The following is a 279,997-nucleotide window of genomic DNA, read 5'->3' on the forward strand; positions in this document are numbered from 1 at the left end:
AAAAGAACAATTACATTATTCAATAAAAATTACCTTTTTACTTTCATTTTCCATAAAAGTGAGGTATAGAATAAAATTATAGAAAATGTAAAACATATAAACAATTTATGTTATTGTTTGGCAATATGTATCATAACAACGAAGTGAGAAGTCCCTAGCACAGGTCAAACAATTAAGATAATCACGAGCTAGCAAGCTAGCTAGAGACACAGACAGAGAGGTAGATTGATTTTTACAACTGTCAAGGGACTGAGAGAAAGGCCTAGAGGAAGAGAGTAGAGGAGAAAAGGGTAGGAATTGTCACATGATTTGCAACAGTACAAAAGGGACCAGCAACATCTGTATCCATTATGTACGTTTATTACAATTTAAGGAGAACAAGTAGCCTGTCCGAATATTGTTGATTCTCAATTTTCTTTTTTTTCTTTGGAACCATAAAAGCCTTTCCAATATCTTAAACTTATGACTCTAATTCTTCTGCTGAATGATATGTCAAAAAGACATCCCAAAAAAAAAGTCCTGCAGGTATCAAGTGGTATCCTCTCTCTCTCTCTCTCTAGCTCCCTCCCCCTTCACCCATATCAAAGAACAGCATGATCAAAGACTAAATCCAGTTCAATCTGTCCATGAATTGGTGGAGTTTTTCCAGAGAGAGGTGACTGAGTGATTCCAGATATGTTTGGATATGCAGTTGCATATATATATATATATATTGATGATCAATAGCTTTGGAAGAGAAAGAATAGGCTTATTTGAGTAGAAGGAGTAGAGAGGCACGCCATCATCTTGAATAGGCTTTTTGGAAGAGAAAGAAAAGAGGCACATCATCATCGTGAATGGTTAGTACTTATGAGAGAAAAGCAAAAACACTCAACGTCAAAGTATTCTAGTTTTTTTGCTTTTGTCTTTTGAGCAATCATTAATGGTATCAATTTATGTATAATTCTCCGTCTTCATGGGTTTCTACCCTCTCCTCTCTTTTTTGTGGTGTATTTGGGATCTTGATTATTCCTTTCTCTTAATTTGTTTAATCTTATGACTATAAAATAGTTCCTCCATTTTTATTTCCCCAAAATGTTGTATATTTCTCTTATCTTATGAAACAAACTTGAGATTTATGCATAGTTGAGAATTTCTTAATCAATTCTTAACCACCGTTCTGAAGAAAAGTTTTAACCACAGCATATTTCATTCTGAAGTGCATTAATTTCCCAACCGAAGATGTGTTTTGCAGCTTGATGATAAGCAGTGTTTTTTGTTTTGTCAAAATGATAAGCAGTGTTTTGAACACATCTTTGTAAGTGTGTCTAAGGCAATCTCTTTCTTCATCACATATCCTCTCCAAATATCTAGAGAAATTAAGAATCTTTATTTAAATTGAAGAAACAGGTGAGTTAGCGCACCTTGCTGTTGTCTTGAAATCCATTTTACACAAGATATATAAAAAAGTCTGAATAGATTAAATGGCAAGAAAGTTTATTATAAAAAGTTTTTTAACGCTGAATGAACAATCTCTCTCTTTTTCTCTCTCTCTCTCTCTCCCCGTCTCTATCTCTTTTGGTTATCTGTTGATTCTCTACCCACGATTTATACATGAATATGTGTTTGAGTTTATGAACACAATCATGTCACTGTGTTTTGCAAATATTCTGATCAGCCCCCTATATGAAACTTTTGAAATTTATTGTTTGAGGTTAAATTAAAACAATATATTTCTTGTTATGTTTCCGGATTAAGTAATGACATAACCTAACCTGATCAACTATAGCGTCTGTTCATACAATTTGCATCTTTTTAATAGTAATAAATTTCTTCCTCTACTCCTTAAGTTAATTCCTTTCCCCTTAAATGTGTAGATCTGAACTTGACATATCCCTCAGAAATTTTATTCACAGCTTCACGGTAGAGAAGTTGGTTGCCCTCTTTATATTAAAATTCTTGACTTTTGACCTACTACTATTACTATATGATATGGATCTCTAATAAACATCTCATGCCATATATGAATTCCCACTGTTAATTGTTCTCTTTATTTGGTACACACTTTTTATTTCTAATCAGTGTTACTTTACCGTGGAGTTTTAAAGACTGGTAATTATTGTACAAAAACTACAGCCTGTTCTCACAAATTCTATGATTCAACTGTTCACTTTACCTCCTTTTATTGAACATATTTAAATATTGATTTCCTGTTTGTTTCAGACATGAAATGCTATTCATAATTTGTATACAGTAAAGAATTGAAGGTGGAGGTAATCCTGAGCAACAACATTGAATATGTCAGATGGATATCAGAAGAGTGAGGAACAGGCTGATGACATTAATTCAAAGGGATCTTCCCAGAGATGCTCATCCTTTGACTTGAATGAAGAAGCTAGTAGTGAAGATAACAATGATAATGATGAAGCCTATGATGATAAAGCAAGGGATGAAGGTACTTCAACTAATAAAAGTAGCAGCACAACAAGAGAAGGAAACAATGAACGAAGAGGTGGTGTGAGACAATATGTTAGATCAAAGATGCCTCGGCTTCGGTGGACTCCTGAACTTCATCTATCGTTTGTGCATGCCGTTGAAAGGCTTGGAGGTCAAGAGAGTAAGTATTGGTATATCTTCTCAATATGATAGGCATGGATTATATAAAGAAAAGCCTAGTAATTATTTGCCCTAATGGTACAATTTTTTGGTTAATTGAACTCTCTGCATTGCTTGGTGCAGGAGCAACACCCAAGTTGGTTCTTCAGCTGATGAATGTGAGGGGGCTCAGCATTGCTCATGTCAAGAGTCACTTGCAGGTAGCAAATAAAATTTGAGGGTTTTGATACAATACTATTAATTAATTAGACTTACATTTTTTCCCTTGAAAGTTGATGTATTATTTCCATCAATAAATTCACATATACGCAATTTTTATTTCAGATGTATCGAAGCAAGAAACTCGACGAGGCTGGGCAAGGTGAGGACTATATCCTATCCTAAATCTCTCTAAGCGTATGTGCTAATGCAAATCAATCCTTTTTTGTGTACAATAATAAACTAGGAATATATACACAGATAATCACAGCCTAATTCCGTATGCATAGTTCCCACCTTGATAGAGACACAGTTGATCAGCTTAGAAGCACAATGAGAATGATACCACATACCTCCGCCAACAGACACTTAATTAATCCATTTCAATTCTCATGTAAATTGTTACATAATCTTGTTTTAAATTTATCACCAAGTACACTTATCGAAATTATTAATACATCTATACTCCATAACTACTTTCTAAGAATTAAGAAATTTAATTAACTTACTTAATAATACTACATTTGTTAGCAATTTATATAATTCTTTTTAAAATAAAATAATCTATTTTTACCTAATTTATTAAGGTGAATGAGAGAAATAATTGTGATCAGTCTCCTCTTAACTTCATGTGGGAGAAAAAATCTAAAAAATAATTTACCACAATAGTTAAGGGTTTTTTAAAAAGAAAAATTAACGTAATAAACACTTAAATTTATAGAAAGGAAAGGAAACTTACTAAAAAGTTCCCACAAAAATGGTCAAAGAGAGTATATATTTGCACACAGTAAGGTAATATCTTTTAATAAACTCATGAAGAAATAATATTAAGAAATACTGGTAAAAATTGGTTTTTTTATATATAATAACATATCAGATGGCCAACCAATACGAGCAAAAATAATTACAAGCTGCTCTCACTTTAAGTTCCAAATAGTAATCAACATGAGCATAAGCTATTTCTGTAACTTTTAAAAAGTTCTTTATAAACTAACTTCTTTCTAACGATATTACAAAAACATTAAATTTTCACAAAAGCTTATGATACATATCGTAAAAAACAATTTAATTTGACTACAGTATGTTGATCTTGTAAATAGTTATATATTTAGATATCAGATTGTAATATTTTTTATTTATTTTTTACATTTTTAGCGATTTTAAGAATATTGGCTTCAAACCAATTTCATGAATGCAACAGTGTTAATTTAACCTAACATGCATATGTATGGATTAAAGTTAATAAAATGGGTCAGTCTGACTGGATCAATTTTAATAAGTCCATCAAAATATGCAATTTACACTTCAAATTTAAATTAATTTTGAACATTCTTAACTTAACACGCTCATACTTTTTCTTAATTAAGTTTGAATCATGCTCTGAGTTTAATTTTAAAGTCTAAATAAGTAAACTTTCTTGACCCTATATATCTGATGGAGCTCAAAGTTAATTGGCCCAATATGAATTGAGTAGCCTTTTGCACATTTTGTACAGATAAAAACCTCATATTAAATTTAGCTAGTAAAATCATGTAAGATACTATTAGTACGTATGCTCTATTTTTAAAACTTAAACAAACTCATAGGCAATGTGTTCATCCTCAATTTATATATTTGAGTAACACTTAAGGTATGAAGAAGAGAAAAGGCATACTAAGAATTGAGGCGTAAAATACATAAAGGAACAGTAATAATGGGTAGGAATTTAAACAAAGAATAGTAATATGCGGTTAATATTAAACAAATATCTGAATTGCAGTTATAAAATGTTCAGCGTGTCATATAATCTGTAGTACGAAAGAAGTGTTATACATACAAAACTCGTGTGAACATTTAGTTATCCATGAATTCAATCCATGATTTCTGTCAATTAAAATTTACTTTTTTTCCTTATTTAATTTATAGATAACCAGTAATATCCGTACGTGTATTTGTACAAATTCATACCCCTCTTTATCGTACTAAATAGCAAAACTCAAACTTTTTATCTGAAAACCATCAATTTCCACGACCTAAAGCGAAGTGCTATTAAGATTTAGGGTTAGGGTTACCTTAGCCATATTTCTACTTTCGATGACATTATTTGATCCATATTCAATTGCAGTATTAAGTCAAGCGTTCAAATCAACCCATGAACTTGGTCGTACTTCTCATGTAGCCCATCAGCCCTTGATTCCTCGTCAACATTTTAAGATGGGAAATGGTGGAATTATTCTGGCAAGTGATTACAACGACAACAGTTTTTTCCAGGGTCTCCTGCATCCCTCTTCCCTATCACATTCACCTTCAAAGGCCATCGATTCAAGGTAAACCATGCACACATTTTAATTGATTTTATTCCTCATGCATGTTTTCCAAGTTTGCAAGGATAAAATTCAACATCATTTTATATAGAGTAATCCATATTTACAATACCTTGATATCACTAGGCAGCAGCAATTGTACTTCAATCATCAACCTTTTAGAAGACCAAATTACTTTAGCAACGAAGTTGTCTCAACAACCCTTCAAACGCAAGGAAGATCAATATCTTCAAACCAAATTCAACAAATGGATACTGCTGGCATTGCACCCATGAAACCAAGCCAATTTCTTGAGGAGAAAAGGTGGCCTCCTTTAGAAATTATGAACAATCATCAGTGGAAGAAAAGGTTACCTACCAATATTACTGCTAATACTGGGTCACAATCTGTTGTACATCAATTTGGGACCACTCCAGCATCTCTTAGATCAAGTGAGTTGAACTTTGGAAACAACACAAGAATCAGGGAACATCTATCAAACCCCTTTGAACATCGCAATCGTTCCAACAGTTTAAAGCTAGAATTTGATCCCCCATTCCGGATTAAGGTAACATTTAGGCTTAAGAAAATAAGATCTGTATCTTCATCTTTATCCTTTTCTTTCTTGACCTTGATATATTTTGATTCTTGAAAATGTTATTTTTCATTTTTACTATTTATTTAAATTTTATTTATTTTTAGTCCTTATATTTAATAAAAGAGATGTAGTTTCTCAAGGATTACGAGTACATTCTTTATATAAATTGAAAGAACTAAAAATAAATAAAATTTAAAAAAGGACTCATTCTTATAGGGGAAGAAAAGTCATGTTTTCAGAGTTCGAAAGTATTTTTAAACTATTTTTCTTTTTTCCAGCATTTATAGAATTTTCCTTTTCATTTGTGTGCAGTTGAATCAAGAAAAATTGCAGAAAGACAAGCAATGGGTGCCTGATTTGCGGCTGAGTTTAAGTCAGAGAGATGACAACAATGATGGCAAGACTGATTATTGCAAAGAAACCCAAGAAATCAACACGAAACTTTCACTTTCTTAGAATTATAGCCATGTCAATATATAATGCAAATACCACAACCTAGCCATTCATATATATCGAGATACTGAAACAAATTTACACAATTACATGACGCTACAATACATAGGGTTTCTCCCCTCCACCCAAAAAAAATTAATAATATTAATAAATCAGATTTGAGTGTAAAATGAATGTGGTCGTGGTTGAGTGATCCAGTTCCCAAGTGAGACTTTTTTTTTTTGTGCAAGTTTTGGTTTGATGAGGCACAAAGTATAATAAAAGAGTGAAGCAAAATAACACATAGTGTAACAAGATCCGGCGTTAACCTTTCGCCGCTGTGCAAGTACATGGGATAAATTTAGTTGAACAAGAGTGAAAATGTGCATGCATGGCGATCAGGCCTTACAGGAAGAGCTCCAGTACTTTCTGCACCTTGAGAGAGAAGATTTAAATCGGAAAATGAATGGATTTAGTAGCTTCAGGTTAGAAATTGAGTTGCACGCAAGCTGAGTTTTATGATGGGCATGGAATTTTTTTCCCCTACCTTGTGCATTGTGTTTTTGGTTTGTTGAATATCACTTTAGTTGACATGGAGTTTTGAGTAGATTAATTATTGGCAGATACATAAAAGAGTACGTACTCTCTTCCTCTCTCTCTCTCTGATCAACACAGTTTAAGACAAGTAAATCCCTCCCTCACTTTCTACTCCTCAGCCAATCCAAGAATTCAGTTAAATTTTGTTTAATTAAGAACTTTAACTTTAGCACTGCTGGTATACAAACCTAGCTGGTTACTTTCACAAATTAATCATGGGTACAAGTCACAGACAGACGTTCAAAATCACAAAATATTGATGCAAATAATTAGAATATATAATTATAATTGTACATTTAATTTTAATTCTATTCTGAAACATCAAATTTTAATTCTATTCTTACAAATTATAATTATAATTGTCCGTTCAAAAAATTTAGTTCAAGCAAATTTTGCATAATTTTTTTTATTATTTTTGCTTAAACAAATTCATTTTCACTTAAAATGATGTTCAATTCTCACGTTAACGGGAAAAAATTCAAATCCATATAACAACAGGTTTAGCTCTCCTCGTCCCTGCCCCTAGCAAAGACTTGAGGTTGGAGAACCTGTTAAAAATTCATTCACTGTTTATTTATTGAAAATAAGTAATTAAGAACTAAATTATACTTTTAATAAAATAAGAAAATTTTAACTTTATTTTTAGTAATTATAAAAAGTAAAATAAAATTATAACTCTAATATATATATATATTAGAGTTATAATTTTATTTTACTTTTTATATCAGGTTTGGTCGGGGCAGATGATTACATTTCCTAACCTGTGCCCCATCCCAGCCTTTGCAAATCAAGAAAAATCTAAACATATTTTAGTAAATTTTTTTATTCTTCTTAAATTAAAAGTTATGATTATTTAATATCTTAAAAATTAAAAAATATTTATATTTATTTAGTATAATATTAATAATAATAATGATTCTATGTACTCAAAATCTAAAATATTCTATTAATTTTCACGTTGGGAAAATTACCAATTCACGGATTTAAATTTTACTGTAATGTTTAAAAATATTGTCATTTTGGGTTTTATTTTGAGCCCAATGACAAATTTTAAGATCGATCAGTAGTTTAGATGTTTTTTAAAGATCATTTGAAGCAATATTTTTAAACTTGGACTTGAGAGTTTTTAACAAAATTCCCGGCCCGATTTCCACATTATAGCAGTCAAATTTAACCCCAAAAAAAAAAACAAAAAAACTGCCAGCAATGAAAAAAGAAAATGATATCCTACACGCAAAGGTCAGGGAGCTGGATTTTATATTAGAGAATCAAGTACAAACCTAATAAATTTTATATGCACTACATTAATATTATTTAATTGAAAAATTAATTAAAAACATACACATATATGAGTCACAACTTAGGCATGTTTCGTAAAACTTGAATATTTATATATCTTAATAATTAAGTATTATATTTTTAAAATATAAATAAATACCAATTTTGAATACTATACTTACACAAGTTTAAATTATGTAAAATTTGACATTTAAAATCATAAAAATAATATATAATTAACAATTTGATTGATAAATTTTAAATGTTATAAAAAAGTTATTAAAAAATGTAAGTATTTATTTTTAACATTCTTATAATCTTATTCTTGTATTTCTTTTTATTACATCTATTATTTTACTATCCACTTCTTTTTCTTATCTCTTTTTCTGCTGTATAAAAAGTTGTACAAATTTATTACAAAAATAAAATTTCTCCTCCAATTTTCATGACATTCAAATTTAAGAGTACACGTATAAGTTAGATAAATATGTCACGACTATGGTTGATGAGACCTAATTTGCCTTGTTACATGATAGGTTTATTGACATCAATGTGAAGAATTTTATAGAGAGCTTATTTCACTTAATGAGTTATTTTAACCAATTACAATGGTAGAAAGTGAAAGAAAAGGAAGAGTAAAATGTTAAAAAGAATTAATGTCGTTTTATATTAACACGTGTAAAATGCTGACAATGAGTAGCAATGAGAATATCATATTCATAATAACAAAGCCAAAATGCGAACAGTAGTGCATATGCAGTTCTCTTGGGGTAGCTTGTGAAAACTTGAATCCACCGAAAGAAGAGTCCATAAGAATCTGTGTGGTCACTAAAAATGATATTGATTCCTCTGTACTATACTGATATCAAGAACATGAAAAGGTGTCAGGGCTTTCCATAAATGGAAACAAAATCAACAGAAACTGAAAAACTAGAAGAAATGAAAGTGTACATTACACAATACAAGGGTAGTTACCTACGTTGTCGTGCCAAAAACCAATAGGGGGAGAACCAAAATCCCACAAGCCTGATAAAATAAAGGATATAAAAAGCTTGGACCATTACATGATATACACAATACAAGCCAAAGTTCCATCTTTAAGATTTTGAATGCTGAGATTTATACACTGTTAGTTCCTGTGCAGAAAAGCTAAATGTCAGTGTTCGTCCTTTATCATTATGATTTCACCGACGAGGAAGATTAAAATAAAGGGCTAAAGAGATTAATGAGTTACCTTAGAACAACATACATGATCATGATTCAAATTTGAAGTTTTCACTATTGTTTCCCACTTAGTATAGCTGGATGTTCTACTAAAACCCTGCCTTTTAGCATTGTAATGTGTACCTTGATTCGAATATGGGAATGAATTCTTAGAAGAAACTAAAGGCAGGGCACGACAAAGCCACGATTCAGAAGGTGACTTTGGCAGTGGAGGGGCAAGATGATGCAAAACATATTCAGCACTAACTTTTCTTGAATCATCAGCTACTACAATTTGCTTGTTGTTGAATGCTGTATCTTTGTCAAATGAACTTTGCACAAGTTGCAAGGACATGGATTCTTGGTTAATTTCTTGGTCCTTGTTCAGTCTTTCATCTTCATCTTCTTTGGCCATGAGATGAAACATACTAGACAAAGTTGAAGGATTGGCATCCATAGAATTCAGTTCTTGAGAATCCAAATTTTCCTCCAAAGCTTGTAGATGTTTCATGTCTTGAAAAGAATCTACTGTGGAATTTCTTTCTTTCCCTACCACAGAGTCTATCCTTTGTGTGTTAGCTAAGAAACTTGAATTTGAGCAGGATAATTTTACAGTACTAGCAGTATCTATGTACAATGTTTTTTCAATTGCAAGACTTCCTGAATTTGATATTTTTTTGGCTCCTTGTGTTAACACCTCTTGAGTACTTGCATGTCCTCTACTTGGTAATTTCAATTTGCCAGAATGGTTAATATTTTCAACTCGTTTGGAATCACCAAGCAACATTGCTTCAGGAAAGAGAGGTTGAGTCTTACTTCGAAAAGGAGATATGCCAGCAGCAGCAGCTCTTGAACGACGAAAGGGTGAGAGTCTACCTATATGTTTCAATTCACCTGAGTAAGTGTACCTGTTTGAATCACTAGTCCATTTTTTCCTTACCTCGTGCATGTCTCCAGAGCTTGATTTGCTCTTATGAATAGCATCCCAAGCCTGCATGAAAAATTTCATGATTGTGGGCAAATGAGTTGAGTCTAGATTGGTGAGAATGCTCATATAATGAAGGAGGGTGTCTGGGAATTGATCTAATAATATTGAATTTTCATGACCTTGTCGCGTCAAAATTTTTTGCCATTTTCTCTTGATGAGTATTAAACAGGTGGGACATCATCAATATCAATTCTTGTAAATATTTATGGAGAGGAGGATAGGCACAAAATTCATGTGATAAGCTCGTGAAAATTCAAAGTGAGAAGATTAAGAGTACTATTGACTATCGAAGGGTGCAATGTAATTCCAAAATTTGATGCTAAAAATAAGAGTTATGTAGCTCTTACCTTTTTTATAGCTGGAGCTGGTCTATAAGAGCGATTTTGAGAACCTTTATCAGTTTTTCCAGCCTCATGGGCAGAATAAAAGGTAAACTGGTGTCCCATTTTTGTCCCAGGCACTGAATTTAATAGGCACAGTGAATTTCTAACGCATAACCGGGGAAGTAAACCGCAACCTTTAGCTGAAATGTTTGCATAATCATTGGTTTCATCTTCACTTTCTTCTTCTTCTTCTTCTTCCTCTTGACAATGGGCAGTATATGGTATAATATCAGTGATATGTCTATTAACAAAGGACTGCTTTTCCTCACGAACCAATTTGGTAAATTCCCTAGGTTGTTCAACCACAACCGGTTGCTTTCTTGAAGCATATTGAGGAGGCTGAATAGTCATAGCCTTTGCTGCAGGTAAAAAACGGCTCATCATGAAGTCTTGTGTTTGTTTATCAGTAGAAGAGGTTCCACATTTGTTTGCATCCAAATTATCTAATCCACTTACACTACAGTTCATAGATAATGGTTCTGTAGGTGACAGTATGTCAAGGGCATCAGAATAAACATCATTATCATAGTCATCATCCTCTTCCACATTTTTTGTTTTCTCATATTTTTTTTCTCTGTCACAATCAACTTTACTTGAAGAGTTTGATATGCTTGGGTTCCTAAATTTATTTGCAATATTAGATTCCTTTTCCAATGGTTCTTTGGCAACATTTATGAGCTTTCCAAGGGGAAAACTTGGGCTTGGAGTAATTGAAGGCTCTCTAGGAGGTTGAGATTGAGATCCACCATCATCCTTGGGTCTTCCAGGGATATGCTCCCAATTGAAAGGCACTGCAACAGGTTCTGTTACCTGATCCAAAGTCACGTTTGGCTTAAAGTGTGGAAGAGCTTGTGGCCTTTCTAATGTCTTTCTCTTTGCTTCAGTTAAGGATGGTGATGCGCCAGAAGAACGCCTCACAGACATAAGAGGGGCATCAATATTCAATTTCCCTTCATCCATAATGTCCCACAACTTAACTCTTCTATGCAGATCCTCTCAATACTAAGTTCAAGATTCAAGGCAATATCATGTACTGATTTCAGCACTTGGGGCAAAAGAATATGAAGTAAAAATCGTTCTATTCAATCAAGAAATTCTGGAAAAAAAAAAGATGGAACAATCTGATCATTGCATTTTAAATTACTACTTCCATTATGGTCTACCGAAAGTTTAGCAAGTAAAAAGTAACATTCAACCTATAATATTTTCGATCTCTTATGGATTACAAAACCAAAGATTTAAGCGTAGGATTCCACAAAAGATTTAAGCCTATTTTCTTCTTCTCAAGAAGCCGTACATTTAACAATTGCAGGGCTTGCTACCAACAGAAAGAAGACAGAGGATGCTATCTATAATTAATAAAGTAAACAGATAAAGCAAGAGAACCTTGACAAATCATCATCAACACAAGCTAAACTAAAGGACCCACTAGAGTAATAATTCAGGTGCAAGTGGAAAATAAATAGATCATAAATGCTGATGAAGAAAAGAGCAAACCTACAACAACATGAAACATGGTACATGGGACATGGGAATAGAAGCAGAATATGATCCCAGAAAACTCTGTTTGAGTATGTACTATCTAGTGTAGATTCAAGAGTGTGTTTTTGGTGATAGCCATGCAGACGCAGCGTGTGAATTTGGCACATAAAAGTGAAGAAGTGGATAGTATAGAATTATCAAATCAGTAGTGAGTGAACATCACTTGGTGAGACACGTCACAAGGAATGGTTCATTGTTGGTTGGCAAATGAAATGATGCAGTGAGTGAGGGAATGAGTAAGAGCAAAGGAAAGCAGAGATAGAGACACCAAAGCTTTGCCATGTCTTCTTCTTTTGCTTTCTGTGTACTTTCAGATTTTACAATTTGTCTGTGAGAAAGAGAATGGAATAATGGACACATATTCCACTCCAAACTCTTCACACTTTTTTTCACAACTTGTCTTTTTTACTCATTTCCATTAACAATTTAATTTGATCTTGTATAAAGGCTTTTCCATATCGTTTTCTTGCAATACATGCCTTCAAAGTTAAGGAGAAGAATCTGCTAAAGTAAAATTATTTTTAAAATGATTAAGTATGTATATATTAATTTTAATTCATTGAATCATTATCATTCTAAATATATTTCATTAATTTTTATTTTTATTCAATAATTCTAATTATGCAAATTGGATGAAGTCATGAGTTTATTTTTGTGAGATATCATGTCACTATAAACTAGTCAATATTTCATGCATCGTGGGATTTTTTTTCTAATTTATGTATAATTAAAAAACTATAAGTTAAAAAGAAATAAGATAACGAAATTATGTCTTAGATATTGATGTGACTTTCTCTTGTACAATATAAAACTGTTGGGTTTACGTGTAGGACAAATATAGAAACGATCAAGAAAATAATTTTTTTTTTGTTAAATAATAAATTTATTAATAAAATTTAACTCAACGCTACTGTATGTGTATAACATGACTAATTATTAAAATCAAATGGACAACATTGAAAAATATATTTAAAGTAAAAATTTAAATAAAATTTTGGACCAAGCGAAATTATTTAAATTTAAAAATTAGTCCTTCAAAAATTTTAAAATTTATTTAATAATAAATTAAATAAATAAATAATTAATCATAATTAAAAAAAAACCCTCGTACGAACGGATCTTATTCAACTATATTTATATGTGATTACTAAGAAAGATCAATACCACTTACAACAACTATGTACTAATTTATATAATAATATGTAAAAGATTTCACTATAATAACACTAACTGTAGGATAAATTTATAAAATAATTAAACGCTTTAATCTTTATAATTAATCTTGATAGTTTGGATTTATATGAAAAAAAATATAACTTTGATTTATATCTTTTAACGTTTGTACTTTTAAGAATATTAGATTTAGTTAATTCTTAATATTAACAACAAAATCAATTTTTATAGCAAAAAATATATATAAAACCAATTTTTTTATAAAAAGTGTAAATTCCAAACTAATCTTTAAAAATTAAATGGATCTTTAATTTAAAATAAATAATCATTTCATTTTTCAAAATTATAAATATTGAATGCTTTAACCTTTTGTCCATTTAAGTTAACATTTGAAGAAAAAAAAAATCAAATAACAAATTATATTTTTAAATTATTTTGAGTTTCATATGTTTCCTTGACAAATATGTAATACATTTAGGTTATTAATTTCTTAAAATAAAAGCACCTAAAAATATATTTAAACGCAATTAAATTTTAATTTATAGAATTTGATTACATTTAATAAATTAATGTTACAATTATACATATATACTCATATACATGTATAATATAAACACATATAAATATGTTAAACAAAACAAAAATATTATTTAAATTTATAGTAACATTTTAATGAATACATATCTTTTACTATATTTGTTTCTGCGATAGATAGATTTAAGAATGATTTTAATTCATTCTGAATATAAACGTAAAAAAAATATTAATAAAACGATTAAATGTGAAAAAAAAAAAGTATAATCATTATAGAAAAAAAATCACTTGTTTGATTCCTCAAGATTAAGAATATCATTTCAGTGCTTTCATCCATTTAAATTCACATTTAAAATTAAAAATTAATCAAAGCCATTAATAATTTTGTTTGGATTATTTTGAGATTCATACATTAAAATAAATTTCTAATTTGATTGAAAAAAAATTAATATATTTTGGTTATTAATTTTTGTAAATGAACTAGAATTAAAATATTTCCAAACTCATTATATAAAAAAATTCCAAACTTATTTTATAAACAAAGTCTTTTAATATAAATTAAAGAATAGAAAATAAATACTTATATCAATTTTGGAAAGATGAGTTGATTGTATTTATTTAATTTATTGAATTTTTTAATATGCATTAAAATTTTTCACAATCACGCACACATCTGTGTGTTCATATAAATTATATTAACATGATAAACAAAAGAAGAAAAAAGCCATATGCTTTACATCTTTGATCATATATGGCTTTAGGAATAATTTTAATCCATTATTCGTATTGATTTGGCTTTTCTTTATTAACAAAAGAGCGAATGTCAAATAATCCTTAAAAATAGTTTAATCTTAAGAAGAAAATTAATATTCTAATATCTCAATTCTCAAGATTACAATTATATAGAACACTTTTAGTCCTTTCATATATCCAAGTTGCTGACAATTTTTAATTACTAACGTTTTTGCTAAGAATTAAATTGATATTTGATTTTATGTTTAAAAGTTAATTAAATGACTAAAGTGTCACACATTTATAATTTTGAAAAACTAAATAACTATTGTTTAGCAATCAAAATGTCCCTCCTATTTCGTAGAAATTAATTTAAATACTTAACAAAAATTAAGCTATCTCTATGCCCGAAATTATAATTGTTGTTCTTTCTAAGGAAGTTTTTAAAAGATCAAGCTTATTTGATCTCATGAAATTTGTTTATAACCTTTTTCTATTTTCTTATCTTTTAAAATAAATTTTATAATCAAAATTATTAAATAATTTTTAATTTATTCCTGTAAATTTTATATCTAAGTTGAGACAATACTACTTATTAAGTTATATACCTTTTCTTAACACGCTTATTATTATAAATTTAAATTTATGCTAGTCTCAGTTAATATAGAAAACCGTACACAACTTGTTTAGTAAATAACAAATGAATTGATTATTTAACAATACGCTAAAAAGCGATTTCAGAAATCGAAGAGGTGATCATATTCTATATATTCTGGCAAAGAGCAAAAGAAAATCCAACCAAAACCAAGTGATCAAAGAGCTTGTTAAAGAAACACATCCCACATCTTCAACATAACTCTCCTTAATGGCAACATTTAAACCAACAAATCTTCTTTCTCTATGGTTAATAGCCATTGTTGCAACTATGACATTGGAGATAAAAAAATGTAGAAGCAAGTTGGTGTGTGGCCAAGAATGATGCTAGCATTGCCACACTTCACGCTTCTTCTTCTTGTTCTTCTTCAGGCTTAATGTTTTGATAATATTCCAACTATTTAGAAGCGGCAAAAGAAATAAGGCAATATCACGTGTCAGAGCAGGTGAGATGGCATGTAGCAGCTGGAAATAATTTCATTAACGTACCATTGCTATCTAATTGTCATTTCCTGCTTTCCCTGTCCTGATTCTTTCGAAAACCTCATTCTGTGTTTGATGAATTTTCTAGTTACAAGTAAGGGCTTGTTAAGACTTTTATGGAATTTAAAAGTGAAATCTACCTTATTTTGAGGGAAGGAAAAAACTTTCACAAGGATTCTTACAAAATATTCTCTATTTTTTATATATGATAAAAATGATATAAATACTTAGAGGAAGGAAACAAAAAATAGAGTAAATCCTAAAACAGCAAAATGATTACTTGAGCAGAGAAAAAAAATTAGAAAAATTAAATAAATTTTAACAAAATTAATTCATCTCGTATTTCTTAAATTTTAGAGGGACTTGACGGATTATAAGAAAATTTCTTCTTAGCTTTGTCTAGACTTTTTTAACTGTATCCTCCAAATCATTTGGGTTGAGCTCTTAAAATATATTTGACTCTAATTCCTTCTCAACTCAATTATGGTATATGGCTTGAATTTAGAATGAAAAAGAAATTAAACATGTTGAATTACTTTGTCTAGGTGTTGCTGCTAATTACAAATTCATTCTTATATTCTTGAATGTTGTCGTAATTTAATTAATATTAATTTGACTGGTTGAGCGCTCTTGCTTATTTCTAGATATCTTCCTTTCTGCTTTAATTAATTACCGTGTTGGAACAAATTACGTGGGTAAAGTTTGCCAATTGAAGGAATTAAGGGGGACCAGAAAAGGGTTTCGTGACTGATGAGGACTTTTTAAGTGGAAGATGGAGCATTATTGAGTCAAGGTCTTTGTAATTTTGTAATTTTTTGCATGTGACTTGCTTTTCTCCAAGCAACTAGATGGTGGACAGAGAATGTCCCAATTGGTGTTTGACCCTTCTCCACATTTGACTCTCTTATTCTGTATTCTATTGTTCACTCAACCATGGCCATCAACACAGTTTCTTTTATTTTATCTTATTTTATAATAGCTCAATAATCGATCAATTAGTCTTAGTTTAAGCCAATAAAGCTCCCTTGCTTTGTCAAAAAGATGAAACACGCTGGAATGGAATAGGTGCCATCCAACTACGATTGCTCTCTGGTGATTACTCTGATTTTCTTCATGCATGACTAACCTAAGGATCACTTCGTCAAAAACAATGTTCTATATAGGTTTGCCTTTTGCAAGCAAACCGACATAGAAAATCAAACACTCTCAATAATATAACAAGCCACTAGTGAATGATGTGTGTGTATATTATATTAATACATCGAATAATTTATGACATACAAAAATTTGATTTATAAGTAACTTGCTGCTTCTTGTTCATGTCGGCTGAATTGCATTTTCGTACTTTGCAAGCGCACCAAGTGTTGTCACTTCTTTGTTTGGACAAGTCATTTGTGAGGAACTATGGCTGAGCTGAACAACTCTAGCATCCCACTTGAGCATCATATGCTATTCGGATCTTTAATGCCTCTGAATCCGAAATAAATGAACTGGGAGGGTCCCATCAATTTCAAGCACACTAAGCCATCTTCAAATCTTCTTGAGATTGAGGGCCACAATTTCATACTTCATATTCTTATCTCACAGTTTCCCTCAATCAAACCATGCCCAACAAGCAAACATCCCTGCATTCCATGCCCAGCCTTGGCCCCTTAAAATCTTGGAAACTCGCGATGTGAAGTTAATCAAACATTTAAAATAAATTCATATGTCTAAATAAATAAATAATATAAAATCGCAATCACCGCATTACCGAGCGGTAATGTTATAAATATTTTTTTTAAAAATATAACTCTAACTTCCGTTAAATTGCTATCCCCTTACATGTTAAAGTGCCGTTAGTACTCCGTCAAACCATGACGCCGTTCCTTCCTTACCAGTTCCCACTTCTCTATAACCGCGAAACTTAACCCCAATAGAGCAGAGGAGAGGAACCACTTTTTATTTTCTTTTTCTTTGTAGGACAGAAAACTGTGACAGTAGAGCAAAATGAAGCCCTTTTTCAGATTCTTGATTCTTCTAGGTCTGTATTCACTCGTGGAATCTTCATGCAACAGTGGAGAGAATGACTTGGTTTCAAAGGCTTTCAAGTCTGTCTCCGGCTTCAACCCTTCCTCCTGGTTCCAAAAACGAGGTTCCCACTGCTCACACTCTCATCTCACCAGAATAGTACTTCCCTCCCAAAACCTTAGCGGCACAATTTCATGGGGTTATCTGAGAAACATGTCCAAGTTGCAAGTTCTTGATCTCTCTGGGAATTCCCTACAAGGCCATGTGCCAAGTTGGTTCTGGTCAAGTTCAACCTTATTGGAAGTGAACCTCTCCAGGAACAGGTTCGGAGGAAGCATCATTATTGGGTCGAAGCCCACATCAGAAAACACCTCGTTTTCATCCATTCAAACGCTCAATCTCTCACACAACAGGTTCACCAATTCAGTTCAACTCGCTGGCTTCCAAAACCTTCAAATCCTCGACCTTTCTCACAACCAGCTAATAACACTCCCTTCCGGGTTCCCAAACCTCACCAAACTACAACACCTTGACCTCTCAAGCTGCAATCTCCAAGGCAACACAAAACCCATTTCCACTCTGCACTCCCTCCATTACTTGGACTTATCAAACAACACTTTAACCGGTTCTTTCCCTTCTGATTTCCCTCCACTCAGCACCCTCAAATTCCTCAACATCTCGTACAACAATTTCACCTCATCCATTAGCCTAAACAAGTTGAAGAAATTCAACAAATCATCTTTCATCCACGCTGGCAACAACTTCACATACGACAACAGTAGTGAAACTCGAAACTCAGCAACCCCACCCCAGAGAGAAAAACACCCGAAGCCAAAGTCCAAAACGGTAATTCCTGCAGCGTCCTCAGCACTTGTCCTAATCGTGTTGTCCGTTTGGGCACTTCGCGTTATTCACAAAAGGAGGAAGGAACGCGCCAAGAGGAACAAATGGGCAATCTCCATGCCGATCCCACATGGCACGAACGTGATGGTGGAGAAATCAGGGCCGTTCGCGTTTGAAACCGAATCAGGGTCAACGTGGGTCGCTGACCTCAAAGAACCGTCCTCGGCGCCAGTGGTGATGTTCGAGAAGCCATTGATGAATCTCAGCTTCAAGGACCTCATCGTTGCCACGTCACACTTTGGGAAGGACTCGCTTCTCGCGGAGGGAAGGTGTGGGCCCGTGTACCGGGCCGTTCTACCTGGTGATCTCCACGTGGCAATTAAGGTGGTGGAACACGCTAGAGACGTTGATCGTGATGACTGTGTGGGCATGTTCTTTGACCTCTCGAGGGTGAAGCACCCCAACTTGTTGCCCCTCTCCGGTTACTGCATTGCGGGTAAGCGTGCTTGTGCCGTACCAAAAAGTGTTTGAAAATGTTTTGGTTTTCATGGCTCTGCTCTCATTAATGGGTTTCACGGGTTTTAGTTTTTTAATGTCCTTCCTCTGTTCCATAACATAACATAACATGTTGAGTTGTGTCATCCCTTTCTTTCTTCCTAGAATCTATCATCGCTGGAAATGATTGCGCGTGGTAATTCGTGCGTTGTGTACTTTCCGCAGGTCTAATTTTTGAGTGGCCATAATTGACAAAAACATATTGTACTTACCTCAACTTTTTTGTTTCCCAACCCTTAAGCTTGCATCAAAATGTTGTGCACAGTGACGGAGCTTCGCTTTGGCGGACAAGCCATGTCCCCTCCAAAATATATGTTAATTTTTATGCATTATTTTTTCAACAAAATTATATCACAATTCATATAAACAAACACGACAATTTCTTTGAATCTGAAGTCCTGGATCCATGTGTCAAATTGTATGTTTTGTTTTGGTTTTACAGGGAAAAGAGAGATGCTTTAAGTCACCTATTATAGTAATAGTTAGGTTAATAAGTGTTCTCTTTGTACATTTAAGTAATGAAATTTCGTATAATTTTAAAATTATAAATAAATATTATTATAAGATTGTCAATTCATAAATATTCAATTTATTTAAAATTTAACATATAGAATTATTAATATAACATTACATAATCAATAGGTAGATAATAAATGGATGAGTTTTCTTTTATTTAAAATAAATTTTATAGATTTTATAAAACATTGATATTTTTAACTTTTGTAATAATCAAACTTATTGAGCAAGCTAGTAAGATGATTATTATTATTATATTGTTTGAATAGAATGTTTTGGTGAAAATATCAGGTAAGGAAAAGCTGGTGCTATACGAGTTCATGGCAAACGGCGATTTAGGGAGGTGGCTACATGAGCTTCCAACTGGGGACACCAACGTAGAGGATTGGACTGGCGACACGTGGGAGATTCAAAACGGCGTCGTTGACGGATCCCCTGAAAAAATGGGGTGGCTGACACGACATCGTATCGCCGTGGGGATAGCGCGTGGCCTCGCGTACCTCCACCACGCGGGTTCCAAACCCGTGGTGCACGGCCACCTCGTCACGTCCATCATTTTACTCGCCGATGATTTCGAGCCCCGGATCGCCGATTTCGGGTTGCGAAACGACCCGAACCCGTGTGGCGGCACGGAGGCTGACGTGTACTGCTTCGGTGTGGTGGTGATGGAGCTGCTGACGCGGAAGGAAGGCACGGCGGAGACGGTGGTTGCGGTGAGGAAGGCGGTGAGGGAGGGGCAGGGTGTTAGGGTGCTCGACGAGAGGCTGCGACTCGGCGGTGACTCAGTAGTGAGTGAGATGGTAGAGACCCTCCGAGTCGCTATTCTGTGCACGGCCGATTCGCCCTCCAAGAGGCCCTCTATGCAGCAGGTTTTGGGTTTGCTCAAGGACATTCGTCCTCATCAACAACTCGTCCCGAGTTGACTCGTCAAACACTCAATGTTATTTTATAGTTCTTATTGTCATTGTCATCATGCTGTGTATAGACTAATTTTTTTCACAGAAAAAGAAAAAGTAGAAAAGGACAAAAAGATGGCCATAATGAATGTGAATGGGAATGGGAATGGGAATGGGAATGGGAGTAGTTCTAGTTTAGCTTTTTTTCTTAAATTATTTTGGGAGTAGCATATGGCAGAGAATCCCACTGAGGAGTGAGGAGTTCCCATTTTTATATGCTCCCTTCACTTTAAAAAAATATATTTTTCTACTCTATTTTTTATTATTTTGTTGTATCTCCTCTTTCAGTTTGTTTCTTTTCTTTATGTTTTATTCCCTTGCTGATTTATCTATCTTTAGCTAAGTGTCCCATTCAGTGCATGGAATATAAAATAAAGAAACAATGGTTGGTAGAGGTATAATATATAATGCATGTCAATTCGCAGGTTACGGGTTTTCTTTGTCTTGAAGGGATCGTGGACGTAAACATTCGGTCCTCTGTAGAAATTTGTGAGCTGCGTTCATTCTTGATTTGTCAATATGGTAGGCTGATTTGTCTAATAGATGGTGGAAGAATGTGGTGCTGGTCATTGGTCAAGGAGTGGCTTACAAATAGGTGTTTAGTATGAATACATGTTATTAATTTTGAATTTTTGAATCATTTCCATGGAAAAGTATAAGAGGAGAATCTTCCCAACGTATATTATGAGCATTGAATAAGAACATTTTGTTCCCCCATGAACGTAGAAAATCTATAAAAATTTGAGGTGGGGTTTAATTTGTAATCAAGTCATCAAGTGCCACTGTCTCATATTTGTGTAGTCAATTGTTGAACCAACGCCCAGCTTGGTTGGGTTATAATAATAGGTCAAACTATTTTTTGACATTTGCTACAATCAACTGGCACGTGGCGGCTTTAATTTTACAATCCACTAATTAATAATGATTATTCTACTTGTAAGCAGATTAATCTCATATTTCATACAAATAAATGTATATTTCTCTTGTCAGGTTATTTTTTTTTATGGAGTTTAATCATTTATAAATAATTTTTTTATTAAAATAAATATACATTCATTGTATTGAAGTTATAAAAATATAATAAATATTTTTTTAATAAAATTTTATTATTATTAATTATTTATCAAGGTTAAGGTTAACAAAAACCTTCTTTTATAGCAATTCTATTTTTTAGCATAACTCATTAGATACATACAAGAATTGATTCTATACCTCATTCTGTCACCCTAAATTAATTTGAGTAAGATTTAACTTTGTTCCTAAAAAGAAATTCTCACATTTCTAATCCTGACCCCGTGTTAAGTTATTTATCGCTTGATATCTTGTTTATTGGTCAAATTGAGTAAAGTTGACTTAATCTTTCCCATAAACGTTTTTTTGTTTCTATTCCTTCCCTACCCTCTCTTCTTTTTTACCAACATCACTAGTCTAAGTGATTTCAACAACCTCTTTTATTAAGATATATTAGCCAAGTTGCTTTGTGATAAATTTTCCATCGTTCTCATATTGAAATTTATTTAATTAATTTTTTTAAGAATGTATCTATTCAAGGCATGTTACATTCGTTGAATGTTTCAAGCCAATTAATCCCGTCTTACTAATCTTAATTGGACCTTTACATAATCGGGCTTAAGAATAGATTCAGGTTGACCCAATTAAAATTAGCGTTAAATGAAAGAAAAGTATAAATTAACCAAAATTGTCTCATCATGATCCCTAAAATCTACAAGCATTTACAAGTCGTTAAAAATATAAATATCTCAAGATTAGGGAATATATATATATATGTATATATATCTTCTTCTTTTTTATTTTGTCCTTTCTTCTCTTTTACCTTTGAATTTTCTTTTCTCCCTTTTTCCAGCATTCAAACAAAACATGAAAGGAATGGATGTATGTTTTGAGAAGGGGGCGAGATGCTTCATATGAAAATAAACAAGTTTCCTATTCTTACGGTATACTCCTGAGACGTGACCTCGTTCAGTACTCTTTTGCCTTTTACCTTTCTTCTTTTTAGCTTTATTGTCTTCTTAATTTTCTTTCCTAAGTGACCAAGTAATATTCAAGAATTTTCATTCATGTTTAGGCTAACAAAATAGAGAAGAGAATCCATTTTCCTCCCTCGCAACTACTTAGGCTTAATATGATCAATAATTCCATCGATTACAATTCACGACCAATGAGTTTCTACTATTATTAAAAAAAATTCATTAGTAAAGTCCTTAGATTTAGTGCCTTATTAGTTTGCCCTTACGAGGTGTACTCCATTTTTTATAAACATGAAATTCAACGCACTTTATATGATAGTGATATTTTTTGGCTTTAAACCAAATCGTTTCCTCAGTGATTAAAACAGACACTTGAGTTACAGTAACAAGATTCTAGCTTTTGAAAAGATGATACCGATAATTGTAAATTTCTTTAGCGAGAGACACACCTGTCGCTGACACATTAAAGTGAACTTGAGTTTTAGATTTCTTTTGCCTTTAACTTTATACATATATGTTTCCAAATATGCTACACAATCTGACTCATTTTGAAAAATTTTCACTACCATCACGAATCATAAGACAGTTGCTTCTAAGCTTATCAAATTGCTAAGTCAGTGATTGGTTCCTAGTAAAGTTATAGTGGCATGCACAAAGATAAGATATGCTTGGTTATGGTTATATCCTCCTTGAAAGTGCGGGTTCAATCACTGATAAATCTTTATAAGTTAGAAGTGGACACCACTACGTTGTTCAACTCGATGATTCTCTGAGCAAAAAGGTTTCATGCACTTACACAAATTAATCTGATTTCTATAATTGGAAAGCACACGTAGCAGATTATTTTGAGCCACTGAACATGCTTCGTGATTCAGGACTATTTACACGCTCTCATTGAATTGAGGGTATCGACTGGTAAGATGGATTTGTTAATTTTGTGTGCTGGAAATTTCACATTGCTACATCGTTGAGATTCGATAATATTTTTAATTTTAATATTCACTGTGTATCTTTGTGATCCAAGTCAGGGATGTTTTGATCAGCATACAAGAAACAAATTAAGATAGATGTAAGCAACTTTAATGCATATTTTATTTTAAGGAATTCTAATAATTGTAAAGATAGAACATGATTGTCGAGGAATATATAATTTACACCGCTTGTGATAAATTGATAGTTAGTATCGGAAACTCTTCAATTTCAACTGCACTGGGCCAAACATCAACACCAGCCCGCGAAGCAATTAGAATGAACAAAACAATTTAATAATTTTCTTACCAATGTGCCAAAAAAATTGCAGAGCATAATATGGATCTATTGTTTTAAACTCTAACCATGAGCACCACAATATATAAAAGATATCACATCACTACCACTGAAAAGAAAGCAAATCACCATGCATGTTTTAAAATTAAACAAGCCAAACTTTTGTTTTGGTCAAGAGAGAGAGAAAGAAATTTAGTGTATATATAGATTCCCACAAGGGATTCACTAAGATGGTGTGTTAATTTTTCTGGGTCAAGAGTTGGCCCAAATTTAGCCCAATAGGAGCAGGCTTTGGTTAAGCAAAATCGAATACAAATAGCAGGCTTCAATTCATAGTGTCACACTGTTCAGAGCTGTCACGTCAATTACAAATATTGTCAAATGACTAAAAAACGAAAGAAAATACAAATATTGCCTTATCTCATCTTCTTTTCTTTTGTTCTTTTTTGACCTTGTTGTCTTACTTCTTCTCGTCTTCACAGTTTAATCACCACTAACTTGCAACTTCAGAGTCATCAAAGTTAGTGGTGAGTTGGGCAACATGGAAACCTCTGTCATTTGTCCCTTGTTTTGTATTCACACCCTTCCACGCGTCAAAGTCGTGCCTACGTTTTCCAAATCGTATTATCATTTTTTTCACGTCCTAGATTGTAAGATTGCTTTTACGTGTATCATTGTATTAATTAATTATAAGATTCTAGAAAGCAACTAATTAAATTATGACATGCCAATTTTGAGCAAAATTATTAATTCATATACAGAAAAGAAAATTGGAAAACTTTGTCCCCTCGAGCTTAATGGATGACATTTTTGGTGAGCATTCACATGCAACAAAAAGAGGAAAAAGCGAAAGTACGTTCGCGTTTTCTTATGATTTTGTGTCCTTATAAAATGAATGAACAATGAATCTTGTTTTTGAATGGGATATACGTAGGAATTGTGGCTTTACATATAACTTGGGAATATCATTTTGGTTCTTTTATGTATCTTTTGGTCCCATAAAGATGGCTTAGTATGACTTTTTCACATCACTTTTTATTATCTGACATGGAACCGCATTATACTTGCGAGGAGATAGCGACTCCCTGCCTTAATGTTCGTTCCTTACTCAAATTTCGTTTTCTCTCTCTTTAAAAGCACATATGAATACAAAGCTCAACTGATGTTGAGCAAAGAATTATTTGAATATTCTCTTTAAGAAGTAGCATGCTAAAAGTTACTTAATTTACCATGAGACGCTTATAATGATCCCATATTCTTAACTCAAGAAAACTTTTGGGGGATTTTCTTCTTATTAGTGGATGAAAAAGAATAAACAAATTAGCACACCATTTAGTGAATAAAAGAATAAGCATTATTTTTATTTGAATGGTGGTTGGGCAGTTCCTTGTGCTGCTGAGAATTGAAAAGCAATTGCAGTGAACAAAAAAAGTGGAAAATGAAAGCATGTAAAAAATGGAGAGTGAAGAGTAAAGGGCTCGAAGATCAATGGTAACTCTCAACTCTAAACAGAGAGACGTTAGAGATTGGTACTCTCAACTCTGTTCTGTTCCTTCTTTACTTTATTAGACGGAAACTAACTCTGCTGTGTCAAAAACCTTCCACGCAAGAAAATGACCCAACAATTCAAAATATTCAAATATTCTATACATTCTAATTCTGCAGTTTTTGTTTAATAATACCGTTACATTATATTCAATTTGTTTAGGATTCATTTAAATCCCCGCTAGTTCAAATTTTGGAGAAATTTAATAATAATATACATTGTTTATCGTATATTTTTAATTTAAATTACCTTTTTCAAATATGGAACCACAATTATTATTATTATTATTATTACAACCACAATTTAAGTTTAAAATTTGAACCAATGTCAATTTTAAATATTGCTTCAGAAGAGTAATGTCAAATTAAATAAATTCAATTTGTCCTCCTATCCCTAAAGGTAGATTTCGTATTTATTTATTTATTTATTTCTGAAAACGATATTATATTATTATTATAGCTAGTATATTTTTGGTCAATTGAACGGGTATTACTCAATTAAAATAATTTAAATACATTGTATAACTGTTTTCATATTTAATATATTTATAAGAAATATTATTAACAATAAATATTTGACTATATTAAATAAGACTAATTAAAGTTTTTTTAATTTATAAATAGATTATGAAAAATTCAGAATTTAAATTTATGATTGAATTAAAAATTAAATATCAAATGTAAGAGAAATTACACGGTGCAATGATAAAGAGAATGACTGTTAAAAATATTTTTATTTAAAATGCGTATTAAAAGTATTTTCTTAAAATAAATTTAATGTATATATGAATGTAGATAGCACCAGATTCTTAAACCACTGAATTTGTTAAAGGAAACAAATGAGTGGTACATGATTTTTTTTTATATACAATATTCGAAGTTTGAATTGCACCATAAATTTTTTAAAGGAAACGTGAAAGTGTTTTCAACAATTACTTATTATAAATTTGAATTTTAATAATCAAATTTATTTCTAGTAAGAATAAATACGGATGCCACTATGAACAAATCACAAACATTTTTTTTATCAGTTCAAGAAAGTTCTTTTGTTTTTTTTATTGGAGGAGGAAAATAGGATGTGAAAATATTTTATGATCCAAGATTTAAATCCTGATTATTTTACATATATCCTGCTAAGTGTTGAGAATAATTCAATGAAGTTCAAAATTTATAACGATGGTACAATGTTTAATTGAATCGAATGTATATTTTTAAAATATTAAATGAAATAGATCACTATATATTTTTTAAGTATTTAATATAATTGTATTTATTAAAACTCAAAATTATAATTACAAGTTAAAATAAAATAATTTTTTGTATAAACAAGTAACTTTTAAGTTGTATTTAGATGAAAATTTAAAAAAATATAAAATTAACAATGAGGAAATTTTTAAAGTGGAATTCAAGAGACGAGTTAAAACAAAAAAATTAAATATAATAGAGAAATTTTTATTTTTTAAAATAATTTATTTGAAATTATTTTTGTTTAACATAAAATATATTTAATTAAAATTTTAAAATATTTTTTATCATCTAAATATATATTGGAATATAATAATAAATTATTTTTTAAAAACTATATATTCTTAGGAAGAATTTAATTTTTTATAATTACTATTCCTAACTTCTGAATCTTATTATTGATTAATTTTAGAGTAATTTTCAAAACTTTTTTGTCTAATCACAATCCATTTGCCATGAACGGTAGAAAATATTTAAAGGGCATGCACACTTGACAAACAAATGTGTAATTTTCATCTTCCTATTACAGTTAGGTATATGTTCATTTTTTTTAACATACCACCAATTTTTGTGCCACATAAAAAATGTTTTTATTTTAATATTTGAACGCATGATTTCTATCCTCAAGATAATTTGTTATAAATTAAAAATAAAGGTAGTGCACTTCTAAATACACGTCAAATATCCCATAAACACACCTTAAAATTTTGGAAGTTACTATAAATGAGGTGTGAAATCTTCATATTCAATACAAATTTATTAGAGTTGCTATTATAGGTACTGTATCTTCGATGAAATATTAATATTTGCTCATTTATTAAAAGTACATTAAATATAATTAAATGTTTGTGCATTAACTATTAATTTTCAATATTTAAAAAAATTGGACTTTGAAACTCTTTTAGCTCTGTGGCAAACTCACCTTCACATTTATCATTAATGCATTCCTATGAATGGCACTTTAGTTCTCAGTTACATACAAAAAAAAACTTAGTTGTAAAGTTTAATGGGAACAGTGAAGCAACGGTAACATTGGAGTTCAGTTTTTTGGAAGTTCCTTAAGGGGCATTATGGGAATATTGAAAAGTTAACGGAACACTTTGATATATATATTGCAAATAAATCAAAAGCACACATAGAGAGAGAGTTAACTGCTAACAAAGTTGAAGAAAGCAAGACCTCAGTGCTCAATGCCATAAAACTTTCTCTTTTTTTCCTTTTTTATTTATATTCTTTTGCTTCCATAATTTGTTGCGGCCTTTTCAACGTCATGCATTGATTCTATCAGTTCCATTCCTTCTCCATTCTCACTGAATCAATCGTAGTTTCTTCACCTTCACTTTCTTACTTGGAGGATCCTCTCTCTGGTGCTGTTTCTGCTTCTTGTTGTTCTTCTTCATAAGCCAGCAAAAGAAGATTTGATCATGGCAGCTATAAAGGCAGATGAGATAAGCCACCAACCAATGGACCAACTTCAAGGCTTAGAGTACTGTATAGATTCAAACCCATCTTGGGGTATGCATGCTCAGCTTCAATCTTTTCTCAAACTGGAATGTTTGTGTTTTGTTGTTTCTAGTTTAGTTTTCACTGTGAATGATATATCTCTGTTGAACTATTAACAGCTGAGACAATAGCTTTGGGTTTCCAGCATTACATTTTGGCCTTAGGAACTGCCGTGATGATTCCTTCATTTCTTGTGCCTGCGATGGGTGGAAGTGATGTATGCTATTCCTAAGTTCAAGTCCTTCTAATAACTACCTAAGTTTGTTTCATTATTCTGATTGATACTGATGATTTTTATTTTTAATATAGTACTGGGAAATCTCTACTGAGGAAAAGTTTTGATTGATTGATTTATTTGTTTTATGTATTTGATCTTGTCATATGCTAAAATGAACTGGGTGGATCCCACCGAAGAAGAAATTTGGTGGCCCTGAAATGAATTTGGCTTATACTTGCCAAGGTAGAGAGAGAATTGAATTGGTATTCATGTAATTGACTTTGTTGTTGGTTCAGGATGATAAAGTGAGGGTGGTACAGACCCTGCTTTTTGTTGAAGGAATTAATACACTTTTACAGACACTGTTTGGAACCCGATTACCAACAGTGGTAGGAGGATCATATGCTTTCATGGTCCCCGTTGTATCGATAATTCGTGATCCTTCTTTTGCAATGATAGAGGACCCACATTTGGTCAGTACATTTCTGTAATCTCTCTTTCATCTTTTTGTCCTTGTTAAGTTGAAGTTCATATTAGCTTATGGACGATCTATGCATATGAGCATTTAAGTTTACTCAATATGATCATTCAAGGTTATATTCTTGGTCTTAACTGAAAAAAAAAAATATCTTTACTAAACAATGAGCTATAGTGCTATGCACATTAGGATATGTATTGTTAAGATTCTTGACATTATGGTGGGCTCGACGTTACACGTGATATTGCCTTTTTTACCAGACATTTACTACAAGAAAAATAACATGCGACCAAGTTTAGAATAATGTAGAAAATAAAGCGTACGAAATTATCTTGAATTTCTCATCTCCATAGCTTAATCCAATGGTGTCTTCCATTTATTTCCAGAGATTTCTTAGCACTATGAGAGCAGTCCAAGGTGCACTAATAGTAGCATCAAGCATACAAATTATTTTGGGATTTAGTCAAATATGGGCTATCTGTTCTAGGTAAGCTATTATTGTTATTATTATTATTATTATGTGAAATCTATACCCATACTCTATATATAAAATAATTAATGTCCTTTTCCTTTATACGCAGGTTTTTCAGCCCACTTGGAATGGTTCCAGTAATTGCGTTAGTTGGTTTTGGCTTATTTGACAGAGGCTTCCTTGTGGTATAACACTAAACCACATGTTACTAGTACTATTTGTCAGAATATCTAAATTATGAAATTTAACATATTGCCTTGTTCTTTCTTAGGTGGGGACTTGCGTTGAAATTGGAATTCCCATGCTAATCCTGTTTATAGCATTCTCTCAGGTACAAATAAGATTTACTGTAATTATCTCACTTAGGTAAATTAAAAAGCTACCGTTTAAATTAGCTTGTGTGAACAACTAAAGATAACGAGTAGAAATTGGAGACTTCTATTCTATGTTATGATTATCTTACCTTTCTTTTGAATTTGTTTCATAGCAGCATAGGTTTGAACTAAAAAGCTTATTAAGTAAAGTACCCAAATCCCTGAACACTGACCACTCATAATAATGTGTTGTATGCAGTACTTGAAAAATTTTCACATAAGACAAATACCAATACTAGAGCGATTTGCATTACTCATATCAACTACAGTGATATGGGCATATGCACATTTGTTAACAGCAAGTGGAGCATACAAACACCGCCCAGAATTAACCCAACATAGTTGCAGGACAGACAGGGCCAATCTTATTTCTTCTGCTCCATGGTTGGTACCAAAAGCACCTTTGTGTAGTTGAATATTTGTGACATGCCATATACTTCTATTACTGTTAAAAAATAATTCTATACATCAGTATAGCAAAGAATAGGTTGAGTAAGTTATTGTCATATTTATTGACTCTTGAACATGTTGTGGCAGGATAAAGATTCCATACCCTCTTGAGTGGGGTGCTCCTACATTTGATGCTGGCCATGCTTTTGGAATGATGGCTGCTGTGTTAGTCTCATTAGTTGAGGTATTGCCACGTACTACATAAAAATCTTAGGGCAGTGATATTTAATATTGTTGACTAATGCTGAAATTAAAAAATATTATTTTTAAGGTACCAACACAGTTCTTATAAGAATTTTTGCTTTTTGTTTTGACAACAGTCAACTGGAGCATACAAAGCTGCATCACGCCTAGCAAGTGCCACACCGCCTCCTGCTCATGTCCTCAGTCGTGGTATTGGTTGGCAGGGAATTGGAATCTTGCTGAATGGCCTTTTTGGAACACTGACTGGTTCAACAGTTTCTGTGTGAGTGCCATTCTTAATGAAGTGGGTTCATACTTTTTTACACTTTTTATGGGCACAAATTGATTTTTTTACGATTATGACAGAGAGAATGTGGGGCTTCTAGGAAGCAATCGCATTGGCAGTAGAAGGGTCATTCAAGTTTCGGCTGGCTTTATGATATTCTTTTCAATGCTAGGTGAGTGTCAAACTACTGGGTACATTATAGATGTGTAAATTAATTCCAAGTACTAAAAATTCATGATTTGCTTTTTCTTCAGGAAAATTTGGAGCTTTATTTGCATCAATACCATTCCCCATTTTTGCTGCTGTGTACTGTGTTTTGTTTGGTCTTGTAGGTGAGTTGAGTACTCACCAGTATTTTATTTATTTTACTTGATCACTCTGCATTCTTATTTTGACCATTACTATTTCTTTTTTCAGCTTCTGTGGGGCTATCGTTTTTGCAATTCACTAACATGAACTCAATGAGGAACCTCTTTATTACTGGTGTTGCACTCTTCTTAGGTTTATCCATTCCTGAATATTTCAGAGAATACACTATAAGGGCCCTTCATGGTCCTGCTCATACCAGAGCTGGATGGGTGAGTTTATTGTTTTATAATATTAAATTTCAATAAAACCAATCTTTGATTAAATGATAAAAATTAACTAGTCCACATATACATTAGCATTATTTTCACAGAGAAATTATAATGATTTTTTTTTTTTGGGTCCTTTGACTTTGCAGTTCAATGATTTCCTTAATACTATATTCTTTTCTTCCCCAACTGTTGCATTGATTGTTGCTGTGTTTTTGGACAACACCCTTGACTACAAGGATAGCGCCAAAGATAGGGGAATGCCATGGTGGGCTAAGTTTAGAACATTTAAAGGAGATAGCCGGAATGAAGAGTTCTACACACTCCCTTTCAACCTCAACCGGTTCTTCCCTCCATCATAAGAAAATTCTATTACACATGTTAGAGGAAAAGCATCATTTCCAGATAAAAGGGTATGGGAGTGAAGAGCAAGAAAAATGTTCATGTATGTAATTTTCAGGTAGCAGAGGAAGGGTTTCACTGTTCATTTAATTATCTTACATTTTATACAGTTGATTGAATTGGGTTAATTTCAATTTTTTCATAATACAACATAAAGTTATTTGTTCATTTAATTTTTAATTGTTTATTTGTCACTTTCTTAATCCATTCATCTAATCTAATCACTTTAGTGGTTGGATTCAGTGATCAGTAATTATTTTCCGTGGAAATATGTTTGAGAACATATTCCTGCTATTTTCATTGTTTCGCCTTGCATAGCAATACTTGGACAGCACTACATATATGGCACAGATAATGGAAATTTTTATTATTCGTTTTATTTATTTATGTACTTTCTGTAATACTACTGTAATTTTTTTTAATTATCCTCAAATCATATATTATTACTTAGTTATTAATTAAATTGACTATGTTTAAAATCATATATTATTCTTCTCATTAAGAATAACAATATATTAGATAGGAAGTTAGCAATATAAACACCAAACAAAAATATAACAAAACATCGCACAAGAGAAAATGGGAACATCATCAAATTTTATAAGAATCCCATTCAAATTCGAACTTAATCCAACCTATTCTTATCATCTTTACAGGGTATGTTTGAAAAGTTTATTGAACCAATTAATTAAAAGTTCAAAAGTTAATTAAAATTCTAACAAATTTCAATTCAAAAATTGAATTTAATGTGGCTTGTAAAATATATAAAAAAAAATTGTCTTTATCATCTTCAGAAGATATATTGAATAAAATAAATTAATTAAAAGTTGAAATCAGTTTGCTTATTTTATTAAAAATATTTAATAAAATTAACTATTAAATTAGTTGATAAGTATAAAATTTTATAACAATTACTTAGTCATAACTTAAAATTTAATAATTATATAATTTACTTTCTTAACAATTATAATAATATTTTTAAATTTTGTTCTGATTTAAAATATTTTAATTAAATAAACAAGATAATATAAATAATGTAAAACAAGTTGTTTTAGGTTAATATAAATAAAATGATCAATAATATAAAAAATATTACTTACTTTATAAGTTATGCATTGTGCAAATGCAAAATTTAATTATGTAAACAACTTATTTTCGATCAAATTTTCTCTCTTTTTGTTATCAGTAGCTAGTTTCCTTATTATCAATTTTAGAATTTAAAAAGATACAATGAAAATTGAGTGAAGTTACAAAGTCAATAGTGTAGCCATTCAAAATGTCATTCTATCTACTAAAGTTAAAAATTGTTAACATATTATTCAAAATTAATTACTAGTAACATTGTAAGTTAAAGAAAAAAGAAAAATGCCTTTGAAGGTTTTACACAATTGTTAACCATCACTTACAGACTAATTATATGTTGATCTTTCATGGGAGAAAATTATAATTTTTGAAATAAAAAATAATATGATTTAAACAACTCTTAAGAGAAAAAAAAATTACTCAGTTTAATATGATATTAAAATTTAAATTCAAAATGATTAAATATAAACAATAATATTTAAGACAAATAAATAGATAAATATATAAAATACAATATTAAATAAAAATCATTTCATTTAAAAGTAAAATTTTTAAGGATGAAATAAATTATTAGTTTATGTAAATACGACAAATTTGAATTATAGTATTTTCCAAAAAAAATTAATAGATGCCCCACACAAATTTTAAAGATTTTGAAAACAATCTCATCCTACGTATTAATAAGGTGTCATATATATATATATATATATATATAGACATACTGTGTTATACACCACCTTAAAATATTGTTAATGTGATATATTTAAATACATGATATGTTATTACTAAATGATTGTTATTTTTAAATAGGATAGCGATACATAAAAAAAAAAAAAAAATTTAGTAGGATTAGCATTAATAAAAATTAAAAAGAATAAAAATATTTTAAAGCTTATTCCTAATTTAAAATGCACATCTACACGCAAAGCATGATTGTATCACTTATAGGATCGAAATGCTATCAGATGGCAAAGATGCAAATGGAACTGTAAGTGGTGACATAACACCCATTAGAGGAAGAATTATCATTAATTAGATATAGCCAACATAAAAAAAACCAGTGGCTTTTGAAATTAAAATTTAAACTAGTACATATTATAGACTATAGTACAAAGGTTAAAAGCTACTTCATTATTGTTTGCACATACACTCTGGGCACCTAGGCTGTCGATAAATGCTTCTACCATATTTCCTTATGCTAAGCTTCTGACTTTCCTGGATCATTTTCTTTACTCTCTCTTCAAAATTGTTCCATCCAATGGTGCCATTCTCCCACAAAATTGCTGCTAATCTCTTCTTGTTTGGCCTCAAGGTAGGAGCATGATCACCACCATAATATGTTCTGAATCCAGATACCATTGATGAGAGTTGGCTACCTGAATCCGTCATGGCAAATACATCAGCAGTAGCGCATACAATAAAGTCCAAAGCAGCTAGCTGCATTAATATCAGAATAGAAACACTTTGTTAGTACTTTGAAGTTATACTTAAAATGAAAATTCTACCAGCATCATATATGTAAGATCAAAATCACTCTGGTTACTATCAGTTGAAAAACTTATACGTACAACTTGAGTTGTCATTTATCAATTAAGGACCTAGTTAGATTTTCTAGTATTTCAGTAGTTTAATATTTCAATTCTCTATTAATTAACAATGCTAATACAAACTTTGTAGCTTGTGCACTTATTGTATACAAATTTACTGAACTTTAGTACTTCGAATTGAACTACGTCTCCATTTTGTTTAGTTTAACAATACTTTTCACTACTAAAAAAAATGACTACAATTGAAATTTTCCCTATCCATATCATTGAACCAAGTGGGGAGAGGGAAAAATTCACCTTGGACCTTAATGAGTTGTTATATATAGTTCTCCTTATAAAAAACATGTAGAGAAGATGATGGCAAAAATATGACTGCACAGTTAACACCTAAGTAAGAACTGATTGGGAATTGAAAATTTTTCATTTGAAAGAAGGGGATTACTGTTAGAATGAACTAGCATTAGTGCTCATGTGATTCACGGTGTAATAAAAAATAATATAAATAATTTATATTAAACTAATTTTGGATATTTAACTTAACAAGTTCACGTTTAAAGATTATTAATAAATACTTATAACACTAATGTTAAAATGAAGGGCGCACACAGTGTATACTTTATAAGGTAAAAGGAGCTACCATCAATTATACAATCGTAGGAGTGTCTATGTTAAGATTGAATGGCTTAGATTAACACCACAAATATCAAAATACCTGAGAAGAAAAATTTCTAAAGGGTGCTAGTTCACTAGGTGCAAGCAGATCTTCCTTGGTGATCACATTGGGATAGAGTCTAGTGAAGGGATGCATTCTTGAATCTCCCCCATAAATATGAGAACCAGCCAAGTAAATGTAAGTTCCACGTTTGAAACCAAGACCTGCTAAAACAAGTGCTGCTTCTTCTGGGGTCAAAGGGCATCTTCCCAATTTCCTCAACTTCACTGGAGAGACTGGGCTATAAACATCAATAATACAAGCCAGAAAAGTCTTACACAAATTATAAGAACACTAATTTATCTAAAAAATTTGTTGAAAAATATATGGTTGAACCATACCAACCTTGAATTCTTCAAGCGCTCAAGAAGTAGAGGAAAATGGCTTTCTCTATAGGCTCGTAGTTCTTTTCTCTCATTTTCCCCACCTCCAAATTCACATAAGGAATAGGCCACCATGTCAACTTCAAATCTTAAATGCAAAGCAAGATATTTGGCTGAGCCTCTAGCTTCATTGTGATCTTTGTTGTTGCCAATGAACTCCCCCAGCAACTGAGTATCCAACATGCTTCGTGGAGCACTATATTTTCTAATCTTTTTTATCAATAGTGAGCCAACTTCTTGAATTTTTGGGATAAACTTCAACGCATGGAAATTACATTTGCATCTTAACCTCTGCAATTATTTTAGGTGAGCTACTTCAAGCAAAGCAAACTATGCTCATTTAAAATAAATTTTCATCAAATGATAGTGGTTGACGGAAAAAGAGACTTTCATGTAAGACTAGTAGTATAAATCACACCGAAGAATTTAAACTAGGTGATAAAAAAGAGTGCAAGGTGACAATGTATCTGTTGTGCACAAGCAGCATTGGCCTAATGGGAACTCATTGTTTTGTAACAAATCTCCAAAGATTCATCAATTTTATCTTTCACGATTATGAATCTTCAGAAGGTAACAATAAGAATTTTGTGTGAAAACAATTAGATATTTAATTGTGAATTTGTGGCAGAAGGGATGCTCATATCTATCAGCATTCTTAATGAATATTAAGGCAAGCAGCCAGTAACTAGTAACATTGTTCAAAACTAAATTAACAAGGCAAATTTATTATAACCTGAATATGAGAAGGAAGTGGATCAAAACCTAGTCGATTTCCATATCCAAGGAAGTGAACAACTCCATTTCTTAAAAGAAGAGGAAGCACAATTTTGATATAGTCAGCAGCTGTGGCCTCCTTCACAAGATCTGCATCTGTAATCTAAAATGCAAGGCGCTGAGTGACATTATCATAAAACCTTCAAGAAGTATCAACAACATAAAATGTGAGATATTAAACCTGGCTACCAATTGCTTCTACATCCAATGATTTCATATGAGGAGGGAGTTCCCTCTCAATGTTGATATCATCCTTCAGGATATTCATGAAATGCTCAACCTGGTATATGTCTCCAAACTGACTGCATTTTGTCAAATTATACACGTGAATCAACAATTGAATAATTCAAATGAAATCACATAATTTTTGAAAAAAATCTAGGCAAACCAGAAATACTCTCAATAGTTTAGATTTGATCTAAATACTTTAAATCGAATCCAACGACATGTATGGTTATGTTGCTTACATGTTATATTGTATTGGAGTGGATGTAATACTCTTAAGTATGTAAGAAATTATATTACTTTTTAATTACTGAGGTAGCAATTACAACGAAAAAAAAAGGCAACATAAAGATTAAAACCAATCATTCCAGAACTGAATATTAATCCAATTAATGCAAAATTACTAAGTATTCAAATTATACAAAGCTAATGATTAAAACCAATCGTGACATTATTTTATGATAATCAGAAACCAGTATCAACAAATGGACGGTATTGGTTACTTCAAAATTATGTTCCAAAATATGTAGCCTAAGGAAAATCTTATAAGAAGACCTCAATTTTAAAAAAAATATGAAAGAAAGAAGAATAACAGGAGAAGGAAGAACAATATAAGCAGGAAATTAACATATTCAATCTGCATTAGAGAGAAAATGAAACCTTTAACGGTATAATTAAAAGGAACAACAACAACAATAATAATAATAAAAAAGACGTGTACTAACGGAAAAAATGTTGTCGTTTTGATTATAGTTCTAAACCCGATGTTTTACCTTGGATCGTTCCATACATTGCTGTAAAGAAACTTTGGAATAACTAGAGTTGCATTGAGTAGGGACGCAACGGCAACAGCATTACAAATCTGCTAATAGGAAAATAATTGAGGCTTACTCTTTTTCATATCAACTGTATAATATACTCTCAATATTCAGTCTCATATATTGTTCACTAAAATTTATAGTCAAATATTCAATGTGATTAGTGACAAACATCATGAATTGTACGTTTAGTTGTTTGTATTTCTGAAATGTGCAAAGTTGGTACCCAATATGGAATATAACGATCGCTAACTATCAATACTTACAGCGACTCGCTGTTGATTAAGACCACCATTTGCACTGACTAAGATGTAGCCGTTACTTTCTACTGAGTTCCCTGTCAAAAATGATTAACTGTATAATTACATGGTTATATATTATGAAAAGCAAGTTGCAATAATTTTAAGTTTGTATTGTTGTATATAAGAATGAAATGTATATATGTTATAAATATATATTTAAATCGTATTTTAGGACATTAGTGAATGCATAAGAAAGGTTCATAATATATACCCGGATTGGTTTGGGCTTTTCTGTCAGCACAACGTTCCCATGAAGATGCTGCTTGGTGATATGGTTCCACCCACAAATTGGATGGCTCTTGCTTCAAATCCCTCTATTGTACACAAAAACAGTAGTTAAACCAGACACAAGTGCACTCCAAAAGTAGCATGTACACCAAACATGACAATATATGATTGAGGAGAAAGAGAGAGATTAATATAACCTTGTTACAATCTACCTTCTCAAAAAAGTTTTACATTTTTTTATCATAATAAACAGCATCAAAATATATTTTCTGAGATATATTTACTGAAAATATTTTTTATATAAAAATAAATTTAAATTATATAATTATATATGAATCATTAAAATTTTATAAATTTACACAATTATTTTAAAAAGTCATATAATCATACATTTTAATCTTAATTATTCATGATAAGATCAATTAAATGAGATTTGTTCTTCCATTTTTCACATAAAAATATTATTTTTAATATTTTATATTATATTTTAAATTCATTTCTCTAAACGATTAAATGTTTTAAGAACATATTATTCAAAAGTATTAGTTTGAGTGTTTGAATGTCTAACGAAGAAGGGTTGATATGTATGAGACATGTGCAACATGGAAATGTGTTTGACATTTTTTCGACACCCCAAACATGAGGAACGTCCATGATTTTATAGGTGATCAAAGTATCCAACTGCTAGTCCAGAAACATTTATCAGCAGAATACTTAAACACAAACCTCAGCAAGAACATTGGAAGCCATGTTTATTAGCCGATCATACATTTCTATTGGTGATTGTTTCTTGTTGACGTAGAGATCCCTACCCTTCTCATTAAAATAAATGTGTTAGTGCTTGTACCAGTCAACAAGTATCATTGTAAAATACCAAGTGAACTTTAGAAGTGATAGTTAATTTCAACTCAGATTCTACTTTATTTGAGATATATGCGTTGATCAGCTAGGTTAAAATAATGTGTCAAAACATTCACAAACTTACATCCAAATCGGAAGAGAAACTTTCCATGCAGCATGCATGCACTTCATTATCAAAGATAGAGAACATTATTGAAAAAATTTCTCTGGTAAAGGTTAACTCAGGTTTAATGACTCGAACATGGTTAAGACTAAAGGGGATAAATAGGAACATATGGGGCTAACCTAGTTCTCTTAGATAGTAATCAAGGAGGGTACTAAGTATAGGATAAATCACGTATCCTACTATAAACCCACATCATGATACATGATATTTGAACCCCAATTTATATATAACTTCCTTGCGTATCTGTTGAAGGCATATTGATTACTGATTATATGATGAATCCATCCCTAAAATTATATAAAGATCTTATACAATTTATGTATGTGGATCTCGCCTTACTCCCTCATTGTTACTTAATAGGATAGTATAATAATAATTATTGAGAGATGCTTGTCACATTTTATAGAGGAGAATAGACTATCCCCGTTTTTCGTTCATAATGGATCCCCAGACACTCGTCATCTTACTTTACACACGATTAAGCGTCTTTGTTTTGGGCCTAAAACCTTAAAGCAAAACAAATATGATTATTTTAATAATATAATCATTGACAAAAAAATTGTAATTATATATAATCAAAGTAAAACAATACACCTTTTTTTTTTCTTTCTTTTATAAATGCTTTAATTACATTACATCTTTTTTATTTTAAAAATTGCACTTTCTTCTCTTGATAATGTTATACTTCAGTTCAATTCAATGTAAAGAGGTATGTTAATTTCTATATAAAAAAAAAATAGGTATGTTAATGAGGGTGAAAAACTTTGAAAGAACATTTATGATTATTTTTCTTTTTTCTTTAACTACTATATATGGTTACTAACAACTAATTTTAAATATCATATTATTGGTTTTTAAATTTTGGTAAATAAAATATTTTGAGTATTCGTATTATCAACTTTGAAACTACTCGATTTATATTATCTTTTGAAATCTTAAATTTTATAGTAAGAATTCAAAAAAGAAATTTTTTTGACTAAATATAAACGATTAATTTATTTTAAAACAGATTAAATCGTGATATATAATAAAGATTGTAATTTTTAACATAAAAAAGAAAGACCATGTGATTTAAACATGTTTAAAGGAAGAGGGTTCTCTACATAAATATAGATTTCACAAAAGATTCAATCAATGGAAGCTCATGCATGAAAAATTCTTAAACTAACAAACATGAGAAGAACGTTGTACCTGAAACCCGCTTGAATTACTTGAGGCTGTGCTGGGTTGAAAGTTTGCAAAATCAGAGAAAGAGACCACAAGAGAATCAAGAAGCAAAAGGCATCCCAACAATCCAACCATAACAACTATGGTCCTTAAGTGCTTTTGGAGCCACAAATGCTTTTTCCCAGCATAGAGTCCCTTACAAGAACTATATTTTAAAGCATCACTCTTGAGCCCATGAAGCAACAAGGTTTTGGAATTACAACGCCAATCAACCTCTGTGATCCTCCTCCAAGAAGGAGAATCACTGCATCCTAGTACACCTCTGCTACACCCTTGTTTTCCCATTATACCATTATCAATCACTAAACTTCCAAGCAGCTAATTTTTTTACTTTAACTATTTATTCCGATCCCCTCCAAAAAACTTATCTGGTTGAAAGATAGAAAATGGCTACTAAAACATGAAATAGGAAAGCTAAATGCCTGAATGCAAAAAGAGTCTCAGTTTCTGATTCTTATTTCCGCTTAATTGACCCTCTAATCTATCAGGCTTCAAAAGGGGTATTCAAGTTTGGTGTTAGTAACTAATTAGAAAACATTAGATAAGAACATAGCTTTCTTATATGAATTCCAAGTGAAGCGAAGCAGTAGGTGATGGGGTTGTAAGAAAGTATATATGAATGAGTGAAATGGAAGCAAAAGATGAAAATTCAACCATGTATTAAGTGAACTAAACTTATGGAACAAGAATCACACAAGGAACAACAACTTGCTACCAAACTAAAAGAAAAGCTCGGAAAGAGAACATGGCTTCTTAATTGGGTTCACAACTTAATAGTTAATTCCCATCTTTGAAATATTATTGAAATCAAAACATGACACGACCAAGTTAACAAAAGAGTGTGCAAGTTCTTGGGCGGAGTCTTCAAATGAATTATGGATCAGAAGACGTGTTGGATGGCTACTACCATGCGAATATAATGTTGGACAACTAGGAATTATTTAATTTACGGCAAAAGTAATTAATTTTTCACGTGTAGTTTTCTAAATTCAATTCAATTCATATCAAATTGGTGAGTTGACCGATTCATCAATTAGGCCAAACTAGCAAGAATTCTTGCACGAGAATTTTAAATTAGAAAATTTTGGACAGGTATAAATTAAAAAATACATTTAAAATGGTAAGATGTATATGCATAATCAATCAGTTCAGGTAATATAAAACTATATAAATTATACAGAAAGTATGAAAATTTTAAAGGAATTAAATTTGAATTTTTTTAAAAATTGAAATATCATACTCATTTTTTATAAGCAACTAAGATTTGAAAAACAACTAATGTAAAAAAAAGAATTATGAAGATAATTATTCTGAAACAGATGTTTTAATGTAAAAATATTGAGAAAAAATTTGACAGTTTTTTAAAATGTAATTATAATACTAAGTAATGATAAGTCAAGTGTCTCAAGGAGGAAAAAACAAGTACAAATGAGATTTTTTGATTCCCAATTAACAAGGATAATTAAATTGTATTAAACCAACATGCTAAACCTATGTTGCATATTGAAGTAAGATTTGGGTAATTATATTTACTTTGTACAGGGTTTGGGTTTATTCAACCTACACTTTTTTATTTGAAAATATTTTAGTACTTAAAAAACTAAGCAGGTAACCATGCAAGTCATGACCGGTGTTAGGAGTATGAATCTGGTTTGGGAGATTGATGGTATACTTACCTTATTCAATGTTCATTTGAATTCTACTCTTTGAAGGTGTTGAATGGGAAGTTAGTCTTACGTTAGTTGTGTTCTGTACCATATTGCCAGGTCTTTGTCAAGAACATGTACCTTATAAAACCGTTGGCATTCCTTGTTCTCTTCTCACCCAAAAATAAAAAATAAATAAAAACAAGCATTTCCCTTTTAAATTTGTTTTTTGAGAGAATGATTTCCTTAAAAGTATTTTTTTTAATATTAAAATTTTATAATATTTATAAAAAAAACAAAATATTAAATTTATATCAATTTATTATTATTATTATTATTATTTATTTTAAAAATATTAAATTAGAAAATATTTATTTTAAATAAAAAAATCTTCATTTTTTATACTTCAACATCAAACTCAAAAGAGTTCAAGTCTTAAATATATGCATGGAAAAATATTAAAAAAAAAGGTAAAATTTATTTTATTAATTAATCACTATACTTTATAATATATATATATATATATATATATATATATATATATATATATATATTTGGTAGATAAAAATCTTAAATAAATTTTTGTTCACCACTTATATAATTTGTGTAATTTTTATCTTTTTATTTTTTAATTGTGCGAGTTTAGCCTCTATTTTTTTAAAATATAACAATTTAATTTGGTCTTTGTATTACATTTCTATCTAAAATTTAACACCATGTGATAATCTAATAACTTCAATCTAAGCTAGCAAGTAATGTGTGCCTTCTTTATGTACAGTTGAATTAAATAATGTATATTTTATTACTAATTTTACTAAGTTTAACTTGAAGGACAGTAATTTATCATCTTATTATATTTAGATCAATATATTTAATAAGGTCTTAGGTTCAAACTCTAAACTCTATTGTATACAAAATTCTCTGAAACTAGCAGCAAATGCTTTATGACCTTTGACTTAAGCAAAAGTATATCATCATATTCAATTAAATTTAAACAAAAAATAACAAACCGACCAAATTATCATATTTACAAAAAATAGAATAAAATGATAAAAATGAAGACTTCAAACAACTCATAATTTAAAGACTAATTGCTGAAAAAAAAAATTAAGGAAGGGTGAAGTCTCTTATGTCTGTTTTCCCTTCCAATGTTTTGAAAAAAAATTGTAATTTTGTATTTTCATTTTTAAAAAATCAAGCATATATAAGAATTGGGGTAAGAGAGAAAATTTATTGGTAAAAATTATAGAAGGAGAGAGAGAGAAGACCAAAACTGAGAGTTGTGAAAGTGAGGAAGGAAGCTGGAAGCACATGGACTTGTCTGCTGTCGCCTCCTTCATGTCTTCTTCAGTCTTCGATTAATGACATTAAGTAACATTCTACTTCTCTCTAATCTCCCTCATGGAATTGCCACACCATAACCACAAGGTTCCTTCCCTCTCTTTATTTTTCTTTTCATGCTCATTTATATGCTTTATTGTTTCGGAATCGGTCCTGAGAAAGGAAAGAGTCCAAAGGTTTCTAATTTTAGTTATTTGAAAGGGTAAAGGTTGTAAGAGTTATATGGTCTGTAGAATTTTCATTTCTCCATTTCTATATAATTCGGTTCCTTTACTGAAGAATTTGGTCTTTGAGCCTAAAAGAGAATACCCTTTTACCTCAGTTTCATGTTGATCCACGTTGGTTTTTTGTAATTATGTATTTGGGGTCTGGAGACAAGTTCTGGACTGGGTGTGTAGTGATAAAGATTTGTCCTGATTTGTTATAATCTTTTGCTTGTTATTTTTCTACGTAGCTCGTTACTTTAGTTTCTCGTTAATTTGTTAATATTCAATTTTGTTGTACTCTGCTGCTGGTTATTGCATTTTTTTAAGTTGTTTTAGCAACATGGTAAGTTGCTTAATCTTTTATGGAGTTTCTCAATCTAATATCATATTCTTTTTGCTGTCTACCTAGTACCTACCACTTCTTTATGCAATATCTTCTATGGAACTTGGATTTTAAATAATTGAATTGCAATATGAGTTGGTTAGCAGTCTGTATCCTGATACTCTGTCCCTTCGGAGTGTGTTATTGTGATTGATTACTATATTCTTCCAACTTCATCTTCCTTGTGACACTAAATCATTTTGCAATGATATGCAAAACATTTGAAATTCTAGTATTCCTTATATCTTGCTCATAATTGTTGCAATTTGGCAGGAGATGTCTGCTTCTGTTGTCAACGGGAATGATTCTCTCACTGGCCACATCATATCCACTACAATTGGAGGAAAAAATGGGGAGCCCAAACAGGTATTGCTTTTGTGAACCCATTTGGGAATTGGATGATTTCACATCTAACCCAGCCAAAATCTTGGGTTGAAACTTTAATGCCTTTGTTATGATTACTTTTGTAGACAATAAGTTACATGGCAGAACGCGTTGTGGGAACTGGGTCATTTGGAATAGTCTTCCAGGTAGGTCAATACTATATTTATATTTGTTATTATCTTCATATGTTTTGACACATGCTGATAATTTTTCCTCATAGGCAAAATGCTTGGAAACTGGGGAAGCTGTGGCCATTAAGAAGGTTTTACAGGACAGAAGATATAAGAACCGTGAACTACAGTTAATGCGCATGATGGATCATCCAAATGTGATCTCTCTGAAGCACTGTTTCTTTTCCACTACAAGTACAGATGAACTTTTCCTTAATTTGGTGATGGAATATGTTCCAGAGTCTATGTATCGAGTTTTGAAGTTCTATAGTAATAATGCTAATCAGGGAATGCCACTCATCTACGTAAAACTTTACATGTATCAGGTATTACTTAGACTTTATGCTGATTGAGAGGTTCTGTTTTACCTTTTCATATCCTGATACAGGTCTGTGTTGCACATATAGATTTTCAGGGGGCTGGCTTATATCCACACTGTCCCTAGAGTTTGCCACAGAGATTTGAAGCCCCAAAACATACTGGTTTGCTTCTATATGTTTGCTGAATGCAAATTATTATCATGACTTCTTTCCAAAAAGTAGGAATGATTTCTTGCTCTGATGTCACTTTCTGCATTCTCTAGGTTGACCCTCTTACACACCAGGTTAAGATATGTGATTTTGGAAGTGCAAAAGTGATGGTATGTCAACTTCATTCTCAGTACACACACACACCTTTTGTGTGCATCATTATCATATTTTATTAGTCAGCCTAGGCTGTCCCTTAATTTTTATTACAATCTCAACCAAGTATAATAAATTATAATCACCTCTGATGGTGTAGATGACAAGGGTAATTATTATGCTGTGAAATGTAATGTTGTTCATTTGATGCATATGGTTAAATGAAATGCTTTGATGACATTTGATCTAGTGTCTAGGATATTAGGTGAACAGAGGTGTATTGTCTCAGGTATGTGTGATGCCCATTCCGAACTCTGAAGGTGTACAGAAATAAATTTTGGACTATTTTCTGGTCTACTTTTCACTGCTTCATTTAATTATGCACTTTGTGCGATCTATGTAGTTGACTTTACTTAGTGGAATAAGACTTTATTATTGTTGTTAGTCCTCAAGTCATCTCTAATGCTAGTGTACTGCTGTGCTCCACTGCAAATTGCAGACCTATATTTTTTTTAACATTTTATCTTGTGACATTGTAATTTTTTTATATGGTTTTTGTTTCATCCTTTTGGGTTGACCAGCCAGATTTGGTTTCTGATTTATTTTTATTTTTATTTTAGTCTTTTGGGTAACCCATCCATTTTGTATTTTTTTGGTGATTTCTGTTGTGATTTATATACATTAAACTTTTGTGCTCTTGAGCATTTGATTTGTGACTCCTATAAAAATATCATGATCATATTTTCTGTTTTTTCCAACTGGATGTTTCTTGTTTACTTGGGGACTTTTGTGTGATCAGGTCAAAGGTGAAGCTAATATATCATATATATGTTCACGTTTCTATCGAGCACCAGAGCTTATATTTGGTGCCACTGAGTATACTACTTCAATCGATATTTGGTCAGCTGGCTGTGTCCTTGCTGAACTGCTTTTGGGCCAGGTATATGTCATTGTTTCTTTTATTGTTATTACATGCATTACAAAAAACAGCAGTGCTAGCGACTCCTTATTGGTTGAAATTTAGTTGGACTTGCAAAATCATGTAGATCCCACTTCTCATTTGATGAATGGCTTTTTGAAATAAATTTCAGCCAATAATAGCGTGTTGCTAGCATTCCACTTACTAAAAATTGGTGCAAATAATATCTTATTTAATAATTATCTACTGCTTAATGTCATCTGACGTACAAAGGGAACTTTGTAGCCATTATTTCCTGGCGAAAATGCAGTGGACCAGCTTGTGGAGATTATCAAGGTGCAATTGGTGTTAAAACATTAATTTCAAAGATCATACCATTCTTGTCATAAGAGTTCAGCTCAATAATATCCTGTGTTGCAGGTTCTTGGCACACCCACTCGGGAGGAAGTTCGCTGTATGAATCCTAACTACAATGACTTCAGGTTTCCACAGATTAAAGCACATCCATGGCACAAGGTTTGCCTTTTTAGCTCTCTTATGCCACATTGTTTTTCAGATTATCAAAGTTGAGGACATAGAAAATAATCCATGACATTCTAAAGCTTGAAAATTTGTGTAGATATTCCACAAAAAAATGCCTCCAGAAGCAATTGATCTTGCTTCACGGCTTCTGCAGTACTCCCCTAGTCTTCGTTGTACTGCGGTGAGTGTGATTGCTTCAGTTTTTTGATTTATTTATGTGTGTGAATCATTTAGTCTTCCTTCAACATAGTATAGACCAGTCTATATTTCTTCTGAATCTGATCAGTTGGTGACTGTTATATATATTAACTACCATAGCCGTTTGAGGAGGATCTACTTTTCTTATGCAGCTAGAAGCATGTGCACACCCATTCTTTGATGAACTCCGTGAACCCAATGCTCGCTTGCCAAATGGACGTCCATTTCCTCCTCTGTTCAACTTTAAACAAGAGGTGAGTGTGTCAATGTCGACTACTAATCTCTGAACCTAGGTCAGAAAAAGCTACATGCGCTACAATTCAATTTTATGATCAAGATACAAGATTAGCATGCCACTAAACCAAATTGATAGACAGCTACATTATGAATATACTAGGGATCAGATATTCTATAAGTTCCCTCTTCAGGGTCTCTTACATGTTAATGTTCTCTGTTTACAGTTATCTGGAGCGTCTCCAGAGCTCATTAATAAGTTGATACCTGACCAGATGAAGCGTCAGATAGGGCTACAATATGCCCATGTGGCTGGAACATGATGTTAAGCTCAGCGCAAAGTGTGTTCTAAACTAATGGATACAACGGAGAGGGGTACCATCTTAATATCTAAATTACAAGTTACTGTATGGTGGCAGTATAATTCTGTGCATGACTGGGACTGAGACTTGGGTTCTGGATGGTTGCAGTTGATCCACCACTTCAGCCAGCATATACCTTCTGGTGGAGATTTGTTGCCCCAGGCAAAATAGCTTCTTCCTTCCATGATTATAGTAAACCTCTATGTCTAGTATAGTATGGTTGGCCTGAATTGATCACAATGCTTATGTCAAGGGAAAACAACCCCTACCTGGAAGGAGGGTCCCTCAGATAAATGATGGATCTTGATGGTGGACAATGTTGGTTGTTGGGTTTGGCTTCCTCGTGTCAAATATGTGACTGATTCGCCATGTCACAAACATGCTCCTTGTGAAATGTAATCTTGTCTGCTTATCTCTTCAAACACTTATCTCTATTCTACTGTTTCAACCTTACATTTTTATTTAACAGATTTATAAATATGATCTGTTTTATTAGAGTTTATGCAAAGATTTCTCCTTTTAAGCTTATCACTTGTCACTCCACCATTTTCTGAACATCAGAGCTTGAGCACATGATTAACCAGTTGTTGTCGGCAGCATTGACGATGATCATAGATATCATATTAGGTACACATGCCATTCCATCCAATAATTGCTCTTTTTGAATGAAATATTACTACTTTGACTTGTGCAACTATGAACAATGTCATAGTCATCAATAATTGTTAGATTATGAATCAGTTATTATTTACAATTTTTTTAAAATATATATATATAATTTTGCAAGTTCATTTTACTTTGGCTGTCAGGAATTTTCTCTCACACACAAGTTGTCCTGCTCATCAAGTTTATCTTTGCAGTTGGGCATGTGATCATGTTGAAAAATGATGTTCCGCTACTAGCCACTTCCATGTTTTCAGGAATCTAGATCTAAATGATTTGCACACATGATGGTAACAAAATAAAACAAAAAATTGAACTGTGCTATATGCTAACACTGGATATATATGGCAACAGAAAAGGAAATGGGAAATATGCAAAATGTTTTTTCTTTCTGATTTATCACTTTGTTCATAAGTTATGTTTATACTAGTTTTTTTTGTGTTTAAAATAATATTAAATTAAGATTCTTGTAATTTTTTTAAAACTCTTTAAAATTAATCAAAACTAAATTTTAAAGCGTTTGACTAAGTTTTGAAAAATATTTTTATGATATAATTTCTTTTCTAAGAGAATCTTTTTATTTTTTTAAAAAAACTAAGTAAACCATTTTTTAAATTTATCATAAAATTTACAATTTCAAATGATTATAATTTTTAAAAAATTAGTTGTTTTCTCCAAATAAGTAATTTACATATTTAATTCCCTCGAAGTTATGTTTATATTTCCCATTTTGCCCTGAGAATTGAGTACAATCCATTAAAAATTATTGACGGTATTAAAATAATTTTAACAAAGGTTTTATTGCTTTTTAATTATTATTCTAATTTTTTATTTGATGCCATTTTCGTGCTTATATCAATTCTCGTACATAAATCACTTTATTTAATATTTACAACTTACAATGTATCTTCTGTTCCTGCTTTGAATCTGCCAATGATTAAAGAACAACGAATCGTCAATCAATATAATAAAAGTAATGGGATATAAAATAATGTCAATCATTTATTTAAAAATAAATATACAAGCATTCGTTATTTTTTTAAACATTAAATATAATAAAATTTATTGTCACAGAAAAATTCAAAAATAAGGCAGAAAACAAACAATCAAAACATTTTTATTTGATTTTTCCCCTAAATTTAATTATGTTTTAATGTTTGAAAAGTGCCCTATAAAAGTAAATTAATGAATGCTGAGGTTCAAGATAAATAAACAACTGAGATTTCATTTCTATTAGTAATTTGAATGATTAAATTTTCTCCTTAATTTTACTTTTTTATATTTATTTTTTATAATTTTTAATAATTTAGATAAATTTTCTTATTTTAATAAAGAAAAACTTATTTAAAATGCTTATAAAAATATTTTTTTATATATTTTATTTATTTATTTATAAAAATTTATTTACAATAATATATCACATCTCTATTATATTTTTGTTAATAATTAAATAAAATTTTGAAATAAAAAACTTAATTTAAATAATTTAACAATTAAAGGGATTAAAGTTATACATAAATTAAAGTATAGAGACTAAAAATACAACTAATTCTAAAAATATTATCATTAGTCATTCTAAAAGACTAAATTATCAATATTTGTATAGATTGGAGATTAACATATAAAATTTTTATTAGAGAAGATTTTATTGTATCAAAATTATATTTATTAAATTAAAATCAAGTAATTACGCTCTTATATAATATAAAAAACTTAAATTTATAAATTATATTATCAGTATCATACCATTAGAGTAGATTAAAAAAATAAAGACAGTCAAATCGAATAAAAAAAGTAGACCAATGAAATTATATGTTTCAAAAGATAATTACTGCATTAGATTTTCCTGTATTTAATTTTGTGGTTACATTCTGACGTGAAAATTTTAACCTACAGAAAATTTATGAATAATAAATTTTATTTTAATAATACCTATATAATATATAAAAAAACACTAATGTGATAAAAATTAGCATCTTGCAAGTAGAAGTAGCTCTTGAATTTTGACAACGTGGTTAAGGTATTTTTGTCAAAATTGATATGCTTAATTTTGACCGATTATTCGGGAACGGATTTCTCAATAGTAACTAGATTCTTGACTTCTACTAATATGCATTTGTTAATGTAAAGAATAATTTAATCTTTTTATATTTCACGTTTTTAAAATTATAAATATATACTTTTCATTTAATGTTTATTTTAATAAAATAATAAAAATATGTAAAAATAAGTAAAAGGTATTGAGAAAATTCTAATACATATATCAGGATTTTTCTTTTTGTTTATTAATTGACTAAATGATATTGTCTGTTGTCACGTGGGTTGCGGTGCTCTAGGATTTATTTATTTATTTTGGTTATGAATCACACTTTTAGTTTTTTAATAAGAGCATGTGTATTTTATTTTTCAGAGACACTTTTTTGTATCTTTTAGAGTAATTTCATTTATTTTTTAATATTTTACAATTTATTTTTTTTATCAATTTTTATACAATATTAGATAGTACAGTGTGTAATTGAGCAAGTATTTTCGAGAATTGAACAAATTAAATTTTTTGGGTAAAGAAAAAAATTACTAATTTCTGTTTAGAATTCTATTTTCTTTCTCGCGATAGACTTGCTCATTTCTTGTTCTTATTCTAGTTAGACCGATGAATTGGTACATTCTATTATTACTCTTTTGTTTTTATTTTATAATTTGGTTAAATTTTTTAAAATAGAATTTATTTATTATCATTATAAAAATATATTATATTTCAGCTGAAATTAATTTAAATGCTGTTTTAAATTTAATTTAATATCACCTGATTGAAAATAATTTAGATTATATTCAATAATTAAATTTTATATTTTTAAATTTAATTACAAAGTAGTAAATACTTTTTTTTTTATCAATTTTCTACCTTATTTGAAAGAACTTTCTTATATATAAAATCTAAAATTTATGTAATAAAATATATGAGACACGAGACATAAAGGTGCCGTTGTTGTAATGTTCCAAACTAAATTTGACTATTGAAACGCAAAACGGATCAATAATAAATTTTAAAACGCACTTAATATCTGATACTCCGTACACCTTCTATTCATTTAATTTAAACCGGCAATAAATCAAAATTAATGTGATAAATTAGTCTTAAAATTGTTTTTTTGGATTTGAGTGATTATTTTCTTATTCTGTTAACATTAGTCTTTACAATTGATTTTATTACAAGAAAATATTTTTCACATGACAAAAACAAAAATTTAATCAACACCTTTTTTTGATAAAAATATTTCATATCAGAAGCCTTAAAACAAATGACTTCGAAATCGGTTTTTTAGTTCATGAATATCTATGCCAATGCATGCCGTAAAAGTAAAAGGGTTTTGTATAAAAGCATGGAATAAAGACAAAACCTCAATTTCTTATCCTTTGCTTTACTCACTTATTCATTCCATCAAATGATTCAAATGCACTCAATCTCTTCTCCAATTTTCATGCCATTTTCCCAGTTACTTTCCTTACCTAACCCTGCTACTCTTTTTTCAATATATAAATACTAAAATAATAATAACATCGTGCATTCTTCCAACTACACCCCAGAACCAGGGCAAAGCTCAGAGCTTTAACGCGGTGTGGTTGGATTCAAACGTACCCAGTTTGAATTTTTATTCTAGAACATAATATTTGAGGTAAATCCCCTCTTTGTGGTTGATTGGGTGAAACATCGTATTGGTGACAATCCAAGTTTCATTTTTTTAGTTATGTTTATGATTTTGTTACAATATCTGAAGATTATATCTCAAAATACGAAATGGGTCGTTGAGAGATATATATTTTCCACTTTTTATTTGATCACATTGTTCATCCTCTGTAAATAACATAAAGTTTATCTTTTGTTGTTGGGTTTATCACTGTGAGATGCATGTGTTATGTTTTGTAAGGAGTTTCTTTTCAGGTTTGGAAATATTGAGTGGGAGGATTTGATATCGGGGTGATGGATCAGGCAAGAAGCAAAGACAGTGGTGAGATTTTGGATCATGTTGATGAAAGGAAGGATGAGGATTTAAACCAGTTGAATGCAATTGATGCAGGAGCTGGACATAGCTTGGGTGAAAGAGTTAGTGTAAGTGGGGAAGGTGGGACTTCAGAAGTCATGTGTGATGATCTTGAATTGAATAAGGAGTTAAAGGAGGGGCCTCTAGAAGATAAGGGTCAGGACATGGGTGACCCACAAGAAATTAATGATACATTGCATGGGGTTGATCAAGGAACTAGTTATACTTCAAGAAATTTGGTTAGTGGTGAAGTGGTTGAGACCTGTGTTGTTATAGATTCTTCTCCTCAGATTGTGTATGTCAGTGGAGATAATAGGAAATTGGAAACAAAACCTAATGAATTGGGGTTGGGCAAGGTGTCTGTGAAAACACCAAAAGAGGTGTCTGAGACGGAGAAAAATTCATGCGTCATTGATGTAAACTGTGGTGACTGCAATGGGTTTAGTGAGAATTTGGAAGGTGAAATGATCTGTAGGATTTGCCATCTGGCCTCTGGGCAACCATTAGAAGCAGTAGCTGTTGGCACTGCTAATAATGCTACGACTAATACAGATTTGATTCAGCTTGGTTGTGCATGTAAAGATGAGCTAGGCATTGCCCATAGTCATTGTGCTGAGGCATGGTTCAAGCTTAGAGGAAACAGGTAACTGATTTTATTTTTTTTAATACTTATTGTTTGTAGATTAACATTTGTTTAGCCTTTTTTTTATTTATTATTTTGAAATTTTGCATTAATGCCTGCAACATTAGACATGTTCTGGTGCATTGTCTACTTATTTTGAATTCAAAACGTCATTGGGATGTTCAATATTTTAATGTTTTATAATATTCATCTTTTTATAATACTTGGTCGGTTTTTTCTTTTCATGACTTGTTTTGTGAATCTTTGAAATTCTAATGCATACTTATGCGTATAGCATTGGATGAGAACAGGATTAAAGCAGTTGGCTGTTGTCTGTAGGAATTTCTAAATTCTATTACTGTAATATTGTTGTTATTAATAACTTTACCTAAAAAAATTCCTTAAATTTGAGTCTAAACTTTGGAATTGGCTTCATTGCCTATCATTGTCAGTTGGTTAATGTATGCTGCTCATAGCTTTTTCCCTTTTTTAGAGTGGGCAAATGCATCCAGACACCCAGTTGGTTTTCCTTCCGAGATATTAGCCAATGGCTTGGCTTCTAATTTTTGTGAGTTGAGGTTAATTGACCTCCAAACGATGGCATCATGTCTAGTTTGGTGTTTAATATATGATTGCGCATATTTTTCATGCTGATGCTTTGCCCATGTTTTGGTCAAAAAATGCTCTTCTAGTCTCCATGAAGTTTCTCTGAATCTTCTGTTTCTCTTTTCAGCTGATGTTTGGGAAATGAACTGGGAAAAGTAAGTTAATACTTTCATCACCCTAGAAAGAATAATATATATGTCCTACTCTTACCCCTTTTCCTCTACCCTTCCCAAATAAAGGAAAAGCAAATATTTGATACATTGATCTCATGCAGCAAGATTGTCTTTCCAACTGCAATAATTTCTGAGATAATTCTGAATATGGGCATATTTCACATTTAAAATTTTTGTTTGCTGTTGTTAGAGAAGAAACTGCGGGGTATGGTACTAATGCAACTTTCACTTGTTTAAGTCTCAAATGTCACTAATCTAATTACGATTCCTCTATTAGCCCTTCCCTTGTAATCTCTTTAACCACAAACTTTCAATTAGCACCAGCATCAATCTGTAATGATGGTTCAGATGCATGGTCAATTCAAAATTTTACTGTGCCTGGTCAAGGACGGTCTGGAAATACATTTTTTTTGTGGTAATTTTAATCCTAATTCTTGTTTGAAATTACTCTCACATATATTTTTTTTGTCTAAATATTTATATTTTAGGGGGCAAAGTTCTCTCAATATTTATATTTTCCGTTCACATCTCGTGTACACTTGTAGTTTATTCTTTAAAATTTGAAAATATTTCTTGTCTATTGAGCTGAGAGAGAAGAGTCCAAGAATTTACTTGTGTGTGCAATATAAGAATGTCATCACCAAGCATGTTCAATCTTCTTTGTTTCATATGCAAGCTAGTGTTTGGTTGAATAATCCTGAGGTTCCTATGTTCTATGTTAGTTCTGTTAATACCTTTATTTATCTTTCACAATTACAGGTTGTGCGAAATATGTGGTGAGACTGCAAAAAATGTTTCAGATGTTACTGATAATGAATTTATTGAAGAGTGGAATGAAAGTAGATTTATGGACAGTGATAATACCTCATCGGGCAGGTTTGGCGGATGTTGGCGTGGACAACCATTTTGTAACTTCTTAATGGCATGCCTGGTAATAGCTTTTGTTCTACCATGGTTCTTCCGTGTAAATATGTTCTAGTGGGGAAGTCAAACACTATTCTTCCCTTCCAAATCTTCATCCCTGCCTACGTAATGGGTGCATGCATTATTGGTTCTTGGCAAATTCTTTCTCTGAAGGGGTGGTAATGCTTAACCATGTCCAAGTTCACATTTTTCAGGGTACTACATACCCTACCCTGAAGCCTTCAAGTTTCATTGTACAGAAGTTGCCAACTTGGCAAGTGATGGCCATATTGTTTCCTTATTGCATTCATTTGATTGGAGTGCGTGTGGTGTTCTGAGATATATATTGATACAGCGGGATTACTTTTTCTAAGTGGAAAAAACAATATTTTACTCATAGATGTTAGAAACAGTACATTATTCGCTGTAAACCAAGAAAACAGAAAAAGCTTCTCCTCCATTTTCCTTTTCTCTTTTTCATTTTTTCACTTTTTTTAATCTCTGTTGACTTGTCTGCTAAAGTTCAAAGAATCCAATGTCATAATGTTGTCTTCAATGTGTTTATATTTCCTTCTTTTTGTTTGCAAATGTCCTAACTTCTAAATTACTCTACCTTTAGTAAAATTGGTTGTCAGCATTTTTCTTTTTGTTAGGGCCACACTACAATATTTTGTTTGCTCACAATTCTTGCCATAATTTTGAAGCTTATATACAGATGTAAAAGGAAAATGTTTATATCACTAAAATGGGAACCTCTTTTATACTTGGGGTGCATTTTTGGGATGAGTGAATACAGAAAAGATTTAAAAAAAGCAAATACAAGATAAAAATAATACCATACAGTATCATATACAGCATTAATATGTAGTGATTTAAATAATGAAACCGTATATAATGTGAGATTTTGAGCCAAATCTTATAATGTGTATGAAGTGTGTGAATAGGAAGAGATATATTCAAGGTTATCGAGGTATACTCGTGATACGCTTTGAATATGTGGTGAGTGCAAATAGATATAGTAAGTATGTATTAGGAGAAAAAAAAAATGTGGGGCAACTGCCTTCGGTAGGTTATGGGTAGGTTCTCACATGATTTGAACCAGTGATAATGTAACTAAAACAGTGACAACATACCTCACTTTTTAAATAATAATAAAGAGTAGACTGTAATTATGTGGCAATGTGTGTAGCAAGGCAATATTTACGTAAGTAAATAAAATATTATTGAATAATACTTGAATGTAAACCATATTTTGGTGTGCCTGGTTTAATTACTAATACGGGCAAGAAAGAATCAATAATCCGTTGTAGTCTAGTTGGTTAGGATACTCGGCTCTCACCCGAGAGACCCGGGTTCGAGTCCCGGCAACGGAATTTTTTTTAATTTCAAAATATCCTGTAGGATTATTTCCAAAGGAAAGTGATATAAATATTATTTGTCAAAAATAATGAAAATATAAAGTGGCTCTGGCATCTAAAACAGCTTTCTTCCTCTCACGGATCTAAGTTGGGTCTCAGAACCTTTGACTTGGTGGGCGTAAAAGTCCGCATCAATGAACACTGCATCGATATTCTCCCTCAAACGTTCCTCGGAGCTCACCACGTTTTGCAGAGACTGAGCATCAAAATGAGAATTAGCAGCAAGGCGTTGTTCAACGGAATCCAACCAAGGACCACTGAAAGAGAAGTCGCGAAGATCCTGCAACAACTTCTCAGCTTCTAAACGCTTCGAGTCCAAAATTTCCAAGATCCTATGAGTATTGAGAAGTCGTAGAAGAGCCGCAAGACATCTATAGGCATTGGCTTTGGAAGAAGGATCTTTGTCATCGGCACGCAAACGTGCTTCAGGATGGGAACAAAGAAATTGCAACACCAAGTGAGCATCTTCCATAGTTAAGTACTTCAAACAATCATCATTCCCACGGTTGCCCACTGAAAATTGCGATTGCTCAGCCATCACTACCAAAACACTCTCTGCATACCTAACCTAATGTTCACACCTTTATTTATAGATCTTTCAGCTCTGTATTTCTTCGTCAATTTCAAGTAACTATAATCAGTATATTAAAAATAGGATTATCATGATTTTACAAATGTTCCATGAGTGATGATAAACATGAATAAAAATGCATATTAAAAATAAAGGATAAAATATATATAATTTTTACATACCTTCTGATAATCTTTCATTTATAAAATAATATTAAACAAAAATATATATAAGTCATATTAAAATGTTAATTTATAATTAAATATATTGACTTTTTTTTAATGTATTTACTATCTTTAATCCATAATATATATATATATATATATATATATATATATATATATATACACACAAACTGGCTTTATTTAATAATTAGAAAAAATATATAAAAATAGGTAGAAATTTTAGAAATAAAAATATAATTAAAATGTTATTTTATAATTAAATGCATACTATTAACCTGAAATAAAAAAATTATATATTTATTTTCTTAAAAGTATAAAATACATTTTTTTTTATTTAACAATTACGAAATTTATAGAAATAAAAAGTTAAAAGATCGAGAACAGGGAGATATAAAAAGTTTATTTATAATTAAATGCATACACTTTAATTTATAAAGTATATGAGGGGATTAATTCTTAATGGAAAGGTGTATGTATTTATTATTTTAAAAATATAAATATTTTAAATACCTTTAATTAAATAATTTTTTTTGTAAAACTAAAACGGAGGAGAATATAAAATGTTAATTTAGAGTTAAATGCATATACTTTTTAGTCAATATTTACTTTATAAAAATATGAAATATAATCACATGATTATAAAAAATAATAATTATTAAATTATTAGATTATCTGTCAAATTATGTTTTTTTAAATATTAAAATGTTTTTCATGATGTCATTTATTTATTTATTTTTATATATTCTATTTACCTTACGATGAGGATCATTAGTAAACGATTTTATAAATACATATTGACTTCAAATATTTTCTTATATATTTTATATATTGTTTTAAAATGTAAATTATCTATTGTTGTCCAGCAAACTTGATTCATATAATCTATCGAGAATGAATATAGTGCTAAGAGAAAAAAAAAATTCAATGTATTATCAAAAAAGTTAAAAACTTAAAAATGAAATATTGTTTTCAAGTACCTTAAAACAAACACACATATATATATATAAAAGATTAGTTGAATAATGTATACACTTTATTTATTTAATTATTACTTTTTAAAGTATTACATAGAAAATATAAAAGTAACAAGGCTTTTTTGAATTTTATGATGGGAAAGGAAGGGGTTAGGAATTGTTAACACTTATTTGAAAATTAATTAAAAATATAAAAAAAAGTTAGAAATTTTTTCTAAACTCTTCTTATTTTTTTTAGTTCTCTATTTTTGAATTTTAATGACTTGTGGAGTTTATCATTTATATTTTTATTTGATAGATTAAATATTTAATATTATCTAGAGTTAAAATAAAAAAATAATTTTTTAAAAAAATGTTAGTTTTTATAGTGAATTTTTAAAAAAAATTATAAAAATAGAAAATTTAAAAAATATTAATTTTTAGAGAGAGAAAATATTTAATTTTTGTACCATCCTTTCATTGACCTGTTTCAATGAAGTCACAAGCTCCGGACTCGACACATTTGCATACCTGTTTCCCTGCACAAGTCCAAACATATCATTGTTCATTAACTTCATTTAAATTAGGCTTTTTTTTATTGAATAATTGTTTTTTCATAAATCATTTACCTTATAGAAAGATAAAACTTCAATGGAATGTACTATAGTCACCAATATAAAATCTCATTTAGGTTTGTGGTACTTGTGCCCTGGCTATAGGGGCTTTATAGGAAAATGTGGTCAAGAGTTCACTATGCGCTTTGCCCATGAATCAAAGAATGCAATGCAAGCCATCATTCAGATTTGGACATAAATTAGCACATAATGCATAATATGATTTTAACAAGGGTAAAATTCAACTGGATGCTTTATTCTAAAACCGCTTCACATTTGGAACTCATCTACAAGTTCCAATTATTGCAAAGCAGTAACCACTTCATAGTGCAAAAATCAATGAAGGCCACTTCTTTTGAACCAATCCAAACTAACAAGGAAAAGAAGAAGGAAGCAAAGAAGACCTGTTCATCATTTCCAGGGCATGGCCAAGACTAGCAGATTCTCCACAACCAAATGAATAAACGTCACAATTATCAGATACTACAAAGGTGGTGTAATCTCCTGTAGCAACATGAACTGCTTTGACATTTTTCATTGCCCCACCACCTTAGGCACTGATTCGCATTCTTCATTTCCATGACCCAAGCAACCATAACGGCCCCATCCCCATGTGCAAACACGGCCATCCTGCCCCACCACAGCTGCATGCCAAGCACCAGCAGCACCCACCATGGGCTGAAGGTTTAACAGCTGAAATTGTTCAATCAAACGTGGATACGTCTCATCAGTTCTTGAGCCCTGTCTAAGCTTCCCACCCAAGCCACATCCAACAGAGTACACTGACCTGTTAAGATTTCAGAGAAGGATCACATAATCAATAAACATAACATACAGATGATATTATTTATTACTCATTACAATGAGAATGAAATGAAATGTAAAAACTAGTTTACTTAAGAATAAAAAACATAATGGCAGATATGTGTTGACAGCTAAGGAACAGATCACAATACAAAAAATAAAATAAAATATTTTCACCCCAGCATGAAAGAGTGCCCAATTTGTAGCATATGATATAGCTCTCAATTCAGTTCTTGTGTAAAAAAAAAATGCAATAGTGAAGATAAGGAGACAGTTGGAGCTCACATTCCACTGGGTTGACAAGCCAAACAAAGCAGGGAGCAGAATCCAGCAGCTATTTGCACTACAGGTATGTGTTCCAGGGCTCCTAATAAAGGATGGGGTTCCACATGATTTGGATTAGTGCGGTGACAGAGTTTGCCATCACTACCCCAAGAAAATGTAAAACCCTGCCTTCTCTTGACAATACAGCTGTCAAATAATTTCCAATCTTGCACAACAAATATGTTTCTCAAACACTCGACTAACTGCGGAGTAGTGTTAAATTTTGCCATATTGCAAGAATTATGACACGTAGCAAAAAGAAACCAGACAGAAAATTAATTTTAAAATATATATTTTAGTAATTTGTTTTTAGAAAAACAATATAGATAAGATTTTATGTGTGTTATAATATATGATACATATGGATTACATAACACGTGTCAAAATTCGGGATGAAAATGAGTATCCGATTTTTTAGATACTAGGTATATAACGTGGCGTCAACGTTGTTTGAAGATGGGGACAGAAGGCAGTGCTAACTATGTCGAAAAGCATAGCAAAGTTGAGCACTTATCCAACTTATACCAGCCACAGAAACAAGTCAAACTATGCCAAATCTCCAAATTGTTTCATCTTCCTCAGACAATCTTGGACAACATGTCTCTTATCTTCGAATTTGGACCTTTCTTGTCGTAGCAGTGTTGGTGCCTTTGCGGCTTTGGCCGAGACCACCCACAACGTAACCGTGGACAAAAATGCAAAAATTTGCAAGTTCTGCGAAATGGGTGATCTCAGAAATGCCATGGAATTGCTCAAAAGGTCACAAAGTTTTGAACTTGAATTGAATGCTTACTGTTCCGTCTTGCAGCTCTGTGCTGAGCTTAAATCTTTGGAAGATGGAAAGAGGGTTCATTCCATTATCACTTCCAATGGCATGACAACTGGTGGGGTTTTAGGGGCAAAACTAGTCTTCATGTATGTGAATTGTGGTGATTTGGTTGAAGGAAGACGAATATTTGATGGGATCCTCAATGATAAGGTTTTTCTCTGGAATCTCATTATGTCTGAATATGCGAAGACTGGTAATTACAGGGAAAGTGTGAGTCTTTTTAAGAAAATGCAGAAGTTGGGAGTTAGAGGGGATTCTTATACATTTACTTGTATCTTGAAGTGTTTTGCTGCATTGGGAAAAGTAAAAGAGTGTAAAAGGATTCATGGGTATATTTTAAAACTGGGTTTTGGTTCTTATAATGCTGTTGTCAACTCTCTAATTGCAGCTTATTTTAAATGTGATGGAGTTGAGAGTGCACATAATTTGTTTGATGAATTGAATGACCGAGATACTGTGTCTTGGAATTCTATGATTAGTGGGTGTGTTATGAATGGGTTTTCCAGAAATGCACTTAAGATTTTCATTCGGATGCTGAATTTGACGGTTGATGTGGATTTGGCCACCTTGGTTAGTGTTCTTGTGGCCTGTGCAAATATAGGCAACCTTTCATTGGGTAGAGCTCTTCATGCTTACGGAGTGAAAGCTGGTTTTAGTGCGGAAGTGATGTTTAACAATACCTTGCTAGATATGTATTCAAAATGTGGTAATTTAAACGGTGCAACTGAAGTTTTTGTGAAGATGGGTGAAACAACTATTGTTTCTTGGACTTCAATCATAGCTGCTTATGTTCGAGAAGGTCTATATGATGCTGCTATCGGGTCATTTGATGAAATGCAAGGCAAAGGTCTTAGCCCAGATATTTACACTGTCACGAGCGTCGTTCATGCATGTGCTTGTAGCAACTCTTTGGATAAAGGAAGGGATGTACACAATTATATTAAAAAGAACAACATGGAGTCGAGTTTGCCCGTCTCTAATGCTCTCATGAATATGTATGCAAAATGTGGAAGCATGGAAGAAGCTCATCTAGTTTTCTCTCAAATTCCAGTTAAAGACACCGTCTCATGGAATACAATGATTGGAGGATATTCACAAAACTCACTTCCCAATGAGGCTCTAGAACTTTTTGTGGACATGCAAAAACATTTGAAGCCTGATGACATTACAATGGCCTGTGTCCTTCCAGCTTGTGCAGGCTTAGCAGCTCTGGAGAAAGGCAGAGAGATACACGGGCACATATTGAGAAAAGGGTACTTTTCAGATTTGCATGTGGCCTGTGCACTTGTTGATATGTACGTAAAGTGTGGGTTATTACTTCTTGCTCGGCAACTGTTTGATATGATTTCGAAAAAGGATCTGATCTTGTGGACTGTTATGATAGCTGGATACGGCATGCATGGGTTTGGAAAGGAGGCAATTTCCATATTTCAAAAGATGAGAGTTGCAGGTGTTGAGCCTGAAGAGCCGTCTTTCACTTCCATACTTTATGCATGCAGTCATTCTGGATTGCTGAAAGAGGGGTGGAAATTCTTTAATTCTATGAGAAGTGAATGCAACATCGAGCCCAAGTTAGAACACTATGCCTGTATGGTGGATCTCCTTGTTCGCTCCGGAAATCTATCCAAGGCATACAGGTTCATTGAGACTATGCCAATTAAACCAGATGCTACAATTTGGGCTGCCTTGCTTTCTGGGTGCAGGATCCATCATGATGTGGAGCTAGCAGAAAAAGTAGCAGAGCATGTTTTTGAGCTAGAGCCAGAGAACACAAGGTATTATGTTCTTCTAGCGAACGTCTATGCGGAGGTGGAAAAATGGGAAGAAATGAAAAAGTTACAAAGAAAGATAGGTAGGCAAGGATTCAAAAAGGATCAAGGCTGTAGTTGGATAGAGGTACAAGGAAAATTCAATATCTTTTTTCCTGGGGATACTTCACACCCTCAAGCCAAAAGGATAGACTCGTTGCTGAGAAAATTGAGAATGAAAATGAGTAGTGGAGGTTACACTACCAAGATGAGGTATGCATTGATTAATGCAGATGATATGGAAAAGGAAGGCTTTCTATGTGGGCACAGTGAGAAGTTAGCCATGGCTTTTGGTATATTAAATTCGCCTCCGGGGAGAACTGTTAGAGTCACTAAGAATCTAAGAATGTGTGGAGACTGTCATGAGATGGGGAAGTTCATATCCAAGACAACCGGTAGGGAAATTCTGGTGAGAGATTCAAACCGGTTTCACCATTTCAAGGATGGTTTGTGTTCTTGCAGAGGTTTCTGGTAAATTAGTGGAAAAATTCAATAGAGGGGAAGGTTTTAAATGTCAATCTATCATCCCCTTCATGATAATTGACAACCTTATATTTTCTAATCTCAGTTATCTAACTGATGTTTATAGATTAGGTTATAAGGTCAAAGCCAAAGTTTATGTAGAAAGGATAGCCACAAGAATCAGTGGTTCAGACTCCGTTTTTCAGTTATGCCAGAGGCAATATAACTGTCGTTTGTCTGAGTTAATGATTGGGGTTCATATGAAGCATGTTTTCAATTCTCATTTCTGACAATGTCTTGATTCTTAAGAAGGGAATCAAAATGAGAATAACACTATAAATGCTACTGAAATGCATAGGAAATGAGGAATTCGGTGCCATATACCCATTTTTCGAAGCACGAGTACAGTTGCATGTGGATGCCACGCCTTAGATTAATTGAATGGGTCACGTGTTTTTGGGTTTTTCTATGTATTTCAGATTCAAATTCCTCTCCATTCCTTGCACATGCAATGCCTAATCCACCATACCAAACATGCTTTTTTCTGCTATTTTTCAAAAAAATCTGTTCCTGTAAATCTTAATTAGGTAGGAAAGCTGCATCTGCAAATTTAGTATGTATTTAAAAAGTAGAAACCCATTAAAAAATTTGTAAACATAAATTTAACATATAAGTTACAATTAATAATATAAAAGTAAATATGTATCCGTAATTGTTTAAACATGATTTTAAATATGCTCTTTAAAAGTAAACAAGAACTCACTTAACAAGTACATATGATCAAATACTCAATCTCATAGCTTGTAGCATATCTTAATCCTCAGAAAGAAAGAACCTCAAATGAAACAGCCTTACATTTTGTTAACGTACTGTTTGATTTAAATGAAGGGAGAAGAGAAGAATTTCAATAAAAGGGAGAGATATTTTATTTGGTTAAGGAGAGGGAAGAAAAAGTGAAATACATAAATTTGTTATCATATACTTAGAAGGGTTAAATATACATATTAAATTAAGGATAATTTTGTCTAATTAATTTTAAAAAAAATCCCTTCAAATTTTCACTTTTAGTCGAGAGCTAATGCCTAATGTCAACAGAGAAGATATTTTGATCCACTTTTTTTTTCTTCCTTTTAACATGAAAATATTATTAACATCCTTTCCTCTCCCCCTTCGACTCCCTTCCAATCAAACATATGTTTGCATTCAAAATCATAAAAATAATACAACTTTACTTTGAAAGGTCAAATTGTTTTGATCGATTTGCTTTGAAATCAAAAGCCTAGATTTGTTATTTTTTTGTTCAATGCTCTTTTAAAAGCAGAAGTTTAAATATGATATAATTCGAATGATATTGATTATGTATAATTTCAAAAAATAAAAATAAAAATTAAAGGATGTTCTAAAGGCCCTTTTATAAATAAATAAATTTTTTATTAAAAATATGATAAGATGTATTAATAATACTAATGTCACCACTTTTTCGTAAAAACATTTGACTTGTAAGATAATAATTAATTATTAGGATTCTCCTTATCTTATTTTTTAACCTAACCTGTCGGTTAAATGGAGTGACTTACCCATTTAACAATTCTGCACAAGGTTTGCTTGCAATTGCATCCATTCTTTGTTTGATTTAATAGGTCGTGTAAACAATATCAGAAACGCTGTAATGAATGATGGGTCATGGATATTTGAACATTCCTATCTAATTTGGAAACGGAAACTACGCATAGTTTGAATATTTAGGTACTTAATCAAGATATGATAGACAGCTCAGTCATCCAAAACAAAATCAGCATGGACATTATAATTGTATCAGTGACAGAGATCCACAATCATACATTATTACTCTATTTAGCTAATCATGTCATCAAACAACACCAGCTTGGCCTGTTGTTTCTCTCTTAATCAAGTTGAGGGACAAAATTTCATATTCAAGTTGTGCCAATAAATAATATCATCACTATATTACCCGTATATGCAGCAGAACAAAAAATAAATACCATATGATTTCTTACAGCTTTTTCCAATATGAAACAAGGGTCAAACATACCAGTTTTAGGGGATTAAAAGAGATGCGCAGATTTAGAGACCCAAATAGAAAAACTTCAAAATTATCACTTGAACAATATAAGATATTAAATTGAATTTTTTTAGGAGAACTTTAAATTAAAAAAAATTAATTATAAACACCCAAACATAATTAACACTTGTTCTGCCTCTTTTATACTATATCATATTATTTATTATATTCCTTTTTTTCTACTTTCTCTGTTGAAGGTGTAAAACATTTTGCTTAGAAGAGGGCTTGTAGAAACTTTTCTTTTAATACAAGTAAAGACAAAATTTCCGGCCTGTAAGTCTAACTTTATGTCAGTGACTCAAAAAAGCATGCTAGACATTTAAGTTTTTATTTTACAAATTTGTAAAAGAACACATTTTAAAACGAACACGGTCTACTAACACATGGATAATAATGAGTCTTGGTCCATAAATATTCACCGTATATGAATGCAGACATTTAAGTTTGCCACCTTTTCTTAAGAACGATTATGAACACAAATATACTGTTAACTTACCCATCGCCATTGCCATAATGTCATTCCCGTTAGCAATTAGTGTACTATAACTAAAGTAAACCAATGCAAAATTCCAATTTTGCCACATTTATAATTATTAGATACATGTTTAACGGAAATAATTTCGATGAAAAAACTTAGTGGAGTACTGAGTCACAAAACAAAACTTTCCCTGCAATATAGTAAGTCTATATATATAATAAAAAGTGTGAAGTAAGTGATTGAATGCAATGTAAAAAATAGAGTAATTATTTTCTCACTTCTCATCGTAATTTATTTAAAGAAAACAAAAAAAAAAATTATAAAAGTGTGAAATAAAAATAACGCAATTAAACAAAAGTTTAATTAAGGTTCATTGGGTCAGCAGTATGAAAAAGGTGAAAAGTATATTATGCATATAACACAAGTTAATGACATCTTTCTGGATACCACATTTTTTACTCATAATTGCTAGTTATAAAGTGCCGAAGACCATCATTCCTTGTATATAAATCATTGCACTGCACAAGAAATTGATTAATCAGCAAATGAAACAAAAATTGAACCTCAGTTGAATGATAATTTTTTCCTCTCCTGATTCTATCGGTTACCAATCCCAAAAACAGAAACGAACCTTTTTTTTTTTTTTTTTTATCATTTTCATCACCTCCCATTCTTTCGAATTCTCCCTCTGCAGCAACTGATATATGACCATTTGTATAATAAATAAATGAATAAACAACCAACAAACAAACTCAAATAATTATCATATTTTCCTAATCTAAATTCAGAAAACCAGAAATAAAACTTTTCTTCAACGACAGCACTTTGAGCATAGGATTAGGAAAACAATGAGAAAGACAATGGAAGAAAGAGCAATTGCCACGCCAAGAACCACCTTGTTGGGCCCATGATGATGCTCTTTTTTGTGGCTGCTACCATCATCATAATCATCACTCCCGTTATAATCCGAATCACTGCTATCATCTGCAGAGGAAGAACGCTTCGAAGGTGGAGGAGACACTGGCATTCCAAACTTATCACAAGGAGCAATCTCAAGCTTCAGTTTCGAAGACAGAACTGAATGGTTATAGCACAAGTTGCTGTTCCCACTCACCTTCAACACTTCCAACCTCTTTATAAAACTGGAGTTGAAAGGCACAACGCCACGAAGGTTGTTGTTAGCCAGATTCAAGTATTTGAGGTTCTTCATTTCCGAAATGAATTTTGGAATGGAACCATTTAGCTGGTTTGAACTTAGATCCAAATGAGCCAATCCGGGTATGGCAGAAATGGAGTCTGGAACAGACCCTGAAAACGAATTAAAAGCCAAGGAGATATTTTTTAGGGAAATCAAGTCCCCAATAGAAGAGGGTATGTCACCTTTGAGTCCATTGGAAGAAAGATTTAAAATTTCAAGACTATCAAGCATGGTAATAGAAGGGGGTATTGTTCCTTTGAGTTTGTTGTTGGAAAAATCTATGTAAGTAAGGTTGGAATGGATATGTCTCGGAAGATAACCTGTGAGGTTGGCACGGGAAATAGTCAAAGTTTTGAGCTTGGTCATGTGGGAGAGAATGACGTAAGGGGCAGAGGCTTTGAGTTGAACGTTCGAAACAGTGAGATCAGTGAGGTTTGTGAGGTGAGAGAGAAAAACGGCAGAGATTTTGTGGAGGGTGTTGATGCAAGTGAAGGAGTGGAGAGAGGCTGTGAGTTGAGGAGGGAAGTGAGCGAGAGTGATGGGGCAGTTGATGAGTTGGAGAGTGTGGAGTGTGGAGAGTGATTTGAGGGCTGTGAAGGAGAGAGAGAGGTAGTTTGAGCAGTTGGAGAGGCGAAGAGAAATGAGGTGGCGGAAGGGTTTGGAGGAGTCACACAATGTGGCATTGTGGAGGGAGGGTTGGGAACATGGGTCCTTTGAGGTGGGGATGTGGAGGGACTGAAGGGCCTTGATTTGCTTTGGATCAAGAGTAGCAGAAGATGGTGATTGTGAGGATGATGATGGTGATGGAGAAGATGAGGGTGAGGGTGTAGGGGGAAGAGATGGAGAAAGTGAGATGGTGATGGTGGGGAAGAGGAAGAGGAGAATGGTGGTGAGTAGGAATGAGACTAGGAGTGGTGTTGGTTTCATGGCTCAACGGTCACAAACGCATGCAGGAGGAGAACAGAACAGAAAGAAACAGAGAGAAAGTGAGTGCAAATAGAAAGAGATGGAATGGGTGATTGGATCACAGAGAGAGAAGGAAAGGTAGATTTCTATGTTTGTGTCAAAGATCTGTCACACTTCGGACTCGGCACTCTTTTTTTCGTTTTTCTTTTAAAATATGTTAAGTTGTTAGAAATTATTTATGCTTTTTCTTTTTTGCTAGTTTTCATGCTCTGTTTTGAGCAGTTTAAACGAAAGGAAAGAATGAGGGAAGAAAAAGAGGTCTAGAACACTGTGATAAGGAAAATGATTGAAAATTTTAAGTGGGTCGCAGGTTAAATTATTGATGATTTGTATCATAAGTGAAAGTCACTTGTTAATTTAAAATTTAAAATAGTTAAATGTTTTTTTTTCTTAGTTTAAGTAATTTGTAACTCTAAAAATTATTGGTTGGTGGTATATTTAATTACAAATTATAGGTTTTGATAATGCTAATTGTTTATCAATATAAGATTGATAAACAATCAAAATATTTTAGTGCAGGGTAATTATCAATAAAAAAATACTTTTAAGTCAAACAGTTCTTGAATTTAAATGTTTCTTAATCTTAAGTTTAATATAATAATACTTGATTATGATCTACCGATGAAGCATATAATTTAATGGTTCACAGTAAAAGTCATCTTGATTTCATGATTAATTTTTGGAAAAATGTTTAGTAAGGTTAGAAATAGAGAAGAAGAAAGGACAGATAACATGATATAACAAGAACAGAGAAAGAGATATTAAAAAAAATATTAAAAGAATAATAATATTATTGAGATAATAATAAATTTGATCGAGTTCTTGAATATTTTTATGGATATAGTTTTTATTTGAAGTATATAAAAATACATTTTTATATTAAAAATATAATAAATTAGTATTAATATTGAAGTAAATAAAAAATTATTATTATTTAAATATTAAAAAAGCTTTAAAAATAAAAAATAAAAAGAGATGGTGCTGGAATTCAACTGGATTAGAACAGCGGGAGTGGGATCCAGCTTTTCCTTGGGGTTGCCCCATTCCACCCTTCCATTTTTATTCTTTTGGCTCAACCTTTCATGGCTCTTTCTTTAAACTAATAGTTGGAACTTTTATTATTTTCCCAGATATTGATAACTACACTTCATTATCATAGCCACAAGAAAATAAAATAAAATTGGGGGCATTATCAAATTATTATATTCTCTCACTCTCTTCTAAGATTATTTTGGCATTTTGGTTTCCTTATTCTTACGTTTCATTTATTCTACTTATGTTCTTCATTTCTTCTACCAAAAGAAAAAGCAAAATGATTGCATTATTTTAAGTAACTCTTTGAAACTACGTCAATACTGTATGGCATCCTTTAAATTGATGTTTCTTTTTAATCTTTCATAGGGATTACAATAAATATTATTAGATACACGCATAAAATCTTTTCCTCTTTATCAAATAAGTAAAAGATACACACATAAAAAACACTCATAACAAAAATAAATAAAATATCTATTTTGATAATGCATTATAGAGTGTGTAGGTCATGAGTGAATTAGTTCATAATATATTTCAACTTTGACTTCTTGCTTATTTTAGATCATTCCTAAGTTTTATTTTTGAAAAAAAAAAATTGTTACTTGCTTATATCATTTTTGTTAGAATAAGTGTGAATTAGTCTTGTATGGAATAAAATATGGATAAATTAGAAGTTTATAAAAAAATAGATCCATATACCATTGCTTTAAAATTTTAGAATTATATTATGGTGTCTTACCTCTTGTAAATAAAGTTCAAGACTGTTTATTTTCACCAAACCAAAAGTATTTCCATCCATTAGTTAGTGATTAATCCTTTCTGAAGTGTAAGGACCACTCAAATGTGTGTTATCTCTCTCAAGAAAACTAATTCTTCTACCCTTTTAAATTAAAAGACAAACCAAACTTTATGAGGGAAATTTACCCGCACATACACTACATTTTATCATGTTACGTTAGTATTAAGTGAAAAATATAACCTCTATTCCAAACTGGGTTGAAAATATTATCCTTAAAGTATCTTTAGAAATTGTGGTTTATGTATCCTAATACTATTCCTTTTGGTGGTTTTGGCCCAAAAAATTAGCTTCCGAAAAGTCAATTAAACAGTTGCATAAGTTGTTCAAGGGGCTGAGAGGCTGGGAAGATGAAGTGCTGCTAATAACAAGGAAGTTTGTGAAGCACAGGTTGATTCAGTAGTGTAATGCTGGTGAGTTATAAGCGGGTAAATAGGTGGATGATTCATGGTGATAGAAATAGTAACAAAAAATTGAAGAACTTGCTTGTATTTCAATTCTTTAATGGACAGAAAATTTTTTCACATAGATGTGTGTAGTTAGGCCAATGCTTACAGATTTTCCATTCAGTTCAAAATATGGCTACACACTTCAAGAAAGAACTAATCCTTATTGCTTGCACAAGCCGCGGATCAAATAAATATTCCATGTATCATTTACATATTTTCAAAAAGTCTTGGTAAGCACTCTTGTGGTGGTGACTTAACAATCTATGGCAATGCAGGTCTCCGCGATGGTTGAGCTGTCAACTTTGTTCACAAATGGATTTATCTTGACCCAAATAAGAGAGAAGACAGAAGCCAACAACACTGACCAGAGAACAACAATGGTGGGAGTGCGGTTTTGGCGACCCATGAGACCCTTGAGGAATGGATAGAGATGAAAAATCACCCAGAAGGCAAAGAACACTTTCCCAAAAAGTGGTCCCCAAGACTCATATCCCCCATTTAGTGCATCAGAAAATCCAGCAACAACACCAACCATGTTAACAACAATAAGGGTTGTTGGAGGAATCAAGAGAGTAGTCCACTTGACAAGATAAAGTTCACCAAACTCGGTGTCTTCTGCAGCCTTAGCAGTGACAGTGAAGTTGGTATCAACGCCTGCCAACATCTTAAGAAGACCTTGGAACACAGCAAAAAGATGGGCTGAAACACCTCCAATCACCCAGAACTGCTCATTACGCCACAAATCTTCAATGCTGACACCACTCCAGCGCAGCTCAAGTACACTAGTCACTATGATGGAGAGGAAAAGTCCAAGAAAGAGAACACTTGCAAGGTTGGAAAGCTGCGTCAAATTGTAAAGAACAAGAAGATGTGAGGCATTAGTATAACCTGTTATATGTACTGGTCTGTTGTTATAAATAGTTTTATTTGGTTGTGTGGTTACAAACCATTTACATTTCATAGGACAATTGGCTGATTATCCTTGCGGATTAAATGGAAGTAATGATAACAACTCTCTTATAACCTTTTTTGTTAGAGAAAACATAGAGATGAGGAAATTACCGTTGGTATGATAAATTTTCCTGTGAGGAGGCAAATTGCTGGTAAACAGCAATAAGCAACAAGAGGAAGGGATGTAAAAGGGTAGACAATGGTGTTTATATAAGCCAATCTCTGCAGCCATTTGAGACGGCCTCCTGCAAATCCATACCAGAGGGGGCAGTGTCTACTTAAGAAAATTTCAACTGATCCAAGTGCCCATCGAAGGACTTGGTGCAACCGATCAGACAGATTGATAGGTGCTGACCCTTTGAATGCAGGCCTCAAGGGCATGCAGTAAATTGATCTCCATCCTCGACATTGCATCTTGAACCCCGTTAAGATATCCTCTGTGACTGAACCATAAATCCAACCAATCTGAAAAGACAAGAAGATGTTTCAATTAATCAATAAAAAACTATAGGTTAAGAAAAAAAAAGTGAAGATAATGCATCTAGCTTGAGTGAGATTTTAATTGGTATAAGTACATTAACAAAAATATCATTGGAAAAGAGAATAGGAAAACTAAGAATCTGAAGGACTTTGTACAAAAGCATTAACATTTAAGCCAAACCTCTTTTCCCCATTCAGTTTTCTCTTCATATCCACAGCTAATTACATGAATGGCCTCCTTTATCAGCATCGAGGGGTCTGCAGATTCAGGCACTCCTCCATTCTCCATTAGTGTAGATTCAATGAAAACAGTAGACAAGCCAAAAGTTTTTTCAAAGCTCATTTGCGAAATCAGCATTGACCTCTCATGCTCATCATAATCTGCAACAAGAAGAGAAACCAGAAGAATATTACACAGAAGATTCTGCTATATGTTTCTCTAAAATTGACTCTTAAAAATGAACTGAACTTACTGTCTATCTCCTTGAGATTAAAAATGGCGGCATCAAGTTGTTCTCTCCTTGCATTTCTGTGAAACTCCGAGACATCTTTAGTGGACTTCTTTGAGGGGAAGCAACAGCATGATGATTTTGGTAAGTTGGGCATAGAAGGTGGGCTATAGCCATAAAGTGCTTGTCTATTGAAAACACATCCAGTTCCCACATATACTGGTCCTTGAATGCCATCAAGTCCTTTCATGTTAACCTGAAATGAACAATTAAAGACCATTAAATAGGGATGAGGGTTGGAATGACAAGAGTTGGGTCCATGATTTTTACTTCAAGGTTAACAGTCACTGAATTGCATGCATGCACTGTGTGTGTATTTGATGAAATCACTACATTAATATTGTTACACAAAGACATAGGAACAAAAGAAATGCCAAGGAATTGGACTGTTGATCACAAAACACACAAAAGCAAAGATTTTTGTCTCCTCTCATGACTAGGCAGAGCATTTCTGCAAATAATTGTTCGATGAGTTAAATATTCTACCACATATGACGACTTTTTTCTGTTGACTCTAGATGAAATCGTTGATTGATATTGACTTACATCAAAGAAAACTGTATTGCGATTGGCATATCGATCACTACGATCAATACCATCAAATCTTTGGGGGAACTGCACGTAACACAATTCTCTACCAACTTCTGGATCCATGAGAAAGCACATTGCTTCCCGAACAGCCTTGCTGTTGTTAACATAATGATCGCAGTCAAGATTGAGAATGAAGGGAGCATTTGTGAGAACTGCAGACACCCTCACCTGCATATATACAAACATTAAGCATTTTAAAATGTTAATGATCTTATATGAAATACTATTGAGCTATCTATACATACGAGTGCATTTTCAGCACCAGCTTTCTTGTGGTGTTGGTAACCTGGTCTTTTCTCTCTGGAAACATAAACCAACCTCGGAAGTTCATTTCCTTCTGTGTCACGAGCACCCGTGAGTCCAAGAAAAACCTGAAAATGATAAGCACAGTATTTGATAAAAGCGGTACATGCACATGTGCCAATAATTGATAACTAGGACTAAACTAGTCAATCTTATGTACATGAGCTTTTCAGTATTATACAAAGCATATTTTTCACACAGAATGGCTCAAAGTACTTTATACAGTGTTCTTTATGCCTATTGTCATCAACATTGAGAATTGATTGTACACAGTAATAATGGATATACCTGAATCATGCCAGGGTGATCACGTGAGTTATTTCCCGGCCAAGGCGTTCCATCTTGCATAGTCCATCCATCTTCTGGTGTTTTTTGAGCCTTAGATACCAAAGCATTAACTCGTACTTTATATTCTTCATAGTCTCTCTGCAACAGAATTGAAAGGTAATCATGAAGAAGTTCTCTTAGATATTCAATTTGGATAATCAAGGCGGTGAACACAGCAGATTCCGATATATCTAAAATTCTGAATACCAAAGCTGTTGTTTTTTTCTAAGTCACAAGTGGAGGAAGCTTCAGATGCTTTACCTTCATGGCTCTTCGCTCCTTCACGAAAGAAGGTTGCACTTTGTCCTTCAAGTAGTCAATCTTCTGAGAGAAGTAAAACTCAGGTGCTCTTGGTTCAATTGAAAACTTTTTGCAAAATGGCACCCACTTCCTTGCAAAATCAGCAGTCTCCACAAGAGATTCAAATGTGAGCATTGCAGCACCATCATCTGACACATAACAGGATACTTTCTCTACTGGGTAGTCAACCGCAAGGATAGAAAGGACTGTATTAGCTGTGATCAATGGAGGCTCCTTCAAAGGATCGACGGTACTGACAAAGAAATCAACAGCAGCAAGTTCATTGGCTTCCCCCTCCCTTTCAAACCTATCATGGAATTATAGATGTGAGCATCAACATCCATAGTACAGGCTCAGTATCAACTCTCACATTTAATTTGAACATTACTGTGTGAATGTAATTTTGATTCAGGGTAAACCTTCCACACTCTTCTAAATAATATCTTGCCTTATCATTAACAGCATTTAACTTATGTAAATAATTATCAACTTATCATGGACAAATCGTTCAATGATGTAACAACACATGATTATATCGTAATGTAGAACCTTTTTACACTGGAGTAGATGAAAATTAACTCATAGTATGTATAATTTATTATTTCATTTTTATAGGTTGCCTTTCACAATTCTCAACTGGGAAAGAAACAGAAGCAAAAGCATTCCCATTCTACAATATGATTTTTGAGTTCAAATCATCCTTAAAGCACAAGGCACAACACGTCCAAATATTTCACAGCTTTGAGGAATTACCTTGCAGACAGATTGTCGATAAAAGTTTGCCTATTGACGGGACACCATTTAGGGAACTGATCTAACACCCAGGAAAATGCAAACCAGATCTCACAGATGATAGATGTCAACCACAGAGGAAAAGCACTATCAACAGGATTTGTGACTCGATAATGGAAGAAAAAGCCCAAGATTATCAGTCGCATGATTATCACAGTTCTGTATGGTGCAATTTTAGATTTTGACATTGGAATAACTACTGAAAGTGGCTCAGCAGCAGCTTCTGTGGGCCTGCAAAACAACATATCACCATGTGAACTATAGAATAAATATATGAATTTTTGACAGATTTAGAATCAATTAGCATTGTCAACAACAGTTGTAAATGCATGAAATATTTTCAAAATTAAATCAATAGTCTTGCAGGTACAATCAGATGGTTTATACCAATTTGATAAATGATCAGAAATTAATATTATGCCCAGTTAAAAAAATAGATTTTTCAATATGTTATGAGCTGCAGTTTGTTATTTTCTATCTCGCTGAAGAATCGATAGATAAGCTGGTAAAATTATATTTTCAAAACACTCAAGTGATCTCATGCCATCAGCTTCTGACAGTTGAAATAGTGAAAAAATGTCTTTGATTGATTCTCACTCTCATTAGGAGGATGAAATGTTTATATTTAGATTTCAGCTTATAACTATCAGACATTACCTTAAGTTGGAAATGTAAGAATTCTCTCAGGGTTTGTAAAATAATCTTTTATTTGTTTAATTCCCTGTATCAAACCAAACATCTCTACCACAACCAAACCTCAATTTACCAATACAGTTATGCACTCGGGCATATCTATTTTATACCTTCTCTTGATGTTAATCCAATTAAGATCTGGAAATTATTGTTAACTTTCAAAAACACCTATGTTAAATATTAGATTTTATTGTCCACTTCAGGAAATTATTTCATTTCAAATTCAACTCACCGAGTTTCATTCATCTGCTGCTCTGGTGGAATTGAGACCTCATTTTCTGCCTTAGGTGCATCCTTTTTCTTCTTGTTCTTTTTATTCTTTCCCTTCCAGCTTTCCACTCTATTTTTCCAGATTGAATTTCCAGATTCAACATTTACTTCTACAAGAAAAATCATATTGTGATAATTATCAAGGCTTACTTTTATGAAATTGTACTGGAAAATATGTTCTGAAGTCTCTCACTTACCACTATCGACCGCGGACACTGTACTGACATGTCTAGCATGGAGTCCAACATCCTGCAAAATTCAAGATGTAGTTGTAAGTGCAAATGCAACCAACTTAACAATGTTCCAAATAATAACTTCACATTTCCTGTTTTTCCACAAAATTAAGGCTATTTAGTACTTCTGCAACTGATAGTTTCTAGTAAATCATTACCTGAGCGCTACTGATTTCAGATGTCATTGTGGATTGATTTTCATGAATCTTCATGTCATCGCCTTCATCATCCTTTGTTCTCCCTAAGAATACAAAAGGAAAAAAATCATAGGATATTTCTCAATAATAATAATAATAATAAGACATGCATTGAACGAGAAAACCAACCACTCTTTTGAAATAATTTTACTTAATGAAAAAGGATTCAGTAAAAAAAAGAAAGAAACGGTTATTCAAAGGATTTATAAATAAATCAAACAATGTTACGGATTTTACCTTGCCTCTTTCTCACAGATTAAAATTAACTAGTTCGATTCACGAGTTTTTAATTTTTTTTTTTCAAACAAAAGATTAGTAAAATTTTGGTTATTTTAAATTGTGTAGTAATGCATTAACAAAAATACTAAAAGATTTGATGAGCAAATTGCAACAACATAAAGAGAATAATGATAAATAACTAAAAGTAATCAATATTAAAAGTATTCTAAAATAACTATTATCATTTCAAATTAGCACAAACCTTACCACATACAACATTATTGGTACAATTTTTAGGATGTCAAGATTTTACAACAAATTTTTTTATCCCTTTTAAATGTACCTTTTGATAGTGCAACATTCAACTATCCATACATGAAAAATCGGATAGAGTTTGTACTTTAGACTTATCAATTGTTATTGCAAATGAGATTAATACCCTATTACTCTGTTGAATGATTCTTTAAATGTAAAATTTTTAATTAGCCTCCCAAGATTACGACTCTCAAATTATCATTGCATGGAGATTGAAATAAGAATCATAAACGAGTTACAATTCCACATAGTAAACAGAAGCAAATGATCAATTTTTACTTAGAATTTAGAAATATAATCTAGACATTGAGGTGTTACCTTCATAGGGTGTGTCACACCTCAAGCAGACTGTATGGCCCTCATTAATTTCAAGCTCAAAACAAGCCTTGCAAATTGGGATGTTGCATTCATGGCAAGCCACAAACACCTCCCCATTATGATCAAGTCCCACTTGTTCCCCACAAGTGTTGCATAGGGGAACACCTTCTGACTGCATCATTGTATGGTTTTGCACCACCTTCTTTCAAAGGGCCAAAATGAGACTATATCTCTCTCCTGACCCTTTGCTTCTCAATATGTGATCAAATGGGTTTTATATGAAAGGGTTTAAGACCTTTTGGATAATGGAGAAAGCAATTGTGTAGCAATGCAAAGGATGTGCAAGGTGGTGGTGGTGGTGGGTTCCTTTTTTGAGGTTGGGGAGTTAGTGTCATAGTTTCAGTGGCACATAACATAGACATAGAGATGAGAAGCAACATCTGATTTTTGGTGAAGTGAACAATGTATAAATTTATTGCGGGAAGTATAAGGAAGGCTTTCAATTCACAGTTGTGTCGAGTACATCAATTGAACTCAGCAATATATTCATTTTAGAAAGTATAAGGAAGTCAAGATCAACTACAATGTTAATTATTTGTCATGTATTAAAATTTTCGGCGAATTAATCTTTTAAATTGAAATCATTTATCATACAGTGAAAATCTATCAGTGAATTTTCAACACAAAAATCCCGAGCTATTATGAGTAAATTTAAACCAAAGTTTCGATTCTACCTTCCCCCATTCCTCCCCAACAAAAAATAAAAATGAAAAGTTTAGCTGAAAAAGATCCCTCCGAGTTTATTATATTAATAAAAGCTCCATTTTTTCAATTTTCAGAGTGATCATATTGCAATAGTAATATGTTATGGATGTTATAGTAAATTTCTAAAATTGTTTTTTTTAACGTATCCTTCAGGATATGCAAAAAGAATAAAAATTAATAAATAGAATTTTTTTAATTAAAAATTATTAAATTTAATATTATTAGTATATTTGATCATGTTAGTTTCAATAAAAAAACATTATGTATAGCTTTATTGTGTTTCTTTAAATATAAATTAATTTTTTTATTTTTTATGTTTAAACATTATTTTATTTTATTTTATTATTTAAACTCCATCTGTTGACATACAATTATTTACTAATTATTATGTTGGATAGTTCAAGAAAGCTCAGAAATCTGAAAAGTCAAAATATAACTTTTAAATTAAATTTCTTTAAACAAAATGAGTTTTAATATATCAACGGACAAATTGGTTTAACTAATACATGTTCAATTCTTTCTCAAATTTTACTTATAATTCAGACGAAAAAATAAAATAAAAACTGAGCCTAAACATTTTTTCAGTTTAAGGTTCAAGTAATTAATTTAGCTCGATGCATTTACCTCTAATTTTTCAATTTTGAAGGAAGAGCTTTACATCAGTTGGTTTGTTTGTTGTTAGCAATAAATATATTTCAATTCTATGTTGCTCGAACGTCAGATCATGCTATATATACATCGAATATGCCATTTCTCCTGCAAATTGTGGAAACTAAAAATGATTCGGCGCATCCTCTGAAATATTATATATGTACTCTATACTTTTTCAATCCTTATGCATAGTATTATTTTTCAGTTTGATTCCTAAACAAACAATTTGGAACTTCATTAAAATATAACTAAAAATAGTTGTGTAAAAACTAAAATAACTGAGATCTCTTGTTTCTAGTTTTCAATTACACATTTAATTTTAATTTTAAAAAGCAATTAAAACTTTTTTTATTTTTAATATTTTCTATAAAAATATTTAAAACACATTTTTATAATTAAAAATAAAAATATTTTCTTATACCAAACAAGCCTAATATTTTTAATGACATTCATTTTCAATTTGATTCCCACACTTCACCGTGTTATAATAATAAATGTTGACGGTATTATAACTGGCAGGCAACGATGCCCAAATAGAAGAGGAAAAAATAACATAGAAAATTGGAAAAGTGGAAGTAAACATGGCCCTAATCATACCATGTGAATAAGCGTGTATAGTTAGTTCATTGAACAGTTTCTGTAGGTCACTTAATCGGGGAGAAAATTGCAAGGCAGGTATACCTAGACTAAAACCCTGTGTCTTTAGGACGGTTCCTGTCAGGGACCACGATCTTCAAAATAAGGGCAACATTGCGTATTGTCTTTTTGGATTTTGATTGCTCTCCGGGAATATTTGTTCCGACAACCCATCACCAAGCTTTGAACTATGTTATCGAATAGATCTTTACTACTTTGGATGTGTCACACACAACAAGGTTGTCTGTATCAGCTGAGGTCGTACACAGCCAATTGACCTGCCCAATGAAGTGTATAAAATGAATGCCCAATACACATATCTGGCAGCAGCAGAACAAGTAACCAACATCCAAAAATGCCAATGAAATTTTATTACAAAACTCACTTTTCGGGGCACATCGATATTCAAATGCAGGATAGTATTGTTGTCGTCACTTAACCCGGCATCTGGATGACAGGACCAATTCCATATCTTCACCAATTTATCATTTCCTCCAGATATTAAGAATTTCCCTCTCTCCCCAAACAATGAAAACGCCCTATGTCACCCATGAGTTAGGGGAAAATGAATTTAGTGTTAGTGTTACTAAATTGTAGATAGGGAATTGACTTACAGGCTGGAAACGGCTGCAGTATGGCCACCCAAAGTGTAATCCAAATGCAACCTCATTTTTCCACTTTGATCTGCATCTGTATTGCTAGATGAGCTACCATCTTTGGATCTGGAATGTGATCCTTTTCGCGAATTTGAAGAGCTTTTTGACCTTATAGCACCCATTTCTGTTTCAATATTAATCACATTAATAGCTCCATCGCCCCTTGCAACAGCACATATTTTGTCTAATTTATCTAGCATGTCAACTTCTGGAACAGCTATCGCATGAACAAAAGCGGGATTGACACACCGGCCGGCAACACCACTACTCGCATCAAATGTAGCTGCAGCGAAGAAAGGACAGGAATAACAAATTAGTAGTTTTTCTTTCACCTGTTTATTAAATTTTGTTTACGCCCAAGTATACATATATCCAAAACATCCAGACTTCAGTCAGAACTTTTTTTTCCTTCAAAAACCTACCTGCTTGTGACGCAATTTCTATAGTCATTAGTCACCAACCAACATTTTTGTGTTTTATTTCATTTGTAAAATATTTTTAAGTGCCCTAACATTGGTTTCATTTTTATCAGTGTATCATTATAGTTTTTTCTTTTGCTACATGCACTCAACAAAATAATAAGAGATGTGAGGGCTTGATATAATTGCAAATGTCAAATCACATAAGTTAAAGAAGGGTCTAATTTAGATAATTTAACTAATCTCATGCAAAACTTGGATACTTATGAAAAAATATACCAAAATCCACTACTTTGTAGGGGCGCCCTTTGGAGAAGTCCCACAACATGAGCATCGAATCAAGACCTCCACTGATTACTGGGAAAATATATAAAAAAAAAAAATGGGGGTCAACTTTTATAGATACGGACAGTGGATGCAAATTTCTAGAATACTAAATGAAACTTGCACAAAAGCATAGAAACCTTATACCAGGGTTTCCAAAACTTTAATTTTATATAGAAACTTGAGCTCATTTAAATTCTTTTGATTAATACATCTAATTCATATTATTAGGACTACATGTAATTTTGTAAAAACTTTCCTAAATATTATTTTTACACCTTTTAATCATCAGTGGTGTACATGGGTTGTGTATGCATGTGTATTATACTATTAATGAGTGCACAAATTTTGAGGTGAAGCACTCATTTGTTTTAAAGTTGGATAGAATTAGTTTTGATTGAATTAATTTTGAACCATTAAATGTAATTGAAATGTGTCCTGATTAATCTTAGCCGTAGATTTTATATTGAAATGTGGGCATGAAGAGAAGATTTTATTTTTTAAGTAAAACAAACAAGCCCACAATAGCACAAATTTAAACTATTATCAGAAAATTAATAACAATTTTAAGAAGAATTCAAATCAACCCAAAAATGACTCTACATGTGGGATGTTTTTATTAACAAGAAAATCACAGCAACCTAACTCAGGAATTAGTAATACTTTACATTTTGTCTTTAGAAGTGAATGGTTATTTGTGCTTTCTATGTTGGTTTTCTAATACGATAATCTGTGACAAGGGCAGAAGCAATAACAAAGCCAGGAGTTATAGTCAGTTTGCTAAAGTCAATGGTTATAACACGGATATATAAATTTATGTGCGATGGATTTGTTTAAATACAGAAAGCTTCATGGGCATAATAGAGTGAAAGAGTTAGAATGTAGAGTTGTTAGGTCTTGGACCTAGGTATCCACACAAAGCATTACTGTGAGACTTACAGCTTTAAACAATTGCCTTCTTCATGTTTATAGTTAGTATGTAGAGTTTGATACAAATTCCCATGTCTCCTTGCAATAAGATGAATGGATATTTTAACACAACCAAAAGCTACAAAGACAACTATACAAGTCTTCTCTCAACATAACAATCATATCATACTGTCATTGAAAACCAAATATTCTACTAAGAGGGGAGGGGAGACAGATTTTCATATGGAAAAAATAAGCAGGACTACATTTAAATACCTTCCCAAGATCTCCAAGGAAGGAATTCCACAGTGCTACATATCTACAACATAAGGTCAAGGTGAAATAAACAAAAATACCATAATATCAAATCACTTCTTAATGATAGAAAAACAAAATAATAGGAAAGGGCCGGGAGAGGGGAAAGATGAAATATTAGTAGGCTGACAGAAAAAGCAAGGATACACTTGTATGACCACCACGTAGTGTTTTATACAGGCATTGCTGGTGAATGTCAATTATCTGCAAAAGAAATTTTCAATCAAATATAAAGAAAATGAAAATATAGAACAATTAAATGTTAACTTGGCTTTTCTTAAATTAAAGAAATGGGAGAATTATAAGTGTATAAAAAAACAACAAATAGCAAATCGCATTACACAAGAAAAGCCACATCAGTTTTCAAACCATAAATTACAAAACAAACTGTATATTTACATGTTTTATGTCATGTATCAAAGCTTTAAAATACAAGCAGCCATATGGTTTCTTCTGAGAGAACAGATCAGCATTACTAGGCAGTTAGAAAACTATGTAGAAAACAATGCAGGCTTATGGTTTCATAGAGAGAATAGATCAATATTACTAGGCAGTCAGGAAATTTAGTTAATGTCAACGAAGGAGAGTCACAATCTCTGCAGTCAAAGTAATGATTTAGTAAATATATTTTCAGCAAGCATAATCTCAAGAACCAATAAGCCCAAAATATTAAGGCATTAGGTGGATGTTCTTGAATGGCTTTATTTAGCACACTGCACATGTACTACTGCCACAAAGGACTAGGGAAATGGAGAAAGGAAGGAGAAGCACGAGATTAATACCCCATCTGAGTAGAGAAAACAATGTTACTACTTACTCCATGCAACCACCAGCACACATGGCAGGGTAGTTGGAGGAAAGAAAAAGAATCTGCCACGGGCAAAGGGGTAAGGCAGAAGGAGGAAAAGGCAAGCAGGAAAGTGAGGAAATTTAAGGGAGAAACCAGGCACTGTCAAACTGCCTCAGGTATCTGCATATTTCTTTCTATATTTTATTCAGTGTGTCTTCTTCTGTTTCACACATCAGAAACTCCATTGATCTTGAAATTGCAAAGATATCAGATCAGAATTATACTATTATAGATAATGACTGTTACATCTCTAATGCATTTCAAGTGGAAAGGATATATTCATAAGAGCTGATAAATGAGATATTACAGAGGGGAAATCATAAAGTACAAGTCTACAAGATGAATTAATATCTGGCATACCTTCACCTCACCATTATCATCAGCTGCAGCAAGAAATGAGGACTTTGAGTTGCATACAACCTGCAAATGCAGACACATAGTTGTATTATGACAGATTTTTTAACTACGGAAGTTCACTTCCATATCAAGGATAGAATCAGTTGACATTACAACGAATGAAGGAATGTACAAGAAACTATAAGTTCAGGAATAGTGCTGTACTCTAGTTTAATAATTCAATATCCTGTGTGGGTTAAGAAAGCAACACAATCACATACATTCATAATAATATTTCTGTTCAAGAGCACCAAAAACTAAGCAAATTCCATATAAAATCTCAAATTAAAAAGCTAAGATAACATCATAGGCATCTTGGACATACATCATTCTTATATATGCAAGAAACATACAAATATTTGCTTCATTCGACCTTGATTTCTATGTCCTATATATGGACCCACATCAACTAGCCTTGCCTCTCTTCGCCAGCCATTGAATTTTTCCCCTCTCCTATTCACCTTTTCATTAGCAGCTCTGTTTCCTGGTCTTTGAGAACCACCAACTGGGACACAACTTCTCTCAACCACTCCCTCTTACAACTTAATTAACTACTCAATCACTTAAAGTCCCAACTCAATTTAATACTTGATCGTCAAATAGAATACGAGCGAAGTGACTAATGGAAAAATTAAGTGTAGAGAAATAAAACAAGCAAGCCTGAAAAAAAGAAAGAAAAACATTCCACGTTTGCAACATTTTCCATTCACTTGAGTTATGCTAGCATTTATCTACCAAGAACTAACAAGTGCATAACATTATATTTGAATACAAGTCCCACTATCTGGTATCTAGTATTTACCTTGTTTATCTCCTCTTTGTTGTAGTTATAATTCTCCAATGGCTTCCAGTTGGCCTCAGCCTTGAGCACAGAACATAATATACAGAGAATGAATATAATAGTAAATATATCATAATATAGAGTGTCTCATAGAAAGGTCTGAAATGAATCATCTTGGCTTGGGAGGGCATAAAATGCTTACCAGACGCACATCAAAACACTTGATTTCCTTTCCAGAGGATACATAAATCATATCTTCCATCGCTGAGTTGAAACAGAGGGATGAAACGGATTCCACGCTAACATCCATAACCAGTTGCGGCACATCAGGGCATCGCAAGTCAAACCAGCAAACACGACCATCCTGTTTTGAGAGACAGTTCAAATAATAATAATAATAAAGAAGGTGAAATGAAAAGAAACCCTAGTGATTGGCAATGAAGTAAATAAAAAAGAGAATGGAGAAGAAAGGGAAGGAGCTTACGTCACCGGAAGTGACGATGAGATGAGAGCGTTGACGGGAGGCAATGCAGCAGGTTGTGCTGTCGTCGTGACCTTTCAGTCGCCGAGGCTTCAACTTCACCTTCTCCTTCTCCGCCATCGATGGATGAATCAAACCGCGCAAAGCCCCACTCGAACCCGCCGTAGGGAATGCATTCTCTGTTTCACCCTCCACTCTGCTCACATCATATTCCATTTCCTTTTTTTAAGTTTAATTTTGATCAATTTTTATAGTAATTAATAATAAAATATTACTAATCTCAATCTTTAAAATTGGATTTAAATAGTCAATAATAATATTTTTTATTAATCAATTATTTAGTATATTTTTATTTGTTAATATAATAAATACTTTATTTTCAATAAAAAAATTATCACATTTTAATGTTTAAAATTTAACTTTAAGAATGGATATTAATAAAATTTATTAATAATTTTTTTATAAAAATAATATTAAATGATGATATAAAAATTATATTTTCCTATTTTTATTATAATATCATTAATATTTTTATATTATTTCTACATCATTTTTATTTTTTAAAACTTTTATCATATTATGTATTTGGTTTTGTATTTTCTTTTCTTCTTTATTCTTTTTTACTACTTTTTTCACTTATCTCATGTGTCTAAGAAATGTGAGAAAAATAATATTAAATGTCATTTGAACATATAATGTCAAAAATGCTTTGTTAGATCATTATTATATATAAAAAAGATCAATAGTCTGTTTGTTTAGAAATTTGAATTAATTTTGCACATTTTGCAACATATATTAATAGAGTTTTTATACAAAATAATATTTACTTTAACCTAATAAAAATTATTTATATAAAAATAAACTTGTTATAAGATGTGTAAAGAATTTAAAATAAATGTTTTGTTACAACTGACAAGTCATGTTAAAAATGTTTTCACGTAAGCCTCATTAAAAATAGTTTATAAAGAATTATAAAAAATAATTTATGATACTTATGAGTAATTTTTAGTTTATTTTACTTTTATAGCATGAATTATGATTAAAAAATTATTGAATAAATATTTAAATAAATGAAATATCCAAATATCTTTAAAAGAAAAGCTTCAATCATATTTGTAGCATTTTTAAAGTTAAATAAATGAAATATCAAAAAATGGTATGTTCTCTCAACGAAGAAATAATAAAATATCAACATTTTTAAGAAGAACAAATGAAAGGCACAATATATACTTTATAGCAATTGTAGAGAGAAGCAAAGAATTTAAACAATTATTCACTTTTCAAACCTTTTATTCCTCAATTCTTATAATTTATGTAATGTAATATGACACATAGTGATAAATTAATAAATATTATAATAATAAAAGTTAATTCAAGTGTTAAGTAATTTGATATTATTTAAGCAAGATTTTAAGTTTGAGTCTCTGTATATACAAAAAATTTTTAGTAACAAACTCATCTATCATTTTCAAATGTGTGACTTTAGTCAATTCAAATTAAACTAGATGAAAAATAAAATAAAAATTAATAAATATTATTTTTAAAAATTATAATGCCTAATAACATTAATATATTGGATGGTTTTAAAATTTATAATTTTTATTATATATAGTGTTACATATATTAAATTATTTATTTATACTTTTTTTATAAATTTTGTGAGGTTATCTTTTGAATTAAGTTTGTATTAAACACTCCAACGGTGAATGAAAATGCACCTATAAGATACTTTTTTCTTTATTGTCTTTGTAAGAGTGGTGCCTTAAGCAAGGAATATTTGTTGTAAAAAGTCTAAAGAAGCTTAGACAAATTAATTTGTAAGAGTGGCAGAGAAAAATACTTGGCTTTAATGAAAATTTAGTGATGTTTTTCATATTAGTCATGGCTTTTTAAAATTTTCTTTCATTCCTCTTTTTATCTTCAACTCAATGGAGTGTATATATACAGGCCAGATAGGTGTTGGTTTTTTGGTTTTAAATGCAAGAGATTTAAGAAAAAGAAGTGTGAAAATATTATATATTAGCGTTGATGGACATATATATATTAATGCAAGTTGATTTCATTGACACCTTGAATCACAGGAGACAGAAATATGTTATACATGAGGCTCTTGTTCCTTTATTTCTTCAACTTCTTGGGCAAACTGAGACATGCCATTCTGCATCTCCTTGCTCTTACCCCATAGAAGAATGTATAACCCGATCATCACCAACATGGATCCCATCACACTAAATAAACAACAAGCACAGCCATTGAAATCAGATTTATGGTTTTCTATACAAGAACTTGAGCGGGTGCTAAGTGCTAAACTACAATAATATATAATATTAACCTTCCAAGATGAAGCTGCTCATGCAAAACCGGGATATCAATCATGCCTGACATTATCTGAACAAGAGGGCTGAATGCTGCTGTAAACACAGGACCCCTCTTCTTCACGCACCATGCCATGCCCACATAGCACACACTTGATCCAACTATCCCCTGCAAACATCATTTTTCACACTCAACTCTACCCAAGATTTTCTAATATTCTAGTGTGCCATAACTTGGAGTATGCCTATTGTTTGATTCTTTTAACTTAAATATGTTTTTAATTTTTGTAAATATAACTTTTTTATTTTTGATCTTTCAAAAAAATTGTTATTGACTTTAGTCTTTATAAAATTTATTTATTTTTTAATTATTTTTTTATTACTTAGCAGTTACATTTTAGTACGTTATATTGAGGTAACATGTGACATAACATAGCTACATACATGTCACATCATTAATAAATAATAATATAGATTAATTTTAAAATATATTTTTGAGAATTAAAACTAAGTTTAATTATATTACAATAACTAAAATAATATTTTATCCTTTCTTTCTTTTTTTGGCAAAATAACCCTCGAATCAGAAAATGGGTGATTCTCTGTAAGCTAGCCAAACTTTTATTCTGTGTCTAACTGAAAAGAGAGTACTTACAGAATACAGAACAGTGATTATTTGTATTTTTCCCCTGAGGAACCACGAGGACAAGTTCCTGCCAGTGGATAAGCCAAGAATAGCTGATTGCATGGCTCCAAAGAAGGTCATGATGGCAGTGCTAGAATACTGGCATGGGTATTTCTTACTTATATTTGATTGTAAAATAAACCAAGAAGACCAAAAGAGGGTTCCCATAATCAAAGCTATTACACCAATGGTCCACTTCTCTGTTATTCTAGTACTAGAAGCTTGATCCATTTCAGATCTCATGGCTAGTGGAGGAACTGCAGATTGATGGTGAGAATTATCAAACAAGGGCTTTCCTTTGTAGAGTGTCAACAACAATGCCCCTCCTATGCATACAAATGTACCAATAATCTTTGCTTTCCCACTACTGCATTTGATGTTCACAGTTTCTAATCTGTGGTAGAATCAAAAGAAAAAGGAAAGAATGATGCATTTATCCTACAACTGAGTGATGATAGTTACTAATAAGTTGTGTACGTTTTCTTAGTTTAATATCATACCCAAATGGTAATGCCATAATGAATGTGATCACCGGCACCATGTTGACAAAGGCACAAGCAAAGGTAGCTGAGGTGTACTGTATCCCCAAAAGGAAGAAATATTGCGTGACGGATGCCCTACAACAAAGTATTCATTACGTGTTTTCCTAATATCATGTTATCCATAACACATAAATAAGGAACTATTGAGAATAGTAATCACAAAGAAAGATCGCATTTCCATGACTAACCCAATAATGGCACTGAAGAAAAGGAAACATAGAATTTGAAATGTGAGCCGTGGCCTTCCATTTCTGCAAGAAAATACAGCTATTAAGATCTCTCTATAAATGGGTCCATTTGTGCATTCATCTTGTATAGTAATGATCATTAGCTTATCATTCTTGATTCTAAAGTCAAAACGAGTTTAGGTCTCAAGTGGGTGACTTCCTAGTCATTCATCATTGCAACTTCGTTATTTCATGCTAACAATATATATATATATATATATATATTCTAAAAGTCTAAAGGAACTGAAGCAAGATTCGCTTTCTTTTTGCTTCGAAAGAATTAGTCTCATACCCATGATTCACAAGGGGAAAAAAACAAGAATTCAGGGTGCCTACCTTTCCCTAAAGTAGCTAATTGGGAGTAAAAATATGGTAGAAATTGATAGACGATATGTGATAAAAACCAAATGGTCCATTCCTTCTTCAAGAACTTTCTTGAGAAGAATGTTCACTACGGTTAAAGAAAAATCAATTCCTATCATTACTAGGAAAGGTTTCCATTCATCACAATTCTTCATTTCAGCAATGCAATTCTGTCTCAGGGCTCTATCTTTCTATTTTTCAGGAAGTGTTGCAATGCAACATTGAGCTACACGTAGGTTTATATATATTCCAGAATAAGTGGTATGAAAGAAAAATTAGATTCTAAGTTTCAAATCGAACACTTTACAAGCAACTACCTCTGATGGTAGTTTAACGTGAGTGTGGAATATGCTGTTCCACATGTTTACTTTGGACTGATATCTATTCCTGCTCCACAGAAGAAGATTATGAGGGAATCATTTTCCGGTTGGTTCATGAATCATGACCCTGATATAAGTATCATAGGTTAATTTAGTCCATTGGTTTTATATTTACATTTCATCTAGACCCGAAACAGGTAATGTTCTTCATGTTTGTTCACGTTCTCTTACCCTTTTCCGCATTGGAACTTTTTTCGATTGGTGACAAGCATCTTTTGGGTGGAACTGTGTGGCAGAAACATGGCATCTAATACTACTTTTATCTTCCACATCAAAAACATTGATAGCTAGAACAAAATGTCAAATCATGGAGCTATTTGGTCACTTCATAATATTGAAGAAAAAGAAGCAGATAAATAAGAGAATGCAAAACCTATGGAAACTTTGTAAAACATAGTCATTAGTCAGCATATGCCATGGAACTTGGAGGACTTGATAATGGATGGCGATGCGGATTCAGATGTCACGTTGGTGTCGTTAATCCGGGGAGATTTTCAGTACTTCATTTTACATGAAAAGCCATTTCCATTTTATAACCTCAAATTCTTTTACTTGAAAAAACAATTGGATTCGGTTTTGACTTTAGATACTTGTTTATTAAAAGCTCTTTTATAAGGTAAAATATATTTTACTCGCCACGAATATGGTTATTTTTAGTTTTACTGATTCATTTTTTATTTTAAATTTTTATTAATTGATAACGAAAAATAATATTAAACATATTGCTTTGTATTCCAGCTTGCCAATAGGATACAACTAGATGTAGTCCCGTGTCATCATCATGCGGTGACACACACACACATATATATTAAATATCTCTAACAAAAAAAAAGGTTTAGTTATAATAATAATAATAATAATCAATAAGTCAGATTATTTTAATAATAATACTTTGATCGCATGATGGTATAATTTTATAGTGAAAAATAACAATATTGTATTTTAAAGGTTAAGATTTGATATTAATAAGGATTGGTTTAAATAATAAATATTTAATTTTTCAAGGTTGTATAGTTTTAAAAATTGTTTGGAAGGAGAATGTTAAAGGAGGTGGCATAATTTTTTAAATTTTAAATTAATAAAATTGTATATCATTTATAATAATAGATGAAAAATGTTTTTTTATTCAAATCTTTCTTCTAAATAATTTTTTTAGAAACTAAAATACTTAACTCATACAATCTTGACTATTAATTCAAAAATTTATTTATTTAGTGAAATTAATTATTGAAATAAATAATTCTAAAATGAACTAAAAATATATCTAATTACTTGGTCATAACTTAAGAATTAGTTTTAAATTTTAATTTATTCAAAATATATAATTTATCATCTTAAAATTAGGATAATAATTTACATTTAAAATTTTTTATTAAATAAAATAAAATAAATGTATCTTTTTAATAATTTCAGTAATTTTTCATTATAAAAATGATATTTGACAAGTTCATAGAAGAATGTTAAGAGTTTCAAAACATAAAAAAGGAATTCGAATTAAATAATGAAGACAAATATAAGAAAAATAATAACAAATTAAAAAATTATAAATCCAAACCCTACTTAAAATAAAGCTTTTCAGAAAAATAATTAAACTGATAAGAAAAAGTTTTTTGACTAAAAAAACAAATTGGGTCAAATAGAATGTTATAAAAATTTAAAATGAAGTTTAATAAACACATACTTAACCTTTCTTTGTGAATATTAAGATGTATGCAGTTATAAGGAGGACCATTCATTTTCATTTTTGAACGTCTAACCATTAGCACTTACTCTTCTTTGAAGGTAAACCATAGAATGCAATTTGGATTCTCATGGCACAGGATCCAACTGTCCTACAAAATACCCACCTTTCATTCCTTCAACTATTTCTGATTTCCTACAAGATCTTGTCGTAAAGCACCCAAATTATTTTGAGGATTAAAATTGCTTATTTACAAGGACCTTCTCATGAGCTAAATGAATTGATGGACAAGAAATTTGTGTAAAACTAAGATTTTCTGCTTTAGAATAACTAGTAAAGCACGCCATCCATCTTGGCATCTCAGTACTGAAATTCCTTCATTTTAGACTGCAGGACCTATTCATACTTATTATTTCAGAATGTTTGCATTTTACTATTTACTTTATTCCCCATTGATTTTTCCCACATTTTCTTGGACAAAAAATATATTAGGGACAGATTCTATCAGTCTATAAATACCTTTATACTACCTATAGTTATAGACCTATTACATATCTACCATTTCATAATTAATTTCTACAAATTATGTGAGGAATTTTTTTCTGTTGAAATGTTTGCTTTTTACTGCTTACTTTATTTTCCATCAAAATTTCCCAAATATTTAGTTAATATATAGGCCGGACTAGTTATAAGTTATAGCTAATATATTTTTTTATTATTGTAACTATAATTTACAAAATCTATTTTTTTAAATGTATTATTGTTTGTATTAATAATATAATATATGTTACTTAAGGTGTCTACTGTATGGATTAAAAAACATTGATTTATGTAACACTTTAAATTTAATTTTAAAATAATAAATTTTACAAAATGAGAATAATAAAATTTTCATTTTAAATAGACTTTTCCAACGCATAGTTTCGATAAAGTATTTCAAATAATAATGATTTACAAATTTTGATTAAATAACTGCTACAGAACTAATCCATATACATCATATGTTTAAAATAAAATCTAAGTCCTATAGCAGTATCATTTATTTTTTTACTGAACTCGGTGCTGATCGTTTTGGTTACTTGAAAAATAAATATAATAGTAAGTACTCTACATTATCCAATACACACAAACATAGAGACTCACCTCACACACTTCACATAATTTCTAACATATTCTACAGAAGTATAATCAATCACAAACAACACTTTTCATGCATTCTATTTTAGTTCACAACGGATGCACTCACTGCCTCAACAATATTTTATACATATGTGCGCTCATTGCACGTAGTCACGTCCACTGTGACACTGTGATCACAGTTTCACACCATAGATGGTTGTCGGTTACCCCGCCTCACAGATACTTGTGTGCGGTCACGAGTCGCTTGACAAAGGTGTCGATTAGAAGTCTAGTCAGAAGGAGAGTGTGTGGCCTATGATGCACCCACGTTCACTGTTGGTGTCACCACCACTCTCTCTTCTCCAAAGTTTTTCTACCGTCCTCATCTTACACACCTCCAGTGTATCGCTGAACTATTCATAATATAATCACAACCGCATTTAACATGTCCCTTCACACATTTCAGCCACGTACAATATTCATATTCGCACACGACACACATGCCCACATTCATTCATAGCACAAAACACATATGCCCATATTCCACCACACAAGGTTCAATCATACAGTTTTTATCATAATATTCCTATAACCATTCATTTCATCATGCCCAATATTTCTCAATATCGAAAGTATTAAATTTCACACGATCTTTCCACCACAATTTCACTACAATCAATCAATTCTACTAAACACACACATTTCAAACCATCAACATGACAATCCATAGCAAATTACATGGCATTCAACACAATGAGATAAGGTAAAGTCTCCCTCTTACCTTAGATTGAAGACCCGCACACGAAATCAACTAAGGAAGTATTATTCACACGAATTTTGTCCTAAATATATGGAATAATCCCATGAGAACTAAGGGAAATCAAGAAAATAGAGAATGAGGATGAGAAACCAAAACTTTAACCATTAAAATTTATCTCCAAGCATTTCAAACACAGTTTCAACTTCCAATATGGCTCCTAAAAGGCTTTGGAGACAATTTAATCTGTGAAATAAGGTTTTGAATCGAGAGAACCGAAGAGATTTTAAAAAGAGGAATGATAAATGAATTTTTTAAACCTTAACCCCTTCAAATATCCCTCTGGTTGCGACACTACGACGTCCCTTGTTACTACAGCAAAAATCTCATAGGAAACTGCATTCTAATTTCTGCAGAATCTTGCAACAGCAAGACTGTATCCAAAAATGTACCTCTCACTGCCGCTTGCTCGCTACAGCGAGAAGGCGACAATTTCACGCTTTTCTCTCAGGGCCTTCTTGCTACAGCTAGACACATCTCGCTATAGCTAGAACACCCTGCACCATATACTTACGCTATTTCAAATAGTTAAAAAAAATCAATCTCGATGCACAATCAGCATCCACATCACATTTTACAAACATACACATATTTACACGTATATTTTCATCATCATTCAATATTTATCATTATCATATCAAACTCATCACACACTCAAGTGCACATTCTAACACCCATTCACACACACAGAAAATAAATAAATAAATATATATATAATAATAATAATAATTAATATTACAAAAATTTGGGACATTACAATTTACACAAAAATAAAAAGAAAATTAAAATCGTAAAACTTTAACACACATAAAAGATGAATATGTTTTTAAAATTCACTAAAATTATGTTAAATTACATTTCAATATAAAAGTTATAACTTATAATATTAAAATGAATATTTGGGTAAATATCAAAATATTCTCGTACCAAATAATAGATTCAAACCAAATAATATCTGTACAAATTATTTTCAATTGAGAGAAAAATCACCCATTAAATATAAATGAGTTTATTCCTATAATATGTACTAAATACAAAAATAAACTCGTTAAACATAAAAGTATCACCAATTTTTCAATTTTATAATCAGTTTTTTTTTGTTGATGTTAAAGTTAATTCATTAATTTAACTTATTGTGAATTTAATTTTATATTGTCTAATTTTTAATATTTTAAAATAATTAATTAATTCATCTCTACTATAAAATTTCCATATCTTACAAAATAGGAGAAGGGAAAGATACTTTCTAAGTCATTAATTTATTTTCTTTATTATCAATAAATAACCTTCAAATTTGATAAGTGTTACGTTTTAGAAAATTTTAATATATATTAAGACACTTATTATTTTTAAGGAATTAAATTTTAATTTCCTTCTAATTTAGAAGAAATTAAATTAAACAATTATTTTGACTAGGAAGAAGAGATAAAGATTTTTCTTAATCCCTCTTGTTAAATCTCTTCTTTGGTTGACAAGATATTAAGATAAAAGAAAGATAAGGAAGAAGAGAGCTTAAATGAGGAACTAAATTTGCTCATTTTTGACTTAAACAAAAGAATGGTTACTTAAGTGAAACTGCATGAGATAGAAATTAGCCACTCCTTGATTTTTACTCAAGCAAAATGTTTTTGCTTGAGTGAAATCACTTAAGCGATGTTATTTTTACTTGAGCAATAATTCTTCAAAGCGCCCTAAAGAAAAAAGAAACATAAAAAAAGAGGAAGCCTGGGAAGAGAAAACAGAGTGAGAGACCAAAGCACTGCACACAGGAAGAAATATTAATAAATTATTATTTGTCTATTTTTAATTTTTTTTTTCTTTTGTTATAATAGTTGTCATGAGCGGCTAATCTCTTCTTTTATATATATATATATATATATATATATATATATATAGTTATTTTTATAGATGTTAGTGATTTTATTTCATTTATAATGTTTGATTCTATTTTAATTGATAATATATTGATTTACGATCCAAGGTTCAATTAGAAAGTATTTCTTAAATTCAAATTCAACGAAATTTATAAGTATATTGTGATATTAGAAATAAATTTAAATATATCAATTGTTCTTTAATACTTATTTTCTTATGCTTAAAGATTCATTGAATAATTGAGAAATTATTATTTACTAAATATTTTTAGGAATCTTAAATAATTAAGAAATCATTATTTAAGAAATACTCATACGAACCTTGTATATGAGAAATATAGATGTATTACATCTACTTCTATAAAATTATTTTTACGTATTAAATCATCGTAATATAGATACGGATGAATAATAAAATTCAATCACAAATTTAAATTATTGCATTTCATTTCAACATCTATGTATTTCTATTTCAATCATATTTATTATTTTGTATCTCCTCAAACACCAACTAATGGATATACATACAAAATATCAATTATTTTTTTTAAAAAATATTTTAATTAGGATAATAGAAATTACAATAATATTTGTCAATTTTTATAAAATATAACAACTTTACAATCAATTGGTACTCTTGACAAAAAAATCAACACTCATGTACATCAATATTTTATAAAAATATTTTTTCTCTTAATTTATTTTTTTCCCTTCAATTTTCTAATTTTTTAAAAGTTAACTTTTAAAGGTGTTTAAATATATCATTTTTCTTTTCAGAAACATCTATTAACTTATTTTTTTTGTCTTTTTGCATCAAATATTGTTCATGTCATCTTTTTGTTTTCTTTTTCTTCTAAACCATCCTCTCCATTGTCACTTCTTACAATAAACATGTTAGGGGAAGGGAAGGAAAGGTTATGGTTTCACTACAATGATGATGGTGTGGATGTGTATGATAAGGGAGTTGGGTGGGTTCAATAGGTTCAATTAGCATGGGAATGGTTTCTCTCTTTGGTGATTAATACTCGTCATCATTGATTACGAAGATGTAAATTGGTTTTCGAAAAGATAGTTCAATGGTAGTTATAATTATGTAAGTTGAGAAATAGTGGTGATGGCTCAAGTAAGTTGAGAAACATGGTTATTTATATTCTAAGTTACTCAATTTGAACGATGGTATTTTGGTTAACCAAAAAGAAGGAACAAAAAGAAAGAAGGAAAAACAAGAGGATTTGACTAAATAAAAAAAGAAATGAATGATCAATGTTCGGAAAAAATTAAAAAAAAAGGACAAAGTATATCATTTTTAGTAAAAAATCCATTTAAACATATCTAAAAGTTAAAGACCAAATTCGAAAATTTTAAAAGTTAGGAGAATAAAGAAAAAAGAACTAAAGAAATGAATTAACTCAAAATACATTATTTTTCTTTATTTAATAGTTTAAAAATATTTGAAAAATAAACAAAGGATGAAAAACCCTAAAAATAACTTATTTTTTACTTTTTTCCCTTCAACTTTTTACTTTTTTAAAGCTTACTATCACATATTTTAAGAACCATGAAACTTCTTAGAATTAATTATTAAATTTTTTATTTAAATTTTTATAAGAAACAAGACACCTTTTTAAGTAAATAATAATATTATTAATTTAACAGTTGAATTAATAAAATATAACACCTAGAAAGAGTTATTAAATAGATTAAATTATTAAAAAATTATTCTGTTAATAAATGAATTCCTTATAATGACACTTTATAAAAAAATATTTTTAACATATTATATATATATATATATATATATATGTATATTTACTTGTAAAGTATAAACAAATATTAACTATGTAAAAATTTGTATAATATTCCTACTATATTAATTTTTTTAAAATTGTGAAATATTTATTAACCTATTTAAATATTTAAGTTCGTTAAAGATTGTTAACTAGTTGAATGATATTTTTTGTTAACTTTTATAAAATTTTTTGAAAGATTAAGTAAAACGAAATAAAAAATGTTCATTTAAAATAAAGCCCGACCTTGAATAAAAAAAATTAATATAAAAAATAAAATTTCTAAAAAATAAATTAGTTAAATGGTATTGTTCATTTTTTGTTTTTAAAAACAGTTTTTTCTTTCTAAAAGTAAAAAAGAAAATTAAAAAAAAAATTAAAAATTGTTTTAAACTATAATTTTTAAAAAATTAAAACAGAAACAAATAAATTCTTATTTTCTCAAATTTTAAAGAGAATTATTATTTTAAACATATGGAAGAAATTTTATTAAAGAGGTTATTCAAAACCTTAATTTATTTCATTTCTGGCCCTTGTGGTTTATCTTTTTGTCTTTTTATAACAATATACTAGGAAGTATGAATAAAGCCACAAGCACGAGTACCAGCCTCGGCTGTAAGAGAAAAGTATGCAAAACTAATGATAATGTAACAGTAAAAAATAGAGAAGTAGAGAGAAAGAGGGGATAAAAAATAAAAGAAAAAAGAGAGTAGAAAATATCTGCTCATATAAATCAGAAAAAGCACTGTACAATCTATGCATAACTAAAGCAGTAACAGACACAGGTGAATTCATGCATATCGTTACAAACAAAAGAACACAGTAAAGATGAGGTGAGGCACCACAGGTATGTAACAGAGAGAAGAGTGAGGGCAAGCTTTAATTAGTGAGCCAGAAACCGTCACTAACGAGGGAGTGCAAGTGAGAGTGAGAATTTGTCAACAAAGCAAATGCTGAAGTTAAACTAGAAACTGCTTTTATCTCTATTTGACAGTGCAAGCAACAGCGTGAGCCCATGACTTGAGATGTTCTTTCATTGCCACATCATCATCAAAAGAAGGCAACTTACTGGTAAGCATTATCTGACATTTATATGACTCCTCAGACTCCAAAAATTCACTAACTTCCTTAACACCATGAATCACATTATCCACCCTTAACTTGTTGATCCACTTCCTCCTCTTTCTCCTCCCTCTCTTCTTTGTTTCTTTCAGCATTTCCGAGTTGCCTGGCATGGGTCTCACTTCTTCCAATGCTGACGAAATTTCACCGAATTTGTGACACCTTGGGGTCAAATTCTCCACATTCTGAGACTCATCTTGATGATTGAGAAGGAATGGGGAATTGGGTATCTGAAAATCTCTCTTGGGTGGAAACTGATCGGTCAAAGAGGGTACCTGATGATGCGTGAAGGTAAAGACGTTAGAGTAGAACCAAAGAGAGTCTAGGCTTTGTGCAACCCGTGAAGCATCCATGATAGAAAGGAGAAGGGATCAAAGAGCATAAATAATAAAACATGTGAACAAGTTGATGCAGATGCAGTAAACGAGGGAGGTTGAATATATATAATAAGTGAAAGAGCTTTTCATTCTTTTGCAGAGTTGAAATTTGGACGTACTCGAGAGTGCAACAATCTGGTTGGGCGTTTTTCCAGTGGACCAAAATGCCCTTGCCTCTGAGCTGTATATGTGATGAAACCAGCGACGCGGAGGCGTTACTGTAGCATCGCCACTTTGATGGATCATTGCAATTTGGAAGAGTATTCAAAACAGTTAATATCCAAAGAGGTAACGGAGCCGAGCTATGAGGCTTTTGCAGGTGTTTGTGGAGAATTTTTGTGTAGTTCCAGAACACAGCTCCCTCAACCCTTGTCAAGGGAGAGAAATACCATTTTAACAAGAATTATAGATTAAAAATTATATGAATTTTATTTTTTTATTTGTAATTTAATTATTTTTATTTATTTTAATAAATTTTAAGTGATAATTACTAAGCATTTGCATGAATTGGTAGTAGTTTAACCAATGATTTTGCTGACCAAAAAAAAATTGCTTCTGGAAGATAATTAGTGGTTCAAACAAAATAAAAATAAATTTTAACTAATAAGTATAAATTTTTAAAATATATATATTAAATATGATATTTTTTTCAAAATAGTTTTGTTAAAATACCCCACAAGTACAGATTGTTAACGTACTACAGCTAAAATAAATTAATAGATACTAGCATTTATAATTGTTGATATGCATTTCCTTACAATTTAAAAAATATTATTAAAAATGTAACTTTGAAAATATTCAAATCAAACATAATATTTTTAAGTTAAAATTTTTAAAAGAATATCTCATTCAAATGTATCCTTAATTAAAGTTAAGGGAATTAAGTGGTAAAATAAATATCTGCGAATTGATGCGCGAATTGGTCTATTTATTAATATCTGCGAGGAAATTAATATGAATTTTACATGATACTGTATAAATAAATGCTGTCCAGTGTATTCTTAAAATGTAAATATAAAATAATAAAAATAAAGTGAGAAATAAAGATAATTATAATATATATATATATATATATATATATAATTTTAATATTTCAAATAAAAATTAAGTTTATCGTGCGACTTGTGTGACAAATTTGGGCACAATTTTATCTCCTTCTCTCTCTCTCTCTCTCTCTCTGCCCAATTCAAGTTCCACTGAACCACCCTTCTTTCCATCCTCGTCACTGTCTGTAAGTCCTCGTTTCTCTTCTTTTTTTCTTCTTTTCTTTGGTATCGTAATACTTCTCACTGAATTATTTTCACCCTTCTTTCAGAATCCACTGCATGTTCTTCACATCAACTGCAAAAATGTCGCTTGTAATCCCCTCATCCTCTGCAGCCCCTTTGCATTTTTCTCAATGCAAGATCAATAATTCAAATTCCCTCCCAAAATTTCCCTCTAATTCCATCTCGCCTTTTCAACATAAAACGCTTTTGAGTTGTGGAACGAGGCATATAAGGGCCCACTTTAGAAATGAACCCAATGTTCTTCATAAGTATGCTGTTAGATGCAAGGGACGTGATTTTGAGTCATATTATGATGATAGTACAATGTCCTTGGATTGGGATGATGAGGAAGAAGATGAAGATCCTGGGTCACCTTGGGAAGGTGCAATTATATACAAGAGAAACGCCTCAATTTTACATCTGGAGTATTGCACTACCTTGGAGAGATTAGGTCTAGGAAAGCTTTCAACTGATGTATCAAAATCTAGGGCTTCTGTTATGGGATTGCGTGTTACGAAAGCTGTGAAGGACTATCCAAATGGCACTCCTGTTCAGATATCTATAGATGTCACCCGGAAGAGGAAAAAGTTGAGGCTTGATGGTATCATTAAAACTGTCGTCGGTCTTCTTTGCAATAGGTATTACCCTAATGAATTTACCTTGTTTACTTACAAGTGCACTACAATTTTTCTTTCTTGATTTTACACTGCTTTATATGGATTAATATTTCAGGACTCAAAAGGTAAAAAATCAAAATCTCTATGGTGAAATTATATTTTGCGTTACAGTAATTATATTTGCTTGAGGCTCATTTATTCATCATTTGCAAATTTGTTTTGCTTGTGACTCTATGTAATATAGCATAGAATAGAAATTATGATAAGGCAGCAGTAGATAACCCCTTGACACCAATACTAGTCTTAGGATAGGATGCTGGCCTCCTCTCCTATCCCTCCCCTTTTCTTTAGTTTTGCTAAACCCTAAAACTACATAGGAACTCTGCTTAACAGGAATATGTAAGTTGCATTTTGTCTTAAGCTGAGGAATAGCTCACTGTTTTTTAAATGATGAAAAACAAAAATTATTCACCAAGTCTTGCTGGATGAGCCTGCTCAATGATAAACAGCATTGAAAACAAATGATAATACTGGTAGTGTGCGAGTTCTATTATCTGCAAAATTGTATATTTCTACATGTTTAACTGGTAGTTGAGCTATACAATAGCATTTGGTATTTCTTATGTGGATTTGATGACCGGGTTTTGGTAACTTGTAGTTTTGTTTGCTTGTGTTGTGCACAAGTAAATGATAATATTCATACCACTTTATTGAAACTTGGAGTGATTGACTGCATTTTTTCGTATTTTATATCACTGAAAGCAGGGAGGAAAGAACCAAGAAATGCAATGAGTTGTTGAGGACTTGAAGTCCTCTTTTACTTTGGAATGTTGTTATATATCTTATATTACGTGTTGGATGACCCTAGAATCAGTAAAAGTGAAAGATGCACTTCTACTTCTAACATTGGAAGATAAATAAAGTGGAATAATATCCTTCACTTGTATTTGGGATAAAATGAAGCCTATGTGTGTAACATGATGCAACTCTCTCTCCTATTCCCTCTTCCACAGCACTCATACAAACAGAACATAGGAAATGCTTCCTTTTTCTTTCTTGTACATTCTCTATTTCTTAATATATTAAGCTAACTAAAATGAGAGAGAACATTTGTTCACCTGACTGAGCTATATAGCATCCTGATTCCTGGATAATTATTGTAATGTGCAATCATTCTATTAGGCAGCCAAAAGTGAAAATATAGCAATTGCGTTCAAGTACTTGTTAAAGAAACCCAAGGCAGGCTAGAAAGAAATATTCTTGACTCCTCGCCAAAAAAAAAAAAAAAAAGAATAAACCAAAGTAGGCCACTGCCATATTCTATAAATTTGTTATTCCATAAAATAGTTTATTTCTTTTACTTACTTTCAATCGAATAACTTGTTTTTCCACATGATTTTCTATTAAAGGTGTTGCATGCCATCTGCTGAGTGCGTATTCTCTGAGTTCTCTCTTTTACTCACGGAAGAACCCATTGATGAACCAGAGACTATTGATATGGGTGTTATTTTTGGGGAAGACAAACTTACAACCTCTAGAAACAGTGGTGAGGATGATGACGATGATGATGCACTTATTGATTTGGATGATCAACTATATTTTCCTCCTGAAGAGAAACAAATTGATATTTCAAAGAACATAAGAGACAGGGTGCATCTTGAGATTACCATGAATTCAGTATGTGATCCTGGGTGTAAAGGCATGTGCTTGAAATGTGGCCAAAACTTTAACACTGGCAATTGCAATTGTAGCGAAGAGGAAGTAAAAGAGAAAAGCTATGGTCCCCTTGGAAATTTAAAAGAGAAGCTGCAGTTGTAACATTTATGAAGTTCATGTTTAGGATTTCCTCACAGTGCTGAATCATTATATGTAAACATCCTAACCTTAATGGGTTTGATGTGTTAGCATTGTCGAGCACCCTACCAAGTGCTTTTGGGTCCACGCTCATATATGGCATGGATGCTATTGATCTCAAATATCACCATCTATTGTTCTAGTTGCAGCCACACCTCAAAGCTGCCTCTTGACTGCTTCTGTGCATTTGTGTTGGCAAAGTATTGTCTTATGATCTATTGCTTAGTTATTTCTAGCTGGGTTTGGCACGTCCCGGTCTGCATAATCAGATGGGTTGTTGTGATTTGCATATTTAGGTCCCTTTCACTCGCAGTTTGCTCCAGTTGGCTGGTTTTATTATTGTTAATTTTTTTTTCTGATTTCAACTTTTTTTATCTTTTGATTTCAAAAACATCTTTGAAGGAAATTAATTTCAAGAACCCTAATGCTGATATTCTCAAGGAACTCCTGTAGAAATTTAACTTAAGTAGGTAGCTAACAAAGGTGAGTACATGGTTTTTCAAAAGAAAAAAAAAAGAATTGTTCTCATGTTCTACCCCATGTCTGAGGAGATATAGATTGATTCCCCCCTTTCCTTTCTAGATGCACACATATTTTTTGTACTCAAGACTCGTGAAAATAGAGAATGAGCAAAATGAAGGGAACACATGTTACGATGCCCAGGTGCAGATTCTCAACATACAAGAAATAGTTATCTTCCTTGACTATAATAAAAGTACTGATTTCATACATTCATTTTGCTTTTTACCTTCATGTCTTTTTCTTTTATCTTACTTTCAATCATATCTTTGATTTCTTTTTTCTCCCCATTCGCACTTAAAAATTGGGATGTATAATGATATTTATCCATGATAAAAACTCCCCAGATTTTTCAGAATTTTCCGTAGCTTAACACTTCGAAGTAGTCATGTTAGTCTTTGGTCAGCTTTTGACCAATAATAGTCCGTAGCTTGACAAAAAAAAAGTGTATAATGCTCGTATTAATGTGCTTATCATTTCTCTTGATAGTTTATGAATTATATTTTTATGCTTATTATTTAACTAACAATATTTATGTTGCTAAAAGCATAATTGTTAATTGTTAACTAACTAGTTGATAAAGAATTTCACGTCAGAGGTACGAGGGAGTTAAGTTATTCTCTTGAATCAAAATTAAAACCTGAAAATTTTGTTTCTGGTTGTTTGTTTGACACTAAATATCGAGACAGAATGTTCAGGTGCAAGTACACGTGAGTGTTCTCTATGACTAGTTTAAAAGTAAAAGGAAGACGTGTGATTAGAAAATAAACGAGACATGCCAATTTTTTTAATCATAATATGAAAAAGTAGAACAGAGGACGGATTATTATAGAGGAATCAAAAGAAAGAGACCATAATATTATAAAGCATCCGAATACTTGCTCACCATTTTCCCACGTGCATCTCTCGTCAAGGTCAATAGCCACGTGACAATTTTTTATTTTTTATTTTAAATTAATTATTTTATATAATACTTAATTATAATTGATGTGGATATGCTTTTATTATCTTACTTTTATTCAGACGAGTTAAATCTATTTTAATGTATGTCTAATGATATATAATTAGCAAATAATAAATAATATTTTTTATAAAAATTATAATATTTAATATTATTAATACATTAAATTATGAGATTTTAATAATTTTTATGTAATATAAATTTAATTATTAAATGATGTGATATTAATATATTTATTATGCACACCAAATTTAAATAGAACTAACACGTGAACATAAATATTTTTATAATTAATATTATTATTTTTAATTATATATCAAAATAAAATATTTGATAAAGCATAATTGGTTTTTGAAGTTTTGTATACACAGTTTATTTATATAAAGTTTTAACTAAATAATAAAATTTAGCATTTATAAAAAAAATATTAAGTGAAATATTTCGGTAATTGAACTCTTAAAGTAACTTTGATTCTTACAGACATATAAGTAGTAGTAATTTATTTTTTTAATATTTTATTGATATATATTAAAATTAACATGTATACCCTTTTAAAAAACATATATATAAATAAGGTCTGTTTGATCATATTTTTCTTATTTTTTATTTTTATAAAATTGATATAAACCATTAAAATAATAAATACATTGATAAAAACAACATTATATATATATATATATATATATATCAGAATTTTTTAAATAACTTGTAGTTATTATTTTGTTTTGGTCCAAGTTTGTTTTAGATAGCACAACAGATTTTGCGATATATTTGGATGACTGAGAGAGTAAAGAATCGTCACTCTATTGACTGCACAACAACTGTGATAGGCACTGAATTTACAAATCAATACAAAGGAAGAGAACCATTCATTCTAGTTCTGTAAAACTTGATTTTTGGAGTCTGATATCTATCCATTCATTCAATTGAATAATAATCTTTTCAGCTAGCTAAACAAGATAAAAACTTAAGTTTATCTATAATTAACCTAACATTAGAAGAAGAAACGTTAGACCACCATGCGTACTGGAACACAATTTATCAAGAACATACACATGAGCCAACAAATCTGAAATGTTGAATGAAATTTCTTTCCTTTTTGTTTACAATTGCATGTTAAAATCTGGAATTCCAGAAAAAAAAATTTAAAAGGAAATAAATACATAGAAAAATGAAGAAAAACAAGGAAAATGTATATGTGAAACAGAAAAAAGAAAAAGAAAAAAGAAAAGAGTTGGATTATGAACTGCATCATCTGACAGTGGAAGCAACGGTATGAGCCCACAATCTAAGACTATCTTTCATATCAGTTTCATTGTTGATTGTAGGGATTTTCCAATTCATCAAGGAGTTTAGTTTTTTCCTTCTATGATGTTCCTGAACCTCCCATGCTTCAGACAGGTAAGGTCTTGGAACCACTGACTCATCACAGTTATCTTCTTCTTCTTCCTTCTTCCCTAGCCTTTGCAACCCAGGAATAATTGAAGCCAAGCTTGAGTTTTTATCTTCCTCTGAGAAAACAAAACCCAGATCCATGAACCCTTTTAGCTCCTCAAATTCAAGGTCTGACAAGCTCTTGCTTTCCCTTTTCGTCCTCATTCCATTGCTTGAGATTTTCTTCTTGTTCTTAGGTAACGACACCTCATCATGGTGCGTAATCTGTGTTGGGTATTGAGATTCTGATTCTGTGACTTCTTTTCCTGAGAGAATGGTTTGGAGCTTTGGATGGAGAAGGACAGAGTCTGGTGAAAGAGAATCATGGTTGAAGCTTGTGGTTGTCATGGATTGATCACTCATGGATCTGTTGTGAATGGTTTGGATCCGGGGTAGCTTTGGTTCTGATAATTCTTTTTTTAAATCATAATCTAGATTTTCAACACAACTTGCAATAATTGATGTGTCAGCGCTTGAATTCTTCTTCAAAATATTAATCTCAAACCAACACGAATCAAAGAGCTTCAATACAGCCTCAGATTCCATGGCGGCTTCGGAGGAAAATCAGCACCAACCTTACGAAATGTGTGCTAGGGGAAGAAAATTACCTAGAAGATGAAGATATCTAGAATATATATACAATACCTTATGACTATATTGCCCTTCATGTTACACTCAAATTACATGAGTCAAACCAATAATTTACACGTTTTGAATTTGGGACATTTCTTTTTCAAATGTTATTATTTTGCCGAGTGAAAAGTATTGTTTTTCGTGGGAAAGGAAATGTTTGGAATGAGGCGGCTTTATGGAGATGCAAGGAAGGGTTTGATTGAGGTGAAATAGTGTATTATGGATGCTACTAGTGATCACTAGATAAAGGTTTGGGAATTGTTCACATCAATTTCTCAACCACTAATGTTTATCTTATCTCATACATCCTCACATTTCTCTTCTTATTTCATCATTTCAATAGACCGTTTTGATGTAAAATTCATGGCTCTAACTACACCAATAATTGTTAGTTGCTTCCCAATTACACAAAGTTGAATTGCCTGTTTCACTTTTGTTGGCATTCCCTTTCTAATCTCTAGTTTTCATTACACCATTTTTCTTGTCTGGAGAGTTGAGATTTTCTAATATAAATCTCTTGAATCCAAGATCTCACTCTCTCTCTCTCAAAAACACAATATATATACACACAATATATATACACACATTTACCTCCGAATATGCTGACATGTTAAAAAAAATGTTAGTAATATTCCTTTTAACATGTTTTTCTTAATTACTTTTAAAAAATTTTATTTTTTCAAAAATTATATTCATTATAAAATAGTATATTATATAGTACATTGAAAGAGAATGTATATATAGTTGGTACTTTTTACCTGTTAAATTCTCTTTTTTCTCTCTTGGTGCAATTAACATTTCGTAAAACTAATAGGTTGAGAAGGACCAGTTTGGGATTCACTTCGAAGTAGTTAATAATTTGTGTTAAATTAATCTCCACGAGAATTTTGTTTTCAGATACATAAGCTACGCGAGATTAATAGTTTAAAAGAAAAAAAACTTAACATTAAATAAATTCATGTGAATCCAGTGCTTATTTTTATAGCTTTTACTCAGATCACGTGTGAGCAAGACAATTGATTTAGAAAAAAGTTTTAGTTTTTGAGTTTTTATAATTTAAAACAAGGGTGTTGACTATTGGTAAATCAATGTGTGAATCAGAACAGGGAGAAAATCTGGGAATAATTTAAAATCACACACAGACATTTGTTACACGCCTGTATTGCTTTATAAGAAGAATTCAATACGTAATGGTGGGAATTCTGGTGTCTTGTACCATCCTCTAGATACCACTGATTTTATGTATTAATTAATCAACTATTTTTTTCTTATTTTATTGCATTAGTTAATAATTATTTTTAAATTTGTTCCTTCACTATTGCTCTCCCTATTTCACATAAAGTGAGTGTAAAATGAACATTTCTCTTAATTAAAAAATGAACTTGAGTTAGGTCAGGTGTGCATGATGATATACAAATAAAATATATTCATTCTCACACGCATTGATAGTCAAATTCAATACACAGCGTTTTGTTATATTCCAAAAGAAAGTTCAGAAGGGTCCTTTAGTAAATATAAATTAGGGAGCAGAATATTTCTTTTGAAAAGTTTCATACGAAAGAACACTAATTTGATAATTTGATTATATATTATATAAACATATCAATAACTATTGACATTCCATAGAATAAAGATATATTTGTGCAAAAAATTTAGAATATTTGATACATTATAAATCATAAATATTGAAACAAAACGAAATAGAATAGAGTAAAATGACTTCTTATCATCTTATGAAGAATATTCTGTCAATAAACAGTGGTTGTTTTCTCGAACAGGAAATTAATAAAGAAAGCTAATTGTGCACGTGCACCTCGTGCTAATAATTGTCTCACTGTTTAAACTGACTAATAAGTAGGTGCAATTTTTACTCAGTACGAAACCCATGCTTATTAATCGTTCAAAGAAGTTGCTGCTGTGGTGTTATTTACATTCCGATAATAGACCAAATATTATAATTTATTTAAAAAATTATGAAACTGCTTATTATTATACTACAACTTATATATAATTTATTAATAAAATAAATCACTTTCACACTTCTTAAAGTTCAATAAAAAACTTTCTTTGATATTTTTCTTTTTCTTTTTACATTAGTTTCACTTCTCTTAATTCATATAATTTTATAAAAATGAAAAGTGATTTTTTTAATTAAGAAGAGTACCTAGTATTATATTATTACATAAATTAAAGAAAAATTGTGTAAAATCAAAAGGAAAAAAAACACTGTGTAAAATTTTATCGAATTTTAAACAATGTGAATGTAGTTTATCCTATTTAATAAGTGTGTTTTTGAAAGATATCATATTACTATAATTATTTAATTTAACCATGGTTGGATTAGTTTGGTTGGATGATTGGATTTGTTAATTTTTAAAAATAGGTAAAAAAATATTAGAAGAAATCAACAAAAAGAATAAACAAATTGTACAATAAATTAGGAGGAATTTATGTAATCCCATGCAGATCAGTAACAGACTAAAATATTGAATAACAGCCAACAATAAAACTAAATTGTATAATCTATAATTGAGTTGATTAATTGGATATTCAGATTTATTGTTTAAAGTCAAATACTTGAACGTACCAACTGTATTAGGTACTTTATTATTTTAATGAAATCAAGCCAATAATTTAAATTAACCTGTTTGATTTGATTTAAATTGAATTCATCAGTAGTCAGTATACGCAGACCCATTTACACTCTAATCATTGTTAAAAACAGCCATCAATTAATTAAACAAAATTATAAAATGTTTCGCCGCAGAAAATTTTCAAATGCTGTATTTTTTATATTTTGATTTCTGTTATTACCATTAAAATATAAATTGATTTCCCTTCAAACAATTTTTATTAGTATGTTGCAAAATTTATCGTTTATTTACAACGAGTATGAACACTCACAATAACTACTACGTATTAAAGAAGAGAAGACAAAGGTTTTTCCGCGTGCCACGAGTCCACGACTAGCTTTGTTATGAAAACAAATTAAAAGCTTTCATAAAAGAAAAAAGCAAATTAAAAGCGAAGATTATTTATGAGGACATGACAATGTCACTTGCTACTCATTTTCGAGTGGGGACATAATAATATTTTCTTAATAAGAAAGTGGTGGAGTTTTGCCATGTTTGGGTGTGGACGCATTAATTGAACCATTATTAACAAGTTTTGTATTTGACTTTTTTTATACGCATCCGTGCAAATACTATAACTCTATCAGTGACAGCATTATGTTGCAAAAGAACACATGCTAGCTTCACATAGTGTGTGCCTTATGAACAATGCAATAAGCACGTATATATAAACATGTACCTTTCTTAATATATGAAAGCGATTCATGTGGGCACTGGGCAGGGTGAATTGCCGGGCAAATCTTCTTTGGCAGTGAACTTAGCTAAGCTTTTCTGCTTCATCAGTTGAATGCAATGATCAACTGCCAAAGAAGTCGTTGCCCAGTGATGCACCTGCACATATCTTCTTATGAGTTATGAGCTTTCTTGATGAACAATTTATGAGTGTCCATGTGTATATATATAACGTACATAAAACATAGACATGCGTATAGGCCAAAGGATATTCCCAGCACATCCTCTTGACCTTGTTGGAACAAACAAAGTGGTCCATCTTCTGCCTTTACTCTCACAGCTACTGCATTCTTACTGTCATTGGGCAATGCAGAGATATTTCTTCTGAAATTCCATGCATTTCATTTTAAGAGAATGCTAACAATTGTTCTTGCCTTAAAAAATTCAAAATAGAATATTTTCATTTGAAATTGTTATTAAATATTTTCTTTTAATTTTTAATGCAATCTCACTTAATAAATTTAATGTATTAATTATTATTTCTTATGATAAATTTTAAAATAAAAAATTACCTTTCTTTTTCTTATTTCTGCTTTAAAGTCCCCTAAAACATTAGTTACGAAGACCCTTAATTTTTATATCTACGTAAAGTAAACATGTAATGAAATGTGAGTATGTGACAACTTAAATGCCAATCATTTGGAAGGCATAATTCCTCTCTATTCCTTTTCTTGTGTCTTCGTTAACTTGTGGAAGAATATGCTGGTAGTGAATGCATGTTCCAGAACTACTTTCATTCTTTTGAATTTTTTGGCAAATTTTATTTTCGATACATTAGTGTTACATATTTATAGTCATTTACATGAATATAGAAAAATTGCATATTAATTGCATGAATACAAAATAATAGCGTTTTTTTTGTATAGAGAAACAATAGTTTCAAACTTTAGCCAAAACACATTACTCTTAAAAGATGACAACAATTCCTTCCTCATCTGACAAGTTATCATTCAATATTGGTATGATGTTACTACAATTGGTGATAATTAAAAATTGATGTAAATTCCAATAGCAACTGAACAGTGAGACTCAATGATGCCAAGGCCATTCTAAATGTTTGGCCATAGGAGGTGTTTGACAAGAAGCAACTAAACTTCTAGGTTTTTTTATGAAGGCAACATAAGCAACAAATTTACCACCATTATTTCTACACTCAATCAAGAAATACACTCAAGTTGTTAGACAATCTGCATTTCATTTGATTAAATTAATATTAACATATATAACCATCAGTGGATAGTGGAAGACGAAAAGCAGTTAGTGCGCAATTGACATCTGACTTGTAATGAATAAAATTAAAGCAAAGTTTGTGGCAAAACATGATTCAGGACACACGTCAAACACTTTGTGGGCAAAATCAAATAGAACAATTTTGTGGGTATTAATTTGATTTCATATCATGGAACGCGAGAAATTGAGATCAGAAAAGCTCACGCTAACTTGTTTGTGGGTGAGGCTGAAATGAATAGAGCGTTGATTGCTTATTGTGTTTGCATCGCGAAGAGGATGTGACTTGTGATATAAGTGCTCTGCTTGGGGAGATAGGCTTCCTAAACGATCTTCTGCTATTGGTGTGAACTGCAGAAGCTGAGTATTTTCACTTAAGCGAGAAAGCAGCCCTCCTTCCTCTCTCTCTCTCTCTGATCTCTCTCTCTCTCGACTTGAACATAATTATTTTTCCGATAAAATAAATATGATCTAGAAAAAAAAAATCATAATCCTTGTGTAACTCTTTTTTTTCTTCTACCAACATTCAAAATGAGTCAAGAAAATTTATTTTTTTTACTAATTCACTCGCATTTTCTTTTCCTCCTAAATTATTGCATCTAAACAAAATTTTAGACATTTGTAGGCAATATGATATTTTAATACCAAGAAGATGTTTAATCATTAATGGATGGAGTGAAGCATATTATATGAAAAATAAATTCAATTTGGTTACAAGATAACTTTATGTACCCAACGAAGGGAGAGATAAGATTACTCCCAATACAATTCCCTAGTATGTTTGATGAGCAACACTTTCTTTCCTTTTACAAATCTCTAATTGCAGCGGTGAACAATCAAAACCTTACAAGGGATGGCTATATGAAGTTATTCTGTATTTTTTCTAATAATTTTAAAATAATTTTGGATCATAGCCATTAAAAAGTAAGTTTCCCTTTAAATTGGAGTCTCTGCTTGATCAACTTCTTTACAAAATCCAGTTTATCATTTCAAAATTTTTATCTGAATCAGCAATTGTAGGTGAAATTTGTGTCCCTATTTTGGCTTCCATTGAGTTTACCAAACAAAGCAGCAGTAAGTTTCCACGTTCCCTCCACTTTAAAGCATGTATAAAGCAGAAAGTGTTTATGAACTATTTCTCCATAGAAAAAGCGTCTAATTTACAAGAGTAGAGACATGATAGACAAATCCTTGTTTCTGAAATGGATTTGATGATGAGAAAATTGGGACCAGTAAATAACAAGAACCTTACGTTAGAATTGTACCAGCATATGCTGCTCCTCCTTTCCAGTGGCATATCCGATATAGGTGCTCATAGCTATCTATATAAAGGCTTCCATTTTGTGATGATGCCCTCAGACACAAATTTAATTAGTGCTGAAAGTGCGATGTATAGAAGTGCTGTTGAGGAATGAGAGAGCAAATCTCCTTTTGGCAGAGAGAAGTAGAGAGCTTGAACATGCATTCTTCTGGTTTGCCAAAGGAGATTTGCCCTGCCATTTTTTAACAGTTTATGACCAACACATCGTAGTGTCAATTTTCTATCTTCTGACAGGGACATGAGTTGTATTAATTTAGCAATATAATTAGACTGTATTTAATTAATTTATTTTCTCTAACAGTTTTTCTTTCAATATGTGGCAGATGGATATGGAGGAATTTCAATTTTATGTGACATGAAGATAAAAAAGAGAAAGAGAAAGAGATAGCTAACAATCAGAGATTATTCAAGACAATTGGCCAACATTTCGGGTGTCATGAAGCCATAAAAAGACGCCTATGCACTATACTGTGATGAAGTTAACAGAGAAGCTTCAATTTGCAACTGCTGCTGCATTGCTAATACACAATTTATTAGAGAGCATCGCTGGCTTCTGCACATATCTTACTTTTTTCTAATTAGTCAACTTTCGTGAAATCTTCAAACGTCAAAATCTATCAGCGAATATTCCAGTTTAAATAAAATCCATCAAATGTTTACTTAATTATGTTTACAGGTTTATTTTCTTAACGTTTAATTATTCGTTACGATAACAAAAGCTCAACGTTTATAACGCTTCACTTCAAATGATTTTGAAAGAATAAACAGACTGATGTCAAATATAACTTCATTGAGATTACAAGCTACCACTGTGATAAAAGTTGTTTGATATATGCAGAAAGTCCACCGTTTTAATCTCATTCAAATAATTTATGTTAGAATGTGTGCCCAAGTTCATTTTCACCGTCTCTTAGGAGGAGTTTGATAACTCGTACTAGTAAAAAAATTAGAAATTTTCTTTTGTTTGAGGTTGAGAACGTGGAAACTGGCAGATAATTTTTTCAATAAGCAATTTCTCCTTGTTTATTCTGGCATCATGTGATCCATGTAAAAGGGTCTTCACTAAGAAATTTTGATCGACCATATCCAAATTGTGATGAGGCCTGTTTTTGCATATATTTCACCTTTGTTTCTGTTCAATTAACATGAGTTAAAGACAAGAAAAAAGGTTCCATCATGAGACATCAAGGCGTTGCATCTCTTGAACTTAAAAGACTTGCTAGTATAGTCAATATCCTCACATGAAAATCATAAAATATCAATACATTGATGAACGGAGTGACTATCGTTGCACAGCTTAAAAGAGTGGTAAGCCATACTACAGGTGCATTATACCTTGTCTTCTTTCATAATATTAGTGTGATTGCTGTCTGCGGGGGCATATTGATACCACTATTACATCCATGCATTATATTTATGATCGCTATCCAATAAACAGATTTGGGGCTTCACATTGGTTTATCATGTGCAAATTGAGTGGGGGATTCAAGGAAAACCTGGTACAGTACCAACTTGTACCCTTCAGGCCAAGATACAAACAGAAAGATAATGTAGATCAATTAGTTTCTCATGAATTACAAAATTCTCCCATAATATGATATCCTGATTATTATGTATTAACATTTTAGAATTTTGCTCAGTGCACATTAGAAAGTTGACGATTAAGATTTCTAAAAGCTTCATGATTTGTTGTACATGTGTATATATTTTATCAGAATATCAACAGTTGGTTTTCAAATCAATGGCTATACCTGTATTTTATCCTTCAAGTTGCATTCACTCTCTTTAGAAGAGTTAAATCTAACTTTTCAAGTCCTATTAATCTCATTGTTTCTACAGGTGTCATGCATACAGATGAACAACTTTTTAAAATAACTATACCTTCAAACCTGGAAATTTGTACAGGTCTAATGCATTACTATTTAATTTTGCCCTTCCATTATGCAGCCCCTCACACCTTAAAGGGTCAACTAGTAGCAGAATAAAACTTTAAAAACTGACCAAGAGCCGAAAGCGGCATAACATAGTATTTAACTTTTCAGTACTTGGGAACAACAATCTTGAAAAGTGAAAGAAAAGAGAATAAGCTTCCTGAGGAGCAAGATCCATAGATTTGTGCTCTCCTTTTGCTTTCTCTCCTCTGTCATGTCAATTTGTTGACAATTCCTTCTTTCGTCAGATAAAAATTTCAATTTAATCTTTTTAATAAAATGCCAAATCATTCTTGATTTCCACTTAATCATTATCAAGAACTTTTGGTTGTAAAGTATTACAGTTCACTGGATATAACTTAGCATATGCTCTTCCTATTTCAGCATATCCAAAAATTTTGCTTTGTTCTTTGGAATTTTACAATTTTGCATGTACTGAAGCAGTCCTTTGTACTCCATACTTTATTTTCCGCAATTATTGTAGACTTGAACATTCAAGGGGTAATGGGGTTGAGTGGATGACATCTTCCACTCACCAAAGGAATTCCAGGTACACTCTGACATTTGTTAACCGAAGGTTGCCAAATTCCTCTGATTCACATGCGAATGATTTCCACTGTTTAAGGTAAAAGAGAGGGGAAAAGAACCTTTTTTTCCAAGAAGTTCTTTTAAAAATAGTGGTTAGGAACGCCTTTCATCACTGACATGTTGAAAAAGAAGTGGTTTACTTTGGTTGTTCAGCATGTGACGTCAAATTTTATGAAGCTGAGCATGAGCTAATAATAACTTATAAAAATTAAATTAAAGAAGTACAATAAATAAAACTTCTATAAATAAAAATCAACTTACGCATTTTTATTTTTTCTTTAAAAAATTTCTTATTTAACTTATTCCTAAGTTTAGGTGTATAATAAGTTAATCTTAACTCGTGAGAAATGTTTCATTTCTCTTTTACTTCCTTAATTCCTTAATTTAATTCATCTCAAAATCTCCTACAAAATACACTGTATTCCTTCAGCAATAAGGGAGATGCAAATCATGGAGCCAAAATATGTCAAACAAACAACCTTCAATAGCATTTAGCTGCTTAGAAGATAATAAGTGAAAATGCTTCAATCGTCAATAGCATTTAGCTCTATCACAGCAAGGGGACCATGACAGTAACAGTAGACACAAAGAAGTTCCCCAAGCATAATCCATAGCATATACCAGTACAAGCAAAATGGTTAACAGGTATGCTTCAAAGGTAGAGAAGAATGGCAGTGCAAAACTCCTTCGGCAGAGTACTGCTGCACTCTTGCATGAGAAGTGCTTTTATCATGCAATATATACCATTGTTCCATCAAGGCTTCTAATCCTTAGTTAGACAACATTAGTTTTGGTGGTTGTAAATAATAAGTTGAAATTTACAACTAGTAGTTGAGGTTTTCTTTAATTTTTGCAGCCACATTTATTATTAATACTGGATTTTATGTTAATTTGACAACTAAAATAAGAAAACAGAACCACATCAAGACTTGAAGGTGTCAGTAAGCTCTCTGGATGTATATTTCATTTGTCACTTGATCGGCTAGATGAATATTCTAGCATCTTTCATGGTTAAGCAAGAAAACCTTTTTATAGGGTCGGTGAACTATTTCTTAGGTTTAAAGCAAATGTTAAGATAAGGATTTTTAAATTAATAAAAATAGTTTATGAAAATTATTACAATTTTGTTTCAAATTTATTTTTGAGTTTTTTAAGATGAAAAATTTATTAAATAAAAAGAGAAAATCATAAATATGTTGCTTGATAAAAATTTTTACTTATAAGTTAATTTAAAGTTAAAATTTATTGAATAATACATGCTTTGACCTTGAAATCTATTATATATATTCCATCTGGTCCTTTTTTATAAAAAATTATTTTTAACTAAATCATATAAATTAAAAAAATTTGTTGAAAATAATTAATATATATTAATTTTTAAAAATTAATTATAATATTATAAGTTTACCTCCCATTAAAATCATACCACATAACATTCAGTTTTTCACCTAAAATATTTTTTTACGCATACATGTGTGTATTTATGTAAATTTAAATCAAATAAATAGTTTATTAAATTATTAAATGTCATATGAATTCGAACGCTACGTATTTTTATTCTCAATTTACTAAATTTTATGAAATTAACTGATTTTTTTTTTTTTTTGCATCGATCCATTACAAAGTCATTCAATGTCTTGCCTAAAGCATTTTTAACCATTTTTCATGTTTTCTCAGTGATAAATAATTATATAAATATATTAGTTAAAGAAAACTTTTACTTAATTTGATCATTTAAAGTTACATGTGCCATTGCATAATTTAAATTTAAATCTTTTTTTGTTAGTTTTCGATCCAGAGATTTTGTCAGTATATTAGTTCTTTATCTTTATAAATTTTGTATCATCATTTTTATTTTATAAAAATTAATTTCGTGGACTAATTTGGTTGATCATACACCTTTGTCGTACCAGTGTCACGAACATGCCTGCAACAAGCTTGAATATGCGTCTGTGTTTTACCAATATTTTTTGTTTATTTTTTAATAACTTTATATGAATATTAAATTTTATTATTTAACCTATTGAATTAAATTTTTTCATTAAATATGTCAAATTTATAAAATTTCACATATTAAAATTTAATTGATATTTTTATTGTTACTGGACTTGTAGAGTGATGCTCAATGTCGAATATGTACCTCCTTGGTGATCTTGAATGTCTAGAAACGTTAAGTAAAATATGTATTTGCAAAAGACACTTTGATAGTAGTAAAAGAATTGTCAAGCATATAAGATAGAGAATGAGAGTGAGAATAAACTTAGCTGGAGTTCACCTTTATGTAGTGTGGATTTCCTGACCTATATATTGATACATAATTTGGTATACTATGATAAGATAATAATACCTTATATTAATTAAGGAAGTAATGTATTAAACAACATTGGGAGATCTTTCTAGATTACATTTCACAATAATTTTAAAATAAGTTAGTAAATATATCTTATTGTGAATTTTAATTTATCTAAAATGTAACAAGTATTTAACCATTAAACAGTTATCATTCTAAGCCACCCACTTCTAGTCTCTTACGAGCAAAAGAATAATGGGATTCACACAACAAAAATTCACAACATATTTTGCGACAAAAAAGAGATTAAAAAGAAAAAACTTATAGAAAGTGTTATGGATGTGACATTACTCAAAGCAAAATGTAAAATATATACACACAACATACTTTACGAGAAAGAAGAAAGGACCTCAAGTCCTGAAAGATGAATCATGAATGTTGTATATGGATCGCCCTCTTTTTGAAGCAGAGTTGCAGGAGAATTGCTGGGCAAATCTCCTTTGGCAGGTTGCTCAAAATATTGCATGTTTGAAATGCATACCTTAGCTTTTAACTGCCAAAAGAGAACTTGCCCTGTAATGCAACCACAACTAGTAAAGACACACACAACACGAGGAGGATGGATGCTAAGAATGTTACATATAACTTGCTAGAATGGGTATATCCTATAGAACAATCCCTTCCTTTTGCCTTTCATATGGTTTTATTCCTTTGTGCCTCAGAATTATTATGATGAAAATTATTTTACCAAAGATAATTTCAAGCATTTGACTAATTAAATAAAGATAAAAGGTTAGTTACGCAAATTTAGCATCTCATGGAACATACATGTAGCATTGGTGGCCTCTACAAGCTCCAAATTAAGACTATTCCCCTTCTTTTCTATCATGAAGATCTTCAGTTTTATTATTTGAACCATATCAGATGAACATTATATGTAATATTGTATATCATTATTCATTTTAATTTACCTTTTATCCTTTTTCCAAATATTAAAAGGAACTTAAAGGTGTTCCTTCTCAGTGTTTTGTATGCTTATAGTCCGGTCCAGTTTTAAGAGTAGTTTAGAGGTGCAATCGCCTAGGGCCCAAGCTTGAAAAAGAGCCAAAGTAAAAATTGTGTCCTACTTTCACTTGAAAATTTTTTTTAGCTCTTATAGTTTGCAGTTAGAAAAAATAAAAAAACCTTTTAATTCCTCGCATCTCACTTGCTATAAACGTTCGACTCATTGACTTCTGTAAACTCAAAACTTCATTTAATTCTAAAATTTTATTATTCTTAACATTAAAGCTCATGGAGAATTTTAGTTTTTTCTAAAAAATTAAATAATTATTGAGTTTGTCAAATTTGCAGATTATTATCTAAATATTTTAATCACTTATAGAATTTATTTTACGGTCCCGGTAATTATATTATCAACTGAAAGAAGTTTTTTAGAGTTAAAGTTAATCAAAACCTACCTAAAGTCATCAATGTCACAAGAACCGTTGAATAGTCTCACAATTTTATCAATCGATAAAAAAAATTTTTAAAAAATTAATGTTAATGTTATCATTAATAATTTTATATTTCGGAATGCTTGTAAAACCTATTTTTTTTATGATTTTTTGTATTTTTGTAGTTAATTATAACATACAAGTTGTTTGACTGAAAAATATTTTTTTTATAATTTTATTAAAAAAATTATAGCTCCTTAAAAAAAGCTTATTATTTTAATAAAATTATTAATATATGCTTTTATTTTGTTTATTACATTTTATAATTTTTTTAAAAGATCCTAATTTTCTATTTTGCCTAAAGTCTCAAAAAGGTTAAGAACATTTCTGCTTACAGCTTGTTGATTGCCCGAGAATTTATATTTTTAAAGCTAGCTTGCAAAATTCTTAGGTGTTTGCAGAGTAAGGAAACAAATTTCATTCTATATTATTTAACATGAGTATTAGATTATATTTTAAAGATAGGACGGGAAAGCTATTATCAGCACTTTGGCCTCGTAGTCGCCGACGGAGGGCGAGCTTAAGTAAAGTACCTTTCACCGTTTCACGTTTCAAGCTTTGAATGATAAATCAGATCAATATATGGTTTAGATTTTCAGCGCATATATACATTCACAAGGAATCTGATTTATTATTTATTTATTCATTTATGAAGAATTAAGGAATCTGATTATTGTTGGAAAGAAAAAGGGATGTAAAAATATAGAGAGAATAGACGAAAAATTCTTATGCTACGAGAAAGAAGATACTTGACAAATATCTCATTGCTTGTACAGACAAGGTTTGCTGTCAAATAATTAATGGAACCCAAAAGTTGTTTATGAAGAAACTAGAAACAGCTCATGGATTTGGATTCTTTGCTTCTTACACGTACGTGTTGGAAAGAAAGAGATTGTAATGAATGGTCAAGATGCGTTTGAAGTGTCTCGTTCCTCAAAATGCCAGATGAAGAACGTGAATATTTCTGATCATCTCATTGAAGAACGAAGAACCACATGAATGCTAGTTCAAGGGAAGCATAGTTGAAGGAAATTGCTGAGCAAATATCACTTGGCAAGTTACACATTAAGGAAATGCATGGCAAGAATCAGCATATCCTATCGAACAATGCCTTCGTTATATTCTTGTGCTTCGTGCATGACATCTCCTTTGTTTTCGAAGCATCTTCTTTTTTTTTTTCTTTTCTTTTATCATATCTTTTTTACGTTAAAAGATAATTTGAATTGAACTAACACAAGCAGTGTTTAGTTTCCCCAACTTTAAAGATTAGGCTTAGTAATCTCTCATAATCAACTCACCTAAAATGTATGTTCATGAAAACAATTACCAAGATTAAAATAATTTTATAATTGTTGAGTAAATAACATTGAAAATAAGAATAAATGTTTTATTTTATTATCCTAGAAACCCATAATTTTTAAATAATAACTTATAACTAATGTTTGAAGGAGATTAAAAAAAAATGGTACAACTAAAAGGTAATATTAATTATAATAAATTTTAAAAGAAAAATTCCTTAAAATTAAATTATTTCAAATATGACCAGTAAATTTATGATATCTTATAAAAAAATAAAATTTCATCGTTAGCAATGTGAAGAGCGGTAGGTGAAAAGGGATCCTTTCATGCGAAGGGGTCCTCTTCTTTATATTCTATTAAAACACCAAAGGAAACCAAGAAGGCAGAAAAGGGCTCCTTTCATGCGATTCAATCTCTAATCACTACAGTAAATCTTAAATTAATAGATAATAAGGTTAATAATTTATTTAAAAAATACCTAAATACTCTTTATTCTCTAATATATTAGAAAAATTACAATCTTTAATCTAAAAGAATATATAACATATTTAAATACCTTTTTTTTTATCTAAAATTGTGTTTTCTTTTAATATTTAAATATTAAAAAATATTTATATCTTTTTTAAATAAATAACTAATTCTATTCTATTATACATATTTAATATAAAATTAACGGTATACATATTTAATTTACAAGGTATTTTAGAATTTATTTTTAAAAAAAACATAAACCCTTTTACTATTTTTGTTAATTTGTTGTTATTTTCGATTTTCCATTTGAAATTGTTTGCCAATGTTACTTTTTTTCAAAGAAAAGTCCAGTTGCTAATTTATTTATTAAATAATTATTATATTTATTTGAAATTGAAGATTGTTGCTTATTCTTTGGAATCGTGATTGTGTTACAGAATTTTCATTTAAATTTTTGTTAACTGCTTGAACGTGGTATTCAAACAAAAAAAATAAATTGACTGTAATCTGTTCGCACACGCCCTCTGTTTTTTCTGATAGCATAATAAGTTTCACAGGTCATATCAATCTTGCTGTTATTTATTTCCAAAATTTCTGACATACTTGAAACACAAAGTCATGGGTGCAGTGCATATCCCAGATGATATTGCCTTCTCTGTTCTGTGTAAACTGCCTCTGAAATCTATCAAGCGATTCAGTTGCGTACACAAGTCATGGTCACTTTTATTTGAAAACCCTTATTTTATGACCAATTTTCGCCATAGTTTCATATCTGATTGGCATTCTTATCACCATGATTCATGTCTCCTCCTTAAGCAGACGGAGCCTAAAGAGCCCATTGATTTCAATTGCGTGTTCTATGATGAGAACATGGTCAAACTGGATTGTCCTCTTTTTTATGATAATTTTCATAATGTTGAATGGTATTTTTTGGGTTCCGCTGTTAATGGCATTCTTTGTCTCTCTCAACATGATCAAACTGTACTGTGGAACCCAAAGACTCATGAATTCGAAGTCCTTCCTCCAAGCCTAACCGGAATCAAGCGTCTTCATGGGTTTGGCTATGACAAAGTTAGCGATGATTATAAGATCATATGTACAGTTGCCGCTCTACCCAAGGCATGGGAGATATATAGCTTAAGAAGTGACTCTTGGAGGAAACTTGATATCGATATGCCTCCATGTGATTCCAAACCTATTGGCGCTGACGTATACTTGAATGGAATGTGTCATTGGGGGGGTGAGAAGGATGGATTTGAAATGTGTTTGGTGTCGTTTGAATTGAGCAAGGAGTTCCTTACAACACCCTTACCTGACCTCAATGATCCATGTCCCGAATGGTTTGCAACCCAATGGTTGACAAGACACTTGGTGGTGTTAAAAGGGTCGATTGCTTTCATATCAAATTCTTCGAATTCTACTTCTACTTTTCATATATCAATTTTGGGTGAACTGGGTGTCAAGGAATCGTGGGTTAGACTCTTTACTATTGGACCTTTACCTTATGCTAAGCAAACTGTTGGTTTTTGTCGTGAGGATACTCTTGGAATTGGGAAGAAGGGTGATATACTCTTCAAGAAGGGAGATAATGAATTAGCCTGGTTTGATTTACGTACCGAGATGATAAAGGACATTGGTATTCGTGGACAATGGCTTTCGTCTCAGATTGTAATTTATAAGGAAAGTCTTCTTCCAATCGGAGGAAGAAACAATTAATACTTTTTTTTCCTTGTTCAACCTTAAAACTTTATTAATTATCAAATCGCAAGTGAATCATGCTTTGTAAATACCAGATACGAAGAGAATATTTTTAAAAACTTTGATTAATTAAAAGTATTCAATAAAAAATTGAACGTTTAACTGTCCAACCTAGACCATATGATAAGTAGTTAACATAATTGGCAAAGTTGCATAAAAGTTTAGATATAATTGGTTGGATTAAGAAGACACTAGGGTTGATTTGCTTATAAATAATACTAGAATTCACATTTACGGGAACGACTTTTGGCACCACACCAGCACCTCAAATTTTTTAAATACTAAAATTTTGCATTGAGCCATAGAGCAGATACTAAACAATTCAGGGTTGTTGGTTGTTGTTCACTACAAATCATACCTTACGTTTTCACAATTATTTCAGTTCCATGTTTAATTTGTTTCCGTAATCCTTTAAGTTTAATTTAGTACTACTTTAATATCCTTCTACTCCTGTTTAAATAAATTTTTTGCTTCACGCACGTTGATTATATTATTGCGTTGTATGTATTACGTTAAAAACTCAAGACAATTGAACATTAAAAGATTATACGTATTACGTTAAAAACATATCAAATATATTATTTTGTCAAATATATCACGTGCTTAACAAGAAATCTTTTATAAACTATTCCTCTAACTTATGAGAATATTGGTAAAAATTTAACATGTGAGATAGATTTTTTATAAAAATTTATCTTTAACTGTATCTGTAAAGAACCTTTTTCAATTACAATACCTTTAAGCTTTGTTTTGAAGTTTAGAGTATAAGTAAAGAAAAGAGTTTGAAGAGAGATTAAACTTTTCTCTTGTTTGGATTTTAATTTGAGGATGGGTGGGTGAATGAGGGTTTAAATACATAAATGATATTATTATCCTCTATATATATATATATATATTTTTTATTTTTTTTTCAAAAAATACAAAAATAAAAAAATTTCTTCTTCTAAAAATTAATATTTTAAAAAATTAATATATTTTAAAACTATCACTCTAAAAATATATTTTAAAAATTATATTTTTATTTTTTATAAATTTTTTTAAAAATATCACTGTAAAAATTAATATATTTTGAAAAAATTAATTTATTACTATTTTTCTTTAATTTTTTCAAAAAAAAACACATTATATATTTCTCTCTCTAAAAATTAATATTTTTAAATTTTATATTTCTAATTTTTTTATTTTTTTAAAAAAATTTCACTCTAAAAACTAACATTTTTTTAAAAAATAATTTTTTGTTATTCTTTTCTTAAAAATTAACATCACACTTTTTTAAAATTATTTATTTTGTTCTTATTTCATTCATATAATTATTAATATAAAAAAAATATTTTAATAAACTAAAATATCTCTAAAATAAAAGAACTCACAAAATTAAGTTTAAAAAAATTTTGAGGGGTTTAAAAAAATCCTCTAATCTTTCCTCTCCAAATTAATTTATTCTCAAATAACAATTAAACTTTTCTAACCTTTTCCTTCTCCTCCTAAATATAACTCTCAAATATACCCTTAGTCGTTGAGTGATTTCAAAGAGTTTTGACCCCTTTTAATCAATTAATTTGAAGCTTATAAAAGTTAAATTCAAACATAGTAAATTGATGATTAAATATGAGGTTTAGAGCATCCGGTGAAGACGTGCTCCGTAAATCTATCCAGTTTTAATGTTGAGACTTGATTCACACAGATACTTTTAGACATTCCTGTGATGCATCTATAGCTGCAACTGCGAAGACACATAGTATGGAAAATAGTTACTGGGAATGTATGTATTGGTAGAGTCCTCATATGCAGTTATCCACGGTATAATATATATGCATTTCATGGTTAATTTACATATGTTAATCCTTTTCTTTCCATGATTTCTAACTTTTCCTCAACTGAAAGTTCAGTCATGTCAATTCGTGTTCAGTTCGAGTAAAAATTCTCTTTTGAAAGTTTTTTTTTTTTAATTTTTAATCAATTTAAACTTAACTTATTCAACTAAATGAGTCAAGTTTGAAATTTTTTATATTTTTTGAAGTCAAACTTTTTTTTTTATTGTCAAATTCCATAAGTCAAGCTTGAATCGCCTGGACTTGGTACACCTTGGTGCTGGGTCAGCATTAAAGTAGCTTTGAAACGAAGGGTAATGAATGAGAATATATGGTTTCAGATTTTGTGTTTATACATTCATAAGGAATCAGATTTTTGTTGGTAAGAGAAAGACTTGTGTATAGGCAGAAAAAAGAAAAGGACGTTGCTAGTGCCATAAGAAAGAAGATACTACAGCACATTCCCTTTGGCTTGAGCTTGCTGTCGGCGACTAAAAAATAATTAATTGACCCAAAAGTTGTTTATGCTGAAACTAGAAGCAGCGCAAGGATTTGGATTATATGTTTCTTATACTCTTGTGGGAAAGAAAGCGATTTAAATCAATTATCTTTTAGTCGTATGTTCTCAAAGTGTGTGAAAGCACTTTAGAGGCCCTCCATTAAAAACTACATGCGTTTGCCTTACACAGAAGATGATTTGTGTTGCTTAAGAATTATATTTATCTAAACATTAATGACACAACTATCTTTTCGCATTCTGATCTTTGTTCATTCTTAATAAAGAAAAAAGAACATTAATTTTTAACGTCGTTAGATAACTGAAAAGTATAGACAATTTACACTCACATCTTTAGAAGTTTAACAAATTTTTATATGATATTTAATTTTCCTTTTTTATATTAACCTCTCTCAATTTATATAATTATAAAAGAAATTAACATAGGTGTACATCAATGTATATATAATTATAAAAGAGATTAACATATATAATTATATACGTTACTATATAAATTATGGAAAGTTTATCTAATAGAGACAAGAGAAATCAAGTGAAATGCATCAAGTCTATAAGGGTGATTCATCTTAAAAAACACAAATGCTTAAACAAGTATGGCTAATTACCTACTTTGTTCACCTGCTAAGTCTCCTGCTAATAAGGAAAGAAGAGAAAAATGGTGAATGCCGTTTTCATGAAGAAGAGTTGCAGGATAATCGCTGGGCAAATCTCCTTTGGCAGATTGCACACTAGGAGAAATGCATATAATATATCATAGTGGATACCTGCCAATGGAGAAGTTGCCCTGTAATATAGCTGCAACTGAGAAGACACACACAGAGGAATGGCTCTTGGAACCTTATTTATGGCTTGCTAGGATCGGCATATCCTGTGGAACAATGCCTTTATTTGCGTTGCATGTGTGTCCTTTCGTCCTATGGTTTTATTCTTTTGTCTGCGAACCATCCTTTATGGTGATTTTTTTTAACATTGAAGATAATTTTAAGTGCTACCCTCGAAAAGCATAAAAAAGAAAACATATGACTTGGTTTCTCCAAATTTGTGTGGTACATGTTGGTTGCTTATGCGTTTCCAGATGTGAAATTCCTATTACACTAACGCAAGGATTTTTCTTTTTAGATTGTTCAACTTATTATACTGGTTCAGTTGTATTTTTCTCGTTCTTCTAATTTAGATTACGCGTGATTTTCATCTTTTTCAATTTTGTTTAAGTCTTTTTTTATTATAAACTTACTAACCAAATCATTAAATTACACCAAAAAGTAAAAAATTCCCTCTTTAAATAGAATCTTGATTATTTTATTTTGAGAAAATAGAGCACTCGTAAAGAAACTTTCCTCTAATAGCTCTTCTTAAGAAGAGTTTAAAAATTTAATTTTCCATTGTTGCAATCTTCTGTTTTTCTAATATATTTGTAGAAATATTGGAAAGAGAAAAGGTATCGGAGACATCTTCAAAAAATTATGCAAAAAGACTATGGAAAATAATTTTATATTTAAATATCCGTTCAACTTACCACGTATTGCAATTAAAGATGTTCAATATTTAGTTTGGAGTTGCATAATATTTTTAATTTAATTTTAATACACTATTAATATAAAAAAATTTGCACCGTTAGTTAATTTATTAAAAAAATATTTTTAAGCATTTATTACAAAAATTAACTATTTTCAATTGTGTATCATTTTATTTAAAATAATAATATAAAATTAATTAGTAGCACGTGCAATATGTAAAGGAATTTTATTTTAATATATACATACATATTAATAATTAAATAATATAAATTTATAATTTTTTAAAATAATAACATATATGTACATATAATAAGATTATTTTTAATAATAAATTTTTAAAAACTATTTTAATTTAACTTTATAACTACAAAATGTAAGATAATAAAAAAAATTATAAAAATAAACATAAATATTTATAAACTTAAAAAATTAATACAAAATAATAAAAAATATCAAATAAAAACTCATGTCTCTAAAAATTAATATAAAATGTCACTTGTAAGCTCTTACTTGAAATTATGATTGAATCCCTGAGTTTGTAACTGGAAAACCTCTCCTATTATAAAAGTTACCTAGTTCCGTGATTTAAATCATTAAAATATTATATATTATTTTTTATTTTAAAAAAAAATCAATAGCTATGTACTTTATATATATAAAAGAAAGTTAAACACTGAAAAATAACAAAAACCCTGCAAGGTTCCAGTAGGGTCTGTTGAGGCCCACTGATAGATGTATGAAACGCAGTTAACTATGGGCCCAAGTCATACACGTAACGTAGTCACATAACCGCTTCTTCAAGATAAGCCACCCTTGTAGCTGTAGCTCGTAATTTGCATTGACAAAAAATATTAAGAACCAACGAAATTATTAATTTAATAAATTATCAAATATTTAAGACTAAGATAGATTCCTAAATTCAACTTATCTTATAAATTTTGGTTAATATGCTCACCAATTTTAAGAATAAGATAGATGGGTCCTCTGGGTTTTCAATTTTTAGATTTTCATCAAAGAAAAAGAGAAGGAGCGCTATAGTTTTACATTTACAATTTTATTTTAATTGAATATTATAGTATAATAATATTTAAATATATCCTTGTATTTTTTGTTTTAACTTAAGATTTACAACCCGCGTCAAGATTGATCAAGTCTCGATAATCAAACAAAACAATAAAACGACCTTCATGAAAATGGTAAAAGCAAATTCATATCAGAACTGGGATCTAATCAATTGCAGGCCACAACATAGGTTCTACCTTAGCCGTCTTAATTATTCACTGTATCTAAGATATATATAAAGGGAACCCCTTTCACTCGTAAGGTTGAAGTGCACGAAGGGGCATCAACTCCATTCATTCACAATCTTCTTTTCTGGAGAAGGGTAGCAACAATTCTCGAACATTTTGCTTTGGACTGCAATCCGCAAAATAGGGAAAATTAGTGATGTCATCAACTAAAAGTGCCAAAATATATTTTAAATGAGTTGTGTTTTTTTCTTTGTAGATAAATGAATAAATGGTCGTGTATCAGTATACCTTCTTATTAATTTTGTATTTGCTAACTTTTAAAATGTTACCAGATGTAGTTTCTATTTCTACATAAGCAAGATTTAGGTTTATTAATCGTCTGTTGGCTGGATATTTTTATATCATATAAAAATCCTTTGGTTTGAGATTTAGTTTCTTGAAATGGTAGTGAGATTGTTTTTATCAAGCAGCACAAAGCTTAATTTTCTGTTCAACATTTTACAACTTTCTTTATCTTTCTCTTTCTTTTTTTAAGTAAATTATTTATCACATTTATTACTCTACTTCTCTTCCTTTTCATCTCTCTCTTCTCTCTCTCTCCCCGCCCATCTTTTGGGTAATTAATTATTTGTAAAAAAATAGTGTCAAAACTATGCTGAAGTAAAAAATAAATTAATTAATACTAACATTCAGCCATTGTAAGTAGATTTTTGGGTAATTAATTATTTGTAAAAAAATAGTGTTAAAGCTATGCGAAAGCAAAAAATAAATTAATTAATACTAACGTTCAGCCATTGTAAGTGGATTCACGATTAAAGTTTTTGATCTTTCTAAATCTTTACACACTCAATTACAATGATATGTATGTTCTAAAAGATGAGCTGATTCAAGTTGACCTAAAATAATGAAATAGCAAAATATTTATAGAGCTCTTTCATGGAGACCACTCCAAATATCCAGTAAAACCACTTCCAAGAATAAAAAAAACAAATACAAATAATGGGATAATGTGATCACATAATATCTCTTTAAAATTAGAACTGCAAAAACGGAAGTCTGTTGCTCTCGCGTACAAGCACAAGAGAATATGGCGAGGTATCTTCTTTATGCATGGCATAATTCATGGTCTATTCTTTCTCCGCCTACACTATACTCTTACTTTCCCAAAAACATATCAGATTCCTTGTGAATGTTCAAACTCAAAATCTAGAGCCATATATTCTGACTAACCACTGCCGCGTGAAAGGTACTTTTAAGTTTGACCTTACCGATTCATGTAGGGGCGAGTTATAAACTTTCTTTGGTTTGCTGATGCAATTAGTTGCATGATCAAGCGTGTAATTTTATTATTCCAAGTCATATTGGCAAGTTAGTTTACTTTATATTGATACAGAAACATATTCGAATCAAAAACAGACTTTAGCATAAGAAGTGACAAGTTTTGGAGTTTCAACGCGTGCCTGAGTGAGTTTACTCAAATAAGGAGCGTTGTTAACACTTTTTTTTTAATTATTATTATTATCTGATGTATTTTGAGTAGGTATGTAACTAAATAAAGAGTTTGAAGTCTATATTTATACTTAATAACCTTCAACTCAGCGCAAAATTACATGAGCACTTACCAAAACTAAAATAGTATTAATTATTCTGGAATCAAAATAACATTTTTTTTTCAAACCCTTCTATTCCTCTCACCACTTGATGAAGTAGTGTTCAAAGTGGCATTGTTCCATAGGATATGCTAAGTTTATGAGCTATAAATGACATTACAGGACACTTGTACGCTGTGAGGCAGCTGCATTGCAGGGCAACTCCCGTTTTGGCAGGAGGCCACACCACAGTGAAACAAATAATAATACGGTGGTGTGCTAGCTGCCAAAGGGGATTTGCCCAGTAACTCGGCTGTCACTTTTTATTTGTTTATTTTTTCAATCTTTCTGGTTATGAAAGATGAGGTAAATTTATTATTTTACTTTTTGTTTAGTTTTGGGGTATAATCTTTGTTAGTTTAAATTGAAAATTTCTTACTTTCACAAACTCTATTCCTTTTATTCTGTAAATCGAGAATAATTCATATAAATCAATTTTTACTATTACTCAAACAGGCCTTTAGTCTCCCCATTTAATCATCTTTTGCCTTTCATTTTATATGATTAATTCTATTTTTTATTCCTAGAATTTTTTAATTCTTATAAATATATGCACTTTTTATATATATGATATTTACTTTATAAAATAAAATAAATTATTATAAGCATAAATAAGAAATTATTGCAAAGCTAGATTTATATATAGCACGCATGCACGTCCTTTTCCATATGACAACAGTGTGCAGCATTATTTTTTTAATCGGATTTAAGAAAATTCTAACACTAATTTAAAGGATTGATTTTAAGAAATTAAAAATGATAAATTTCATTTTAAAAATAATTATTATATTAAGAATATAAACATATAACTTTTAAATAAAAATTTAAAATCAACTCCAAGAAATTGATATAAACAAAAGTGGTAAATATAATACGCCAACTACTGATTTGACTTTTGTGTGGAATGTGGACAATGGACCCTTCTGTGCTACGTTTTCTGGTAGCACATGCCGTGCCAACTTTGATGGAGCTGGCTTATTAATTGTTGCTGAAGTTAGAATCAGTATTACTTTGTGTTTTTAAGCTATTAAGTATTACTGTCAAGTGCAGTTTGATTATTGGTCTTGGTGATTTGTTTATCGACCCTATTGGATCTCGTTGCTGTCTTTGCTTTTATCTATTTTTGCCATGTTTTCTGCTACCACATGCACACCTCCAAATTTGGAAGAGCCGAATTATTATTGATCATTTTTGGGCTCTTTCTAGATCTACAACCAGTTGATGTGATGGAAGGTTACCTTCATTATGTTGAGTCATGTCTATAATTTTCAACTTGAGTTAGTTTATTCCTCTTAGTCGTTGCTCGTTGAGTATTAACTAACATGTTAGATACTTGTGTGACTTGATTGGCAAAATAGTCTCTCTCTTAAAAAGTACATTTTTTTTTACCACACTAAAAATAAAATATTTAGTGCAAATTAACAAGATATTAATTGAAAAATTATCTATACATAAAATTATTATTTTTGATATAGACCTTTTCCATATAAAAAAAATCTTTTGTTATAATAAAAGCAAAAATAATATCAATTATTTAAGAATTGAAGTTAATTTACTCATAATGCTAATAGTAATAATTAATATTCACATAATAGAACTAAGCAAATTGAATAAGCATCCAAATTCTAAAGAAAGATTTTTTTAGATTCTATCTCATAGTTACTTTGATTGATTTATCTTCTTGTTTAAGTTGGTATTCTACAAAGTAGTTGAAAGGAATAATTGTTCATATTTGCCTATTTATATAAAAAGATAAGTTTAATCATAATTTTATTTTCTCTATTATGATTAATTTAGTAAAGAATTAATTTTAATATAAAATATATTTAAATAGAAAAGATCTTAACTATTGTGAAAGTAAGAAAAGTAAAAATACATCAAAAACTCTTTCCTTTAGTAAATAATAATAAATATAATCATCAACTGACAAAGAATTAAACTACTTAAATCTCAAGTAAGTAAAGTTTTATTAAACAACTTATTATAAATAACATCGCTTAATTAGTTGACGGAAGAAAAATTCATAATTTAAAAGAATTCACACGTATGTAAAGTGAGACATTTCAAAATTTCAAATATATTAATTTAATTATATATAGAAATTTTATTAAATATTTTAAACTTCATTTAATAATTTAGAGGGAATAAGAAGGAAAGGACTTCAAAAATAAAAGAGAAAAATAGTTTAATACAAAATCCTGAGAAACTTAAAAAAGATATAAGATTGTGATGATTTTGAAGTATTTATAAACACTTCTCTTAAGTTTTTTTTTTTTTTCTCTCATCATAAACTATATAACTCTCAAACATAACATTAATGACTGAACTTTTGAGGTGTTTCTTTTGTTAACATACTTATTTGTAAAACTTATCACCACAGCCACAACTAAAAATGTTCACCAAAATGTTACTCCTCTCAAGATCAAGGAACTAAACCAAAAACACCGGATGTTACACATCTCCATCATCTGGCTTTATGAAAAAGCACAGAATCCGAATCCATACGCTGCTGCTAGTTTCTGCGTAAACAACTTTTGGGTGCCTTTATTATTTGCTAGTCACTAATGGATCGTCTCGAGTGCAAACTCCAAAGAGAACATGCTCTAACATCCTCTTAGTCATCATATATAATTCGAATTCACAACCTATTTTTGCTCCTCTTCAACAATCAGAACCATACATTCTAATTGATCACTCTCCTTCTGAAAGGTACTTCTATGCTTGACCTTAAAAGGTTCATGTACGGACGTATAAACTTTATTTTGATTGCTGATGCAGTTAGTTGCATCATTACTGTGTTTGATTATTGCGTTCCGTGTGATATTATCAAGTTTCCTTCTTTGATACTGATACAGGAACAAATTCAAACCCAGTACATGATTAAGCATGATCAAATGCGACATCATCATGCGGAAAGTGATAAATTAGAATAAAAAACCGTTTCAACACAAATTTGCCTTTTCTTTTTTCTTCAAACTTTCTTTCATTATAATTTGTTTTTTTATTAATGTTCATCCAACAAAATCCAACACAACGAGCATATTCTGCAATTTGGGCTGAATTGCCTCGTTGGCCCAAGATCCACCCTACCATGGGTTTGACTGGGTCTAACACCTGCTCCTCCATCTCGTTGCGGTAACTCATGGTCTTGAGTGTCTAAATATGGCATTGATGAACTATAAAAATACCTTTAACTGCATAAAAAATTATGAGAGGAAATTTATCAATTACATTGTCTGACAATAATTTTTTACTCTTGATATTTACATTTTAGTAATTGCCCAGACATATAAATAATCGCTGCAATCAATTAGAAAAATAGGAGTGATAAAAGCTTCAATAATTTGATGTCGAGCATGCTGCAATCAATCAAAATGAATATCATTATCTGAAAGAATTTAGCTCTTCTAGGAAAAGAAATCATATTTAAATATAATAACCGGAAGGAAGTACACAGTATTGTTGTTGGTTTAATTTGGTTTTTTTATTTCCTTCTCCTCGATGCACAAACCCAGGCCATGACCATAGACATGTTTTGCTGTATACAAAATGTTGCTCCCTTAATTTGAGCATGTGAGTGTGGATTCCGTGGAGGGTAAGCAGATGAAAAGCATAGAGCTTTTAACTAGAAGCCAATGAATAGATACAAATCTAACTTCCTTTTTCCAATTGAGAGAGAGACATGTCAAGCACAAATGGACAACTAAACCCGATGGAAGGATGAACTTTTTATCATTGATACATGAGAAGATGAGGAGACATAAAGTAGTCCTCTCATGCACAGCTAGTAGGCTTCATAAAGGGAACTTTGTGCGTACAACAAAACAAGGCTAATAAGAGCAATTTAAGGAGGCATGCAACTACTAAAATCCAAACCTTCTTTTTGCCTTCTAGCGTTAGTGCTTCCCTGTGCAAGAATGAGATTGTTTAATAATGGGACAACACTCCTTTCAATTGCCTTTTATTCAGATTAACTGCTATATGTTTGTCATTACTAGCTATAGAGAATGACCACCCAATCCCACTGTTTATTCCAAACGGTTTCCTTCAACTTGGATTAAAATATGTATAAATGTATTCACACCTTGCATTTTATGTGTCAATCAATGTTAATTAATTAATAGTTAATTCTCTAAACTCGTCCCTTTATCCGCTCAATCTATCACTACCCTTTATGTGTACAGAGTCAGAGGATAATCTCCCAACTGCTAGTCAAAAACTATTTCCTTTAGGACACAGACTATCGAATTAAAATTTTCGAATTGTTTACTTTTAGAAGATATTTTTTATTTTCATTTTTAATTACAAAATTAGCAACTTACTTTCATTCAACTTTTAATAACTCTAATCTACTTTAGTCAGATACATGTTTACAACAAAAACGATAAGCACTTTCAGTTCTTAATTACAGGAAACCCACAGATAATAATTGATACTTTAGGAATTAATTGAAGTGGGTAGTTTGGGCAGCGAATCTGGCAATAGAGAAGTCGGAAAAGGGAAAGGATGCGAAGAATAAAACAGAGGAGTGTCAGTGCATGTGATACAAGTGTGGCCACTAGCGAGTGAAGGTTTTGGCATAGGTTGCAATGGAAATTGGAAGGTAGAGAGTGACAAAGCAAAATGAAAGGAAACAGAAGCCCGTGAAGGAGTGAAACATATGAATAATGCATGTACGTATATGTCTCATTGGCAGACTTTACCCACTCTCACCACTCTCTCATATTATTTCATTGGCTCTGTTCCCACTTCCCATGCAAATTTTAACAGTCTTATTATGAATGTGACAACTATATCATCCACTTTTTTATGCTCTGTTTCTTTAGTTTCTGCCATTCGTACCCTTCCCAATCCCTTTCACCAACTTTGCTCATTATCGATTTGTACTGCATTCACAACTCTACCGTGTCTTGGGACTTGGGAATGGGAATGGGATGGGATAGCTTTTTACAAACAATGTCATTTTTTATTTTTTATATTTAATATCTTCTTTACAAATAAAGATAAATAAGAATATTATTCAAAAAAAATATTATTTTTTAATTTACGATGTTTTTAGTAAATATAAAAAACAGAAGTTGCGTAAATTTAAATGAAGGGATATTATGTCATATAAAATACTTTTATATGATAATTTATATTATATTTTTTAAAAACTAAATTTCTTCATAAATAGTCTATAACTTTTTTAAAATAAATCTTAAGTTTAAGTATAATTCCTTTTTCTTAAATGTAAGTGTAAATATTGATATTTCAGTCCCTCATCCATTATCATTTATAATCTAAAGAATACAAATTGTTAAAAAAAGAGAGTTAAAATTGTAAAATATGCATAATTAATTCAAAAAAATTAAGGAATACAAGATAAAAATTATATGAACATTCTTAAAAGAAAAACAAAAGGAAAACACTGAATACTATACTATTTTCAAGATAATAATTCGCTTTCATTTAATATATGCCGAGTGCATTCTTAACCTCTGTTTAATCATAACTTTATAGTGATTTTTCATTCATTTTTTAAAAATAAAATTTGACCTATTTTAATAGAGCTTACTTTATATTACTTGTGCATTAGTTAAACGTTAAAAATCATAGGTGATTTGGTTCTATTAAAATTTTCATATTTTCCACTAATGACCTTCCCTGTGAAGAAGAAACTTAAACTTGGGTTTTGAATATTATGTTTTTTTTTTAATTTCACACACAGACACAAAGTAGCGAATGGTCTATTTTTATGAATTCAAAATGGCATACGTCACTCCATTCACCAACTATAAATACCATGCCACAGTTAAGCGTTCTCAATTTAACATTCACAAGTGAGAGAGAAAGAGATCACAGAAAGACTGGTAAACAGAGAAGATGGCTTGCAAGGTGCAGAAAAAGATATTATTGCGCAGAAAACTTCACATTCTGCGAGTCCTTACCAACTCATATTCTGTAATGCAATCTAACTTCTTCTAGTACTACCCCTCCATTTCTTTCCCCTCATATTTTACGATTGCAATAACTTACAAATTTTTTGCTCTGATGTTTTGAAGGCCAAGAGAACCACCGTTGCCAAGAGTACTGTTCTGTGCATATACAAACTAAAGCTCGCGCTGGAAACTGTCAAAAGAGAGTATGAAAACCTTCTAGCCACCCGAAGAGAGTACATTAGTCTATTGAACCATGTCAAAGACAACAAGGTCTAGTGTTTATTCTCTTATCCTTTTTCTCAAAGCACAACTAAAAATTTAAATTTAAGTGCAGATTCGATCAAAAAATGTAAAAAAAAAAAACTTAAAAGAGATATGTTTATCTAAAAAAGTCTTGGTTATTTTGACTCCTGATGATCCTCTTTACTTGTATATGTTACTAAGCTACCAATTTGATGTTTTATTATCTAACATAAAAATATTACGAGGGTAATTAATAGAAATAAAAATGGTAGCAAAAATAGCATGAGATTGATATTTATATTTGATGATGAACAAAAATTTAACAGGATGTTAAAATAGAGAAGGTAAGGGAAGGAACTTTTATGGTGAGGGTCACTTGTGAGAAAGGAAGTGACAAGCTGGTTGCGATTTTAGAGGCTTTTGAGGAGATGTGTCTGAATGTTCAGCAAGCGAGAGTTTCATGCCAAAATGGTTTTTCTCTTGAAGCCATTGCTGTGGCTGCAGACCATACCCTCGATGTAACAGATGTCACCGTAGCGCTTCTCAAAGCTATTGGAAAGGAGGATCATGAAAAGGACTCACAAAAGTTTGACAACAGCTGTAATTTGTGATTTTTTTTTCAAAGTAGTCTAATTTGTTCAACATCTTCTTTAGTATCTCAAACTAGTTAATACAAATTTCAAGTTCCTCTTTTATGTTTGATAGTACTGCTGACATATGAAGCAAAAAAATTTTTGAATACATGTATTATTGGCATTCTATTATTAATGGAAGGATAAATGATACTAACACATTTTTTAATAATTTTTTTAATTCTTAATTAGTAATTAAGATTTATTAAAAATTATAAAAATAAAGTAAAGAAAAATTAATTTAAAAATAAAAATAAAAAATAAAAAAAATGTTATAGTATGAAGCTAACATTTCTCATTATACAATAATAATATATAACCGTTCCCCTACTTCATAAACTTGATTCCCAATTAAATATTCGCCTTGAATTTGATACAGTATAATAAATGGACTATTAACATTTCATATACTAACCTGTAGGGAAAACTAGATGTTTGTGAACTTACCATTGTGAGTTCCCATTTTTTTTTTCTTCTTAAATTATGAGTGCCCAAAAATCATTTTGCATCTCAGCTAATTTGAAGAGAAAAATAAAGCATGTTTGACCAAAATTAGTAAGCTTACAACAATTGATTATCAAATGTAAACAAAATGGTAATACTGATTGTCGGCCAAACTAGTACTTTAGAGATACATTGAAGGAGAAGACATTGATTTTTCCAACACATTTTTCCGAATTACTTAGCTTACAATCATTTGCGAGCTACTAGCAGTGGCTGATGGATATCTAATAATGGGCACTTCCCAAAACTTGATATCAAAAATTCTTTCTTAAATGGAGTAATGTTTGAGAAACAACATTGATTTAGTTTTGAGCTATCCACTCAAAGGTGAGAAGCTAGTTGTCACCTTAAAGATATCAACATTGGTTTTGATTAAAAATCTATCATCATTATTTAATTTTTAATGTAGAAACTTCTCTCTCTAATTGAAATTCTTACTTTTAATGATGGAAATTTATTAATAAAACCTCTTTGTATCGAAGATTGCTATGTCGCTTTATGTATTCACCCATCCTAACCTAACATTTGCCATGTAATTCATCAACTCAATTCTTGTCCTCTCCTCTAATTCCATACCTTCATGCAACTAATCATGTTTTGTAATGCCTAAAGTCTTTACTGGGTCAAGGCCTGAGCATTAACTTTTAGTTGCTAGTGAGTAAACTTGTTACTTATGTTGGAATTGTTTCACGTAATTCTACTATAAGCTCCTCAATTTTCTCTCGGACTCTCTCATCTACTGTACTAGAAACTCGACTTAGGAACGTTACACATGTAGACTGGTGTGTGATGGGCCATGTTTAGGTCTTTTATTTCTCTTCACTTTATCAGATCCTCTGAGGCCCACCTTTTAAAAACAATGAGAGAAAAAAAGAATATTATAATATGACAATTAATGTCGCATGTTTCCATTCTTGTCATTTCAGTTTCGGCTCGAAGCAGTATTCAAAATTTTATTTTGTTTAAGACTTACCGCATGTTTTGGTGAACGTTTCCTATCCCAAAACCTGCGTTTATGTTTCTTAAGATCAGTTTAATAATTATTAAATTTTATTTTTCACTTTAATATTATATAATTTAATAGTTAAACTAATAAAGTTTAATAATTATAAATAACTGAGCAAGTTGATTAAAATTATTTTAAAACTAAATAAATCTCTTCTTTCAATCCTTTTGGAATTTTTTTTAAGATATCTTTGACTTGGTTGGGGGTTGTCTAGATGATAGTTATTTATAGTTTTTATGATTTAGGTTAGCCTACGATTTGCCCTCATAGTACGTTAGCGGGTGGACTTTGAGTTCGTGTCTTGACCCGTTACTACCACTTTATCTATTTAGAGAAAACAAATACATATTAAAAATTCAAATTATTTTATTAAAATTAACTGTTAAATTTATTATTTTATCTTTTATATATTACTGAATGATTATAAACATTTATATAATTAAAAGGGTAAGTAAAAAAATATTAAATAATTTTTTTAAAACTTTTATATGTACAAATATCTAAAAGTATTTATTTTTTTTGTTTCTCTTCACAGATAAATAGAATGACAGGTAGTAACATTTTGAAACAGATATTTATATTTGTAAAAATATTTCTCTATAAAATTTTCATAAGTTTGAACACTCCCCTTAATCATTTTAAAATCAGGGGTATCTTGTTAACTAAGAGCTATCATTAAAGAGTAAAAAATATATATTGAAAATTATGTTGAGAATATATTAAAACTTATAATAAATATGTATTAACATTTTGTTAATAAACAAATTTATCTATTAATTTTTTAACTAGTGTTCTTATAACACTCATTAGGATTTTATTTTTTTTTGAAATAGTTACAAAGAAAAAATTATATTTTAATAACTTGAGTGAGAGTTTGTAAGGAGTTTATAAAAAAACCGGAAATATCTTTTGCATACTTAGAGATGGACATTTAAAGGTTTTTTAATTTTGTGTTTTAAAGTGTATTTTTAGGATGTCTATGTACAAAAAATATTTTATAGCAGGCATTAAGAATATATATATATATATATATATATATATATATAATAAAAAAATTGAATAGAAAATATAAGATATTATAAATTTTAATGCATTAACAATATTAAATATTATAATTTTTTATTAAATTTTACTATTAATAATTTTTATTGAGTACTTTTAGACACACATTATAACAATTAAAAATATATATAAATTTAATTTTAATTATTTAAATAAAAAGTTATAAAAAAATGCCTATGTCAAATAGCTTATGCAATTAATATTTTTTGGAATGTTAGACATGAAATTAAATAATAATATTTTATAGTAATATATTATGTTGTAATTTTAATACAAGCATTTTATCATAATTTTAAATAATTTTTTTATTTACTAATTCTTTAATTAATATAATTAAAACACTAGTTAACAAAATTCATTTTAACTACTTGCTTTTGAGATAAAAAAAAGTTCCACCTTATTTTTGGTTCTGCATCTACGTGCCAGTTTGATTATATATCCGAATTTGTAAACAGAAAAGAAATGCTTAGTATGGAATATTTAAAATTGTTTATTTTAAGTTTATTATGGTCATTCTGAATAAAATATCAATATATTAAAAAGTCCTAAAAAATATGTTAAAAACATATTAAAAATAATAAAAATGTATTATTAATTTGTATTTTTATTTTAATTAATTTTTAAAACACTAATAATAATTATTTTATTAAAAATTGAAATCCAACGTGTCAATATAATACTGGTGGAAAAATCTTCAAATTTAATGCTACTTACAGGTTACATGGATCATGATTCCAGATGGCATGTGAATTACAATCTATTGGCCATTGGGATCATCAAATTAATAATATTCTTCGAAAACTCGAACAATATACACAAAGGGATATCATTGGTTAATTTGTATAGTGCTTCAATATAAAGAAAATGAAAATAATATTCTCATATGGAATATTAAATCAAACAAGATGTGTCACAATTTTGTTTTAATCCCCATCCATTTAATACGTTTTTTTAATTTAACTAGTAATTTATTCAGAGGTAACAAATATTTTTTCATTGATATTCATGATTAGTCATAAGTATATTATTAATTAAATTAATTTGATAATTAGTGAATAAATAAAGGCATTCAGCTAGAAATGAGTATAATTTCTGGATAAATAAATTGTGTATATATCATACACACAAAGATGGTGGTAAATTCAATTCAAATGTAGTTACAATTTGTAAATTTAACCTATACATTTTTTATTCAATGTAATTAAATAGATAAACACATAGTATGAATAAATTATTTGACACGAAATGTTGAAATTACAAAAAAATTCAATAATTTAACAGTAAAATTAATAAATAAATATCTGAACAAAATATTATTAAAAATCTCATTTTATAAAAAAATTTAATATTTAAGCGTCATTTGGTCCTATTCTATATATAACCATTGCATAAAAATATATAATTGGTGTTCAGCTTCTACTAATGAATTCAAAGTAAACTAAGGAGTACTAATTAATACTGGATTAAGTTCAAAAAGTCTCATTTATCTTCAATAATATATAGAGTTCGATTCTTGTGAGTGAAAATAAATAAATAAATAGTAGGAGAGACTTTTTTTTTTACCTTAAATAAATACACCCAATTCGATTTAGACTAGTTGAGGTTTAATAAATTTTTTAAAAAATGAAAATTTTAGACCAAAAGGTAAATTAAGTCGATTTATATAGGAAATGTATTATCCCTATATAATGTTGTTTTAAATTAATCATATAAGATAATTATTCATCCATAGCTAGGTATTATTGATAAGAAAGAAATTTAAGAAGAAAAGAATAATAATGTTGATCACTAATGCCGTAAGGAAAGGAAGTCAAAATTTGGGGAACAAGAAACCTAAGGAATACGGTATTTATCCCTATTCATTTGTAGATTGATATAGTTATTATTTAATTTTCTGACAAAGTGTAGAAAAAAAAAAGGATTGAACGAGTTTCACAATATAAAATTTGGGTTGCTGGGGATAATAAATGATCTATAATATAAAAATAGTTGTTGCATTGCTTCACGCTTTTAGGAACCTTATAAAATTGAATTGTTTCATGGTCTTTGATATTTTTGATGTAACATATTGGCCAACAGGTACTTCTAATCCATTTCCCTTTAGAGAGTGACAGATCCAACCATAAGTGACTTAGTCAAAACTAATGGGATCTGAAATCTCATGACAAAAATAAAATTGTTAATCACTCAGTTCTTTATTATTTTTTTACTTTTAAGATTTTATATAAAAATTAAAAAAATAATTAATATTCTAAATTTATAAACATAAGTATTTAAATCATGTTATGTATTTCATTTATTATGTCAATTATCTCAGTTATTTATTTTATTAAAAATATGAATTATTAAAAATAAAATCATAAAAAATTGTATTCATAAAATGATAATGAAAATGAACAAACAAATTGTTGATGTGAAAAAAAAAAAAATTGGAGAGAGTACCATAGCTTTTAGAAAGCTACCCATTCTCTAGATTTTAGACCCAAAATGAATGTGATCATATGATAATCACTATTTGAAGGTAATATTAAACAATTTTGGGATGGTGACCGTTGTTTAGCTCAGTTTTGTTGTTTTGCTACTTTTTCCCGTCTTATTAATTAACAAACGATTAATTGTTACATATACTACAATATGAAAAGGGGATCGATCTTAACTTAGAATATCCCTTTTCGTTAAGATGTAGTCGTATATATATGTGTGTGTGTAACAAAAGCATGAAGCTTTTTCTTATCAACCCATATTCATAATAGGTTTAGCTGTATAGTGTAATGTCCATCTCATTTGTTAAAACTTACAAACCTGGAGTATGCATGGTTATTCAATTATCGTGTTCATAGAGTACATTATATATGAAAATGCACTATTCCAACCCATAACAACCCTGTTAATTAGGATTTAAAAAAATTCAATTAATATATGTTGGGAAAAGTAGACTAAGTTCTATCTGAAAGGGTACCCTAGATATGACAAAAAGGGGAGACTTAGCTGCATTAAACTAATGAAGGGGCTTATCCTTAAGGAAAAATTTCACATAAAATAACGACTAAAGAAACCTTGGGTTGCTTTCAAATGACATATAGAAATTCATATATATTGGGTTTTGTTTGGATATGACGAAGTATTTGCTCGCACGTCCTCTAATAAAGAAAGACCACAGAGCAAGCCAAGCCAATCTGTCAACATGAAAGCCCCGTTTTTAAAGGGCATTCTTCTTCTCTCACCTCCTTCTCCATTTAATTACTTCTCTTTCTTAATTGCTGTTTCCCTCTATTCCGTGTAATCTAGCTAACCCTCTTCCATGCTTAATGCTTAGCTAGCTACCATCATCATTCATCACATCGATCACCATCGCCATATATTGCCACCTTCCAGTGGAATCAAGTGTCAACAACATTACACCAATTCCAAATCTCAAGAAATAATGGACAGAAAGTTTATGAATGAACAAGAAGACACTGACGTAGCTCAAGAAAACATTGCTGAGTCCCCTCCTTGTTCCACCGCCTTCAACATCGATGGCTTGGTCACTTCCCCCACTTCTTCATCAAAAAGAAGGTTAGTATTTATTGATTACCCTGGCTCGAAAATTGAAACTTTGCGACATATGATGCATGTGAAAAGGGTAGTAATTAAACGGGAATTGGTGAATGAATTAAGCAGAAGAGCCATACAGAAGAGGGTGGTGCAAATCCCAATCAAGGAGACAGAAGGGTGTAGGCTAAAAGGAGAAGGCAACACTCCACCCTCGGATTCATGGGCATGGAGAAAGTACGGTCAGAAACCCATCAAGGGTTCTCCTTATCCAAGGTTAATTAGATGAGATTCTATTCTATGCAATTCATGTTTGGTTTGGTTTTTAGTTTTAAGGTTTGTGATGGTGAACAATAATTGAACTGTGAAAGTGTTGTTGACACACGCACACGCACAGAGGGTACTACAGGTGTAGCAGTTCGAAGGGGTGCCCGGCACGGAAACAAGTGGAAAGGAGCCGCGTGGACCCCACCATGTTGGTCGTCACATACTCCTCCGACCACAACCATCCCTGGCCACTTTCTAGAAACCAGGCCAGGCCCACCAAGAAGCCCGAACCGGAGGTCGAGGTGGTACCGGATCCCGCCCAACCCGAGGAGGACAAGTTCCCAGACCTCCCCTCCGACCACTTGGGCTGGTTCGAATTGGAAGCCACCGTTCTCGAAAGCCCAATTATGACAACGGGCTACGATGCTGACATGGCGTCGGTGTTGCTGCCCATGAGAGAAGAGGACGAGTCGCTCTTCGCCGACCTCGGCGAGCTGCCGGAGTGCTCGGTGGTGTTCCGGCAAGGACTGACGGAGGAGAGCCGGCGCTACACGGCACCCTGGTGTGGGACCACAATTTAACACGTGCTGCGTGCGGCACAAGAAAAAGATACTTGAGATTTTAATTTTTTGAAAATTGAGTTTGTTGAGAGTAGAAAATGGAAATGGAAATTGAATAAAGAGCGAACTTGGTTGTAATTAGCGTAACTCTGCCGTCCATTTCAACAGCTTCCGCACTGTGTTTTCAAGATATTTATTTGACTCAACTGCACCCCATCTCCCTCCCCTCCCCTCCCCTCCCTTCTTCTTTCTTCAACAATATATATTCATTAATGCCAATCAATTCATAGAATTCACAATATATTAATAACCATATGAATAAATACTAAAGAAATGCTACTAGCAATATACTATTATATCGGTTTCAATTTATTTATTTCAAGAAATCAAATTTTTTTCTATTTATTTAAGTGAAAATTTTAAATAATGTTAATTATACATATATTTTTACTTAAACCCAACTACTCATAAATATGTTAAGGTATAATCAATATTATTTTATATTAATTCAGTAATTAAAGGTAAGAAATATTCGTATATTAAGAAATTCATCAAATATTTATAATCAAATAATTAAATTGTTATTTTGTGTAATTTTTTTACAAACAAATGAATTAGAACAGATATAGTACTTTATAACACAATTGTTTAAATCTATTATTAATTATTATAATTTTTTTTAATTTTATATTTTATTGATGTTTTATAATTTTTAATAATTTTTAATTAATAATTAAAAATATAATAAAAATATGTTAAACATTGTACTTTTAACATTCTTAACCTAACAAACTTTTACTTAATACTTTTAAGATACAGTGTGTTTTAGATGTTACTTTTATTAAAAAAAACATTTCTTTAGTATTTTTATTTACATATAATTTGTTTTATACATATATAGAAACATTTAAAATAAATGAATTTTAGATTAAAAAATTAAAGACTTTATATAACAAGAAAATAAAATCATACATGAAAAGAATTTGCATCATTTTAGTGTTTCCTTTAAGAGCAGTCATGATATATAATAATTTATATGAACAAATTTTGTTCAGATTGATTAAAAATAAAACTCTTTGTAAAAGTTAAAGTATCATTTTTTTTATAAGTTAGTTTTTAAGAGTGATTTATGTTTAAATTTTTTTAATAAAATTTTCATATTGTAGAAAAGAAATCTTTATATAATTCGCTTAAAAAAAATAACGATTGTTATTTTATCGACTAAATTTTTTTTTCCAAAATAAAAGAAATATAATACATATAAAGTTATAGAATTAAGGTAATGATTCACAATCTACCAATTCATTTCATGACGTACAAAATAAAGATGAAATTATTACAAATATTTGTGTATAAGGAATCAACAAACTTTTATGAGTTGTATCCAAAGACATGAAAATTGATACTTAGATGTAGAAAATCAAGTACACATAGTTATTGATATTTTAGCACAAATTTAAAATTTAATTTTATCTCTTTGATTCTCTTAATTTTATGTTCTTAATTCTATTAATTAATCTATTAATAAAATATAATTAATTCATAATTAATTATTTATTTATTTTTCTGTCGTCTGAAATGAACAAAAGAAATATTTTATTTTTTTCTTTTAACAATTTATAATATTTAGTGGACTTTTTACTGAAATTCAAACTTAGACGAAGTTTTTATCTTCTGTCAAGGAAAAAAGAACAATAGAATTTCTAAGAAATTTTTTTATTTTTTATTTTAGAAACATATGATTATTCATCTTCTTTTCACAATTTATGAATTGCTGGCACATTGAAAATATTTCGAAAGATTTTTAGGAAATAAATCTGATTTTATTTTATTTTTATTTTTTTTTGTTTGAAGAAATGAAAGATCTTAACATTAAAAAAAAAATCAATCTTTCCTTTTAATGGATGAATATTTCTTTAATTGATAAACGTGTGGTTTATATGCTTCCAAAATCAGGAAATATAATAATTGTTATTTTATCGACTAAACCTTGAGGTTGAAAATAAAGAGATTTATCCAATATTATTAAACTTTTTTTGGGGTTAAAACGTGCATAAGAAGTTTTTTTTTTTTTTTTTAGGTTTAGTGTCCATTTGGCTCACTTTTAAAATTAATTTCCTTTATCTTAGCCATTTGAGAATATATATATATATATATATATATATATATTATATTTAATAATAAAAGATTAATTTTATGAAATTAATATTGTCCAATTTCAATGAATATATTTTAAAACTTAAAATGCGTATTAAATATTTTTTGAATTTGTAGTTGAGATCATGATAAAATATATATATACATATATAATAAATGATTAATTTTTAATTAATATTTATAAGTTGACTTTATTATTTAAAATACACTGGTCCCTTGTTTTTGTCTGAGGTTGTAGTATACAAAAAGTCTCAAAGATGCATCGGTCATTTTATAAACTAGTCAGGCCATATGTGTAAGTTTATCTATAAACAGATTCATCTTTGTACTGCAGGCCCAAAGTTAGTGGCTTTTGGTCATGGCCCAAATTTATCTTTCGGATAACCCATTTTCTAAAACAAGATACTGGATGTTGACAAAAATAAAATGATTCTAGATGGCATATTGGGCACTCTTCTTTTTGTCAATAATATTGGGTTCTTTGAGAAGGTCTTCAGCACACAGAGAGACTCTTTGGAGTAGTAAGGCCTAACACTTTTTCAGACTCTTCATGTATTTGTGCTTTGGTGATTAAAAAAACTTGTATTTGTGCTTATGAAATTGGAAGTCCTTTGTTGATGCTTGAATATTCTGGGCTAAAAGTTCATGGAACATGAGAACACAAACTATTGATATTTTTTTCTCAAACATGTTCCAGATGCATATAATAAGTGACAGTTAGTATTTGTTAAGTTCAAAAAGTATAAAGAGAAATATTTTGTGTGAATTATTTTGCTGTTAGAAACATTCACTCGCCAATAATAGCCTAACAAGGCTATTGCATGATGATATTCTACCTATGATCAATCCCCATAGAATCTTTTTTGTAGCTGTTAACTTCATTTGGCAAATAAAGCATCCTCTTCATTTTGATGCTGATTGAACAAAATCAGCACCTCTAGAAATGTTGCTGTGATATTTTGCTCTTTTCCCATATGATCGCATTCATTAATTTTTGTTTTACCCTTAGTACCATTACTTCTAAATCATCACTTTAATCATGCATTCATCCTATTATCTATCTTTAAGATGCTCTTTGTGGGTCTAAGAAGATCTTTCTTTCAGACCCTGATTTACAACCATCACATAATAAAAAAATCCGATGTTCCCATCAAAATTTTAACTCAGAATTTCCAAAAACAGGTTATTGAGGAAACCATAATCATTTCATCATTCCTTCCTCCCCTTTTCTGCAATTCACACCATAGAATGTTTTGGAAATGAAAGGAGGGAAAACCCAAACCCAAATTGGTAACAAAAAACTTTCAGAACCATCATGCCTAACCATCATTATTGGCACACGGGCATTTAGTGAAATGATGCTAAAACTTTCTCCTTGTAAAGTCTTGCGATACATATACCCATGCTCATTCCCTATTCTTGTACCTAAAAGAAGGAAACAAAATCTGACATTTTAACTAGAGAGAATTAAAAAAAGGTAAGAGTTAGCTCACCACAATACATACATAAACATAGTACAAGGGAAAACAAGAAATGAAAATGAAACATCTTCCCACAGGGAAAAACCATGTATATTTGAATATTTTATGTAAAAAGAAAAGCTGAAAACATAAAGAGAAAGGATACAATATGGACTAGTTGCCGATGAGGTTGTCAGAATTTTGGTCAAACTATCAACCCCATGTGCATTCTTAATTCATTCAATAAATAAACAGACTTAATTCCATCTTAATTTCATATCTATAAATTACTCACACCAATTCATTTGAACATGCACAAAATCTCAAATATAATGTTTACAAAATAATGCCTAACATTTTTGCATATGATATATATGTGAACAAACTGGGGTCCAAGAAATGATTAGTCTCACATCTACACATGCTTCTGTTCTCACCACCAACCGAAATGGAAAAGCTTTAGGATAACCCACGAAGTAGGGCCACTCCAAATTGAGTTTGTGATTCTCCATTACCTCCAAAGAGTGCCTTCCTCACACACATTTAAATGCAGGTTCTTATAACAAACAAACTGAACACTTGGCATTCAAACACCAAACAAGAATCTCAATATCTCATATTATGGTGCTCACGACCTATCCATGATTGCATACAGCCATACACGTCCTTATCACAGTTCCCACCTTCTGCATCATTAGCCCCTCTTCAAATTTGTCTCCTTTTCAAATGCTACATCACTCACAACCTGTATCCTCATCATCTCACATGCACCACATTGGCCTATTATCATTATTCAAATTTTCTTTTACCCTTGCTCATATCTCTAAGTGAAATGCTAGCAAAAACCAATATAGCCCATGAAACCTCCCCACAAAAAATTCAACTTGTCTCAAAACCTGTATCTGATAGGTTGCTGGAGAAGTTCTATGATGTATCACAGTTTGACTTTGATTATGAGAAAAGTGGGTTGTGGTCTCCACCAATTCCGCGCACAGTGTTCTTGAGCTCACCAGGAAGGATATTCAGTGAGCAAGAAATGCTTGAAAGACTCAGAAGCAGAAATGGACGAAGACATAGCAAAAGAATCAAAGTCTGCTTCAGTGTACAAAGATGCTTCTTTCCCTGTTCCATTGGTTCCAAATGGTACATGTCAATTTCCTCTGATTTTTTCCCTAATTTGCACTGAAAAAATTCTACCTTATTCTTTTTTGCAGGTGTTCTGTTGTGCCTGACACTAAATGTAAAGAAAGTAGCACTGCTTCTTGTTAGCATACAAAGTGAATCCAAAACTTCCATATGATTGCATTATCAAATTCACAGGAATTTATATGTATTGATTTATTTTCTTTTTCTTTAGTCAAATTGATGTATATGTCATTTTATAAGCACATAGAGTATCAATTCTGCTGTCCATTCTTTTCACTGGAGATTGCTTTAGTACCTTTGGGTCCCTTTGTCACATTAAGACGCTCTAATGTCTATTCTTCATCATTGATTGAGATGCTAATAGCCGCCTGTTGATATAAGGTTGTGTCAACACAATTCCTCTTTTCTGTTAACACAATATTTTCAAATCCTTTCGGAACAAATTCATAGTAACGAAGTAGTGATATAGAAAATAGGAAAAGGCTTATCCATTCATTATCTTTATTGTGCTGGCACAATAGGCCCGTTTGCCATTTTGTCCAAAAGCATTTCAAATCAAGAGTACGAAGGGCTCTGTTAGACTGTCACCATAACCAAAATTCTATGTGGACACAACGCTTTTAATTTCTTGAAATCTTTATTTTCACTTCCAACTGGAAACCCTTATGGGTCCTTTTCCAAACAGTTTCATTATTCTGATTTTTTAAATTGACACTTTATGTAACACTACCACTTTTTTTTTTTCACAATTAATCTCTCTCTCTCTCTCTCTCTCTCTCTCTCTATATATATATATATATATATATATATATCCCAAAATACTAAAAAAAAAACATTTTTCAATGCTTACAAAACATTTTCCTAATTATGAATTTTCAAGAGTTGGAGATTGAAAAAGTGGAGCATTAGATTTTATGCCTACGTTGTAAAATGTTTACAAGCCAGACTAGTAATAATTACAGGAGAAAAAATAATGCGAGAAATGTGGATTTTCTAATATTAATGTTCTTTTCTTCATTTTTTTATACCCCAAATCTAATTTACTTAAACTGACACAAAAAAAAAACTTAATGAATAATTTACTTAGATGTAATTGTGGGTTATACAAATAATTCCTAATTTAGTGGAACGAAATTATTATTAGATTAGAAAGGTGAGATATTTATGACTAACCAATGGCCATTCTCTGCGAAGTTTCCACGATGGAACGGTAACCTTCCCATATGAGAATTTTCCAAATCTAAAAAGAACTTGATGCGTGTGTACCAAAGTTTCTGAGGAAATATTCCAAATGAGAAGCGGCTGAAGAATACTAGGAAGAAGGTGAATGTTGTTTTATCCTAATCACTCTCCTCTTTCTTCGTTGCAATATGTTTCGTGAAATTCACAACATCGAAGAAGGTTACTTAGAGTGATTACATATCATTGTACAAGTATTTTTATTAATGGGTCTTGTTTACAAAGTGACCAACGAAAACTAGCTAAAATTTTTAAATATATTCTATAAATATTTTTAATCAAATAAAAATTATGGAAAGAAATGTATTTTCTATATAATGAATGCTTTTTCTCCTATATTATAACATCTTATTTTTGTTTTCTTAGTTAATATTGACCATATCCTATTAGCAACTTTCTAGAAATGTCACCAAGAATTCACCAGATAACTAGTCCCTTTGGAGAACCTACCTCCAGCTGGTATTTTGAACGCACCATCATAAGAAATTAACATAAAATATTGGTTATAATTTTAATGATGGAAACATGCCAACCATGAAAAGATACGATGTAACAGAAACACATTTCAAGTGAAACAGACCGGTAAGCGACCAAAAATGTTAGGGGTTCGATGTTACAAATTGAGAGTAATCCAAATTCTACTCCTAACAGAGTCATATTTAGGAAGTAGAGATTATCAATGTATGAAGTAACAGCAACACAAATTCTTGAAAATTTTCAAACAAATTGTGTAACTGTGCTGTCCTTGGTCCTAAAACCAATGCATGTGCCTGAACAATATGTAGCACTGGATGGTCACCACATGTCTCTCAACACACCTTTTCTGATAAGATCCGAAACAATCATATTGAAGGTTACAGAATTAACCCAGGAATACCATAAGGTTAAAATTCTAGAAGAAGTAATCAATATAAATATAATTATCATCTCATTTCCAGTTGAGTAATTTGGAAAGTAAATTCATAATATTCCTAATTCCATCATAAATTTGTTCTCCACTCCAATTTCACAGACACTATGATGAGTTTTGAAACTGCCAACTCCATGGACATGCTAAGAGGACACTCAAGGAGCTCATTGTGTGGGATCTCCCTTCCACTATTTATACATTCTACACCTACACTCCAAAGCTGCACAGAGGAACAGCAAATGATGAGTTGAACCGTGTTTGATTGCTGAGAAAGGAAACTGTTATCAACTAGTAAGTATCATATGTAATGTTTTTGTATATTTATAAAATACAAAAAATTAAATTAAAACATTATATTAATTGATAGATTATTATTTTATTGATAATAAATATAAATATGTAGATATTTAGATTTTGTAATTTTAAAATCTCAAATTATTTTAATGATGATTTACATTCTATTATATTTAATATTGATTAATAAAATTATAGAAAATAAAAATATCCTTTATTTAAATAGCTTATCAAGATATAAATTAGTATCGATTCAATGTGAAGTTCATGACACGTCAGGATATAAGAAAAACACATGATTTTATATGAAGAGAAAATATGAGATGAAGCTATGAGAATTAAAATGATGTCTCAAATTTAATATTATTATGGATTCTAAAATGATTGGATTGATTCTCCAAGAAACCAGATCTTTAACTTAGGTGTATATGAATGATTACACTAACAAGACCAGGATTGAGAACTTGGGAACGATACAAGGGAAACGGTGAAAGGTAATATATATAATCAATTCGAAAGAATTTTAAAGAGAAGAAAGAAATGGGGTGTCATTGTTCAAGGAAAAATGTAAAAATAATGAACAACTTGTGAAGTTTTAGAAAAGAAAAAAAAATGTTAAATAACAGCAAATTAATTTTTTTTTATAAAAAGGATAATATATGATTATTTTTTTCCTAAAGAATAAAAATATTTTTTTTTTTAAGACTCTTATCTCTTACCCTTCAAACACTTCCTTTTCGCTTCTCTTTAAACTTTCAAATAAAACTTTGATAAATATTGATGGATCACTTTATTAGCATATAAAAACAAAAACAAAAAATAATTAAAGAAAGTTATTTGATTGATGAAGATAGTATGACTCTTACTAATAATAAGAAATCGTGTAGATAAAACACCAAAATTATGTTTCCAGCTCGAAACTCTAATAACTGTAAAAAGATAAGAAAACTATAGTTTTGTCATCCTACAGTCTGAATATAAAATTAAATGAACATAAAAATTCCTTGCTTCCTATTTGCTAGAATAAATGAGGCAAAGGAAACCATGAATCAACACAGAATATACATGCATCTCGTAAGGTAAAATTCATGTCTAACTTAGTTTTAAAAGGTATCACATATTTGTCAAGTTTCTCTTTAGATACAAGGACTATGTACAGATCTCAACATCCTCACATCTGCAATGTTTATAGCTGAACAGCATTACAGGAACACTAAACAGAAACAGAATTTTGTAGGAGAGCTTCCTTCCCAGTAATGCCTTCTTTCAAATTTTTAAAATATATGTCATAATCCTTTTCTGGAGGAGGGTTTGCTGGATCCACAGAAAATGGCTCACTAAATGGAACAACACTTTTGACCTGCAATAGAGATAGTTATGTAAATGTAGCTTGCAAAATAGTGAGACTGTCCAAAATCAAATTACTAACCATTACATGCACTTATGCCCATATAAAAGCCTGAATGCACTGTGTTTTTCCATAAATAGAAGCAACAATAGCGCACTCAATAAAAGGTTAATATACTATTCAGGCCAAAGCCTGGATGGAGCAGGGTCCTCCTCTCCTAAAAGGAGGTCCTCAGTTCAAGAGAATTTTACATTACATCTAAAAAATGTAAAATACTAAACAAATTATGATAAACATGAACACAATAAAAGAAAAGGTTGACCTCAAACGTTTTGTCACATGCATAAGGGCTATCGAGTGCTGCTACACAAATACGAGCAATTTCTTCCCGTGATATTTTACCCTGTTAATTTGCAATAGATTGGCAAAATGAGCAAAACGCTACTATATAGATATAGTTACAAAAAGTTGCCAAAAACGAAAAAGTCAAACAGAAGCAGAAATATATTGAGATAGAAAGTTTAGTAAGAGCACTTGAACCGGAAAGGATCCATTTTCTGTGGTCACTATACCGTAATATTATCTCCTTGATCAAAGATAAGATCAGCACCAGCAGGCTCCTCAGTTAAGGCACAAGGCCTCACAATTGCATAGGGAATGCCACTTTCTCTAAGTAGATCCTCACCCTATTGCAACATCAACCATAGTTAGCAAATAAAGATGTGACACAGAAATGGGAATTCCATAAACAGGTTATGCTAAGCAATATGGAGGTTCCTTGAGCTACCCTTTATGGAGAAAAAATACTTCTTTTCTTCAGTAAACTTGAGCGAGGGGAAAAAAATTTCAGTTTAACAGGCACTCAAATTACAGCAAAATTCAATGGTTGACCATTTACCTAATTTATATGTAGGAGTAGAAATGAGTTGATTTTAATTAGACTTTATAAAGCATAAGTCTAACCTATTTATTATATATAAGGTTTTTTTTCTTAAAATCTAGCCTTTTGCCATAAAATTTGTTTTAAAAAACTACTTTGCATTAAGATCTCTAAACAGGCTAACAAGTATAATTTTATAACATTATAAAAAAAATAATACACAAATAAGTAACAACAAAAATAATAATAAATAACAATAATAATATTTAAAGAAAACTTGCATGTGCAAATAATAATGCTTCAAAAATCAGACTAGTCATTAAAATTGTAAAAGCAGTAATATGACCAGAATTGAACCCTAACGGAACCAAAGATATATAAATACAAATTTTTAATATACAATATTATAAGGAATAAAGTAACACAAAATCATAAAGAATAAGTTAACATAAAATGGCCATATTCTATGTTTTGTAAGATTAAAAAAAATCAATAATAATAGGTGAGGGAACCTTTATTCATGAATCTATTTAACTTTGTAGCAGAGGGGGACGGGGGGAGGGTTATTAAAAAATTACAAGTTACAACAACTATTTCAAACTGGTTTTAATCACCAGTTTTGCTATAGTTTAACCAATTCTCACTTCTAAAATCAACTAGTTTTGGGTTTAATGGTCTAGACAACTAAACAGTTCACTATTTTTCTAGTTGAACTGTCTGGTCCAGTCCAAATATTTAAACATAGGTAATATCACTAAGTAAATGATAAATATTTAGAGAACAGCCACCTAGTGTTCATTATTTTAGCGTAGTTGGTTAACTTGGTCATCAGCCTATTTAGTTTATATATATAAAACACCAGATTATTATTACATTCACGAGCAAGGAAGCTACAACAAACAAAATGAATATAAAGGATGTTAAAATGGTCTAGGCATTGAACTCAATGACCAATAATATGATGCTTAATTTCAGCTTCAATTATCATATCTGGAAAAAGAGGGGGGGAAATCTTAACCAACAAAATCAGTTCTGCAGACCAAATAGATGATAGAGATCCATAGTCTGAAAAATGGATACTTGAAATTTTTTTAATATATTCATGCTAAACAAGGAGCCATGACCAGTTTTTTACCTTCAGTTTAAATGTGAGGATATAATCCAATTCCTTGTTTAATCGAACTGCTGGAGGCTGTTTACTTAGATCAAGTCCAGGCCTTTCAGGTCTGGTAACTCCGGCTGAGCTCACATGTACAAATCTAAATGTGACAAAAAAAAAAGCATACAACAAAAGATTAAGTACATCAGGGGGGAAAAGGAGGAGAGAGAGAACAAAAAAGATAAGGCTATACTTAGGCATTATGGGATCCTTTATATATGCCCGTATGCTTGATACTGGAAGCTCAAATGGACCTTCCACAAAAGTTTCATTTAATTTACCATCATACTCAAACTTGCTGAACATGAGCTGCAGAGAATTTTGTTTCATCATTAAGAACAGTACGAGAGATTTCTAAGGCAAAAGATATAAAGAAATACTAACAACAGAGCCATGCCTGCAATGATACAATGATGCTTGGATCAAATGGTGGAGCATCAGGCACAGTTCTTGCTCGAAATACAGGCCTCAGGGAAGAAAATGGCACTTGAATCTATGAAAGACAAAAGAACGACACCCTTGAGTGTCAATATTAGATAATATAGAATGTAACTATTGCATTAGATGCGGACTACCGATTGCCATTTGCCTTTCTCAGTGTTAAAGCCTGCAGTGTAACCAAGAGTGTCCCAATCATAGCTTGTGCGAACAATGACTTTATATCTTCGGCCATCTCCTTTTAGGCGAAACTCCAGACCATCATATGCAGAAAGATTCTCAGGTTCTGAGAAATTCTGAAAACCAATCACGAAAACTCTCCTTTTCAAATAATAACTCAATTTTTCAAAGTAATTAGTTAAATAAAGTGAAATCAATATGTTCATCACAGCAACAACAATAACTGCTACTTGTAGGCAGGCAACAGCAAAAACTTAGAGATAATTATAGTCAGGCAATTCCAAGACATGCATATTTAATACAGAAAAAATGAAACAATTGAGTGTTTCTGTTCCATTATTCCTAAAGAACTGAAAAAGAAATTTTCAGATTAGTCTACTTATTGAGTCAGGTAGCAATTAGCAAACATAGTATCATTTCCATTTGTCAGGCTTCATTGGAAAAATATAAAAAATCACAGTTTACCTTTGTTCTGATACTTGTAAAGCCACCATTGTTTGCTGTTGAAACAACACCTGGGCTAGATACACAATTGTATTATTTTGAGCAATAAAACACCGGAATTTATCACAGTCACCCAAAAGTTCAGTCACATACATTTTGCAAGAATCTGACACATACCTTTAAAAACCCCAGTTGGTCCGCCATTTTCACCCCCAGTTGGGTCAATTTGAAAAGTACTTTCACTAACTCCGCCCATTACCACATCATCTAAAGCACCCCAAGGAAGCTGCCTATAATTATTACCTGCAAGGGAAATATAAAACAGATTTTATAAACAAGATGCACAAAAGTATAACTATAAACATTTGTAATTTGTTCTCTATACACAATACAAACTAACAGTAATTATATACACTACAACATGTTGGAAGTACAAAGCTAATCCATTGACTGAAACAGTCTTCTATTAATTCTGACAGCCGATTCAATAAGTCTTGCAACTTGATGTTCAAACTTCAATCCAATATCCAATATGTCAAATTATTACCCTTTAAATTTTCTTCCTACTATTAGCATACCAGAACTTGTCTTAAGTTTGATGGTCATTGGTCATTTATATGCTGAAAAATTATCAGGCATTTAAAAAGTTGAATCAAACACAATCAATTGTTATTGTTAACTAGGAATCTACCTTCAAATCCAAATAATAGCTTTCCTCTTCGAAGTCCAAGATTGTCCTTCACAGCCTTGATTAAATTTCTCATTCCTATGTACTCTACCTTTTCTGGTGAATCACCTTTTATCTGCTTTCAATAACCATTAACTTAGAAAAAAGCTTCTAGAGTTTTACAAAATGAGCTTGCAGACCAACTGGACTTCCAAATTAAATAGAGAAGAATAAATCTGACTTTGAAGATAGTGTCAACAGAAAGTAAAATCAGTAAGCTACCTCCGGCTCAAAGAACTTAATTCCCTGCACCATAAATAATTTCATTCTGTTAGAGAAAACTAATTATGAAGCCTTCAGCAAACAATCATGTAACTAAAACCATTGAGAAAAGAAACGTAAGTTAATATTATCACACTCATTTCTCACTGATAGATGAGCATTGATTACTGCACAAGAAGAGTCAAATTGCTACTGTTTAATAGAAGCACTGGACATACTTGGCTATATTTTGCTCTATCTGGAGTGTCTCCTTCCTTAGGGCCAACAATGACAGAAGCAGCATTTATCACTTTCTTCACTCCTTTAAAATATTCAGGTATCAAAGTGCTATCTTTTGTAATATCTCCAGTGACCTTAGTTTAAGCATAAAGGTCAGTTGGCATCAGAGAAACTCAAGGAAAAAGAAACTATCAATTTTTATCTATCATGCAGCTAAAAAATATGAAACACAGAAAATTTCTGCATTCGTTATCTTCTGCCAAGTCTTGAAACTTCAGAAAATCCTCCATACAAAAATTAGCTTAGAACTTTAAATGGCCCAAAGTCAATTGATTATCTCTTCCCATACAAACGCATCACTCCAATTCAGTTACACCACATTCTCAACAAAATGATAAACATTAATCTAATCTACCAATGTTTAGAATTGGAAGCCCAAAGCAAATTGTTGTGAACTATAGAAGTACATATTTATTTGATCATTTGTAAAGTCTTTCCATACATTCAATTAAAGTGACTCACCAAATCAACATCTGAGCCTAACATCCTTCTTGCCTTCTCTTCATTTCTGACCTGATAAATATTGACACAAAAATTTAATATTTGTTATCCACTGAGTTCAAATATTTATAGACTGAAAAGTCTTAAGATTTTTATTTATTTTTTTATTTCAAGAAACTATTATTTGCAGTGTAATCTTGTGAGAAAGGTAAGTTAACAACAATACCAATACTCGGACTGGAATTCCTTTCTTCCGTAATATGTCAACCACTCTTCGACCAACGCCGCCAGTAGCTCCAGCTACGAGCACAATATCAGAAGTTCCCATTGAGTTAACTGATTCACTTGGGGAAGGACCAGATAGTTTCTCAACTAGAAAGTCAAAGAACTTCACAATTCAGGAATGACGAATACTCATTAGTTGATCCATACCAAGCTTTTTTTTTTCTTCTTTCTATCATTCTTAACTTATACTAGTTTAAAATCAACTAAATTGTCACCTTAGCAGGAGATGGAAAACCATTGAAGAAGTACAGCGTTTTTACAAATCTTCCAAAATCCCAATTTTGCCTTCCAGCTTCAGCTGATATTGAAAATTTATATGTTCCAGAAGCAGAAGAGAGTCTGGTTGACGAACGTTCAGAAACTAATGTGTGAGGTCTACCATAAATCTGAAGAAAAGGTTTAGGCAGTGTAGGTGATGCCAAAATGGTGTGTGAAGATTTCTTACAAAACTTGATTCTGGGCAATTCAGGGCCCTGCGAGATGAAGCAAAATTGACATCAATCAACAGTGGGAAGTTTCATCTTTAGCAACAACAGCAATTAGAATCAGCAATAGCATGAATAAGGATAAGAATGCCTCCACTGAACTCATCAATTGCATAGGCTTTATATGCTTCTCCCAAAAAAAATATTTTGAAATTCAGGAAAGGCAAATTGATCCAACTTGAGTCCATCACATGATAAAAAACAAGCTTCATGTTTCTATCAAAGAGAAAGAAGTGAGAATGTTACCTGAAAACTGAGAAGAGAAGTGGAAAGAGGGGAGGAGAGAGTAGTGAAGCACATTTCCATTTCCAAAGTAATTGTAGCAATAAGCTTCCAAATTACGTTCCCATGATATTTGCGGTGCAGGATTTGTATCAACCACAAACGCATTACTGTTTTTTTATTTATTTTAATCCATTACTGTTTTTTCGGTCTCTTTATTAAACAATAAGAAGCATTTTGTTTATTTTAATTATAAAAATATCTCTTTAGCTTGTGTTTAACTACATCATAAAAAATATTACTTTTATTAAATTATGATACTTAATATTATCAATTATTAAAATTTTATATTTTTTATTCAATAGTTATTGTGTTATGTAAATTTTTCTTGTCTCTTTAAATATATATTAAAAATTTATTATAAAAATTATACCTTTATTTTTTTATAAAATTTATATCAACAAGATAATTAGTTTTTATGATGTCATTTAATACGATAAGTATTTTTAATAAAATATATATTTATAAAGTATAATTAAATTATTGATTATAAATAATGAATTATTTATTTATTTTTATAATAATAACAAGACAGTATTTTGTTATCCTTTTTCTCAAATCTGTTCATTTATGTAGTTATGAATTTGATTATGCTTTGTTTAATAAAATTTTAGGATTTATTTTACTTTTCAATAAGTCATTTGCAAATTTTTGGTACGGTTATTTTTAAATTTAAATAAACAATATAAATTATATTAAAAATTAATGAATATTTTTATTATAAATAATAATATTTTATCAAATTAAAATATGTTAAAGAGATAAAATTTTAAAAAATAGATTATCTAAATTAAAACATATCATTTTTTAGTATAATAAATTTATTAAAATTATACTAATTTTAACATCTCTAAAAGAATATCTAATTTAATATATTATATATAAATTAAAATTAAAATATAATTTAATTAAAATTAATGAACCTTAGGAAATAATATATTTTTTTAAGTATCATTCATCGCACCATTCTCCGATTTAAGTGTCACGTATTACATCACTAAATATCAATTTTCTAAATATTAAAAAACCTGAATGATTGTCAGAATAATCGTAAGTAAATAAAAGAAAAATAAGCAAAAGTGCGTTTGCCGGGAGTCGAACCCGGGTCTATTGCTTGGAAGGCAATTATCCTAACCGTTGGACTACAAACGCTATGGCTTCATCAATGGAAATATTTATTTATAATACAAGTTGTTGATAAAATATAATATAATTTTTTTGAAAATTTAATAATTTTTTCCTGAAATTTTTTTTACGCATACACTTAAGAAAGTTACTAATTTCGATAATAATATTATTTAATATTTTAATTAATAGACTCTTAGTATCAAAATACATGTTAGAGACAATTAACAATTGTTGAATATTTAGATGTTATTTTCTGAAATGTTAAAATGATACACATATGAGATAAATGAACTTGCAACCAAAATTGCAGAGTCTTATTCATGTGGCTGAAAAATTATGAATTAACTACGTTATCATTAGATATGTAACAAAATTAAAATGATTCTATGTTTTTTGTTGTTTGTAAATTATATAAAAGTTTTTGAAGCGTTATTTCATTGAAAACAGGTAAATAATTTAATCTAAATACTTCTTCTTTACCATTTGATATGCTTCGTACTAGAATTTATGAAAATTTCTTTAGTTTATTTATATTATCTTGTTATCTAAAGATGGTTTTAGAAGAAGGTAGTCCTATTTTGCTGTATATCACATTCCAAATTTCTATCTTTTTACATATAAAAATAAAAGGTAACATCCGGTTAATATACATACGTTCCAGTGAAATTCTTAGTCAATGCCTCGTTCGAATGAAGTCCACATTAGATGCTAACTATAGTTCATTTATAGATGCTTTATTGTTGTATATGGTGATTTTGTGTTGGATCATAAAGTGTTGTTTTTGTAAATGTCGTTAAGAACATATTGAAGTTATCTATTGTACTTCAGTGATTTTGTAGTGTCGATGAAACTTGTGAAATTATACTTCAATAAATAAACTTTTCTCAATTGTTCGAATAATGTTTACATGTTTGTTTGAACTTTAATTAATAAATCATCAATAAACTTACTAAATTGGCTAAAAAAATATTTTCTTTAATCATTGAACCATCCAGTGAAAAAAAGAATACATATATTTTGTGGAACCTACAAATATCGTGAAACCCATAAAATAAATGCATCTTTCTCTCCTACTAAATGATTTAGTGACCGGAGAGACTTTTAATTCAAATTGGCTAGTTCATTTTACATTCTGTTCATCCCTTTCTTCTTCACATCAAAGTAATTTAAACTGTTTTAAAAAAGAAAGACTTTAAACTTAATTACCTTAAAGCATCTAAACAAAAAATTGAGAAAAAAGAAGATAAAATAAATATATTTTTCGTAAATCAAAATTAATTTGTGTATTTTAAATTTTAGAGAAGTTAAACGAGATATTTTAAACAAATACAAAATAATTTTAGTTAATAAACAATTAATTATTTTTTGTTAATATTTATTAAAATTTTAATCTAAAGTAGACATATAAGCGGAGTTGATAAACACGTTTAAGAGCTTTGGAGTTTTTGTCAACATTTTCTTACGGGTAAGGTTTACCAGACATTGCATATCAAAATAAAAGACATTGCTACTAATTTACTATAGTGATATTTTTGGTGGCGAAAGTTTTTGATTGGTGTCTTATTATAGTGATGATAATAATGTGGTTCTAGCATTGCATATCGTGTTTCAACTTTATGATGACATGAAGGCAGACAAAGGGAGAGTACTTTCGGTAATTAGGTAAATCATGTCCCAAGGGAAACACCTGAGCTGTGACAAGTGTGAATAATTCTGTATGCATTCTTCCCAGCACCTTTTCTCTTCTTTATACCTTTCTTTAAAGATAAATTATTTGCCATACCCATTGTTATCCTATCCAACAACATAGATTCACTTCGCCTCTCATTATTCTTATCCTTCAACGTCATTCAAAGCCACACTGTTATTTTCCTTTTATTCAACATATCTTCTGTTCAAAATGCATGGTTCATTCTATGAGATCCCAATGGCCCAATAAACCTTTTACTTTTTCTTCTTCTTATACCCTTTGTGTTTTCTCTGTGATTCAGTTGTTGACATGTATGGGACAATGTGTGAACGGAGTTTATCAATATAAACACACAGGCTATTAAACCATAACAAGCACAAAGTATATTATTTTACAGTTTTGTTTAATTAATTTGACTATTTTGAGTATTTTCACTTGAATGTAGGAAAAGTAAATCATACTTTGAAGTCTTTTTAATGATCACTTAATTAGGTGATATATAAATTCAGTTCGATTTTCACCCATAAAATATATAGAGATTGTCAATTTTGTGGAGATTAACAATGTTTATGTTTTGTTGAGTCTCGTTAATCAGGTTCTAAGAATATTTGTTAAAAAATAATGAATGACAACTTTTTATTTAAAATTACAAGATGGGTATATTTTAATATTTTTAAACATTTTTTCATTAATTTCTTTTGAAACAAATTAAAGTTATTAATCTTTTATATAGTCATTTACATAATATTTGTAAATATCCATCAAATTCATGAATATTTAAAAACTATATAACTTAAAACTAGTATTTATCCGCCAGCACGAAAATTCTAAGTTCTATCCGTCATCTTGCTATGCACATTTTCATTTTCGATTATAGGCATGTTACTCGGCCATGGCCACAATTGTAATAATGGTTATTTACTTTTTAATTAGTAAAGTGATTTCAGCCTTTTTTGTAGAATGATGATCACATAATTAGCAAAATAAATGATACAATTATCTCTAATGCATGGAATACACATCATTTTTATATTTTTAATTCAATCTTTCTTCTCATCTGCAAAGCCATCACGTAGTTCTGAATAGTGATTTAAGAAAGTTATGGGTGGTTATTACTTATTTGTGAAAATTAAGAACTAGTTTTATAATTTCAACAATTAAAATGATTTATATTATAATATAATGAACTAATTTAATAATTTACTGTAGGACTTGGGTACATTAGATAGTGGATTGGTTCGAATGATTAGTTTCACTAAAAAAATAATGATAGATCTGGCCCTTACTCTAGGAGCCTGTGTTGTCCAATAATAATGGACAACATTGTGTAAATAATTATAGATCTAAAAATTCCAAAAGTATTATATTTTTTTAGTAAGGATAATAATTGGCAAATGAAAATTTTAATTTAATCATGATAATGATGATTTTACTTGTTTCTAATGCATGTAACCTTACTTAAATAAATGATAAAGATAATAACGATATTATTACTGTTATTACATTATTTTTCATCATAACGTTTTGAAATTGTATTTATTTAACACTAATAATTTATAAAAATAATAATAACAATTTAATCTAATTCAAACACCAACTAACAAAACCGTTTTAACTTTAATGGTCGTGTGTGGACGTGTATTGGTGTAATATCCTAATTCATTTAATATATTACTAATATCTTAATTAACTATAGAGACTCACCAACATTTCAATGCAAACACACACACACACACACACCCATTGCATTCCATTTTTTCAAACCCCACACATCTTATTTTTGACTTGGCTATCCCTTAAAGCTAGCTTCATCTCCAAGCTCTCACTTTCTCTCTCTCTCTCTCTCAACCCATTTTCTCCATTTTATATATAATAGCTACGTATCTTAATATCTTATTGCATTAACCTACCCTCATAAAGTTTCGCAATTGCTTGCTGTAGTTCACATATGGCACGACCCTCCACTTGGGTGCTCCTCTTCATTCTTCTCTTTGCTTCACTTTCTTCATCTTTAGAAGGCAGAAAGCTCCTTCTGGGAGCAGAGAAACAATGGAAGAAAGCGAACCCTTCTTCAAGGGACAGTTTGTTTCTGAGTGCCCTTCCTAAGGGCACAGTGCCACCCTCTTCTCCAAGCAAAAAAGGGCATGTCGTCGAGGTTGATGAGAAGCTCACAGCACGACACCTCATAAGCATCGATCGAGTTCTTCTTCGTTCTGTCCCCAGCCCTGGTGTTGGACATTAATAATTAGCTAAAAGCTAATTTCTGTGTTTTTTTTTTCTTTAGTTTCTTTGTTGGAATATGACCACAATTTTTTATTGGTTCAGTTTTGTTCATTGTCAGATTCTTGGTAGAGGAGGGGATTGTGATATAAATCGTAGGACATAGTTGAATTGTGTAAAAGTAGAACCTTAGAACATATATATTGTCTTTGCTTTCCTCTCTTTTGGGACTATATACGATTGTCCTGAATCAGAGAGAAAAAAGAAGATGAATTTTTAAATACGTTAACTTTATTTTTGGGTATACTCCTAAGGTTTGCATCAGCTTTTTCTCAATTGGAATTATTTTTTATAGTGCCATTTGGAACAGAGGGTTTGCCCGTTTGAGAGGAATTGTTGATTTGGGACAGGGGATCCACGAAGAGATCATCCCATTTCAAATTATTATGACAGATAAATAAGATCCATTTCAAATGATTCTCTCGTGACTTGACGATAGTATCATCAGACCACACAAACCGGACGTATTGTATGATTCCATTTTGTGTAGTTTTCCAAAACGAAACATAATTAAGTACACTTTTCAGTACATTATTAAGACGTTAATTTAGTGATACGACTTAATGGCATTCATTTCAAATATCTAAAATTCCATTTTTACTATGTCTACATATTATTACTAACTTCAACTATTGATACTAGTTAAATTAATCGGAGTTGCTATGGTTTCTTACAAGGATAATACCCATAATGAATTGTCAAAATTTTATAATAGACATTTGAAATATATATACATATATATATAACTCGCTGTCCATAACCAAACTGCAATGACAATGTTACAATTAGGAGTGTTGGTTAAAGAATAAAAAGAAATTAAAAAAATTGTGTTAAAAAGTGCAGTAAATTTTTTTATAGTACTTATAATAAAACAAATTTCAATTCTTGAACATCAGTTAGTATTTGTCATGCCTAATTACTAGCTAACTAGTTAAATACTAGGTGGGCTAATTAGGGATTTTAATTTCAAATCCACCTAAGACAAGATTTAGATAATGTTTAGTAGGCTTTTGTAGTATAATTAGTCAATAAAAATATAATAAATATTATTTTATACATGTGAAAACTTTAAAATGAACAATGCCGTGGTTTGAAAAATCTACATATTAATACTATTTATTATTAATTAATGAAAGGAGTAGAACACAAGGAACTTGAATTTGGTATTGTGCTTTGCGAAAACATCGGAAATGAGATATGATAGACGGCAGAAAAACGGAACCCATCGCATCATATAACACATAATGGTAGTCAATCTGATATTGGGGTACTTAGAAGAAAAACTCGTACCAGCTGGAACACATTGAAATTCTTGGCCTTGGATTAGATATACTCATCTTCAGAAAGCATGGTTGGTGAGATCTTCAATTTTTAAGTATAAAGGAGGAAAAATATGGCGTTAGATATGCAAGTACTGGTCTGCCACTTGGGTTACATTTTGGCACAAAAACTAGCACCGGAAAAGACTCAAAGCGCGTCCAGGAACCAAGATATCCCTCATCCTCACTCTTTCTTTACAAAGGGATCACCGTCACTGCCCTTTCCACACATTTTCTCACCCACAACTATTTTTTCTTCTTTTTTGCAGTCTTTCACTTAGCATTTTGCCCAATCATAATGTTAGTCTCGTTTGCAATTTTCTCTTTTAACATTAATTGTATCATCAACATTTTTTACATTACTCTCCTAAATCATTCCACACACAATGGGAGACGTCAGCTGCTGCCACTCGTTGGCTTCCGAGGAAACAGGAAGGTAGAAGACGCTGAGAGTAGCTATGAAGTTTCCAACTTGTAAAAAAAAATTGCAAGTGTTGTAAAAAAAGGAATATAATTTTTCTTGTAATTATAAGAATTTTTTATTAACAATTTTTTAGGTAATTTTTTAATTACAAATACATAAAAAGTAGATAGGTAATTTAATTCGGCAACTAAAATTTTTATTTTTTTAATTGAATAAAAAAGATCTATTTGACAATTTATTGCTGACTTACTAGCAAAAGTTAACATAACAAATAACATATGTGAGATAACATTTTATCAAATAAAGTATTTTTATAAACTAATTATTGTGTCTTTAATTATTTAAATACATCAATTTTATATATAATATATTTACATTGAGGCATTTAAATAATTTAATTTTATCGATAAATTTATTAAGATGTCAATTCAGTAACGTGTTATTCTCACGTATGTAAATCGTTAGTCATCGTAGTAACTTTTATTAGTGATTGGACCACTAACCACATGACTTGAGGTTTTTCAATTAGAAAATTTGATTGCTGCAATCTGCACAAAATTTATCAAGCCAAAAAAACAATTAATTAAACCAATGTATTTAAATAAAAAAAAGGTAATATTCTCATGATTAACATCAAAGTAAATTAAAATAAATAATTCAAACTATTTTTCAGAATATTATCCTCCAATAAAAATAAATCACTATTTTTTTTAATTAATTACTTCAACTTTAATGATTTAGACTAAACTAAACAGCCTTTTAAGAAAATAAGAAAAAACTTAATAAAAATAATGAGAATGTAGGTGAGTATATCACTTTAGCTATATTTTTATCACAAATGGTAGGATATTGATGAATTTATTTTAAAGTATAATATTTATTTTTACTTATTTTCATTCACTGTGTTGAATGGCGGCAGAGGATTAAATGTACCTGGCATAACAGAGACCGCGCACACAGGACAACGTTAGAAAATAAAAAACAATGGCATGTGAAATGAAACTCGACAGCGACAAATTATCAGGTGAAGACCGACGCAATGTTTATCTATCTTCGCCGCATGTTACACGTACTCCAACTTCACCACTACACGCAAGGCTCAACAAACCCACTTCCCATATCCATTGTTATAATTAGCGTTGTTTTCTTAAGGAAGTCAAGAAGATTCGTTAAAAGATTATTTATTTATTTTTGTTAAATATTAATTCAAATTATAAGAATTAGTATATTAATAATTGTTAATATTTATCTTATAATTATAATTGTTTCTACTAAACTTTTTTCTCCTTCTAACCATAATCAATTCATTTCAAATGGATTTTTTTTGTTTACATAAATTTACAACTTTTTCTACTAATAAGACTAAGCTGCCTTAATTTTGGATTAATTATATGAATGCTTTATTAACAAATGTCTTAAAAATATTAATTTTAAAACTAATAAACATCTATTATTATTATTATTATTGTTGTTGTTAATAAAAGCATATTGATAACATTTTTTATTTTGAATTTTTAACCAATACTCCTAAAATACTAGTTTTTTTTTTTTTCTTTTAATACACATGTAAATAGGTGAGTGTGAAATCTAAGTTGTACAATTTGAGACCTATGTGGCACGATGAGCTGTGTGCATGTGTTGCAGATCTTTAACGTGGAGTAGCACGGTAAAGCAGTTAAAATGAAATACTTTTAATTGATATAACCTGATTCCCTATGTAATTATCTGTTGTTTAGATGTTTCGTGAGTGACAAATTATATATCTTTTGATTAATATCTTATATTGAGTTAGAAATGTCTATTTCAACTATTTAATTAGTACGATTTGTTTTAATGTAGATAGCAAATTTATGAAGGATAAGGTAACAAATTTAGAATTATTTATTTAGTTTAAACTCAACTCTATATAAATAGTAAACTTTTCATATAATTATAAATAATAAAAAAATACATATATATATATATATATATATATATATATATATATATAACAGACTTACGTAAATTGACTTAATATCAGATCTATTTTTTCTGCGAAGCCTTTTTAAATCGAGTGGTGATATATAATTTTTTAAAGAGTTTATCATTTAATCAATGTAAAACTTTATTTTCTTAAAGACTTGAAATACTCCAACAATTCTCAAAACAGGTTTCAACAATGAGATGTTTCACAGTTTTTAAGACCTACACAAAATTCCAACCATAAAAGTATTCAATTATACATAGTTAAAATAAATTCTACTCATATAAACTGAAGAGTAATGTTAATTAGTAACACATAGTTTACTATTTTTTTACATACTCTTCATCAGTTATTTGGTAAACTTGACAAGTCTCGTTGTAAAGCACGAGCTCCCTTGCCTTTTTATCGGTATCTATATGAATTTCAGTATTTCACTGCATAATAAAAAGTATATTGAAAAAGGTGTGTTATTACTTCATTTTTTTGTTCAGAATAGAAATGCATAATGTGGCATCTAGCTAGCTAGTGTAACAAAAGTCAATAGATACACTTATATCCTTTTGTAGAAAAAGTGGCAAGGCAAGAACCACGAAAGGGTCCGCACCTTGAACTATATTTCCTACACAAACATAGGTCTTCCATCACACCATTATACTCAAAAGTAAGCCAACTCGAAGTTTCTTCACCATTTACATTTCTTTTGCAGGTAAAAACGTTTAATATGTTAATGTATCACGATGATGCTCATATCATCTCTCCTATATATATGAAAAGAGTATTTATATCCTAATACCATAGATTTATTTCTTAAACCAAATTCCTTTTATTTCTACCTTGCTTACAGCAACATTAGTACGTTATGGCTACCTCCGTATGTGCCAAACTTACCCTTGTCTGCTGTCTTATCTTCTTAGTGATGGCTGCAAGAATTACTGCACTTCGATCTTTTCCATTTGTGGAGCAAGACCATGAAGGGAGAGAAGCATCAAAGAAGCAAATGATGAATAAGATGTCAGAACCGAGTTCAGATGAAACTGCTTTTCCTCAACTTGCAAAGGGTCAAGTCCCTCCATCTGGGCCTAGCCATAGAGGCAATAATGCACCACAGTTTTCAGGTCATTTAAGACCTTGAAACCTATGGGAGTTCTATGCGACATATACATATTCCACACCCTGGGACGCAGCCATTGGTACTCTTGCTTTCTAATTTGTCATATACAGCATTACTTTGTTCTTATGTCACAGCTTACAAATCCAAATCAAAGTAGGATTAGTAATTCTGATGTGGATAAATCTACCAATACATTTTCTTTTATCATTAGTACCAGTTTGAATCACGAAGTAGGTTAAATATTTTAATAAATATATTACTAAAAGTAGCAACATGGCCTATTAGCTCAGTTGGTTAGAGCGTGGTGCTAATAACGCCAAGGTCGCAGGTTCGAGACCTGCATGGGCCAAAAATGTTAAAATCTTTCATTTTGTTCCATTTTTCACTTTCTGATTCACGCTCGAGTTATATATATTTTTAAATGGGCTGGATCTCAACCAGCCTGCGACGGGCCATCTTTAACTGGGCATGAGCCCAATAAAAAAATATGCATTCGACTAACGATAAATAAATATGGTAATTGTTTCCAGTTTCCAATATGGAAATCCAGATTGCTATTTTATTTATTTATTATTTCTAAATATGTTTTGTCCTTCAGTTCTTTACCTTGAACAGTTTTTTGGCTGAAGATTTTATCATCTTAGTCATTAATAAGCAATTGTTAAAAAATAATGTGACTATCAAGTTGGCTAGATAACAGCGTGGCATCACTTCGAGAGGGGCAAGGAGATGGGATATTAATTGGGCAATTGTTATTGAAAGGATAATATTAATTAATATCAGTGAAAGTGAGAACACATCACAATTTGCAGAGTAGATGATCAACTGGAAGTATGCCATTTTAGAGTGTTTGAGTTATCATAAACAGAAAGACAACATGCACTTAACCCCCACGTTACTAAATTAATTCTTTCATTTTTTTTAATAAAAGCCATTTCAATGTAAATTTATTTAGACACCCATTTTAATTGGTTCAAGATCAATTCTATCAAAGCAAGCTTATCCCATCAAAACACAGATTTTGTGGTTCCTAATGAAATGTGTTGTCAAAGAGGTTTCCTTTCGTCATCATGGTGTCAAACAGTTAAACTTTTCTTAAAGGTATGTCAAGGATTGATGAGCTCTTTAGTATTTATTAGTTGGATTTGCCCCTTAAAGGATTTGGTATTAGGAGTGCAGATCAAGCTACGAATAAACTAAAATATCCAAATTGGGAAAGATTGTTGCCCAATTGCGCGAAAATTCATACATACTCAGTCTCAACTTTTACTTTTAAACTAATTTGAAGGTACGGATTCTTATTTTATGCCATCATATGTGGTATATTAATTATATAAAGTATAAACAAACTTTTCTCCTATTGCCCTCTCGCAATGATGCAATTTATGCGATGGTATTCTACTAAATTTGAAAAGAAAAATCAGAAAACTTGTTGATTGGGATTGTAGTGAGTGAGTATGGAAACGGCAGACATTGGTTAGAAGTAAGACCCAGTCCTGACATGTTGCATAGTTATCTCGTGAACCATAGTCAAAAACCTCCAAGTTCTTGCTATGCCCTAAAATAAATATGAAATTTCCAACATGCGGGTCATTAGTAATTAAGATTGTTCTTTGTCAATTACAATCCAAGATCTATTACTACATTATGTAGGATAATTAGGCTATATTTAAATGTTAACCACATATATTAATGGGTTAGGTTAACTAGATAGTTAAGCAGCATATTCCATAATTATCAGCTATCAAACATAAAGTTTGAATCGAATACTGTTCCAACAGCCACTTATATTTCAAAAAAATGTATCGCAAGAAGAAACTAAATTGACACTCAAAGTTTGTCTTTTGTGGACCCATAAAATCTGATTATCTCCTACCCTACCACAGTACCACTCCCCATCACTGTACCAAGATCATATTGCTACCCTCTTAGCCAATTTACAAGTGGGTCCAACATGCCTATGATCCTGTGCTTCTTTTGCTCTCACTATCATTTACTGTGGCCATCCCTTGTGCCTCCCCCAAGACTTATCCCACATGCCTCCCCATTGTCATTGATAGTGAAGTACTTGATTGGGTCGTCTCTCCCATTGCATCCCTGGCCCATCAATCATGCACACAAGGCAGGCTTAGGCTCATTTGTTTTTCTAACAAATGTAAGATTTTGAATTCAAAATCAATGATTAAATAGGTGGAACTAGTGACTCTGGCCTCTGAAAGTGATGGATTATACAATTTGACTAGGTATGTGTTAGGTTTCTTGTTTGAAAAATATCAAACCAGTAATTTAATAAAAATTTGTTTCATGTATTTTTGTCCAAATCATAATCTGAAGATTTTAAATGGGAAACCAAACATGTCATAAGACACTGAGTCCAATACCTAATGAGACATGTTTTAGGCTGACCACTGCTCATATTAAAAGGAAAATGTTTCCTTGAAATAAAATCACCTTTAAAGGAGTAACCGTGAGATACACTTCAAATTAACTCAAATGTAGATGCATTCTTTACTGATGCATTTCTAAGATGGGATATCTCATATTGAAAAGTAGATAAAAGTTAAATAACTCTCTGAATTGCTTACAGTGTCATTACTCATTTTTATTCTTCGACTATATAAACTATAAGAACTTGATAATGTAGTTAAAAAATAAAACATATATATTATGTTTTTATTATAGAATAAAACCACAAGCACCCGAGAGACCTTATTTTTAAACTTTTCTTCCTTAAAATAACCACAAATACAAGTGCTTATTTCTTTAGTATGTGAAATGGAGCTTGCACGTTTTCTAACACGTAAAACCGGAACATAATTTTCTCAAAGTAATTTTTTATTTACTTTCCACAGACTCCATTGCAAACGATTATAGTTGAACACTTCGCCAGAATTTGGTTAAAGAGTACTCGAAGGCTATTATGCTTATTAAAGTAAAACTTAACATATACTCCAGTCAAAATAACCTAATGATTATGCTTTGAATCATTACTCCTATACTTAGCAAATTAAACTAAGCACTAATCAACTGAAAGAAACTTATCCTTCATTTATTACAGTATAGTACCATTATACAAGATGATTTACATTTAATATTGCTAATATCCGAAGAAAACATAGAAGTTGAAGGTGTATATACCAAATGTATAGTACCCTAATTTCCATTACGAGTGTCTAACACAGCACCTGATGCATCCCTACTCTGAGACCAAATGTACAATAAGAACTTAAAAAATGCCTAATTTCCCTCAAGTAATAATACAGAGAATGAGTTGTCAAGTATTAATTCATTTACTCCTTATTATATTTAATAAATTTCTAAAAATTATTATAAAATTAATTCTTAGTATATACTTGACAATTCATTATGAGTATTATACTCACAATGTTACCATAACATGGGTACTATTACTAACACAGTAACACCTATTAGGAACTCGCCGGAGAACCCACCAAAGAGAGATAAACCTGACTCTGAATCACCGTCTTACCGATTTTAAAACCTGGCACCACCGTGAAACCCACCCTAAGCTCGCCGGAATTGGAATCAGAGGATTCCCCTGAATCTGAAACCGGTTCTTCAGTGACACATTCCATGTACACCTCAGAGAACCTAGTGTTCTTCTTTACCTGAAAAACAGTGACATCTTCATGAAACGACAGTGCCAAGCAATGCAGGGTCCACACACGCTTTGCCATCTCTGCAAAGGCTGTGAAGAAAGCAGAATCTGGGTAACCACCAGAGTTCACAACCTTCCTTTGGTTCAAGTTACCAAACAAGGAACACTCCATTTTGGCATGAACCACTTGAAGGTACTTGGATTTGAGGAACTTTGAGAAAGAAGAATTTGGGTTGTGGGTTAAATACTGTTTTGGGTTCAAAGCCTTGAGATTTTTGAACTTGTCAAAGTAGAGGTCTTGGCCTTGGTGGTGTTTCTGAAGAGGCTCATCTTGAACACTGAAATTTGGGTAGTTGAAGCCTTCAAACATTGTTATGCACACAAAGGATTCAAGCGCAAAGCTTCTGTGATTTGGTTTGGTGAAAACTGCGTTTGGATGGATGAACTTAACGGCTGCTTCAAGGTCCCAATGAGCAGACTCCATTTCTGCCATCATAAGCTTCACGAAGCTCCTAATTGATCTCAACGTGTGGTGAAGAAAATGCACAAAATGGCTTGGGTTCAACGCTGAATGTGTGAGATTATCTAACAGTGACAAAGAGCCACTTGAGTTGAGCTTCTTTTCAAGTGATTTGTTGAAGGCAATGCACTCATCAAGGTGTTTTCTGAGGGATGAGAGGCTTGAATCCTTGAAATCAACCTCAGCTTCAAGCCTCTTGATGGTGATTTCATAGGTCTTCATTAGGCTTTGTTGTTCTTGAATCTCTGCCAGCATTATGGTGACTTGGGGTGAAAGATCAAGCTCTTTTTTCATGAACCTTCGCTTCAATTCTGAGATGGCTTTAAGCTCATCAACCACTGCTTGATCAGCGGCTTGAATTGAGTCGTTGTTGTAAGGGTGCTGAGCCATTTGAAGCTCTGCATATGCTGCTTTTATGGTGGTAACCCCCGCAAAGAGCCTTGCAATGAGAGCCTCCATAACGGCTCTGTTACGAGCCTTGGTGTCTTCGTGCTTACCATTGGATTGGTGTGATTTGAAGTGATGATCAGTGAATAGATCTTCCTTGACTTTGAGGTGTGAGTTGAGCATGCAAATGCCATTATTTGAAGCGAGTTTTGTTGCACTTCGGAGGCTAATCACTTTCTGGAATGTCTTGGCCAGTTTCTTGCTCCTATTGCTGAGAGCTGATTTGGGTTTAATGGTTTCCATCTCAAGCCTAAGATTTTGTTGTTTGTAGCATAAGAGTTTGAGGGGTATGTGTGTGTGTATGTGTTCACAGCAAAACCAATAAAATCCAACAAAGGGAAAGGGTTTGGACTTGTGAGAGAAAATGATAGCAGCAAAAGGAGATTTTGGATGGAAAAGCAGGCGCAAATCTTTGACTACTCTATCTATCTCTGAGTTTTTGAGGCAAGGAATAAGATAGAGATTGTTGGTAGTGATGTTAATATTAATATATAAACATAAATTATTGAAACTAAGGGGGAAAATGAAGCAAATAGTAGTATTTTTAAAGCGCGGGAAAAGAAAAAGTACGAGTGCTTTAGCTTTCTGGTGATAAATGTTAAATACTCGAAGTAGGCTTGTAGTAGAAGAACTTTGACACACAAGCTACTCATTTTCTACTTCGATATACCAGTAGAGCTATCTCCACGGATGATAGTGTGTTGTGGGGCCTATTTGCCTTACGTGATTGATGGCTATTATCTAACTCTGGACCCTACCAACTATGCCAATGAGCTTGCCATGTTAAACTAATTGGATATATAATATGAAGAAAATTACAATAATCTTGCTCTTCAACTCCTCTTTATAATTGAGTCCTAATGGAAAGTGTACACAGAATGTCAAAAAAAGCTAGGAAATCGTGCATCTTAGATTACTTTACTCTACTCTATATGACAATTCATGTGCTAATTGAGTTTTAATTCAACTGTTGGAGAACATTATGAAGCATGAGGGTTAGGGAACTGTTGCTTACTTGTTCGTAAACTAGAAGATACCGGCATGTTAAATATCAAATCTGGTTTGAAAAAGCAAAAGATAGTTAAGCATTCTACAGTAATTATGTACGTATATGAACAATAGTAGACAATATTTTAACTTTTTTGCTTCATTTGTCACTGCAACAAAAGATTCAATTAATTATTGGAACTGGTTCATTATAGGTATATATGAACGGCTACAATATATAAATGAATAAATTTTGATATACATTGTCCAGGTTTTACATTAAAATTTAATACTTTTGATATATAAATATCTCAATAATATTAATACCCATTTAATATCTTTTTTTTTTTTTATCGTATCATATTATGTATTATATATATATATATATATATATATATATATTTTAAGTTTATATATATAAGATGTCTGCAAAGTATTTTCTATAATTTAAACTACATACTCATGTAGCTCTTTATTTGTGGGGGGACACTGTAGTCAGAAACATCGTGTTTTTTCAAAAAGTTATCTATATGGTAATCAGAACTCGCAAGAGATATTGGATAAGCAGCACCGCAGCAGCAGAAACACGGAAAATGCTCTGTACACAATTTTTTGGCAATGTATTCAATCACACAACTTTCTAAAAGTAAAAAAATAAACAACTACCCTAAAAGTTACTATTAAGTTTAGCTTTTTAATCTGTGTAAAATATATTACGATAAATTTAGAAACTTCAAAAATATATTTTTCTGACTTTTACATTATTAAATGACACTACCTAGTGGACAATTACCAAGGAAAAATGTTGGCATGTAAACTAAAGTAATTCTAATACTTTTCACATTATAGTATGATTAGTAACATTGGTGGAGGAAATACTATTTAGTAAGATGTTTACTATTTTATTTATTCTTCGTGGCTTTCTGTACTTGTTTGGAAGTTTACAACTATTCCGTCATTGCCTTTGCCGGAAAATCATGAGCATTGACGCTGTGTTGATTTTCCAATCAATTCGTCAAACTGATCAACCTATGAAATTAGGGAAGCATCAAAATCAGAATTATAACTAAGAAGTTACTATTTTAAGAAATGAAAAAAATATAATACATTTTCTTTCTTGATATTCTTCAGTATTTTATTGTAACAAACAAAACATTGATATTCTAAGAAATTGAATTGTGTTGTTGTTATATAGAAACCATAAAGAAAAGAGTCACGTTCTCTTTTCAGTTATTTTAGGAAAGAAGCTGTCTCTTGTCTGTCTTCGAATGCGGCAAATGAAGAAGACATGGACTTTCTCTTCATGTTTACTTAATAATTGCAAAACTGTTGGCAGAACAAGAATAGAAACTATTTGATGTGCTTCCATTTTTACGTGAAAAGACTTTGGCTTTTCTATGATCGCGATCATTGAATTAAAATGATACAAATGCAGATGTCATACTAGTAGAATCTTTTGTCTTGTATTGGAATTCCAATTTCAAATTGATGTATATATTTTTCTTTAATTGGTCCTTCTTCCTTAGCTGTAGTTCATGAAACCCACTGAAGCAAACAGTTAATGGGACCAAGGTTGCACATTGGTGGGAAAACATCACAAAAGAAACACAGCCGAAAGAATGATGGTGACTGAAATATAGCCTTGGATCTTAATTAAACTTACAGGAGATTGGGTACAACATAGTCAACCCGGGCCAGTAATGGTTTATAATTAATTATATCATTGCTTTGTCTTCTTCAAAAATTAATTAAAACGATATCAACATATAACTAGCAAATTTGAGTACGTGTTACCTAAAGGTTTGATCAATTTAACTTAAATGCATGCACAATGTTAATCTTTAATGCAAATAACTATTCATTACTTGCATTTGACTTGAAGCTTCATTACGATGAATTAATCTTTAATGCCAATGTGGGGTCTATCAAATATACATATTAATTATAACATATAATTATCCTACTCGGATTTTTTAACATCAGAGATGTTAGAGATTAAAAATTGCCTTCATTTATTTAAATTTTTTTTGTTTACAAAAAAAATGTTTAAAGAAAAGCCATGAAGCCCAAATACTCCAAGTGGACAAATTTAAGGTTTGACCAATTTTATTTTATTTTTATTTATAAATTAAAGTTAAAAACAATACCCTCCTAAATAAAGCTAAAAATTTTAGTGTGTGTTTGTATATAACTTTAAAGTCACTTAAAAAACAAATAAAACGAGAAAAAGAAGACAAAAATCCAGGCCCTATCTGCACCTCAAGGAGGAATTGGCAAGGCAAGATGATGCACAAATTAATAGGGGTCCAATAAACAAGGTGATCGACACAAGGTTCGTGATAGATCATAGACTTAGTGTTGCACGTGATGGAATGATTTGCGTCATTTATAAGGTATAATCACCCTCTACTTGAGGTCGTTCCTAAGGGATGCTTCATAAGAGTCCCCTATTGTATTAGGTTTATTTAGGGTTCTGCTACTTATTGACACTATGTACATAGTCACTTAATAGAAACTCATTTCACAAGCTATCTTATTATACATGCATCCACAATCACATACAATTCTTATTGCATCACAATTTAATGGCCAAAGATATTTTTAACTGTATATATCCGCGTGTAATCCGGGTAATAATACTACTATATTACATATGTATATATATGCAATCATCGTTAGTCATGATAAGGTGTTGTGGATGAGTACCAACTTACATCAGTTTAATATTCTTTTACTTTTATTAATTCCTAATTAATATAAAATATAAATATAGTGTATTTTAATAAGCTAGTTAGCAGTGTAAAAATGTTTACACTGATAATATACAAAATTAATCTCTAATAACAATTATGAAACATAGCATGACATGCAGAATACCTAAAATGTTTATTTAGTTCTTTCGAGGTTCCATGTTTAGAGACATTATTCTATGTAACGATTAGATTATATAAATTGAAATGTTGCTGAATGCAGTGGTAGTTTTATGACTCACAAATTAAGGCATCGCTTTAGTTGGAAGCAAACGAAGGCCTAAACTTAATGATTTTCGTCTGTTTGTCTTTTACACCTCTCATTCATAGTAATTTTATGGTCATCGTCACGTCCGACATTCAAATTATAATATTGCTGGAGTATTATTAATCTAACAGTGTCCAAAGTTAAAATTATCACATCGATCATATTCAAAATAGAAAAAGAAGCTTCACTAATAAAGTCTAACTATTACTAATTATTTTGCCTTTTAAGACCCGTTTCCAACGTTCCCTAGAGTTTGCTGCAATTTGTGTGCTTAGAGCGGAAATGGATGGCAATGGATTTTTTGTGTGGGGGTGAAATCATTAGTTACTTTGTTTGCATTGGAGGAAAGTCAAGTTCAGGTCAATTTGTGTGAATATATAATGATTATTTTATGTTTACAAGTCAGTTAATTAAAGGCACCTTGACTCTAATTAATTGGCATATAAGGTGAAATTTTTTTGTACATGACATATTCAGTTAATAGTTTTTTTAAGTGGTATATAGTTAATAGTTGAACTTCTAAATATGTGTTTGTTCATATATCGCATATTCATTTATCTCTAAATCAACCTTTGATTAGCAGTAGTTAGATTGGATAATTATATCATTGCTTGCATCTTGGGTGTCGAACTTGGGATGGGAAAAATCATTTGTCTTAGATTCAAACTTTGATCATTTCTGGCATGCAGTGTTATGCTTATACTATATATTAGCATTTTGTAGTTAATCATGAATTCTATGTCCAGCCTTCTACTGTTATAGATTTGTAGCCTACTAGGCATTATCTATACGATTATGAGGGTAGGTTTTCTCTGAAAGAACAATAAAAAAATGCAAGATGATAATAATATTTTTACTTTTAAATTCTCTTACTACATCCCATTTTTATTTATTTACACTATTTTATTATTATTTTTATTTTTAACTTTCATTTAGTAGTATAATATTATTATCATTATATTACTTTGTTATATTTTCTTTACTTTGCACTTGTTATAGTAATTATGTGCATCATTTTAAAACAGTCTAAGTAGTAATAATTTTGTGAATTTAAAGTTGAATTTAATTTCAATGAAAAAATACTTATATTTTTACTTTCTTACTTAACTCTATACACTTGCATAATTTTCCCTTGTCAATATGTCACATTAGTGGACCTCAACAGAGCCATAAACAATTCATAAGACAACAAAGACCTAAATATTAACATTTAGGCTAAATAGAAAGTGGTCCTAGTATTGCATGGCATCAACAAAATTGAAAAAGATAAGAGTATACATTTTCCTTCATTTCTTATGCAAATAGACACAGAAACTTTGATTTCATCCTTGAACTACATGATTTAATTTAATAAACTCTTCTGCAGATTGACAGAACAGGCGCTAGTTCATCAAATTTGATAATTTTTGTAACACATGTGAAAAGTACTGAATTTTCTTCCTCCACAATCCACACATTCATTTGATGCTAATTTTTGTGGGCTTTACTGTTTCATTCAATAATGATATTGAACACTATTTTTATTTAAACAATATCTTTTAATCTTGTATCATACCATATTGAACACCATCCAAGCCTTCTATGATATCTTGTATGTTATTTTAATCTTCATCTTCTATCGATCATAGCATATTTTCTATCGTAATATTTTTAAAATTTGTCCAATTAAGTCTGAGTTGACACCAAGCATTGAGAAAGTAAAATTCCCTTTTTCCTCTTAATAGTTAATAAGTGTAAGAATTTCTTCGGAATGAGTGCATAATATTACATCACTTTATGAACATCGCGGAAATGAAACAAAGCCTTAAAAAGTTTGGGCTTCAAATAAACCCTTGGGAAGCCCACATTGATCCAAATAAGAATTGAGCCGAAATGTACCAAACATAATTAACGCCCATCATTTATTAAGATAACGTTTCAGTGGTCTCCACGTGCAAATTGTTAATTGCCATTAAGCAACTAAAATCAGGAAATGGTTCAATAATTTAGATTTCAAAATTTCATATTCCAATGTGCAATATGACAAGAAATAGAAAATCCATTCCTCTCCTCTTTATGGTAAACACATACACAAGTTCTGTTAATTTGATAACTCATTTTGAATATGTGTTTTTTATGTGTAATAGCTAGCAAAGACATCATGGGTTGCAATGTGTAGCAGCGGGAATGAACAAGAAAAGAATGTGAAGGAAGCTAGAGAAGTAATGGAGAAGATAGAAGAAGAGATTAAGGGGAAGAGGATGGATTTGTTGGTGCATGGCTTCCTATTTGGGAAGAAGTTGGGTGCATGCAAATATGTGATCCATTTAAACATTCTTCCATCTCTGCATGGATCACTAATTTTCTAAACCCCCCTATGGCTATCATCAAGGATAGCTTTGCCCCCAAGAGACAAGATGCTTGTTTATTCCCACCGTCGCAAAATTGAGTTTTCTTCTACATTACCTCGTTGATTCCATATACAAGTGAATGTGATACGCACATAGGAAAAACTTAGTCAAATAATCCAATATAATTTTGGATGCACTCGGTTGAATGCAGATTATGGTCTAGTTTGAACTTAATAAGAAGACTATTTCTACCATGCTTTTTAATGAAATGAGTAAACTTTTATGCTATGAGATGTACTAACAGTAGATAATAATAAAAAAAGTTAATGATCAAGATTATTTATCCTTAAGTTATATAACAGGTAACTTTGATAAGTTTTTAAAATATATGTTTCTCTTTTACCTTAAGATATAACAGCCTAGGAAGTATTCAATACATTTTATCTATAGTCACAATAATTGTAAGTGAATGAAAAAATTTACCCACAATCACCCAGTAACCATAGGTAAAAGGGGCAAACTAAAGACTCTAATTTTACCAACAAGCACAGCAAATTGAATATAAAAATATGTGATCGTTGTTAAAACTATCACTAGTGGTGACATTTCTTGTAGTGCTTGAACAAGGCAACGGTTTTTTTTTATTTTTTATTTACTGTCTAATAATATTTTTTTTAAGATTAAACTTATTTTTGCTAATATTTTTAAGATTAAACTTTATGATCATATGTGGAAACTAATTAAATTTTATTAAAGTTTAAGTTAAATTTTTTATACACATGCTATAACAATTAATCAGTATTTTTTTTTTAAATGAGTGAGTTGCAATGTTTATAAAAATAAAAGGTGATGTATTCCCAAATTTCTATATTGTTAAATAGTCTTAGAAACAACATTTGATAATGTCTTCAATATATGCAAAATTCAATTTATTTTACTTGATACATTTATTTTTTAAATTTGAATACATTATTAGAATAACATTTTAATTTTTGAATTGATTATTATAAAAATAAGTCATTCTAAATAATATTTAATTATCAAATAACAATAAAAAGTTATAATACTAATAATGTGTTTAAATTAAAAATTTATTTTTATTGCATCGAACGCGTGTTGTTTTCTCCCGTGGTGGGAAAATGGCGGCGGGAAGTGTCTTTTCGATGAAAATCATGTGGTCAATATTGCAACGTTTGTTCCATAAATAAAAGAAGGAAATAAAGTTGTGAAAGAAGTGAAGGTGGGTGAGTGATGATGGGAAGCGAAGAAGTGAAATTGGTGAATTTTTGGGTTAGTCCATTTGGGAAAAGAGTTGAATGGGCCTTGAAACTGAAGGGAATTCAATATGAATACATTGAAGAAGATATCTTCAACAAAAGTAATCTCCTTCTGGAGTTGAACCCCATTCACAAGAAGGTTCCGGTTCTGATCCATCGCAACAAACCCATTGCTGAGTCTTTCATCATCGTTGAATACATTGATGAAACTTGGAATCACTGTCCGTTGTTACCTCCCCATCCTCATCAAAGAGCTCTTGCTCGCTTTTGGGCTACTACTGTTGAACAAAAGGTAATTTTTATCAATTCCCTTTTACTTCTTATTTATTTATTTATTTGGGTTTTAAAACCAACTCAGAGATTCCAAATATTATGTTAATTATCTATATCAATTTCTGATTTTTGTGGTTAAACTTAGGAAGAAAGCTCTAACTATTACTTCCCAATTAGATGAAGTATGAAAATTTTCAAATACCCACGAAATTCGGATGAAGTTCAGATTTCGTCCCTATATATGTGCAATGTGATGTGATTAAAAAATAGTTCAATTTTGTACCTTTTTATTTATTTATTTTGGAGATATACAAAATCACACTTTCAATGCTTGCTTTGTTGAGGTAAATGACTTGGAAGAGATTATAAATAATATGTATGAAAAATAGCTCATGACTCTCGTTGGTTGATTTCAACTTATTTAAATAAGCTACTCCGTAATTTATGAATTTCACTATTAACTTTATGATATAAATCATAGTTTAAAAAGAGCTTATTGAATAAGTGTTTAATTGAATTATGAATTCAAATACACCCTAATTCTATATTATATATTAGCTTGGGAAGGCTGGGTGGGTTGCAATGTCTGCCAGCGGGGATGAACAGGAAAAGGCTGTGAAAGAAGCCACAGAAATGATGGAGAAGATAGAAGAAGAGATTAAGGGGAAGAAATTCTTTGGAGGCGACAATATTGGGTACCTTGACATTGCACTTGGATGGATCTCTTACTTGCTTCCTGTTTGGGAAGAAGTTGGGTCCATGCAGATAATAGACCCACTGAAATATCCAAGCACCACTGCATGGATGACCAATTTTCTCAACCATCCTGTGATCAAGGACACCTTACCCCCTAGAGATAAGATGCTTGTTTACTACCACAGTCGCAAAAACACATGGCCTTCTTCTATCTTTCAGAACTTGGTCAAGGTTTAGATCTGTTCCTCCATATATATGTATCTCAATGACCGTGTGATTAATCCAATATAGTTGGATTGACTTAGTTGGATAGCATCTGGTCAAGTCTAGGAAAGTTATCATTTTCGCACATGCATGTCTCCAACAAATCATGAATTTATTGAAACTTACTCTTGTAATTTTTGTCATCAACTATGAAGATGTTTCATTTTGTTTCATAAAAGTGAGTTTTTGATTTTAAATGAGTTACATATTCATCTTTAGTAGAGAACAAAATATTAATTGAGTAGAGGATGTATAAACTTTGGGAATAGCTAGGTTGTAGGGAATGTCTCTATGACTTTGTTTGGAAGTTAAGTTTAGGAAGAAAAGGAAGAGAAGGTGAAGGTTTATTTGATGATAATCATTGTTTAGGTGTTTTTAAATGTGAATGAGAGTTTTTATAAACCCTTCAAAATCTCCATGAACTCATGTTTTTAAGTTTCTCCAACTTAGGGAGTTTTTTTATTAACTCTTCGTCCTTCTTCCTCCCTTACCCCTTTAACTCTTGTCTTTACTCTCTCACTAAATTACCAACAAAGCCTACGTCTCTTGTTCCAACATTGAGACCTTTGAATACACTCCTTTCCACTGCTTTATCAATCATGCTACTTAGGCCTTGTGCTACATTAAAATTTAAAAAGGGGAAAGAGGATCACCCACCTTGTCTTTATCCTCTTTTTATTGTACACTCTATAGGGGAACTTAGGACGTGTTTGGTTTCGCGTTAGAATGCAAATGAATGTACATTTACTTTAACACTACTTGTTGTAACCACTGTGTGTGATCCACATTTACATTAATTTTAATGTATTTCCAAACATACTCTCAAATTGATTAGGATTGAGTTATAGACAGATTTCAGACATTCCGCCCTGTTCAGGGCCTCCACGTCAAGCAAAATTTCTTCCTCTCTATCTTCATTAAAGCTGTTTTATACTCTCTTCCAGTTTTCTTCCTTTCAAAGCTACCAAAGATGCCATCTCTTCTATTGAATCTCTTTTTATTGGGGGTGGAGGGAGATCTCTTAAAAGATCACTTGGTACCATGATAGACAATTTCTAAGTAGAAAGAGGAGGGGGTTAGGAGTAAAAAATTTGGAAGCATTCATTATGGCCAAGTGAAGTGGAAGTGGACGTTGAAAGTAAAGAAAGAAGCATTGTGGCATAATATACTAGTCTGTTTTAAGTATGGAGGAAAGGAAATAGAAAAACTTGACTTCCTTTTCGCATGACGTTTGGATTGGTGGGATTCCTAATTTTTTTTTCAACATAGGAGAACACGTTGTTGGAATTTTTTACAGAGGTGCAAGTGAATTTGGAATCGAATGCCATTTGGTCAAAATTGTCGTCACTGGAGTAAGGAAAATGACACGGATAATTTGCATAAATTACGGGGAGAACCAGTCAACACATTACTAGAGAAGAAACGAAGAAAGTGAAGTGTGAAACAAGATCATGGGAAGCCAAGAGTTGAAGCTAGTGAGCTTTTGGGTGAGTCCATTTGGCAAAAGGGTTTTATCCCGGTTCTTTTCCATGCCCACAAACCCATCGCTGTATCATTCGTTATCCTTGAATACATGAAACATGGGAAGCAGTATCCACTGTTTCCTCAACATCCTTATCAAAGAGCACTTTTGGGCTAATTTTGGTGAGCAAAAGGACCCTTTAGATAATTTTGTTGTTTTCGGTGTGGAAAACACTTGGAGATTCTCAATGTCTCTTGTTTCTGAACTTATTGAAATTCAAATGAGTTTAATTGTTGTTTTACGTTACTCTATCATTTATTATCTAAATATTAATTAAATCTTCCACACCACATCATGTCCGAAATTTTGAACTTAAACAACTGACAAACTTTGAGTAACAACATCAGCGCTCTAATCCGAAGTGAAGTGTGCTGAGCCCTTAACTCAGGTTCCAGAATGGCTCTGATAGTTAGTGAAGCTCTCGTTGTAACAATAATTTTTTATTACCATTCTCACCTCAAATAGACAAAATGGAACCAGCCCAAGACCTCTTCAAGTATAACACAAATAAAATAGATTATGTATATAGTAAGTGACTGTTGAGGCAGAATGGCAAAACGTGCATTCCATAATAATGGGCCTTTGGTTCAATTCTCCGCTGTGCCCGTTGAATATTTTGTCAAATTCTCATAATAGTAAGTTGGTCCGGTTCAAACACTTACTAACATATTCAATAATAATGCTGGACTATTTGGGATTCATAATTATTTTAAAAAAAAAAACGGATTATTTTTGTGGGATATACCGAAATCAAATTATATTCAATAGCTTATTTTTCAATGGCTGTCTTGTATGTATGTAATAGCTTTTGGAAGCAGCATGGATTGCAATGTGTACCAAAGGGGATGTACAGAAAAAGCTTCTGAAGGAAGCCTCAGAAATGCTGGAGAAGATAGAAGAAGAGATTAAGGGGAAGAAATTCTTTGGAGGGGACAATATTGGGTACCTTGACGTTGCACTTGGATGGATCTCTTACTGGCTTCCTGTTTGGGAGGAAGTTGGGTCTACGCAAATAATGGATCCAGTGAAGTGTCCAGCCATCATTGCATGGATGAACAATTTTCTCAACCACCCTGTGATCAAAGACACATTGCCCCCTAGAGACAAGATGCTTGTTTACTTCAACAATCGCAGAGAGGCATTATCTTCAACTTTTCAGGACAGGTTCAAAGTTTAGATCTATGTTTCCTAAGGTGCATGTGGTAGGCAGTCCAATATATTGGATTGGCCAAGTTTAATAAGAATTAGGTTAGGCCCTACAAAGGTTTTACTTTTGAGAGAGTAATTTCTGTTAATAAAAACCTTCTGGATAGGGAGGAGGGAATTATACTAGGTTTGTATGCTGGCTTCTTTCTTCCATTACAAACAACTTCAGGATTTAACACTTCGCTTGTATTATATTTGTCATTATGGTACTATGCTAATATACCAAATTACCAATCGAACATTACATCCAGCTTCCTCTAATCCTAAGTAACGATCGTGAGGTTAATGCCATCTTACATAGCAAAGTTGTTAATGGAAAAGGGAGGGTTTTTAGTTTAAAAAAATTTCTTTTATTATAAAACTGTTATCTTGTTTTATTTTTTATTTTTTTGCTTTTAAATATTTATATAAAAAACACTAAAAATGGTTTTTTTTTCCCTTCTATTTTTTCTATTTTTTATTTAAATGTTTGAAAACAAAAAATAGAATGGAGTGTAATTTTATAATAAAAATGCTTTTTGAAATTAATCAATTCCTAGTCAAAGCTGAGGGGGGGGGGGGGGTTAAATGACAGTTAAAAAGTGTTGGTTATACGAAAATAAAAAAAAAAATACAAGATTACAAAGTATAATTCACATAAATAAGTTCGAATATAGAAATGCTGCAACTTAAATTTATCTTCGACGCATTCATATGAAAAGTATGGTTGATGGTGCCACACATTCCTCATACAAGCTTGTCATTAAATATTAAATTATACCCCTTTAAAATTCCACACTTTCTCCCATTCTAAGTAAATTCTTAATAACTTTAAACATTTTCATTTAATTTATTTTAAAACCTTGCCTGCATTTAAATTTGTTAGATACTTGTTAATTGCTATTTAAATAATTTAAATAAAAATCCTAGAGGATGGTGTTGTAACATTTTAATTGTAGCAAATACTTGCGGAATATTAAGCCAAGATTGGCGGTGCATCGCGTGTAAAATTTCCTAAAAGGTCGCAATTTATTACTACAAATTGCTGTGATATAATGTGATAAATAAAGCCTAGTAAATAATGTCTCATTGTCAAAATACATTATGTCCAATTAACATAATTTACAAGTATAAATAGCAGTAACAATCGCCTTACGGCATTCCGACTGAAAATTTTCATTTTGCCGCCTCCGTGAAAAGAAGAGATTGTATAATTTTACAGTGTAATCACACCTAAGCCAGGAAACATTCGTATCATAACCAAAACCAGCTACCTTACACTACAAACTGTACAATAATATGCAATGGAAACGTGGATCTACAAAATATCATCAAATTTAACATTTGCATTTAACCTAATCTTTTGAATCGCTAATAGACGGTGTTATATTCATCAGAAGTTAAAACCCTTTACCTAGTACCAAACCAAAAAACCCCAGTCATGAATAGGGAGAGAAGTTGGCCTTGTCTCGGCTCTCTAAACTAACATCATCCAAACAACGCTCCGTAAAATTTAGCAGTGACTCATCTCACAGCGGTCCAAACTCCAAAACAACTGAGATAATTCAGGCAGGCAACTTTAGTTTTGAATTGTTCTTCCAGCTGCAAAACAGAAATCTTTATATTACCTATTTATTATTACGAATCATGACAAAAACGAGATTGAACTTAACGGATAATAACGTTACCTTATGAAGTAATAGTAGAAGAAATCTGCATACAAAGCTGTCTGAACAACACCAGAGATGCAAGCTGTAAAAACAAGTAAGCAGTCGGAATATTGCTAACGTTGATATATAATTTCGAAAGTAGTTCAGTTCTTATTTACAGCATTCATTACCTATCCATCGAGTAAACCGTGGCTCAGTCAGATAGCGGTATATCCAGTTCAGTATGTAAAATGCACGATAGGCACTGCAGTTTAAGAATAATCAGTACATTCTGATACAAATTCAAGTTGAAAAATCTGTGCCACTTTTACAACTAATGGCGTAACTAATTGTGCAAGCATCAAGACTGAGACAAGTCAGGAAATACATATGCAGAAAATTGCAAATTCAGTCCAAAAGACAGGTTCTGCAGGTCAGGTTAGATAAAAAAAAATATATGGCAAACATATGTATACTCTATATAATACATCACTTTGAAGGAGTTTAATTTCTTAGATTTGGGTAGAATTAATTATAGAAGAATTAATTTAAAAACAAATTGATTTGTATTTAGATATGTAAAGTGAGTAGAGAAATTTTCATTTTGTTTTGTTGGTAGATTAAATTTGGCTTTTGGAGTGTTATAATTCGTGGATCTTGCACCTAAAATCAATTCAACCCAAGGAAAAAGCTAAAAATTTTCACTTTCTTCATAAGTAATTCTACGGTAAATTATTACTATCCTCCAGAGAATTAATTTTCAAAGGTAACAAAAATTGTTAAATGCCTTAAATTACCATCTAAACTCATTTCTTCCACTGGAAATGCAATTTGCAGGGTAAACCAACTACCAATTAGCTGTTTTTGAGGTAAAAAAAAAAATACAATCCTCTAAGTATACAATATATATCATTGTCACTAGAAGACTTCTCAATATCTCAGAAAGGACTATTTGCTAATGACCAACACAAAGGTGAATGTTCATTGTTCATCAAATAAGACTAGAGCAACCAAAACATAAAGGTAGATCATAAAAAGAGAAACTAACTCAACAGAAGTATGCATACCCTAGAAAGAATACATATTGCCCAGTCAAATTGTCCACATTTCCACTTCGTTGCAACAAAACTAACTGGGGCAGTATTGCCACAGCCTCCAAGTATATTGAAAATGCCCAGAAGATCTGTAATAGATTTACATGAAATCAACATATTCACGACGTTGCAATGTGTAACAATTATAATGCTAACATGTAATGCACACAAGAATCCATATTAACAATCAACAAGGACAAGAAACATATTTTTGGACAGGAAGAACATTTGAAACCAAGATGGTTTTGCTTTAATTTTTGCAATATTTACCTGAAAAAAACAAAGGGAAAGACCAGTTACACATTCAGAAGATTTCATAAGGAAATAGATATCATATCCCCAGAAGCTTCATTGCACACTATGCAGTGGCCTACCTTATCATTTTATCTTTTATGGCTTTTATAGCCTTTCCCAGTTAACCATGTATTAGAATTCAGAGCCATAAGATGACATGTCAATGTTGAATTTGTCAAACTATCAACAAAATATTTTTCTCCAAATATTAGCTTAAAAATTGCATGAAACTTGGCCATCGTTTCAAGCATGATACATGTGGGTCCCTAACATAGTAACATACATTTTTATATTTCCACCAAATATCAAATTGTGCTCAGGACCCAATTACGTTACTTGGCTAATCAAGAAGAGAGAAGCAACCAAACAAAAGATTTCATAGCACTACGTGGATTTCTAGATAATACAACAACTATTTGTTGACAAACTTATGGGATCATCAGGCCATAAAATAGTACTTCTTATCTCATTTTCAATAAAAGAAAATTGAAAAATTTCCATTCCAATAAGGTTATGACAAACTACTGAGCTGCTGTTGGTAAATTTAATCACCAAAATTGATATTAGAAGGCACCAAAAAAGCTCCAGTTTCAATGATTAAATGACAACAAGCTCTCAAAAGTTGAGACTTTAAAAATTAATGTTACGAGGTGATTTATAGAGACTCTCAATGACACATGTAAATGGAAAAACAGGAGATAGACTATAAAAGAAAGGACAGCATTCCTTAGCAATTGATAGTTAAAATTGCGATTTTACACGTCAGACACTACAATTTTCTCATGCCTCAGGAATCCCAATCACACTGTCTAAGTCGTTTTGCTTTTAACTTCTAAATATGGCATATAAGAAGGAACCAAGCAATATTGTAATTTAATGGCAAGCACTGCAACATGAAATTTGTAACCTGCCAGTAGTTATCCTCATGTTGGGCCATAATGGGATTAAACCGTCACTCAGAAAGAACATAACCAATGAACCGTCACTCAGAAAGTCATTGTCATAGTGCAAAAGTTGACATTCAAATCAAAGGCACAGTTAATTGCCAACGCACAAATCAGTTTCAAATCTCAAGTGAAAAACAGCTACTTCAATTTCAAAAGTAAAGGAAATATAACCGTCTCTGGGACCAGGCAAATCAATCATCTAGTCACGCAGCCATATACCAACGCACATACAACACATCTTCCAATGGCTTTCTCAAAATCAAATGAAACAGTTAGCCTAAATTATTTTTAATAAAGTATACCTTTGGTGAAAAGCACAAGGATTAAAACTCTGAAATAAATTACAAACAAAAAATAATAAAACCCCACAAGTCTGAAATAAGTTAGCAGGATAATGCATAATCAAAAAGCCAATCTACGCTAGAACAACACTGCTAACAGAACACATTCACAAAGCAAAATTATGAAAAATAAAAGAGATAATATTCAAAATACGAACAATTAAAATCAACATAAAGCTAAACACTAAGACCAGAACATGATGCAGAAAAGGGGGAGTTAAGAGGCAAGGGACCTCTTGAAAGGTGAATTTCTCATGCAAGAGGAGAGCCAAAACAAAGGTAGCGGCAACAAGAAAATAATGGCGAAAAGTGTCGAGTTCCCTATCGTAACTTCTCCTAACCAAAGGATGAAAACGCATGCACCAAACAATGGCCAAGGAACTGGCAATGAAAACCATCTTCATGATGGTGTTGTAAACGGATATGAAGTCGGTGAACAAATCCAAATAACGTGCCAGAAACACTATCGCATACAGCTCTTGCGTCTTGCGAGAAATCCCTGAAACCATTACCCATCCAACGAATTAACACAGATTAGTTTATCCATCAATTTTGGTTTTCCGAGGGAATGTGTGACTGACACAGTGACACTCCACTCACAAATGAAAAACAAATTAATAAATAATTGAAAAAATAGAATCAAAATTTGCCCCAAATTTGTATTTCTAATTTTGGGAGAGAGAGAGAATGAAGAAAGACCAGAGCATGATTTGGTGGCATAAATTTTGAGAAGGAGAACGAGAATGCTGAGAAGATGGGTCATGTCACCGGCGAGCCTGAAGATGTTCATGGCGTTGCCCTAGAGAGAGAGAGAGAGAGAGAGAGAGAGAGAGAGAGAGAGAGCGGAAAAACGCAAAGGAAACGAATCGAAAATGCTGTGTGGATTTCTTTTCATTTTTGGTGGTAAGGTAAAGTAAAAGTGTTGAAGGAAGGAGCTGAGGTGGCACTCCCCCTCCCTTCACCGCTTCTTCCTATTTCTTTTTTAATCATTCATTCTTTTAGTATAGTATTTCTTCAATTTTTTTTATTTTTTTTAACTTTAATTACCCCACAGATACTGATTTTTCTTTACTAAATTTATACAGGATAAAGTTAATCCCACGTTAGACTTAACAGGGTTATCTTATTATTTTTTAATCCTACTCAAAATATATCAACATAATTAACAGTCAATTTTTATTTTATTAATATTTGCATGGTAAGTTAACATATGTAAAATTAAGAAATTAAAGAGACAAAAATCTCATAATTAAAGTTAAAAACCTAAAATAAAAAAATTAATAAGCTAGGTGGTTAAAATTATATTTAAGCTAACTCTAAATTATCATTTTTTTTCTTTTTGAATGACTAGATTAATGACATCATAGCTTGTTTATATCAAATTAATGACTAGAACAGTAATTTTCATTATTTTTGTACCATTTACTATTGCGCTTATATTATTTATTGACAATTTTTTATAACAAACTATTTTATACTATTACCTTTTTATTTCTTTTCATCATATTCATATCACTTATTTATCATATTTTTCTTCTTATTTTTTTCTATTGTATAAAATGTGAAAAATTAATATTAAAAAAATTGGCATTTGTTGTTAGAAAAATATCCTATGAAGTATAAGCCGAAAAGAAAAGAAAGCTACTCTAAACTCTTGGACTACACTCCTCGACCTGCTATTATGTCATCTTTGGTGTGATTTTTCAGTGGAAATATGTAAAATTGATGAAACCCACTTGTAGGTAATGTGGCAAATTGAAAAAACGCAAAACAATTATGCACTTCAATTTCTTGTGACGCGGTTTCACGAGTCAACAACAAAGTCAATTAGATGCTTCCTTGCAAGACTTCAGCCAGAGTCATTCAATGGCATCTCAGATCTTTTCTTTATTGGTATAAGCATTTTCTTAGTTTCTTCCACTCTTACGATTGAACCTTCTTTTCCACTCCTAACTATGTAAGGAGAGACAAAGCTTCTCTATAAGACTTGGGACTGATGCAATAGTTGCCATAAAAACATAGCAGTCCATTTATCTGTACGCTCAAGGTAACCTTACAACTTTTCTATTAGCGTTCCATTTTCCTAATGCATTTGTTTCTAATACCATGTTTCGTAATGTGTTCTAATACCATGTTTCGTAATGTGTTGTTTTCAGTTCCACTAGAAAACAAGAAGACCAAGATCAAGAAAGAAAAATGGGAGCTGTTGTTTCCATTGCCAAAAACCCAATTACCTGGCAGTTATGTTTCATCCTTATCAGCAAAACCATAATGGACAAGATCAAGAACAACCACACAACACAAGATGGGGCAATGGATGAACGGAAAGGGCCTCGCATGATGACTTGTCAAGGAGGCAGTTACAATGCTTGTGGTGCCTCTGAATCCATAACCTCAACTTTGAATGAAATAATGAGGGCTCTAACACAACCAAATATTATCATACTTGGGGTGTATGGAACAAGTAATGGGAGAATGAGCAATGTAGTGGAGAAAATCAATAGGAGAGTGAAGAGGGACAAGCTGTTTGATGTGGTTGTGATGGCTAGAGTGATGAGAAGGCCAGACTTAAGAAGAATTCAAGAAGAACTTGGGGACATGCTGGGTCTGCAACTGCATGAGAAGGCTATAGAGGGAAGAGCTAGTCGCTTGTGTGATAGGATAAAGATGGAGGAGAAGATACTTATAATCTTAGATGATCTTTGGGGTGGCATCAACTTGGGTAGGATAGGAATACCATTTGGAAATGATCACAAGGGTTGTAAAATTTTGTTATTATCTAACAGCCAAGAGGTGCTGTCTAACCAAATGAATACCCAAATAGAAATATCCGTGTGAGTCTTCAGAAAACACAGGCTAAAGAAGAATTGGCATTTGCTTACTTGTTGGGTTGGGATGGTTTGGAACTTTACTAGTTTACTTGCACTTTGTATGGTTATAATTTATAATTTTGCTGTAAATTTCTATTTAACTTCAATTTAATAAATTTTGTTGAATAAAATTTTAATTAAGTTGTTTATTTAAATTGGAATATGGCCAAAATGATATAAAAGAATTGATGAAAGAATTCTTCTTTTTTTAAGTTCTTATTCTTTTAAGAATAATAGAAGATAAAAATGAGCTTGACAAACACTGCCTTACTAACATCACCCCTTATTTATTTATTTATTTATTTATTAATCATTTGAATCAAAGTGGCTAACGGTTTGGGAAAGCGATCATCAAGTACTCAAATTGTTTGTGACCACAATCCATAGAAAAATTGTGCTTGGGCAAATAGAAGAGTTTATGAAGGTTTTATGACTTCCATACCACGTGCAGCTGAATTTTGGATTCTCGTGTTGTTAAATAACATTGAAAAGTTGAGAGAGAGAACTAAAAATAAATAAATAGATATGAAACGCTATTATTTCAGAGTGATCGGTGTGCTTTGGTTGTACTTGACCTTAATTTCCCATAATGCTTACATGCCGAGTCTTGAGGGCTGAAGCAAATTGGCTTTCACATTTTAATTAGGATTTAAAATGCTTCCTTTGGGTTGGCATCAGCAAAATGACTTCAGTTAGCATTAGCAAAATGTTCAAGATGTTGGCAATAAAGCATAATTGTAGATATGACTGTTCAAGGATGTATGCATGTTGCTTTTGTTCAGGAAAATAAGAATTATCGAGCATCTACTGAGGTGAGAAATGCAATCCAATTATGCAAAGTTTTAAATTCTTTATTTGCATTAGCAATTCTACTGCTATTGAAACTCACAAATAGAAACGGAGAAGATCCTAATTCCTAAAGCTGAATGAAAGGAAGCTACTCTGAAGCTTCTTTGAAAATTTTGAGACTATAATTGGGCTACTTATGAAATGGTTAAAACTATTTCTCACTTTAAAACTATGTCACAAGTCAACAATTGAGTCATTCAGATGTTTCCTAGCTAGACTTTCTAAGCCACTGAGTCATATGAGGCTTCCTAGAAAGTCTTTCATGGCAGCTTTAGTCTTTTCTTTGTGGCAATTGGCAAAGTCTTTTTCTTAGTTTCTTCCTCTTCAAGTCTAACCTTCTTTTCCAATCTATACAAACTCTTAATGAAGGAACTAATGAAACAACTGCCAATAAAACAAAACTATTAATTGATCTGCACAGTGAAGTAAAGGTAATCATCTTAAAAATTCTATTTAATGTTTCGTTTTCCTAATGAATTTGTTTCCAATACCATGTTTCACCTTGTTTGTTTTTCAGTTTCAAGAAAAGAAGATTAAGGGGAGGACTCAGAATTATCGGAATTGAGTGAATTCAGAAAGAAAAAGGGAAACTATTGTTTCCACTACCGGAAGAATACCCTTTGGGTATTGTTTCTTAGGTTCTTCCACTTACAGTTTAACCTTCTTTTCCACTCCAAACTAAGTAGGAAGAGAAGCTAGCGCTTCTATAAACTCCTAATGGCAGAGTTTGCTGTAAAGGTAATCTTAAAACTTGTATTTTCTGATTCATTATCCTAAATTCCTAATGGAATTGTTTCTGGAAACATGTTTCATGTTGTATTGTTTTCAGTTTAGCATGAAAATAGGAAGACTAAGTCAAGAATATAAGAATTCAGAAAGAAAAATGGAAACTATTGTTTCTAATATTACCAGAAAATTTGAAGAATGCCCAATTGGGTTGCAGCTATACTTTATCTATTTCAGTAAAAGCATAGTGGAAAAGATCAAGAACGACCCCAAAATGCAAGATGGGGTAGTGGATGAATGGGAAGTGCTTTCCGAGGTCACAGACCATGGATGCAGAAAGTCCACAATTGTGGCATCAATATAGCAAGGATGATTAAAAAGCCAGACTTGAGAATGATTCAAGGGGAACTTGGAAACATGCTGGGTCTGCAGCTACATGAAAAAAGTCTAGAAGGAAGACCTTCCGTTTGTGTGATAGGATCAAGGAGGAGAAGATTCTTATCATCCTAGATGATCTCTGGGTTGGAATCAACTTGGGTAGGATAGGAATACCGTTTGGAAACGATCACAAGGGTTGTAAGATTTTGTTAGTATCCCAGTGTCCAACTAAATGAAAACTCAAATACAACTAGAAATAATACAAAACTTAGACACAGTTTCTCAAGTACTTTACGTGTTGTTTATCTATTAAAATTTAAGTTTATCCTTGAAAAAATATGGGCATTTATCATTGCCTCAGATTATTGAGGTAAAACTATAACTTTTATTGTCAGACAACACTAAAAGTACCTAAGGAATTGCTAGTTTTGTTCATAAAAATATTCATGTGAATCTCAAAATGACCACAGCCTAAAGAATTGTTCGCGTAGATGAAATCATATAGAAGAATTGATTAAAATATTTGTCGTTTCGCCATCTACCAACGATATAGAAACAGAACAGGAAATAAAAATAGAAATGGTCTTCTTGATTAGAATTGTTTAATTCATGAAAAACATTACGGATTATTATTTATTGAATATAATATTTTAATGGCAAGGATTGATCACCTTCCTTTTTTATTTTTAAACTCCCAAGTTCAAACTACATGCGTGTGTAATTGTATAACGGTACTTGCATCTTATCATTTGCACACTCCCTTCTTAATCATTCTTCGTATCATTGGTTCAGTTACTTCAGTATAATGAGTTGTTATGATATAAATAAATTTTAATGGTGATCATAATAATATACGTTCCTTGTACACAGTTGGTACGCTGGATGGCGCACGCGTCTCCAATTTATATTTATACTTGTAAGTTATCTTCCATGGCAATGACAGTGAAGCTACGTGAACTTTTCTAGCAAGCTTTCTTACGCGGCACATGAACTTTTGAGACAATAATTAACCATTACTTTTCTCTCATATGTGCAATGCTATCTATCTGCCTTTGGACCCTAGCCCTGCAGCTTGTACATATATGACTCGTATTTCCTTTAGGCCATTTGGGTTTTGTTTTTCTGTTCTTGAAACTTAATTTATTTCAATACAACTCACAGCACACCAAATCAGGGAAGTAGATATTATTATTTATAGGAAATTTTGAGAGGAATATTAGGGCTGCTCTTGCAGTTGCTAAAGAATTTAAGAAACACCTATGTCATCTCTTTTTCAACTACAGTGACAAGCACTACTTGGAATCCCATGTAGAGGAACTTAGCAAGAACAAAGAGTGGATTGTACCTGTTGATTGTTTCATGAATCAAAACCAAGCATGAATTTTCAATTGTTTTGAGGTCTCCGGATTGATAAACTCAGCTCTGGAAGAAACTATGGAAGCTCTAGCAAATTCAAATATCAACATGGTAGGAGTGTATGGATCAAGCACTTTGAGAAAAGCCAATTTAACTGAGAAAATTTCTAGAAGAGTAAGAAGGGATAACTTGTTTTATATAACTGTGATAGCAAGTGTTACAGAAAAGCCAGACCAGAAACGGATTAAAGAAGAGCTTGGAAACATGTTAGGTTTTCAATTTGGTGAGGAGACTGTGGTTGGAAGAGCTAAACATCTTTGTGATAGGATAAAGAAAGAGCAAAGGATTCTGGTCATCCTTGATGATCTTTGTGCTGGAATTAACTTGGATAGAGTAGGAATCCCGTTTGGAAATGATCATAAGGGTTGCAAAATAGTCTTGTTATCTGGGTGTGTGGATGTATTGATCAACCAAATGAACATTGCAATGAGTTATTTATTGTGAATCTTTCTTCTAAGGATAACTCTCAACTTGTTTGTATAGAGATCGAAAGACAAAAAATTAATGAAGTAATTGAAGAAAACAAATAGTAAACAATATCTCTTTCAAACTCCTGTCTCCATATGACTACCTCATGCATAGCATAATTTTTTTTCCTTGTTCTATTTAATTGAGAGCAAACTTTTTTTTTTTTTGGTTTATCTCTTTTGTGTTGATCAATTGTCACAATGGAAGAAAGTCCACATTCTATATGCCGGAATATAATATAATGATAAAAATGGATTTAGGAAACAGTTACTACAGCTTGCTTAAGTGTGATTGATTTGATTACCTATCTGCTTACCTGAATGATAATAGAGGGTGTTTCCTTTTCTGCATTACTGTGCATCTTATCTCAGCTCACATTGAGTTCTCACTTCTCATTCAATTTTCCCTGCATTTCCAAGCAAAAGGCAGTGCCATACAGCAGCCAAATCCACTTTTCAATCAACTTTATCTGCCTTGATTTACCACCTTAATCTTCCTAACACAGAAAGATATCCCCTCAAAACATACAACTAAAGGTTATTTTATAACTAAACCTTGTACCTAACTACCATTCACTTGGCATCTATAAAAGCACCCTCCTTGGTTACACCTTCCACACATCAGGAACACTCTTTGCAATAACAACTACCAATTCACTTGCAATTCTTTATTTCAAAAGTTGCAAGCAGTATAGAGCCTCGATTTTCAACAAGAAGATGAAGCAAATTCTCTTCTCACTCCTACTACTTGCCCCCATTTTCTCAATCACCACTTTAGCTCAGTCACCAGCTGCAGCCCCTAAGGCCCCAACAAAACCTGCACCTGCAAAACCTGCCCCCGCCACACCGGCTCCAGCACCCGCAAAACCATTAGTCCCATCATTACCTCAGTCACCATTGGCAGGTCCTGATGCTTCTGGCAGCCAAGACATCATCAAGATTCTAAGGAAGGCCAAATCATTCAACACTCTAATCCGGTTGATGAAAACCACCCAAATCATCAACCAAGTGAATGCACAACTGGTGACCTCAAAGAATGGAGGCTTAACCATCCTTGCACCAGATGATGGAGCCTTTTCAGAACTCAAAGCAGGGTACTTCAACTCCCTGGGAGATAGGCAACAAAAAGAACTGATACAGTACCATGTTCTTCCTGTTTATGTCTCAAGCTCAAACTTTGACTCTCTCAGCAACCCTGTGCTGTCACTAGCCAGTGACAGCCCCACAGGGTTTCAGTATAATGTGACAGCATATGGTAACAGTGTGAACATTTCAACTGGGGTGGTCAATGCCACCCTCAAAGGCATTGTGTACACTGATAAGACACTGGCCATTTATCATGTGGACAAGGTGCTTATTCCTTTGGACTTCTCTAAGCCTAAGCCTATAGCTCCAGCACCAGCTCTTGCTAAGGCACCTAAAGCTGATAAGGAGAACTCATCTGCTGAAGACAATGATCAGGCTCAGACATCCAAGGACAATTCTGGTGCCATCAGCGTTCATGGAACAACGTTGGTGTCCCTTGGAGTTGCTATGCTTGCTGCAGCAGCAACAGTATTGTGTTGAAGAACCTATCCATTTCCAAAACTCTCTCCTATGTTTTCAGGACAAGCACGCTACTGTTGTCGACTTTTGTTTATGTTGTTTTGTTCTTGACTTGTGTATTGCGTAGGGAAAGTGTTGTTTGAGTTATGTGAACCTTTTTCCTGTTCCTGCTTTGCCATTAAACAAAAACATATATGATTGTTTTATTCTCCAAGACAAAAGGAATATCTGATTGTTTTGCTTAACTGTATGCTTCCATTTATGTGCACTGTTCCTCTCCCTAGTCTTGATTGCTTAGATTAATTGCAGCCTAATGGGTTGGACTCAAGTCTTATTCACCTGATAAATTCGGCTACATAAATCACACTTCCTCCAATCTTTTTTATAAAAAACAAAAAATTAAATCACCGAAACTAAAAAAAGCAATTAAGTATACTATATTTTTCATAAATATAAAATTTATTTCAAAAATACTCATGATATTAAATAATATAATTAATAATTTATATACTTAATGATACTGATAAAAGAAAAATATAAAAGAAATTTAATAATTAATGTATCTTAAATTTATTATTTATTTCTTATAATAAAAATAAAAAAAATATTCTATTTTATTTCTTATAAAAAAGACTAAAAAGAGTATTACGTATGATTAAATTTGGTAAAAGTGAAACATTTAAAATATTATTAATCAAAAGATTTTTTTTAACAATTTCTTCTGAACACAAAAAAAAAAAAACACATGATAATCAGAAAAATGTATAATTATCAAATATATCTCAATAAATAAATGAAAATATTTAAATATAATATTTTAAATAAAGGTGATAAGGTTATTGAAAGTGTTGATTTAAAAAAGTTGGAAGAGTAATAATCGGAAAGCGAGCGGCTGCGTGGTAATGGCATGAGAAATTATATTCTTATAAAATTGTTTCACAACTTATACAAAAGCATAAAAGTCAAACTTACCCATAACTTTTAATTAATGAAATAAATTATAACATCATTTTATCTTCTTATACTTTTGTATGAATTATAGTAAAAAAATTGTAAAAGTATCAAATCTATGATTATAGATAACTTTCTTTCGTAAATAAGAGGTTAAGTAAGATATTTCATGGATCAAAAAACTAAAAAGAATTAAACTTATATATTTTTGTTTTATCAAATACTGTTGGCCGATCTCATCAATCTTGCCAAGAAAAATGTTTGTTTCACATAATTTGTTTTTACATTTTCATTCCCACCCATGGAATAAAAAAGTCTCATTTCTTCTCTCTTTACTTATGAGATGTGATGACACATTTTTACTTGTGTAAAAAATGATGAGAAAAAAAATTTAGGCACTTTGCTTAATTGGCTGGGACACAAATTTATAATACCTGAGCTTATCTTTATTTCACGTAAATAACGCTAATAGTAAATAGTAATGGGACTTTTTATGAATCAAATTATATACCTCAGTCCTCAGTTGTTTATCGAATTAAAGAGTGAGAAAGAAACCTTATATTAAATGACAACAGAAAAATTAAACAATTTATCAATAACAAAGATCCTTTCATGTAATATTTTAAGATTTTGAGCTAAATCGATCAGATGGCCAATTGGGTTTGCTCTTAACCTCATGATGGAGAACTCATCAAGTTTGACTCTCCTAAACTCAATCTAAATGTTGAATGCCAATTAATACGTAATTTATCATTAAATAATGTAGGTTATAAGGTAAAATATTTAATGTATAAAAATATTTTCTTAAATCAAGTTATCTTCTAGGTATTAGGAAAATTCTTCCCCTAATTAAAAACACCATTGTTATATGCAGGATACGTCCAAAATGTCATTAGAAAATATTATAATCAAATTTGAAGGTTCCCCTTGCATACAACTCAAAACTTTTCTCTTTCCCGTTAAAACTTTTGGCAAGTTAAAAAGAATTCTCTGTTAAGTTTTTGGGATATAATCAGAAGAAGAGATGTAGGTAGTATGGTAGGTCACAGGTGTAGGATTGGGCCCTCCATCCTTACCTAAATCTCTTTCAGACAACACCACTCAAGATTTCTAACATATTGTGCTTATTTCCTCCTAGTTGATGGAAATACTAAACCTATATACAGCCTAATCGTCCCCTTTCCAACTATATTCTATCTCATGCATCCAACTGATTGGAACAATGATGTGAAAGCGAATAGTTGCATGCATCTACATTTTAATTCACCTTGGCTTCTTACTGCTCCATCACTGCCAAATCTCCCCTCCCTCACCATTTATCATACCATATGATGCACCACCTTTCCATGACAAGTAAAGCAGATTTGTCCTTTACAACTAAGTGCATCTTTCTATGTTCTAACTAATAAACATTGTACCTACCAATCATTCCCTTCCAACCCATAATATAAAAGGCAATCCCCTCTCCCTCATCTCTCACACAGCAAGCAATCCAAAGCACTAGTAGCTAGCTAGACTCAAGACCATCCATCCCACAGTATTATTAATCATAGCCCAAAAATGAAGATGATGCAAGAATCTCAATCTCTCATTTCCACCACAATAATGCTACTAGTAGCACTCACACTTACACTCTACACCACCACCACTTCAGCACAACTCTCACCAATTCAACCCCCCACAACATCACCATCTCCCCCAGCACCACCCCAATCCCAACCCTCCCCGCCATCTCCGGCGGTAGCCTCACCGCCGGCCACAGCTCCGGCACCGGGATTCAACACAGTCCCTCTTGTCCCAGTAACCCCAAGCGGGGCCCCCACACTGTCACCCATTGTCCCCAAAGGCCCTACCATTGACATAGTCCAAATTCTAAGAAAAGCCAAAAGATTCTCCGTTCTAACTCGCCTTTTGAAAACCACCCAATTGATCAACCAACTCAACTCACAGCTCATAACTTCAGGCTCAGGAGGGTTAACCCTCTTTGCACCAGAAGACAGTGCCTTCTCCAAACTCAAAGCTGGGTTCCTCAACTCTCTCACTGATAGACAAAAAGTTGAACTACTACAGTTCCACAGCCTCTCTTCCTTCATATCCATCTCAAACTTCGATACCCTCACCAACCCCGTCCAGACACAAGCCGGTGACGACCCACAAAGGCTTCAACTTAACGTCACCACTTACGGCGGTAGCCAAGTCAACATGGCAACCGGCGCCGTTAACGCCACCGTTACCGGAACCGTTTACACGGACAGCAAGCTAGCTATATACCAGGTGGACAAGGTGCTTCTCCCTCTCGACCTCGTACTTCCAAGCAAAGCTCCGGCGCCGGCGCCGGGGTTGGCCAAAAAAGGTTTGCCTAAGTCTGATAAAAACTCGACGTCGGCAGATGATAGCGCCGGCGAAGGTGTCGACGGTGACGGTGATGGGAAGGCTTTGCCAACGGGTACTTCTGCAGGTTGTTCTATGAACGTGATGATGTGGGTGAATGTTGTTGGAGTGATGGGTTTTTTGGGAGGAGTTTTCATGTGATGTGAGTGTTTATTGATGGACAGAGGGATCCAATAATTTTTGTTGTGCTTTGTGAGTGAAATTTATTTGTGTTTTGGGTTCTTGGTTTTGTGTGTATAACGTAGGGTGAAAGTGTACGTGTATGTATCTGTGCATGGCTCAGTTTCTTCTTCTTCTTCTTCTTTATTTGTGTTCTGTCGTGTAACCGAATTTATAAAAGAGAAGATTCTGCATGTATTTTTGCCTTTGCTTTTTGAGAACTTAGGGTGATTTTTTAATAAAATATAAAAATTATTATTCCCGATTTTTGAAAAAAATTAGTTAGTTTTATAGAATTAAAGAATATTTCTATAATTTTCTAAAATTAGTATATAATATTTTTTAATTCTATAATAAAAAATAAAAATACATATTAATTGACCAAGCTTATTTGTTGTAAGTACTTCTAGCATCGAGTATTTATAAATTGGTGGGTTGTTGTGTTTATAATTTTATTTTTAAATTTTTAAATTTGATAAAAAATGAAAAGTGAATAAATTGATAAATAAATAATTGTTTTCGTCAATCCTTTTTTTCTTTTTCGTCAATTCAAAATGGTTTATTTATAAAAGTGTTAAAGTCTTACGTTTCAAACGCCCATTTGAAAATTTGGTGGCGTTCGCCCCGGGTACGTATTTGAAGGGGTGACCTTATATATGATTCTTCGTCGTTTCTTTACAAGTAGCAACATATAGTTATTGCTTGATTGTCACTTTGACCCTTATATTAATTTATCTCCAAACTTCATTTAATAATTATAAAAAAAGACTTAATTAAAACAATTAAAAAATTATAAAAAGCATATAAGAAAATAAACATAAAATTACATATAAAGTAAAATATAAAAATTAAGGTTAAAATTATATTATTGACGTGGGGCTTGATTAGTGGGTAAGGATTTGTGTTTTGGTTATGAATTGAAATTTCCGTGGTCGGTCCTTTAAATTATTTGTGATTCAAAATTTTGTGACTTGGCTGAAAAGGATATATAGCCTCTTTTTAAAATAATAATAACAATACTAATAAGCCAAAGCTATTCCACACGCTTTTACTTAATTTCTTTCTCAAAATCAAACAAATTAAGCTTTAAGCATTGCAAAAGTCTCAGTATTCTCCCAACATTTGCCACTTGGCAAACAACTGATGCAAACAAATTAAGATAGAAATTAATGCATATGTTTTATCATTATTGATACATGTAAATTATCTTTATTGAAATTAGATTATCATATTATGTGATATTTTAAAGTGATATGCTTATAATTTTGTTATTTAAGTGAGAAAATTACTCACGTATTCATAACTTTTTAGAGTTACTAATATTCGTGTCTGAAGATTGTTAGAACTGTGAATTTAAATTATATAGGATTATTATATTACAATTTTAAATAATAAAATTACATATGCATATTTAATTTTAAAAGTTCATTAACAATCATGTATATTCATTTTTAATTTTAATTATTTATTTTTAATTTTAATTCTAAGATACATGTTTTTGGACACCATTTAAGACTTGTAGTAATTGATAGAAGTCACAATTAATTATTCCTTTAGTATTTTAAATTTTATTGGTATAGGACACAATTTTCCTCTTCTTATGTCTCAAAGATTGATAGGATTTATATATATATAGTCTCATTAACCATTTCATATGTCCTAAAGACGTGTGTTCATATTTTATGCCTTTTCATAAAGTGATACAATATTTAAAACCATATATTTATATGAAGAGTTGTAATAATTTCTATCAATACTATTTTGAAACAAAAAAAAATGACTGGTTAAATTTAAACAATTTATTACATTTAATTCAAGTTGATCAATATATAATTTAAAATTAACAAAATTTTATTCCTAATTGTACAAATAAGTAAAGAAATTGAAAGTTAGTCCAAACAGCCTACAATTCACTTAGGGTGAGCTAGTAATTTGTTAGTTGAAACTGTGTTTTAGTTTACTACTAACGTGAAATTATATATCCATTGACATCTAATATTTTGTTGACAAAAAATAAAATCCTTTAAGTTATACATTAATTTTTTTAATTTTTTAATTTTTTTAATTTAGTCATTTAATTTGTAAAATTATTTTTAAAAAACTTTAATTATGTTAATTACTATTTGTTTTCTTCCTTCTTTTAATGAAAGGATAGTACATATTAAAGATTTTGTTAGTTGCTTTTTTTTTTCTCATTTTTTTCTTCTTTTTAGTTCTTGTCTACACCTGCATGACTTATTTTCTCTCATTCTTAAAAATTCTAAAAAATATATAAAATACTTTGACAAGTTTCTTCTTCTTCTTTTTTATTTATCTTCGTATGCCTCAATCATACCTTTGCAATATGTTTTTATTTTTGAACTTTGATAAAAACACACTTTTTGATGGGTTCAAGGGTGTTTTTATTACTATTATTTTTTTTTCTTGTGTTACTGTTTTAATTATTAATTTCATGAAAATGCAAGAGAATAAAATTTCAATTGAGAGAAAATGTATCATAAAAAAAATGAGTTACAAAAGTGGTCGAAGGATAAGAGAATAAAAAAAAAGGAAAAAAATAAAATAGGGATAAATATTTTGAGGAAAAGTAAAATGAGAAAAGTCATATAAGACTTTTTAGAATTTTATCTATACTTGATACTATTATTCTTATCTTCTTCTATGCTTTTTCTTGTGACCATAAGATTCAATCCACCAAAATGTATTATTTTTTTGTTGGAAATTTTAAAAAAAATAAAAAACATTATGTAAGTGGAGATAATGAGTAAGAAGAATATAAAAAATTATTAGTTTTATATTTAATGAATTTTAAAAAATAAAAAACGAAAATAAACAACTCAAATCAAGTACAGTAATCTTTATTATGAGTATTGTAGTTATTTTTTAAATTGAAGACAATTATACACAGTGCAAGTCACAAATATGTAAATGAAAGTGACTCCTAATTTAAGATTATTTCTTACATGAACACAAGACCAATAAATGCATTAAACAAAAAATTGAAATAATATTAAACAGTTTAGTAGTATTTACTGCTGGACATGTATTTAAATTTTTTAGTAGATAGTCATTTAGGGTATATTTAATATAATATTTTAAGTATATGTCTGATTCAATTAGGTTATTTCTAAAATTAAAACATGTTACAAAACATACAGTGAAAATAGACATTTTATCTTAAAAACAAAAACTAATCAAAATATTGGTTTATCTAATTTTATTTTGGATAAAGAAAAGGACACCACACCCTCCTTGAGTTTGCTATGAAGTCAAAACTCGAAGGGCACATGCATAAACCGAACTACCAGAAATGCCCAATTTATTTCATTCCCATTAGCCCCATCTTCCAAACTCTTATCAAGAACCCCATATCTGCATAATCCAATTTCAGACCCAAAAAAGCGAAACTCTTCCTCTACAGCAAAGTCAAATAATTTTAAAAAATATTAATCTAGATCTTTAAGATAAGCTTTAAATAGTTAAAACAATAAATTTTCATTTTAAAAATATTTATTATACTAAAATATAAAAAGTAATACATATTAAAATATTAATAATTTGTTGTATTTAAGTTAATTTTAAAGACTGAAGTAAACGAAGTTGCTTAAATAAAGAAAAAAATGGACCATGATTTGTATACATAATCACCCGTCAAACTAAGGATTAAGGAAAATAATTATCTCGACGGCTTTCATTGACTTTCCTAGAGAGAGAAAAGCAAAAAGTCAGTGGAAATTCAGAGCCTTTTTCCCACCTTTTCTCACTCATACGCGGATACGGCCGAAATTATTACTATAATCCAATCCTAACTCTCCCTACCCTCTTCCCTTCCTATAACTTCGACTTCTCAAACAACTTTCCTTAGACATTCTAACTTTTCCACCCAACCTCTGCAAAACTGTTTCATAGTATGCCGTTTAGAAACGCAGAAAATATTTTCCCGCAAAATTTTGCAGCCATCGAAAATTTCCCCCTTTCCGCGGGAAAATCCCTCGGTTCCTGAAACCACCATCTGGGTCGTCGCGAATTTTGGAAACCTAGAAAAAAAAAATTTCGATGGCTTCGGGGGCTATATTCTCGTCGCTCCGGCGGCGGAGGTCGCCGTCGTTGGAGGCGTTTCTGGCGCCGGTGGACCTCGCCGACGTGGCGCTGGTGCGGACTCTGGTCTCTGTCGCCGGCGACCTCGTGTCTTGCTTCTCCGATCACCGGTTCCCCTTTCAGCGCCGGAATTCGCGTTCCCTCATCCGAAAAGTGGAGGTTTTCCGGTCATTGTTGGAGTGTTTGAGGGACTCCTCCGGCGGCGGCGTTGCTCTTCCCCCGGCGGCGGCGCTATGCCTGAAGGAGCTCTATCTGCTGCTCTATCGTTCCAAGATTCTCCTTGATTACTGTGGCCAATCGAGCAAGCTGTGGCTTTTGGTTCAGAACCATTCTATTTCTGGTCACTTTCATGATTTGAACCAAGAATTTTCGACCCTTTTGGACGTTTTCCCCGTTTGGGACGTTGACCTTAGTGATGATGTTAGGGAACATGTTGAATTGTTGCAGAGACAGTCTAGAAGGGCTAAGTTGTTCATAGACAAGAAAGATGATGCCCTTAGGATAAGGCTCTTCTGGTTTCTTGATGAGTTTGAGAGTGGGAGGGTTCCTGATTCTGCTGAATTCAGGTCTTTCTTTGTGGATAAGTTGCAGATTCTTGATGCCAAGAGTTGTAGGGTGGAAGTTGAAGCCTTGGAGGAGCAGATTGTGAATCATGTGGATGATGTTGAGCCAACAGTTCCTGTGCTTAATGGGATTGTGGCGATTACAAGGTGTTGTAGGTTTTTGTTATTTGGATTTGAGGAAGATGATGTTGAATTGGAAATAGGAAATCAGAAGGTCAAGAGGAGGTTGATTACACAGGAAATTGCTGAAACTTTTGTGACTGTTCCTAAGGACTTTTGCTGTCCGATATCGCTGGATTTGATGTGTGATCCTGTGACAATTTCGACGGGACAAACGTATGAAAGGAGGTTAATATCAAGGTGGATGGAGGATGGGCATTGTACTTGTCCAAAAACGGGGCAATTGCTTGTTCATAACCGGCTTGTTCCTAATCGTGCTCTTAGGAATTTGATCATGCAGTTTTGCACTGCACATGAGATACCCTATGATCCTCCAGAGGTGGTTGATGCAACTGCTGAAATGTTTGCATCAGCTTGTCCCTCCAAGGCTGCTCTTGAAGCTAACAGAAGGGCTGCCACACTTCTCATTCAGCAGCTTGCTAATGGGTCGCAAGCCGCAAAGACTGTAGCCGCTAGGGAGATAAGATTGCTGGCAAAAACTGGAAAGGAAAACCGTGCTTTCATTGCAGAAAGTGGGGCAATTCCTTATCTTCGGAACTTGCTTTCATCTCCTAACACTGTTGCACAGGAGAACTCTGTGACTGCCTTGCTCAACCTATCCATTTTTGAGAAAAACAAAAGCCGGATCATGGATGAGGAAGGTTGTTTGGGTTCAATAGTTGAGGTGTTGCAATTTGGGCACACAACCGAGGCAAGGGAGAATGCTGCTGCAACATTGTTCAGTCTCTCTGCTGTCCATGACTATAAGAAAAGGATTGCAGATAATGTGGGAGCTGTTGAAGCACTGGCAGGGCTGTTGCAAGAGGGGACCCCAAGAGGAAAGAAGGATGCTGTAACGGCGTTGTTTAATCTCTCCACGCACACTGAGAATTGTTCGAGAATGATAGAGACTGGGGCAGTAGCAGCTATGGTTGGGGCTTTGGGGAATGAAGGAGTTGCTGAGGAAGCAGCTGGTGCCTTGGCCCTGATTGTTCGGCAGCCTATTGGGGCCTTAGCAGTGGTGAGGGAGGAAGCAGCAGTAGCAGGATTGATGGGAATGATGCGTTGTGGAACACCAAGAGGTAAAGAGAATGCAGTTGCAGCATTGCTAGAGTTGTGCAGGAGTGGTGGTGCATCTGCAACTGAAAGGGTGGTCAGGGCACCAGCTTTGGCCGGATTACTTCAAACCCTGCTTTTTACAGGGACAAAGCGGGCAAGACGAAAGGCAGCTTCACTTGCTAGAGTGTTCCAGAGATGCGTGAATGCATCTCTACATTATGGTGGATTAGGTGTAGGGTATGCATTTGCCAGCAATTCAGCTTCAACTAGGGACACAAGCTTTGCTGGTGATGTTTCAGTTCAAATGTCCATTTCTGTTCCTGTTTTATAGTGGTAATACTCCTATTTTTGTTATGTTCCCAATTTTTGTTGGAAGTCTTTACAGATTCTTTCATTGAAATTTGAAGTCATGTATTAAGAAAGTATAGGAATACCAGATGTATTCTAAGAGAATGATATGCTGTTGAGCAGCTAGCTCAATGCATGTGTAATCAGTTATAGCAAGCAAGAATACAAAATGTTCTAAAGATTAATTAAACCATTTCAGATGTTCTCTATCTTCTGTGCTTTTCTCCTCTTGGCCGTCACTGCTGATAAATATCCTGAATGCCAATTTATTGAATTTTTGTGTGTAATGCTATTTCTTTTATATAATTGATGCGATTTGACTAGGCACATATGCATTCATGTTTCATTTCTTTTAATTCTTTCAAAGAAAGCTTATTTGTGTTAAATTTATGCAGTCGGGTGCTATTGTGCACAACTATTACTTGGATAATTGTGTAACCAATAATTTTGTTCTCATTCTATTTAAAGCTAGTAGAATAAACCGTGTTTGTTCTCAAGTCTTCAGTTATCAAATTTGTAGTCTTCAGTCTTCACATCATCAGATTCCAACTCCAATGTGAGTTAGTCTCAAATGTGTAACACGCATGATTCCATGTTAGCATAGTCCACTAATTCTGTCCTAAAAGTATCTAGGCTATACGGATGAATGCTCTTTTATTTCGCAGCTATGACATCACTACTTTTTCTGCCTGAAGTTTGAATGAAGGTGGATCACACAAGAGATGCTGTATGACATTGACTCTGTTCCTTGCTTTGTTTCAATTCATATGTACTTGGATAAAACAGCTTATCATATGAAGATACCGAGAAAAGTGAAGGTAATTCAAAGATGGGTACTATTTTGGAGAATAAAGTACCTGCGTCCATTTAGTGGTAGAGGATGGCCGTAGTAAATTCATCTTTCACATGAAGGAAACGATGAATAGACGAGAGGGTCCTTAAAGGAGGCGCCGTTTGATTTGTCCCAATTAGATTATTGTCATTGGTTGATTGATGGCAGCCCAATAGTTGCAAGCTGATGTTTTATAAAAGGAAATTAATAATTAAACAACTATAAAAAAGAATAAGGAAAATAAATAAAATGCTGTTTTGTTGGTCTTATTTTGTTAAAGAATAATTTGAATACAATAGTAATTCCTTCTTATTTTGGCAACTAATGAAAAAAAATGCCAAACTTAAAATTGTGGTTTCGGATTAGTTGCATGTTCCTTTCCTTCACATTCAAAGCAGTTAAAGAGATTCCAATATTCGAAATATGTTTCTAAGTGGTCCAAAAGTGCAGGAAAGAATGGCTGTTATGATAGCTTATTTCTATTAATTTTGGTGCAGTGATTGGAGCCACTCTTGAAAAACCTTGTCTTTGGTTTTCATTAACCTCTCTTGAAAGGGAAATTGCAGGTATTACCCGCTGGTTCATGTCTACGGTGCTTAGGCCAATTCCACTTGTAATATGGTGGGGCATGCCTTCACCATTCAGTATTTAAGAGTGGATGGTAAGGGAAGAAGTGGAGGCACATAGAGGGCACATATTTAAAAAACAATTGGAGATTCTGCCAGACACTTAAAGATTTGAGACATGGTGGTGGTTGAGCTTATCTTGTGTTATATGCTATGATTGGAGTAGTAAGAAGATTGCTAATGATGACAATAACACTTTGTGATTAATTGCTTCATTTTAATCCATTAGCCCTTTGTCCACCCTATCTTTTGATAGTCCAAGAAACAGCACAAGTTAGTGTCTTGGGTCCTCACTATTATCCCCGTTTGATAGTTGTTTAACAATATTTTTCCAGTGAATTATCATTAGTTTGGTTTTATAAATAAAGTTTGAATATATCTTCTATGATTTTATTTTTAATATTTTTATTTTTATTTTTAAAGATATACACAAAATAACAAAAGCAAATTTTGCCTTCATAATAAAAATAAGATAGTACTTTTGTATTTATTTATGAATTTAAAAATAAAAACAAAATATTTACTCAAATTAAAACTTCTTAGTTCCTTAAGGAGATTGATTAAGATCACCATAGTAGTTTTATGTAATATATAATTATTTGGTCGTTTCATAATTGTATATATCATTTCAAATTATTCTTGAATGCGGTATCTTAATATGATTTTAAAACCCAATTTCAGGAGTATTTTCACAAACTAATTTTATAATTAGAAACTCGAACCTTTGTTTCTAAGTTTACGGGGTAAATTATACTTTATTTTCTTATAATTTTATACTCTTGCAACGTCTCTCTCTCTTGTATCACCAAACTTTCTTTTACTTTTTGTAGGTTCAATTAATCTGTTAGTTCCTGAATTATCTAAAAAAATTTAATAAATTTCTACTTTCAAACGTCTATGAAGTGCCCAAATATAGTAGTGAGTTTATTGTGAAGAATTTTGAATGTGAACGCTGAAGATTACAACTTTCCTCTATAAATATTAATTGTGTTTTGGAGTAAAAAAATATCTTATTGTCTCCAAGAAAGTCATAATTACTCTTTGATGAATAAGCTGATGAATCTATCCTTTGTTTCATTGCTTGGATATGAGGATGTCGAAGTCAGTGACAGTCCATTCAGCAACTTGTTGAGGGTCTTTGAAAATTTCTGTTCCTAAATCAACTGATGTCCATTGCCTTCTAGCTGGTGCAGTGCCTGGATCCTGCAAGCAATTATATTCAAGAAAGTTAAATTAGGTGATTTCTTAACCTCAATCACAATAGTATTTGGTAGACAAGAGACTCAATCACACTTTATTTCCTTTCCTTCCTCAATCTTAGCTCTACTAATTGGAGCAAAGTTAGTTGGCTTTATCATAGTATCCATCCAAATATGGTGAACTTGTAGTCAGTGTTTGGACATATCTATGTGTTAAAGAGTTTGAATTGAAAAGTCATTATTTGACATATAAACTTAGCATAAAATTGATTCCTGCCTTGTGCCTTTTCTCAAATTCAATTACTTTGCTTTTTAGTATAATAATACCATAGTGCATGCATTAGGAAATTATAACCTGATAAAAGTAAAGGGATTGTGAAAGTCTCCCAACATCAAGGTCCCATGTCTTTGGATTTCCAATCCAACCATCACCCTGCTTGGTAGGATAACCATATTCACCCCATACTGCATGTGGCAAAAGCTGCAATATCTCTTGTGGCTGAGGATTGCTATATGGATCACACAAAGTGTAAGGAGCCTCAAGATGTTCTCCATTTCCAGGAGAGCAGTACAAGTGGTAGGCTGCATAAGGGAAGTGAGCAGTATCACTGCGATGGACTCGTGTCCCGTTGGCGAATGTGTGATAAGGTGGACACAGGTTGAGCTTGTTTGCTTGGCACCATGCAGTTGTGTTTGGATTAATAATCATTTCACTATATCTTGTAACATCTGAGTTTGCATCACCATCACATGGCTTGCCATTGTTCTTCCAACAGCCTCCAATGTCAATCAGGTAAAACTGGCTGCTTGGCCCCCCACCCCTCAGGACATTCAGGGTGAATCTCGCTTTGAAGTTTGGTGATTCTGGAATCTGTCCAATACAAATACTAGTAAATTAATGTGAGAAGAATCAAATGACTAGAGTAGGATTTAGTGGGGGATTCATAAAGCTTTTTGGAAACTAAGCACAAATTCTTATGTTCATAGAAAATGTTTGTGCACAAAGCTTAGGGGAGAAATATTGAGTTTATTTTTATATAAATCTGTTTTTATGTCAATATGTGTATAGTGTGAAATCAAAGTTTTGAGTTGGACCCCGGGGAAGAAAGAGTGACTCACAATTTTGGACATTCCCCTTGACGGGTAATGATATCCACCAGAAAAACCAGTTGTGGCATCCGATCTAAAGTAAAGCATTAACCATGGATACTTTATTGAGGTTCTCAGGATGTGGTGAAAAACCCAACTTCCTTTGCTAATTTCCTTCTGCCAGGTCACCGAGTAGTAAGATTTGTTTTGCTCTAATCCAAAACTCAAATCAACATCTAGGTCCCATGATCCAAAAAACCTTCCCCTGAGCATAGTCCTAGTAGGCCCTTGCAATGTGGTATAGTTATGATAAATCAATGGTTGGTTCATGCAACCTGTCCCAAAGCAGGGAAAAGTACCATCCGACACAAAAGGTCCAACTTTGTGGCCATTGTGTGGGCACTTAGCAGCCAAGGTGTCCATATTCCCATTCTTAAGCATGATCATCCAAAACTGCCATGGATTTGGGGTGTCTTTTACTTCACATTTAGATCCCAAATACAACTCTTTCTCTGCAGCATAAAGGTTTGCATTGTGCAAGGCATGTGGATGTATTCCAAGAAAGGTATCGCCAGAGCCAAGCTTGTTGTCATCTTCAGTGACTCTATGGACCAAAGTATAGGGAGGAAAATTGCAGAGAGAGCAGTTCTTCTCTTAAACAACAAACAAACACAAACTAATCACTAGATACAACAGGACCAAAAGAGCTATATTCTAATTGAATTGTTGAGGTGGATTCTATATTTTTCTTTTCTCATGCTCCAAAATTTGACTACAATTGATGGTTATCATGAAGCAATAAAAGTCATGTTCATAAATGTAAATCTCAAGACAGAAAAGAAAAGCAATATATAACAGTAACATAAGATTTATAGGCCTACCTTCTACCTTTGGAGAAGCCTTATAAATGTCAAAACAATCAGCTGCTCTTGGGCTGCCCATTTGAGGAACTTCTTCTCCAACTTCATTGCACTGATTCCATGATTCTATTGCCAATCTAAGGCCATCCCTTCTCATTCCTGGATCACCTAAAGCCGATATATACCTGACTCCAATGGCAAAATGAGCCATGGAAAGGACTAGCAAATCCAAAAGAACAAAAAGAAAACTTTGGTTCCACTGTTTGGCCATAAATGAAAATTCAAGATGTTCTATTATGTGCCTTGGTAATGGTTTTTTTTTTTTTTTTTTATCTTTGTTGCTCAAACACATGGAGGAACATTAAAATCTATCTGTTTTATTTGAATTAAACATCTTTCTATGTAGCATATTCCCACTAATAAGAGGGTTCTTGTACAGTTTTGTCAAACTCATTTACCAACCAGCAAAGAAAATGACATGACCTACTTTCTCTACAAACTTGGTAGTTCAAAATTTTACTTTGCAGATAATTGTCTAGTGTTCAAGCAACACATGTAGCATTTACAGTTGCATGAAAAATGACTGATGAACGTTTCGAACGATATTAACCATCTTCAAGACCAAAGTGAATGCTGTTAGAGGGAGTCGGAAATCAATTACACACAAAACCATATGTATGTATTGTATATAATTCATGTAACAAATTTTTGGTGGTGTTTATAAGGAATAGGTTGATGACTGTCAGTTTTGAAATAAAATGAATGAATATAAAGAAAAGAGCTTGCAAATCCAAAAAGTTTAGTCCCTTAAGAATAACGTCTGTGTTTCCTTTTCCATATCCATCAAGCAAGAAGTATTTTTTTAACGAAGTTTCAGTATATTTCAAATCTTGATCGGGTTTTAGTCGTTCCAAATTCAATATCCATTATCACAACTGTCAATGAGAAATTAACTTGATGAGCTAGCACCTTGGCTTAAAATAAATAATATTGGTTTCATTTGCAAGATTATGCTAAAAGCAAGAGGAAGAGCATCTAGTTTGGAAGACATGTCTTCTTCAATTATATCTTCGTGGTAAAGTGAAAATAAACCACTTTGTCATGTTTAATCATATAATTGGGAAGAGGTGCAAAGAGAAACTTCCCTTCTTGAGCAACAAAACCGGTAGAGGGAACTGGACTTGTAAGTTTGCTTATTCAAGTATGAGGTGAAACACAATTGTTGAGAAATTCAGTTAAACGAAAAAAAATTTGAAAGTTTCTTCCATCGTATATAGAAATATCCCTTACTCTCTAAATGCATAAAGATAATTTCATACAATGAAGAAAAGATTCGCTTTCAATTCAAGTTAACAAGAAATGACTAGATCACGTCAGAGTGCAAAAGAAGGATGAGATACTGTTAGTTGAAGGATTTACTGTGTAAGGGTGAAAAGGAAATAACTTGTAAAAGATAATGGGCCCAAAATTCTTTTCTGTACTTAGCTGATGGTCTGGGTCATCTGTCAAAATAAGCCACCAAAGAATCAATTTGATGACTTCTTTTGTTGACAAATTGCAACACAACACCAATTTAGAATTTCATAACTAACCGAATTTCATCTACCCCATGTCTTTTTTGGTCTTATATACCTTGCTTAGTAACTAAGGTTCCCCTATTGATCTTAACAACGTTATTTCTAGGATTGGATCTCAAGAGCTCAGCATAATTTGGATGAGACAAGCAGAATCTAATGATATAATAACTACTAAGACAAGGTACCATTTGCTAAGATGGTGGACGTTGTGTCAAGTTTCTTTTGAATAATCACATCTATTTTTATTTAATAATTCACACATAATCTAATTGGCACAAAATCCCACGAAGGGTTCTTGATTATTGTTGGATACAGAGCCCTCGCCTTTTGGATTGACACGGCATTTATCTATTTTTTTATTTATGTGTTCTGAGAGTTGAAGAATCTATCAACATAGTTTTTGCAATTATCTACTTAGCAAATTAGAAGTATATAAAGCAAAGATAAAAAAATATGTAAATATAAATACAAGTCCAAAAGAAATGTTACTACAAGACATTTTAGTGGAAGCCATATTAGTTATGTTGTGATAATGTTTTAAAAATCAAATTAGAAATTAAATAAAACTTACTTTTTAATTACGATATTTTTCGTAAGAATGTTCATAAATAACAGTAGTAAAGTAAACTGTACAAATTTCTTTCTATTTTCTCTCATGGCTGATGCAAATAATTGTTTGGTAAATTTTTAGATTCATCTATTTTCGACAGAAAAAATTTGTACTATACAGCCACAACAAAAATTAAATCTGGCAGGATGTTTAAATTGATTTGATTGATTCAAATGGTTAAATTAGTGACCGAAGTACCGTTAGATAAATTAATACAATCAAATCGAAAATATGCCTAATTTACAATTTGACCTGTTGAACTAACCGATCTGATTGAAGTTTCTGAACATAATTATACTTTTATGAGACAATTGTGTCAGTTATGTGAAATAAGAGTAAATTTGAATTATTTGAAATAGTTACAATAAATTCAAGCATATAGGAATAAATTTAATTTATAGCCTTCAATATTGTGTGACCAACAATTTAGTCCTTAAATTTTAAAAGCTGCAAGATGGTTATGAAATTCCTTTTTCTTTTTCTTACATTGGTCATTGGTTATGAAATTTCTCATCGGGTCAAAATGGAGTTCATGATTGACTTGGTGAAAATTTTGACAAAAAATATTACATTTTTGGCATGTTTGTCTCTGAAAGAAACATTTTTGGTCATGTTGCATTCATAGACAGACAGGACTAGATTTGGAGAACCCCAACCGCCAAACGCTCTGCTTAGTCCTAGTAATAGTGCATGCAACTAACTTGGGTAATGGCCACTGTACTGGCCATTGAGTCTTTGATTCAGAAGAAAAAAGTTAAGGAAACTATTCCAAAGAAATAAAGCCAGGAAAAGCAAAAGATGAGACAAGGATTTTGCTCGCTAGAATGATAGGAGGAAAGTCACTCCCAGTCCATCACAAAATCCAAAATGAAACTGTTTTTTGTTTTGGTCAACAAAATGAAACTGTCTTAATTCTTTAGTTTTGCAACTTTTACAAAGCCCTCTCTACATGGGTTATTGTGAAATCAAAGTTAATATTCAAATGGACTGCAATATGAGCCTCCTTTTATCTTCCAGACTAACCTCCAGTGACAACAAGTATCAACCTTCAGCACAAGGCCAAGGCTAAATAAGAATAGCTGTTTCACAAAATGACATGTACTGGGCTACCATTTTTGTTATGATTGTTACGAAAAAGTAAAGCTACATATAGCCTCTTATATGTTTGTGTCCTTCAAATAAAGTTCATAAAAGGTACCTGGTTCACAATCATTTTCTTGTAACAATTAAATTTCTAATTTCATTTCGTTGATGTCAACTTGATTTTAAGCATATAAAAGTAATAGTTTATTTGTATAAAAAAAATACAATATTTATTATATTTTTATGTAATAAATTATTACTTTTTTAATAAAAGTTACTATTTTGATATGCTTAAAATTATTTCTGATGTTAATAATTTTCTTTCTGATTAGCATTTTGCCAATTTGTAATTACTTATATTACTGTGTGGGTCTAAAAAAGAGGTCCCCATCTTGGCACAAATCTTATTTTTGAGTAGAAACCAAAAAAGCAGGAAAGTGGCTAAAGTGGTCACAGGAATTGGGGCGGGTACTCTTTTGAAAATATTGCAGATAAAAGCAATAAGAAACTCACGTTCCTATTTAACACTCTAACCGTCCCACTAACTGCTACAACTCTCTCACACTCACCACCATTTTCCATTACCCCATTTCACTTTTGCTCTCTCTCTTCTCAGAAGACTAATAAACCTTAACCATATCAAGAGTTCCAAACACAAAAGAACCTGCAGACTCAACTTGTCAAGATAAAACTATGAAGTGGGGTGGCAGAAAACCTTCTTCATCTTCTTCTGCTTCCTCTTCTAGGCCTTCATTCATCTCTCATGCATCTCCTTTTTCATGGCTTTCCAAGTTCAAGCAGATGAAAATCAACTCAGAGCCAAAACCCGCATCACTGAAGCAGAATGCAAAACAGAATTCAATTCCATCTGATGCTTCACCCCATTATGCTTGTGGGAATAGAGAAAGGTTTTATGGAGGGGATGATGATGCTTTCTGGAGACTCTCATTTGGTGAAGAGGGTACTAATGAGCATAGGAAAAGTGAAGATATTCTGAAACCAGTAATGTACAGTTTGGATGCTGAGCATGCCATTCCATCCTCAAGTGATAGACTCAATGCTAAAAGACATGGTAGAAAAGAATGCAGTTTGAAGTTGAAGCAGAAGGAAACTGGACTAAGAGAAGAGACAAAATTGCTGAATGAAACAAAGAGTGTGAAGGAACTTGAATACTTAAGGAGGAGGTATGAGAGGAAAGCACAAAGGGTTTTGCAAGAGCAACTCTTGAAATTAGAACGAGCAGAAAAAGAAGCTGAATTTGCATCAAGTGAATGCTTAGAACAATTTGATTCACCAAGAACAATTTGCACACCAAGAAAGCATTTGTTTTCCTCTCATGTAGATTCAAGATGTTCTGGCCTTGCAAGTGTGAGAGAAGCTTGTGCATATAGTACCCATTTGGGTTCTGAGTGGTCGAATTTGAAACAAAGTGAAGAATTGAAAGCAAAGATTAACAAGCAGAGGCAATCACTTCATGTGAGCAGAGAAAACCAAAAGAGAAAACCAAAGCACAGTTCCAAGGTTAGAGTGTATTCTCCAAGGATGGGTTCCAAGGTTGAAATCCGCAAGATAAAGGCTATTGAGGAGAAAAAGAAGGCAAAACAGAAGATGAAAAAAGAAGAAGAAGAAAGAGAGGAAGTTGTGGAGGGAACAACAGGCTTGGATTTGGATAGCTTTGCTGTGGTGAAATGTTCTTTGGATCCTCAACAAGATTTTAGAGATTCAATGATTGAGATGATCACAGAGAAACAGATCAACCAGCCAGAAGAAATGGAAGAGCTTTTAGCATGTTATCTCACTTTAAATTCTAATGAGTACCATGATCTCATCATCAGAGTGTTCCGCCAGGTTTGGTTGTGTATGAGCCAACCTCGTTTGTGTGTTCAATCACACAAACAATGTTGTTGCTATGATTAGCAACATCATGTTTAGTTTGTAGGAAAATTTTAGCAGAATTTGTAAATAGTTTCGATTGTCTAGTTATGCTTTAAACTTCACTTGAATTTCATTTTTTCTGTTCTACTCACTTCTTTGTACACGATTCAAGAGAAGCTGCATCAAGATCTCAACAAGCTTCATTTTTTCATATAAGAATAATAGTAATTACTAATACTATATAATACTCTGCATAAGAATCTATATAATACCAAGTAATTTACACTCAAATCATGATTATTTTTTTGAAGCTAGAATTCTTGTGCACTTGTCGCAAAATCATCATTCTTCAGTATTATTTTTATGGTAGGGGTGAAACCTGTTGAGGAAATAAGGAATCTAAAATTCCAAATGATAAAAAATTTCCGAAAATAGAGAATTCACACATGGCATTGCAGCTATGCACATCAAAGTTTGCCCATGCTGGTTGAATAACCAATGCTTCTTATAATTATTTGATTTAAAATTTGTGGCAATACAAATAAAATATCATAATATTAATAGAAAAATGTTAACAAATGTCCTAATGTAAGGGATATAAATAGATTCTTTTATATATAAAAAAAAAAATCATCAATTTACTTTCACTTTAGATTCTAATGTATTCTCACATGTTTGTAATTTCTAATTATTTTTTTAAGTTTCTTAATCGACATCTTTAAAATACTTGTTGCCCTGCCCGGACTAATATTCTACTGTGCACAAAGATTTGTATTCATTCTTAACAAATGTCCTAATGTAACAATTTAGGATTATTTAAACTAAAAATTAAATAAAACAACTCTATTATTTGAACATGTAAAAATTAATATTGTATATGATAACGTATATAATTTTTTATCTTTTTTTTTCTTTATACACATATCAAAAAATACTCTCCTAAATTAAAAGGAACACTAAAATATTTTCTAAAATTAAATTATAAATATTAGATTAAAATGTTATGATTATAAGTCAATGAGTTGGATATCTGAAAGGTGAAGCTGAGCTTCTTTAACAAATGAGGTAGAACTTTTATTTGATTTTTTTTTTTTTATGAACACAAGAATGAGATTCATGAGCAAATTTCATTCATTGTCAACCCTAACATAACACAACACATGGTTGACTAGGACCATGTAAGAATCTCTTTTTTTCTTCCCCTTCTTTCCTTGTGATATAAAATGTCTAAAACCATAGTGTTCACTTCATTGAAGCCTGTCTAATATCTCAAACATCTTTTCTTTGTCACTGACCCACCGTTCATAAAGTTTAGAGCTCTTGTAGCATTGTTGTAAATGTCATTTAAGAGAAATGTTAGTTTTACTAATAAAGCTTGCTTGTTTTAAGAGGCAACCAGCATGTTGTGAGGCATTAGGTGAGGGCCATCATGTGAGTGAAAAAATTGTGCAATATCTTTATCACCAAGGTACCATTTCTGATCATCTATATTAGGGATAAATAAATGATACAACCTACAAAGCAAATAGTACTTTGACTATTATTGACACAATTCTGTTATTTCAACAATTATAAATTGACACAATATCACCTATTTTTTAAAATTATATTTTTACACACATTCTAAAAATATAATTAAAAATTATAACTAAAAATTGTCTTTAAAAATTATATAATATGGAGAAATTATTAGGAAACCAAGAGTATCCCAATACAAAGTTTGACGACTACTAATTCTATACCTAAAACATGTATCCTGTTCTCTTGCGGATGCAAGACCCATCACCTAATTACTTTCAAGTGGAGGCATTTATGCTATATCTACACAATGCTAAGTTAGTTAAGAACATAGTATTAACATGTTACATATAAGAGCAAAGCAATGCTAAAAGTCAACTTGGTGGTTACTTGGGATACCTACAAAAAAGCAGAGGCAATAAAGTTAACATACCTGCTAGGGGCTCATACATAGGTCATTCCACTTTAATCATGCTGCAGGTAGCCTTTATATCAGCAAATTAATATTTTCATTTACTATTTTGCATCGATCGTTCTATAGATGCATGTACATATAAATGACAGAACATAAACATAACTAGCTAGATGTAGAGAATTCAATAGTTTTATAAAGTGATCAATTAATAAAGCGTTACATCTTTCTCTTTATAGCATCGGTTTTCATAAATATTGGATACCCTTAGCATTGAGCCCTTAACTAGCCATCCCATAACAGACATTTTTCTTGGGGTAAAGGCATAAAGCTCATCCGGTTGATGGAAAAGGATAATAGTCTTTATTATTTACAACCCTTGTTTTCTAAAAAAATAAAATAATTTGTAATGTGTTCTTAAAAATCTTATATTTTATTTTAATACATTCAAATAATGAGTTGATAAATAATGACTTTATTTTAGTTTACTCTTTTTCCTTTTACCTCATTCAACTCTATTATGTTCATTCCAGTCTATCCTTAAATTTTAGATTAAAATCGCATAAATTAAATAAATAATTACATCTTTATCAATTTACTTTGTAAATAACCTAATTAAACAGCCATAAAGTGAATTTGTTTTTAAGTGAGAAAATAAACTATTTTTCCTTAAATCTTAATAGATTAAGGTAAATTAAATTAATAATAAATATATTTTTACTAATCGAGTTTTAAAAAGAAACTTGCTTTAATGTTTTTTCCTTCTTTTGGGGACTATCTTCAACACACAATCAGCTTGCTGTTCTACACAGCATTTGCGTATGCAACAAGTCGTTAACTTAGTAGTTATAAGTTAAGCAAATATTCAAGGACGATTATGCTTAAGATATTAGTTAACAAAATTAAAATAAAAACTATTCAATAAAAAATATGTATTTTTATATTAATCAAAAATATAAAAATTATGTAATACTTATTTTTAAAATTAATTTAAAATATTTATGAAATGCTCTTTAAGTAATACCTTTAAAACACTAGGTATAATGATCCTACAATTTATAACAAAAGCAATATGCCAAAACTCATTAACCCTGATCCAAAGAAATAATAGAAAAAAAATAGAAAATAGAAATAAGAAAAAAGAAAGAAAGAGAGAAATACTATATTTTTATTATTTAGATAAGTGCTGAAAATATAAGAATGAAAAAATAGTTTTCCCTTAAAATGATGTGAAATGGGGAGGGGGAGGCTTTATGTTTATTTAGTTGTTTGAAAATACTAATTTTTAATAACAAAAAATAATTAATAAATAATTTTATATTAAATAAAGTAACATATGGAAAAAAATACTTCTTTATTTCTTATTTCAATTTACATAAACAATACATTTTTTCTTTTATTTGCATCCTTCTTCTTATGGACCACAATTTGAAATAATCTTATCCACAGTAAATTACTTTCTTAATTATCAAATAAAGACACGATCTATCACATTACCATATTTAATCAATACTAAAAGATTATCTTACGATTAGCTTATGTGATGGTACTTACTCCTTATATAACTAGACAAACACTGCACCAGGGGGGGACAATCCCCATGCAAACAGACTTATTATATCACTCACTAAGCTATATACTTGCAATACTCATGTTAACTTAACTATCAAATTAAGTGCTTAATCCCGATTTTAAGATCTTCAAAGTTTAAGGCTTTAAAGGAAGCATCCACTCAACTCGTAGTAGCTAGGTTAACTCCTTATAATTATCCCACGTGAAACTTGAAAGTAGATCATATTGATCCTGTTGCATTCCTCAATAATGTTTGTTGAACATTTCATATAGGACACCATAAAATAAGGAATAATATATGGTGTCTCCACATTTTATTTGATATGTGATAATAACAAAATATACAAATATTTTAAAGAAAGTAATTCAAATAATAGAATTATAAGTTGTTTATTTGTTTGGGTCCATATCCTGTTAAGTTGCTGTTGAACACAGTAATTTGTCCCGCAGACATAGACAGAAAAGACATACCAATTACCACCCCTGAACTTATATTATAAATGCCCCACTAGGAGGGGACTGCATCCATAGCATTGGTTGATTTAATTACCAGACATAGCAAACAAAATAATTCTCATTCGGTGTTATTTATTTATATTTAGTATAATGTCCTTCAAAATAGGGCTACACTAAGTGAAGTGAGTCGCATGCTACAATCTACATGCATGCATTCCCCATAGGCTTCATCTAAGCGGTAATTACAATAAATTATGATTAACGTTTGAAAAGAAATTTTATAATGTGGAAGACATTTAGTACATGATCGCCCACCAACGTGCAGGAGTGAAGAGATAGTGGTTTCTGTATATCCTATCCAACGTAGCTGTGGTTGTTTCTCCCTCTCTTAATTGGTAAGAAAATCTTTACTGCGTCCTTTGCCCACTGCAATGAAATAAAGATGAACAACTTTAAATTTTGATGATATGATTAAAAGGAGGAATGAGAGATAGAGAGATCAGAAATGCCCGTTGCAAGAACCACTGATTTTCTTTATGACAAATAAGAAAAACCTCCTTAGAAATTATGCAAGCAACTGTTTTGTCTGATTTTTCTCTGCAAAAATATCATTATCTTAATTCTATTTTCTATTTTAATTTTTTAATAAAAATATTAAAATAACAAAAACATTTTCATTATTTTCTAAATGATTTTTTAAACTAAAAAAATGAAATAAAGTGGTATTTTTATACTTAAAAGAAAAAATTTTAAAAAAAATCTCAATAAATAATTCCAATTGTTTCTTTTAATGCTTTGAAAATTTCATTAGTTTTATTTGTTGGGTCAAACAAGTAGACTTAAAGCATCTTAGATATCTTTATTAATGAACTATAGTGAAATCATATTAATGACTAAATACTATTTTAATCTTTAAAATTATAAATGTTAATCAATTTAGTTTTTAACATGATAAAAGTTTTACTTTAATTTTTAATATTTTAAAAATCATATATTTTATTCAATTTTTTATTTTATTTTTTATACCATTCCATATAAAAAAAATAAAATAAATGCCATTTTATAAAGTCAACGATTAAAATCATTGATACTTACATATTCAAAATATTAAATAAATATTTTTTTGCTAATTAGAAAATAAATATTTACTCCAATATAAATAGACTTAGATATTATATTTAGTTTAAAACCTTAAGACAATTAAATTCTGAATTTTTACCACATATTATTTAAATTTTATTTTTACTTAACCTCAATGTTGCCATAAGTAGTGTTTGTAAAAGCGCTAAAATACTTTGCACAATACTTGCATTCGCAATCTTGAACAACAATTATTTTCTTGAAAAAAAATGTAATACCTCACAATAATAAATGAGAAAACATTAGAAAAACTTAATATTAAAAAAAGGTCAGAATTCAAATAAAGTTTACTATCAGTCGAAAATTTAACACTAAATAATAAAGTAATAGTATATTGACAAAAAATCGAGGCTTTTTATCTAGTTGTGATAACTAAGCCGGTTTGATGGTTTGATGAGTCGTCAATTGATGCTACTGAAAGCAAATTGATAACAAGTAGATGAAAATTAAATGCATTAATTTTAAAAATATTTTAATTGCAATTTATAAAATATTAACTATTCTTAAATATATTTTTTGAAAAAAAGTTGCAACATAGAAAACATTTACAAGACTCCACGCTAATGTCTTCAATCATTGATACAAATCCAAGCCATCTCATCAAGCAGGCTCAATTCTCACTTTTAAAAAAGTCCCTTTTGCAGAACTGGAACCAAATGCATTATTGCAATTGCACCTATGGTCTCAATTGCATTTAATAGGGAAGATCAAATTATCTCCACACGAAATCAGAGAGTAAAATAGCAAATACGTCAATGGCATTTCATGAGCATCTTGTTCATTATATTGAAGAAGCAGCAGCAGCAGCTCATAGGTGAAGAGTCATATAGCATTAAAGATAAGTATAAATTATGGATCTAATTTGTATGTATAGTCGAAATAAAAAATAAATTTTTTAATTTTTCATTTAATATAATTCAGATTTGATTAGATACAGAAAAACTTGAATTCAAGATTTTATTTAAGTGATACTAAACTACTTATTTGAACTAACCTCCATTGATAAAAAAAATAAATAAATAATTTTTTAATAATGTGTGTTTAAAAATATATAATAAATTTTAAATGATATAACAATACGTTAATAGATGACAATATAAAACTTTATTGCAAGTATATCAAAATTAAACTCAAAATACATGATCTTAAGCTAACGAGCAAATTAACTTTATATGCTCAAAGGGACGTTTGAAAGATCTTATACAAAGCTTATTTGGACTTAACATGATTTATGACATTGTTTTAAGTTAATGATAGAAAGAGTATTCTAAAGCTTCGTTGGACTTAGAATGGATTAAGACATTCTTACAACTTCTTTTTTACTTATTTCAACAAGCTTCAGTCAAACTTATAAATTAACTCTCTGGGTAAGAAGTTTTGATTAAATAAGTGTTTAATAAAACGCTTTACCCAAACGCGCCTATGCAAATCATAATTTCAACATTACATTTACCATCGTCTATCTTCATCTTTTTAGTTTTTGCAAACTAAACTTGATATTGAAGTAAGATGAATAACCAAATGCGACAGCCAATGGTAAATTAAAGGCATTTATCAGTCCACACAAATTACAACTGAGAACCAAAGCTGCCTGTGACATACCATTTAACAACCCGCTAGACATTGCAATTAACATATTTAAGTCAGAAAGCATTTTATCTTAGCTGATTTGTGATAGCTTTTCTATCTGTTTAAGTCCTAGGTACTTCTAACACACAATCTTAGTCAAATCAAGCCTCAATGAGTAACTGGACTAACATAGTAATTTGTTTGGAGTGCTTTTATTATAGTGTAGAATCGCCGGAACTCTCGGCTTACACATTATAGTCGTATATTTGATGTAAAAGCCATTAAAATACGATAGGCGGACAAGAATGAACAGCTTTGATCATACAGGTCAGGTACAGGATCAACACCCCCCCCCCCCCCCAAAAAAAAAAAAAAAAAAAAACTCCTATCTAATCACAAATAGTTTATATCATTCTCTTGCTATGATCTACTGCTGCACTACTTCTGCCAATCGAAATTCTGATTCACCGCATGCAAACAATTTTCTTTCATTAGAAGTTAATTTTACATCATGGTAGGTTCAGTTCAATCCCAGATATTTTTCACTTCATTAGTTTGATGATTAGACACTAATCAGTACAACTTTACCCTTCTATCTTGAATTTCTTCCCATGCACCTTATACTCCTCTGTGTGGTCAGCCTCACACACTTTAAGCAGTTTTTGTCTACTAGAATAATTTAGTGAAATTTATAAGATGTAAATCCCTATGAAAATTATTCAAGGAAGAAAATAGAAGTACTATAGTATTGCATTTCCCTAATTGGAAATCCTAGTTTCCAGTAATCTCTTATTGTCTAAATGGAATATTATGAATAAATTCATGAAAACAACTGTCTTTTCCATTATTAATTTCAAACTGGAGTAACCATGCATTATCTAAATTACTATTGGTGTTCTTATTTTCAAATTGCAGACTACATCACTTGACACAGCCACAACACTTGACACAGCCACAATATTACTGTAGCCGTAATGTCCACAACAGCATCAGAATCACCCAGCAATTGCAGGATGATTTCCATTCACAAAAACGGAGGTAAGCCAACAAACCAAAGGATGGCAAAAGAGGGTAATAGCCGGTGGCTTCTGTCATATGGTAAAACTAACATTGGGAAAGGAACAAAGCGAAAAAATAACAATATGTAGACTGGAGATAATCATACCAAGGTTGGATGTTGAGGTTATGGTCACTGTCATGGATGCAATTGTGTGACCAAACCACAATTCAGTGCAGGCAGGTTTTGGCATAATAGAGCTAGAAGAGGCTAAAGAGCAGCATACTTAATTAAAATCAATGGTGGAAGCAAAATCCATCGCACCCAAAATATGGAATATGTATTTGTTGAAGATAAAACCATGCATACCTAGATTTATTACATGTGATTGTGGGGGCAGCACAAGCAAGAAGAATAATCAATTGCCACTAAGTTTTCTCTACATGCCCCATTGGTTCAGGAAGATTATTTGCATTCCGCATGTACCACCAAAATTTGCCAAAGTCACTAGGTTTTCCTTCATTCGTTCTGCCATCATAATCTTTTCTTTCCGACTGTACTTCTTGTGCTTCTGATGCACCAGGATCCTCTGTCAAGAATTGTTCCCAGAATACATCATTAACACCAGTCACTGCAACAGTGGTTCCTGCAGGTTGTTCCTTTGAAGCAACAGGCTCAGGTACACCAACTGCAGTTGGCTCTGCGTTCATGTCAATTCCAGATGACTTGGGCCGAACTTCAACATCTAGTTGTGCACAAGATATGGACGGACTATCAGCACAACTTGTAGATTCATCAAAATCCATGTTTGACTGAATTTGAACTAAGGAGTCACCAACATCATGTGCAATAGCCTCCCAAAACACCATGGATGATTCAAGCTGATCCAATCGCTCCATGTTTAATGTCAAAACTGAGGTATTCTCTGCATTTACTCTAGGTAAGGTTTGGGAAGTTTCAATTGCGTCTTCAATACTAGCTTCATCATTAAAGTAGCCACTTCTCGGCAACCTTCGTTTTCTATCCAACGTTTCAGTCAGTGGCAAGATATTTACAGCAATCACAGATTTTTGCAATACCTGGGAAACAGAAGAAACCATCACTTCCTGCTTCTGTTCCAACTTTTCCAACCGATCATTTGAGCAACGTATTTTTATCTCACACGTTTGCCACTCGTGTTGATATTTCTGCAACTCCATAAGAAGTTGTTCTTTATCATGTTTAAGCTTCTCTATTTCATCAGTAAAACTCTGCCTTTCTGACTCCCCTATCGGGATTTGTGCATGGAGATTCTGCAAAGAATGGCTATGAACCGGCTTCCGTCTATGGATATTCTTCATAAGATGAGGTTGCCCTCTTACAAAATCATCATTGGCAAATTCCCATTGTTCTGGATCAATTTTTCTAAATCCCTGCTCAAATTAAGAAACTATGACTCAGTTCAAGCAACCAAAAGCAGCATGGAGAAATAAATTAATACAAAACAAGCATGTGATCAACAACACCAAAATCAAATTTGCTTACATATGTGTTGAGCTGCCTAATGAAACTCGAGAAGTTATTGTGCTTAAAGAATCTAGGCAGCAAATCCCTTGCAAAGTCTGGGGGATTCCATACAATGAAACTTTTGTTAGTAACACTCCACGAAACAATCGAATCGGTGGAAGGATCATCCACCATCTCATAAGTCTTTGCCAGAAATGGAGGCAGGGAACTTGAACTACCATGTGCTTCATCCATCATTCAAAACTTCAATTCGCCACCTACAAATCTCAATTTCCCAAATTCAAAACCTAAAAACCAATCAACTAGAAGCCAGCCCTCAATCACTACAGGGTAAAAAAAAAACTTTCCTTTTCTTTCTCAAACCTAACCAAGACAAACCTCAACAAACCCACCTACAGAAAAGTTAATAAGAGCCAATAATTCCAAAACCACGGGCACCTATTCACAAAGGAGAAGAACCCATAATCCAGAAAATCACAAAGCAGAAAAAGTTCTCAGTTTCTTTTCCTGCTACGCTCAAATCCCAAATAAGCTCAGATAAATCTTACAGTACCCAAAAATAAAAAAATTAACGCGGTATTATTCTCACCCTTGATAAGAAAAATTGGAGAAGCTTGCACGTAAAGCAACAATAATTGAAAAACAAAAATATAAAAGAGCGGTCACGTTAATGGAGCTTTGCGGTGAGGGAGAGAGAAAGAGAAAACTGAAAGGAAGGATTCTTTCTGTTTGTTGGCGATTCCAATTCTTGTGACCCTTTCTTCCTCGTTCAACTTCAACTGCGTACATAATTTTCCACACAGCTTTTTTTTTTTTTTTCCTTGTTAACAGCGGGTCAACGGATGGCTGCAGATGATTTGAGACGATAAAAATTTGCCTGCATAACACAAATGAAATGAATTTAAATATAATTATAAAAAATGTTTTTGCAAATTTATATTTTTAATACAATAAATATTTTCTATTTTAATAAATCAATCCTAAAATTGGATACTAATAAAACTGATTTTTCATAACGAATTAATTATTTCTTTGAGTTTAATAATAATAAACATTCGCAAGGGTGGAAGGACACTAACTGTGCAATTACACAATCTAATATAAATACAAGGTTGGTCTCACAGAAACTTAGAATTACAGCTAAAAAATCAGTAAATTGTTTTTAATTTAGTTGCAGAATCATTGAAAAAAACTAAAATATATAAAAGAAATTAAACACATTTATTTCTTTGCTTTGCCTAAAAGCAAAATGAGCCTATAATGAAATGAGCCTATAACCAAGGTTCATACTCGTTCTCTCCCAGTGTTGTGAGCTGAAGAGTTGTTTCAAACTTCAAATTAAACAACTAATAACAAATCCAGTGGGTCGTTGTTGCAGTACAAATGTATTATAATCTCAAACAAAAACTTTTACACGACCTTCTTAATCCAACGATTAATTTTACAATTATATCAAAGTTTTTATGCAACTTTGCCAATTATGTCAACTACCTATCATATGGTCTATAGTATGGTTGGACAGTTAAACGTTCAATTTTTCATTATTATTGAATGCTTTTAATTAATAAACGTTTTTAAAAATATTATCCCTTATTCTTTTTAAGTTGACAGCTATTTCAACTATGTCTGATATTTATGAAGCATGGAAACCTTTCTTTTTATATATGAAATGTGTGTACGTGTGTTTTTACTTAACACTCCTACAACATGATTCAGTGTTTTCTCTAGTATCCACTGTCTCTAGTAAGATATTCCCCTAAACTGATATCTAAGAACTGAGTTGAATCCGTCTCATAAGAATTCCTTGTGAAGTGTCACGACCCACTTGCGATTTGGTAAAACTTAATAAAATATCATTCCACAGCTCTGCTACCCATGCAGGTTGCTCCAATTAATTAAGGTGAGGCTGCTCCAATCCACTTACATATTTGTGTTATTTATATTCAAACACAATGTAGAAGCAAAATGTATTGTTAAAACAGACATAAAAATAGAAAACATATTTATAGTTTACACCAGACTTAAATGAATATTAAAATTTAGAATGTACACGTTATTCTTAAATGGACCCGACTCTACAATGCTAACTCCTAATAGCCACAATCATAACATATTGCGCAAAAGCTTTAAGCTTTAACAAGAATTATTTATTCCTCCGATTGGATGGAGACTTTCCTTATAAATTACCACCTGAGACAAAAGATGTTCTCCACGAATACCGATGTCCTCAATCATCTCAGCAAGTAAATTAAACCAGGCTAATTCATCATCTCCCTTTTTGAAGAGTATATCACCCTTCTTCCCAATGCCAAGAGTATCCTTAAAACCAATACCTACAATATGCTTAGGACAAGGTAAAGGTCCAATAGTGAAGAGTTTAAACCACCATTCCTTGACCCCTAATTGACCAAAAGTGATATATGAAAAGTACAAGTAGAATCAGAAGAATTTGATATGAAAGCAATGGACCCTTTTAACACCACCAAGTGTCTGGTCAAAAAGTGCATTGCATACAATTCGGGACATGGATCGTTGAGGTCAGTTAAGAGTGTCGTAAGGAAGTCCTCATCGAACGACACCAAACACATTTCAAATTCATCTTTCTCACCCCACCAATGACACATTCCATTGAAGTATAAATCAGTACCAATAGGTTTGAAATCACATGGAGGCACGTGATATTCAGTGACGGCTCAAGAGTTTTTAGAGCCGAAAACAAATTTAAAAATAATTTTTTTTATTAATAAAATAACTTATTACTATTAATTGAGAATTATAATTAATTAAATATTATTTATAATATTAATAAAAATTTAATAATTAAATTAAATATTTGAATTAAAAAAATTTAAATTTAATTTTTTTAATTTTTAAAAGTATAATAAAACTAAAAATAAATAAATTCGGGGCTAAAGCCCTTACCTTACTTGTCTGGGCCTTAGGCCACCCAGTTGATATCAAGTTTCCAACAAGAGTTACTTATTAAGCAATATATCTCTCATGCTTTGGGGAGAGCAGCGGGCAACTGTACATATGATCTTATAATCATGTTAACTTTGTCATAGTCAAACCCATGAAGACGCTTGATTCCGATTAGGCTTGGAGGAAGGACCTTGAATTCATGGGCAACTTTGATCATGTTGAGAGAGACACAGAATCTATGTAGGACACGCGAGTTCCTAATGTAGATAAAACTAAGTATTGAATCTCCAACATGGTAACCGATTTTACAAGACAAAATTAATTAATTAAAAATGATAAAAATATAAATTATATTATATTTAACTGTAAATATACTATACTTACACTTATAAAAGATATTGTTTAAGCTCTTGTCAACCTTAAGTCAGAGGTGAACGCAGAAACTCCATCAGCTCTACCAATCTAAACCCTTGAGGCAGCTTTAGGTTAAATCTTTCTAATTCTTCAAGTTCAAAATAAAAAAAAAATTATACATATTTATGACGGTTTATCAACTCTTAAAATTATGTTAAAAATAAAATAAAATTCTTTGTTTCATTAATAACATATTGACTAAATAAATAATAAATTATTTGAATTAACAAATACACTTTCAACAATTAAATTTTAATTGATTATCGAACAATATTATATCATGTCATTATCTTATTATTAATATTTTTATAACAAAAAATATAACAATGTTTCATTTAAAGAAAATATTATTTATTTGATAAAATAAATTTTTTATAATTTTATTTATACCGTGTAGTTAGTGAGAGAATAATCTTATAATAAATCAAAAAATATATCTCCTAAAATTTCAAAACAAAATAAAATCATATAGCTCTTCAAATCAAAATTTTAAAATAAAATCAGCAACTCTATAAATCAAAATTTCAAAATATAATTATAAGTTATAATGTAAAGCATGTAAAATTTTCTCCTTATCTTCATCGAGTAACTTTAAAGCCATCTAAAAAAGATTAATCATAAGTTAAAATGTATTATAAAAATAATAATAAACAGATGTAATATAAACTTTTTCATACACCTCCTCCATTTGTAATTCTTTACCTATCATTGAACATGACACATTCCACGTAATGAAATTAATTAATTAAAAATAATAAAAATATAAATTATATTATATTTAACTATAAAATATACTATACTTACACTTACTAGAAATAAAAACAAAATTGTTTGAGATGTTAAGTTTCATTTTCCATGCTTGAACTCTTAGCTCTCTTTCTAAGGTGTTAAGTTGAGTTCTATATACCACCAAAATAGAAAAAAATTAATTTTAATTATTTATTATAAAATAAATCACGTTTCCTTAAAAAAAAATTAAATTCATATTTTAATAATAAAAATATAATAAAAAAACTTAAAAGTCTAGAGCTGATTTGCAAGTTCTTTAAACTTATCTCAAACTTGATTTGACATTTCATCTTTTTTTTTATAATTACACAAAATAATAGACAAAAATAAATAAATAAATATAATTATATTTACTATTCTTCAGCAATTAAATTTTTTGAGAGAGAAAAAAAGAATAAAAATGAAATTAAATTTTTTTTTCTTATCTTTTAAATAAGCAACAACAATTTGTATATATTTTTTTTTATTTTTTTACTTTCATTATAAAAATTTATAAGATAATAAAGAAAAGTTAAGAAACATCTTTAAATTTTAAATAAAATTAACAATTATGTGAAAAAAAAATAATAGAATGAAACAAGATTTACTTATAAAAAAATTATAAATAAAACAATTTTTGATATATTTGTAACAGTTTATTAACTATTCAGATCAAGTTACATACAAAAAAATTCATACATATTTTGGACAGTTTATCAACTATTAAAATCACGTTAAAAATAAATTAAAATAAAATTATTTATTTTATTAATAATATATTGACTAAGTAAATTGCTTAAATTAACATATACACTTTTAACAATTAAATTTTCATAGGTTATCAAATAATATTATATTTATGTTAATGTCTTGTTATTAATATCCTTTTAAAAAAACCACATTTAATATTAATGTAATTTTCATTGTTATTAGGAATATTACTTTCATCAAAATAATCTTATAATACGATAAAAAAATATGTATATCCTAAAATTTCAAAACAAAACAAAATTATACAGCTGTACAAATCAAATTTTTAAAATACAATCACCTTACAAATCAAAATTTTAAAATACAATCATATAGCTTCTCTAATCATTTGCTGTAAAGCTATCTACAAAAGATCAATCATAATTATAAGTTAAAATATATTATAAAAATAATAATAAACACCTGTAATAAAAACCTTTTCATACACATTTTCTATTTCTGCTTTTTTATCGATCCCTATATATAACACATGAGTTACTAGGCGTAGATAAAATTGAGTACTTGAATCTCCAACATGGTGACCGATTCTACACGAGAAAATTAATTAATTAAAAATGATAAAAATATAAATTATAGTATATTTAACTATAAATATACTATACTTACATGTACTAAACTTACAAAAGACATTACTTGAGCTCTTATCATACTCCATCGGCTCTACCAATCTAAACCCTCGAGGCAGCTTTCGGTTAAATCTTTCTAATTCTTCAAGTTAAAAATAAAATAAAAATCATACATATTTGTGACAGTTTATCAACTCTTAAAATCACATTTAAAATAAAATAAAATAAAATTCTTTATTTTATTAATAATATATTGACTAAGTAAATTGCTTAAATTAACATAAACACTTTTAACAATTAAATTTTAATAAGTTGTCAAACAATATTATATTATGTCATTGTCTTGTTATTAATATCTTTTTAACAAAACCACATTTAATATTAATGTAATTTTTATTGTTATTGGAAATATTAGTTGTATCAAAATAATCTTATAATACGATAAAAAAACATGTATATCCTAAAATTTCAAAACAAAACAAAATTATACAACTCTTCGAATCAAAATTTAAAAAAAAAAAATCATACAGCTCTACAAATCAAATTTTTAAAATACAATCACTTTACAAATCAAAATTTTAAAATACAATTATATAGCTTCTCTAATCATTTGCTGCAAAGCACGTAGAATATCCTCTTTATCTTCGTCCAGAAGCTTCAAAGATATCTGCAAAAGATCAATCATAATTATAAGTTAAAATATATTATAAAAAAATAATAAACACCTATAATACAAACTTTTTCATACACCTCTTCCATTGGTGCTTTTTTACCGATCCCGTATATGACACGTGAGTTCCTAGCATAGATAAAACTGAGTACTTGAATCTCCAATATGTAACCGATTTTACACGACAAAATTAATTAATTAAAAATGATAAAAATATAAACTATATTATATTTAACTATAAATATATTATACTTACATGTACTAAACTACTTATAAAAGACATTGTTTCAGCTCTTGTCATACTAGACATTGTTTGAGCTCTTGTCACACTCCATCGGCTCTACCAATCTAAACTCTTGAGGCAGCTTTCGGTTAAATATTTCCAATTCTTCAAGTTAAAAAAAATAATCATACATATTTGTGACGGTTTATCAACTCTTAAAATTACGTTAAAAATAAAATAAAATGAAATTATTTATTTTATTAATAATATATTAACTAAGTAAATTGCTTAAATTAACCTATACACTTTTAACAATTAAATTTTAATAGGTTATCAAATAATATTATATTATGTTATTGTCTTGTTATTAATATCCTTTTAACAAAACCACATTTAATATTAATGTAATTTTCATTGTTATTAGGAATATTACTTTCATCAAAATAATCTTATAATACGATAAAAAAACATGTTTATCTTAAGATTTCAAAACAAAACAAAATTATACAACTCTACAAATCAAATTTTTAAAATACAATCACCTTACAAATCAAAATTTTAAAATACAATCATATAGCTTATCTAATCATTTGCTGTAAAGCTATCTACAAAAGATCAATCATAATTATAAGTTAAAATATATTATAAAAATAATAATAAACACTTGTAATAAAAACCTTTTCATACACCTTTTCTATTTCTGCTTTTTTATCAATTCCTGTATATAACACATGAGTTCCTAGCGTAGATAAAACTGAGTACTTGAATCTCCAACATGGTGACCGATTCTACACGAGAAAATTAATTAATTAAAAACGATAAAAATATAAATTATAGTATATTTAACTATAAATATACTATACTTACATGTACTAGACTTATAAAAGACATTGCTTGAGCTCTTATCACACTAAACCATCGAGGCAGCTTTCCGTTAAATCTTTCCAATTCTTCAAGTTAAAAATAAATAAAAAAATTCATACATATTTGTGACGGTTTATCAACTCTGAAAATCACATTTATAATAAAATAAAATTCTTTATTTTATTAATAATATATTGACTAAGTAAATTGCTTAAATTAACATATACACTTTTAACAATTAAATTTTAATAAGTTGTCAAACAATATTATATTATGTCATTGTCTTGTTATTAATATCCTTTTAACAAAACCACATTTAATATTAATGTAATTTTTATTGTTATTGGAAATATTAGTTGTATCAAAATAATCTTATAATACGATAAAAAAACATGTATATCCTAAAATTTCAAAACAAAACAAAATTATATAACTCTTTGAATCAAAATTTAAAAAAAAAAAATCATACAGCTCTACAAATCAAATTTTTAAAATTCAATCACTTTACAAATCAAAATTTTAAAATACAATTATATAACTTCTCTAATCATTTACTGCAAAGCACGTAGAATATCCTCTTTATCTTCGTCAGAAGCTTCAAAGATATCTGTAAAAGATCAATCATAATTATAAGTTAAAATATATTATAAAAAAATAATAAACACCTATAATACAAACTTTTTCATACACCTCTTCCATTGGTGCTTTTTTATCGATCCCTGTATATGACACGTGAGTTCCTAGCATAGATAAAACTGAGTACTTGAATCTCCAATATGTAACTGATTCTACACGACAAAATTAATTAATTAAAAATGATAAAAATATAAACTATATTATATTTAACTATAAATATATTATACTTACATGTACTAGACTACTCATAAAAGACATTGTTTGAGCTTTTGTCACACTCCATCGGCTCTACAAATCTAAACTCTCGAGGCAGCTTTCGGTTAAATCTTTCCAATTCTTCAAGTTAAAAAAAAAATCATACATATTTGTGACGGTTTATCAACTCTTAAAATCACGTTAAAAATAAAATAAAATGAAATTATTTATTTTATTAATAATATATTGACTAAGTAAATTGCTTAAATTAACCTATACACTTTTAACAATTAAATTTTAATAGGTTATCAAATAATATTATATTATGTTATTGTCTTGTTATTAATACCCTTTTAACAAAACCACATTTAATATTAATGTAATTTTCATTGTTATTAGGAATATTACTTTCATCAAAATAATCTTATAATACGATAAAAAAACATGTATATCTTAAGATTTCAAAACAAAACAAAATTATACAACTCTACAAATCAAATTTTTAAAATATAATCACCTTACAAATCAAAATTTTAAAATACAATCATATAGTTTTTCTAATCATTTGCTGTAAAGCACGTAAAATATCCTCTTTATCTTCATCCAACAGCTTTAAAGCTATCTACAAAAGATCAATTATAATTATAAGTTAAAGTATATTATAAAAATAATAATAAACACCTGTAATAAAAACATTTTCATACACCTCTTCCATTTCTGCTTTTTTATCGATCCCTATATATGACACGTGAGTTTTTAGATAAAATTGAGTACTTAAATATCCAACATGGTGACCGATTCTACACGAAAAATTTAATTAATTAAAAATAATAAAAATATAAATTATAGTATATTTAACTATAAATATACTATACTTACATGTACTAAACTTATAAAAGACATTGCTTGAGCTCTTGTCACACTCCATCGGCTCTACCAATCTAAACCCTTGAGGCAACTTTCGGTTAAATCGTTCCAATTCTTCAAGTTAAAAATAAAAAAAAATTCATACATATTCGTGACGGTTTATCAACTCTTAAAATCACATTTAAAATAAAATAAAATAAAATTCTTTATTTTATTAATAATAGATTGACTAAGTAAATTGCTTAAATTAACATATACACTTTTAATAATTAAATTTTAATAGGTTATCAGACAATATTATATTATATCATTGTCTTGTTATTAACCTTTTAACAAAATCACATTTAATATTAATGTAATTTTCATTGTTATTAGGAATATTACTTTAATCAAAATAATCGTGGTTTGTTTCTAAAATATTTAAAAATTTATAATTGAGATTATTGGTATGATAAATTAACTTCTTTAACGTAGCAACTTTTGATAGAATATATAATGAAAGTATAAGATTAAATAATGAAGTAATTATAAAACAAATAAAATGTTATAATTTCTTTTACTTGCATTGAATAATTTTTAGTTTCATTAGTTAACTTGCCTTGAGAAATTGTTGCAGAACTATCAATTAAATTAATATCAATATATTGCTTAAGCGTTATATTGATAATAGTTGTTTGGATTGAATATTTTCATTATGTATATCATGCATTGATAGTTGTATTATTATTTTTTATCTCCTTTAAACATTAAACATTTTATTCCTACAAATATTTTACTATTTGAATAAAAAATTATAATAATTTGACTCATTTTTAAAGATTATTACTTCAAATGCTTAGATAATTTAACTATTAAAATAAAGAAATTAACCAAATACAAATAATCATTTATTGTATTAACTAAAAATAATTAAATAAACATCCTAACTTATAAAATAGAAAATAATCAAAAATTTAAAAGTATGATTAAAATTAGTTTCATATAATAATAAGGAAAATATATAAAATAGAAAAACTGATTACGATGATAAAGCACATGTAGTTATTAGAGTGATTGAGGACAGTATTTCTCATGTCCTCAGATAGATAACTGAACAGAAACAATTCAAATGTATTGCATGCTTTTCTTGGATTCTCTTACTTCAAAATAGAAGTATGTAAGTCTCAAAATCCATGAGAATTTGTCCAATGTTTAGAAACTAAAATAAAAAAAAAACGTGATTCAACTACTTCCAAAAAATGCATTTTTTTTAAAACGAAAGTTATGTAATACTCGACTTCTATACTGTATCATTAAAATTATTTTAAATCAACTTATGTAATACCTATAATTATGGTAGCAATAAAGTCAATTTTAATCAACTCTTATGTAATTTAAATTAAGATATTTTTGTAAAATTTTTTAATTTAGTGCATACATATAATATTTAATTTTTTTATTTTATTAATGTAAAAATAAGTGGCTTAGCATTTAACATTTTGAAAGAAAGTTAAAAACTTTGCAATATGGTGTTGTTTATGTTCAACTATAAGCCACTACTCCTTCTCCTCTTCGTCCTTTTCTTTTCAGTGCAGGGCTGAGTCAGGGAGAATGAGTCACTGTTGGGGAGAATGAGTCAACTTGTCAACTGACTAGCAGGACGAGCTTTTGATTCATATACTTAAGACAAGGAGTCAAGAGCTAAGAGGAATTCAACTGTCACACTTTTTAACTTATTGGTTATCAAGGAAAACAAAATCAGGATAGAGAGGAAAACAAAACTTTAACTGGAATGGTTGATAAGGCAGTGACTGTTTTAACAAATTTTGCCACAATACCAAAAGAAAAGACAACATTTGGTCAGGAAAGTGGTAGGATTCGGTTCTAGGTGAAGTCATTGAGTTGAGTTCTTGGATCACAACAACATCGTTTTATTGTTAGAAGTGCCACGACAGCTTCCAAAAATGACATTGTTTTTGCTAGGTGAAATTTTAATGTAACACTTAACATGACAACTCAGCATTCTATCATAGTCGCTTAACGGGTCTGACGTTATGGACTAAAATGAACGACAAAAAAAAAATAAAGACTAACGTGATATTTTAAATGTCTCAATGACTAAAATGCTGGACTCAATTTTTCTACTAAAGTAAGGGTTTAGTCATTAAAATAATATTATTTAAATGAAATATTATTCAAATTTATTAAATCAAGAAATCACATCCATTATAGTTTATCTATTAACTAAATTCTGGTATTCCTTAGATTTATACGTAGTTTTATCTTATATATTAATAATAAAACAAGTTTAATTTTAATAAACTGATAACGTAAGGTTTTTTATGTTGTCACCTTATCATATTATCCTGTGAACATGGCTTAAAATCTGTCCAATTTATGCTAGCAGTATACTGTAAACATGGCTTAAGGTCCCATAATTATTCTTCTGACAAAATTTAAAATAAAATGCGTTCGCAATTTGAAAACAAGTAATCTAGTAAAGGTTTCTCACTCTCTCTAAACAGAGTATACTCAAGAAAATTTATGAGAAAAGGAGAAAGGAGATTTTTACATTAAAAAAAAGATTGTCTGCACATCTGAGTAGAAAAAAAAAAAAAAACAGCGAGCAAAGAGCCTCAAAAAATAATTGCAAAAGAGCCTACAAATAAATTGTGAACAAATCCAATAGAGAGAAAAAAAAAAAAGAAAAAGTAAAGGTCGCTTTCACCAGCTAATGTACAACAGTAAAAAAGAAAACACAAAAAAGAGCAAGAAAACCTTAGGGTCCTTTTGTTTTTTTTCTTTTTTTATTAATTAGTTAGGTTATTTTAATTCGTCGCAATCAGGATCACGACATAAAACATCTAAATGAAAAAATAAAAAATAAGAAAAAAGAAAAAAATATAAATTAAAAGAGTTGTCATTAAAATTTTTAAAGAATCTAATAAACAAATATTCTATCAACCAGATTCTAGTCCGAGAGATTCGATTTTGAGAGTCTAACTGCATGGTTACTTTAAATTGTACAAAGAATGAAGTTTTTTTTTTTATTTCTAAATTTGATATTTTATTTGTTTATATTTTTTAAATAATAAAAAAATATTTTAAAATAATTGAACCTTTTAATCTGTGAATTTTTTTAAATAATTGAACCTTTTAATCTGTCCTCCTACCTATTCCTGTCTAAGAACATCAGAATTATATAATTTTGAAGAAAAAATATTATTTTAAATATTTAGTCTTAATTATAAAAAATAAGGTTAAAAAAATATTAGTTATAAATGTAATCATACAAAAAATTTTGTGAAATATTCGTTCTAATTTTTTGTAAAATATAAAAAAAATATCAATCATAAAACATAGCTAGAATGTCTAACAAGTTAGAAAATGAAGTAATATCTCTATAAATAATATAAACTTAGATAAATAAAGAAAAATCTTATTTTAAAAAATAGATTGAAAATATTTAATTGATTAAAAAAATATAAAAAATAAAAAAATCAGTTTAATATAAAACTTTTTTTTAAAACCAATTTTATATTAGTTATGAATTGAATTTACATAACTGAAATTTTTTGTCTAATACTAAATAAGATACTTCATAGGAGATGAAACAAATATCATGTCAAAATACATCAGGCTTGAAGTTATTTTTTATTCTTAAAACCAATGCAACTTGTTTTTTTGAATATAGGAAGTTAAAGAAAAGATTGACCTGAAATGAAAGGTAACCTAATTAGAAGCACTCAAAAAATCATCTAATCATATTTAACATATAAGAAGCTGTTAAGATTGAATTAATAGTAAGAAATTTGAGTATTCTTGTGAGGTCATGAGTTAAAACTTAATTCTCACTACTATTGTACAAAAGATAAAAAGTGACATATAAGATCTTTATCTGCCATCCAAATATTAAATTACTTAAAGGTAAGTTATCCACTTGTTTCAGCTCATAAAAGATCTTCTCTTTGTGATACTATATTCTAAGTAGTGACGCGTTATTCAACTTGTTTAATAAAGAAATTTTGTTACTAAAATTGTTCAATTTATTAACAAATAATTCTAAAATGATATAGAAAACTTAGAGATAAAAAAAATCAATCATATGTTTACTTCAATCGCTCTTTTCATTTCAAAAACAGTTGTCAGTCAATATTTTGCATAAATAGTTATCATTTCAAAATAAATACTATTTCGTCGTATTTAATTGAAAATACCAGGGTGATATCAAGTGTTATAGAAAATGGCATAAATTATTTTGAATTTTTGTGTCCTTTGTTTTCATTTAATTTTTACTGATTGTCTCTAGATGTTTAATTAACGGTGTGGGTGGCAGATATTGGCCAACAAAACTCAAAGAAATAATAATTTTTTAAAAGTAATAATTTAAAAGAAAGTACTAAAATGTACAGGTAACATATATACAAGATAAAAATAAAATAAAAATGGTAACATTAAAATATATAATTATTTAATATTTATTTTAAGTAATTAAAATATGTTTAACATGGAGAATTTGGCAAGGAAGTAAAATAAAGTTAATATAAAAGATAAAATGCTTAAACAGGGTCAAATTAAGGTCAGTAGTGGGAGGTTGGAAAATTTTGCATGCGCATTGAATTAATCCCTGTTGCGTCAACACTTGGACTCGGTGGTAATGATACATTATTACATTATTACTATATTATATCCTCTCCCCAGTCCCCACTAATATATATAACTATTACATTTTATTATGAATTCAAATTTAATATTTTCATTTTTACCTTGAATTAATTGACAGAGATTATCCAACTATACAATTTCTAATGGCTGCAAATTTTAAATATGTAATTTCAATTATTTAGATGTATTAGACTTTTAAGTCAAATTTTAGATTTATAATAAGGTTTTATTTAAATACTGGACAGAATTTTGAAAATAAAAAAATAAAATAACTATAATTTATACCATTTAAAGTAATTTTTAGTAGGAGATGCTTTAAAAACCCTACCTTTTACGATGCTTGATTTTAAAGTTTTTGTTTCTGTAATATTTATGGAAGTAAGTAGATTAAATGTTTTTTTAAATGCTTTGAAATGATAAAAGAAATGCTTTAAAAGGTGTTAAATAATTAAAAACACTTCTAAAAACAATATATAGTTTGTTTTATTATTTTGAAGTGTATCCTTATGCGTGGTTGTCCTCCCTAGAGAATTTGTGCAACTGTAGTTTTAAAGAAATTAAATGAGAATAATGACTATACATACTCATGCCAAAGAAAATGATAAATTACACCCAAAACTATTAATAGAGAACTAATTAAAATATATACATTCAAGGAGGTTAAATAATAATATATCCTTTAGTACTCTTATCTGTCATTGTTAAATATTATAAAATATAAGTGATATTTATTAAACTGTAAATAAGACTTACATAAATTTTATAATTACCAATAAAAAGTATGTCTAATAAGATATGGTAAACAAGGTATTATTAATATTATTTTTATATATATTTTTGGATCATGTTAATCAGCGGTTTAAAGTATTAGTTAAAAATTAAAAAACATTAAAATAAAGTAAAAAGATGTATTAAAAAAATATTTAAGAAATTTTCATTCTAGATTTCTCAATTAGTGTCTTATGGTACTAATTAGCAAATTTCATTTTTTTTAAATACATATATTTATTATTTTTAAAACATAAAATTTATTTAACATTTTTAACTTCTAATTTAACAAATTATAGATGAAAAAAATAAAATTTAAAATTAGACAAATACTAAAAAAATCACTAATTATTTTCTCTCTCTTTTTACAATAAGAATATATTCCAACTAGTAGGGAGAGATTTTTTTTAAGATATAAAAATTATCAAACCAACCTTAATTTCTTATAATAATATTTAGTTTTCATGTACTTAAGATGGAATTAAACCCTTATCAAAATATTAACAAACTTCAACTATTAATTAACACTGTTGAACTTCGTTGATGGAATTTAAATGTATATTTAAGAGTCTTGTTAACATTAAGTCTTAAGGGTTAATTATAAGTATGTATTTGTTTCCAAAATAAATTAAACTCTCAAATATTTGAGAAAAAAAAGATAAATTTATAATATTTTGTTAAAAATAACTTACAGGAACACTTGATTAGGTGAGATAAAAATAATAATAAACTAAACTTTTAAAAGCCCAAATACAATTTAATATTAACGAGAAACTGAATATAAAATTAAACTAAAGAATTTTCAATACTACGTGGCTATGACAGCAATGTGATATCAGCTTAAAGCTCCTGCCCTGTGGTAATGTGAATTGAGTTTATTCTTTTCGGTGTATCATGTGAACTGAATCTTCATTCTTTAGACAAAGTAGAATGTGTTTCTTTTGCTCTTTTTAATATTTCATGAGGATAAACTTTACAAAATAATATTTTTAATCAATTTTTATAAATATTAAATTATATCAAACTAATTTTTTAAGCTTTTTCATAAAATAAAATAAATTTAATTATAATTTTCTTATTTTAATATGATATATTATTTAAAATATAAACAAAATTTTATCATTATAGTACATGTTTAAGTATATTCGAATTATCTCAAATTTAACATATATGCTTAACAAAATAATATATCGTGATACAACAGTCAATTTAATAAAATTTTAATATTTATAAAAATTATTAAAAATTTATCAAATTTGAGAGATAATCATTTGATTCTATTCTACACACGTGTGAGTGTATAATGCACATGACACTACTTGCTTTTCTGACAATGGAGATGCATGTATTTGACTATGAAGAGTTATGAAAGAAAAGCCTTCTTTTTGTTACTTTCACTGTTCATAAATTTTAAACTTTTCAAAGTGAATGTTGTTACCACATAACAGTAATATGACAAACTAAAAAAATCATCTAAAACTAAAATGAAACGAAACAAATGTTTACTTTACCATTTATCGTCTTTTATGTTGAAAATGATTATCATGAGTTTTAGTTCATATCATGTATGAATAATTCTTACAACATTTCATCGAATTCTCTCTTATTTAACGAATAACTTAAAATTCAATTATAATTGCATTACGTGCCTGCTTGTATGCATATTATAACAAAGTTAGCAAAATTTTTAAATCAATTTATATGACAGAAAAAAAAATCTAAAAATTCTGTTATACAAATTATCTATTAAGCTTGAATGATCTTTTAAAGTAATAAAAAATATTAAAACTCTGATTACTTTATTGAATTTGCTAATTCAATCCTAATTTGACTTTCGATCATTACAGACAAGTACCGTGATCTGGTCCTAAGCAAACATACCTAACACAGAGCATATAATAACTAAGAAAACGACTCATTATTTAGTTGGGAAAATTATATTAAGAGGATTAATAAAATTTCGTTTGGTACTTTGTTTCAATATTATTTTGACATTCTTTAATTTATATAATATCAATAATAAATTTGCAAAAGTGACTTAGATTTTGTCAAGACTAAGATGCCCTACATAAGATTGAATTAATCAACAAACTTTAAGACGACAAACATGGTTTACCAAAATCTTTCAGATGCTCCAAGTCCAAATAATAAAAGACAAAACAACTTTTTTTTTTCTTCTATTATATTATAACATTTTTTTCTTCCTAAAATGCTGCATCTTTTGAAGAATCGCCGCAAGAAGGAAGCACTAAAAAAACATTGGAAAGAAAACAATTATTAATTTCGTATCTTCTTCTAATCGATTAGCTCCGTAAAATTTTTTATTTTTTCTATTCGTCTTTTGCTAAGCTCTATCCGGCATTTTATGATAAAAACTGTAACACAAATGATTACAAGTCGAATTTATAAATGTATGTGTGAATAATAAAAATTATATGTATCAACCAATGTATTACTCGAAGGATCAGCCAAATTAGATATAATATTAATTTCAATTTATTTTGATATATTAAATTTGAGTGCCCATTCCTACCCAATAATATATTTAATTTTTTAAAATAATTTTTTTGATTAAGTGTTATTTTATTTTTCTATACATTACGTATTTTTTAACATTTATAATTTTTTGTTTTTTAAATATCATTTATATATTTTAATTTAAATTCAAATTTTTATACATTAAATTAAATTATAATTTAAAATTATTATTATTTTGATAAATCTAAGTTTAGTTTTAAATTTTGATACACCATATTAATAAAGTTGAGAAAAGTTTTTTCGACATGAGTTAATGAAGCATTGACATTTTAATTTAATTTGAATCATAACTTTTGAAAAATTAATTAAATTAAACATCTTTTTAAATAAATAATATTTTAAAATTATTATAATTTTTATGTATCTCAACCTAAATTTATTTTTAAAATAAATTTGAAAAATAATTATTTTAACATAAGTTATTAAAGATTGGCTCTTCAATTGTGCGAAATCAGAATACATGCAAAATTGAAGAGGTTGTCCGGCAACATTAATTTTTCACATTTGTAAATGTTTTTTATTTTAAATTAACCAGTATCTCGTGTATTGTGTTCATATTTTTTTTAGTTTCAGTAAAATGTAAATAATATTTGAATTATAAAAGACAAGTATAATTAATCCAAATAAATGAATAGTATAAATATTCAGACATAGAAGGGAAACAAAGAAATTTTTAAAATTGATTTAAATTAATTAATTTAAGAAAATTTAATGCGATAGAAGTTTTGAAAAGTAATTAATAGTTTGAAAATTTAAGAAAATGTAAAAACAAGTTCTGAACTAAGGTGAAAGTTATATTCCATAAGGATTCAAGAATAATAGAGATAATTAATAAGCGTGTGATGGTAATTCGATATATCTCTCTCTCATTTCAATCCTCTCACGACTAGTTATTTCTTCTTCAAAACTTTCATTTTTGTTCCTAAATCAAAATCTGACTTTCATTTCAATTCGATATATATTGGAGTCCTCATTTTCAAGAATAAGATAAGTTCCATATAAAATTTTCTTTCCTTTTTATGAGTAAAATAACTTTTATACATGTTTTTTTAAAGTATATATTAAAAAATATATCTAAAGTCTTAATATATTTAATAAATTAGGACATTTGTATTGCAGTTGATTATAACTAATTTTAATAAAAAGTAATTTCATATTTATATATAAATAAATTAATCATATTTTTATTAAAAATACGAAAATTAACTATTCAATTATAAATGAACGCACAGGTCTCCTAGTTCTATTACATGAATAATTAAAGAGCTAAAAATATATCCCTACAGAAAACATGTAAATAAGTTTCCACATGATAGCTGGTCCATTGCCCATTCCTCTATCCGTAACTCCGACCCCAAAAGAGTAAATATAGTTATATCTGAAGACCTATTGATGATGCTATCTGTATATACGGTGGTAGTTGGGTCAGCCTTCAATGCATTTTCAGAGCCAAATTAACCACTTCAAATGCTCCATAAGCTCTTTTGAATTTTTATTAATGTCAATAGACACAACACCCAAATGATAATTGATCACTCACCTTACTTTGTAAATAACATGAAAATATTGTTAAGAATACAAATAAATAAATAAATAAATGACTAAGTCATTTAAATAATAATGAGTTTTATTATAAGCATTTTTATTTTTATAAAAACTAATACATTGGAGATTCAAATCCAATTAGTAATCTCTAATATCTCCAAAAGTACCAAGATTCATAGAGTTGTTTTGTCTTCTCTCCCGTGAGAAAGGAAAAGTCCAAGCTCTTTGCCTTTTTTGGTTCTCTCTCCATATTCCTTTTCTTTTTCTTTTATTTGGAAGATCTGTATATTCCTCTCTGGCTAATGCCATAACCTCTTAAAACATGTAGTTAAAAGAAAAATATTAATTATATAAAATATAAAAAATTTAATAATTAAGAGTAGAGTACAATTAGAAATATTGGTTATAAGAATATAAAATCATTGTCTCTTTATAAAGCAACTTTTGGGTGGCTATAAATGGGGTTGTTTGCTGAGAGAGAGTTCATTAGTTGTTGAGGAGACACAGGAAAGTGTTATAGGCAGTTTAGAAACCTAAGTTTCTTTCCTCCTAAACTGTTTCCTTGTTCTGTGTGGCTGATGGCTAATACTTCAGCAAGAGTTGAAACCCATGAGGTAGTTGTAAATGTACCAAAGGATGCCTCCAAAACATGTGAAGCTTCAGACTCCTATATCTCTGTTCCTTTCTTGCAAAAGGTCTCTCCAAAATTGAAAATCCTAGTATTTGTTTTGTCTTATGTTCAGAATTGATATGATATAATGATTTGGTTTTGTATACTGATGGATGCAGTTGGTAGCTGAGGGGGTGGGCACATACTTCTTGCTATTTGCAGGATGTGCTTCAATTGTGGTGAACAAGAACAACGACAATGTGGTCACACTTCCTGGGATCTCAATTGTTTGGGGACTCACAGTGATGGTGTTGGTTTACTCTGTTGGTCACATCTCTGGTGCCCATTTCAATCCTGCAGTCACCCTTGCTTTTGCCTCCACCAGAAGGTTTCCATTGATGCAGGTCAACCCAACTCTAAAACTTTCTTTCACTATTCGTCGCTTCTTGCCACAAAATTTAAGCCCAACTTTTAAAAATATTTTAATATTAAAAAAGGAAATAGAGTAAGAAAATTTCATTAAAAATATATTATTAACTTATCTGTCTTTGGAATTGTAATAGGTACCAGCGTATGTAGCAGCTCAGCTCCTTGGAGGAACACTTGCTAGTGGAACTTTGAAACTAATATTCAGTGGAAGACATGACCAGTTTAGTGGAACACTGCCAAGTGGGTCTAACTTGCAAGCTTTTGTCGTTGAATTCATAATCACTTTTTTCCTTATGTTCGTCATTTCCGGAGTTGCCACAGATAACAGAGCGGTAACGTCTCTCCTCATTTATTTTCAATTGCCCTATATTTCTTGTCACATCTTGGTAGCTTCGTGCATAACCGCATAAGAAACTTTATATAAAGTAATAAACATGGCTTTTAAATTAATGATTTTTCTGACATATACAAAAAGATAAATAATAAAAAAATTATAAAAATTATAGAATTTAATAGTATTAATACATTAAATTGTATTAGATTTTATAATTTTTAATAAAATTTTACTATATATCAATTTTTATTATGTGTTGTTTTACATACGTGGATAAAAGTAATATGGCTTTGCAAATATAACAGTATAAAGCTTTTTTTTTTTTTTTGTAACGTTAACGGTGTTATAAAATTACACTCTTAAAACAACATATTGTTTAGTTCTTAAGGTTTGTTTTTGTTTATTTTGAAAAAATGTCCTAAATAATAGTTTAGTTTTTGTTTTACTTTTCTCCAAAGGTTTCAAACCGACATGATTGGCTTATTAACAGTTTTCTGAACCGTTAATGCTTTGAGTCATATATACGTCGCATACTTATTAGTTCATTCATATTTTAGTCAAAGGAACAAAACCAATTTTTATAACAATTACATAAAGAAGTGGAGATAGGCATGGCTATGCACCAAGGATAATGGTTTTGAAATATGACAACTAAGATATTTATACATTAAAAAAATTGTGTTATTCTTACACTATTTTTTAAATAATAAAATAATAAAAAAATTTAAATTATTCTTATGTCACTTCTTTTCTCAATAATGAAATGGAAAAAACACAGAATCCAGGTCGGATCAATGATCATGATCTTATGTGTAAAACAAAATTTAAGATAAAAACTTTCTAAATTAATTAAAATAATTTATTAATATCATTATATTAAAATTTATATTTTTTACAATTTTTGAAGTACAAAATTATTTACTAAATTATCAAAATAGGTAATTAATATTTACACTAGCAAGTATTTTAGTGGCTTTAATTCATTGTATTGTTTTTATTCGTAAATAATAAAATATATGTATTTCAATTAAGATTAATATAACAAGAGATGCTAATTAATGAGATAAAAAGATAATTACTTTTAAAAAAAAATTAGATTGTTTTTTAGCAGAGAATATTAACGAAAATAATGTATGCATCAAGTCCTTATAATAAAAGGATAAAAAAAGCTTTTTGTTTAAAAAGAATAATTTCATTATTAAAATTTCACATTATATAAATAGATTTATTAAAAAAATTTAAATGATTACAAACATATAAAACTTGTCTATAATTTTGACATCAATAATTTATACAACAAATTTTTATTTCCGTCTACAATTTATAGATAAATTTACAAAGAGATTATTTGTATTTTTTAATTTAACCTATGTAATTGGTGAATAAGATAGAAAAATTATATAAACAAGTAGTAATATTTTTTTCTGAGACATATTGTATATATTTTAAATAATTTCAAAATTATAAAACATCAAATAATGTAACTTAAAGCAGGGATTTTAGGTGTTTGATCCTAGGATTCACCTTGCACATAATATTTAAGTATCATTTTTATTTAATATTAAGTTACATGAAGTGGCCAAAAAGAATTAAAATTTAAAATAAAAAGAGATCCTAATAATAACTTTAAAATAAATTTTTTATAATGCATTTAGATTTTTTTAGTTAATTGAGCAAATGATAAAAATAGTATTCTTTGTTTTTATTTAAAAATTTCTATCCCAAATACACTGAGATGTAGTTGTGAAAAATGTTAGTAATATACTTTTTAATATATTTTTTAAAATAAAATTTATTTAAAATTATAAAAATATGAGAAAAAATACTAAATAAAAAATAAAAAAGTGAAACTCCTATAATTTTTAATAAATTTTAGTTAATAATTAAAAGTATATTAAAAAATATATTAAAAAGTATTTTACTTGCATTCTTGAAAATAAAATACTCTTTTTAAACTCTGTTTTCACACTGTCTTTATTAACTTAATTTCTAAATTCCGCAGATTGGTGAGTTGGCTGGGCTTGCAATTGGGTCTACGATACTACTGAATGTGATGATTGCAGGGTATACATTAACCTATCCAAATCCTAATTAAATGCAAAGTCAATAGTAGGCTTTTACAATGGCGTAGATAGATCTAGCATCCCACGTGAATACATAAATTGCTATTTTTTTTAAATCACAAAATTATTTTTAAAAATATATGAAAATTTTATGTTTTAATAATCTTCACTGTTCTTATAAAAGTAAATAATTAATATTTATTTTTACATTCTCCCGCAAAAAATAAAAATAAAAAATTATCATTTTCATTTGATACATTCCTAGTATGAGTATGATTATGGAAATATCTAATGAAGAGAGTTGTTATATGATGATAGGCCAATCACAGGAGCATCCATGAACCCAGTTAGAAGCTTGGGACCTGCTTTTGTACACACAGAATTCAGGGGAATATGGATATACTTGGTGTCACCGGTTCTGGGGGCCATGGCCGGAGCATGGGTCTACAACATCATCAGGTACACAGATAAGCCATTGCGTGAGATCACTAAGAGTGCCTCTTTCCTCAAAGGATCAGGTCGTAATTAATGGACAAATCTTCCCATTAACGCATGCGGAGAATCAATAACTTTTGCCATGTACTTGTCTTTTGTTAGAACTTAGTATTAATAATTAGAAAATATATATATAAGTATAAAGTCATTCAAGAAAGTTGTATGATTTACTTCCTTGCTTTATAAAAGATCATGCATTTTGTCTACAAACTTTGTATCTTAGTTCCTATGAATATATAGTGAAAGTCTAAAAGTTTCTCCAATCCTATTGTAAGTATGATATTGGAGTCTTGGAAAAAGTATAAATGATTTTTCTTCGTAGATTTTTATGCTTTCTTGAGCAAAATAATACCGGAGCTTGAATAGAGTTAATTCAAATTTTTTAGGGTTGGTAAATGGTGAATAATGACTTATATCAATTTAAATTTCCATGTCTTAACAAGAATAATTATGGCAAGTCTTGTTATTGTAAGAGTGTCTTACTACCCTTATATATATATAAAACCAGAAGACTTTATCCAAGTTAAAAAAAGTGACAAACACTTGCCTTCAATTGAAGATATTGCAAAGCAGTAAGATATACCTACAAACTCTACATGTTTGAACTGGTAAAGAAGAAAATGTTTGACTAGTACATGAAAGATCGATATGAAGTTAATCATCATGCATAGTCTCTAAATGATGAAAATCAAGGTAAATATTCTTAAAAAAAACAGTTATGTAAGTTAAAGTTACCATACATGTATATAAGGTATAATATTGCGGCTAAAGTTTAGTAAACTTATCAATAAATATTCATAAAAAAAGGTAAACTAAATAAAAAATTGATCTTATTATATCTCAAAATTAATTTCTTTTCTGTGATAGTTGGAAGATTAAAGTGTTCTTCTTTTATATTTGAGAGAGTAATTTAAACGCAAAAGGACTCTGTGAGTGCTTATAGGAACTATAACTGTGCAATTATCGGACATGACAAACAAGTTGTATTAGTGCATGGAAGACACAGACATCGTCTCGTCTTTAACACTTGTCCCTTTGGAGATCCTTAGGCGGCGGAATTAAACACTCGGATAATGAGAAAATAATATAATTATCACATATAATTACAACTTTTTAAAAATAAACCACAAAGTTAAGGTCCATTCGTGAAGAGTGTTAATTGTTAAGAATAAGAAAATGACAATTATCATTTTGTTTCCATCCACCATCCTTTGTGTTTATCAGTGCCAAACAATTTTTTTGTAAATCCAAAATTTTCCAGCATCAAGCCCAATTTGCGAATAAAATTAAAACTTAAAAGAAGGAATTTGTAAAAGTCCCAAATTAAAGTGTGATATGTTGCCATTTAATGTTAGCAAAATCTAAAATAGGTTAATTTTTTCTTTTCTTTCTTTCTTAAATAAATAAATGTGAAGAATTTAATAAATGACTCTCGTTTTTTAATTTTGAGACCAAATTTTACACAGAATCACCGACGGTAGGGTTCATGAAGCTGATTCAATCTTCTTATCTTTTTTTAGTTAAACAGGAAAATATTAAGGTAAAATTTAATATTAAAAATATTTCCTTTTTATTTTAATCACTTTCCTAATAATGAGAATCTTAGGACCATAGCTTTTGAAAAGAAAATATATTTAATTAATTTTTAACTTTTTTTAAAAATAATATATTTATGGTCAGCTATTATAGAGAAGTTTAATAATTATATAATCAATTACCACAGGAAATTTTATTCTTACTTAGGAAAATGCGTAAGCTTTATTCCTACTAATACACAAATTAATATTCTTAAAAAAAATTAATGTTAAAAAAATATTTTTATTCTCATGTCATTTCTTTAAATGATAAAAACATTCCTTATATCAAACGTCACGAGTATTTAGGTGAAAATTAGATATAGATGTATGCAATCTTCAAAATCATCGTTGTCCAAATATTAAAAAATAGAGCTGACAACAATGCTATTAAAAAGTCCAGATATGATTCATATGTTCTTGCCAACCGCATCATTATCTATACAATCCCCTTGACCCAAAATATATTTCTCCTCAATCTTGAAACATCATATATAATTTCAAAAACTACATAGAGGAGCACAGTGTTTATTCTGTCCACAAGAACAAAAGGGTTTGTTTGGTTCATCTTCTTTGTCACCTGTAGGAAACAGGTTTCCTTGTTCATTTATCAGCTGTTTCCTTGTTTTTCTGTCGGCGATGGAAGACAATTCAGCAACAAATGAGGTGGTTGTAAATGTAAACAAGGATGTCTCTCAAACAAGAGAAGATTCAGGCACCTATGTTACAGTGTCTTTCTTGCAGAAGGTGTGTCCTAAGTCATACTCTTTCTTTTGTGCCCAATAACCCATTGAAATCATCTGCGCACACACCCATTACCCATATTGGATTTGATTAGATGAAATAAATTGTTATCTCTGCTAGAATCTTATTTTTGTGGTGTTGTGATATGCTATATTGTCTCTTCATTGATCACGTTGAACTTGAAAAATTGAGATCAGAAATAACAATACGGTTTTGTTTGTTGATGGTTACAGTTGGTAGCTGAGGTGATAGGCACATATTTCTTGATATTCGCAGGATGTGCTTCAGTGGTTGTGAACAAAAATAATGACAATGTGGTAACACTTCCTGGGATATCAATTGTTTGGGGTCTGGCTGTGATGGTGTTGGTTTATTCTGTTGGTCACATATCTGGTGCCCATTTCAATCCTGCTGTCACCATTGCCTTTGCCTCCACCAAAAGGTTTCCCTTGAAGCAGGTGAACCAAACGCAACATTTTTCCTCTATAACATTAGTTATTGGTAAAACAAATTAGAGGTGAAATTAGTTTATTACTCACTTTGCTTTAAACCTATGATTCAATCACTTCTTAAGTTTTTGCTTTAACCTTTTCTGTTCTAGTTTATTTAATAGCCAAATAAAACAACTTATAGAAAATGTAGCTAGAAAAATGATGGAATACGAGAAAGCTTGTTGCTCTATTAGTCTATTCAATTGTCTCAATTTGTGATGAAATTATTGAGTGATATTAATTGTTATCCTCCCATTAAAACTCGTAGGTACCAATTTATGTAGTAGCTCAGGTCCTTGGATCCACACTTGCAAGTGGGACTCTGAGACTAATATTTAGTGGCAAGCATGACCAATTTTCAGGAACACTCCCAGCTGGGTCTTATCTGCAAGCTTTTGTGGTTGAATTCATAATCACTTTTTACCTTATGTTTATCATATCCGGGGTTGCCACCGATAACAGAGCGGTAGCTTTTCTTACCCTTAAATTTTGTTTTCTTTCTTGTAATTCGCTCTTATTTTATTTAATAAAATAATTGATCATGTCTAGCATAATAGGGGTTGGCTAATCAGGTTCCCAAAATCTGACTTAAAAAACGGTGCATTAATGGACTAGTTGTCTACATATATTTGTAACGTTTTGAAAAGTCTGGAAGAAACTCACAATAAGTTTCTTATACGAAACAAAAATCCCATATTAGAATATTTGTAATTCTTGGACCCAATATAATGGCTTTTATTTATTCATTTAATTTTGAATCTTGCAGATCGGTGAGTTGGCCGGGATTGCCGTTGGGTCTACCGTGCTGTTGAATGTGATGTTTGCAGGGTATTAATTTATCCCAAAGCTTTTTCAATATAAGTGTAGGCGTTCACATTAAGAACATTACTTTATTCACTCAAAGATGTTACACCTTTTGGAAGCAAAATAAAGGTCAAAGTATGATCTCATTTGCGTGATTGAATATGAATATTATTGGAGTCTTCGATGGTTGAGATTAAAAAATATAATACTACATTATATGAGCTATTTACTATTTACATTTGTGCATTTTTATCTAATGAATAGTGAATGACATGGTTACTTATTTATATGACAGGCCAATCACAGGGGCATCAATGAATCCCGCAAGAAGCATAGGACCTGCTTTTGTACACAATGAATACAGAGGAATATGGATATATTTGGTGGCTCCAATTCTGGGGGCTGTGGCTGGGGCATGGGTCTACAACACCATTCGGTACACCGATAAGCCATTGCGTGAGATCACAAAGAGTTCCTCTTTCCTCAAAGGAAATGGTGGCTCAAGGTGATTTAAGCAATGCTATGAAGGGTGTCTTCAAGTGTCATTTAGAGAGGACAATTAGCTTTAGCTAAGTTGTTTTCTCCAATTTTTATTGTTTTGGAGGTCACCATGTATAAGGGTCAAAGTAGAAGGAAGAATCACTAGAATGTTGTAGCAAACACACCATCACAATAATATGTCCAAACAAATAAAAAGGTCACCTCCTCCTCCTCCTTCTCCTCCTTGTTTTTCATTAACTAAAATATATTTTTAATTCTTATATTTTAATAAGATTCTGATTTTTTAATTTTTTTAATTCAAGAATTTTTATTCCTAGTAATAATGTGCCAAAGAGGTTGTCAACTTGTCATGTAGCAATTTTTTTAATTTCACTGCCCAACTTTTTATTTTGCTACATAAAATCGTTGAATTAAAAAAAATTAAATATTAAAACTTTTAAAAAAGTGAAGAGACTAAAATTAAAATCTAAAAATAATATAGGATAAAAACATATTTAAGACTTGTTGAATTGACTAAATTCATTCTTCCTTCTTTTTTTTTTTTTTTTCTGTTTTGGGTCAATGTTCATGTTCATTCCAATCACCTATGTAAATAGGGAACTTTTTATAGTTGAATTGCCCAAGTCGTTACTATTGATTTTTCGTCAAAACCAAGTCGCTACTATATATTGAGATTTTTTGGGAAACTAGTTGGGCTTACTGTGAAAATGGGCTTACTGTGAAAATGGGCTTACTTTGGGAAATTACAAAAGGGAATATTATATTTTCTCTTTATGAGATGGAGATGTAAGTTTAAATTTAGTTCGTCGAACAGTACCACTATTTTAGACCAAAAAGAAAATAAAAAAGAAAAAACAGTGCCGTTATACCTAGGTAATTGTTAACTGTTTCTTTGGTTTAATATATTTTAGAGAAATAATCTTTACATTTTAGCTTTTATAAGAGCTTTTAATAAAAATAATTTTTATTTTTTTGGGGTCGTGAAATAATTATTTTCTTAATTAATCAATTCCAAACAAGTACTATGTCCAGAATGTGTCTTTCACGCTCTTATCCCTTTGGGATAAGATTAGAAATTCCTATCTCTGTCACATGGGCTGCGTCAAAATGAGCATAAAATTCACATGGATGCCTTTGTTTGATTTGCGTTACAAAACCCGTGATAAAATTTTTTTTATATGCATCGACTCCATTCTTCAGTTGGAGATATGAAATTAATTTTTTTATTCCTTTCCACTGAAGAAAGGTGTCAAGTAAAACAGTCATCAACGGTTAAATTAGTTAATATTTGATTAATAAAAAACCATTCTATGAACATGAATCAACAATTATTCAATTTTGGACAAAAAATTGCTCGATTTCCTTGAATCGTAAACTTCTTTTGAAAAAATATTCAAAACTCTTGATAAAGTGAAAAAAAAAAGGTACTCAAAATTGTTGGCCAGCTATATGGACATAGATTTGGCCAAAATATATTATACATAATGTGCAATTAAACATGTACATTGTGATTTGAAAAGGAAATTTAAGAAAGAAAGAATTTAAGTTAGGATGCCTCACTAAATATAGATCTACATGTCAGAATATGCCAGGTTATACTATTGGGGTGGGGGTATTCTTCCATTACTGTCACGAATGGGCACCAGTAACACTTTCAGAACCACTCCTTTGCCTGGTTCTTGGAATCATTATAGGCCAGCAACACACTAGGGCTAAGAGTAATAAGAGTAACTCCATCATGAATGTCATCATTGTGATCCATGCAAATATGCCCATCTTCAAATGCCATATAATCCTCTTGAATAAGGGAAGTTCTGATTCAATAACTACAGATGAATCATATATTTGAGGAATGCCAGCACCAGGTGGATATTCTGCTCGCTGCTCAAGTGTTACTTTTAAGCATGAAGTAGGTACATGCCCTTCAACAAAACCTCTCATCTTGACATTCAGGGTCTGGGTTTCTGATATATAACCGGTAACCAGTGGTACAATCTTGAGGAACACCATGATTACGCGGATAGGCTCACTTGTGAATTTTAACATGCAAGGTTGGCTTGAACTTGCAATTGTTTTGCCATCAGAAGACAAGAAGTCTACCCTGATCTATATAAAATAGGCATGTCAAAGAAGAACACAAAAGCATGCAACGAAAAATTATGAACTGTAATTATGATCATAGTTCAAATTCTTTAAGCAGAATACAAGGAAATGACAACTTCAACAGAATCCAACAATCAAAGAAATCATGATCAGACAGTCAAAAAGTACATACACCATTCTTTGCCTAATAAAGCTAACTATTATTTTAAAGCACCCACACCATAATGACAGGAAAACTAAGTATATAAACAGAAATAATAATAATAATAAATAAATAAAAATTTAGAGCCCAATTGTTTTGAAAGTTTGAACTGTTGAACTTAATTAGATGTGTGCCCAAATAATCTCAGCCACAAATTTTACATTTGAAATGGGTACGTGTGAGGAATTTATTCTTAATGTAAAACAAATAAGCCCTTGGTCTCTAACACAAGTACACAACCTTTACGTCAAAGCCACAGTTGGCGTATATTGTGGTGATAACTCGCTACCCTGTAGTTATCAGTTAAAATTTAACAATTAGATAAGGGCACTGAATAATGGACTCTCTTAACCAGTTCAATTCCTCTCAAATGAGTTGCCTGACAAGTCCTTCCAAGAAATACTGGAGCTACCACAGCACAGGCACACTGCCATAATAGAAGCTTTTGAACTCCTTTCAAATGAAACTAATACGTGAAATTCTAAAATCATGTTTACAACAATTCATCTAACCAAACTCCAACTATACTCAAATAATGCAAATGAGAAGATATTAAGAGTGAAAACTAGCACCAAGTTGCCACTCAAACCCTTACAAAGCTATCTTCAGAAGTATACTAGTGAAAGGTCCCTGTACTAACATTACACGTTTACATCAGAACCAGTAAAACATCATTCAGAGCAGTTCATGTCAACCTAAAACTTCTCTAGATTGAAATAAATCAGATAGGTACCTGAAAAACACCAAGATTTGTGTTGTATCCTGACTCTGGAACTAGCAATGACACAGTTACCAGCACTTTCTGATTAGCAGGTATAACCCTTTTACTCGTCCACCTACTAACTGCCATGTCATTCTCATAATCTTGGCCACCTCCAACACCAGCACATGACATTATGGGCACAAATGCAACAGGACTCTGCTTGGTGTAATCAAATTTCAAAACTTGCCTCATCTGAAACGGCTTCTCCACCAAACACTTCACCAAAAACCAACCAACCACAAGTGAGGAAACCAAAAGAGCAAACAAAATGAAACAAACATAGATTGACCACAACAAACCCCATCCACACCTAAATACAGCATTCCATAACGACTTGTGCTCTTTGAACCATCCCTGAACTGAAGGACCAAGGCAACCACAAACCCAGCACCACACTTCACCCAAAATTTCCACAAAATAACCCTTCCCCTTTCTAATTGTTCCAAAAGGGTCCACAAAAAACATGCAAGCGTGTAACATGAACAACATTGGGCACTTCATCAACACAATGAAAATCTTAATTTGAAACATAATTGCCCTAATCACCAAAGCAGCAACATATTCAAGCGAATTCGAAGGGGAATCACCAAGTTCCGCCGCCGAGTCAGCGGAATCGCCGGGTCCATCGTCGTTCTCAGCTGTGGTTAGCGTTGATTCCTCGCTTCTCTCTTCGGTGACAACACTCGGGGATTGAAAGGGACGAACTTTCTCTCGATTTGAATAGCATTTCTCGAGAAGATTCTCATTTTCCTTCGAAGTTTCAAAATTTTGATTGCTCCGGAATTTTGTTTCGGCACCGTTCACCGAATTACCGTCGGAGCCATTGGATTCCCTAACCGGTGACCGACGGCGAGTTGAACGGCGGCGGACTGTGGTGGCCGGAAATGGAGAGGGAGGGTCAGGATCGCAAATAATGGAAGCAGAGCAGGAAGATTCCGGCGATTTATCGGCGTCGCCGGAGCAATGGTGGAAGGGGCACTGAGGAAGCGCGTCGAAGAAAACGTCGTCGTGTTGGTTGTTTGGGCCTTGCAACGGCGGGTCCATTGGGAACGGTGACATGAATCATTTGATCGGATTATGAACGTGAGGGAGACTGTTCATTTGCGAGCCACGAATTTGAGAATTTGCTTTCTAAAAGAGAAAAGAATATTTTCGTTAAAACAAAATTTATATTAAAAAAAAGTTGTGGTATATAAAATAAACAAAAATTACATGGTCTACTTTTTCTTGGTTAAATGCAAAAACATGTCCTCGAAATTTAAATAATGAAAATGCTCTGAAATAAAAAGTAATTATTAATTTACATCATAACTTTAGGAGAAAGTAAAATATTCCCTCGTTACCATGGCAATCTTCAAAATCAATATTTCTTGTGCCTTTATGTTTTTCAGTATATTTTAATGAGAATTTTCATCATTCTTCTTGAATGATAAACTTTATGTTTCTTTTCTGTTAGGTAAATGAACTTTTAGGTGGAATGAACTTTCACCTATGATGATGATTTATAGAAATTTTACATCTATACAATGATATTGTAAAAGATAAGTGTTTTAAATTTTTATTGTCTTAAGATATTTAATTTTTATCAAGTTTAACGACACTATATAGTTTATGCCGTCAACCTTTAGTAAAATAAAGTTTAATTGTTATTATTATTATAATATTTTGATCTTTAAAATAATATTAAAGTATTTAAATATTATAAATGCCTATATAATAGTATAATCTTTACATTATAAAATAGTTACATGTTAAAAAATTTTAAAGTAAAAGTTAAAAAATTGTGTTAATTATTTAGAGAATAGGAGAAACCATGAACTAAATAATAAATAATGGATTTGCATAACTAATTTGTATGAAGTACTAATAAATTAATGGATATAAATATTTTTTTGATTGTGGCGGAATTTGAATGTTTAATTTTATTTTTGTTTAAATAAAAATAAAAAAATAATAAAAAATATTAAGCAAAATTCGTTTAAATAAATTTTATATATTCTTTTCCAATTTTTTTCTTTTTTTTCTCTCCATATCTAACACTTTTTGATCTCTATATTCAACCATCTTTATTTTCTTTTTATATGTAACTTATCTTTTTTTTCTTTAACTTCTTCTTCTACTCTCATCATTCACTTCATATCTAACACTTTTTTTCATCTTTCTACTTTTATCTCTATTCCTGTAATCACCTTTTACATCTTCTCTCTACACCTAACTTCTCTTTATATCCAGTAAGAGTATAAAGTTTATTTGAGACAAAAGTACTCTGACAATGGTGACATGCAGTTTAGTAGATATTCATGTTGTCATGTGATTGCTGCTTATTGTAGTCAAAACATTAACTAACGTTATTAATTATGTCTATAGTATTAATGAAGTATGCAAAGTTTATAAAAAAGAATTCAGAATGATCAAGAATGAAAGCACATGGCAGTAATATAGAGGCACAAAACTTTTGTTCTAATTTAGCCTTAAAGTGCATAATAAAAGGTCATCCCAAATTAACTCATTTTTTTAAATAAAATGAATATACATAAAATGAAAAGGCCATAATGTGTGATCTTTATCTACGCAAAAACTATAGTTGAAGACAATATCCAACTAATTTTTAGTGTTTAGTTGTCATGATATGGCCATCTAATTATATGTTATTATTTTTTATTTTCAACATAGTTGTCGTCATTTAATATTGTTTTTAATGCATTTATCTATGTCTTGAAAGGCAATTGTTGTTTTAAATTATTAATATGGTTGTTTTAAATTATCAATGTGATTTGAATGTTATATTATCATCTCATTATATATTTTGTCTTTCACAGTAACACAACAAAATCTTACAAAAAGATATAAATTACAACTTACAACTCTTAAAACAATAATAACACATACAATGAAGTAAACAAATAAATAGACATTATAATCACAATTCAAATACAAATCTTAAAACAATAATAACACATACATTAAACTCACGTATTTGCCTTCTATTGAGAAAATTACAGAAATTCCTTATCCAGAAGTTGTCGGTGACAATTTTTCTGAGCAATAAAGAAATTCCTTTGTGTGACCTATTATAGTGAATTACTAGAGTGTTTTTTTTTAGTCAAAGGTTATCGGTGATAATTTTTAAGTATGAGATTAGGTTTAGGTCACTGCATTTCTCCTATTGATCAAAGATTGGCAATGGCGACTTTTCAAAGCCTTATTACATGTCAATCACTGCAACTTTCATTTTGTGTCAATGGAGTCCTAAAACTGCAGCCTTTTTGCTGTTAATCCAAAAATCGCCATTAGCGTTTTGTAATTCCTATATTTACTTAATTTTGCAAAAATATCATATATTTGCAATTTTAATTTTTATTTCCCAGATCTAAATTACTTTTCCTTTTGGTTTGAGCTCACTTTTAATTAGAAAAAAATTTTAAAAATTAATTTTTAATTTTATACAGTCATTTGAAAACAATAAATAAAAAATTAATATTTTTATATTATAAAATTCAAATTTTAAAAAAATTTCAAAATTAAACCTTCTTTATTCTTCATAAACACAATTGCCCTGTCATGGTTGGTATTACTGCCACGATTAAGCGCAAGGATGTTTAACTAAATAAATTAATGTTTTTCTTTTTGATTTGTTTCAGTGATAATTTAAAGTTATTAACAAGTTATATGATCAATTTTCCATAATATATAGACTCCAAGTTTTATTTTGAAATTATTTATTTATATTTTTACAAGTAATTTTTCATGCAATTCCAAAGTCTTCTAAAAATAGTGATAATTATAATTTTATTTTATTTTTTGATCATTAAGGAGTTTTGTGAAACCTTTTCCCTGATTACTAAAAATTGGTAATGGCTAATGACTTAAACCTCCAAGTATCATAAGAAGAATAGTTGTAAACTAGGTTAGTGCTAACACCTATATATCAATTACAAAGGACAAGCAATAAGGGTTAATTACAAAACATAACTCCATTCTAGTCTTGGTTAATTAATTTCCTAACACAACAATCACTTCACTTTCTAATTCACGATGGGATTTCAACCTGAATTAAGGAAGTGTCTCCGTCCTAAAGCCTCGTTCCTGCAAAACCAACAGTGCCTAGATGGTCAACATATTCCCAATATTACAACATTACAATTTACAAATTAATTTTTATTACAAATTATTATTATCTTGAAAGGAAAATAAATAAGTGACAAAAATTATCTCATGGAAAATAACAAAGGTGGTAAAACACTAAAGCCTTGCGGATCCAAATCTATATATTACCATTGCAAGACATATCAATTTGCAATTCATTCAATGAGTTAATATTATTAACCAGTATGTTCATATATATGTATAGATGAAACAAGAGCATCCACTTTGTATAATAAATGCTCTAACTAGAAATTGACTCATTTATTTTTCAACTAGAACAAAGTACAGTTCTCTGGTCAAATTCAAGTTGCAAAATTGAGTCTCTGGATGAATTCATACATTAATAAAATAGTGAATGCTCTTGATTAGTTATTGCCGAGTCACAAATAACAAAATCTAATTAATTAAAGGGAATGCAAATAGAAATGCCTACAATAAATATAACAATTCATGTTATTTCATCAAACTAATTAAGAATGATTAATACTTACTAAGAACCAATTAGGCTGCTTTGCTGATTAATTACTCCCCTTGAAAGCCGTCTTAAAAACACAGAGAAACTTGTCTTGGGCTCCAAGTGTTTCCTTGGCCTTCTCAACGTTTTTCAATCTCCAAAAACGTAGAGTAACATCAAACTTCACTTCATAGCTCTGATGCATCATCAAATGGCATAAATTGGACTCACTTCTAATTCAGTTTCTGACCCTGAGTTTCCTCTCATTAATCCTTTCTTCTCTTTCTTCCTTGCTCTTTGATAACGTTTACTCTTAAGCACAAAGTATGTCATAGTACCAAGAACTCCAACCATTGTAACACCCCCAAGAACAGTGAGAAATATTGCAGCACACTTATGATGCCTACCAACTACTATATAAGATGCTGATGTGAATGCAATGGTGGTGCATATAGATGCTAACCACATCATTTTGTTAATCACCTTCATAACACTCATCTCAGACTTTGTTCTACCTCTCACAAGTGTGATTTGAACCACCACAACAGCTAGTGATGTGAAAAGAGCAACAGAATTGCAAATAAAGAAGATATCAAAGGGTAATGTGCCTACCATCACCGCCACACCACTATCATCATCACCACCGGGAATACTGAAAATTGCAGCAAATGTAAGCGTGGCAAAGAGAACAGCAACAACAGTTACCGAGTTTGCAGTATTGTTGATGCCTTCTCTGTGCATCTGGCGTAGCTCCATGGCTATTCCGTTCACATTCTTGTTTGTTTTTCGAGTTTGTTCAAGCTGTGTGAGAACGTCCTTTCTGATCTGTGTCACTGTGTTCCTAATAAGCTCATCCCTTGGCTGGTTCAGATTGTTGGCATTGACTGCACCGCGACGAGCAAGGGAACCTTTTATCTCTAGGATTTCTGCGGATGGTAATAGTGATTCAGCAATATCAAGAGCTGTTTTGTGGTCCCTTGTTAAGGCATTCACGTTGGTGTCTGGAAGATGCAATAGCTCATTCACTATCTGCGTTAAATTATGGCATATCATAACTAATCCTTTTTTTTTAACATAGCATCATAAGTAACGTGTTGTATGAATTTATATCGCTTTATTCATGTCTTAAGTAGGGAGCAAGAAATAGAAACTATAGACATTTTCTTGTGCATAATTGACGTCATATGATGTATCTTTGAAATAATAAGCTTCACAGAAAGTGGAAACGTGTCCAATGAAAAAGTTATCTTTACATAGATAAAAAAAGGAGCAAATATAGATTATTGATAATCAGATCTTACATAAATGATTAAGATAAAAAACATAAAAGCAATGTAATTTTTTTAAGTCATTATGTGATTTTTAATCCTAAACTCATCATTCGTGTAAAATTGTATAGCAAAAGAAATAGAAATAATATGTACGAATGTGTGTATTGAAAGTAGTAAAATTCCCTGAAGGTGTTATTGATTGTATAATATGATGAGCATCTGATTAGTTGAACCAGAATTTATATAGAGTACCTCGACCCTCTTTTTCCTGGTGGATACATGTAATGCAGTTTTGCCAAACTTATCTGGCAACATGACAATTGCGGCATCAGTCTTAAGGATCAACTTCACCGCTTCACAACTCACTCCCTTCACAGCCATATGCAGTGCGGTTTGCCCTTTTTTATCTGTTCTTCTGGCAAGTTGTGGATCCTGCTCAAGCAATAATTTTACTACATCAACATGACCTTGGCGTGCAGCCAAATGGAGTGCATTTTTTCCATTGGATCTAGATAATTCCAGTTGACTAGGGTCACGTGACAACAAAAGATCAACCACCCTAGTATGCCCTCTTGTAGCTGCAGATATAAGAGGTGTAGCATTTGACAAGGAAACTGTCTTGATTATCCCCGGATCATGGTCTAGCAGCAACTGAACAATAGCTGTTAAAAAAGATTGATGTTATACTTATATGTTTCAATCAAACATTTTATTTTATTTTTCTTGTCTGAATCGAATGTTTTTTTTGTCTTAGATTGTTAGTAAATTAAGAAAAAACTGTTATTTTGCACTCATGAAACATACGCCAACTTATCATTGATATAATTACAGTGACTTGAAGAGAATGTAGCATATACATGTATACCTAAATGACCACGGCTAGCAGCAACATGGAAAGGATCAAAACCGATATCATTTTTCAAAGAAAGACCCTCGTCAGAAGCATACTGAAGGATGTCTTTGACAACATCAAAGTGCCCTCCATCAGCTGCAACAAACAAAGCGGTCTCCCCCAATTCATTAACATCATTCACAATCGCACGTCTTATCTCAGCATCATCAAAATCAGCACCGCTCAGAGTCCCCAACACCATCTGAGCGTCGATCGCATTCAAAATCTTCCTGACAGCCACGGCGTCGCCACGCTGCGCTGCCAAGTGAAGCTCCGTGTCATTGTGTCGACCCGTTACCTGCCTCACGTACTTCTTCTTATTACCCGCATTTGATTTCGATGATGATAGATATTTACTAGAATTTGGAACCAGAAGAGGGTTACCGGAACCTGAGAGAACCAATGTTGGTTTTGTTGGGTTCGGAAAGTCCATAATAATTTTGACATAGTTCTTCACCACCCTTATCTGTGGCGATCAACATATGTAAACATAATCTATGATTACTATTGTATTATTATATATATAACAAGTAAGTGATTAAGGAATTTTAGTTCTCGATCCGCGCTACAAGCCGAAGCGAAGAATGCGTTGCTCTCGTTTTGTTGTGTAATTATATATTTTACATCTGTCACAGTCTATGTTATTCTGTGAGTGATCAAGTTGATACGATTCAGACAACTGTTCTCACTTAATTTAAAAACATAGTGATATTTGATTTATGTGAAGATGTTTTTCAATAAAATTAAAGAAAGGATGCTTATGTAATATTTTAATAAAAAAATACTATTTTATTTTTTTATAATTTATCAAAAAGTCATTAATAATATTAAATTACGTACAGTTACATGCTGTTTCTAAAAGTAAAAAGAAATCTTAAATTGACATGTTTTAAATGCTACGCATACAATCTTTTTAATATAAAGTATCTTGAGCATGAACAAAGGTCATAGTCAAATTCATAATCATATGCATAATGCAGCAAAGAAAAGGTTGTTAGGTTATATAACAGCACTGTCCATTAGTGGTTGACAATTCAACCTAAGTAGGTGTTGACGACGTTGTCGGTATATTGGATTGTTCCTCCAGAAAGATAGTTTGGTGGGATTTGATTTGATGTTAGCGGGTGGATTAAAAAATAAACATTATATCTGAGGTTAAAAATTGATATTTTAATTGGCATATTCCACCCTAGTTAAAATTTTTAATCTTCCATCTTTCTTACAGTTTTATAATTAAAACAATCAAGTACTAAGAACTATTTTTGTCATATTTTAAGAATTAAATTTAACGATGTTTATAGTTTTAAAGAATAAGATGACATCTTACTCAATACATAATAAATAAAAACAACAATATGAATTTTTTGTTATTAATTATTGATAGAATTTTTTTGTCATAAATTTGCAATTGTATATACTATGACTAGTTTATTGATCAAATTCGTGGTCACGAAATTATTAAAAAATTAATTATAAATTATGTTACATAAAACTAATGATCAGTGTTGCAATTAAAAAGTTCAGTTATAAGATCTGTGATAAATAAAATTAGCAATAGATTTTTATTAAAAATCTATGATAAATTTCTAAAAGCATTTTTAATTTTTGCTTTACATGGTATACTCCAAGTTTTATTTTGAAATCATTTCTTTATTTTTTTACAAATAATTTTTTTATGTAATTATCTTCTGAATCCTCAATCTTATTACAATTTAAAAAAATAATAAATTCAGATGACTTCTTGAATCATTCACCTAGAAGGTCTGTACGATGAAGTAAACTAAGTTATCTACAAAAGATAAAAAAACAAATTAAATTTTGTTGTTATAAAACTTAAAAAGAAAGCTAATAAACACACATGATACATCATTAAATTTGATACGTATTAAATGTTGATTGATCAGAATATGCTAATTGATCGACACTATCATGCAAAAATTTCTTCCAGAACGGGCAAAATGTCCTTTCAAAATTTAAGATTATACTTTAACTGAATCTACAAAAAACTAATTAATAAAAAATTGTCAAAGTGTAAATTATATTATATTTATCTTTACCAAATTTATAAAAGAAACTGAGATAACTCTTTATCATCCTTCTTTATGCCCATGCCCATCATAGTGTAAATATAATCTATAATTATTATTATATTATTATCAATCCCTAATATAGTATTTGATATGTATGTATACATAGACTTTCAATAGGCATGTCCACCGCAAGGAATGTGTTGCTTTCATGTTGTCTTGTAATTGATTATATTTTACATCTGTCACACTCTCCTTAATCATTCTCTTGCATTCATATATGACGTGCTCTACCATACAACAAAAAAAATCTTAAAGTTTGAAGTTGACATGCAGCTTCATCAAACGTTTATTAAGATTGTATTAGGATTTTCTTTTCCTGGATATTTTTTAAAATAAATTTACATAAAAAAATTCATTTTAATTCTTAATTAAAAGTTATAGTTAATCTCTACCATACAATGTAATTGAGTGATCAAGCTGTTAATTAAGGCATTGAAAAAAATAATCGAAACATTCAACAACAGTTTTAATAACGGGAGATTGATAATTTTCGTTGTTAACGCATATGTATCAGCCGAAGGATGACATATTCATAAGACACTTTTCTATATTTAAATTAATATTTACACTAATAGAATATAAGTAGAAAAACATATTACATGTCAAGTGTAATAATATAGGCTAATTATTTCTCTTTTTATTGTAATAAATATATGTAAACTGGTCTTGATCAAGTTCTAATACATACCATCTTTTAACATAAGGTATCTTATGCATGAATGAAAGGTCATAATCAAATCCTCATCATATCCATACGGTATCTTAATTTTATTGGGATGGTTAAATAGTCACTTTAGTTAAAATTTTAAATCATTTCTATCTTTTTTACTGTTTCGTAATTTAAAATAATAAACTTTTAAGAACTATTTTTTTCGTAATTTAGAAAATAAATTAACGGATGTTTATAGTTTTAAAGACTAAAATAATGTATTACTCAATAAATTAACAAAAAAAAAAAAGAGTAATAGTTTGACGTGATTTAATTTGCCGTCACGAAGTTATAAATTGATAATTTGATTGGCATAGTTAAATAGTTACTTTTGTTAAAATTTTAAAATATTTCTATTTTTTTTATCTTTTCATAATTTAAAATAATCAATTTCCAGGAGCCATTTTTTAATTTAAAAATTAAATTAACGGGTGTTTATAATTTCAAAGAAGAAAATGATGTATTGCTCATTAAATGATAAATAAAAAATTATATATATATATATTTATAAAATTTTAAATACTAACTTTAAACATCAGGTAAAAAAAAAAAAGAACGAATGAAGTATCGTAAAAAGTTTCTTAAAATTCCATAAGATAATTCCAAGACATGGACGACACAATGATTTCGTGGTGCACTAATTTTGTCAAGTGGATCTGTCAGGAGCTACGCGGAAAAGAAGCTTTGGTAAATATGGATATTACACATATGAGATCATGGCACTTTTATATAATTATTTAACATAACAAAAGTTAATTATAATATATTTTTTATTAAAATAAAAATATATTATAGTAGATTTTAGTAGACATTCATTCAATATAGCTTTTGATTCTGCATTTGGAAAATTATTGAAATTAAGTGTAAAATATATGCTCTAAATTTCATTTTAAATGTCTAATAACTCTTAATACAATGCTCCAATTAAATGTTGTAAAATAGCAAGCATCCCAAGTCAAAAGCTAACGGCTGTAACTTTTCTTAAACTTAAGATTTAGAAAATAATAATAACATAGTCATGCAAATTTGGAAAGAAATAAAATTTTGGGAAATTTTTTATTCATATCATTTTTATACAAATTTTTTTATAATTAAAAAAATATGAAATATAAGAGAAAAAATGACATTTTATTTATTTTTTCTAACTTTGATGTACAAAATACTTCTAAATTAAAAAAATCATGCACAAAAAATACACCAAAATACTCTAGTTTTATTATTATTTGAAACAGAACATCATATTTCACAAATTTAAGGGTTTGTTTATTTTTAAATTATAAAATATATTATTTTTTGAAAATACTTATATAAAAAAGTGAATTATGCTCAACTTCACTTTTTTAAAATCATTTTATGAAAAATGGTAACATTGACTTTTCGGTTAAATTTACGTAACTAAAAATAATAATAAAAATTTAATCACTATAGTACAATCTTTCCTTTATTTTTTTAATAATTTTTACAGTTTGTGAAGAAAGTGGAAACAAAGCTGCTATAACTTTCCTTTAATTTTATCATTTGCATTTCTGATTTGATCTCTATACAGTCTCAATAAAAAAAGTAGAAGTTATTGCAAATTTTAGGATAATCAAGACACATTTAACTATTCTGGTATTTATTGATTGATTGCCAATCAATTAAAGTATCTTTTTATATTGATAAAAATTAATCTCGACCTTATTAATAAACTAAAATTGAATATAATTGACTTTTATTTTGTTAAATTATCATAATTCAACACCTTAAAAGTTGATCATAACTCACTCTTATTTTAAAATAAGTTTATTATATTTGACTTCTGTTTGTTAAATTGTCAAAATTTAGTACCTTGATGTGTAAGGAAGATTTTAAAATTAAATTAGAGTAAAATTAAGTCAACTTTTATTATATTTAAATCAAACATATTTATAAACAAATTAAAATTAACATGTAACATGTCATTTATTTTATTTTATTTATGTAAAATACCTTGAGATCATGTACCATTTTTTACACTGAAGACGGTATTCGTAAAAGTCTCTTAAAATGAATATGTTTATAAATTAAGCATTAGAAATACAAATTGCATTTATCAGTTGTTAATAAATTAAGATTATAAGATAATTTAAATAAAAAATAAAAATATCTTTATTATTTCATTTTACATATGTTCATTCTACATTTTTTTACAGGAGATGCTTTGCACCGTTTAATAAAAAATATCTACTTAGTAAAAAATAAATTAAAAACATGCATTATTTTTCTTAATTATATCCTTAGTCTAAAATATTAAAAAATAATGAATTAATAAAAATAATAAAATATAATAAAAAAATTAGATGATAATTTTAACAAAAGTTTTAAACAAGTAACTATCAATAAATTATGAGACGATTTCGATAATCCAATGCAGCCCTTAAATAATACAGAATATAGATTGTGCGAGAGAATAGCTATTAATTCCAGGTGTGCGACCAATGATGTTATTCAAGAAAGACAAGAATCACGTGGGTGCATATCCTCTCTCTCTACTTTCATAATTCATTTATCTTTTCTCGTCTGAATTCTGAACTCTGGTTCTTGCCTTTGCTGTTAACTATCCATGTACATAAGAAAGGAACAGGTTTTTCTGACACAAATACAACTACTAATTTATGGTGCTACTGCTTGCGTGTGATTTGTCAAAGAAACATTCTGTGTGGTGGCTGTCTTTTTGAGGATGCTACTTAGGCCCTGCTTTCTTTTCCTAGTTCTTCCACTTAGTTGTTTCAGATGGCTCGAATATGCAGAATCCAAACTACCCCAGGAAGAGGGTAAGAATTACTTTTTTCATTTTAGTGTTAGAGTATCTTGTTTGCTCTATTGAGTCCTCAATGAAACGTCAAAAGGGTACACAAAAAGCTGGTGTGGGAGGATAAAGTTGCCATTTTGTTTGCATCATGCTTCTTGATTTTTTCACCATTTTCTCTGTTTTGTGTTGCTAGTGGTAGTAACGCATCTAAAAAAATTCTTAAGATTTTGTATGATAAGTTTGACTTGTGTTTCTAGAAATGTCTTTTTGACGTAAAATTGCAGAAATGGTTCCTGTTGGAAATTAATTTGACCGTGTGGATAATCTCTTTAATTTAGTTCACTCTGCTCATCTTGAAAAAATAAAAATAAAAATACAAATGAATGAAAAATTGAAAGTCTTTCTCATTTTGTCGTACCACTGGTATGATGAGTTTTCCTCAAATTTCAAGCGTTTTTTCTGTTGATCTGATTTGAAGGATTCCAAGTAGTAGTTCCTAATAGTAATACATGGCAAGTATTGAAGCACAGTAAGTCTGGAGTAATAGGACTTTGCTCCTTTAATTTAATTTTGGAGATAGATACCTTTATTGTGCTTTATTAAGTTCTATCTTTTAACTGTATTAGTTATTGTATCTTTTTCTTGTATTATACGACTTGATTTGTTATGTTATAATTATAGCGTCCTCAAAATTTTTCAGTTGATGCTCTTAAAGAAATCACTAGCACAATGGGTGCCACCTATTGGGAGTTTGATAGTGATTCTTGCCACATTAAAATACTGGGATTAACACCAGAGCCACCTAATGGAACTCGAAGCAGCATTGATTGTGATTGCTCTTTTGAAAATAACACCTGTCATGTAGTAAGGATGTAAAAATCTCTTTATCTTATCCTGAATGCTTTTAATTAATTTATCCTTTGCTATATATATTGTCTGATATAGTATCTAGCTGTTTATATAAATAATCTGTCATTTCCATGTAGTGATGGATATGAGAAGAAATTCATTGTGGACTTTGAATTTTGAAACACTATTATTGCATCTTAATACTAGTTGACTGAACCTAATTTTTTCAAATCAATTTTCCATGTTTTAGTGTGTTCCAGTTTTACAACCTTCCTGGCATGCTTCCACCTCAGTTGGTTAAGCTTCCTTACCTCAGAGAAGTGTATGAACTATGAACACACACCTTATAAATGTTTCAGTAATTGTTTAATGTTAAAATTTAGATTTTTGTCTCAACTTATTCTTGTTCCCATTTTGGTTGCACCTGTTGCCTTGCCAATTGAAATGAAATTTGCTCTCATTGTAGTGATTTTTCTTTGAACTACCTATATGGTTCGATTCCAAAGGAATGGGGTTCAACGAAACTAACTCTTATGTAAGTTCTTGTTATTAGTTAATTGAAGTTTTGATTGAGTTACTTTCCTTTTGTATTAAATACAGCATATTATGCAGCTCTCTATTTGTTAATCATCTGTCAGGGGAAATTCCTAAGGAGTTGGGAAATATTACCACTCTAACATACCTGTAAGTTTATAGATAGTTTTTTCTCATTTATTTTTTGAAGATTTATGCTGATTGAAGTTCAATGGGGAAACTAAATTTGTGGTTCATATTTCCTGCCATTATATGGTTCTGAGACCATCAAGCAATGAGCCATGTATTTTGATTATTTATTTACCTGATATAAAGAATTTTTAAAGGGTATTAATGATGTAGTGCATTTATCTTACTTTCTCATTGGACATATCTAAATTCTCTCTCTCTCTCTTTTATTTTTTTGCTCTGACCTCAAATCAGAAACCTTGAAGCAAACCAATTTTCTGGTCTTGTTCCCCCTGAACTTGGAGGTCTATTTAACCTGCGGACTTTGTAAGACAATGAATTTCTATATGTTTTCCAAGATTAATTTTTTTACTGTTGAAATTATTTTGAAAGATTATTCACTCTGTTTCTGATGGTTTTTACTTGCAATATTATCTTTGGAGGGTTTTATCATCCAATAAATTGTCTGGGAACATACCAGGGACATTTGCTCAATTGCAGAATTTGACAGATTTGTAAGTTCTGATTAACTTTTTCTTGAACTTAGGATGTAAATACTGTCACTTTCCCTGATAAATATCATTTAATGGTGTATTGCAGTAGGGTAAACGATAATAGTTTCAATGGAAAAATACCTCAGTTCATACAGAATTGGAAATTACTTCAAAGACTGTGAGATTGCACTCTAAAACTTCAAATACACTCTAATTCTTCACAATTGATAAAGTCTACATTATGATTATTTTAAGGTAGATATTCTCATTATATTTGTACATCATTGAAGAGAGATTATTGCAAGTGGACTGGAGGGACCTATCCCATCAAATATATCTCTTTTGAGTAATTTATCTCAATTGTAAGTAAAATGTCTGCTAATATTTTTAGTATTTTAATATTTTCCTCCTGTTTATCTTGTTGTATATAAATTTAGCTCATGGTGGGAAATTTGATCCAGGAGGATTAGTGACATAAATAGTCCAAGTCAGGATTTTCCTATTTTAAGCAACATGACAGGAATGAGAGAATTGTACGTTGACTTCTGCTTGTAATAAAAAATTGGCATATTTTATCTGCTATGTTTAATTTAAAAAGTAATTTGGGTTTTTCAATTTAGGATTTTGAGAAATTGTAATATTACTGGAGAGTTTCCTAGTTACTTCTGGACAATGAAGAGTTTGGAAACATTGTAAGTAGAACATTTGAATTTCTAAGCCTAAGTTTAATTGTCAATTGTTTTATTATTGAAGAAAATATAATTACCATATTCCGATACATGCATAGATACATACAAAGGCAAGCACATCTATTGGTACATAAAAATATTACTCCTGACACCCTATTCGTTTTCTCGTATCTAATGAAACATGCAGTTTTATTAATTCAAGTTTTGAGGGACATATCATAGGGAATGGAAATTTTATCCACGAGCAAGGGGGCTAAATGTTCTTAAGAAATTTTGTGGAGAATCTAAATATTTGTTTGTAAGGTAATATTCAGTGGTAACTGGTAATTTGGAAGTAAAAGTTAGTATTCTTGTATACTATGGTACATAGCATGGAAACGTGCTAGTTTCATTGATAAATGCACGTAAGATAGATATATAACCTTGTAGCTTATATTTAACATATTTGACAAAGTTTCAAATGGAATTCGTTCCCTGTTCATACTGTTAAATATTAATCACAGAGAACAGAGATAAGAAAAAATATATTAATTTTAGGTTATTGAAATTAAATCATGATTTATGGTGCATGCACTGTAGAAAAATTATGGACATTCAGATATAATTTTCTTAGTTGGTTTGTTGATAATTGTTTTTATGAAAACTTTCATGTCTAAAAGTAAATTGTTTTGAGCTTTCAGTTCAAACTTCAGGAGATAACTTAGTAAAAATTTGGTATAAAAGCTAGAATAATGCACAAAGAATGTTGTTTCTTAGTTTTGTTTCCTGTATAATATACAGCAGTCTTGGCAACTGCATATGTACAATTAAGCAATTTGTGTGCTTTTGTGTATGAAGCTTAAGAGGGTGAACCTTAGCGCAACGGTAAGCTTGTTGCCTGGTGAGGTGGAGCTGCTACTTCAAATCTTGGAAACAGCCTTGCCACTTGCGGGGGTAAGGCTGCTCACATCTACCCTCCCCCAGACCCCAACAGGCAGGAGCCTTGTGCACTAGGCCACCCTTTTTTTGCTGAAGCTTCAATTTAGTCAATGATAATGGAAATCTAGGTGATATTATAAACATCATGCCCTGGATAGAAGGTCCTGTCAATTGAAGAGAGCCATTGTGCTAAACAAATGGTAGTTAGGACAATGAAACAGATTAATCTAAAAATAAATCATAATGCTTTAAATCTAATAGAAAGCAGGGGTGTTCATTGATTGATTTTTAAAAAACTAATTTAAATCTATTTAAAATCTAATTATATAGATTGAATTATAAATTAATCTATTTTAATTTTTCTAAAACTGTTTTTACATGTTAAAAATATACTATAAATATTTTTTATATTATTATAAATTATTATATTAAAAAATTTAAATTTTATAATAAATAATATAACATTATATATATATATATATATATATATATATTTGTTAAGCATCAATATTTATTAAAGATAAAATATTAATACAAGAAGTACTCTAACCTATTACATCTCTAAAGAAAATTAACAATACATGTTAAGAGAATATTTGCATATATTTTAATTTATTAATAATATTTTTTTTATTTTTATATTTTATTAAAGTCATAAATATTTAGATATATTTTACTTTTTATTATCTATCAACCACACAAATTAATTATATAAATTAAATTTTAAACTATTTTATTTTTTTAATCAGTTAAAAAATAGTTTTAAAATTTAAATTTAGTTTTTGTTGAAACTAGTTTTAAATTTAGTTTTACGTTGAATTAGTTTTAAATCTAATTTTAAATTTAATTTTTAACGCAAAATTGATTTTCAATATATTTATGAATTTTGTTTTTAAGGTAAAACTAATTTAATGTACAAAACATTACATTAAATTAGTGCGTTTCAAAAAGATTTTAACAATATTTATTAATATATTATATTTTGTAGAAGTTTTTAAAATATTTATTATTATTTTTAATAGATGGAGTTTATAATGAAAGTTTAAATTAAAACTTATAAAAATAAAAATTAATAATATAAATAATAATAAAATTATTATATTATAATATTTTAAAAATTTAAAAATAAACATAAAGATAAAAACAATAGTAATAATTAATTTTAAAATATTTGTTATATTTTAATATATTTAATTATTTTAAATATTTAATTTTAATTATAAGAATTAAGATTATTAAAAAAATATTAGTGGTAAAATGTAGTTACAATAAATTTTTGTAAACTAATATAAGCAGAAATTTAATAAGTAAAGATATAAGGTATTAGCTTCATATATATGAATTTAAATAAATAAATAAAAATTCAGTTTTAAAAAGTGGATTTAGAGACTAAATTGGTTACATAAATATAATTAATAAAAAAATCATTTTAATATAGATTTAGATTTTTAAAACTAATTTAATATTAATTATGATTGAACTTATAAAATTGTATTTTTTGAACACTCTTAATAGAAAGGCTTTAGTGAAATTAAATCCTTTTCTTTTTTGCACTCAATCAATCATATTATATTAATGGAATTAATCATCATCGGCCGATTTATTGATTCCCAATTGTTCATTCAATATATACTACTACTTCAAATGGAAGTTCAATGTACATATGGCATGGAGCAATTCCTTTGCTAAAATAATTATGTGTAATGGCCATGACAAATTGCACCAATATGTTGTTGGCTTCCTTTGTTGATGTTATTCATAATAAATGGTGGCTAGTGCCTAAGCTGCTTATGTTTTTCATCTTTTATCATTTTAGGTTGTATTTACTTGCTGGTTATGGGATGCTGCAACGAAGAGCATATTTATTAAATCAAAACTTTCTTCCAGGAGCAAATTGCATGATATAGATTCATGACGACATAATTATGCCAATTCATAAGAAAAATTAGTTTTATATTCACATAACTTTGGAATCCAAACTATTTAACTCTAGAAATTTTTACTATTTCTTCAACTTTTGTAGCGATGTCAGTTTCAATAAGTTGGTTGGGGAAATGCCGGTTGCTGCACATGTGGGGCATCTGAGATTTCTGTAAGTGTGGTTCTCTAAATTTTAAAATACGCTTCATTGAACTATAAGTAGAATAATTAATATGGCTTAAGACTATAAGTAAATCAATCAAATCACCTTCTCCTCTCTCACCAATCATAAAAGAAATGAAACTCATCTCATCAAAAGAAATGAACATGCAAAAATATTGGCAAATGTGGGGTGAAGGAAGTACTATTTTAATATTTACTCTTGAGTTGAGTTTGTTTTCAGAGACAACCATGAAAGCAGACATAAACACTCTAAAAGATGCTCCCTTTTATTTCCTTGGAGTTAAATTGTTGTAATAGTAAACCCTTTTCTATTGTTTTTTCTCCAGCTTTCTAACTAGCAACATGCTAAGCGGTAAAGTACCAGACTCAATCTTGATGGATGGAAGTAATGTGTATGTTTCTTAACTCAGTCAATTTAACTTCAAAATGCAAAGTATCTTTTACTGCTCCAATGCCAATGTATTCTGAGCTGTTGTTCTTGCAACCAATAGGACAAGGGAGCTACCAATTTAAATTTTAAGCATGTTGACTCTATAGCTTTCTGCTTCAGTGTGTAGCAATTCCTAAATTTTTTTTACTTTATTGTGAGAAAATGAGTTTGATTTGGTTGTTATTCTTGTTTATATAATTTCTCGAGAAAATTATTTATGCACAGTTTTCTTAGCTGATGAACCTTTTATAAAAGTCTTCTAGCTTCAAATCTTATAAAATAACATGTTGGATGGATTCTGCACTAACTGAAGAATTTGATTGTGTGATGGTATAATTACAACCATTTAACTGTTGATAACATTTCTTTTTGATATTTGTATGCAGTGATCTTTCTTACAACAACTTCACATGGCAAGGACCTGAGCAACCTGCTTGTGGAAAATACCTGTTAGAATGCCCTTTTTTGCAACAATTATTCCTATGAATTTGTTACTTAAAAACTTTATTTCTTAAACTTTCTTGACATTTTTTTCTAGTTTGAGAAAATAAATGTAAAGTGTGTGTTGGAATGCGTGTTTTTATTGTTTTATTATCTAAAAGGAAAGTGGTGTAAAAATCATGTAATGAAAATGGTGAATGAATAGAATTATTATTATTCCTATGTATATGAACTGATTGAAAAATGATTATTGTTTGACCTTGTTTTACTTGGTCAGGAATTTAAACCTAAACTTGTTTCGGAGCTCCTTAGGGACCAATGCTTTGTAAGAGCCTATCTTTAAATCTTCCTTTGTTTTAATAATGTGTAAACAATGTTAGTATCGTTGTCACTCTTGACAGGCAAGGAATTCTTCCATGTTTAAAGACCTTCAACAATTGTCCTAGATGTAAGTATATCCTGTTCTATATTTGGAAGGTTTTGCTACTTTTTCTAGTCTTACAGAACTTACATCCCAATTTCTTTTGCATATTCATATGCCAGTTATACGGTCTCCTTTCCTACAGAAAAGGTTGATAGTTCGATTCATTTTGGCTTTAAAAGCCATTAGTCTTAAAGTGCCTTTGGATGTGTGCTTCTGTATATATACATGTATTCACATGAATATATATATATATGGTAGATGCACGGATGGAATACAATGGTAGATGCTCATGCTCAGTATGCATGTTGCTCATGCATATCTATCTATTTATTATATATTTTCCAAGCTTATAAGTTTGATAAGTTATAATTTTTACAAATATTTTGTTTCTGGATTTGTTATTTTAATGAAGATACACTAAACTGAATATGAAAAGTAGGAAATGCAGAATTGGATAAATGTACCATTGAATTGAATTTAACAATTTAAATTTGTGCTAGAAGAGAATCAAGAGATTTACTCTAATTGAAAGTGTGTAATTTTATATTTTATTGGTATATAATATATTTGAGTATTCTTATATCACAACTTTCTACTGATTTGAGATTTTGAACAACCAAAAAAAAGCAATTGTACACCATGATCATCTTAGAAGTTGCATAATGGATGATGCACAACTACTCTCTAGTCTCTACTATTTTTTTGTAACTTCATTTTTCTATTATTGCAGATTTACATTGTTTTCATGTTAATTGTGGTGGAGAGGATGTAACAGTGAAGGGAAATGATGAAAGTATTGTTTATGTTGGAGATGGAAATGTGCCAGGTGGTGCTGCTAAATATTTTATTGATTATGAAAATTATTGGGGGTTTAGCAGCACTGGGGACTTCATGGATGATGGTGATTACCAAAATACACGTTACGCTAGGTCTTTGCTGTCTTCAAACATGCCTGAATTATATAAAACGGCTCGTGTTGCTCCAGTCTCACTTACTTATTTTCACTATTGCTTGGAAAATGGAAAATATACTGTAAATCTCCACTTTGCAGAAATACAATTTACAAATGATCATACATATAAAAGTCTTGGGAAGCGGTTATTTGATATTTATCTTCAGGTATTGATCAAATATTAAAATTATGTTTTGTTAGTCATATCAAGTTTTAATAAGATTGCTCTTTTGCAGGAAATATTAATTAGGAAGGATTTTAATATTGAGGATGAAACACATGCTGCTCAAAAACCATACAGTAACTGACAATATTTTGGAGATTCGATTCTATTGGGCTGGCAAGGGGACTACAAGGATTCCTAATGGTGGAGTCTATGGTCCCCTCGTATCAGCTTTCTCAATTGTTTCTAGTGAGTCATACAGTGATTTAGCTTGTGTACTGTAACATTAATGTGAGATGATTTTTTGTTATATATTTGATTATAAGATAGCATTTTACTTATTTTATTTCTTTAAGAGATTGTTTGGGAGGAAATTTTTGAAAGAGAAAGGACAATTTTTCATTTTCAGATTGAGAGAATTACATATGGTTTGTTTGTGATAATAAATAAATAATTAATGCATTAAGTTTATGTAATCTATCATTTTATATCTTTTATTTTGAAAATTTATCCAATTAAAATGTTTATTTAAAATGGAAAATTTGTCACCCTTCCTTTTTCTTCTAAAACTTTCTTCCCAAACAACTTTTGAAGGATATTTTAGTGCATGTAATATAAAGATAGGCAAGTTTTGATAGGACAACTTTCCTTAATTTTTTTAATAATTCTATTAATTGATATTTAGAAAAAAATTGAATTTGAAAATGCAACTTTCCTCGTCAACAATGATTGGCTATGAGTTGAGTATTTCGAGCTTGAGACTAGCCTAGATGGAGTCACTCAAATTATCTGAGACTGATTACTATTTATGTTTATGTGTGCTCAAGAGTTCAGTAAAATGACCCTTTTACGTGCAACATTAGTAATTCTCTCAACTAATTATTTGTTCTCATTACCACAGGGCTTTGTATAAAATTTGGAAAGTTGTTAATGATTACCTTGGTCCTTTATTTCCAACGATAGTACTTAAGTAACCTTCAACTATAGGATGGTGCTATATTTTGCCCGGTAATCTTTATTATTTGAGTAAGTTTATATATATAATTAAAGACATTACATTGAGGATAGCTCTCTCATTATCCACTAGCGTTCCTTATTCATATAGATGGATCATGAGCTTGTTTGTTTAATTTTTCCATTTCACTGTGTAAGAGAAATAAGCATAATTCACCTGTCCTTGGTACATGGAAGAATGGTATTGGATGTTTTTTCATGAATAACATTCAGTGGGTATGAAATGGAGTTTTACTATCTTAAATTGTTGGAACTTTCAAAATTATTCTTGCATGTTGGAATTTGGTCCATTGTATTATTGTTAAGGGCTTAGAAAGTAAAATTACTTCTCAATTCATTTATTAATGGTGACATGACTAGGCCGAGTTTCTCTAACTTTCTTTTGCCTCCGAACTAAGCTTCTTAATGTTTGAAGTTGCAGTTCTAATTTAAATATTTTGGTACCATTCTCTTTTATTGGACAATAAGATCTTATATATTTTTATTCTTTTCCAGATTCTAAACCTTGTTTAGACCGAAAAAATGCAAGGCATAAGATACTTGTTGGAGTTGGATTTGGAGTTAGCTCTCTAGGCCTAGTCTTTATCATAGTTGGAATATTTTGGTGGAAAGGCTACATCAAAGGAATAATTACAAGAAAAAATGGTAAAAATTATCATATTATTGTTCATATTTTGGTGTAAAGGCTACATGCTCGAGTATTCCAACCTTTCAGTAACACGAAAAAAGGGATTTTTTTTTTTTCTTAATGCTGTGCATCTATTTGTTTATTGCCCCCATTGTTGGGATCCAATAGCCATTCAAGATTGGTGATAATGGTTTATTTTACTTTTCTATGGATGGTGTTTTATGTGAATAAATAATTTGCCTCCACTTGGTGCCTTTACGTTGACAAGCATTTCTATGTATATTGCACATAACAAGCTTTTGTACTTAAATACTCACTCTAAAACGAGCAGATACGTTGAACTTAAAAATGAATTGGACAGGTACAGAAGGAGGACGATATTCTCTGAAGGGGACATTTACGTTAAAACAAATTAGAGCTGCCACAGATGATTTTAGTCCTGCAAACAAGATTGGAGAAGGTGGTTTTGGTCCTGTCTACAAGGTATTAGGGTGAACACTCCACTTCCTTCCAAGTATAAAATTTCTGCTTGTCCATAGGATGTAAAATTCTAAATAACTGTTGGATTGCAGGGTCAATTATCTGATGGTACATGGGTTGCAGTCAAACAACTCTCGTCAAAGTCCCGACAGGGAAACCGTGAATTCTTAAATGAGATAGGCGTGATATCTTGTTTGCAACACCCTAATCTTGTGAAACTTCATGGATGTTGCATTGAAGGGGATCAATTGATATTGGTGTATGAGTACATGGAAAATAATAGCGTGGCCCGTGCTTTATTCAGTGAGTTTCCACCCAGCTGTGCAAAATCTTATCCTCTTCCATCTTTCTGGATACAAAATAAGGACTGAATGCTACTACTAGCTGTTTTTTCATCGTTTTTTCTACACAAATTAATTCAATTACTACTGTGCTTAGATTGTTAGACATTAGATACTTTTTTTTTTTCAATTATATCATTATGTAGTAGAGAAATAGAAATTTGAGAGCATGATTCATATTAATTCTGTCATAAATTCTCTTTGCACCTTCTATAGGCTCAGAAAATCAGCTTAAACTTGACTGGCCAACAAGGCTTAGAATCTGTATTGGGATAGCAAAAGGTCTTGCATTTCTTCATGAAGAATCAAGACTCAAGATTGTTCATCGAGATATTAAAGCAACTAATGTGTTACTGGATGGGAATTTAAACCCTAAAATATCAGACTTTGGGTTGGCTAGGCTTGATGAAGAGGAGAAGACCCATGTCACCACCCGAGTGGCAGGGACAATGTAAGTAATATCTCCCTTGACAATACAACTCTAATAATTGTTTTCCTGACCCCAAATTTGAATCTGTTAATTTTATATTGTAGAGGATATATGGCACCAGAATATGCATTATGGGGTCACCTAACTTACAAGGCTGATATTTATAGTTATGGAGTTGTGGTCTTGGAAATTGTTAGTGGGAAGAATAATAACAGTTACATGCCAAGCGATAATTGTGTTTGCCTTTTAGACAAGGTATTCTACTATGTCTCAAATCCTTATCCATTTTTGGCACTACAAATCCCTTTTGTTTTGGGAGTTATCCAAAGCAAATATTTCTATCTCCAGTATGTAACAAAAGTTCACATTGCAGGCATATCATCTGCAGCATACTGAAAAATTAATAGAACTGGTGGATGAAAAGTTGGGAGCAGCGGTAAACCCAATTGAAGCAATAAAGTTGATGAAAGTAGCTCTCATATGCACAAATGCATCGCCGTCGCTGAGGCCTACAATGTCTGAGGTTGTAAACATGCTGGAAGGAAGAATGAGCATCCCAGATACTATCCCAGAACCAAGTGCTTTTAGTGAGGATCTGAGGTTTAAAGCCATGAGGGACATCCATCAACAAAGAGAAAATCATAGTTTGAGCACAAGCCAAACAGACAATTCAACAGGACTCCTTACACTTAGCTCTACCTCAGCATTTGGCAATGATATACATGAGATATGCTCAGAACCATAATACATTATAACTTAGGGAGACCAACTGTAATGATCATTATTTTAGCAGAGATTTCACTCTATTTTTATAATATATTGAGATATGATGATTTCATAATCTTGACCGTAGTGTGTGTTTCTCACTGCTCTGTATAATGGTATTTTTTTTGTCCTTTTTTCCCCGCTCTGGTGGTTAAGAGGGTCAGGGGGGTTCCATTTAAGTATATGATTTTGGGAAAATCAAGGTACATATACGCCTCAACACACAAACAACACCCGAGATAAGGGTAAATCAAATTTTTAATTTTTAATTTGAACTACGTACCACTAGCACGTTTCCAATTGCAATAAAGATATTTATTGCCCTAATATTCACATGCAACACCAAAAGTAGTTTAATTAAGTGTAAAAATTTCATTTTATATAACACTTAATAAAAATATCTTTGGGCTTGGGGATATATTTTTGCAACAAAAATCTTGCCAAACTCATCGACTGCTTCAGGTAAGATTTAAAAACTATTATATTATGTAAATATTTATGAAATTTGCTAACATTTTTTTAAATGATGGTACAAACAAACGGATTTCGAGATTTTTAGGTTTGTTATTATTCCTATAATATTAGCCTTTACAAGCTTTTTCTTCCCAGAGTCAGTGGAATAACTGGTTGAAAAATTGTAAACATGTCTAGCATCAACTGACAACATAGTTCCTTTCTGAATCTACTATTATATTAAAGCAAGCATTAGGATGATAATATATTAAAGACACGAGAAGCCACACAAATAAATAATTGAAAATAACCAACTTCAAATTTTTGTAGTTCCAACATAACTAAAGGCTTGGGCAGCAGGACGAGATAATATGAACAACATTGAAGAAAACTTCTAAACATCACCGTAGGCTCCAATTCGATCCATTATATTAGCAACAGTTTCCTTGCTCTCCCTCAAAATATTGACACTCCTTTGAAGCTTTTCACGCTTGCCAGAAATAGAAGGAGATTCCTCCAGCAATCTCTCAACTCCACCACCTTTTGGAGATAACAGATCATAAACAATTTCTTTCTCCAAATCCATGTTAACAAGCTTGTTAATACTAAGCATCAAATGAAGAGCAATACTATCTATCAGCCTCCTTTGTACAATCTTCCAATATGAAATCATTCTTACCTTTAAATCAAAACTTTGAGTAACCACAGATGAAGTGTACGCCCTCAGATGACCAACATCAATATCCCCAACTCCTTCAAGATTCACACGAGACGGTTTATCCACATTGTTGAAAACTGCATTCAAAAAAACATCTTGCTGAGATATTAGCTTATTGTATTGCTCCATGAAGTCGGTGTTACACGTGTAATCCGTATGCTTCTCCATTTCAACAGTTTCCAAAACATGCTTGATTGAATTTTCCTTCTTCTTGGTAATAAGAGCCTCACCAGCACGCTTTGTTGACAGCTGAAGCTGATAATAATTCTCAGAGTGACGCATTAGGATAGAAATCACAACTTCTTCAAGATAATTCCATACATTATCAACAAAGCCTATAGGCATCTTTGCAATGCCATTGACCTTCCTTTGCAGTATAGTAAGAAAAGCAGTGCGTGGCATGAAATTAGGCAGACCTATCCACTTCGCTTCCTCAAGGACCTTTATCTCATCCATCAGAAAATTCTTTGTGGCATCACTTTCAGCACAGTTGTAAAGATCACGTGAGTAAGAATCAAGCATTTCCACCAACCGAGCGGTGCAATGCATTTTTTTGTTCTCAGGGTACTCATCAAATTCACCTCTGAGAAGAACCTTTCTAAGTGCCTCTTTCGATAATCCAATAATTTGCATGAAAGCAGTCATGGCATCAGCTACTGAGGTCAAGTTATGAGGCAGTTTTTCTAACTCAGACAAATTGTTAGCAAGCTTCTCATTGATCTTCTTCACAATCTCTGGCAATGTTTTGGATATAATCATAGCTTGAACGTGAACCAGCTTTTGAGCCAAAACTGGAATACCAACAATAGATTTATCTATTTTGGAAAGAAGTGGGTGAGACTCAAACAGCACATTCTCTTCCATTCTGGCTTCCTCATAAGACTCGTCTCCAATGCGGTTTCTCACACACACATAACCAAGGCCAATGTTCACATCATCAGCAGTAACCTTCTCTAACAAGCCTTCAGGAGACTTGTCAGCTTTCGTGACCACAGCCAGTGTTCTCAATCCAGTTTTATCAACACTCTGAGACATCCTAATGGACTCACAAGTAGTAAAATCAACAGAAGCAGAGAGAACATTTAAGATAATGCTTTCTTCTGGCTTTATATACTCCATGATCATGTCCTTAATCTGGTCATAAATATTCTCAGGTTGTCCATGAACTGGGACCCGGGTTATCCCAGGAAGATCAACCATTGCCAGATCAGGAACACCATTCTTCCTCACCAACAAAGTCAAAGGGGTGTTGCAAATCCCTTTTCCAAGGCCTGCAAGCTCTTCTGTGGCAATATTTATTGCATCAGAAACATGTGCTTCATCAGTTGAAATGCTTTTACCATTGAACTCTAACACAAGTTCAGGCTTTGAAAGAGGGTGGTTTTGGAGCCTCATAACCAAGGGTACCCTGGTACAAATTCCTTGGCCACGTGGCAAACTAATACCAGCAAGAGATTCTAGAACACTTGACTTGCCAGAAGATTGGTCACCAACAACAACAATGGTAGGAAGCTGAATCCCCTCTTTTGCAATGTTAAGGCGCCTAAGGTTTTCAACGGCATCAAGAACTGGACGAATCTTCTCATTGTAAGAAGACACTATAGGTGCAACAGTTGCTGAAGGCTTAGGTTGTTCTGCATGGACTAATGCAAGTGAATCTGAGTCATAAACACGTTGAGTAAAACTAACCTCAGTGGTTTTCTTTCTTCCGCCCATTTTCAGGTAACAACTACAAAGAAGGTGCAAAATGGATAGAGAAAGTTTGGTATGCTTACGGTTATGATGAATGATAAATCTTTTGCTTAAAAGCATATTTATAGCGAAACTAAAGGGAAAATGAAATGAAAGGACAAAGGGTCATGAAGAAAAGAAAGCACGCATGACATGAATTGAAATTTTCACGAGAATCGGAGTTACATTATGATGGGGACCCAAAAGGTAATGTTGGGCCAGAGGAAATGTTAGTCCACGAAGCAGTTACACGGCCCAAAGAATGGCTTGTCTATGTGAGGAGAAAGAATAATATTCCATTATTTAGACATGATGAGGCAGGAGTAGGAGGTGATAATGATTCTGTTCTTTTGGTATTGCAGGATAGAGCAGCAATTGCTCTCTATTAGGAGACTAGCTCTGGGGTATTAGGAAATATTGCTCTCCCAGAGTCCTAGTGCATTTTATTGTGTTTGTCGGTTACTTGATATAAATAATATTCTTCCTATATTTGCAGCCCTTTATTCGTTTCTGTTCTCTCTATTTGTGTTCGTGTTTGTGTGGGTTGTATCACATTACATTTGATATAAAGCTAATTAATTAAATTTACATTTGATTGAGACCTCAACGAGTAGCTATAGAAGCAATAAGAGTGAGGTTCATGGCTGCTACCCCACTTGAACAAATAATCAATAAAGCAAATTATTGCAATTTCTACCATCGTTGAAATATTTATATAGTAAGATGTGAACCCTTCACATATCTATATACATTAGTCTGTCGGTATTCTTATAGATTTTAGGTTAAATTTAGCAAAAATACTTTCTTTGATCATGATACGCTGGATTATTTAGTTAATCTATTGATTACTACTGCTATTAAAAAGATGTTTTCAGCAAAAAGATAATTTTTTTAATGAATGATCTCCAAAACAAGATGTTTCAATATACTATATTTTAGCCCTAAGTGATTGCAAACTATTCAAATATTGTCCTAGAGCTATGTCAGAAGAGGGAATATATTATTTAAGCTACTAAAAATTGATATTGTGTATATAATATTATATACAATTATTTTTATCTCCTATTTTTTTATATACATGCATTCAAAAAATATATTTCGATTATAAAGAAAAAAATCTTGAAAGTGCCTCCGAAAGTTGTACGAAAAAACATTTTTTGCTGGATAGTTGCTTTACTTACATGCATAACGTACAAAGATTTCAAATGCTAATATTTTGTAGAATATTTTATCATGATTCTACGTCCATGTCTCATTATCAACTTGTGGGGGAAAAACATAACTAAATTTATTCTTAAAGGAGTCAAGGGGTTGGGCCACAATGAGGACAAATATGATGAGATTCTCAGCTTAGGAATACTTGGATAATGAATGGAGCATTTGGTGGGAACAACATTAGGAGGCATATATACCACAATGGCAATGAAAAGCTCAATCATGGAAAAGTTGAGTGGCATTGTGATAACAAAGTGAGAGAGAAAGGGCACAAATCACAGAAAGCTTTGTGGCACTAAAATATAGCAGCCACCCAATGAGAAGGGGTCCAAATTCCAAAACCAACAAAGCCGTGCAACCTTTACTTTTGGAAAAGCGCATTAAAGGCATTTTCTACGCCTTGATATGGCTTATGCAACTATGGAATGAATCGAAGGCAAGAATAAAGAGTGTTTCAGCAATTAAAGTGGGTTTCTTAATCTGTAAGTTCTAGTTAAAGTAATGGAGTTTGATTGGGACAAGGACAAACCTAACCCAAAATAAAGTTGGTAACGTACTCATCTTCATAAAAGCTCACACTTCTTTTCTCAAAAAAGTTTCAAGGTAACTGGCAAGCTTTGCATTATTTGTTAAGGAAGATTACTTACCTATTTTTCAGCACACTTTTTTAATATATTCTTAATTATTAATTAAAAAGTGTATTATTAATATTCCTCTTATTTGTTTATTTGATCACCTTTTCTCCTTTCATTCATCACTCAATACGTAACTTTCTGAACAGTAGCTCACCCGGTGAGCTTTCATGTTAAAAAACCACCATCAAATAGTTTGTGTCGGCGTGTCTTATTGATATAAGAAGGGACTAGTCACACGATTATATATAAGTCAAATTGTTTTAAACTTATATTTAAGTAAATAAAAAAATAGGATGGACTAATCACAAAAATCCTATAAGTGATGATTGAATGAACTCGTATTTTACAAGTTAAGTAGACATTGTTGCATGTTTTAGTTGCCACAAAAGTCGATTGTGTTTTAGTTAAAATTGAATTTAGTCCAATATGATAAGTTAAGTACAAATTTAATAATCCTTTTATTATTAGATAATTACCCTAAAGAAGGGACTCAAAAAGTTTGAGTTCATAAGTTATTAAAGGATTGCTTAGTTGAGCAAAATGAGTAGACTAAATGTTATTCAGCTAAATGAAAAGCATAAAGGCATGACAAAAGGGCTAAAAAGATAATTAAAAAAAAAAAAGTTAG

At 30.8% G+C, this 279,997-nt stretch overlaps 35 protein-coding genes, 3 non-coding genes and 1 pseudogene across 49 annotated transcripts; 22 read left to right on the top strand and 17 right to left on the bottom strand.

Moving 5' to 3' along the window:
* The first annotated feature begins 548 nt into the window (after positions 1-548).
* LOC113859063 (myb-related protein 1-like) lies at positions 549-6,582 on the top strand. The gene is made up of 7 exons (XM_027491878.1): positions 549-839; positions 2,203-2,596; positions 2,719-2,795; positions 2,920-2,956; positions 4,898-5,099; positions 5,223-5,643; positions 5,986-6,582. Exons 2-7 carry the CDS (start codon positions 2,278-2,280, stop codon positions 6,127-6,129), a joined length of 1,200 nt encoding a protein of 399 aa, XP_027347679.1. The 5' UTR covers positions 549-839; positions 2,203-2,277; the 3' UTR covers positions 6,130-6,582.
* Positions 6,583-8,736: 2,154 nt separating this feature from the next.
* On the bottom strand, positions 8,737-12,165 carry LOC113858514. 5 transcript variants are annotated; one of them, XM_027491197.1, is made up of 5 exons: positions 12,052-12,165; positions 10,519-11,650; positions 9,328-10,174; positions 8,956-9,006; positions 8,737-8,839 (listed from the first exon to the last, which is right to left on the bottom strand). In XM_027491197.1, exons 2-5 carry the CDS (start codon positions 11,512-11,514, stop codon positions 8,835-8,837), a joined length of 1,899 nt encoding a protein of 632 aa, XP_027346998.1. In that variant the 5' UTR covers positions 11,515-11,650; positions 12,052-12,165; the 3' UTR covers positions 8,737-8,834. The 5 variants fall into 5 exon arrangements, 3 of the variants coding, with proteins under 3 accessions (XP_027346998.1, XP_027346997.1, XP_027346996.1); XR_003503370.1 differs by having other exon boundaries at positions 8,745-8,839; positions 8,960-9,116; positions 9,215-10,174; XR_003503369.1 differs by having other exon boundaries at positions 8,745-8,839; positions 8,956-9,116; positions 9,215-10,174.
* Positions 12,166-17,592: 5,427 nt separating this feature from the next.
* Positions 17,593-21,422, top strand: LOC113859294 (calmodulin-binding receptor kinase CaMRLK-like). The gene is made up of 2 exons (XM_027492102.1): positions 17,593-19,021; positions 19,888-21,422. Exons 1-2 carry the CDS (start codon positions 17,662-17,664, stop codon positions 20,517-20,519), a joined length of 1,992 nt encoding a protein of 663 aa, XP_027347903.1. The 5' UTR covers positions 17,593-17,661; the 3' UTR covers positions 20,520-21,422.
* Positions 21,423-28,020: 6,598 nt separating this feature from the next.
* On the top strand, positions 28,021-31,559 carry LOC113858724 (nucleobase-ascorbate transporter 2-like). The gene is made up of 13 exons (XM_027491460.1): positions 28,021-28,111; positions 28,219-28,316; positions 28,613-28,789; positions 29,181-29,281; positions 29,376-29,451; positions 29,538-29,597; positions 29,840-30,024; positions 30,178-30,274; positions 30,411-30,556; positions 30,640-30,731; positions 30,814-30,891; positions 30,977-31,137; positions 31,284-31,559. Exons 1-13 carry the CDS (start codon positions 28,021-28,023, stop codon positions 31,494-31,496), a joined length of 1,575 nt encoding a protein of 524 aa, XP_027347261.1. The 3' UTR covers positions 31,497-31,559.
* A 2,188-nt stretch (positions 31,560-33,747) lies between these two features.
* Positions 33,748-40,151, bottom strand: LOC113860133 (O-fucosyltransferase 8-like). Of its 2 annotated transcripts, none has more exons than XM_027492795.1 (10): positions 39,827-40,151; positions 38,335-38,421; positions 37,592-37,694; positions 37,345-37,415; positions 37,034-37,122; positions 36,217-36,337; positions 35,995-36,138; positions 35,224-35,552; positions 34,879-35,119; positions 33,748-34,056 (listed from the first exon to the last, which is right to left on the bottom strand). In XM_027492795.1, exons 1-10 carry the CDS (start codon positions 40,145-40,147, stop codon positions 33,751-33,753), a joined length of 1,812 nt encoding a protein of 603 aa, XP_027348596.1. In that variant the 5' UTR covers positions 40,148-40,151; the 3' UTR covers positions 33,748-33,750. The 2 variants fall into 2 exon arrangements, with proteins under 2 accessions (XP_027348596.1, XP_027348597.1); XM_027492796.1 differs by having other exon boundaries at positions 38,335-38,397; positions 39,809-40,151.
* Positions 40,152-42,740: 2,589 nt separating this feature from the next.
* Positions 42,741-47,906, top strand: LOC113860135 (shaggy-related protein kinase eta-like). Of its 3 annotated transcripts, XR_003503673.1 has the most exons (14): positions 42,741-42,936; positions 43,711-43,803; positions 43,908-43,967; positions 44,042-44,317; positions 44,399-44,473; positions 44,575-44,631; positions 45,414-45,554; positions 45,819-45,869; positions 45,954-46,049; positions 46,153-46,236; positions 46,406-46,507; positions 46,715-47,244; positions 47,411-47,476; positions 47,659-47,906. XR_003503673.1 is itself a non-coding variant. In XM_027492798.1 (12 exons), exons 1-12 carry the CDS (start codon positions 42,910-42,912, stop codon positions 46,808-46,810), a joined length of 1,053 nt encoding a protein of 350 aa, XP_027348599.1. In that variant the 5' UTR covers positions 42,741-42,909; the 3' UTR covers positions 46,811-47,432. The 3 variants fall into 3 exon arrangements, 2 of the variants coding, with proteins under 2 accessions (XP_027348599.1, XP_027348598.1); XM_027492798.1 differs by lacking the exon at positions 47,659-47,906 and having other exon boundaries at positions 44,042-44,212; positions 46,715-47,432; XM_027492797.1 differs by lacking the exon at positions 47,659-47,906 and having other exon boundaries at positions 46,715-47,428.
* A 3,027-nt stretch (positions 47,907-50,933) lies between these two features.
* Positions 50,934-54,250, top strand: LOC113859021. 2 transcript variants are annotated; one of them, XR_003503490.1, is made up of 3 exons: positions 50,934-52,195; positions 52,668-52,935; positions 53,713-54,250. XR_003503490.1 is itself a non-coding variant. In XM_027491837.1 (3 exons), the coding sequence occupies exons 2-3, from the start codon at positions 51,492-51,494 to the stop codon at positions 53,930-53,932; spliced, it is 924 nt and encodes a 307-aa protein (XP_027347638.1). In that variant the 5' UTR covers positions 50,998-51,186; positions 51,453-51,491; the 3' UTR covers positions 53,933-54,197. The 2 variants fall into 2 exon arrangements, 1 of the variants encoding a protein (XP_027347638.1); XM_027491837.1 differs by lacking the exon at positions 52,668-52,935 and having other exon boundaries at positions 50,998-51,186; positions 51,453-52,195; positions 53,713-54,197.
* Positions 54,251-55,156: 906 nt separating this feature from the next.
* Positions 55,157-55,229, top strand: TRNAE-CUC. The gene has a single exon. It is a non-coding gene; the product is annotated as a tRNA-Glu (tRNA).
* A 30-nt stretch (positions 55,230-55,259) lies between these two features.
* LOC113859991 lies at positions 55,260-58,955 on the bottom strand (annotated as a pseudogene).
* Positions 58,956-59,189: 234 nt separating this feature from the next.
* On the top strand, positions 59,190-62,372 carry LOC113858244 (pentatricopeptide repeat-containing protein DOT4, chloroplastic). The gene has a single exon (XM_027490775.1). It carries the CDS (start codon positions 59,207-59,209, stop codon positions 61,835-61,837), a length of 2,631 nt encoding a protein of 876 aa, XP_027346576.1. The 5' UTR covers positions 59,190-59,206; the 3' UTR covers positions 61,838-62,372.
* Positions 62,373-65,196: 2,824 nt separating this feature from the next.
* On the bottom strand, positions 65,197-66,510 carry LOC113860147 (receptor-like protein 51). Its single transcript, XM_027492812.1, has one exon. The coding sequence runs from the start codon at positions 66,508-66,510 to the stop codon at positions 65,197-65,199; it is 1,314 nt and encodes a 437-aa protein (XP_027348613.1).
* A 2,434-nt stretch (positions 66,511-68,944) lies between these two features.
* On the bottom strand, positions 68,945-75,601 carry LOC113860146 (cellulose synthase A catalytic subunit 8 [UDP-forming]-like). Its single transcript, XM_027492811.1, has 13 exons — positions 75,328-75,601; positions 74,437-74,519; positions 74,243-74,294; positions 74,008-74,155; positions 73,044-73,313; positions 72,252-72,597; positions 71,952-72,089; positions 71,606-71,731; positions 71,316-71,528; positions 70,734-70,965; positions 70,442-70,641; positions 69,892-70,245; positions 68,945-69,670 (listed from the first exon to the last, which is right to left on the bottom strand). The coding sequence occupies exons 1-13, from the start codon at positions 75,506-75,508 to the stop codon at positions 69,083-69,085; spliced, it is 2,931 nt and encodes a 976-aa protein (XP_027348612.1). The 5' UTR covers positions 75,509-75,601; the 3' UTR covers positions 68,945-69,082.
* Positions 75,602-77,280: 1,679 nt separating this feature from the next.
* On the bottom strand, positions 77,281-82,711 carry LOC113860148 (WD repeat-containing protein 53). Its single transcript, XM_027492814.1, has 10 exons — positions 82,514-82,711; positions 82,232-82,393; positions 82,051-82,110; positions 81,213-81,272; positions 80,150-80,206; positions 79,964-80,006; positions 78,718-78,811; positions 77,994-78,302; positions 77,765-77,918; positions 77,281-77,657 (listed from the first exon to the last, which is right to left on the bottom strand). The coding sequence occupies exons 1-10, from the start codon at positions 82,628-82,630 to the stop codon at positions 77,568-77,570; spliced, it is 1,146 nt and encodes a 381-aa protein (XP_027348615.1). The 5' UTR covers positions 82,631-82,711; the 3' UTR covers positions 77,281-77,567.
* A 1,894-nt stretch (positions 82,712-84,605) lies between these two features.
* LOC113860150 (WAT1-related protein At3g30340-like) lies at positions 84,606-86,797 on the bottom strand. The gene is made up of 6 exons (XM_027492815.1): positions 86,616-86,797; positions 86,241-86,303; positions 86,011-86,127; positions 85,481-85,904; positions 84,843-84,994; positions 84,606-84,738 (listed from the first exon to the last, which is right to left on the bottom strand). The coding sequence occupies exons 1-6, from the start codon at positions 86,795-86,797 to the stop codon at positions 84,606-84,608; spliced, it is 1,071 nt and encodes a 356-aa protein (XP_027348616.1).
* Positions 86,798-96,905: 10,108 nt separating this feature from the next.
* LOC113858658 (large ribosomal RNA subunit accumulation protein YCED homolog 1, chloroplastic) lies at positions 96,906-99,894 on the top strand. The gene is made up of 3 exons (XM_027491381.1): positions 96,906-97,030; positions 97,115-97,705; positions 99,094-99,894. The coding sequence occupies exons 2-3, from the start codon at positions 97,125-97,127 to the stop codon at positions 99,500-99,502; spliced, it is 990 nt and encodes a 329-aa protein (XP_027347182.1). The 5' UTR covers positions 96,906-97,030; positions 97,115-97,124; the 3' UTR covers positions 99,503-99,894.
* A 2,241-nt stretch (positions 99,895-102,135) lies between these two features.
* Positions 102,136-103,030, bottom strand: LOC113859022. Its single transcript, XM_027491838.1, has one exon. The coding sequence runs from the start codon at positions 102,996-102,998 to the stop codon at positions 102,270-102,272; it is 729 nt and encodes a 242-aa protein (XP_027347639.1). The 5' UTR covers positions 102,999-103,030; the 3' UTR covers positions 102,136-102,269.
* Positions 103,031-117,691: 14,661 nt separating this feature from the next.
* On the top strand, positions 117,692-118,789 carry LOC113859993 (putative F-box protein At5g15660). The gene has a single exon (XM_027492631.1). It carries the CDS (start codon positions 117,692-117,694, stop codon positions 118,787-118,789), a length of 1,098 nt encoding a protein of 365 aa, XP_027348432.1.
* Positions 118,790-131,440: 12,651 nt separating this feature from the next.
* Positions 131,441-132,350, top strand: LOC113860163. The gene is made up of 3 exons (XM_027492830.1): positions 131,441-131,518; positions 131,620-131,766; positions 132,066-132,350. The coding sequence occupies exons 1-3, from the start codon at positions 131,441-131,443 to the stop codon at positions 132,348-132,350; spliced, it is 510 nt and encodes a 169-aa protein (XP_027348631.1).
* Positions 132,351-138,064: 5,714 nt separating this feature from the next.
* On the top strand, positions 138,065-139,488 carry LOC113859100 (probable WRKY transcription factor 65). Its single transcript, XM_027491915.1, has 3 exons — positions 138,065-138,501; positions 138,607-138,753; positions 138,875-139,488. Exons 1-3 carry the CDS (start codon positions 138,368-138,370, stop codon positions 139,323-139,325), a joined length of 732 nt encoding a protein of 243 aa, XP_027347716.1. The 5' UTR covers positions 138,065-138,367; the 3' UTR covers positions 139,326-139,488.
* A 7,914-nt stretch (positions 139,489-147,402) lies between these two features.
* Positions 147,403-153,803, bottom strand: LOC113859205. Of its 3 annotated transcripts, none has more exons than XM_027492018.1 (16): positions 153,645-153,803; positions 153,129-153,386; positions 152,855-153,016; positions 152,650-152,700; positions 152,127-152,261; positions 151,909-151,932; positions 151,651-151,762; positions 151,137-151,262; positions 150,981-151,030; positions 150,473-150,631; positions 150,295-150,390; positions 150,091-150,206; positions 149,874-149,997; positions 148,431-148,544; positions 148,181-148,261; positions 147,403-147,870 (listed from the first exon to the last, which is right to left on the bottom strand). In XM_027492018.1, the coding sequence occupies exons 1-16, from the start codon at positions 153,786-153,788 to the stop codon at positions 147,724-147,726; spliced, it is 1,899 nt and encodes a 632-aa protein (XP_027347819.1). In that variant the 5' UTR covers positions 153,789-153,803; the 3' UTR covers positions 147,403-147,723. The 3 variants fall into 3 exon arrangements, with proteins under 3 accessions (XP_027347819.1, XP_027347821.1, XP_027347820.1); XM_027492020.1 differs by having other exon boundaries at positions 147,423-147,870; positions 152,855-153,000; positions 153,645-153,719; XM_027492019.1 differs by having other exon boundaries at positions 147,575-147,870; positions 149,874-150,206; positions 152,855-153,000; positions 153,645-153,743.
* A 957-nt stretch (positions 153,804-154,760) lies between these two features.
* On the bottom strand, positions 154,761-154,832 carry TRNAG-UCC. Its single transcript has one exon. It is a non-coding gene; the product is annotated as a tRNA-Gly (tRNA).
* A 3,614-nt stretch (positions 154,833-158,446) lies between these two features.
* LOC113860155 (precursor of CEP14) lies at positions 158,447-158,740 on the top strand. Its single transcript, XM_027492824.1, has one exon. It carries the CDS (start codon positions 158,447-158,449, stop codon positions 158,738-158,740), a length of 294 nt encoding a protein of 97 aa, XP_027348625.1.
* Positions 158,741-163,870: 5,130 nt separating this feature from the next.
* TRNAI-AAU lies at positions 163,871-163,944 on the top strand. The gene has a single exon. It is a non-coding gene; the product is annotated as a tRNA-Ile (tRNA).
* A 3,079-nt stretch (positions 163,945-167,023) lies between these two features.
* Positions 167,024-168,424, bottom strand: LOC113859994 (protein GRAVITROPIC IN THE LIGHT 1). Its single transcript, XM_027492632.1, has one exon. It carries the CDS (start codon positions 168,422-168,424, stop codon positions 167,024-167,026), a length of 1,401 nt encoding a protein of 466 aa, XP_027348433.1.
* Positions 168,425-175,748: 7,324 nt separating this feature from the next.
* On the top strand, positions 175,749-179,983 carry LOC113857452 (glutathione transferase GST 23-like). The gene is made up of 3 exons (XM_027489370.1): positions 175,749-176,085; positions 176,625-176,993; positions 179,354-179,983. The coding sequence occupies exons 1-3, from the start codon at positions 175,768-175,770 to the stop codon at positions 179,723-179,725; spliced, it is 1,059 nt and encodes a 352-aa protein (XP_027345171.1). The 5' UTR covers positions 175,749-175,767; the 3' UTR covers positions 179,726-179,983.
* Positions 179,984-180,795: 812 nt separating this feature from the next.
* LOC113858175 (ER lumen protein-retaining receptor A) lies at positions 180,796-184,944 on the bottom strand. Its single transcript, XM_027490683.1, has 6 exons — positions 184,758-184,944; positions 184,292-184,557; positions 182,450-182,565; positions 181,574-181,647; positions 181,422-181,485; positions 180,796-181,335 (listed from the first exon to the last, which is right to left on the bottom strand). The coding sequence occupies exons 1-6, from the start codon at positions 184,846-184,848 to the stop codon at positions 181,299-181,301; spliced, it is 648 nt and encodes a 215-aa protein (XP_027346484.1). The 5' UTR covers positions 184,849-184,944; the 3' UTR covers positions 180,796-181,298.
* Positions 184,945-190,345: 5,401 nt separating this feature from the next.
* LOC113859995 (probable disease resistance protein At5g47260) lies at positions 190,346-190,741 on the top strand. The gene has a single exon (XM_027492633.1). It carries the CDS (start codon positions 190,346-190,348, stop codon positions 190,739-190,741), a length of 396 nt encoding a protein of 131 aa, XP_027348434.1.
* A 655-nt stretch (positions 190,742-191,396) lies between these two features.
* LOC113858266 (fasciclin-like arabinogalactan protein 12) lies at positions 191,397-192,540 on the top strand. Its single transcript, XM_027490813.1, has one exon. The coding sequence runs from the start codon at positions 191,482-191,484 to the stop codon at positions 192,328-192,330; it is 849 nt and encodes a 282-aa protein (XP_027346614.1). The 5' UTR covers positions 191,397-191,481; the 3' UTR covers positions 192,331-192,540.
* Positions 192,541-194,751: 2,211 nt separating this feature from the next.
* Positions 194,752-195,954, top strand: LOC113857612 (fasciclin-like arabinogalactan protein 11). Its single transcript, XM_027489687.1, has one exon. The coding sequence runs from the start codon at positions 194,821-194,823 to the stop codon at positions 195,790-195,792; it is 972 nt and encodes a 323-aa protein (XP_027345488.1). The 5' UTR covers positions 194,752-194,820; the 3' UTR covers positions 195,793-195,954.
* A 3,591-nt stretch (positions 195,955-199,545) lies between these two features.
* LOC113857610 (U-box domain-containing protein 17-like) lies at positions 199,546-202,958 on the top strand. The gene is made up of 2 exons (XM_027489685.1): positions 199,546-202,022; positions 202,733-202,958. The coding sequence occupies exon 1, from the start codon at positions 199,867-199,869 to the stop codon at positions 202,018-202,020; it is 2,154 nt and encodes a 717-aa protein (XP_027345486.1). The 5' UTR covers positions 199,546-199,866; the 3' UTR covers positions 202,021-202,022; positions 202,733-202,958.
* Positions 202,959-204,569: 1,611 nt separating this feature from the next.
* Positions 204,570-206,854, bottom strand: LOC113857611. Its single transcript, XM_027489686.1, has 4 exons — positions 206,665-206,854; positions 205,814-206,436; positions 205,050-205,565; positions 204,570-204,698 (listed from the first exon to the last, which is right to left on the bottom strand). The coding sequence occupies exons 1-4, from the start codon at positions 206,852-206,854 to the stop codon at positions 204,570-204,572; spliced, it is 1,458 nt and encodes a 485-aa protein (XP_027345487.1).
* A 3,752-nt stretch (positions 206,855-210,606) lies between these two features.
* LOC113859996 (transcription repressor OFP5-like) lies at positions 210,607-219,670 on the top strand. The gene is made up of 4 exons (XM_027492634.1): positions 210,607-211,761; positions 217,588-217,700; positions 219,371-219,493; positions 219,604-219,670. Exons 1-4 carry the CDS (start codon positions 210,607-210,609, stop codon positions 219,668-219,670), a joined length of 1,458 nt encoding a protein of 485 aa, XP_027348435.1.
* LOC113858406 (heat stress transcription factor A-4c-like) lies at positions 215,851-221,841 on the bottom strand. Of its 2 annotated transcripts, XR_003503351.1 has the most exons (3): positions 220,977-221,841; positions 219,822-220,864; positions 215,851-216,172 (listed from the first exon to the last, which is right to left on the bottom strand). XR_003503351.1 is itself a non-coding variant. In XM_027491058.1 (2 exons), exons 1-2 carry the CDS (start codon positions 221,193-221,195, stop codon positions 219,881-219,883), a joined length of 1,203 nt encoding a protein of 400 aa, XP_027346859.1. In that variant the 5' UTR covers positions 221,196-221,841; the 3' UTR covers positions 219,104-219,880. The 2 variants fall into 2 exon arrangements, 1 of the variants encoding a protein (XP_027346859.1); XM_027491058.1 differs by lacking the exon at positions 215,851-216,172 and having other exon boundaries at positions 219,104-220,864.
* An 18,291-nt stretch (positions 221,842-240,132) lies between these two features.
* LOC113857386 (nodulin-26-like) lies at positions 240,133-243,314 on the top strand. The gene is made up of 4 exons (XM_027489210.1): positions 240,133-240,363; positions 240,523-240,720; positions 242,725-242,786; positions 243,104-243,314. The coding sequence occupies exons 1-4, from the start codon at positions 240,133-240,135 to the stop codon at positions 243,312-243,314; spliced, it is 702 nt and encodes a 233-aa protein (XP_027345011.1).
* A 2,179-nt stretch (positions 243,315-245,493) lies between these two features.
* Positions 245,494-247,402, top strand: LOC113860098 (nodulin-26-like). The gene is made up of 5 exons (XM_027492740.1): positions 245,494-245,601; positions 245,832-246,056; positions 246,358-246,555; positions 246,856-246,917; positions 247,189-247,402. The coding sequence occupies exons 1-5, from the start codon at positions 245,494-245,496 to the stop codon at positions 247,400-247,402; spliced, it is 807 nt and encodes a 268-aa protein (XP_027348541.1).
* Positions 247,403-248,823: 1,421 nt separating this feature from the next.
* Positions 248,824-251,547, bottom strand: LOC113858768 (seipin-2-like). Its single transcript, XM_027491521.1, has 2 exons — positions 250,433-251,547; positions 248,824-249,500 (listed from the first exon to the last, which is right to left on the bottom strand). The coding sequence occupies exons 1-2, from the start codon at positions 251,519-251,521 to the stop codon at positions 249,024-249,026; spliced, it is 1,566 nt and encodes a 521-aa protein (XP_027347322.1). The 5' UTR covers positions 251,522-251,547; the 3' UTR covers positions 248,824-249,023.
* A 3,722-nt stretch (positions 251,548-255,269) lies between these two features.
* On the bottom strand, positions 255,270-257,658 carry LOC113859997 (ankyrin repeat-containing protein ITN1-like). Its single transcript, XM_027492635.1, has 3 exons — positions 257,199-257,658; positions 256,586-256,995; positions 255,270-256,091 (listed from the first exon to the last, which is right to left on the bottom strand). Exons 1-3 carry the CDS (start codon positions 257,656-257,658, stop codon positions 255,270-255,272), a joined length of 1,692 nt encoding a protein of 563 aa, XP_027348436.1.
* Positions 257,659-262,498: 4,840 nt separating this feature from the next.
* Positions 262,499-274,688, top strand: LOC113857709 (probable LRR receptor-like serine/threonine-protein kinase RFK1). The gene is given in 25 exon segments (XM_027489847.1): positions 262,499-262,816; positions 263,495-263,666; positions 263,894-263,965; positions 264,110-264,178; positions 264,256-264,327; positions 264,601-264,672; positions 264,789-264,860; positions 264,946-265,017; positions 265,130-265,201; positions 265,301-265,372; positions 265,460-265,531; positions 268,470-268,538; positions 268,876-268,941; positions 269,366-269,428; positions 269,698-269,745; positions 269,822-269,868; positions 270,575-270,963; positions 271,033-271,094; positions 271,096-271,208; positions 272,469-272,618; positions 272,963-273,084; positions 273,174-273,384; positions 273,639-273,873; positions 273,957-274,107; positions 274,226-274,688. Coding segments are annotated over 25 exon segments (3,009 nt in total). The 5' UTR covers positions 262,499-262,722; the 3' UTR covers positions 274,598-274,688.
* A 776-nt stretch (positions 274,689-275,464) lies between these two features.
* LOC113859998 (dynamin-related protein 4C-like) lies at positions 275,465-277,504 on the bottom strand. Its single transcript, XM_027492636.1, has one exon. The coding sequence runs from the start codon at positions 277,502-277,504 to the stop codon at positions 275,465-275,467; it is 2,040 nt and encodes a 679-aa protein (XP_027348437.1).
* Positions 277,505-279,997: the final 2,493 nt, after the last annotated feature.

The sequence above is a fragment of the Abrus precatorius genome, unplaced genomic scaffold (assembly GCF_003935025.1).
Source record: "Abrus precatorius isolate BTA unplaced genomic scaffold, Abrus_2018 Scaffold2, whole genome shotgun sequence".
Taxonomy (NCBI): domain Eukaryota; kingdom Viridiplantae; phylum Streptophyta; class Magnoliopsida; order Fabales; family Fabaceae; genus Abrus; species Abrus precatorius.

Coding starts and splice junctions, on each gene's coding strand:
- LOC113859063 (XM_027491878.1), top strand. CDS start 2,278: ATGTCAGATGGATATCAGAAGAGTGAGGAACAGGCTGATGACATTAAT. Junction 2,796..2,919: donor ATGTCAAGAGTCACTTGCAG/GTAGCAAATAAA, acceptor TTTTTATTTCAG/ATGTATCGAAGCAAGAAACT. Junction 5,644..5,985: donor ATCCCCCATTCCGGATTAAG/GTAACATTTAGG, acceptor ATTTGTGTGCAG/TTGAATCAAGAAAAATTGCA.
- LOC113858514 (XM_027491195.1), bottom strand. CDS start 11,514: ATGGATGAAGGGAAATTGAATATTGATGCCCCTCTTATGTCTGTGAGG. Junction 10,175..10,518: donor CAGCTCCAGCTATAAAAAAG/GTAAGAGCTACA, acceptor TTTTTCATGCAG/GCTTGGGATGCTATTCATAA. Junction 9,117..9,214: donor ATCATGTATGTTGTTCTAAG/GTAACTCATTAA, acceptor TTTTCTGCACAG/GAACTAACAGTGTATAAATC.
- LOC113859294 (XM_027492102.1), top strand. CDS start 17,662: ATGAAGCCCTTTTTCAGATTCTTGATTCTTCTAGGTCTGTATTCACTC. Junction 19,022..19,887: donor CTCCGGTTACTGCATTGCGG/GTAAGCGTGCTT, acceptor TGAAAATATCAG/GTAAGGAAAAGCTGGTGCTA.
- LOC113858724 (XM_027491460.1), top strand. CDS start 28,021: ATGGCAGCTATAAAGGCAGATGAGATAAGCCACCAACCAATGGACCAA. Junction 28,112..28,218: donor AGATTCAAACCCATCTTGGG/GTATGCATGCTC, acceptor AACTATTAACAG/CTGAGACAATAGCTTTGGGT. Junction 31,138..31,283: donor CTCATACCAGAGCTGGATGG/GTGAGTTTATTG, acceptor TTGACTTTGCAG/TTCAATGATTTCCTTAATAC.
- LOC113860133 (XM_027492795.1), bottom strand. CDS start 40,147: ATGGGAAAACAAGGGTGTAGCAGAGGTGTACTAGGATGCAGTGATTCT. Junction 36,338..37,033: donor AATGTATGGAACGATCCAAG/GTAAAACATCGG, acceptor GACAAAATGCAG/TCAGTTTGGAGACATATACC. Junction 34,057..34,878: donor TTAGAAATTTTTCTTCTCAG/GTATTTTGATAT, acceptor ATATTAATGCAG/CTAGCTGCTTTGGACTTTAT.
- LOC113860135 (XM_027492797.1), top strand. CDS start 42,910: ATGGAATTGCCACACCATAACCACAAG. Junction 42,937..43,710: donor TGCCACACCATAACCACAAG/GTTCCTTCCCTC, acceptor GCAATTTGGCAG/GAGATGTCTGCTTCTGTTGT. Junction 46,237..46,405: donor CTAGTCTTCGTTGTACTGCG/GTGAGTGTGATT, acceptor TTTCTTATGCAG/CTAGAAGCATGTGCACACCC.
- LOC113859021 (XM_027491837.1), top strand. CDS start 51,492: ATGGATCAGGCAAGAAGCAAAGACAGTGGTGAGATTTTGGATCATGTT. Junction 52,196..53,712: donor TTCAAGCTTAGAGGAAACAG/GTAACTGATTTT, acceptor TCACAATTACAG/GTTGTGCGAAATATGTGGTG.
- LOC113858244 (XM_027490775.1), top strand. CDS start 59,207: ATGTCGAAAAGCATAGCAAAGTTGAGCACTTATCCAACTTATACCAGC.
- LOC113860147 (XM_027492812.1), bottom strand. CDS start 66,510: ATGAAACCAACACCACTCCTAGTCTCATTCCTACTCACCACCATTCTC.
- LOC113860146 (XM_027492811.1), bottom strand. CDS start 75,508: ATGATGCAGTCAGAAGGTGTTCCCCTATGCAACACTTGTGGGGAACAA. Junction 72,090..72,251: donor AGGAGCGAAGAGCCATGAAG/GTAAAGCATCTG, acceptor ATTCTGTTGCAG/AGAGACTATGAAGAATATAA. Junction 69,671..69,891: donor GAAAATTTATCATACCAACG/GTAATTTCCTCA, acceptor AATTTGACGCAG/CTTTCCAACCTTGCAAGTGT.
- LOC113860148 (XM_027492814.1), bottom strand. CDS start 82,630: ATGGCGGAGAAGGAGAAGGTGAAGTTGAAGCCTCGGCGACTGAAAGGT. Junction 82,394..82,513: donor TCATCGTCACTTCCGGTGAC/GTAAGCTCCTTC, acceptor CTCTCAAAACAG/GATGGTCGTGTTTGCTGGTT. Junction 77,658..77,764: donor ATATCGATGTGCCCCGAAAA/GTGAGTTTTGTA, acceptor TTCATTGGGCAG/GTCAATTGGCTGTGTACGAC.
- LOC113860150 (XM_027492815.1), bottom strand. CDS start 86,797: ATGAAGAATTGTGATGAATGGAAACCTTTCCTAGTAATGATAGGAATT. Junction 86,128..86,240: donor TTCTTCAGTGCCATTATTGG/GTTAGTCATGGA, acceptor ACTTTGTTGTAG/GGCATCCGTCACGCAATATT. Junction 84,995..85,480: donor TAATCACTGTTCTGTATTCT/GTAAGTACTCTC, acceptor TGATGTTTGCAG/GGGATAGTTGGATCAAGTGT.
- LOC113858658 (XM_027491381.1), top strand. CDS start 97,125: ATGTTCTTCACATCAACTGCAAAAATGTCGCTTGTAATCCCCTCATCC. Junction 97,706..99,093: donor GTCGGTCTTCTTTGCAATAG/GTATTACCCTAA, acceptor TTTCTATTAAAG/GTGTTGCATGCCATCTGCTG.
- LOC113859022 (XM_027491838.1), bottom strand. CDS start 102,998: ATGGAATCTGAGGCTGTATTGAAGCTCTTTGATTCGTGTTGGTTTGAG.
- LOC113859993 (XM_027492631.1), top strand. CDS start 117,692: ATGGGTGCAGTGCATATCCCAGATGATATTGCCTTCTCTGTTCTGTGT.
- LOC113860163 (XM_027492830.1), top strand. CDS start 131,441: ATGGCTTGCAAGGTGCAGAAAAAGATATTATTGCGCAGAAAACTTCAC. Junction 131,519..131,619: donor TCCTTACCAACTCATATTCT/GTAATGCAATCT, acceptor GATGTTTTGAAG/GCCAAGAGAACCACCGTTGC. Junction 131,767..132,065: donor ACCATGTCAAAGACAACAAG/GTCTAGTGTTTA, acceptor AAAATTTAACAG/GATGTTAAAATAGAGAAGGT.
- LOC113859100 (XM_027491915.1), top strand. CDS start 138,368: ATGGACAGAAAGTTTATGAATGAACAAGAAGACACTGACGTAGCTCAA. Junction 138,502..138,606: donor ACTTCTTCATCAAAAAGAAG/GTTAGTATTTAT, acceptor TGAATTAAGCAG/AAGAGCCATACAGAAGAGGG. Junction 138,754..138,874: donor AAGGGTTCTCCTTATCCAAG/GTTAATTAGATG, acceptor GCACACGCACAG/AGGGTACTACAGGTGTAGCA.
- LOC113859205 (XM_027492018.1), bottom strand. CDS start 153,788: ATGCGTTTGTGGTTGATACAAATCCTGCACCGCAAATATCATGGGAAC. Junction 151,763..151,908: donor TTAAGTTCTTTGAGCCGGAG/GTAGCTTACTGA, acceptor TATTGAAAGCAG/ATAAAAGGTGATTCACCAGA. Junction 149,998..150,090: donor AAGGATCCCATAATGCCTAA/GTATAGCCTTAT, acceptor TGTCACATTTAG/ATTTGTACATGTGAGCTCAG.
- LOC113860155 (XM_027492824.1), top strand. CDS start 158,447: ATGGCACGACCCTCCACTTGGGTGCTCCTCTTCATTCTTCTCTTTGCT.
- LOC113859994 (XM_027492632.1), bottom strand. CDS start 168,424: ATGGAAACCATTAAACCCAAATCAGCTCTCAGCAATAGGAGCAAGAAA.
- LOC113857452 (XM_027489370.1), top strand. CDS start 175,768: ATGATGGGAAGCGAAGAAGTGAAATTGGTGAATTTTTGGGTTAGTCCA. Junction 176,086..176,624: donor CTACTACTGTTGAACAAAAG/GTAATTTTTATC, acceptor ATTATATATTAG/CTTGGGAAGGCTGGGTGGGT. Junction 176,994..179,353: donor TCTTTCAGAACTTGGTCAAG/GTTTAGATCTGT, acceptor TGTATGTAATAG/CTTTTGGAAGCAGCATGGAT.
- LOC113858175 (XM_027490683.1), bottom strand. CDS start 184,848: ATGAACATCTTCAGGCTCGCCGGTGACATGACCCATCTTCTCAGCATT. Junction 181,648..182,449: donor CAATATGTATTCTTTCTAGG/GTATGCATACTT, acceptor CTTAAACTGCAG/TGCCTATCGTGCATTTTACA. Junction 181,486..181,573: donor ACGGTTTACTCGATGGATAG/GTAATGAATGCT, acceptor TTGTTTTTACAG/CTTGCATCTCTGGTGTTGTT.
- LOC113859995 (XM_027492633.1), top strand. CDS start 190,346: ATGGTAGGAGTGTATGGATCAAGCACTTTGAGAAAAGCCAATTTAACT.
- LOC113858266 (XM_027490813.1), top strand. CDS start 191,482: ATGAAGCAAATTCTCTTCTCACTCCTACTACTTGCCCCCATTTTCTCA.
- LOC113857612 (XM_027489687.1), top strand. CDS start 194,821: ATGAAGATGATGCAAGAATCTCAATCTCTCATTTCCACCACAATAATG.
- LOC113857610 (XM_027489685.1), top strand. CDS start 199,867: ATGGCTTCGGGGGCTATATTCTCGTCGCTCCGGCGGCGGAGGTCGCCG.
- LOC113857611 (XM_027489686.1), bottom strand. CDS start 206,854: ATGGCTCATTTTGCCATTGGAGTCAGGTATATATCGGCTTTAGGTGAT. Junction 205,566..205,813: donor CAAGGGGAATGTCCAAAATT/GTGAGTCACTCT, acceptor TGTATTGGACAG/ATTCCAGAATCACCAAACTT. Junction 204,699..205,049: donor AATCCCTTTACTTTTATCAG/GTTATAATTTCC, acceptor AATTGCTTGCAG/GATCCAGGCACTGCACCAGC.
- LOC113859996 (XM_027492634.1), top strand. CDS start 210,607: ATGAAGTGGGGTGGCAGAAAACCTTCTTCATCTTCTTCTGCTTCCTCT. Junction 211,762..217,587: donor TCATCAGAGTGTTCCGCCAG/GTTTGGTTGTGT, acceptor TGCATTTAATAG/GGAAGATCAAATTATCTCCA. Junction 219,494..219,603: donor TTCCATTCACAAAAACGGAG/GTAAGCCAACAA, acceptor AACAATATGTAG/ACTGGAGATAATCATACCAA.
- LOC113858406 (XM_027491058.1), bottom strand. CDS start 221,195: ATGATGGATGAAGCACATGGTAGTTCAAGTTCCCTGCCTCCATTTCTG. Junction 220,865..220,976: donor TTAGGCAGCTCAACACATAT/GTAAGCAAATTT, acceptor TAATTTGAGCAG/GGATTTAGAAAAATTGATCC.
- LOC113857386 (XM_027489210.1), top strand. CDS start 240,133: ATGCAGTTGGTAGCTGAGGGGGTGGGCACATACTTCTTGCTATTTGCA. Junction 240,721..242,724: donor TTGCCACAGATAACAGAGCG/GTAACGTCTCTC, acceptor TAAATTCCGCAG/ATTGGTGAGTTGGCTGGGCT. Junction 242,787..243,103: donor CTGAATGTGATGATTGCAGG/GTATACATTAAC, acceptor ATATGATGATAG/GCCAATCACAGGAGCATCCA.
- LOC113860098 (XM_027492740.1), top strand. CDS start 245,494: ATGGAAGACAATTCAGCAACAAATGAGGTGGTTGTAAATGTAAACAAG. Junction 246,057..246,357: donor AAAGGTTTCCCTTGAAGCAG/GTGAACCAAACG, acceptor TAAAACTCGTAG/GTACCAATTTATGTAGTAGC. Junction 246,918..247,188: donor TTGAATGTGATGTTTGCAGG/GTATTAATTTAT, acceptor TTTATATGACAG/GCCAATCACAGGGGCATCAA.
- LOC113858768 (XM_027491521.1), bottom strand. CDS start 251,521: ATGTCACCGTTCCCAATGGACCCGCCGTTGCAAGGCCCAAACAACCAA. Junction 249,501..250,432: donor CAAATCTTGGTGTTTTTCAG/GTACCTATCTGA, acceptor TATTTTATATAG/ATCAGGGTAGACTTCTTGTC.
- LOC113859997 (XM_027492635.1), bottom strand. CDS start 257,658: ATGGACTTTCCGAACCCAACAAAACCAACATTGGTTCTCTCAGGTTCC. Junction 256,996..257,198: donor TGCTAGCCGTGGTCATTTAG/GTATACATGTAT, acceptor CTTTTTTAACAG/CTATTGTTCAGTTGCTGCTA. Junction 256,092..256,585: donor CCAGGAAAAAGAGGGTCGAG/GTACTCTATATA, acceptor AATTTAACGCAG/ATAGTGAATGAGCTATTGCA.
- LOC113859998 (XM_027492636.1), bottom strand. CDS start 277,504: ATGGGCGGAAGAAAGAAAACCACTGAGGTTAGTTTTACTCAACGTGTT.